General features: G+C 40.4%; 4 protein-coding genes across 12 annotated transcripts; 3 read left to right on the top strand and 1 right to left on the bottom strand.

Moving 5' to 3' along the window:
- Positions 1 to 6,136: 6,136 nt before the first annotated feature.
- On the bottom strand, positions 6,137 to 17,983 carry C4H12orf40 (chromosome 4 C12orf40 homolog). Its single transcript, XM_048301797.1, has 11 exons — positions 17,819 to 17,983; positions 16,345 to 16,477; positions 15,754 to 15,820; positions 15,232 to 15,429; positions 13,193 to 13,299; positions 10,490 to 11,022; positions 10,178 to 10,250; positions 9,451 to 9,511; positions 8,814 to 8,880; positions 8,022 to 8,098; positions 6,137 to 7,442 (listed from the first exon to the last, which is right to left on the bottom strand). The coding sequence occupies exons 1-11, from the start codon at positions 17,919 to 17,921 to the stop codon at positions 6,822 to 6,824; spliced, it is 2,040 nt and encodes a 679-aa protein (XP_048157754.1). The 5' UTR covers positions 17,922 to 17,983; the 3' UTR covers positions 6,137 to 6,821.
- Positions 17,984 to 31,461: 13,478 nt separating this feature from the next.
- Positions 31,462 to 75,722, top strand: ABCD2 (ATP binding cassette subfamily D member 2). The gene is made up of 10 exons (XM_048300966.1): positions 31,462 to 32,706; positions 34,059 to 34,239; positions 38,397 to 38,518; positions 41,337 to 41,505; positions 44,621 to 44,715; positions 46,141 to 46,286; positions 62,147 to 62,292; positions 68,916 to 69,000; positions 69,722 to 69,847; positions 71,459 to 75,722. The coding sequence occupies exons 1-10, from the start codon at positions 31,783 to 31,785 to the stop codon at positions 71,667 to 71,669; spliced, it is 2,205 nt and encodes a 734-aa protein (XP_048156923.1). The 5' UTR covers positions 31,462 to 31,782; the 3' UTR covers positions 71,670 to 75,722.
- A 24,790-nt stretch (positions 75,723 to 100,512) lies between these two features.
- KIF21A (kinesin family member 21A) lies at positions 100,513 to 188,932 on the top strand. 9 transcript variants are annotated; one of them, XM_048302591.1, is made up of 37 exons: positions 100,514 to 100,862; positions 129,374 to 129,596; positions 130,874 to 131,056; positions 133,959 to 134,108; positions 134,822 to 134,956; positions 138,001 to 138,168; positions 139,568 to 139,683; positions 143,689 to 143,884; positions 144,661 to 144,850; positions 145,476 to 145,539; positions 146,336 to 146,539; positions 149,879 to 149,917; positions 152,133 to 152,217; positions 152,392 to 152,509; positions 153,642 to 153,830; positions 154,725 to 154,924; positions 155,322 to 155,429; positions 155,932 to 156,000; positions 156,111 to 156,322; positions 156,988 to 157,141; positions 157,537 to 157,737; positions 158,067 to 158,168; positions 159,943 to 160,108; positions 160,615 to 160,635; positions 164,434 to 164,494; positions 164,701 to 164,755; positions 166,156 to 166,373; positions 170,583 to 170,693; positions 171,242 to 171,370; positions 172,907 to 172,945; positions 174,943 to 175,079; positions 177,491 to 177,671; positions 178,010 to 178,174; positions 178,864 to 178,981; positions 181,833 to 182,003; positions 184,863 to 185,062; positions 187,684 to 188,932. In XM_048302591.1, the coding sequence occupies exons 1-37, from the start codon at positions 100,819 to 100,821 to the stop codon at positions 187,775 to 187,777; spliced, it is 5,016 nt and encodes a 1,671-aa protein (XP_048158548.1). In that variant the 5' UTR covers positions 100,514 to 100,818; the 3' UTR covers positions 187,778 to 188,932. The 9 variants fall into 9 exon arrangements, with proteins under 9 accessions (XP_048158549.1, XP_048158548.1, XP_048158551.1 ...); XM_048302592.1 differs by lacking the exon at positions 160,615 to 160,635 and having other exon boundaries at positions 100,513 to 100,862; XM_048302594.1 differs by lacking the exon at positions 172,907 to 172,945.
- A 98-nt stretch (positions 188,933 to 189,030) lies between these two features.
- Positions 189,031 to 252,566, top strand: LOC125325496 (sucrase-isomaltase, intestinal-like). Its single transcript, XM_048302601.1, has 23 exons — positions 189,031 to 190,534; positions 193,282 to 193,516; positions 193,972 to 194,074; positions 194,162 to 194,307; positions 204,931 to 205,099; positions 205,713 to 205,809; positions 206,878 to 206,990; positions 216,999 to 217,124; positions 218,115 to 218,246; positions 223,813 to 223,926; positions 224,037 to 224,153; positions 224,235 to 224,319; positions 227,467 to 227,584; positions 230,814 to 230,982; positions 231,542 to 231,658; positions 234,219 to 234,367; positions 238,367 to 238,451; positions 240,983 to 241,039; positions 242,719 to 242,849; positions 243,658 to 243,746; positions 244,789 to 244,838; positions 249,197 to 249,355; positions 252,164 to 252,566. The coding sequence occupies exons 1-23, from the start codon at positions 190,393 to 190,395 to the stop codon at positions 252,221 to 252,223; spliced, it is 2,763 nt and encodes a 920-aa protein (XP_048158558.1). The 5' UTR covers positions 189,031 to 190,392; the 3' UTR covers positions 252,224 to 252,566.
- The last annotated feature ends 23,524 nt before the right edge of the window (positions 252,567 to 276,090 follow it).

Raw genomic sequence — 276,090 nt, 5'->3', positions numbered from 1 at the left:
TAGACCTGAAGTTTGGAAAGCTTTTGCCTTTTAAGAGTTAACCAGAGAACTACCAGGAATATTTTCTGCATCTTGATTTTGACAGAAAAATCTGGAGGGCTGTGTGAGGTTAATTTGTTTGGATACTTTTATAGGAGATTTTGGGGTCTGGGTTTCAGGAGGATACAAGGATCCATCTATTTTTCTGATGTGTGAAACCTTTGCCTTCGCTAGCACAGTCTGATTTTGGGTGCTGTGATATCCCATGAAAGCTCAGATAGAATCCTTAATGCCAAACAGAAAAGCAGGGGGTCATACATGGAGCAGTAAGATATATATTGTATGAAGGAAGAAAGAGGAGCACACATCCAAAATGACCTACCTACTGTCTTGTAACACATTAACACCAGCACCACATGTGGGGGGCTTAGGTGCCTTTTATTGCAGGTAGAAAAGGGGGCAGGGAAACGAAAGGCTTCCGAATGAGCCCTGTTGTGTGGATCATTCTTCAGAAGATCAGAATAAGCAGATCCTTACAAAGATGCACAGTGTAAGGAGTGCAGAAGCTGCAGCGCACTGGTGCCAAGGGAGCACATCCCTTGAGGGGACTCAGGTATGAGAAGGGAAACCAAAGGCCCCCCACTTTCACAAAAGCAGTGAATCACATGTCCATTCCCCTTGGAAAGAGCGTTACTTAAATATCATTAAAGGTGGAGAAAGGGGGCTGAAGAGGTGGGGAAGGCCCATGCCTGAAGGAACAGTGAGAGCTTGGGGGCCCATCAGGGAGGTGAGGTGGTTTGCAATACATGAGCAATTTGAGGGCAGAGGGGGCTGGATTAGCTAAATTTCATAATCAAGGTGCTATGTGGAACTGAGACTGGATCAGGTTGCCAAGGCAACATGAGCAGAAAGAACACAAAGCAAATCCTGAGCAGAGGCTGGAGGAAGGAAGTAGGGCATAAGGTATGGAGGTTGGTTAGTGAAGTGTGAGTGTGGGGATGTGGTGTCTTGGCCACACCAATGCGTGATGACAGGGGACAGTGTCAAGCTGTCCTGGGTAGAGGGAGGCAAAGTCAGAAGATGGCACTGGGTTGAGGCTGCAGCGACTGAAGGTCTAAATCTCTCTCTAAAAAATAGGGTTTTTTTTCCAGGACTCAGATTCATAGTCTTCAATTTTTAATTTTTTTTAAATTTTGCACATCTGTAAAAAAGGAACAGGGTGAGCCAAGCCCTGCTCTGTTGGCACTTCCTGCCCTTCTCCTTAACATGTGGCATTTTCAGCCTTCCCAGCCCCGCAGCTTTTCCTTCTTCTCAAAACCATTTCCACAGCTGAGGCTGCTGAGACCCCATGTCCCCATCCAGCTGTCACAAAATCCCATGTACAGATTTTCCGCCTGAAGCCTTCGCTCAGGGTCACTCAGCATAGCTGTAGTTTCAAAGGGGAGGCTGTTGGCAGTCACGTAAGGAGCTGTCCTGCAAGTGCCAGATGACTTCTCCATCCCTAAAGTGGCAGTTGTGGCCTGCAGCAGGTGGCCAGGTCCCCACTGAGAAGTGGTGCCTTGGAATAAGCATTGCCATGAAATTGGTAGTTGTTTTAATATATTCATGGTGAGATGGCATCAAAGCTGTCTGACTGCTCCCAATGAGCTCCTTCATTGTCCAGGATGTCTGACAGTGTGCCCTGTTACTGGATTGTCACAAGATGTGACTGCAGCCAGGATCAGATTGATGTGGCTTCTCCCATGCTCTCCCTGGTGTTTGAGGTACCCATAACCTGCAGGTTGGCTGAGGGGGCTCAGTGAGAGGCAGCTGCCCCATGCAGCTTTGGAACTAAGCTGGGGCTGGTGTGCCCACTGCTCTCCTCTCATGGGCAGCTAAAAATGATGGGAAAAAAGTCAAGAGCAAGGAAAGTTTTTGTAAACTGGGTGAAGGTTGACTGCCGCCCCCAGCCTGGTACCAGAGGAGACAGCTTTTGTATTCTCTCCATTTGTCAAGTTTCCTTGTGGTCGATGGGATTCATAGGGAGATGCTGAGGGCATTGGGACCCCCGCGGTCCCTGGTGGGAGAGTGATGAGTGCCCGTAGTTAGTGCAGCCTGAGGCTGCAGGGCTGCTGGAGGAGGCTCTGTGGCTGTGCACTCAGGGACGAGCTGCTGTTGGGGTGAAACGCTGCTGCTCTTCATTACTGCACAGAAATGTGTGTGAGGAGAGGCAAGAGAGGCAGGAGTTGTTCTCCAAGGAGGGGGAGCAGGGCAGGGCAGTAGCAGCCCCCAGCCTCCCTCCGCATACACCTACAGCTCCTCTTCCTCCAGCCCCAGGCTCCTGCCTTGCTCCCAGCACAGGGAGGAAATGGCTCAGGCAGTGGCTGCCTCCATCTGCAGCAGCTGCTGTGAGCAGGCACAGCTTCCCTGGAGTCCCCTACCTGGCAGGGCTTATTCCCTCAGCCCCAGTCCGGGTGTCTGGTGATAGCAGCTGGCCATGGCCCAAAGTACCCTGCTCCAGCTGGCCCTGCTATGAGTGGGTCTTGCACTGGGCAAGCTTGGGGATCCCTGCCAGCTTCAGCTGGTCTGGGGTTCTCAAAAAATTAATTTTTCTGCAGGGAGTGCAGCTTCTCTGGAGAGCAAAGCTCCTTACAGACCTCCTGTTTCCCAACAATGACTTCAGCCCAGGAAATGAAATAAATCTTCTGCAATAAGACATACTGGTTTGTCCTATGATCAACCACAGCTCTGGGTCCCTGAGCCAGGCCAGCACCCATGTGCTGAGTGTGACACACTGGCAGTAAATCACAGCCCTCTCTCTGCAAATGTGCACAAATGGTTGATTTGGACATGTTTTCTCTCAGCTCTATTAAATAGTTCAACAGGCCTCTTTCAGCCTCCTGCCTTATCTTGACTCACTCACTCTCCACCCCTCTGTCTTTGGGCCCAAGATTCCCCACACGTCACTAAAGAGCTGGTGTATCAGCACCCTCTGCAGCTGCGTGCTGTGTGAGAGCTCACCGCGAGCTGGTCCCATTGGCTTGCACATCCAGAGGGCCATGGCACCTGGAGCAAGCACAATCTGGGTGTGGAGTCACTGCAGTGGGGCTGGAGAGGGGGCAAATGTTCAGTGTTCAGCTCAGAGTCGGGAGACCTGGCTGGAGTTCCTCATCACCAGCCCTGGAGAAGCAAGCTCTGATTTGGGTGACTGGGATTGTCACCTCTAACCCGACAGAGGCTGTCAGGGAGAAGAGGCTGAAGAAGTATTGCAGAAAGGTCATTGACTTTCATGGGGACAGATTAGGCACTGAATGCAGAGAGTTAAATATTTTTTCCAGGAAAACTCATCCTTCCTCAATCTGCTATGTGCTAAAACCCTTAAAAAGCCAATTCACAGTTTCTAGCAGAGAAATAATTACTTGTATGAAGACTAAAGCCTCTCATTTCCTATAATGATAATCCTTCATGAAAATGAAATAAGAATTTCTACGAAGTTTGTGGAGACTCTTGGCGGAACATCCAGCAACAAACTGTCCATTAATGAACAAATTTCTTTGTTTGTGACATTCAGAAAACCTTACCTTGCAGGTTACTCTAATTAGAGCTGATTTTAGAGGGAAAAAAATTTACAAGCTGCATATTAAAACTGATTCTGACTGAAGCTTACAGTAGTATTTTCAGTGAGAGTCTTTCCATCTGTATTTAGAAGCATTTGACTGCCACCAATAAACAAATGCTCCTGTTTTTTGGTACCCTTCTGTCCTTTTCCCTTCTAAAACTCTACTTATAACTGATGCTTTCCAAACCCAGTCAAAAACAAGTATATTTCCATGGCCTCCCTGGAGGCTCAGCATGCTGCCAGGAAGAATGACATGGATGAAAAAGAAGTGCCTCTGCCTAAGCTGTTGCCTCAGAGAAAGCTGGTGGTGCCTGAATGCATATAGTGAGATGACAATCATAGCTGTAGGCTGCAAATATTGATGGATTAATAGCATCAGCTGCTGAATTATCAGCTGAAGAAAGCACAGTTTGAGTCTACTACTTCCTGTTAAATCAAACTCAGCTCTTCCCAGAAGTCACAAAAAAATCAGGGGAAAGAAAGCACCTCAGCAGAGGGGCAGACTGGTGCTGAGCTAAGGAGAAAGCATAAGTCTCTTTTAATGCAATAATAGTAATGTAAATACTTCAAATACTTCTTTAGTGGCTAAAAAGAGCACACTGCCTTATTTGTCATCATTGCCAGCACACAAACCACTACAAAGATAGTTTTCTTTCTTCTGATTGCTTTGCAATTACAGGTAAAAATGGGAAGGTAATTTGATTTTATATACTCTCATCCAAAGGCTTTGAAACATGATTATCTACGGTGATTGACATATCCCAAGTGGTGAATTATTGCATTAGAGACATGTATGCAGCTCTTACCTACAGCCAGTCAAAGGGTGAGTTTCTGGCACTGAGCAATGGAATTTCAGTCCTTACTGGGAAATGGTGCAATCCAGGTTGGAACCTGGCTGGAACTGGACAGATTGTGAGAGCTTCTATATCAGTGGCTGAAGTGAAAATAAGCAATACCCACTGAGAGGCTTTAAATGATGATAAATATGAGTGATAACTTAATAAAGAGCGTTTGAAACGCCACATACATCCATAGGCTGCAACTGTCTCTCTTTTCCCAGTTACAACCTGCATTCTTTGTCCCATAGGTTCATAGGCACAGACTGGGAATGTGTCTGCTCAGGGGCCAGCTCTGCAGATCTGGAGTATCTGCCTGAACTTGGGTAGCTCACTTCAGTGTAAAACTAACCACAGTTTCAAAGTCCCAGCAACAATGCCACCATCAGAGAAATCAGGAGCAGAACTTCCACTGCAAGTTAATGGCAGTTCATCTCTATTTGGGTCATCAGCACCTCTCTAACCCAGACACCGAAGAACTTTCTGGCCACAAGGCAGTTTTACATCTGCTGGGGTAATAAAACCCCTCCAAGTGTAAAGCATACAGTGCTGGAGCTTCTAGCCATGATGTGCCACTCTCTGGCCCCTGGCACAGTGTATTGCAGGAGGCTGGCAGGCCAAGGGCCTTGGAGACACCTCAGCCGTGAGGGAGGCTGGGAAGCTGGACACGCACCACTGGAAGGACTGGCAGGTAAGTACCAGGTGTGAGGGACTGTTGGGAAAGCAGAGGTGTCCTCATTGAAGCCAGCATGGGCCGCTGCTGGTGTGGCACAATCTGAACTGACTTCGTCACACTGAGTGAACAGCTGGGCTTTAGAAACCACTGGTAACAGCTGAGCTTTCAGAAAATCATAGCTGTTATTCAAATAAATTATATCTCCTGTGAAGAAGATGAATATTGCACTAAAAAAAATTACTAGGGAGTTTGCTTTGACAATAAATGGAGGCAACCTAAAAAAGAATATCTGCTTATGTCAAGCCTTAGGAAGTGGGCAGTGAATTGGCTAAGTGATAGTTATACAGTTCAGAAATCTGGCTGTGCAAACCACTTCCCATGTATGCAATTTATACATATAAAAGACAATGCTATTTTCTTCCAAGTACAGAAAAGTCCACTGAAATTTCTGAGGTGCTATTTTTAAAAATAGCACAGCCATAAACCTCCAAACTATTGAGCAATATAGACCTTCTTTTAAAAATGGCTCTTCACTTAAAAAATAAAACCCAGCAGCAAACACAGCCACTAGTTTGATGATGAGAACAGAGACAAAGAATGGTGACAAGTCTCATCCAGGCTGGGTCACCCACACCTTCTACAAAACATAGAAAAACCCCTGACCTGGTGGGAATAAGGCCAGTGAATCTTTTAACATCAGACTCCAAGGGGAAAGTACAACATACTAACCTTATAAAGGCAAATCTCCTGCTCTGTTAAAGGAAGTCTCCAGCAAAGCTTTTGCCCAGGCCGAGTTTGTGAAGAAGAGGAACCCATGCAGCCAGCTGGCTAATGCCAGCACAGACAGACACACAGGCTTTTATATGTATATATATACACACACACATAGTTAAAATAGAGAGATATCTATCTAGAAGTGAAGGTGTACAGATCTATAAGTAGATGTTAGAAACAGTGAATCTCCCTGCCACCTTTACCAGGAACTTTTTACAAGGCAAGAATATAACCTAGAAACAATATTATCAGAAACTTTTATTTGTTGTGATTTGTAGCTCCATACAAATACTGAAATGAAGAAGAAAGTAATTCAGATTTTCAATTTACAGACAGAATACAGAAACACATGAAAGATTTGTTAGTATTAACAGCCAGAAAATGAATGAATGGATCTGCTGTGGAAGGAAAAGAGAGCATTTAAAAAAATTAATAAATTAGTTCTTTTTAAATTACCTTCCATTCTATGTGTGCAGATGTACATTTCCTGTTGCTTCCTATTTTTGTGTTTAGTATGAACACATGGCAAAGGCAAGTTTGTCTGTTAAAATGGGTAAGAATCAGACAATGGCTCTAAACTCAGAGCTACACTAAATATGTTTTGAAGTAGAACAACATCTTTCCACTATCTTAAAAGAAACATAGTCAATCAATTCCAAACTACAGATATATGGATATATGGATATATGGATATATGGATATATGGTGAGGAAGCCAATCTAATTCCTAATGTTTGTATTTACTAGGCTATTGTAAAATCCTTTGTTAACAGTTGGATATCTATGGAAACCCATACTTTGAGACAGCAGTAGGCAGACAGAAATCCATAGTTAAAGCAAACAAACAGTAAAAATATCTTCTGTCTAACCAGGCTAGAAAAGTCAAAATATGCCAACTGAATGGAACACACTGAGAACAGGACAAAACTTTTGTGTTCGTTATATGCCATTATAGTTGATCACTGTTTATCTCTCCCCTTCATTTTATCAATGTAGTTCAGCACCTCTAGAGTCCTCCTGCCAGCCAAACTCAGGTACTCGACCTCAGAAGAGAAGGCGTCTGTCCCGGCCGCGCTGCCGGTGCCCGCGGGCTGCGGCACCTCCTGCACTGGCCGTGCGTGCTCTCCTGCGGTGCCGGCGGTGCTGGGAGGAGGGACCCCGCCTGGGCTGCGGGCAGCGGGGAGGGACCCTCCGCAGGTGCATACCCTCAAGGTGCTGCACTGCGTGGCCACATCCACCTTCTCTACTTCTGTCACAGAGCGCTCGGTCTGCGACCAAACATCGCACCTGGTGCTGCGAGTGACATGCTCCCTCTTAAGGGCGCGGTGTAACGAGCCCTGAGACAGGGCTGTGTCGGTTTTATTTTCCTCCTCTGTGGCACAAAAATTAGAGTCTTTCTCCTGACGATTGTTTGCTTCTTCTCTAGCCAAAGTACTGCTGGGCTGCATAGCCGCAGTTTGGGTGTGAGAGCTCTTGGGGGCCTCTCTGCGTGCTGAGGCTGAGAATAGGTTGGCATCGTGTGTCTTCAAGGACTGCTCATTCAGATATTCCTTCTTTTTGGCTGTGTCTTCTTCTTCAGACTGTTTGAACAGAATTTTGCTATTGTAACTGTTCAAATAGTTCAATAACTAAGGACTAAAGTAATGACTTACTACTAACTAAGTTAGTGAAATAAACAGAAAGGCCAGAGCTGTCTGCTTTTGGTTGGATGTGGTTTTTTTTTCATTCCTTCTCCAAGGATGTACTTCTGGCTTTTGGTGAAGAGAAGGTGGCTGAGGCAGACTTGCATTCTCACAAGCAATTTATACTCTTCCACCATGGTATTTTTGTGTTCGACAACGACTGAAAACACAGTGTGTCAAACCATACTGCTCTACAGGCATGTAATGTAAGGCAGCTATACATACAGGAAGAGCACAGAAGTTTGTTTAGCATCTTCCCACAGTCATGCTCCTGTAATTCCACAAGGCCAGGATCAAGAGAACATGTCTATCAAACTACTTAGGAAAATTCACAGCTAATAATTTCTTGTCCTCATCACACATGAATTTACATCATACAAAACGAAACAAGATTCCAGCTACATCCACCCTTAGGTGCACTCAGGCTTAGAGATATGATTCAAATCGAGCCCTGCCAACCCACGAGGGTTTACTCACTGTGTCAGGACTAGAGCTCAAATAGCTCTCAGTCTGCCTTGGAGAGTGAGATTGGCTGCTGAGTGGTGACTCCACATCTTGAAAAGTTAGATGAAAAAGAAAGAAAGGTTACTCACCAAAAACTCCCCAGAGATCCAACTCTCAAGTACAGCACGTAGAATTAAACATTACTGTTTCTGATGCAGTTTTAAGATACTGTTTAAAGAACAAAATGTTAGCAAGGTCAATCTAGTTCTTAGCCAGTTCTTCTCTTCTCAGATCAACACATCTTAACAGAGGTTGTGAGATGGGTCCTCCAAAGCCTCAGCTGTGCTGTTAATCAGCAGCAGAACTGTGCTACCCAAAAGGAAGAGGGACTCTGCAGAGCGCAGGCTGTGCGAGAACACAGCAGACTCCATGTGCACATTGGCTGCCATACAAGTTACGTGTTTTTCTCTTGGAGGCTCCTGAGAGATCTTCTGCTCTGAAATGCAGCCAGCACAGTTGACTCTACAGCTACTGAGGGAGCAGGAAGGGACTGCCTAGCTTACTGCCCTCCCTCTGCCCACATCTGGAGTGACAACATATAGTCTAGTGGAAGAGAATATCTCTTCAAGGAAAAGCAAACACAGGTAATTCCTAGTTACCTGGTAATACTAGTTGTCTTTTTACAGTGCTGTGTGAATGAGAAATACAAGCCCTCATCAAAGGTAATATCCTAAAAAGATCATTTCCCTGGCTTTAAAAGTAAATGTTTCAGCTTCACATGTAGAGAAAAAAAATTTTAAGTGATAATGTATAAATTGTACTAACCCATCTCCATCTCATGAAGATATGAACTCACTCCAAACTTACACCCTTCCTCTTGTGCTGTTGTGAACTGTTAAAAATAATAAGATATTCATAGTGAGGGTTCAGCTAGATCAGCATCTCAGGTTAAGAGAGGAACACTCAGTTTCTGTGTTACATAAAGGAGTCACTGCACTGTACCACAAATTATTTTAAGAGGTATTTTTACACCTGAGCAGTACCATATGTGGCTTCTACAGGCAAGGCATCTGAAACACTTTTTATATGTATACTGGCTCCCTTTTATATGTATATGAAGCTCCCTTATAATACTGAAGCATCCTGCGTACAATGTCTAGGCATTGCCTGCAGAACCCGATCCTAAGTGTTGATGGGTAACTTACACAATGTCTTTCAGGCATCAGCTAAGGTGAATCAAACCATGTGAACTGTGGACCTAAAAGGGCTGTCTATCTGAACCACGTCACTACAAGCAGTTCTGTCTGAATTCCTTATATAAACCATGATGGGAAAGAATCTTCTGTGGTAGTGAATTCAGTGAAGATATATTCAGTTTCTAACTGTGGACAATCCTTCTCCACCTCAAATGAATTGTGCAGAGAGTGGGTTTGACAAAAAATACATATTTTTAAAAAGTTACCTCTTCAAATACAAAGAAATGGTTCTCACTCCAGGCTGTTTCTTTCACAGACTTGTCATCACTGAGGAATGCAAACACAAAATCCTATGGTAAGTGATTTTCCCCCTGTATTTTTATTTTCTTTCTGAGTTAAAATCCTTACTGGTGACTTTTCAATTTTTATTTTGTCTTCAGTAACCATTAAATGCTTTCTACTACTGAGATCCTTGGACTTATCTCTGAACCTGAGATTTAACACCAAGAATATGTTTTTCATAAACTTCATTGCAGTTGAAATGCAAAATGGAATTGAAACAATGACAGAAAATAGTGCTGTTTTGTAAAATGGAAGGTGCTATGTATCAGTCCTTGAAAAACAAGTCTTTAGTAAAACATTGGGCACTCACATAGCCCAGGGAAGACACTTACTTGCTCTGTAGCTAGTGGAATGAGACAAAGTCTTTTAGAGGACAAGCCAGATCAACACCTTAACTTCAGGAACACCAAACTGTCCCATGAAGCAGTATTTCAATATGTACTTATTATGGGCAGACACAGAGGCATAATGGGCTTACATGTGCATAAGGTTATTCACATTACACACTACTGTTTTCACTGAGAAAACTAGAGTCCTCAGTAATACTGTTTAGAATTTTGCCTTCCTGTCTTCTTAGCAGGATTTCTCCAATTCAGCAAGGTCTCTGCAGTTATCACTGGTTAAGAGATTGGTAATTTCCATGACACTCACCTTTTTTTTCTTGAATAATTCTGCACATTCTCCTTTAAGCTATTGTGCTGATCATGGTGATAAGCAAATGTCTCTAAAATAAAAAAAGTAAATGTTGACTTTAAAATGCAATAGAATAAATGCAATTTGAATAGAAAGGTTTCTGTCAAATTTTTAAAATAATTTAAATAATTGGATTTAAAATTAAGTGACTGCATTTTGAAAAGTCGTGATGTTTTCAGTTGGGGCAGATACATCTCTGGTTCTAAGAATGTATGTGTTTAAAAGGAGAATAAAACCTAGAATATATGTCCTTAAAATATTAACACGCACCAATTTTTTCAAGGTTTGCTTTTTTTCCTTTCTTTTCACGGGGTATGAAGTAGCGCTGTCCCTCATGACAGTTCTGCAGGTGGGTTTTAGGAAGTCCACTGGTTTCCTTGTAGCTTGCACTTGAGGCATTGTTGCTTTTAAGGAAAACCTGTTCTGGAGCTGTGAAAATGCCTTCAAGGTGTCTGTCTACAGACTTTTCTTTTGCATTGATTGCAGGATAAACCTTTCTAGTGTCATGAGAATAATTTCTGTTGGTCATTTGATTTCTAACATCAGGAACAGTGAAAAAAATGTCAGTATTGCTTTGGTTAGAAAAAGGATTAAAATGCTTTGCGGACGGATTATTATGGATTGGTTGACTCTCATCTTCAAATAGTGCCAGAAAGGAACAACCACTTCCATCTTGGGGATCTTTCAGTTCTGCAGTTTCTTTCACAACATCAAATACTGGTTCTTTTATTCCTTCACAGTTTTCTGATTCATTACTGGCCATTATCACTGGATTTTTCCTGGCAGAATTCATATGGTCTAGCCTGGGGGTTGGCAGTGAGGTGTAACAGGGGTAGAAAAGAAAAAAGCATTTTGCTTAGTACACAAATACTGACTGTTAACACAACATTTTATGATAACTTGATGATAAAAATCTCAAAAACTTCACTGCTCATTACACTTGATTTTGTCCTAAATGTACAGTATTTCAACTGAAAAAGTGTGTATTTTATTATGTTTTATATCTACTATATAGTAAGATTGATTTAAAAGGAGTTCTGTTTCTTAATGTCTCCAAATATACAAAGCCATGGAGCATATCCTCCTGGATAGGAAACCGTGATTTATAAAATCAGCCACAGTATGTCACTGCTGCTCCACCAACTGACCAAAGGCAGCCACTTCGGGGAGAAAAAGAAAAGGGGGGGAAATAAGTAAAGAGGAAGACAGTTTGTTCCATTCATAAAAGTAGTTTGTTCAAGACTATATTTCTTTTCCATACTGAAAGCCCATAAAAAGTGACTTTCATTTGTACTCGAAATCAGTAACCCTGATTCAGCACAGAATTTTTCTGTTCCAGTGTCAGGAGGCCAGTCAGATATTTCATTATGCCCCTACTTCCCCACTTCTGAGAGTAGTAGGTTTGAAGATTTTATTGTCTGAGCATCATGGGTATGAAAGCTATCATGCTTTCACTTATTTGGCTCCTAATCTAACATTCTCACTGTTTTTTTTCTGGGCTAGATCTGCTGACTGACCTTTCAGAAACTGAGCAAAAAGTTGAGATTCTTCTGAAGAACAGAGATCGGGCAAAGAAGGCCATTCAAAAAAAGCCCTTTCTTTAAAACGCTCTGAGTAAGGCTATCAATAGAACTTGAAAACTGAAATGTAGTACAGAAAACTCTTACTGGAGAAAACATCTGTGGTGTTGTGATCAGGAAATACTTGGAACTGGATAAAGGTTCTATGGAACTTAAATGAGAAACTTGTTTTCTCTGCTTACAGAAACCTCTCCAGAACAGTTTTAGAAGGCTAAAAACACTAGAGTATGTTCCTAAAGATACTTGGATAGATCTACATGAGGAAGGTAAAACCATTTTGTGAAGCAATTCAGTCTCTCTCTCAACTCCAGCTGAATATTTTGTCATGAAAAGTAAAAGTTAAGAATAGATGAGGGAGAAATGAAAGGAGAGATGTAGGTGAGATAAGATTATGTAGGGCTTCAATGTAAAGATATTAATTGGGAATTCACACAGATATACAGCAAGGTGAATGCTATGCTTATTTTAGGTTTTGCTGGAGAAAGCCAGGAAAAGCTACAAGAAGAGTGGAAGTTAAGGTGGCTGATGTGTTTCAGTATTTGGTCAGTGAGTTTATCGGTCACTTGACTCCCCAAGTGAACAGGCTGTAGGCACTTCAGAAACAGCTAAATACTATGTGGCCTTTTTATATCTCTATCCAGCCTAAGCTAGAGATGGACAGGAACTTTAAACCAGATGGCAGGCTTATGGAATAGAAGGAGTAAAGTAAGATTAGCTATGAAAGACCTCTAGATTCAAGGGACACCCTTTGGAAAGAAAATGAAAATGTTTAGTACAGATGAGTCTGGCCCTAAACCATCTGTGATTTGAAATATTTTTAATCAGCACATACAAAAAGAAATGTATTCTTGATTTCTATCCATTCTTTTAAAAACGAAGTGTATATTCTCATAGATGTATTACTGAATCATTTATGGGGAATAAAGAAAGCTATAGTAGGATCACATATGAAAGAGAAGGAAAGAAAATGCTTTTTTCATGGAATCCCAAGTATAAATAATGTAGGTGCAGATTTGCTACTGCATCAAGATCATCAGAAAAGCACCTGCAACAGTGCCCAGAACTAATAACACCTGGGGCAGTTTCCCCTCCTCATAGCCTCTTAGTAAATCTGTGCTATCATTCAAGGTGAATTCAGAAACACTGTCATGTTTGTGACATTGCAAAAAATAGATCATTTTTCCAAGTGCCTACCCAAAATTCAGATTTTGCTGCCTTTCGGCAAATTTAAATAGCTTTGTATGTTTAGTATTTCCATTTGATTCCAATTTCTATTTGAAAAACACCAAAAGTCAGTGAAAAAAACAGTAGCAATAAGCTTTGGCTTATTTTAGTATTTTTCTTTATTAAACTTGACTGCTATTTCCCTCATTAATGTAAAATCAGTGCCTACCTATGAAATGGCTCAAACAGTTCCTGAGGCACTGTATCAGACTTCCTGTAAATACACTGGCTTGGAGGTTTTGTATTCCAAGGGTCTTGATCAAAGCTGTTTCCTGGCTGAGAAAACAGTAGAAGCTGTCAAACTGTGAATATACATAATTGTTATAGTCTTTAAAACTTTCAAGTTGGGCTTGCAAACAATATACATATTTTCCCACTATTTTTATTTCTCTTTATCTTTACAGTAGAAGACCAAACCTCCTTAAAGCCCAACTGTTGCCAAGTAAACTTTAGCCAACAGACAACTACTCTGAGCATGACAGTAACAGACACTTTTTTCTCATCCTATTGTCCATTCATCTGGATCACAGCTGCCCATTTTGGCTTCTAGGATCCCATGGGAAACCTTGTCAAAAGCCTTCCTAAAGTCAGGGTAAATAATGCCTGATCTTCTCTCTAATTCCCAGAGCTACTAATTTCATCACAGAAAGCAATTGGGTCCGCCAGGCAGAGTATGACACTGGAAAATCTGATGGCTGTTTGCAGACACCTTCTTATTCCTCCTGTACCTTGGAATTGCCTCTGGGAGCTTAGCTCCTTAATCCTTCCAGGGACAGAGGTAAGATGATGCTTCCCCAGATCATGCTCAAATTTTTGCAGATGGACATAACGTTTGCATATTTCTTCTCGCTGGGAAGCTTTTCTGATCACCACAGCCTTACAAAGATGATAAATATCTGCCTTGCAGTGACATCATCCAACAACCTGAATATACCTGGATGGACTCTGTCCAGTCTCATATATTTCTGTATGTCCAGGTTACAGTGGATTTTCTACCTTGTTCCTTCCCTACTGTTTTGTACAACTCTCCCCCAGCTCCTGACTGCATTTTAAGATGAGCCAGAGAGCAGAACTTGTCTGAAAAACTTGAAGAAAAGTAGTTTTTGAGTACCTTGGGCTTTTCCACGCCCTTTGTCACTAGGTCTCAACTCTTTTTAGTAGTGGACAGCATTTTCCTTGGTTTCCTTTCCTTGATGATGCACCTTTGATGACAAGAAGTCCTCCTTGCTGTTCTTCTCACCCATTGTGATTTTCAGCTCTGACCACCCAAATACCAGCCCTCCAAGCTAGGGGGATGCTCTGATCTTCTTCCTGGTTTGCCCATCCGTCCTTACACACTTCCTCTTTGCATTTGAAGTCAGTCAGGAGTTCCCTGATTCAGCCAAACTGGTCTCCAGAATCTAATAATTCTCTTGCACATAGAGGTGGACTGTCCTTGTGTTTAGAAAACATCATTCTTGGACTTCTTTGTTCTTCAGGTCAGCTTTCTGTGGGGTTCTGGCCTACTCATTCCCTGAACAACCCATCATCTCCCCTTCTGAAACTCCTGGAGCATTTATTGCTCACTTACCTCAAGTGAAACACATAGAATTTGTTTTATTACTTCCAATGAATAATATATTTGCTTAAAATGAAGCATATTATATTTGCTATCACTTTTCTAAGGATGGTTCTTTTAAGAGTCACAAAGTCAACAAAAAGAAAAAATAGTAACATGCATCAGAACAAATCACTTTCAGTTGTTTCTTAAATGTAAAGAGTTAAACAGAAGAGCGCTGAGAACACTGTAAGAACTGTGTTACTCACTGAGACATTAAAAGATAAAAAATTAGGTCATGGAATCACCTGGGATCATATAACACCCAGTTATTCTAACTGTGTGTTTAAGAAAGCTGTATTTATAACTAATATATTTCAGCTTTCTTTAACCAACTTTACAAGCCAGAAACAAAAGAAAGCCAGCAGTGTATGACTAATTCTCTTTCTGCAGATATCAGCAATACTGAGAGCTCAGTGAACAAACACTCAAGCTGAGCTTATTTCAGAACAATAAAAGAAATATATTTGTATATACAGAATATTCATTGCCAGCAGCCTACAAGAAATGTTGATCATTCATAATTGTCTTCACCATTACACTAATTTTACACACCAAATAAATGCAAGTTAGTTTAAAATAATTCTGTGGAAGTAAAATATTAACCAAACCTGGTTTTGCAGCTTCTTTTCATTGGTCTGTTCCCAAATGTTGCCCATTAGTTTTGTGTTGAAATTTTCTTCTGAAAGCTGTGTATGGTTAGAGAACTGAAAACCAGAGGACAACGGACAAGCACTAAAAACTCTTGCCATGTTGTCTTCATTTCCCATACTAGAATCAACATAGCCTAGTTCTGTTACTTGTGACAGCTAGACAAAACATAACAAAGAGACATTTTATTTATCTAAAACTGTTTTGGTTTAAGCATAAAGTTCAAAGTAATCAAGCCTTTCTATATCTTTTACATCTCTGCACATAAAACACAAAGAAGAGAAAATTTTCATATATTCTGATGTGACTTTTTCATGAAAAACTTAAGGCAATAAGGAAAATAATGTATTGATACAGTCTTAAAGAAGAAGACTTTATGTGTTTCAGTATCCATGAAATTTGGTCACTCTTCAAAAAATCACTTAAAAATACAGTAGTTACTGCACATTTTTAGTCTTATATCGTAAGAACAATAAACTTACATTATGCTGATATTTTACTTTTTCTGAGAGATGCTGTCTTCTGCTGGCCAATACTTGCTTTTGTAACCTTGTAAATGAATAAAATGAATTTTAAAAGCCTAAGAAATACAAGATACAAGATCCAAAAGATTAAAGTATTCTGAGTATTAATTTCAAAATAATTTAGGAATATTTTTCCACACATCTTAAAGCAGCCTGATTCTTAAGCAGTTTTGAGCAGCCTGTCTGTGAGCTGGTCACTTTAGGGTGTCTGAAGCTGAATGGAAAAACAGTATAACTGGGTAATGCTGTTTGAATAACTTGCTCCTTGAGATAAACTTAGTGCACGTACCTGACATGAGAACAGACACATTACCTTTAAAAATCTCTCAGCTTCATGTGCAGTTTTGTATTCAGAATTTATTAAGTACTCTCTCACAATAAAAGTATCACTGGAAGGATAGGAGTGGTTGTGAAACTTCCCTGTTTACACAATGTGTTTAAACAATGGTATGTTTAAGTTTTCTTAATACCCCAAACGTTATGACTATCGTGAAATGCCTCTTCCAGAACCTCACCATTGTGTAACTATTGCCTATTTTATACAAGTACCTGCTCTGGAGATCATCTAAGTTTGATTTATGTTGTGTACGTTGGGGTGACATGGGAAGCTCTAAGTTATGTCTCCTAATAGGTTTTTTTTCATCTTCAGTGATATCGATGTGGACTGGCTTCCTCATGTTCTCTGCAAAGAAAGTATTTGGTATGTCAGTGCTGGGCTTAGAGAAAGTTTTGAGGTTCCTGAACTTTCATTAGAGTACAAAAGCTGTTGTTCTAGATTTCTTAATCCATTTAAAGCTGTATTTATTGCTTTCTTTGCTACTAACAATACAAAAACTCTATTCTAAATGGCATGATAGTATAAAATTATTTAGTCAGCCACTGTGTGTGTACAGGCTCTGTTACGTTCCTCAGTCACCTTCTACTCTTCTGAGCATAGGACAAAAAATTTTCCATAATCTGGTTTATTAATACGTCACAGATGATAACAGTCATAGAATCATAGAATCATTTAGGTTGAAGAAGACTGTTTAGATCATTGAATCCAACCATTAACCCAGCACTGCCAAGTCTACCACTAAACCATATCCCTAAGCACCACATCTACATTTAAAGAGCTAGGACTCGAGTTTTAGTGATGTTTCTCAAGAAGTTTAATAATAGATTTTAAGAGAGATAATGAGTAGAACTGACAAGACTATTCCAAAAGCCCCCAAAGTTCTGAAAAAGTTAGTGGATGAGAAATAGACCGATTCTACAGCAAAGAGAAAAAGAAATGGATATAGGGTTAAAATAATGAATAGAATGAGGAAGGTAGTAAGTGTGTGTAGTGGTTTAGAAATGGTATTCTCCAGTTTAGTGTTCCCACTGAAACACTCCAAACCATGTCCCACTCACTCCCTCTCCCTCTTTTCCATCTCCCTCTCCCTCTTTTCCATCTCCCTCTCCCTCTTTTCCGTCTCCCTCTCCCTTTCCTTCTCTCTCTCCCCCTAACTCTGCAGCAGGATGGAGAGGAGAATTAGAGGCAAAAAAGGTAAAGATCGTGGGTCGAGATAAGCACAATTGACTGGAAACAGCAATGAAATAAGAAACGACATTAATAACAGAGTGATGATTCACAGGCAGGTGCTCACCACAGGGAGCACAGCCTTCCCCAGGCACCCTCTTCCCGCTACCCCACCGGATGGGACTCCTTCCCCTGTGCATGATGTGAGGAGGTGCAGAACAACCTCAGGGTCCTGGCCATGCCTCTCCTGGCTACTGCACACATTAATGTGGCCTGGCACCAGGACACTGCACAAGGCTTTAAAGGTGAAGTAGGCAGGAGCCAAGGTTATTTGATTCCTCTTACACCCTGACTTTTTATTCAGTCATAATTCTTGTATTTATGTACAATTTTTTTTATTTTAAAATAAAACAACACTTACTTGAGGGTTAAGTTGTAAATGGAAGAAAAAGAACTAAAATAACAGCAATAATAGTTAAGAATAACTAATTATGAGAAGTCAGAATACCCAAAACTCACCAGTGTTGTCTTTTTTGGTTGATATCTGATTAACCACATAAAGATTAAGAAGATCCAAACTGACTGCTGAACTTTTAGGAGATGATACTTCCAGAAGCTTCATCTTTGACTTAAGTTTCTTTCTTTCAAAGTATTCCTTAATTTTTTTAAAGGAGAGAATAAATTTTTGACAGAAGCTTCAACAACACATTACCAGTATAGCTAATCCTTTTGAAACTAGCAAGCAAGACTTAGTGAACTATTCCTAATAAAAGCACATGGTTAAGCATCTCTGAATTCTCACACCCTGTTTGCTGTTAATTTATTTTTATTACCTTGAAGAAGAAAGCAAGTATAATTTGGTCATATTCAAAATAAATCATTGTTATCTTGATGCCAAATATTTAGTCCTTAAATGCTAATTTCTCAAATTTTGTTTACAATCACTAAAAATGTTTCTTTAAAATAAAAGATACCAAATGTGGCAAGGATAAAGTCTTAAAAAAATTTAAACTTGGGCTTTTTATGGGGCATATAAAATAAGCAAATAAATCAGCAAGATTACATACACCAGATGTGTCATCTGTAATGACACCAAGGGTTTATTGTTCTCCAAATTTGTCTTTCTGGACAAAGAAAATAGTCTTCTGACCAAAAAAAAAAAAAAAAAAAAAGAGAGAAAAAAGTAAAAAAGAAAAGTCTCTAAGATTGGGAATTCAGAAAGAATTTTTGTTACAAGGAATAGAAAGACATATGACTGAAAGTTTGAATATATCAGGACAATATTATAGGAAACAAACTCCTCCATTTTGCAGACTATTAACAACCTAAAATCATCAACATTATCAATCATGAATCAATAAACCCATTAAGATTTATTTTTTTCTAACCAAAAGAAGGATATTGAAAACTAAAGGCTATGCCAAAGCAAAAAATTGCATTTCTTCTGAAATGTAATTCCTCTCATGATTTCAGGTTATATGTAACTAATATACCTAACACATTCATTGGTAACTAATTTTTAGTATAATTTATTATTTTCTTTAGCTTTCCAGAATGATATTAGTTATGGAAAATATCTGTTCTTCAGTTAAGGTGAGTATCTTCAGTCAGGTAAAATCAGCCTGTGTACAAATCAACACTTCAAAATTCATGTCACTTTGGGGTCCATACCCCCAAAATATACCCCACTCCCTTCAGTGTCCCAGATATTTTTTTTCCCATCACCTCTAAATTACTAATAATTGTATAGTGGCAATTAGAAAACTACCACAGTGTTTAGTAATTTAGTACTGCCTTACTAAAAACAATCCTGTCTTGGATCATCTCCTGTTTTCCCTCTCCACTGAAGAAAATTACATAGTTGTAATATAAATTATGTGGCTTAGACCAGTAATCCCTGAGAAAACAGACCTGTTGAGAACTCACAGGCCTCCAGGAAACTGGGAAAGAGATGAGGACAAGCTGCTGACTGGTCCCACATTCCCATAAGTAAATGTTTTAATTTGAGTAATTGTCTCTATACAGTCAGCCTGTTTTTCCTCTACCTCTATATGTCTGTGCACCTGCTCTGGGCATTGGGGGTATCAGCTTCAGTGGTGGAGCTTCCCTATACTGCCTCTTTCTTTCCTGCTGCTGAGGAGGAAACTGACTCTACTTATTATAGTTATAGCCATTTTCTCTTACTGTTTTCTTTCTCTTTCCTTTTTGAAATGTCTTCTGCTATGCCAGGGATAAGCTTGATTCTTTTATTTCACTTTCAGATTCAAAATACAAATAAGCCGTCCTCCTTTTGTTAATGCCAAATAAAGGACTTCAATGAGACTAACATCCTTTTACAGGGCCCAGAAAAGTGGCTGTGTATGTGTGTGTTAGGCCTGCTGACCACGGGGTTATCACTCTGAGGCAAGCAATCCCATGTGCCTGCACATACCAACACAATATGGTAACAGAAGTAATCCAGGAAAACCAAAACAGGGCACAGGCATTCATTCATTCATTCATTCATTCATTCAGTCAGTCAGTCAGTCAGTCAGTCACACCTTCTCTGGCTCCCTCCTCTTCCTGTTGGAATTCAGTGTAGTAAATCTAGAACAAGACTTTCGCCCTTAAAGTCAGGCAAACACATTGTAACTGTTAAGCTACTGTTTTGAATCTCACTCCAAATGCTTTGAAAGTTTTACCTAAGTGAACCCACTAAAGCTTTTATATAACAATATATAATCCAATATGGCTGAAACTGTTTACCTTTTGTTTTCTCCTTTCCTGCTTTAATATGATTCTGCTTCTGAAAAATGCAAATAATTATTATTTTAATTGCAGAAGTATAATCTTGAGTCATGGCTTGAATTTTTCATCGATGGTTCTGAGATTTTAGGACACAAATATGTTAATGTTATGTTATGTTATATGTTATGTTACAATGGATCAAACCTTCAGGTAGCAAAGTCAACATATCTCTGTTGAAGTAATTTTGACTGATCCTAGTTTACTCCAGTAAGGATAGGGCCATATTCTATATTAGGCTACCAAATGCATTTAACATGAAAAAAGAAAACAGAAAAAGCTTTTAGTCATTTGACTTGTAATGCAACATTTCATCAATTTATAATTTCTTTAACCTTTAGAAATCTTTGTCAATATATTATTTTCTCCTAATTTTCTTTGTCATGCTGCAACATAGCTACAAAACTATATTAGCAAACAAACCAAAGGAGCACTAAATGAGCTTTTACCTTTTGGGATTTTACAGAATACTAGGGTCCTTTTGTAAAACAGGAAAGAAAAACAGATTGACCCTACAAGTTCCTGTTTGTGCAATATAGGAGATAGTTATACCTCCAACTACTTTCTCACCTCTAAAACATAGTCTTAAGTGAAATGCCTACAGGACATGGTGCATAAAATTGGAACTCAGGGTCACTGTTACATGAGCAGAGTGAGTATGGCTGCAGTCCTTAGGTCAGTTAGATTAGGACTTTTTGTGAGGGTTAGGAATATGGAGTATTCCCTTGGAATTAACTTCAGCTAAAAGTTAGAGCAAACTTTCCAAACATATGCATATAACATTCACCTTTTCAGTGGGGAGAAACCCTAATGATGAGCAGTTTTTCTGACACCTAAAATGCAAATCCCAGATTCACCCAAGGAACCCTGACAGATACTACCAGCAGCAGCAAGCAGCAGGTTAATTTGTATTTGCTAAATGTGTTCAATACTCCTACACACTGTGTTTTCTTACAGAGAGTATGGCAGACAGGCATTTAGGACAAAGTTGGTGTTCGTGTTTTGGGGTTTTTTCCAACTAAAACTCTCCCTTCCTCTGGCTTCACAGAGGCAACATTCAGAAAACCCAGTTTGCTGGGAAGACTTCCAGATGGGTAGGGTGTTCTTTTAGTTTGATTCTGCATAGAGTCTGGATGATTACAAAGCTGTGTTCAGCAATGCTGCTTCCCAACGGCTGATAAAATCTGTGGGGTTTACATTTTTAGTAGATTGGCAGAGGGCACAGCACCTAAAGAAACTGAACATTATCCTTTTTTTTTTTTAATCATTACAACTCAGTTTGCTATGTTTTACTATTTCATTGAATCTCAATACCTATACCTTCTTTTCCCCAAATGGTAACCACTGCTGTTCACGAGGGTGTGAGGAAAAGCCTCATCCAGCCCCTGTCTGTGGAGAGACACTGAGCCCAAATGTGACCCCCTGCCTGGGGTGGGAGGGCACCTGCACCTCCTCAAAGTCTGGCTCAGGAGGGGCTGTCACACACCATGGCCTGCTGCTCTGTGAGGGGACACCAGGCCTGAAACACACACACTGTGGCACTACTGTTCTGTGGAGAGACACGAGTTCAGCCACAAACACCACGGCTATGCCCAATCTGTGAGGGGAAATGAGGCCTGAAACACACACCGTGGCTGTGCTGTTTGTGAGGTGACACCACGGCTGTCACACACAGCGCGGCAGTGCCTGGTTTATGAGAGGACATCAGGGTTGTTAAACCCACCATGGCGGTGCCCAGTCTGTGAGGGACACTGACACAGCATGGAGCTGTTTCTGCTGGCTTTGAAGAGTTTCACTCACCGACTGCCACCGACCCAGTTCATTTTCTGTTGCTGAGGAGGCAGGCAGGGAGGGCTGCCCTGTGCGCTGCTTGCAGTGTAGGTGGAGGCGATGGCTACCCCAGGGATGGTTTGCAGCCTCCCAGCAGGGCCACTGGGCCGGTCTGAGGGGCCTCCTCCTCCCTGGGAGCACCGGGGCAGCTGCTCTCCACGCCCCCAGGCTGGCTGAGAAGGAAAGGGTGGTAGAGGGACTGACAAAGGAGAAGGATGCAGAAAGCCAAGCGAGGCAGCTGATGGGGAAAAGGCGATGCTCTGCTTGCTGCCGCCCTTCCTCTACCCCGGTGTTTCCATACAGGCTGCTGCCAAAGCCATCGCCCTTTCCCAAGGGAGTCATGAGTGTCTTGTTGTCCCAAGTGAATCAATTTGTCTTTCAGGTGCAGCTTGTCTCTGCTACAACCACTGTAAGTTTGGGGCAAGAGAGCACTTTCCTCTCCATCCTGCTCTTTTTCAGGTATTTTAGAGGTAACAGAAGAACTGATAAGCATTTTCTACCAGTAGATGTTGTTGCCTTTGGTGCTGCATGAAGAGCTGTTGCGTGTAAATGTGACAAACCCTCGAGGAGGGATACAGAACCACCCAGGGAATCTTGGCAGCAACACAGCTCCACTCACTCCCTTCCCTGTAACTCACTGCCATCGTCTCAGCAAGTGAAGGCACCCATTTACAAAACAATCATCAAAATTCTGTATGAATCTTTTCCTGTGGTGTTTCTTTACTGAGTTATCTTTAGTCTAACATTTTTCAGGGTACTAAAGTTTGATCAGCTTTAGTGCAACAGTGTGAAGAGTGTTCAGAGCAGATATTAGGAGTCTAAAATTAAAAATCAGCCAAGATGTTTTTCTTTCTAATACTTCTAATTTGGCTAGGGCGTTTATAGTATCTGATAAGTATGCATAATTGTTTCTTGTAACAACACTAGATTAAAATCTTCATAATAAATTATATCTATATTTTAAGTCTATGTGTTTCTACAGTTAATATGACAGATGACAGACTGAAAATTTATTTAATTTCATCACTTCGACTATTAAGTTTTATTTTCAATTCCATCTAGTTTAAATGTTTAACTTGTTAATACTATGTCTAAGATGTAGTTTCTTGTATAACACAATCAAATCCCTTTTACTCTTGTTTTTCTAATATATGATATTTTCTGTATCACCCTTACTCTTCCTTTTTCACAGTATTGTCTAGATTTAAAGGAAAAGAGTGGACTTTTCTTTATGTTTGCCTTATTTTATCTGGTAGTTAGACGTTATTTGTAGAATCCAGGAAAAGTGACATAGCAGTTTCAATTAATTATTTTTCAACATAAGAAATCTTCTTCTCCTCGAATTACTTCTTGCAGAGAAAGCTAATGACTTTTCAAACAGTCATAAAATAAAAAATCAGTTATTTTTTGAGGAGGGCGAAGTAAAAAATGAAATAAGACCTGAGATGCATATGACTATATTTCCAGTGTTTGTATATTTTGCCTTGATTGTCAACATTTTAAAAATTTGAAATAATTGATCTGAATTTCTGAGTGATGCCAAAATTTCAAAGAGCTTCAGGACATTATTATTAATTTTTAAAAGGTCATGAAAGTGAGTTTCATGGAGGTTAGTTGATTCTCTGGGAAGTGAAGTAAGTACAGAACAAAGAGGCTTCCTCTATCTGTCAGAAACTGCAGTTTAAAGATTTCCCTTTTTTCTAACTTTTACAGCCACTCTTCAGAATAACTCTATCTCTTGTTCCTTTGTTAAGGAAGTATTATACAGGATCTTCTTCAGAACAGCTTTCCAACCTTCAGCACCTGAGTTTTCCTCTCTGACATGTTCCTTCATTATCAGATCAGCTCTAGATATGAGACATATTAAAGCAGCCCAAAGTAGCCTAAGAAAGCATTTCTCCAGGGACACTGGTGTTGAAATGTTCACTGTGCAACTTTTGGCACCCAGCTCTGAGTAGGTCCTTACAGAACTCCTGTATAATCAAACAAGAGAGAGGAGGTCTTCTGATGGGTGGCTCAAGCACTTTAAGTTAGGCCCCTACTCTATGTCCCGACACACCCAGATAGGAAGCAGCTAATTTGGACAATGAAACTGTGTGAATTCAAAGCGTGTGCCAACTCTGTCTGCAGCATTATTCTACCCTGAAGGTTTGCACGCTTCTTCCCCTAAGCACATTCCCTTGAGTGAACAGACACTGCTTATGTAAAATCTTATACTCACCAGAGATGGAGAGAGAGAAACAGAGAGACGAGTTTCCAAGCAATTTCTTAGAACTAACTGCAAATAGTTCTCATGTTTCTTAAATGAATCTTCCCCTTTCCAGCAAGTGTCCTACTCTAACACTCATTATAATAAAGGAAGGCATTACTAAAGAGATGAATGTGAAGTGAAAAACACAAACTCGTGAATCTCACAGTTGGGTTTAAATATTTTACAACATTACTGATTTTTTAAATGTCAATTTAACATATTTTAACTTTGGTTTTTTGTTTTATCTTGATACTTAGCATTAGGTAACTAAATCCATCTGTAGAAAACTGCATAAAAGATGCAGGGAAACTAAAGTGCTTTTCCATCTCTATCTAGGGTGAGAATTTCTGGCACTTTTAAATACCAGGATACACTTACTTAGATCCCTAAATATTGACCTAATTATCTAGTGCTAGGAATGCATGACTAAAAAATGCCTGACTCTGTTCCAATTGGAAGCTTTTCTTTGGCAAATGCAGTGCTTAAACTTTGTTAACAGAGTTGTATGGCCTTCTTCCAGTCAGTACTCTATGCCCATTCCCTTCCTTGAGAGGTCAGCTTATAGAGAAATAAAGCAACACTGTCCTTGTGGTGTTTTATACTAACCTGGTTGATGGTGTTGCCCTAAAAGAGTTCTTTTTGAAAGATGGCTGTGATATTGCAAAATCATGATAGAGTTTGAGGAAGTTTAAAACAGAAGACAAAGCTCTATTTAAAAACAAAGTTACCCCTTTTAAAAGTAGTTTCTCTTGAAAGACAGATCTCTCTTTCAATTAATTTGATGAAAAGTTCTTTCCCTATTGACCTTTAAAGAGTGGAGAGATGGTAGATAGTAGAGAGGCTAAATAGTTTCCAAACACAGCAAACTGGCCTGCTCAGAGAGAAGCACCTAATCTACCCAGGTCAAAATTCAATGCCCAGCTGGGAAGAACATGGGATTGGACCTATGTGGAAAACCACCAGCCAGGACAGTACCACTGACAACAGTAGGTTGACACATTGCTATATGAAGTAGATGCCATTCTTAGGTGGTATTATTTAGATGGAATAATTTTTTACAGAATGAACTCTCATGACAAAGTGCAGTCCTTGGCTTGATGGAGAACAATGCATGAGATCGGTTACAGAATCTCGTGCTGAAAACCCCACTTCGTAAAAACAGTATTTCTATAAAGATTAACAAAGACCAAGAATCCTCTATAGATGTGCCAAACTCCAGTTAGGGAACAACATCAAAATCAAATCAGGAGAGGGAGCTAAAAGAATTAAATTCTTACAAGGGGCTAGGAAAAAGCTGAAGGATACCAGACTTGAAGTAAAGAGACAGTCTGAACCATAGCAAAAAGAAGATAACAGCAGGGAACATGAACTCAGAAAAAAATACAAATACAATTACAATAGGCCAGAAAAAACTGGGAAACAACTAGCCAGAGTAACCAAACTAATAAATCATTCTTCTCCACATCAGCTAGGAGCAAAAGCTTGTATAAAGTCTAAAGGGACAATAGTTGGCCAAAGTACAACATGAAGAGGTACATCAGAAGAGACAAGATTGTGATGGAAAAGGTAAGTTAGGCTTTTTCCGTAAGTATTCATTGATGAGGAAACTGGGGAGAACCTTATGCAGGAATCCTTCCTGGGGAACTCAGTGAGGATCTGTGCAAAGTGAAAATAACAGCAGACAAGGTCAAAATGATCTTACCAAGACAGAATGAAGACTAGCAAAGCACTAGGACTAAATGGTATTTAATGAAGAGCTCTATAATGCAGCACTGTGGAAAGGACCACTTGAATTTGGAGTCATCTTGCTACAAGAGGGTAGCAAATGTGACAAAATTTTAAAAATAACAATTTTGTGGCAATCCAGAAAGCTTACTTCCACACAAAGAAATAGCAGGCATTATAATACAGGCCAGCATGTGAAAAGCCAGCATAGCTTCTATAGATGGAAGTTGCTGTAGAAAACATGTAGGAAACAGTAATTGCTGGAGTCTTGATGGATTTAATTCAGGCTGTTGACAACATCTGTTACTGAAGGTTTTAAGAAAATGAAGTTGCGAAATAAAAGGGAAGGCCCTGCCATGGACTAAAATGCAAAAGGGAGGGAAGAGATGATTTAGTTCTTGTATTTATGCACTCAAGAGCTGGGGGCTGATACAGAATAGAGGCTGACAAACTCCTGAGTGGTATGGGAAAGTTGCGGGGTTAGGGGAGGGAGAAGAGAGTGAGCAAGAGTGAGCTCTGTTGCTGAATGTCTCTTCCAGAACAGGTATAGATGGACATAAAGTGGAGCTTGTGGGAGCCAGGGTCAAATTAAGCAGAAAGGAGTGGTTCTTCACCTATGAGATGGTAAATCTGAGGAATTGTTTGTCAGAGATTTTTCTATTTATGTAAGCATTTACATGATTTCAAGAGAGACTGAACGAGTAATTTTAAGAGTGGAATACAGAAAAACCTCCCAGCCTCACAAAATTCTCACAGCTTAAAATGGCCAGAGATTGGGAGAGTATGAAGCTGCAGCAGGGGATGCACCATCACTTTAAATTGCCTTTTTTTTTTTCCCTTGGGTGTCTGCTTAGAGCTATTGTTAGAGACAGACTACTGTGCTTGGTGAAGCACTGGCCTGTTTGCTTATTTTTCATATTCAGAGCCTTCCCAAATAAGAGTTAATAAGTAAACTGCAGCAGATGATCGTTTTGTTGTCATACTCACCAGCTGCAAACCCTCAAACAAATTTTGAGGCATGACAAAAGGATGGCAGCAGATCCTGTACTTTGGGTGCAGGAGTAAAAGAAATGGTTTTTCTGGATTTATTCCTACCTTCACTTTTGCAGAGTAGAACACTGGCTCTGCTGTGGGCAGTGCCAGTATCACCACTGTTAACTGACACCAGCTACATGATTTTACCACTTATATCTGTACTATTGCACTTGGCATGTAGCTTGTTTAAAGGGTTTACGATGCACTTGAGAAAACGTTTAATAAGGTAGCATTAGAATTTTCTTCAGATGATCTGAGAAAGAAACATTTACAGATTTAAAGCAAAACCTGAAAAACATATATTGTGTATTTGAGACTTTTGAAGGCATAAAAGAGACATATCCTGGTTCAGCTGAATTATCTGTATGGATTAAGTTTAACAAGAAAGGGAAATCTAGATATTAAAGGTTTAAGGATTAAAGCCTAAATATTAAAAGTGAAATTCCTTGTCTGAGAACATAACTCGACAATTTACAGGGCTTGGAGCAGCTGACATTGGCCTCTACCCTTGCCTTTTTCCCTCTCCTCACTTTGTAAAGGGAAAACAACTTGTTTACATTTCTTTCTAGAGCTGTCTTCTCTCTAGAATACCACTGTTCTCAGAAGTCAGAACTGTTAGTGATTGGTCTGCCACTGACTGTCCTGTCAGACAGATTACTCAAATCCCTTATGGATAAATTATCAGAACCTACAAGTCATGGAAGCTTCAAATGTACAGCAGCAGGTGTATGTCCCTAAAGACAGAGTAAGGGAAAAAGGACTTCTGGTGCAGGAATGCACCCCATTTACACCATCTCTCTGATGCTTACACTCAGGAGCCAAGCAACAGAATAGGATCTTCCTGTTTCCCCTCTCTTCTCCTGTGATAGCATATCTCTTCCTAGTCTGGGTACCTCTACAGTCTCATTAGAACCAAAAGAGTTGGAATCAACTGCTTGGTAGGATCAGGCCAGTCTCACCACACTGACACTGCTTCAACAAGCTTCTACATCTGTGACATTAAAACTGAAGCTCCTGCTTGTCTTAGATCTCCAGATCCTAAAGGAATTACAGCATCTGAATATTCTACTGAGGTATATGAATATAGTCAACAGCTTCTCTAAACGAGACTAAATAAAGAGATAATTTCTGCTGATACAAATTTGAAATCAAAGGTCAGGGTATCTTATCACCCTTTTCTGATAAAAACATCAAATTTGCCATTGGCGTGCCTTAATGTTGCAAACTAATTCTGTTGGTGTATTTCTGTACTTATGTATGATGACATTAAAGTAAATAGTAAGTTTGGAAGTACTTCAGAGAAAAGTATTTACTTGAATAATGACTTCTATGTTCACACTCCATTGAATCTGACTAAAATGGAATCCTATTATTCCCACACTGCTATGTAAACATACAGCTCAAAATTAAAGAAAAAACCAGATGTTCCTAGCTCACCATATTACAGTACATCATATTTTGGACATTATTTACAGTTGAGTATCAGTAATTGAAAACAAACACTGTGTGGATTCATGTTATGCGTTTCACATACACTCATTCACATGGAAACCGCTATGTACTGTATGCATGACCTACACATATCTAAATCTTAAAGGTCCTAAATAGCAATGATTCAAAACATGGAACTTATATCTATTTTTCAGTACCTTTATGTTTTATTTTGTATGTCCTTATGGCACAGTGGATAACTCAATAAGCAGCAAGGAAATTTCAGTTTACTGCAGACTGATGTTACAGCTATTGAACCCTCTGTTAGGATCATATAAAACATCAGATTAATGGTATTTTGCTTAAAAAATTGCACATTATTTTTTCAAACACTAAATAAAATGATAGAAAAAATGGTCATTGAGTAAGGCTGATTGATATCTCTTGTGTAATAGCCTGCATGTTCCAATTCCACTACCTTCATCACAACCACAAAGTTGTGCAAGGATGAAGTGCTGGTGTGGGAGACCGTGGGCACAAGATAGAACGTAAAAAAGAAGCATCAGTTGTCATGATTACACTCTAGTTCCTACATATTCAAACATTCATGGACTTTAGTCACCCTGATACTCATTGCTGCCATTTATTCTTCCTCCTCAGTTATTGGTTCCTGTATTTTAAAAATGCCCACACATTATTTTAATGCATTTGATGAAAACTAACCATATGACTAAAAGCAATCACTTGGCACTAAAAAATTAGTTTCTCCATAAGAAAGGATAAACCCCCAAATAGTCTGGACCTAATATCAACATCCCTCCAATTCCACAGCTTCAGTTACTCAAACTTACTTGATTGCACTTATCTCCAGAAGTTTATTATAAAGTCAGTAGAAAATATGGAGACAACAGGGCACTGAACACTGCACCAATATTACTGCAGCTTTGGCAGTTATTTTTCCAGTAATACTGAGAAATTTTATTATGACTAAATGTAGTAAAATTGCTGCCTTCAGCAGTTAAAAAAAAAAAAAATCTAACACCTAAGGCCATGCTCCACAAAGAGAAGTTTGTGCATGGATTACTGAGCAGGACTGTGGCACAGCAAAACTTTTGAGACAGCAAGAACAGAAGAAAGGGAGTATTTAAAACAACAGTTCAGGCTTTTCTTCATCCTTTCAAAAGAAGGAAATACATTCTTTTTATTGACTGAAACACTGTATGGTTAGATTTGCTTCACTTAAATGTTCCCACAGATCTGACTGTGGGGTGTATGTCTGCACTAACCACCAAATCACCAGAAATTTCAGTCATCCAGGATCCTGTGAAGTGAAAGGTCAGCAAATACGCAGAACTGAAAGAGATGTGTGAACTTTCCCTTTGGTAAGAAAACGCTAGAGTAATGGAATATTGCAAATAGCTGTGGTTTGGCAAAATCTAAGAGTATGCTGCGCTACACACAAGCCAGTAAGGGAAGTACCCAATAGAGAGCATGATTAAAAAATAACAAGCCCTAAGCAAAGCAATTTCTCAGCCAGTGTATCTTGTATCTTTGTGCACTGAAAAACCTATTTTACTGACAAAATAATCTGCAGTGAAATCAGGCTTACCTACTAACTGAATGTCTTCTGCACTGCACTAGGTCAGATTTTGACGTTTTCCTAGCTTTATCTTGAGTTGTGCATTTCGGGAGAAAAAAAAAAAGCTAGAAGGACCTTCGTCCAGATCTCTGGCTTGTGGTCACTGGCAAAAATACAATACACTTAAAGACTACCCCATATCTTCTCTACCTAACTGTCCAGACCACTGTGGGCTGAATTTGTGCAACCTCCTAGGAAGAAATGAGAAATAGATCTTCCTTGCTTCCTTCTTGTCCTGCTGGTCTTGGCTTACCGGACTTTTTAGAAGGCACCTGGATGTTTTGATAAGTGGTGTCTGATTTTTGAAATCAAACCTCACTTGCTCTCAAATCAGTTATATCATTCCTTCATCCTGAAGCTTGTATTGCTATCTAAAGATGATCACTGCAGTCTGTTCAATGGGGGGTTGTTTTATAACAGTAATGTGACTTATTTAATGCAGTATTTGCTGAGTTACTGTGAGGCAGGTGGCCTCACTCTCCATTTCTAGGGAAAAGCCGGGCTCCTCACCACTGCCATAAACGCCTAGTACCACATTTTAAAAACATTATTTTATATACCCATCCTAAACTAATGCTTTATTATATACTATCTTACAGTTACCTTAGTACTACATTTTCAAAGTGTAAAAGGACCAGAGTATGTAAGTACTCTGATCCTCCCTCTGCAATTTCAAATACAGTACGTTTTCCAAATAACTGAAGCAGTAGAAATAAGTAATTAAGAAAAGAGAAAAATAAAGCAGCAAGACAACTGCCTTTACTGTTGCTTCCTTTGTGTGAAATGAGCCGGCTTTTACTGCAGGGGCCGTGCGCCTCGGTCGGGGTTATTTTGGGCTAATAACGCTGCCAGTGCACAATACCGGCTTCCTTTCGGCGAGAGGACAGGAAATAAATAACGCGCAGAGTGCAGGCGCTGCCCCGGAGACGCCGAGCTGCCCGGCTCTCTCCCGCGGCCGCCCGGCCGATTTCCGACGCGGGGCTGCCCGAGGCCACCGGCCGGGCTGCGCCGCCCTCTGCCCGCGTCGCTCCCGCACCGGGCTCCCCCCCCGCCGGCGTTACAGCCCCCCCGCCCCGGGGAGGCTCAGGGGACGCCGGGGGTGACGCGCTGCCCACCCCGCCGGGGCTGCCGCGGGACCCGAGCTCTCTCCGGTGCCGCCAGCCCCCGTCCCGCTCCCCCCGCGCCGCTGGCGAGGCCAGGGCCGGAGGCGGCGCCTGCTCCGCAGGGCAGGCGGAAGGAAAGGGCCGGCCGCAGCCTGGGGCGAGCCGGCGCTCTGCAGGGCCGAGCTCCGCGGACCCGCCGAGCGCCGGGGGATCAACGGTGCGGCCGGAGCCGAGCGCTGGGGGACCCGCCGTGAACCCGAGGCCGAGCGCCAGGGGACCCGCCGTGAACCCCGGCCGAACGGAGCGGAGCGCAGCGCAGGAGTGCTGCTGCTGATACTGCTGCTGCCGCTGCGGCCGCGCCCCGAGCTATAGCGGTTGCGGCCGGGGCGGCGGTGCTGAGCGGCCGGGCCGCTACCGGTGCCGGTGCCGGTGCCGCCCCACGCGGCACAGCCAATGGTGGTCGGCGGGGCGGGCTGCGCCGCGCCGGGCTGCGTTGTGCAACGCGCCGCGCTTTGAAGGCACCATCACCCCTGGGAGGCAGCGCTCACTCGGCATCTATCACGGCAGGGCGGCTGGCGGCAGACCGGGCCCAGCGCCCCGATGAAGACCCGGCGGGACCGGCCTTCCCAGCGGGCATGAGCCACCCGCGCTAGGAGCGGCGCGTAGCGGTGCCCCGGCGGGCAGGATGGCCCACATGCTGCATGCGGCGGCCCGGCGGGTGCAGTGGAGCAGGGCGGGCGCTGCGAAGAGGGCTGCGTGCTTGCTGGCCGCGGCATACGGGCTCAAAATCCTCTACCCCATCATCCGCGGGCGCGTGAAGCGGGCGAGTGGCAGAGGCGGTACGCAGGATGAAGGGGGCCAGGGGGCCCCGCACTGCACCGGCAGCCGGGGCAGAGCCTCCCCGGCCGTGGACGCGGAATTTTTCAAGCAGCTGCTTGAACTCCGCAAACTGTTCTTCCCGAAGCTGGTGAGTGCCGAGCTGGGCTTACTCTGCCTCCACTCGCTTGCTCTGGTGTCCAGGACTTTCCTCTCCATCTATGTGGCCGCCCTCGATGGAAAAATTGTGAAGAGCATTGTGGAGAAAAAGCCCAGGAGCTTTGTCTTCAAATTAATCAAGTGGCTGATGATCGCAATCCCAGCCACTTTCGTGAACAGCACCATACGGTACCTGGAATGCAAGCTGGCCCTCGCCTTCCGCACGCGCCTGGTGGATCACGCCTATGAGACCTACTTTGCCAACCAGACTTACTACAAAGTGATCAGCATGGACGGGCGGCTAGCCAACCCTGACCAGTCCCTCACCGAGGACATCATGATGTTCTCGCAGTCCGTGGCGCATCTCTACTCCAACCTCACCAAGCCCATCCTGGATGTTGTGCTCACTTCCTACACCCTCATCCGCACAGCGCGGTCCCGGGGAGCCAACCCCATCGGGCCCACAGTCCTGGCTGGTCTCGTCGTCTATGCCACGGCCCGCGTGCTCAAAGCCTGCTCGCCCAAGTTTGGCAAACTAGTGGCTGAGGAGGCTCACAAGAAGGGCTATCTGCGCTTCATACATTCACGCATCATTGCCAACGTGGAAGAGATTGCCTTTTACCGAGGGCACAAGGTAAGGAGGAGAGAAATTGGAAGCATTGGGGTCGCTCCTGCAGTGCCAGGGTGGATCCATGCCTCCCCTGATGCTCTTCTTGAGCACTTTGGGTACCTCGGACATTTAAACTTGTTTACAGCTTGGCACTTCCCATTTCTTAGGAAATGCTGTCTCACAAGCAGTGTCTGGGGGGAGCAGATCACAGTTCCCTTGAACTCTGGCAATGTTGTGGTTTTGCAGATGGATCTTATGCTTATCTAGAAAACTCATCTGCATTACTGTTTTTCCCCCACCCAGTCCATTCTGATTAACTTTTCCAGACTTCTTTTTTTCCAACCACGTGTATGAACTACTGTATTTAATTCAGCAGAAATAGCAACCATGGCACACCAGAAAGTCTAGGGGGAAACTCTGTGATAGCTCAGAGCACACTACAACCTTTGACACTCTTTCACATAGCTAAGCAAAGATGTAGTCATCAGTCTTAAAATAGCTTAAGTACAGTACTTCTGCAATCACAGTTACATAAACCAGTAGCTTGTTTTAAAGCCACCTTATTAAGGGACCTTTAATATTTTTATTAGAAGTGAATTTTGGCCATAATACCTTTCAAATACAATTGGGAGAAAGTTGTTTCATGCAAGGTGGAAATGAAAGCTGGAAACCAGCCTGAAGTATTACTCTTTCAGTTCAAGCAATGATTATATAACATTAATGGTTTATTTTTGTAGACACAAACGTTCTCAAAAGCTCTCTGTAATAATGTTTTAAGCGCAGCTAAATTAAACATTTTCTCGATTCCCACATATAGGGGCTTGAACTGAATATATATTATATTGACTTGCAACTGTCTTTGACTTGTTAAACCTCCTGGGATACTTCTCTCTTTCCCCAGACTGCTTGGCAAAACAAGCAGCATTGCATTTCAGGAATTAACTCTGCAACTTTAAGTCACTGGAGATAATTGATCCCCAAATGCTTTCCAATATAAGTTTCTGTTGCTGTGAAACTCTACAGCTGCAGCTTTATTAAAAGGATGTGAAATCAATCTTATTTTGATTGTTAGAATCAGCTGTTGTGACTACTATGTTGTTCTTGTATATATTAGAGATCTTAAAAGAGTTGAAAACCTGTCAATGTTCTGTCGAGGGACAATGGTGTAATAAGAACCAGGTCCACTGACTTCCATAAAGCTGTGCACTTTTGCTGTGAGACTGCAGCACATTGAGAATAAAGTACCACATGGCAGGTGTGACTCAGAAGTGACAGCTCTGGGTACCCGATTATTTTATGTACACATGTGAACATATCTTGTGCTACATGTGCTTCTTTGTTTCATTGTATAAATTACTTTATTCTGTTAACCATAGGTAGAATTGAAACAACTGCAAAAAAGCTACAAGGATTTGACAGATCAAATGAATCTCATTTTGTCCAAACGTTTATGGTATGTCATGATAGAGCAGTTCCTGATGAAGTATGTCTGGAGTAGCTGTGGTATGGTCATGGTCGCTGTGCCCATCATCACCGCAACGGGATTTGCAGATGGCGGTAATACCATCTTTTACCTAATTTCTAAACTTTTCCTTAAAGTTATGTCCTCAAAAGACTGTAGTTCCCTTGAGTGCCATTCACATTGATCTGTATTTCACAGACTTTCTTACAACATCTGTGTCTTACGTATAACTTGCAAGCATAGCAAGTCAGCTGAGCAGAGAGCAACACAAATGATCCAACTTGGAGTGTAAGCCTGATAAATAGTATGAAGTCAGGACTTAAAGGACCCTTGTATCACACGAGATTGTCATGATTATTGCAATCTCCTTTTTCACTAGTCACTGTTGGAATGGCAGGCTGATTTTTGCAGTATCTCCTTTTACCTAATGATACTACAAACTTTCCTAGAATGCTTATCTTCTTTTTCTTCCGTAAACCATATTGTAATTACAGGTAGTTATAGGTAATTTCTCTTATTGTTGACCTCTTGGAAACAGCAGATTCTCCCTGACTCCCTGGGAGAAGGTAAAATTCAGATTCCAGGCTAGGATGGTATCATTTTTGACATCCTATCACAAATTTCCTGGAAGTGAAATGAGACTCAAAGAATGTTGTTACTGCAGATGCTATTAAAAAAAAAGAAAAAAAAGAAAAAGAAGAAAAGAGCAGAAAGAAAGGTATTAAGGAAGATCCCTTAAACACAAATCCTACAAAGTTCTAATTTGTGTACTTGGAATTAGGAATGAGTGAATTCTTTTCTGTGCTGTAGTTCTGTTTCTTTCTTGGTAGTTATATTCCAGGTCAGGACTATCTAAGTGGACAAGCTTGGTAGACCTGGAGGATGGCTTTGTGCAGTGCCCATGTGGTTTAGCTGTCTCGCAGTTGTGCCAGTGCATGGCTGAGTGCTCAGCTCCCTGAGCTGCTGCCCATCAGGTGGCTCAGGAGGGCACTATATCAGCACCCTGGCTGGCATCCTGGGAACAGCTTCAAAAATATCAGGATGTCTTGTTCCAAACAGAAGAGGCTGTACAAAGGCATTTCACCTCACAGTGAAGGTTATTATCGCAACAGAAAAAGTGATAAGAGTCTTTCTGCTAAGATGGGAATGGGTACAGTCAAGAAAAGGAGCGTTTAACCACATGTTGTAAATGTCTCCTTGGTATTAGAGCATGAATAAAAAAGGACTTGTATTCATGCTAAACTAAATAACATTCCTGTTACTCATGTTTGTTCTTTTGTTAAATACATTTCAAATGTGGGAGAAAACAGAGATGCAGCAGTGGTTCACGTTGTAAAGCAGAATTATATTTGCTACCAGCAACCTAAACTATTAAAACATGGGGTTTATTATTGGGTCCTGGGGCTTACCATAGTGATGGTTCACAAACGTAATACTGGCAGCACTGTCAAGACCAGTTTGAGGTATTACAGGTATTCAAAGAATCAAGAACACCTGAAATTACCATTGACCTGCTTGGGAAAACAGTGCTTCATGCCTCAGCAGATCAGACACAAGTTTGTTCACATCTGAAGGAAGAGATGGTGGATTTATTTCTTTAGGATGAATCAAAATAATCAGGGGTATGTACAAAACTGGTACCATGGCCAGGCTTGAGACTACAGGTGTAAAGCCATAGGTTTTGTACACTTCTTCAAGGAGGAGAAGGAAAAAGTAAAAAAAAAAATTCTTCAATAATAAGAAAAAAGAACCTTCTTTGACAGTGATATTTCTGACTGAAATTCTAAAATTTTGTTGTATATTTCAAAGAAGAAATTAGCTGGCAAAGACAAGATTTCTGTTTGATAACATTTCTCATTCTTTTTGTATTAAACCATTCATGTTCCAAATGTGTCTCAGTTTATGGAGAGTAACTATTTTTCGAAGCAAGACTTTGATTTCTCTAGACACAGTGAACACTTATTTTTGTTTATAAAACAAGTATGACTATCAATTACATAAGTGAAGAGGAAAATGGAAATGTTAGTTTCTGTATGAAACAGTCTGTGTGTCTGTTAAAACGGGATGCTTTCAAACACAGGAGCCAGCCATATGAAAAATGATTTGGACAAAAAGTTCAAGAAAAGTATTATCAGTGAGTTATATAATGTAAGAGTTTGTCTTTTTGGACTGTGAAATGCTCATAAATTCTATATCATTTCAGTTTTTTAAATACCCCTAAACTGACTGATGCAGTGGCTTGTAGAGATCCTTAAACTCTTGCTAAATGAGCTGGCCTGGGTGCTGGAAGCAGCCATCAGTAAATTCTGCATTTACATTAAGGAGGAATGCTGCATTAACATAGTTAAACCATACCTGATTGCTAGATGATTTAATTGCGGTGGTTCTACATAGCAGGGGCTGCATGAGCTATAATCCCCACAAGATCAGCAAAAATCAGTTTTTTCAGAAGTAAACAGATTTCAAATCAGCTTTTACTAATGAATTAACTGAATTATCCCTATTCACTAAATTTATTCTTCTTGAAGTGGAAATAACTTTTTAAAATGAGAGCAACATGAGCAAGAATTTTTTAATCTTTCCTTTGTGAGAGCTTTTCTGTATTTTTTTTTTAGAGCATGTCTCTCATTGTGTCTCAGCAAGATTGCATACAGCTAGTTGACAGTGTGCTTATATAGAACTGAAATGAAAAAAAGTCATTATTAAAACCAGAAAAAATAACATAGATGTTGTATGTGTGTATACACACACACACGCATATATATATGAAAAGTTATGATGTAGTAATTTTTAAAAGTTTTTCATTAATTACCCAGTGTATTTCACTGTAATACAGTGTATTTCAGTGATCTAGTTATGTAGGAATACCTTTATGGATGTGTAAATGAAAACAAAATAGCATTTAGATTTACCTAATAAAGACAGAAAGACACATCTGGCTTTGGTGCTGCCTGTAGATTCTCACACACCACATTTCTAGAATCTGATCTTGTCAGGGAGGTGAGAGTAAAAAAATACTGTTTGCTCTACTCTTGCATTGCTTGACTTAGCCCATGAAATTTAGTGGCATTACACCTGCAGGGAATTCCTCCTGGATTTTCTTGATCATGAGTACTGTGGAAACATGGATGTTAGTAACAATTGCTAGTACGGGAGTTGACACAGTATCCACCTGTTACTCTGCCTAGCGTGATTCCTCGCATCAGCTTAGTTTTAAAAAGAAACTTTAAAAAAACTTCAGGAAAAAAATAATATCCAGATCCCATTCCGCAAAAGATTTAAGCAATATATAGAAATACATATAAAATTATGTGATGAAGAAAACCCTTGAGATCTTTCATTGTAAATCTTTTATGTGGAAAATCTTTAAGAGTGGTTTACTACACCAGTAGTTTGTAGTTGCAATTATTAACACTGAAACAACATTTAGCCTCAAAATAGTCAGCTGCTTCTTTTAAAATCTTGTTTCCTTCAAGAACCAAACCTTGCAAGTTGAATCTATAGGTCCCATGGTAGAAAGATGGTATATGTAGATATGTTAAATATACTTATATCTCACGTTATCTTCTATAATTTCTGCTGCTGTTTTCTCCTTGCCTTATGCTGCTGACATTCTTATGAGACAACTTCTTTCTTTGGAGCAGGAGTATTCTTGTTAACAGGGTGCAGTGTCATAAATAAAGCATCACAACTTTGTTTTGAGGTCAGATGAAGAGAGAAACTTCATTGTGAGGGAGAGGTATCCTACTGAAACCATGCCTTTGATACTTAAAAAGCTTACTGCTTTCTTATAGAAAAATAATTGTGTTGCCATATTTACACAAATGTGAATGGTTCCTTTTACATGAAGTCAGTAAATAAGTAAGGCTGAAAATTAATAGCTACAAAAATGTTTAAAATTATGCTAAAAATCTGTTTCAGATCATTGTTTAGGTTTCACTTCTTTCATGTTTTGAAAAATTTATGTTGTATGATGATATATTAAAAGGAAAAGTGATCCATGTAAAAATAGATAAAATAATAACATGTTTTGCCTAACAAAATGGATTCCGTATGCTCCCACTTATTCTTTTTTACCAAGCTATGGTAGTTACATTCACCTGTTCTTTTTGAAAAGTTGTCTTCATAGAGTTAACTTTTTCTTAAAAAAAGAACAAAGCTGCTCTGTAATAGCTCACATTCTAATAATAATTTAATTTGTAGAGATAATTTTCAGCAGAATATTTTAACAAAACTTTTTTTTTACTTTCAGAGTTGGAAGATGGCCAGAAACAGGCAATGGTTAGTGAAAGGACAGAAGCTTTTACTACATCACGAAACTTGCTGATCTCTGGAGCAGATGCTATTGAAAGGATTATGTCTTCATACAAAGAGGTACTGTACATTCTGCGTGCATGAAACAGAAGGACAAAAAAGAAAAACAACTTACATTTAATATAAAATACTTTAAAAAGTAGTGCAGTTTTTAAAGGCAAATTCTATTGCAACTAAATCCATGAAGATTTTTGAACTGGTAGTTTAATGTTTAGGGTTAAGTCGACAAAGAGTCTAAAGTGCATGGTTGCCTGTATGATGCAACATGCAGATGTCATTTTTAATACTTGTGTTCAGGTGTCATCAGAGAGTGATAGAAGTTCCTGGAATGTGAGTGATAAAAGTTCAAATTCCTCTTCTGTTTGGAGCACAGACCTGAATTCAGGCTGTCTGCCTTCAATGTACTGGGACTCTTCTGTTGTAAGTGCCATAAAATAATAGAATAGTTTAATTGTAAGGGTCTTTAAAGTTCTTCTAGTCTAACCCCCCCCGCCATAAGCAGGGACATCTTCAACTATGCTGGACTGCTCAGAGTCCCATCTAACCTGGCCTTGAATGTTTCCAGGGATGGGGTATCTCCACCTCTCTGGGCAACCTGTTCCCATATGAAAAACAAGGAGAGTTGAATACTTATTTCCAGGCCACTTAAATTATAAGGCTGTTTTCAGTATTTGTGAACCTGTTAAATTATAAGTAATTTTGCAAAATAGAGAATTTTTAGCAGGAGAAAGTTCACCTTGGACTACAAATAGTCTAGAAGTACAGAATGTTCATCTGGAAGATCAAGAGATGTTGTTTCAGGTTCTTACCCAAATTCCAGTAGAGTTGGGCTTTGATCTGTTTTCTCTCTTGTGGATTTCTTTAAATGCCAGCTGTTAAGCCAAAGAAAAGTGAGGCACTGCTGTTAATCTCCTCAACATTTCCTTCTGAATGTTTGTTCTTCATTTTTAAATTGGTGTTTGCTTGTCCCTTTGGTGGGAACCCCTTTTCCCAGTGCAGTGGGAGGAGGGACACATTAGCTAGGCAGCTAATCAAAGACTATGGATTCTGTTGTTTGGAATCCAGCCATAATAGCTACAGCTTGGTAAATTGGAAGAGGAGGGGTACTTTGTCGCCTTGAGATACAGACTTTGACAAAGCCAGAGTCAGCTGTTTTCAGAAGGAGTCCTTCTAATGGGCTGTGATTTTTGACCTGTGCTCCTTTAGCATTCCCCTGCTTGGTCTCTGCTCTCAAGATACTGCCAGATAACCTGTTATACACTGATGTAATTTCTATTTTGTTTTCAGCATTTAAGTAATTGATATAATGTACATGAGGACTTAGAAAAACCATGGGTTTATTTTTTGGCAAAAAAAGTACCCACAAAGCAGTAGAAGAGGAACTGAACAAACTCACTTTGTTTATAACATGGTAAGATACTAATCCAGACAGCATGAGACCAAGGACCAGTTCTATGAATTTCCATCTTAATTTTATATTTATGCTTCTCTTCAAGAGACACTACAGTACTCCAACCACATTGTCATTCTCATTTCATGATTCAGGCAGTTTCCAAAGGACAGTGTACTTCAACCCACGTCAAGTGGTGGTGCATTTCCAGTTCCTGCCCACCTCATCCACCAAGGCAGCCTCCTTCAAGTCAATGTAATTCACTGTGCAGATGAGGTGGGCTCAACTTTTCTTTGCAGTCAATAGTTTAGGTGGTAGTATTTAGTGTTCGAACAAAGGGAGTTTCTAGTGTCATGGTAGAGAAGCTTACTTCAAGTTATGGTTCTCCAGGGGCATAGTTGGTTCAAGTTTTCATTTATCACATGCTGGATTCTCTCCATCATCTTCCAGTGAAATGATGCCCATGTGGCCAGAACTGGCACTCACTTCTGAGTCTGGCACAAACAGTGAAACTTACAGAAGAATTGCAGAATTATTTCCAATTCTTTCCAATAATCTTGGAATTATGTACACCGTAGTGAGTGAACTCTGTCATGGGGTGTATGTATTTAACCACAGCAAGCCAAGGGTTTTATAATCTTGATCTAATTTTGTTGCTATTCTTGTCCTCTCTGCATTTTGTATAAAAAAATGTATCCTTTTAAAACCATCTAGTAACATATTTAAAATAAAAGGCCTTGGCTTAATTCTTTGCTACCAGCCGATGGAGGCGGTTCTTTGGGAGCTCTTGAATAGGAGCTCTTGAATAGCCCGTGAATTGGAAGTTACGAGGTCCAGAGATCTGTTGTTTCTGTATTCACCAGGTGAAAATTGTGACAAATGGACCAAAAAAAAAAATTGAGAAAGCCTTCCAAGAGCTCTCACTGTCTTAAAAATGCCCAGTTCTATTCTAAGGTGTCAGATTTAGCATGCAGTTGATAGAAGACTCATTTCTGGTTTGTACTGTATTTTAGATTAGGGTGGCCTGGTGCTGCCTCTTTTACACAGAAAAGCACACTTCTCCCACAGGAGGTTTCAGGAATACAAGCAAGTAAACATAAATAATTGTAGATGCCTTTTTTTTTCTCACTTCTCTGGACTTCTGTTTTTGCTGGAAAATGCAGAGATTTTGTTTCTTGTGTACCAGGCTTTTTGTTTTCAGATGTGTTAGTAGCTGTTCTCTGCTCATTGAAGACTTTACAGATATGAGCAGTCTCTACAGCCTCTTCATTTATTGGAGCTATCATAGCTTACATGGGCTTGATTCAAGCTGTCCTTCCTGCTGGTTGGTAGGAGCTACAGGTGGCATATGGGTTAGCACAGAATTTCGAGAAATGCAAATCGATAGGTGTTGAAGGATACATTGTTGCTCATGTTGATCTTTGGCCAGACATTTCATTTGTAGAATTTGTGAAGTATAACTGAAATGAGGCGCTTGTTGTTTCTCAGGTCACTGAGCTAGCAGGCTACACTGCCCGTGTCTACAACATGTTCTCAGTCTTTGAGGAGGTGAAAAGAGGTATCTACAAAAGAACTGCTGTTATTCAAGGGTCTGTAAACAACAGCAGGAGTGAAGATAAAGCAGAGTTGCACATTGATGGGCCCTTAGAAATCAAAGGTAATTAATTCATATTTGTATGAATTTCCCAGGGGTGGTGGGGGAGGCACGGTGCCGTGAGACGGGAGGTGAAAGAGGGTTTTTTCTTTAACTAATCATCCTCTCAGCCTTAATGCCCCAGAGGCCATGTTGCCTTCTATTTTAACCCCCTGCTGCCTTATGACTCTGCCCTTATGGTGTGCTTTTCCAATACACAAAATGGCTCAAATGTTTTCTGTAAAAACTTTCAATGAAAAGGCATTTCAACTAAACTATTATTTGTGATGGTGATCTTAGTATTTTTACACTGACAGTGCCTGTTTTCCTCAGATAGTTCATTTTTTTCAGAAAGCTGAGACTGTAGCATTTTCATCTTTAACCATCACATTATTTTGTTTGAGATAGGAGGAAAAAGACAGATTGGTTCAGTAGTTTGTCCCAAAAATACTGTGTTTTCCATTATTAAAGATCAGCTTGTGCATATTTTTTCATAATTTAGTGGGAATCTCAACTGAAAATGACAACTTTACCCTTCTCCTCACCTCCCAAATGATTTGATCAATATATACTTTTTCCCTCCTGACCCCACCCTGTGTCTTTCTGGTGCCACTGTCTTTCTGTCTCCACCCTCCCTGGAGCATTTTCTCTGTACATCTGTTTCTTATTTTGCTCCATTACGTGCCACCTCTCTGCCTCTCGCATCCATCTTCTCTCTGAGGTACTTAAAGGCAGCTTTTGCAATGGGTTTTTCTTCATTTTCCCAACATACCATTTCTGCTGCTGCCGTCTGTGGTGTTGAAAAGCCTCATTCTCTCCCTTTAGCTTTTGAAAAGTTAAGCGTCAGTAGAGTTACAGGCCCCAAAGGGCTCTTTGTGACATAACTTCTTGCAGTGATTTCAACAGTGCTGCCCTTCAGCTCATATTTCTCAAAGGTCTTCTGACAAGGTTCATCATAACAAAGTCTGATGCAGCATGGTGGATAGGTGTGGAAATAGCTGATGTCTTAATCTTGTAGATCTTGGTAATACTTGGGTGATGTTAAAAGAAATGGCATTTTATAACTGTTGCATTTTGTTATGTACATGAGAAAAGGTTTGTAGTTCCTGGAGCAACAAAGTATTTTGGGGGGTCTTTTTAGATAACTATGTTTAAAATCAAAACCAAATACAGTTCAGATATGCAAGTGTGCTCTTCATGTTCCCTTTAGGTCTACTATATCTAAACCCCACTCCTCTTTTCTCTGCAACCTTTTCCCAAGATTTCATTCTACTACAGTCACACTTTTCATCCAGTCTGAATTCCTCCTAAGCCATGGTGACTAGCATTTGCTCTTGAGTAGTTGTAGCTCTCAGAGGCAGCTAGCCAAGACCAAGCATTGAGCACAAGGATTTAAGAAGAATTTAGGCCAGATGAATCTAGGCCACAGGCTCCACATTATTTTATGACAAGTCCTATTGTAATACTGGTTTTCCTCCTTTCTTTGGGTCATGATACTTCAGTAATCCCTGAAGAGTGGATTGTGTGTGGATAAAAGTACACGTGCTCACATACGTGTATGTGTCTGTATTGTTAGAGAAGAAAAATCTTAATATTCAGCTTCCCCAATGGCTCTTTGAACACATAATAATAATTTCCTTTTGAATCATCCAGTATGTCTTTGTAACTAAGCAATGTCTGTTTTGTGCCTTGCATTTACTGTTGTCAGTAATAGTGTGAAAATATGAAAATGATAATAGTATTTTACAGATAATAATACTGCCTTATAGTGTATCTAATAATTCAGAATTCTAAAAATTAAATAGAATTTTGTACATCTTGTACAAATACTGTCCAATTGTGTTTGTGATTACACATAAATATACTTTAAAAGCATGCTAAAGTTGCAATCAAATGCTGTGAAGTTAGGATTAGGAAATGAGAATTAAGTTCACTTAATTCTTACTAGCTGAGTATATTTTATCGTAGATTTATTTTAACTACAACCTCTCCACTGTATCAAAGTAATTTGTTTTTAACAGAAAAACACTTTTTCCCCCATAATCTCATGCTGTACACCACAGAATTGTTTTAAGTAAAATTGCTTTTAGGATAAAAGAGTGCTTGGACTGATACTTGGCATAAAAATTTCTGCCCGGGTTGTTATAGTTTGGCAAAGTCGAAAGCAATTGAACAAAGTACCTCTAAATGAAAAATGTAAGACTAACCCTAACTTAAGGAAATGCAAGCCTTTTATAATTAACTAACTAACTTGGCCTTTGTTACATTTTTCTTTGTTCAGATTGGTTTAAATTATAAATAAACAGCTTTCTAATACAAAGAAAAATGTCTTTCCTTTGCATCTTGTCTATAAAGGTAATTTCTAATATTTTTCTAGGAATCCAGCTAGTCAGGTTCTGTTAGACAAGGCCATTAACAGGTGACTGAGAAGTTAGTTAGTTTTATTCTTTTACTGTTTCCAGGACAGTTAAATTCAAAGTCCTTGTGTTGCAGAGTACCCAAATGTCCAATAGAGATTGTATATTTAATTTTCCAGAAATCCAAATGCCAAGTGTACCTACCTGACTGAAATGTACATGAGTTTCTCCAAATACTTACAAGGCACGTTTACAGTGTCTGTGGCATTAAAAAGAGATGGAAGCAAGCCATTAAATGTTTGCTCCTTTGCTTTCGTTGCTGGAGGAGACTGAAAGGTACTCTGACTTTCAGAGCTGGTAGTGATTCCTAATTAAATCCTCAAAATAAGTTTAACTGGTCTGCCTGTGGCTAAGAGTGTCCTTGAACTTTTTTACTGCTTGGTATTAAACAGCTATTTAAAACAGAATACAGAAAATACAGGTAGAATTTGAATGAACACATCTTTATCGTGCATCACATATTTATGATGCATGCTGTGCATTGTGTTTAGGATCTAATTTAGGATTCATTGCACATTCTTGCCTACTGTTAACAGTGTCTTTTGGACTAGCTAAGATTTATTATACAGATTTTCCACTAGGGGAACCTGGAGCACATAAAAGAGTAGTTTCAAACACTAGTCCTTACTTGAAAATATACTCAGTTGTGCACAGAGGCTGTCACAAATGATTGGTTAATAAAAGGTTTCACAAACTCGAATTTTTATTTTTTTTCTTTCTAGGGAAAGTAATTGATGTTGATCAAGGAATTATTTGTGAAAATGTTCCTATAATTACTCCGAATGGCGATGTGGTGGTTTCCAGACTAAACTTCAAAGTAAGATGATATGCAAGAATCTTCTGATTGTTGCCATCACATTAACATAAACAGCACAGAATTCATATACCTTATGTTAAGTACTTGGAGGAGCATATGGATAAAAGGGGAAGTCCAGAAAGGTAGGCATAGTAGCTCAATAGAGGCAGACATACGTAGTTTGCTCAGAGAAAGAGAAGGGAGGATTTCTGTTGCTGTTGCCAGGTGAAAAGCCAACCTGAGATTTTTAAAGGTGTGTATGGGAGTATGCATCCATCTTTAGTTAATTTCAATCAAATTGGGGTGCTTTACTCACAAAGTCTTCTTTAAAAGTCTGAGGCACAGCAGCAGTGAAAAAATCAAATCCATAGTTTTGCTTGATCACCACAAAGAGCCGTGCTGACTAACAGCTTACAGCATAGTTCACAAGCCCAATAGGGGAGCGTTTACTCAGTAGAAACTTGTATTGTTTTTAAAAACCTGTTCCAGACACCTCTTGGTGCTTGTTCACAATTTTAATGACTGACCTTTACTGAATTACTCCCATATGTATCCTGATCTGATGTTCCAGTGCAGATGTCGTTCTTTTTAAAAAGAGTTGAAGTTATCAGAAATAAATTGAACAATTCCAGCAGATCTTTTAATTTAGCTAAAGCAAGGTGTTTCTTTTCCTCTGAATTAGGAACTAGGAGGAAAGGGTCCTAGCTATGGCAAACTTGCAACAACTTCAGTGTAGGAATTTCAGATTTGTAAAATTACAACTCTATGATCAAGCAGACGTTTATATTTATTCATTTGTCTTGAGAGACAGAAACAAAGAAAATATAGAAGTCAGTATATTTTTGTAAAACATAGATAATGACATTGTGATTATGCATAAATCTACGCTCATATATACACAGGGTAATGGTCAAATGAATAAAAAAAAATCACTTGGCATCACAGCCAAGTTAACATAGGTAATTAAGTGGGAAGGGGCAATGTGAAATAAATTTTCCAAATCACTTGATTGGCCTCCCATACCTGCAATTAATATCACAGATAGGCACAGTACTGCTTGATACACTGTTAGCACCTTTGGACCTAATCTGCATTAGAACAATTGATTCTGACTGTGATTTATTGATGCTGTAATATAATCATATTACATATTACATTACATGTATATAATAACATATTATTATAAGCATTACTATTATATATTAATGTAAGCATTAGTTTATAGAGATACTCAGACATAATAGAAATTATTTTCATTATCTCAGCCCACATATTTTATCTAATGCCGCTGTTTCCAGAATAGTTGCATGAATACATGTAGCTAATCAATGAAATTGGTAGATAATTTTATATAAATGCTTATGTAACTCCCTCTTAGGGGTCTTAGACTCTCTTGTGCCACATAGGCTGCATAGTAACATCATTGAATTTTCACCTCCTTTGCAGGTCGAGGAGGGGATGAATCTTTTAATCACTGGACCTAATGGCTGTGGAAAGAGTTCGCTCTTCAGAATTTTAAGTGGTTTGTGGCCTGTCTATGAAGGAGTTCTCTACAAGCCTCCTCCACAACACATGTTTTATATACCACAAAGGTATGTGTCTTGCTGAAGGTGATGCCTCCTACCTGGTTACATGAATTTTGACCCTTCTCACGTTTTTAATCTGTGATGTGTACACCCAAGTTAAAAGGTGGTAAGCACAACCTCAGCTGTGTGAAGTGTGTTAAAAAAAAGAGATCTTTTCTCATTGGTGATGCAACATCATTAGTCATTGGAAAGGGCTCACATGTGTGTGTTCCTCAGATGGCTAAAGACTTGAATAGTTGGGATCATGGGAACAGACTGGACTCTGAAAGAAATTTTAAATAGACCTAGTATATCTCAAATCTGATTTCCTTTAAAGCCAAGGGTCAAGACAAGTGAGAGTGGTTTGATTCTTAAGTGTTGAAGTAACCAAAACTTAACTTTCACACTGCAAGAGCACAATGCAATCCAACAGTAACTGCAGATTGCCTTTTTAGTCATATGTGCACGTTTCACTAATGGAAGCTTGGCTTTGTTGTGCTTTCTTTATACTCTGACATGCTGTTGGACTCTCAGTACATACTCTTGTGCAATTGGTTGTAGAATATTTCCTTAGAGACATTTAACTATGTTGTTTTGCAAAAGCAAAGTCAAACGCTGAATCTTTGCTTCCTGTAGTTCATTTCTTCCCATGTGCAAAAGAAGTATTCATGATAACAGTTTGTAGCCTTGTTTAAAAGGTACAAGCTATTAAGATGAATGGAAATGTAACTGATCAGTAGATTTTGCTTGCTGCAGGTGAAGGTAGCAAAGAATACTGCTCTATAATTTTTTCAAATATCTGTGTAATTTATTGCTAGCCATTGTCATTTTTCTGATTCACTCAAGAGTTTTATTCAGGAGTTTTGAGCAAAACACTTTATTAAATGTTTTTCAAAACATTATTTCAGAATACGCATTCTGTGGAACATCCTTAAAATGGGTTTACTCAGAACAAAAGCTAATCTGGATTTTTTTCTTGAAGAAAATCTTGAGTTTCAGCCTCGTCCTTCCTCTGTGTGATCCCAGCCCCCTCCTCAGATCAACATCTGTGGCTGGCTTGCTTACACCCCTTTCCCTTTACTTTTGTTCCCTTTATTCTGTGAAAGCATACAGACTCACCTTGCATTCACGTGTATTTGCCAAGGTGCTGGTGGAGGGGGTTGAATCACATCTGCTGAGTTTTCCTTTCCATAAACATGGTTCTTTGTTAGCTGCTTCCTCTAACTTTGCAGTGCTGGAAAAGTTTGTCCAGCAGACCTCTTCTTTGAAACATTTCAAAAAGTTTTGGTCAGACTTCACCTGACATCTTGCAGCCCTCTTGACCAAAGCCATGTAGGGTCTGGCACATGCAGTCCATCCTAGTAGAGTCCCCAAGAGGAAGGGTCCTGCTGCAATGTCCTTGCAGAATCCAAGGGACATTTTCTTAGCTCAGCTCTGTGGCTCTTCTTGAGCTCTGTGATTCCCTTCCCAAGGGACAGAGCTGTGTCTGGGTAAATGGGACAACAGTGAGTGACTAGTGACTGAGAGGACTCTTCTGCAAAAGTTTTAGGGCTTTTGTGTGGATTGTCTTATGTGGTCCAGGCTTCTTTTTTTTTAACCTGTAATCTACCTGTGAGTGTTTTAACAGTTCATTTATTTGTGGCCTAAATAAATCACACATTCACTTGGAGGTTTTTGTCTGTCCCTGGCTCTAGTATATATTTAGGATTTTTGTAGTGGTTTGTTAACTGTCCGGAAGTCCCCAAATTAAAGAGGTTTGTTTTGTAAGGTCCTGCTGGTGCTAATTTTGCTTATTAACCCTGTGAAAATTGCTGCTTTATCAGGATTACCTTCTGTTTGTTTATTTTTCTTAGATAAAATTCTGTGAATTCTAGACTGAAAAGTAGAGTGCCCTGCCTACATTTCATCATGTTTATATTTCATCATAACTTTAGTGAAAATTATTCCTGTCAATCTGGAAAATGTTCTGGAACATGTTCCATCTGACAGGGTCTGGGAGGTGGTGGGATGGGATCAACCTGGCATCAGCCTTCCTCACTCTTTTGTTTGGTGGATAGGTGAAAACTGTGGGACAGCAGAAGGCTCTTGAATTGGTGGATGTCTATCAGAGCAGCAAGTTAGGATGACATCCCTGTGTTTATGTGTATACATTACATCTCTGGTCTAAGACATAGAAGACAGCTTTCCATTAGTGGACACAGTTACCATTGAAGCATCTGCATTCCTGTGGCTGAATTTAATTCTGCATCAGCCCATTTTGAGTCAAACGTGGGAAGCCTCATCTGCACACATGAATGGTGGAGAATACAGTGACTACTGAGTAACAAAATACTCCACAGTAAATAGGAGCTCACTGAAAAGATTATTTTTTCATTTCTGTTTTTTAATGTTCCAGCATTGTATTCCAGAAATGTGTGGGAAATCATGTGTCTTTGTCGAGTTCAAAAGCTACACACATAACTGATTAATTAAAATGTGAATTAGCTCATTGTATACTCCAAATTTCATCCACACTGCAAGTGCTTGTAGTTAGCATTACTTAGTGGTTTGTAGGCTTTAAAACAGAGCCTTAAGAATCCCTGTCTTTTTGGGTTTCTAGATTACTTAGCATAATTATACTGCTTTTTTTATCTTTTGCTGTGAATCACTGTGAGGGCATTTTGTCTCCCCTTATATAGGGCTAGGCCTCGCAGAATTTGTCTGTAATCAGTCATAGTTCTGGTGGACGCTGATAGGACAAACTGTCCTTTTGGGGAGAAAAAAATGCCCTTTTGGAGAAAAGTTCAGGAATTTCAGGGGCTCTGCCACTGTCCCTGATAGGCCTGTCCAAGAGGAGAGTGGGCAGAAGAGAGGGCAGGCAGAAGAGAGGGAAGCTTTAAGAGCCTTTAAGCAATCCAGCATCATTTGGTGCCTGAAGCAGCTTGTTGTATCAGTGCTAGGAACTGGTCACACCTCAACAAATTGTCAGATCTCATTGGAGACTGAGTAACTGGCAGAGTATATGTTCTTACCCATTCTTCTACTTCTTTCTGTCCCTCTTTTGCAAAGTAAAATTCATTTGTGTTAACCACCTCTTTGCATTGCTCTTTTAATCAACTGGCCAAGAATGTAGCATGAATGAAAAAATAAATACTTGTGGCACTCTAGTTGGTAAGGAATCACGATTCCAATCAGAATCCAGAAACATCATTTTAAATAATAAATAATTAACAAAAGTATATAGTGGGTAACATGAGTAAAAATATGCTAACATGCTAAAGATATACCACGAGATTTATCTGAAGCACTTGGGAATTAGGCTCTCATAGCCTATCTGAAAGTAGCCTATTTCTCCAGACTGTGGCCTGTTTCTACTCTGTTGGTCTTAAACTTGGGAGGAGACTCCATCTCCATGGAACTAAAGAGCTCTAGCACACAATTCCTCCTAGCATTTACTCCAGCTTTTCTTGCTCTCCAATGAAAATTCTCAGCTTTTTCAGTTGTAAGGAAACCGATTCTGCACATGTTGGCGCTCATTTCCTTAGTTTGATATAAATGCCAGCAAAATTTCACACCTACATACTTGCAGGTTACCTTGACAACAGCACAGGAATATTCCTCAATATCTCTACACCATAAAGCTGCAGTAAAGCTCTAATTACCACTGGGTTATTGAGCTAAATTGTTAATAATTTTCTGCCTGCTGTGTCATATTGTCTTATTTGCATGGAGGCATGTCTCATGCAGTCTCTGTTGGTTCCATAACCTTTGATCATGAGTCTTCCTAGCACAGCACATATCTAAAACGTCCATCAGCATTTTCTCTGTCTTTCTTGAGGACTGATTCCTATAGAGCCTGGAGTAATACATTGTACTACTTTCTCCTCATCCATTGTCACTGGTTTTTCTCTCTAGATTGTTTTTATTGTATTTTTGGGAGAGGTGTGTTTCTCCAGTAGCATGCATAGTTTCTCTGTTACTGTGTGTGCCATTCTAGTAGAAGACCTAGCCAATTTCTCAGCAGTCACAGCAATGGTCCAGTTCTGTATTCTCTCTCTCTCCTGCTATTGCTCATTCAAGTAGATCTCTAACATTTCTTTCTTTCAACACCAGGGTTATCAAATGCTAAAAGGGAGGCAACCAAAGATAAACTGGTATTAAGTGTTGTTTGTTCTTTGTAATTTAAAATTTATATACCTATATCTCGCTGCCTTCTTGTTAATGCTAGGATAGTATGAAATGGAACAGTTTAAAGGTTTATCTGGCCCTCCTAGGCTTTTTGGTTTCACATACATCTGCTTTATTTCTGGTATTTTATCTGGAGTTCATTTACAAGTCTTTTCCTGTCTGGCATTTTTCCTTTTGTATTCTAAAAATATCCTTGGATACTAAAAAAAAATTGCATCAGCTACAGAGATATTTTTCTTCTCCTTAGATCTATCGAGTAATCCAAATGTCTGATGTGATTTGCCTCAGGTAGTCCAAGGATATTCATCATGTGGATGAAACCAAGCAAGAATGTTCCAGTTCTAAGTGATATAAATAATAAAGTGATGAAATAAAAGTAATTTTTACATTACAAGCACATGAAAATTTGAAGATTATAGTGCAACTCAAATGTTGTCTTAAGCATGGAGTAGTTAGTAGTGGCCACTCTCATCCTGAAACAGTTCTTGATTATGTAAACAATTTAATCTTGAAAATTGCTTTTTTCACTTTCAGATAACCTATATGACATATGGAAGTTTGTGCAAATGGAGTATGTGTCTAATGGTTCTTCTGTATCAGACTATTTTCTCATTAGTGTGTGGTTTGCTGCAGAAGTAGCCTGAATGAACTGCTGTGCAAATATGCCTATACGAGTTCTGTTGCCTCATCTCACTTAGATTGGCTCAGATGTCTCTGTCCTATGTTGTATTCTGCACATCCTAATTTGTTGTCAGCTAATACTGCTTTGTCTTTAACTATGATCCTTCTAGTTGAGTCAGCTGGAGTTAAGCTGGACTCTGATTGCACATGCCAACAGTGCACCAGCAATTGTCATTGCCCTTCAGCATTTTGCTCATAGTGCAGCACCACATGGACTTGTTCCTTCTATACTTTGCCATTGGTTCATATCATGCCCTACAGATACCTGCTCCCTGGCACACTGGATCTGTCTGTCAGACTTGCTGTTACCAAGTTCATGATGCTCCTTTTCAATGTGTTTATTTCCAAAGTTCACCGCTTATCTGACAGATGAGAAAAAGGTCTTTGGTAGATAAGCATTAACAAAAAACGTAACACAACGCACTTCATACTGTGTGCAATAGTTTGCATACTATTTTGATATAGTTATGCTTTAAAAATTGCCTGCTACTTTGTATCTTATTTTTCCTCTTTTGAGATTAATCTGTTCCAGACAGCTTACCTCAGTTCTGCTGTTTGTTAGAAACTGTGGCCTTGCATCTGATAGGGCTGTCAGGCTCTCCCCTTGGCCAGGGCACAGCTTCTTCCATTTCATCTTTTTGGCATTCCTATAGAAATGCTTGCACTTATCCTTCCTGATTGATGAAAGTTCCATCTTTCCTCAGCTAGAACAGAAAAGTTCTTGCCTTGCTGCCCTGTAGGTTGGCTGAAGCTTTGCCTGCCAGGATCTCTGTGAAACCTCTCCATTTCCTCTGAAGGCTCACTCACAGCTGTAAAGTTTGAATGTTTATTATTAGGTCTGTGTGCTGACTGCTCACAAGTAATGGCAGTACCTCTTGGTAGGACATCATGTACAAAATTGACCAATGCTGATAGTCAGAGGTGGGAAATGGTTTTGTGTGTTAGTTGCTTCTCCCCCCGAGCCATGCCAGGTGTCTTCTCTACTGCCCAGACACAAGAGTCAGCTGATTAAAGCATAGTTTACAGGTATTTTCTGTTATTAAGGAAAGTGTTGCATAAATTCCAGATTGAAGTATGTAGTCAACTTGCTGCATTGGGATTTAGTTTGGGTTTAAAACGTATTTACATAAATCCCACATTTAAGGGCTACTGCTAAACTGGTATTTGTGAAGGACTTCAGCATTCTTTGGGGTTTTGATCCCTCAGTGCCTTCAGACTGGGGCATGTCTGGAGCAAGCTGTGGCTATGGGAGATACCAAGAAGACTAAATGTGGGTGAGGAACTGAGATATGTTGATACATACTCAACTTTTCCTCCAGGCATCCATGTATGTGCCAAACTGTTTATGGAACTTCATTTAAAAACTAGGAAAAATAAGCTTTGAACTTTTTTAAAGTACATTGTCAGGCTTGACAAACATAATTACCAAGTCATTAATAGATTATAAGAACTGAATACATGGCTGGTACTTATAGGATCTATCCTGCAAAACAGTGACAATCTATTTGATCTGTGTCAGGTTCATTTTGCTGATACAAGCAGCTCATAGAATCATAGCATGCCTTGGGTTAAAAGGGACCTTTAAGACCATCTACTTCCAAACCCCTGCCATGGGCAGGGACACCTTCCACTAGACGAGGTTGCACAAAGGCCTGTCCAGCCTGGCCTTGAACATTTAGAGGGATGGGGTATCCACAACTTCTTTTGCCTTTAAAATTTAGTTTTAGTAGCAGTGCCAGGGGAACAAATTCACCCAGGGATTAACTGAGAACTCTGTGTAGCTTAGCAGTGGTACAGACAAAGTTGCATTTTAGGGAGTAATCTGGTGGTTGCATTTACATGACCTAGTTTCTTTGCTAAGCTCCCATTAGAACTCTGTTCAGCTTGAGCAGTTACCTCCAGCTTAATGCACCTGCCTTGCAACTGTGCAACAAAGGATCTTTCACAGATGAACAGAATGGCAGCTGTTTACTATTTCAATAATATTTTACCCAGGAGCATCATAAAGCACACTTTCAAATGCCTTATGCATATCAAGTAATGAGAAACGATTTGGTTACCTAACAGTGGGAAGCACTGGGAAGCATAAACTACAAAATCTCCCTGACATAAAAAGCTTAATATGAAAAGACTGAAAGGATGCTGGCTTTTGTAAGGCAAGGACAGCTGAAAGCTCTAATAACAACTGGTATCAACTTCCCTGGGAATAAGTCCTTTCTCCTTCCTACTATAGTTTTCAACCAGAAGCTCCATTACAGTGCTCTATGTTTTAAAAAATCCAGGTAGTAGACATAGCCAACACCTCCTCCTTCAGAAGAAGGTAGTAGTTCTTCCCATGCCCTTTAGGCTTTGCCATTTGCCTGCCCCTGTGTCCTGGGCTCCAGAACTTCAGAACTGTGTCCAGCTCCAAGGTCATTCATCCTTCTCCAAGCTTCTCCATGGTCTGCTCACTCTGACACATTTCTTAGTTTCTAGTTCTGTGTTTGACTGCCTGTAGGCTAAACCTGTTTGCCCAAGACCATGTCCAGATTTTGAATATGTCCAAGGATAGACTCTCCAGCCTCTCTATGGGAAACTTGTTTCAGTGCTTGATCACCGTAACAGTGAAAAATTGATTCCAGATGCTCATATGGCATCTCCTGTTTCAGTTTGTGCCCATTTGCTCTGATCCTGTCACTTGACACCAGTGAAAAGAGCCCAGCTCTGTCCGCTTTTCACCCTCCCTTCAGGTATTTATATAAGTTGATAAGATCCCCTTGAGCCTTCTCTTCTCCAGGCTGAACACCCTCAGGTCTCTTTCCTCATAGGAGAGATGATCCAGTCCCTTCATCAGTTCTGTGGTACTTGAATCCCATCAGATGCTAGGAGCCCAGCATTGTGCAGCATCAGACAGACCTAGTCAGTGCAGCATATGCTACACTTGGTCCCATCTGTGCTAAGGTTCCTTGGCACTGTAGTGTTGAGTGCTCTGGTAGGATTCTCTTAGAAGTAAACAATGCCATTTGTCACTTCTACTGTCAGACCAAAGGATGTTGCCATGAGAACATGCTGCTTCACTCCAAGATAAAGACAAGGACACGCTGGCAGTGTAATTGCTGGTGCCAGGTGGCAGCTGCTTGCAGGCTCCTCTATGAAGATTAGCTGACAAAGTTTATCCTGCACCCAGGAGATAAGTGCAGTGCAGCACAGGCCTGAAGGCCAAGCTCTGGGTGCAGCAGAACTTAACACAGTGCAGCAAAGTATAGCACAGGCCCACTCAAGGCAACTGTTCCACAGATCACCAACTCCATAATGCACAACAGTCTTCCAGCTGGAATCACTGCAGCTGCTTGTCCTGTGTACTAGGCCCAGTTCAGTAGAGGACACCATTGACTACAAAGACGGCCAGGGGTAACTAACTCAGACTTACAAAAGTAACTTCTAGGTGAGATGAATCTCTCCTGCTGACAATGCTGAGTAGTCCCCACAATACTGGATTTTTCACTTCATTGTTCTTATGCCAATAATTATGTCATGTCTTGTGGGAGAATGTAGCAGGTGGGATTTTTTGTTCAGTTCATCATGTGTGCACCTACCTAGCTTAGATGGGAATGTGGCCTCCCCAAGAGGGAAGACTTTCCCAGGCTTGGTTATTTGCCTAACATTTTGCATTAATTATTCCATATCAATCTTTGTTTCTGCTTATTACTACAGCTCCCTTGCAGAGTGGCGTCACATACCAATAATGCTTATAAAATGTCTGTAATAATGTTCCATGTATCCATATACATGGTGTGTCTCTATTCTGTCACGTTCTGTCCTGTGTAATGCAGTGTTTCACAGCAGATTAGAGAAGGAAGTCAGTGCAGTGTGTGGCTTCTCACTTGTTGGCAGGTGTTTCACTGCAGACACACTATTGCTCTATGAATACTTGTGTATGGAAAAAGTTAGGCCATGGACAACTAAGCACTGTAGAAACCCAAAGCAAAACCAGCCTTTGGTCTAGAGGCTTTGCTGTCTACACTTCCTCTTCTCTGTGAAATAAGTTGTCACTTCTCATCTACAAAACTATGAACAACTTGGGATCATTCTAAAAGGGGGAAACTTGCTCGTTGTGTTACATTGCTGTGGTAAAACTCAGAAACACCTCTTAGGCTAGAGTATGCCTGGTGGGACTGGCAGGCTAGAACCTTATCCAGAACAGCTCATTGTTCTTTCTTCAATTCATTGATCTTCATGATCATCCATCCAGATAATCCTTTTATCATCAGTACTGCCAGAGGTATGAAAAGACTGGGTGTGCAAACACTGGAAGTTTAAGAAAAGGAGAGTATTTTCCCTTCATTTGATTGATTCATTGCATGTGGTATAATTATTTCAGAATGCATTAGCTGCTAAAATTTTGTAGCAATCGTTTGGAATCTGATTTTAATTATACATGTGTTTTTGTGTTTTCTCTGCCAATCACAAGATTCAAACAGACTGAACTGAATAATTATGCGAATTGTTCACCTTGAACATTTTTTGCCATCTGGCCAGTTCCAGTAATATTCTGTCTACACATGATCTTGGTAATAGTGAAAAATCAAGAGATGAGATGATACCTGAGTATGAATAGCACTTTAATTTAAAGGCTTCTTTTACCTTTCTGGTTATTGTGTGCTCCCAGATTGTTTTCTTGCAGAAATGTGCACAGCTTTTTCACAAAAAAAAAAAAGCCACAGAGTGATTAATGTGATTTTTTTCAGCCTTTGATACCAGATTCTAATTATATGCATTGAGAATTCAGGCTTTCATACTGTGCATTTCATTTCCTGTTAACTATGTTCCTTGGCATTATGGTCTTTAGTGCTCTGGTAGGATTTTCCACTCAGGTAACTGATCTATCTGAAATATTTAGAGGATGTTTCTGGCTAGTTCTGTATGAGTGGAGAGCAAAGTTCAGTGTAGGGTAGTTTAAAGACAGAACAATTATTTATATATTTAGAAGGGTTACTGAAACTTTAGCTGGCCCTAAAATCCCTTGAACTAGACACAATGTAATAAACAGCCTGCTGTGTTTTTTAAAATTTTGATAGCTATTATTTATTATTTTTTAACTCTTTGATGATAGCACCTTCTGTGTGAGAGTAGTGGATACAACACTACTGAAAAAGAACTTAATTCACTTTCATTCAAGACATTTTATTTTCTCAAATTTGTAGTGGTGGTGCCATCTTTTTTTTTTCCGTTTATTTTATTAATGTCATCGAAGAATTACTAAGAATTCAGTTACTTTAATTGGTGGAAGCTGTTGTTTCTTGTTGATCTCCGTTGATCAAGCATTACTGTTGGTGAAAACTGGAGTTTTTACTATTAATCTAAATCAGGAGCATTGCAATAACTGGAGTTTTGCTGAGGTGATTCCAGACAAAGTAGAGCGCCTCCTAAAATTACAGTCTTGGCAAGCAAGGTGATGGAGAATTCAAATATGGGGGGATCCCCTAGATGGTCAGGCAGAGATGTCGAGCTTTTGAAAAATGATCCAAAATATTTATGTTGTAGGTAAAGGGAGCCACCTAGAGTTAACCTGTAGGAATCTCTAAGTATAAAAGTATGTCTGATCTTCTGCCACTTACTGCAGCTTAGGTGCCAAACTGAGAGCTAAATGTTAAACCCATTTGTCTCTCCTGAGAGCAGGCACCTAAATAAGATTGGAATCCCCTTTAAGTATTTTTACAGTGCTACTGAAGGATTAGGATAGTTACTGGATTTTACCTTAAAGAGCATTGGGGAAAAAAAGACTGGTACTAAAGTCTCCCTTCTTCCGGTTGAGGACGCTGACTAGTATAGTATATAATTAGGCTCTTTCCAATAACACTCTCTTTGAACATGTGGTTCTTGCCTCTTAACAGTAGTTTCCTTGCTTCAGTGGGAAGATTAGAAGGTGCCCTCTGTTTGACTCCTTTTTAGCCAGGACACTAGCCTAGAAAAATAGCAATCTGATGTGCTGCAAGCTGAGAAGAACTAAACCTGAACCCAGTTCTTGGAAGAGCTATGCTAACCATAAACTTGTCATACAGGTCCTCCTCTTGCATCTCTAGTAGCTGCAGGGTTTTGTGTTGGACTTAAAACTGTTGCTCTAATATTCCATGCTGTGCTGAACCTTCCAAGGAATTAGACAACATTTGACTTTCTGAACTGGAGATTCTTCAGCGCAAGCACTGACTTCTTAAGGTCTTTCAAGTTTCCTAGGAAGATATCCCCATGGCTGGGGCTTGGGCTCCAGTATCACCTTTTTAAATAGAGATGCCTAAATTTGAAATACATTTTATTTTAGTTGTCAAATAAAGCATGCTGAATTACATTCTGAAGCCATCCAATCTCCTTTGAAAATCCAAGCTGCAATTTATCTGAAAAGGAGAATCCCAGGTGTAGTGTTCCCCTTTTTCTCTCTCACTTGGATGTATTAGAGATGCATCTTGTCAGCCAGAGACAGATGCTTTTATGTGGGTCAGGCAAGTGTTTATAGTTGCTTGTACATAATTCCTCCACATAACTTTGCATATCTCTGAGAATAATATTGCAATAATAACTGCAAACACACTTGGATAGCAAATGGCAAATCAGGTATTAATCGCTCAGTCGGGGCCATGCAGATGGGTCTCAGAACCACAAGCCACACATTTTTAGACTTTACCTGCCATGGAGGAAATGTTAATTTAAATGTTAATAATAAACCTCTAAAGGTGAGCTTTAGACCGTACCTGAGGGCAGTTCCTTGGGTACTTACATTGAACTAACACCCTTTAACTTCTGATGCCAGACACCTAATTATGGTTTATTTTTGGTCACTTTGTTATTCCAGGGTGCTTGTAGTTAAGACTGTGACCATTCAGATTGCTTTACAGACTCTCAGATTCCACATTGATTGCTTGCTGTAATTCTTTAAAATAAAATTATGGATGTCAGGACAGAGTATCAGTTCTGTCAGCACAATTTATTTTGCACGGAAGATGAAAACACCTTTGAATGCATTCAGGAAGCACTGGAAATATTTCAAGTGGATATGGCTTGTTCTGGTTTTGGAACAGAAATTTCTTGACATCTGAGCAAGTTGTCTCACTTAACTTGCTACCCCAAAGTGTGAAGTCCTCTGCTCTTCAAGACATCAGAGAATTACTAGATGTCAGTACAGCCTGGCTACCATGTGCAGTGATCTACAGTCCCTTTGAATTGCATGATAGCCTTTTCTCCATGCAAACATCTCCAGCACATAAGTCCTCTGTTTGGAAACGCAAGGGCTGGTATGTCCTGCAGAATGTTCTGTAGCATCCGCCCCCTTTTCCCTTCCCAGAGCTGACTGCAGTGAAGAAACTGTAGCATCAGCAGCACTAGCTTGTCCTCCCCCTGTGTTTTCTCAATTATTATGCCAGGATTGTACACAATGTCATGTGTCACAAGGACCCTGGGGAATTGTCCATACCACAGGCTTCAGATGGCAGATTCTTGATACTATCTTTCTTTAAAGCCTGCACTGGAAGGAGGAAGCCATAAGCTTGTTTCTAGCAGAATGAAGTCACAATGCTGCAAGGTGAAGTGCTAAGTGCACCAAGCTAAAATTGGTCATGCGGTAAAGCTGTCAAACTGACTGCAAAACTATCAGTTTATGAGAACTGAAAGTATCTCATCCAATAAATGCCTTCATATCCCAGAAAAACAGGCAAGAATGAATAAGTTTTCTTAGCTTTTGGAGGCTTGACACCAAAGCTTTACAAAAGGATTAATGGTCTTAAATCCAGTAACTCAAAAATGGCATAGAAATCTTTTTTCAGAAAGCAGAGAAAGAAAGAAAACAATTGTAGAGCTATTACCACCAAAGACATTACCTCAGCATGGCAGAGGAGTTGCTTTCAGAGTCTATAAGAGTGCTTTCTTTGAGGCTGGAACCCAGACACTGTGGCTGAAAGGAAAAACTCCATCAGAAATCAATTAAGTCCAGTTAAACTCAAGTATTACTTTAGGACAAAAAGACTTTTTGTTGTTCAAACTGCTAAAAAATTAATGACAACAGTATTTTAACAAGGAGCTTACTGGCAAAGCCAAAATTTCAGTGTTGCTGTATCCAGTTACCCATACTGCTTATTGCTTAGTGACCTGCTAAGCCTATGTAACCCCAGTTACAAGAACACCTGAGGTTTTAATGTGTTTAACTTTGTGGCACCCATGATGCGTAAGGAGATTATTGTCTTCAAGGCATGACTAGAAAATTCTGGTTTAGTATAAGATTATGAGAGTATGAGTTAGATGAGATCTCATCTAACTTCAGCACTTTAGAAATTAATTATCTTAGTTAGTTGCCTGGGCTGTGCCCCCATCAAGGGAAAAGACACCCCCAGGTAGCAATCCATCCCCACCCTTAAATGAATGGAATAAATCAACCATAGAGGTGCCTCTCTTTGTTGTCAAGATTTGGAGCCCCAAGTGAGATATCCCATGCCAAGAAAGATGAAGTGTCCCCTCAGGGACATGAGTGACTTTTTATGAGATGAGGGGAGCAGAGCATGCTCGCTCACCTCCTGGAACAGACCTGTAACCAATAAGCTATTCTTTCTTTCTGCTAGTTAGGAATTGGTGGGGTTTGTTATTCCACTGCAGGCTGGGCTTTTCTGTAATTTTTACAAACTAGGTGGAGCAAGGCATGCTTGGTAGTACCGGTGTGTTTAGATGGGAGGCCACAAGGAAAATCCAGCTGTGCCAGGAAGCAGGGCTGGTGACTCAGTAAACAGCATGGCACCAAATGTCCTGGCACAGTGTGTTTGAGCATTGCTTTCCCTGTTTTGCCGTAGGTTAAATCTCAGAGCTGCTAGTCATCACAGGATCATACTTCACAAGAGTAAGGTATTAAACCCCAGACAAATTATATGATAAGTAACTCTGTCCTCCTTGCCCTTACCTGCAGCTTCACCTAAATTACACAGTCTCACCCACTGATTTTAAACTTTCTAAGCCCGGCTGAAGTTGCTCTTCTGTCCCAGAGGTGGCAGCAGTCTGGAGCAAGTGAAGTGATTCTACACATGCAAGAAGTCAAGCCCTTTGGGATTTAAGATGGAGAGCGTCGTGGATATGTAATATCTCATTACTTCATGAAGTTACTTAATGTTTAGAGTTAAGATTTTGCAATGCCCCAATTAATGTAAGTGGTTCACTGCACTTGGTGCAAGTGTTCATGCAGCAGCCCAGAGCAATACTATTGCCACAATAAGCAGACAGCAGAACAGTGAGCAAAGAGGAGCAAGCAGTGCTTGTATTTGACTTGTGGTTCTGGTTTTCCTCCATCCGGGTGCTCACCACAACACAGAGATGACCAAATATTTGCAAAGAGTTCAGATCCCCTGCCATTCCCATCCTCACCCAGCTGGTGGTAAAAGTAGTTTAACTATGGGCGGGTACAGACAGTTCACCATGGATGTTTGCAGCACTAAAACCAGTGCAGCTGATGCCAGCTTGCATATGAATTTTAGTTTATATGGCAGCTTTAGTTCTGTAATTCTTCATTTGTTTCTCTGTGAGTTCCTTCACATTATTCTGTGGTGTATTTTAGGGACTCTCAGAATAACAATGGATAGATCCACCCTTCTGCAGACACCTCCAAGAGAAGGGGAGAAATCTGAGGTATTACACTTCTCTGCCTGGCAAAGCCTCTGCATGGCTGAGACCTTCCCACCATGCATGCCCAGAGCTTTTTAGGGAAGAAAACTGACCGCTTTTTAATACAATGTGAAGTTGTTGGAAGCAGTTCCTAGTGGCAAGAGAAAGCTGCCTGGAAGCCTCCTCATTGCTGGCCCAGTTTTGACTGCTCCTCTCTATCATCATCCCCTGGCACTACAGCTTTAATAAGACTAGCATTGTTTTAGCAGATGAACCCAGAGGGACTTAGTGGAACTCCTGGCACAGAAAACAGAAAAAAGTCTGGAGCCTGACTGTTCTTTGGCTCTGGCTTTCCCTTCCAAGCTCAAAATCCCACAGACTATTCCTGTGGTGTTTCCAGTGTCCAAGAGCTATCAGCAGTGTCTGTGAGATAGGATGGATATTTGTTCTTCACAAGAAATCCTTAGACCAGCAAAATAAATGGTGAAATAGATGTGTCTTAGGTTGCCTTTGCTATCTTAACCTGAACGGCCTGATATCTGTTAGAGAGCTGTGAAACTGTTCTTTCAGTTTACTTTGTTTTGAGACTAGGAGGATTTTTGAGGCCTGGGCTGTACCAGAGGCTGGGCACAGCTCATGATATTGTGGCAATTGTCCATAGCCTTTCCAGGGACACAACCATGACTGGGGACTCTGGCTTCAAATTAGAGACAGCTTGTTTTAGTAAGACAGATGGTATTACCTGGTCTGGAAATATGGTGATCAAGAAGCTGCTTCACATACAGAGCAGCCTTGTACTTGGTAAAGGGATGCTGGTGCTGGGAGGTTTAAGGTGACCAGCCCCTTTAATGTGTGCTACTTTGCAATTCAGAAGTGGTACACTGGCTTCCAGAGCCACCTAAGTTATGCTCGGTCCCAATTCTGCACTCCAGAATAGTAGAGAAAGAAGGTTTTCAGTGCAAAGAGGGTTTTCAGTGCTCTCCTGTCTGACTTGTGTGTCTCCTGCTGCACCATGGAATTCTTTACCAGTTTGAGCTGCAATGTTTTTGTTACAACTTGATTTCAACATGTGAGTGTTTACATCAATTTTAAAATCTCTTAGAGTACCAAACCTTGAATACAGGATAGCTCTGCTAATTCCAAGTGAAAGCACTCCAAATGGGCTATGAAGTGGATATTTACTCTGCCTAATCTGTCGTTGTGTTTCCATGCTAAATCTACCCTTGTTGTTACCCTGTAATCAGCTGCTATGGAAACAATACATTGTCCTTAAGGTAAGTTTAGAAAAATGTTCACCACAATGCACCCACTGGATAAATCCAGTTTTAGCAACACAGTATAAAGCAGTATACTCTGTTCATAGAGCGTCAGCAAGATGTGCTCACTTGAAGCCAGCCTCAGATTACCAGTTTCTGTGTGTTGTTCCTCAGGCCCTACATGTCCATTGGAACACTACGAGATCAAGTCATCTATCCAGACTCAGTGGAAGACATGCATGAGAAAGGCTACCAGGATCAAGATCTGGAGTCTATTCTGCATATGGTTCATCTGTACCACATAGTTCAAAGAGAAGGAGGTAAATCGCATATTTTTGTAAAAAACATTTTGTAAAATCCATTCCTTGCATGTGTGTCTTAGTGTGACTGACCTTTACTAACTGAACTGACAAGACTGGATCCAGACCTTTGTGGCTGTGGGAGCTGCACAGCCACGATTTTTGCTTCTGATGTTAACAGAGGGAGAAGAGCTCAGTGCTCCTCTCTTCCCCAGTAAATCCATGCCCAAGCTGAACATCCTCATTATCTTGTGATGGCCAGTCTTTTCCTGGTATTGTGGGATCAGTGACCTTCCTTGATTTTCATAAGAACTGTAACCCATCTTAAAACATTGTAATGTCACTGACTACATCAACTTGAAAGCATGTGAATGAGGAGAGAGTCAGATCTGCTTTCACCTCCATAGTTTGTGGGATCAGCAGGAGTATGTGCCATGAGAAAGAGTGTCTGAGACCACCCTACCAGAGTGAGCAAGTTAAAAATAACCATGTGACACTGGCTGGCAGTAGAGTGTTGCCATCTACTTCTTGCTGTTTACGTTGCCGTGTGTTCTCAGCATTGTTTGTTCTCAGAGTAGGAGACTGTGTATATATATATATATATACTGGCACTATAAATGTCAAGATGCTAAAGGCTTCTTTTGTGTCTAAGGAACTGGAGCATTTCATGGCTTTTTTCCCTAAGCACTGCAATAATTTTTATCCTTTTGTTCCTATCAGACACTAATCTCTAGTTTCAATTTCCTCCCCATAATTATGCTTTTAAAACAGACATAGGACAAAGTTGGTAACATGTAGAGAGAAGAAAAAGGATCTTCAGACCCCATTACGGGGTGTGCTGAATATACCCTGCCTTTCTGTGCCAGCTGTAAGTGCTTCTTTTTGATCAGGTACTTTGGGTGCATTGCCTTGTAATGTGTGTGCTTGGTGACTCTCAGGATCATTCTGACAACAGAGAGTAGTGCTTCAGCCATTGGGAATCCCAGTACTATGTTTAAATTCCCATTCCTGGATGGCTGCTTGTTGTTCTGTTAGAGAGGCAGAAGGTGTCTTTTATTTTTAAAGTATGCATGGACACTCCTGAGTCTTTTCTACGCATTTTAGAGTGGGAAGTAGTAATCATTTACAAGGGCAATTGTATATCTAAAGATACTTCTCCACCATGGGTTAATGCTTCTTTGTTAAGAATGTAATAATTACTGTTGCAATAGAAAATAAGAATCTGCCATCATTCTGATTCATGTTATTATTCAGATCTGATCGTATAACAGAAGAAAAAGTGGGCAGAGCTAAACTCAGTGACCAGAAAAATTGCAGAGAAGGCCTCTCCTTCCTACACTGACACTACAACTATTCCTATTAGTATTCCTGAGTCACTTACTTCACTAAGTGAGGTGCCCAGATTGCAGAAGAACAAGCAGGAATGTTGGAATGGGCAGCTGGAAGAGGAGGAGCAGTTAAATTGTCAGTGGCAAGAAGTCACTGTGGAGTGTGTGCATTCATTGTGTGCTGGTACTTGTGGTTGGACTGCACAACACACGACCCTTGGCGGCCAAAGGCACCTCCCCAGCAGTCTCTGAGTGCTCACGGTTGTGGTTTCTGACCCTGCAGCTGGATCGTGTAACTGGTGATGGGGCAGTCCCTGTGCCCCATGTACGAGATGCCTTGGCTACAGTCACTGTTCTGTGTTGCCAAGCCGAAACCCCAGGTTTGGATCAGTCTTGTGCTGCTTTCCGTGCCAAAGAAAGTATTTATTGCTGACCCTGTTCTCGCTCTTCTGCCTGTCTGACTGTATGTGCACAACACACACAATCTATTACAAAGTCTAGAGGACACTGTTAATGTTCACTGGTGCTATATTGAAGCTCAGGATAAGGGCAGACTGTGCAAAAGTTTGCACAAACAAATGTTTGGGAAAAATGTGACTTATATGCTTTGTAATCTAAAGCGACAGAGCTGGGCAAAGCCGGAAAACAGGGAGAGAGATTAGCACATACCAGGAAGTTTTTAGGACCATAATATACTTACTTGTTCCCTGTTCTTCTTGGGCATTTGCGGAGACAAGTGCCAAGGCAGGAAATCTCTGACATATGATCTGACACGTTACATGGATTTCATATGCTTAGATATTTTTTAAAGCTGCCCCTGGTCTAGGACAAAAACTCATGCTCTGAGGTTTTTTTGAACCAGCAAGACAGAGAAATACTTGCTGAAAGTGAACTGTTGAATTTTTTTGTTTACACATAGACTAGTATTTTTTAATTCCAATTTTTATTTTATTCTTTTTCAAAATCTTAAAAATCATATTTTTAAACTAAAATTATTTTTATTAAAAATTGAACTTTTTTCTTTCTGAAATAATGAAAAATCCCATGTAAACCTCTTGTGCTTTAATTGATCACGAATGTAATGTGTGTATAATCTGATGCTTTGTAGTTTTGTGTTCTGCTCCTTGTGGGCAGTTATGAAAAAGCCAGATGAAGCCAGAAGTGCACAACTTTGACTCAAATTATTTGTTCCGGCATGATGTTATTGTTTTTGGCTGAGTTACTTCCACATTGCATCAGTACAAGGGTCACCACATTCCAAGTATTATGTCTGATGTTGTTTCTGTTGCTGCCAATGACAGAAATTCCTCTCTTTTTCTAGCATTAAGGTTTGACCCAGTTATAAGTAAATAAAATAAATAGCCCAGTTTGGCATTTAGCTTCCGTGTTACCCTCATGAAACATTTTTCAGTAGGTATCAACAGAATATATCAAATCCACCAAAACAACAATCCCCCTCCCAAGAACCACTGTTCTGGATGCTCCTTAGCCCAAACCCTCAAAGAACCCTGTGCCAGGGGCTGTTGGCATTAGCCCCCCTTGCTGCTGGAGGCAGAGCTCCCTTCCCACTGAGGCCCACACAAATGTTTTTCTCACCAGCTGGGCATTAGAGGAATGCTGTTTTGTTACTCACCTTTTTATTATCTGAAAGGTGCCCCCATCAGCATCTGCAAAGTTGTTAGCTCTACCAGAACCATAATTTCATACAAAATGAAGGTTGCATTCAACATGTGTGATGAAAAAGCATGTCCAGAAATGGGAGCTAAAAGCATGGAGATATGCAGTACATATACATAAAGTAGTTCCTTCTGACCTGCTTTGAAAATCTGTGTATATTTAGCAAGTGTCAGTCGAGGTGCAGCCCTGGGCTGCCGACAGCCTGTCACACGAGAGGAGCCACAAGGACGTGTAGCTGCGCAGTGCACGCGTGACCGGGCCTGTCTGGTTGGGGCTGATGACATTACTGAGCAAGTTCAACCTGTTTACGGTGTCTCAGCACCCCACATTGTAATTATTCCTCATTATTTTGTGCATTTGTCATATCTTTGGGTCTTGCTCTGTGAATCTGTGCTAGGCCACATATAAACAGATGGACAAACCCATTTCCTCTCTCTGAGATTTTCATCTGATCGCTTTAGCCCTGGATTTGCTTTTGTTACTGGTACCATCAGGAACTCTGGAGAGCTCTGCCAGCTTTTCCAGTGGCTCTGAAATCCAGAGACACAAATCCCTGCAGTGTCATGCTGAGCTGGGGCTCATGCAATTGATGGTCTCTTTGTTCCTTGCTCAGCTCCGGGTTGTCCTTGCATATTCATCCTGCAAAGCACCGGGCTCTCTTTGCATATGCTGTGAAAGAGGCTTCCATGCCTGAAAGCTTGGCAGGGGTGGACTCTCTGGCTGTGGTCTGCTGTGTTAGCCATTCTTCTGTCCTTCAGTCCATGTCTGATAAGGTGCATTGGAATGCAGATCTGAAAAAGGAACTTTTTAATCTTTTCATGGCAGCTGAATGCTCAGTCTTGCATGAAAATGCAACGATTCACAAGAATGAAGGATACGGAGGGCTACAGATCCCAGGAGTAACCCATTTTTTGTTGCCAAATACAGCTTGCATTTTCCTTCAGAAAACTGAGATTAAAGGAATTATGAAAGAAGCCAAGCAAGAAAATGCAATGCTGCTATCCTGAGGCCATCACTAGTTTTTGCCGGCAGCCGTATGTATTTCTGCTGCTGTTACTGTGCCCCAGCACATTAAACATGCTCTTTGTCTTACTGGCTGCAAAAGCCGTAACAAGAAGGTGGGCAAGGAATTTGGACTCTGAAAGCCAGGATTATGTTTGCACCTACTGAGAGATTTGTGCTGCATTCATGGGTGAGCCATTTCATTTCTTCATTTGTGAAGTGAATGTAGTTATGGGTGACCTAAGCCACTGACTTGGCTGATATTTCCAGAATACTAAGTACCTTCACTGACCTGTGCCATGTCAGCAGGAAGAAACAGGAGACAAGTAGGTGCACTATTGTTCACAGACAGGGGGAGTCAGTTTAGTGTGAGTTACAATGCCTAAGTGTTTGGACAAAATTATTTAGACATTAGAAAAGAATTTTTTAAAGGGGCAATATAAAATTGCATCCTTCCTTATCTGTTTTTTGAGGCATTCCAAGTAGAAAATAGGAGAGTTCAGGGAGAGTGCTAGGCAGGAAGAGACAAGATGCACATCATGTTCAGTTAGAATGTAAGTTGAAGCAACCACAGAGATGACCATTGTATCCTGGTAAACAGAGGTTAAATCTTAGCCCTTTAGAGAAAATAATAGAATTATTTTGCTGACAAGAGGATGCTTCTTCTTGAACTACATTCCCTTTTTGTCTTTTAATAAGCCTTTGTAAACCAGCTGATCAGGAAGAAACTGTATGAATGCAGGCACTGCTTCTCCGGGTACATGTGCACACATGCACACCCACCCACAGCCTAGCTCAGATCCAGGTCCTGGAGCTCATCTGTATTCTCAGCTTAAAAATAACAGAACATAAGCAGCAGCTTGTATGTTGTCTTCAGAAGCATAGTTGTTTCTATGCTTTTGTGAAGAGCTGTTCCCATCCCTTGCTAGAACCCTTTGCCAAAAGGGAGCGTTCCAGGTGTTTTGCAGTGCTTTTTAGAAGCTCAGGTTGTTGGTGGAACAGCATTCCAGCTCTCTGTGAGGTCCCAGCAGTGGGACTGCTCAGCAAAAGCAGCCTGTGTGTATCTCTGTGTGTATCTGTTCCCTTTACCAGAGTTTATCCAAATGGTGATTCAGTTAATCACTACACAGCTCCATCTTTGCTGAGAGCCTGCTGATAGAAAGCACTGTATGTGCTCCTGGGAGGGCACCCACTGGCATCCTGAAACAAGAATGGAAGGAAAATAGGGGAGAACTATCGGATCACTAAAAGTGATGTCTTTCTCGCATATGCCTGGTTTTTAAATCTAACTTTATTAATATTTATTTTTAAAAAATCATTAAATTGTATTTTCTAACTTTATGTAGAGCAAATTCTTGAAATTTAGTCTCTGTCATTATCAATTCCTGTTTTTGGTCACACAGCCCCTCATCAGATGTTTCACTGATGTTTTGTTCAGTCCTGCCAAGCCCTGGTATAGCACCAAGCACAGGTTAGAGCAGTACCCAGCCTCCTGCACCCCATTGTCTCACATTTGTGTAGGTATCAGAAATAACACAGCCCACCCTCCTTGCTTTATCTTATTTATGGTCTTTTCTGCCAAATATTTATTTTAATTTTGGCAGTGGCAGAAAAGGGGGTTTTGGTTGTGTTATTAACTTTTTAGAGTATTTCTGGGGCTGATCTGAAAAAATGTTCTCTTCCTCTGTCCTGCTTCAGCTGCTTGTCTCATGAATAGAAGATCTGTTGAGAAAAATGTCCTATCAGACATTTTGCTACTTCCACGCTCTTTTTTTTGAAAACTTGTCTATTTTGCTACTCTATCCATATGGGTTGTTTGACTGAAAACTTACTTTCGGTAAGGTAATTTGTTACTTTAAGTTTTTCAGTAGTAGGAATGAATCATGCCTGAGTACTCACAGAGCACCAGTCTGCTGTAAGCTCACAGATAAAAGGCCTCATGCTCCTGTTGCATGTACCTGAAAGTGATAAAGAAATAAATCAGTTTTCTGCCATGCAGAATATTAAATGAGGATACCCCATGTTATAACAGTTGTGGATTATTTTTAAATACAAGGTAGTAGGAAATTTTTAGAGAATATTCTTCTGTCTGATTTCAGTTTTGCTGCCTGTCTGTGCACACAGATACATCCCTGTGTCTGTAGTTGTGCTTCTGTTGGGTTTGATGACAGTTTTCTTTGCCTACAGTAGTGAGTGCAGTCTGACATGCTCTTTATTTTTTATACTTTATTTATTTTAATTTGCTTTTAAATTTCCACTCTTGCCTTTCAAGAAAAAATAGATAATTGTTCCATGAAGCAAATATGACAAAATAAAATTGCTTGTTATATACAGGTCAAAGAGGTTTTTTCAAAGAGATGGTAAGTCAATTTTTTTTACAATATCTATATGACCATGAAGTCTAAATTCCACTTTCAAAATTGTCATGATATAACGGACATTTTTCCAATTGATTGCCAGTGGATAAGTGTTGAGATATTTCAGAAGATGTAGTTCAGAAGCCTGAGCTGTCTCTTCTGCAGTGGAAATGATCTTTATGATTTTGGTTACAGATTGCAGAGATGTTGCAAGTGAAGCTGCATTTCCTTCATAAACTTATATTGTCCTGACTCATTTTGTTTGCATTTTTTTAAAAAGGCTGGGATGCCATCATGGATTGGAAAGATGTCTTATCGGGAGGAGAAAAACAAAGGATGGGCATGGCCCGGATGTTTTACCACAAGTAAGTGTGTTATGATTCGTTCCTTAAGTAGCATTTGAAAATGAGAAAGAATTTTGCAGGTTTTCTGATACAGTTTGAGCAGTAGTAGACTATAATCTGCATGCAATATGCAACACTGTCTAGCATAGGACCTGCATAAATCTTCTTTATTCACACAGGCTCGCTCCCTTTAGTTTGGGTAATGCTTCTTTGCTTTTGGCAACATAGCATTATCTTTTTTAGATATTTCTTTCTTTAACATCTCAGGCACAAACATCTTTCCTCCTACAAATGTTGCCAAAGTCTGATGGACTGTTGCAAGAAGCTCTTGGAGTTTGAAAGCCAAGCTCCTTAGCCTTTTCATTTTGGAGACTGCAAGCACACAAAGGCAGCCCGGTCCTTATATAGGAGTGGATAGGAAGCTTCAAGTCAGCTTTAGTGACTGCATAACTTGATGAGAGCACAAAATAATATTAGGTCAGGACATAGAAGGACATAGAAGTTAGATCACTGTGTACTCAAATGGGCCAGGAAATAAACCCCATGTTTCCTGGAAGTTGTCTTTGCACCTGAATAATGCATGGAAACTTTATGTTGTTGCTAGCCAGCTTCCAGCTGTAAATAAGAGACAGCTGTCTGGCAAAAATAGCTCTCTACTTCCTGTTGTTCTTTCAATTAAACCTTGTACATGGGAATAATGTCCAAAACCTTGACGAGTGATGTTTTTATCTGCTTTTGAAAGGCCAAAATATGCATTGCTGGATGAATGTACAAGTGCTGTAAGCATTGATGTCGAAGGAAAGATATTCCAAGCTGCAAAAGCTGCTGGGATATCCCTGCTTTCCATAACACACAGACCTTCTCTTTGGTAAGTATATTCAGGGCTTTATATAGTCCTTGCTTTTAGCTCTCTGAAAAGCAGTGGATTGGCCTTTATCCTTTGTACTGGGGCTGTTGCTTAGTCAGTATCTACTGCAGTTTCTAAGATAAATTGTCTACAACAATAGTGATGTAAATTAATTTAGCATGGATTTTTTTTGTTCTTTGAAAGGTATTTATTCATCCCTCTTATTTTTTTAACATGTTTCAGTTATTAATATGCAGATGTCTAAGAGGTAATTAATTATGCCACAGCCACAACAGGTATCACCAGGTTATTCTCTAAAGGTGACAAGATACGTGGTGTGTCTTGGGGAAGTTTACCAGTGCAGGCAGAAGATGGGAAACATGGCAAGTGGTTAAACTGTACTTTGTTCTTCCATGGGAATACTATGTATGTTTGTTTAACTTCAGTTGTGTCCTCTACCTGCAGCATTTAGCTTCTTGATATTTTGGGGGTGTGGTGGGCAAAAAACAGAAGGATGGGTTAAGCATTTGGTATCACAAAGGATAATATGCAAGAAGTGGTGAATATAAGTCTGGAGATGAGTCTCTTTCCAGTCCCATGTCATAAGTCATTAAGTTTATTAAAACTGCCACATTCCCTGGATGGGATTTATAATGAGTGTTTTATGATGCATTTTACCTTCTATAATTTATAGTGATAAATGACACAGTCATACCAGCAGCTCTGAGGGAACTCTCTGCTCTCCTCTGGCACCTCCTGAAAAATGTTCTGTCAGGTCTTGACAAACTCCACATGTACACCTTTGAATATTTTCAGTGCACACACCCTGATACTCACTGAAAGATCTGTGACTCCTACACAGACTTTTTTCTTTTGGCCCCTTGCAAACTGAACCATGTTTTAGGAATAAAGTTACCTTTAGTCAACCTTGTAAGATGCAGGGGAACAAACTGAGGTGTAATTTGAACAAACTTGAGTTTTATCAATAGAATCAGGTGCATCATGCCTGCCTCACTGTATTTGCTGTTAAGGAGGTAAAACATCTATCAGAAAGGGATGTAAATAAAATAAACTGGTACTAGAACTCCTGAGGGAGAAATTAACCTTGTCTGATGCTGCTGTTCTAGCTCCCCAGGGAAAAAGGCATCTGATGGAGTTGTAGAGAAGGCAACTGTAGCCACAATGTTTCTAAGAGGGAGGCAGTAAGAGGGAGGCCACCACCTTGGCCAGGGACAGCAGGTGATGAGTGGACTTTCCATGGCCCTGCTGTCCACTCCTGCCAGTATCCCTGCAGGTGAGGGGCTCTGAGCCCGGCCATGTGGGCTGCTGAGGCGATGACTGCCCGGCTGGGAGCCCACACCACTGCTGTTGCTTCCAGCTGGCACCTGCTGAATTTCACTACTGGCCTGGGGCAGTCCTGGTGACAGGCTTTGAAATACCCAAATCCCTTAGGAAAGAGTGTCCTGGGATGATGAGTCATTGAAAAAAAATTCTTACCCAGTGATCCAGAACTGGACAACTCTCAAATTCCTGAGAGGCACCTTTGAAAAGAGACACATCCATCCAAATTTGCATGCAAAAATGAACCATTTATCCCCTGAGCCATTACTAATGCTTTAATTTCTACTGCAGGAAGTACCACACTCACTTGCTGCAGTTTGATGGACAAGGCGGCTGGCGTTTTGAGCAGTTGGACACCGCTATCCGTTTATCACTGAGTGAGGAAAAACAGAGACTGGAATCCCAGCTTGCAGGAATTCCTAAAATGCAGCAGAGACTGAATGAACTGTGTAAAATCCTGGGAGAAGATTCAGTGCTTAAAACAATGGACAAAGAGGAATAAATAATTTATGGTTTATGTTTTTAAAAGTATTTTTTTAGTTAAAAGCATTACAAATTCAGCCATTATCCTTTGCATGCATTGTGACAGAGGCTTAGAGCATAGCAAAACACAGCCAGCAGAAAATAATGCTCTGAATGCTATGTAAGAGTTTAGTGTTTTAGTATTAAGGAGGAAGGTGGTTGAACTGTGAAAAGAAAATAAGCAAGTGCACAGAGTATAAGATTAGTCATTACATCTTATGTTAATTCCTAGTGAAAGCCCAATTCACTGCAAGAAATGACCAACACACTTAGGTTTTGTAGGTGAATTTTTGCCTGAGACTTGGCCTGCAGAATGTGCTCTTGTACCAGGTCACTGTGTGCGTATGACATGCCTGCTACGCAGAGCAACCGGGCATGACACTCAGGCATGGAGCACGGCAGGGACAGTATCTGGGTGAGTATGCAGATGTGTGCAAAAACCTCATTTGGGTATAAGAAACATTCTCTCAGCCCATGTAAAGCAAGACTTCTGTTCTACTACTGAACAGTATACACGCCTTTACCTGCATTTCCACAGGAAATAACGAAATAGGCTGACCACAAGACAACTGTCTGAGCAACCCACTGCCCTCATGACAGAGAAGCAGGAACAGAGCTAAACATGTAATACACTTGTGCTTTATGCCATTACATGTGGCTTCAGAGGCTCTTTGCCCTTCATGATACATCAGTTCCTTCGGGGGATTATTTATGTCCCTTATTCGGTAACCTCTGGTGGTGTGGATGGAGCACTGGGCCTGGCATCAAGTGACTTAGTTTTCACTTGACTAAATCATTCATCTGCTCTATGGGTCTGATCCAGCTGGCATCCATGTCTGACCCAGTTTCTCCATTGGCATAATCACAATATAGACATTTGTTTGTTCCATGAGACACTTTGTGATGGGAAGGACTGTAGGAGAAGGAAATGTCAGTTTCTAACAATACACTGAATACTCAGGCATGGCTGTCCTGCCAGTTGAAATGCTCAGCACTTACAAAAGTCTGTGAAAAGTTAGAGCATTTGGTAACCACTAATTAATATGCCTGCCATATTTTGGTGGAGTGGCTGAACACTGCCCTCCCCATGAGCAAATGCACTGGTTAACAGCCTTGCTTTCAGATGCACTCACTGATTGTCCCATCAGCTGTTCAGTTCAGTAGGAATGTGGTCCCCAATCAGTCAGAAGGTGCTTTAACAGAACTGCCTGAGACAGTGTTGGCCTGAGTGCTTTGCTGGATGAAAAAGCTGGAGAATTAGAAATAAAAATGTGAATGTATTTAAGACCTCCTGTTCTCTATGGCTGTAAGTGCACAGCAAATAAGCAGCTCAGGAGTGAAGATCAGGAGGGGTGAGAGGCTTTGCAGATGGGTAAATGAGCCTTAGCCTGGATGTAGCAATCCTGAAGTTTGTTGGATTTTTTTTTTCCCCAGAAGAGTGATTCCTTAGAAGATTTGTCTGTTCTTAGTCTGAGAGAGGTAGTGCATAAGCTACTAAGAGCTGTTTGGAGAGGAGAAATATTTTAGGGGTATTTGCTGAGCTGGAAATGTTTGAGCACCCTGAAGTTAATATAAACTCTTTCCTTTTTCTGATTACTTCAAGAACAAGAGGAAGGCGAATTAACTCTATCTGCCAAATCCCAGTCAAGTGCACTAACAATTAGCCCATATTCCTTCTCAGTGTGCCCAGCTTGCTGCTTGGTATGGCATTTGCACCAGTAAATGGAGTAAGTCTGCTCCCTCCACAGTCTGTGGCTTGAATGTAACCCTGTAACTTACCCTGGTGACAACAGTTTGTTCCTTTCATTAGTTTTGTCTGTAGAGCCCCCTGAGACATCTCACTGATATAGAAAGGAATGCTCCTAGGAACCTTTGAAAGGGCTGAAAACTGAAGGTTCGAGATAATAAGATGTTGTGTTGTAAAGCGCAGACTGGAGGCCACTGCTGGGGTGGCTGACATGTGCATGCATTTTAATTTGCAAATGTCTCTGCTCGTCCCTCTCCCTGAAGGCGAGCTTTCCCCCTTCTCATCTTCAAAGCACAATTCAGAACTGCTAAGGAAAAAAAGAAACCAGCCAAGAATCTGTTCTCAGTGAGCATAACCAAGATGACTGATGGGTGTAAAAGCTTGCAGGTTTCTGAGTGATGTTTCTCTAAGATGTGGTGAATCAAGGCACACCATGCACATGCCCTTGTCCCAGCTGCAGTGCATCCTGCTAGCGCAAGGCAGCCACAAAGCCACCTTCCCACAAGCCTTTCCCAAGCCAGGACCTGAGGTGGAGGAAGGGGCATTGCTGTTCCCCACCCCTCCATTAAGCACTTTAACATGTGGCTGGGAACTAAACCAGGTTGTCCACTCCCTGAATGAGTGGGATACTGAAAAGTTGTGAAGAATTGGCCCAGTTTGGCACAGCTCCAGATATCCCACCAAAGCTCTGCCCCTGTCCTTATCCCTCATGGCACAAAACAAATCTCTCCTGAATAAATCATGTTTAGTAGAAGAAAGTTTGTTCACTGTTTTTTTAAATGAAATTATGCATAAAACATACAAAAATATATGTTACTGATGAAATTTTGATGAAAACAGAAATCACATCAGGATCAATCTAATAGTATTTTCTTTGAAGTTTAACATACATTTCTTGGATCCAGTAATAGACAACCATTCCTATTCAGCTGTATACTGTAAAATACCCTAGCATCTCACTCAGCTATTCATGTTCCTGTAGGCATGGCAAGAACGTTAGAGGCTGCAATGAGAAGAAACACTTCTCAAAACAGGAACTTTCTGCATGATACTGAGCTGGTTTTAGAAGGAATTTCTGTACTAGTGGCTCATTATTTTTCAAGTTAGTTTTGTGGCAGGAAGAGAAACAGCCCTGGAGATATTTTCTGCAGATTTTCTCTGTTGTTCCAAGGGCTAATTGAACCTGCAGTCTCTGTTTCTGTTTCTGGAGAGTTTTACAGGGCATAGTCCAGCTCATTTTGTGCTGCTTTGGGCCCAGCCTAGCAGAGGTGTGTGCTGCCTGCTCAGGAATAGCTCAAGGAGACACTGTTCTGGAGCCAGGGCATGGGGAGCACATGGCCCTGGCAGTGCAAGAGGGTCAAAGTGGAACAGGATACCTTGGTGGAAGCTTTTTGTAGTGCAGTGAGAGCTGCTTATGAATATTCATTCCCTTTTTGGTGTTCAGGAGCTGTGCCTCCCCAGGAGGCTGAGGAAGTGACTTTTTGGCCTCCTTTCTGCCTGTCATACCTATCTGGACCTAACCAGACCCTGTCATGGTGTCTGTGCATTCAGGGCTGGGTACTGCCCTGTGCTGAGCACACCCAGCCCTGTGAGCACCCTGTCATCCCTCAGGGCTCAGGGCAGACTGGATTGCCTGGGTCTGTTTGCACCTAGAGGAGTACAGGTGATGAGCAAAATTCATACTTGCCTCAGGCAGGTAGTATCTGTATGACAAAAATATGAATTCTTCACATCAGTTTGTTCAGATAATGCAAAGAGTTTTTGCAAGAATCTTCAGAATGGAAGGACACATTTTTTGTGCATGGGATTTCAGTATTTTAATGTGGGAAGAGTTTGTTTTTCATTTAGTTCGGGGGGCCAGACTCATTCCTGGTTTGGACTTGGAAGTCCTCCTTCTGCTGGGACAGAAAGCCCCACATATTTTTAAGGAATTTTTCAAAAGCAGTGGGATTTGTATTTGAGTAGGGAATGAAGGACTGGGTATTAAATGGGATATTTCAGGGAAAATTATATCTTAAAGCAAATGAACACATCTGCAGTCCACTCAAACTTATGAATGGTGATAATGCATGTCAAAGTCAAATTTCTGAGCCAATCATAAAGAAATCCCCCTACTGAGCTGTTCATGAAGCTTAGGAGAACTGAACTGTTAATCAAATGTGTCTTTGTTTTGTTTATGTTTGACATTAATGCCTTTTAAGAGCAGACAATTTATAAAGCAATAAAATATGCTTTACAGTTGTAATTTATTCCAACCTCAAATAAAACATGTTGCATTTACTTTCAGTTTACAGTGTTCCTTATGAGTCATTCACAAAGCAGTCAGGACCTGCCTGCATGTGCTCTGAGAGTCCTTTCCCAACCTTCATTTTTGTGATGGAGCAGGAAAGCTTGGGGTGGATGCTGTGTGTTTTCAAGTTAAAACAAGTATTTCATTCCTAGATCAGGCTGGCATCAAAGGCTGCTGTGAGGTTTCTCGTCTCTCGTGCCACCCACTTGGTGTGTACCTGATTGACAACACAAAGGTGACAAGAGCTGCCACCCCTTGCTGGGGCTGTCTGCGAGGGAACTACACCAAGCAGTGAGCCAGAGGACTGTGCCAGCAGTGAGCTAGAGGACTGTGTCAGCAGTGCAACATCAGGTGCCTCAGCAGCATCACTCCCAAAGGTTGTTGTTAGGGTTTTTGTAAGATACAGTTGTGCATAGAGCATCAATGTCACACAAGCGAGTGCTCACGATGGCCTAGCAGAGGAGTGAGTTTTTTCTTAGGGAGTATGAGGGCAATAGTTGGCTCCTTAGCTGCCTTGACACAGAGCTGGCTTGTGTCCAGCCCCTTTCCAGCTGTGTGGCAGGGGATGGTGAGGTACTGTGTGGCACAGGACTTGGATTATGCAGTTGGGGAGCCAGTGGAGATGGTGGTCACTTGAGAACTAGATTCTTATGGATGACTGCAGCCCGGTCCCCTGTGCCTCCCTTCCAGTCATTGCACCCACTCAGAGGGAGAGCACTGGCAGAGCGTGAAGTCTGGGACATGAGCAATGAGAAATTAATTTTTGGGGGTCTCTGGGCGGGCTGTAGGACCAGGCTGGGGTTCATGCATCAGACCAGGCTTTATGGTACTGGGGAAGGTGAGCTGAAAGCTGAGGTTGCACTTCAGTTTCACCTTTTTTGACAAGAAATGCTTTGGTGTCCACTCCTTGTAGAGCATTCCTGCTTTCTGATGAGGAGGATTGGTGCCGTGTGTTTGATGTGAAGTGCCATAGCCCTCTGCCCAAGGGTGTGGTATTCCCAGAAGAGAGGGAACAGCAAGACTTGCATCATAGGAGCTAAAAGGACTCAGGAAGTATTCTGAGCAAAGGTGTTCAAGGACTTCCCATGGGTGAAATTTTCTATTAGATGGGGAATAACTGGAAGAACATGTTACTGTTGTCTCTGTATGGCTTATTTCTGATTATAGTTCGTTCTGTTGCACCTGCTTTGTATTTTTTAAATTAGTGTCTTTAACCTAATGTAAGTGATACCATCTCTGAGAGGGTAACATTGACTTTTCAAAAATACTGCACTGACTCAATGCAAGTCTGATGTGTCTGAACAATTTGGTTTTAAACAGGTAATTAAAAAAGGGAGAAAGAGATTGTGATGACGGCTGATGCAGGAGTAAGGAGCCAGCTGGGTCCTGGGACTGGGCTCCCAGTGAGACACCAGGCTGGGATGAGGTCTGGAAAAAAACAGCACAGGAGAGCCCATGGGAGGAGCCAGATGTCGGAAAAAGACAATAATGAAACCAATCTTGGAAATAAAGTAACTGTGCAATAGTAATTAGTTTTCTTCTCTTGTCATCAGACGTACAAAGACACAGCATTTCTAGGATAACACAAACAAAAACCTAAAACCACTTATTTATTTATCAACTCTAGCATGAAAAAAATTTGAAAATTAAAGTTATTTAGATTGAAATGCCTTTGAAAGAGAGTTTATATTTGTTGGGTTTTAGAGTTTCATTTCAAAGAGATCAAATTCATAATACTTTTCATAAAGACTTGGGTCTTTGGGAATTAGAAATGATTGTTACCTTAAATGATGCGATACTGAAGCAAACCAAATTTATTTAATATTTAAAGCAACCAAAAATATTGCATTCAGTAATTCCAATATTCTTGTTCTCAGGTAAAATGTTCTTCTCCTCAATCATAGCCACAGTGTGCTAAAAATACATCAGGTTTATGAGATACTTCTCTGTCAGTGGGTGTTTGCTGTGCTGGTGTGTTCGGAGATCTCTATCTTTATTGTATGGGTTGCACTAAGTCTTCCTTCCCACCCTTTTGTCTCACTTTCTGTCCCCACTGGGATGGGTGCAGCACTGAGACATCTGGGGTGGTGCCTTTGATAGCAAGTGCTGGAAAAGAGGGAATGGGGTGGTGGGTGCTGTCTAATACATTTGCTTTTTTTATAGATACAAACACTTTGAGGAAAAGTCTTAAGGAGTAATGTCTGCACGACTAAAATGCAGCGGCTGGCAAGGTACTAATGCAAGGTACTAAGGTGCAACAACTGGTGTTGGTAAAGCTGGGGTCTGTTGGATGTACGCTCACAGGAACAGGACATTCCTGCACTGAGCAAACACTTCCCAGCATCACTTTAAACCTGCAAAACCAGGTTGATTTGAAACTTAGACAGCTCATACTTGTGAAAAACAAATAATACTCTTTTAATCCTAGCCCACAATTTTCATCAGAAGCACACAATTGCATTTTATAGTGTCCTTTGGAGTGTTTCTAGGTGACCCATACATATAATCTGTTCTTAAATAACAACATGCCTTGTCTGAGCTCTGCTATTCAACCAAAATCCCTTTATAAGCAGTATGAAATGGCAGCCACAGAAGCAAAACTCTGAAAATCCCCATATCCTTGCTAGTGCAAAATGAGCATACAATGAGGTGCTGTTGCAGTCTCTTGCTGGCCTATTTTTATACAGTAATCATGTTACAGAGAATTCAACTCCTGTCTAATCGCTGATGTTCCCTTATGTATGTGCCATGTGGCTCATTGCTGAGCATCAGAGGATGAGAACTCTGTTTATTAGACTCCTGCTTAAATTATTATGGGTGAAAAAAAGAGTGATTAATGTATTTCATGCCAAGATGAAAGTGGAGGCAAGGTAATCCGGCCTGGGAGAATGAATGCACTTCCTTTGCAAGGACTTCTTTCCAGGGACTTCTGAAGGGAGGTTCCATTTCTCTTTCAAGTCATGGTCTGAAAACTGCTTCTGTCTGGCAGAGGATTTAATTAACAACCAGGAAAAAAACCCCAGTGACAACATCAGTTTTAAAGGTATTAAAAAATGTCTGTTTCTAAAGAATGACCCCGATAGACGTTCCCTTAATCGGTCTGATCTTGTGAGGGCTGGGCCACCATCAAGGTGCTCCTCTGCCCCTCTGAGCCCCTGTGGGAAACCAGAGCTTATTGCACCAGCATGAACCCCAACCTTCCCAATCCCTTCCCCTCCAAAAAAGGATTATTTCCTAAAAAAATGTTCTCACTCTCTTGACTTTCACTCCTATTTTTCCTGTCCAAATTTCCAGGGGAGTCCGGAGTTCTCAGGGGCACCTTAAAGACAAACCAGGTGGGCCCAAACATGTTCTTACCTAGGACATAGTTTAGGGCTGTATCACCAAATACCTGCCTAGCCTGCTGTGAGTGTAGGGCCATGTTCAAAGCGGTTTGGTTCAGTTTGTTTAAAGCTGTGCTTGGAGATGTGTGTTTACTTTGCTAATTCAGAGCTCTATGCTGCTGTAAGAGACATAAATGGGATGCAGAAGCTGGAAGTAGACAAATTCAGACTCTGATGAAGCCAGGACAGGTTTTACTTCCAATGGGTGCTGGGATACTCCAGCAGAAAATGCTGCTTGGCACAGGGTGTTGTTTGATGGCATCTATGGCTTGGGTTAAGTGGTGCCAAACCAGTCTCTCCTGGCCAGCAGGAAAGTGGGAACTCCCATTCTGCTGGAGTCAACAGGACTGCAGCACCCTGTGCTTTCATGGACAGCACAGCCACCCTGCTGAACTCTGCTGCACAGAAGAGCTACTGTGAGCTACTGTGAGCTTGGAGGACTGAAAACCTGGAGCCATGAAGGACGAGTCTCTCCAGTTCTTTTCCTGAGTTTGTTGGGAGCAAGTACAGACAGACCTGAGCTGCCCTGCCCCAGCACCCATGAAAGCACTTTTAGTCAGCGTTGCCCACCCTGAAAGGCACTCACTTCTTCCCTCAGGAGCTGCCCTGCAGTGCCACAGGCAGAACACAATGCTGGGCTGCAAGAAATGCAGCGCTGGGCTGCCTCCAGACCAGAGCAGGCTCCTGCCATGCCAGCCCAGAGCATGGCCAGAAGACCTCTTCTGTCTGCACCCACCTGCCCAAACAGGTCTTAGACTGGCTATAATCTATCTGGGTTTGTGCTTTAATCCTATCTGACTGCCACAGTCTTTTCAATGGTTTTTTTGATTTCTTGTGGGTAGAGGCAGAAGAGGCATGGCTACACGCTCTCTTGAAGAATGAGGCATGTATGAGCAGAAACCATTCACTTTGTTGCCCTTGAAGATGAGTCCTCACCCACAGTGGCTCAGGTAAGAGCTCTGCTGCGTGCCATGGACAGCTTACAGGCTGAGAGTTTCACCAGAAATGATCATTCAGGAATACTCCAGACATGGGAGGGCTCTTCATCTTCTATGTCTTGCTTCTTTTAACTCAATCAAATGGTCCTGCAGCTGGCTGAGCACCAGATTCAGGCACAAATACACAAGCTTTTGTGCAGTCTTAGAGGCTCGGGTTTCCTGTTCCATGTGTAATGCTAAGCCTCAGGAATGCTGTTTGGAAAGTGCTGCTAGAACTCCAGTCTAGTGGACTTCTGGCAGGAAAGAAAAGTGGTCCTGAGTTGAGCACCCTGTTGAGCATTGGAGCCAAAACAAAGCAAATGTTTGAACCATAAAGCTTAGAGTCACCAGTCAGCAGTCACTCAGCTGTTCTGAAAAGGTTTCCTTAATGACACTGATTAGATTATTAGAGAGGAACTTGAAAGAACCCACGTTACTGCTGAGTTTGCAGACTCCTATCAGCATAGCATTGCCAAGGTTTGCTCCCAATCCAGGCTTGCTTCCTTCACAGTAATTTAGTGTAAGATTATTGATAGTGAGTTCCAATGATGACATGTGCAAATACTTTTGCCATTAGTGGGCTAAGAAATTGCCATTACTTTCAGGCACAACACATAAAATAGTGACTGTATTCATGGCCCCTAACATTGTGAAGGCGCTTAAGAGTTCTGTTTTATATGAATATAATTTTAAGGTGCTTAGTTGCTCTTGGGAGTACTGACTATGCAATACACTGTGTCATATTTAATTGGCTGAGATTTGAAGTCAAAATTATTCACAAACGCTAAATTCCTTCCCAAATTCTTTTCCCCACTGTTTGCACCCTGAGTTACTTAAGTGGAGCACCACTGCTGTGGGCAGGGCTCCGTAACCATGGCATTTCCCAAGAGTTTCATGACTTTATCTCTTCCAGGCTGACATTTCCCTAGCTGAATACGCATCTGCCAGGCTTAGGAAGCCTGAAGTGAGGATGATGTAAGCTTTGCAGGTGCAAATCAAAGATTAATTGAATTTGGCCTTTAGTTATTCCTTTTTGAGTAGGACTGACATGACTGATAAGCTGAGGGGAAAAAAAATTATTGGGAAAAAAAATTAAACACATCTAACTTTCCTTCCAGTCAATTCCAGCACTCAAACCGGTGCTGTCTGCCTTTACAGAAACCAGCTGTAGTAGGCTGGGAAGAACTCTCATGTTGCCTAGGGCATGGCTTTGATCAAAAAACCTCAGCTTGCCTCTCACAAAGCTTTCCTAATGCACCTGATATGGGATCCTGCCTGAGATAATGAATCATGGTGCATTTGAAAGAAATTAAAGGATTAATGTCAAACACTGCCTCTAATCCAAACCAGCACCTTGATGATTCCTCCAGTCTCCGGAGTGGTGGGACAGCAGCAGTCCTGGGCATCAGCTCATGGGCTAAGCACACATGGATGTAGGTCACTGCCATCTGAGAGGCAGAATCAATATTTCAGGGTGCGTTGCTCCCTCTAGCTTACGAGTTGAAGAGAAGGGGTAGGAGAACTAAAATTAATTTTTAAACAGCCTGTCTGGAGGGCAAAATCATCTTAATTAAATCTCATACACTCTTCCTCTGATCCAGCAGGCAGATGGTGTGTTCCTCCTGCACTTTGAAGAGGTGAGCCCAGAAGAGCTTCCAGGGAGAGCAGATCTGAGACTGTCAGAGCTCCCTTTCAGATAGGTTTCCACTGCAGGGATCACTGACGCTGTCTGTCTGTTGACAGACCCAGAGTTTAAAGATAAGAGACAGAGGGACATGCTCCCAACACTGTGTTTCATAGGTGAAATAAGGGGAGGTCATATATTGCGGAAATTGGAAATTTTGGAATTTTGTGTTTCTTCCTCTTGTGCTTCTGTTTATTCACTGAGTTTGGAGCACAACTGTTTACACCCTGGTATGTCTTTCTCAAGAGGAGGTGCTAGTGAAGGTCCCAGAACAGGGAGCTGCCACACAGCACAGGCAGTACCTACCCAGTACACACACCCATGGCACTGCTTTGCATTTGGCCTTGCCTGTGGTTCATATTTTCAGGCTTTATTCTCTGGCTGTGAAACTAGAAATAGGTTCCTTTTCATTTATTTTATTTTAAAAAATCTGTGTATATTTCTCCTTTACTTACTCCCACAGAACTGGAATTCCCAGGGCAGGGTGAAACCCAGCTCTCAGGAGATTTGTGATAAAAAGGGTAAGAATTGGCTTTGTTGAGAAAACAGGTTAGTTCCTCTGATCTATTCCAGCTTAAGCATTTGTTCTGTATTGCAAGCAGAGCTGCCAGCCTGGCTTCCCCAAACACCACGTCCTTCTGGCCCCAGTAAAGGAGCGGAGCCGAGGCCAGCAGCAATCTCAGGGTGTCCTTCTGCAGGGCTCCTGAGCAAAGACACCTTCCAATGCACCCTGCTGCTCTGCCTAAGGCCCTGCCCTGGGAGAAGTGAGAGGGGAAGGAGGAAACATTACTCCTATCTCATGCCGATTGGGTGAGGTTAAAGGCTCGAAGGCTGCAAGGGCAGCTGCACTTCAGTGGAGCAAAAAGCCAGCAGTGCGGTGGAGGAAAGGGAAAGCTGGGCAAGAGGGAAGCCAGGGAATGCTTCCCCTCTGGGGGCAGTAGAACTTTCTTTTGAAGACTAGAAACAGCGGATCTTTGAAGTCTGTTTCAAACTGAGAACATGAGAGCTGAGGGTGTTCACATAACAGAGATGCCTGGCAGTAGTTCCAGGGATTGTGCAAGGGCTGCCATGAAGTCAATCAAGAATGAGATGAAGGAGCCACTCCCCAGCCAGAGCAGGGAGGTGGGACTGCCAGCCAGGGACCCATCCCTCACCATCTGACAGGGTTAGGTGGAGCAGCTGGAAAACCACTCTTTCCACTGCAGAGGGCCCTCATTCCCACTCCAGAAGAGCCTGCCCACAGCAAATCATTAGAGCCAGGCTCCCTTCAACCCCTTCAACCAGTATTGTATGGGCCAAAGAAAATTTTAATGCTTCTTTTTTAACCCATTTGTAGAACTTCTTTGAACCCCTGGTCCTTATGGGACACTGGATGCCTTTGGGAATGTCTGGTCACATCCAGCCATGACCATGGCCTTTCTGCCATGCTATGGTTTCTCTGTCTGAACAGCAGCACTTCCAGCATCCTCCTGTCATGCTGGAAGATACTCATCCCAGGCCACCCGCTGGGTCCAGTGATAAACATGAAGAGCATGTGGGGCACAGGGACAGACTGCAAGGTCCACCTAGTGCTTTGTGTGTGGCATATGCTGACACGAGTACCCACAGCAGCCAGCTCCTCATCGCCCAGAGGAGGGGTCTCTGTCCCCAGAGTAGGAGAACAGCTGAACTGGTGACTGTTGTGTGGGTGGGACACAAAGCAGTGCATGAAAGCTGTTGGTGGCTTGCCAACCAGCCCACGTGGATGTGAAGTTACTCTTTGTTTCCACTGTAATCAAGATTTATGAGAGCTATTGATGTGCTTCGTGCAGATGCAGCACCGCTCAATGTTGCCAGGACAGACCTACACCCATGCATATCTTTAGGTGTGTTTCCTGGTGATTATCAATTGTGTCCTGAACATGATGACAAGATTGGAATGTTTCTAACCTGCTGCTTGCTGCAGCCTGGGAAATATGTGGGCAAAATTTTATGGTGCTTGTGCCTTTTCTGCATAGTTTTTCCTCTGCATCCAGTAGATGCTGCCTTGATATGACTGTCATGGCAGGCCACATGCATTGTGTAAATAAACGTGGAAAATAGGTTTCCATATGAGTGCTGCTGCACGTGCCACAAACAGCTGGACCTGTGAGTTATGGAACGTGATGAAATGTTTCCCCATCTGTACTTAGCTAGAGATATTTCAGTACCGTTTCCCTGGTGATTCAAAACCTGTTTCTTCATGCTTCAAAACTAGGTTCTACATGCTGGGGATGGCTTGCACAATCTGTTTCCAATGCAGAGTTCAAACACTTCTGATACCATGAAGAAAAATGGAGCAAGGTTTCATGTTTGTTAATGCCACACCTTGAGCAGTTTTTCTTAAAAATAGGGATATTTTTAGAAAACAACAAATACTGGATTGTTGTTATCTTAACATTTCTAACTTTTGAGCCTTCAGTATATGGCTAATCTGAATTTTTGTATTTTCTTTCTGAATATGAGTGCTGGATACTTTCCTATTAATCTGGAAATATTTTATTCTTGCATAACTATAAGTGTGCAGGAGTTTGGCCTTTACGGAAAACATCACATCTTTGAAACACTTAACAACGAGATAACGTGACAAGATATAGCCCAACTACAACGTTTTTAAAAAACCTTTGTCTTTATGCCATATAACAAAACAAGCCAAGATTATTTTATTTTTATTTTATGTGTATACTTTTAAACTGGGTCAAGCCAGGAAAATTTCAGTCTTCCCAGAAAAGATTTCACAAGATTTTATGTGTAACTAAAAAGGGGGTTGTATTATAGTACATAAATCAGAGTGTTTTCAACATAAAAACTTGTTGGGTAATAGAAGATAGCTCAGCAGGTGGCTGATGACAGTAACAGGTTGAAGTTCAGATTCATTTCAAAGAACACGACCCACAGGTTAAAAAGAAATACTGTAAGTAGTAGTTCAGTTAGAAAATATACAGGAAAGCCTGTATAATTAAGAATGCTTTATTGAGCATTCTGGAGAAATACATGCAGTTATGCTAAAGACTGAATGGCAATATAGATAGTGATGAATACTGAGTTGTATTACTATGTAGAAGGATTCTGGGCTTACTGGCCTTAAGCACAGCTTGTTGATTATTCTTTCTGCCTCCTAACTTACGGCTTAGAGAAAAAGGGAGCATGAAGTCTTTAATGACAAGTCCTGTCTTTCTAATGACGTGGCTGCACACATCGCTGCCTAGCCAAAGGGAGGCAGGAATTGCCTCTTAAAAGTAGCATTGCATCAGTTCCTTTGGTTGTAACTGAAATTCAGACCAAACTTTCTGTGGGTCTCGAGAGAGTTTGCAGGTGAATGTGCTGCCACATGTCTGAGTGGCTTAGCTTAATTTGAAAGACAGTTTGGAAGCTGTATGAACATGTACCCATAGTGGACAATTAGATAAAAATTTGCCCATAGTGGTAGTTTGCTGTAACCCCAGTTATTCACAGTGTGGCTTGGACTTTGGTATGTGAAGGTTTTATTTATTGGTAATTATCATTGGTAATTAACATGGCAAAGTACAGGCCACCAGCACCACTCATCAGCTGTACATCCAAGGAGCACCTCACCAAGGACACAGGAAAACTTTGGTCTCTTCTGAGTATCACTGGGCATTTTGGTCTGAATGTATCTTGTGACAGGGATGTCAGAGATCAGTGGAACACTCTTCTAGGCCTGCATGTACACCATGCACTTCATGCTTGAGCAAAAAGAGAAATGAGCTGGAATTTTGTCCCACAGTTTGTCAAGCAGCAAAATGTGGTCACTGTTTTACCAGCTAAATAGAGTAATTCAGAGCACAAAGACTGGTTTTGGGTCTTCAGTCTAAAAACCTTAACCCTGTGAAAGGGACTAGTGTTGAAATACTCTGTAATACTCTGGGGGCTTCTTTGTATCCTGCCCCATGTAGCACCAGAGCTAACCACCACTTAGGCAGCAGGCTGGGTTTATTGCACTTTGCTTTGTCAGCGAGGAGCACCAACAGTACCTGTAACAAGTTCCCAGAAAAAAAATCTGAATTACTGCTGTATCAACCTAACTGAGGAATTTGACTGAGCAGATCTAAGCTGAAAAAAGTAAATAGGAAGAACAAATATCAACAAATATTCCCTGTGTATTTGTTCTGTGCCTATAATGATAATCAGTTACCTCTTCTTCTGACTGGAGCAGCACTGATTTTCAGGCAGGTGATCTCCATCTATTCATGTGCTTGTCTGACAATTATTTGCTCTTCACTTTAGTTTTTGATAGTTTTTAGAATCACCTTGCATGTTGAAGCCTTCAGGATGACTTCATGAAAGGCTTCTGTAACAGAACGAGTAACAGGGGTATCAAGTTAATGCTGTAACAAGAGTATCAAGAAGGACTACAGAGCAGTGGGAGAGTGAGGGACTCTGGGGAGGAGTTATTTTTTCATCGGTTCTCCTGGTCAAAGAGAAGGGGTTTGAAAGGGCCATTCGAACCTGGTGACACAACAAATGGTTGCAGGACTGGGGCCACAGCCAGGGGTCGGCTGCTTGGACCATGGGTCCCACTTTGAGAAACCTGGACTACTGATGGGGTCCATCTGTCAGAGAAAGGGAAGAGTATCTTTGGTCAAGGGCTTGTCCAGCTGGTGAAGAGAGCTTTAAAGTAAAGGTGCTGGGGGAAGGAAACCTCAATCCTTTCCAGTCCTACCAGTTTGATGCTAGGGACAGCAAGAGATGCCCAGACACTAGAGTGAAATCACAGGTCAGCAGGAGAGGACCTGAAGGGCAGCACAAAGGAATCCCAGACACTCCAGCCAGTGAGTTGCATTGGGGACCTGATTTCACTGCCCCTGTGCAAGCACACACGGCACACGGGGGGTAAACAAGAGGAATCAGGGACGTGTGCACGCCTGCAGGGCTGTGATTTATGTCCTGGGATGGCTCCTGTGACTGGAGTGTTGGAATGGAAGGACGCAGCTCTTTAGGAAGGACAGGCAGGAGAGATGAGGGGAGGGTGTTACCCTCTATGTCAGTGACCAGCTGGAGTGCATGGAGCAAAGTCTGGAGGGAAAGAGGAGCCAACCGAGAGCCTGTGGGTCAGGATTAAAGGGAGGACAGGGAGAGGTGACATTGTAGTGGGGTCTGCTACAGCCACCAGGCCAGGAAGCACATGAGCTCCTCTAGGGGCATTCTCACATTCAGAAGTGCTGGTGTTCATGGGGGACTTCATCCCCCCCGATATCTGTTGGAAGGACAGCAGAAGAGAGCATAAGCAATCCAGGAGATTCCTGGAATGCATTGATGGTAACTCCTCCAAGTCATAGAGGAGCCAACAAGGAGAGGTTCTCTGCTGGACCTTATTCTCACCAACAAGTAGGATCTGGTGGGGAATGTTAAGCTCCACGGCAGCCTGGGCTGCAGTAACCATGAAGTGGTGGAATTTGATAACCTCAGAGTGGTGATTAGGGTGCACAGCAAGCTCAGTACCCTGGGCATCAGCAGAGCAGATTTTGGCCTGTTCAGGGATCTGCTTGATAGAGGGCCATGGGATGTAGCCCTGGAGGGAAGAGGGGTCCAGGAAAGGTGGTTAATATTCAAGGATCACTTCCTCCAAGCTGAGGAGTGATGCATCCTAACAAAGAGGAAGTCAGCAGGACTAGGAGAATGAAGAACTGCCCACTGTAGAAGATCAGGCTTCAGACCCTCTAAGGACCCTGAAGGTGCCCAAGTCCCTGGGACCTGATGAGATCCATCTGTTTGTCCTGAGGTGGAAGAAGTGGGTAAGCCATTTGAGAAGTTTTGGCAGTCCAGTGAAGTTACCAGTGACTAAAATAGGGGAAACAAACCCCTCCTTTTTAAAAACGGGAAAAAGGAAGACCTCAGGAACTATAGATCTGTCAGTCCCATCTTGGTGTCCTGGGAGTGTTCAAGGCCAGGTTGGATGGGGCCCTGAGAAACCTAATCTAGTGGAAGGTGTCCCTGTCCATGGCAGGAGGGTTGGAACTAGATGATCTATAACGTCCCCTCAAAACCAAATGATTCTATGATTCTATAAATAATCTTAGGACTAAACTGAAATATGGGGATGGCTCAAACTCTGCAAGATGGTTGGTTACTTTACCCTGCCCAAACATGAAAAGAAGGATTCATCAGACATCTGCTAAAAATGATTGACAGTAAGTATCTGTATCTGCATTAATATAATTTTAGTATGTGATCTTTAATGTTTCCATGTTTGCTATAAGGAGTGGCTATGGTTAGATAATCCAGGAGCTACAGAGAGCCCTGTCATTGCAGGAGGTATGATATGTCACTTTTTAAAGTGTGAAAACAAAACAGTTTTTCGGCAGAGGCCTCCCAGACCGCGGGTTTGGAAGCTGTGCTTGGGAAACAGCACCTCTCAAGCCATTGCTCAAGCCAATGAGAACCTGCTTGTTCAAGGTGTGCCTTATACACACCCTGTTCTGCTATATAATTCATGGTAATTACATGCTTGCTGAAAACACAGAACAAAACCAGAACTAGGAACAAATAGGCAGTCTGAGAAAAAAAAATCTTTGGTCTGTAACAATTTTTAAATAGATGCCATTTGTTTGCTCCTGAAAAAGCTATCATCACAGCACAGCTGGACTCCGGCTTCTTGCTTGCCACTAGCCTCATCCTTGCCAAACTTTCCTGACAGTGGGCATGCTGTGTGGGAAAAGGAAGAGGTCCCTAGGGAATAAATAAGTCTCCCAAGCTGGCATTAACACAGGTATATCTTTTTTTGCCTTCCCTAGAACCTGTGGAGCAAACAAGGGAAAGAGGCTTGAACAGCTGCCAGGCACAGTGGAGCAGGGCTTGCCCTGTCCTTGCACTGGTGTAAAGGGAGTCCAGCACCACCCAGTTTGAAGGGTAGGATTTCTGACCTCTGTTCCCTGCTAAAACAAAAAGCCAAGGTGCCAGACTAGGGAGGGCAGAGCAGCAGGCTCTTGGTGACAGCAGGGATCTTACCTGCTACTGGGCATCACTAATGTATGGCTGCATACTCTCCTTGCATGGGGCCATAAACCTGAATTTTATGCAGTTGCCAGAGTCTCTTATTGCTCCTGGTTTACTCATAGCAAAGTATAATTTTGCTTTGAATTGCTGAGTTTTGCTCTCATTTCTCAGGAGTTTGTTTGCTTCCTGAGGAAGAAAAGTGTGAACTCATAATTCTCCCAGTTAGAAGTACACAGGCTATTTAATTCACTGTAGTTGCAATACCATATTTTTAACAATTAATCTCTGCTAATTAGTTAATTACTGTGCCAGTAGTGCAGCTATGAATAAATGTTAAGTTCTATTGCTGAGTGTGGTGACAGAACTAAACCCACGTGCAATGAGATAACACTCCCCACAGACTCTCCCATGCTCCCCACAGTTGTTACTACAGAAAAGATGCAAAATACTAGCCCTTTCCAAAGTATTATTTATATATATATATATATATATATGCACATATATGTACACAGACACATACAGACAAATTCTGCTGTCTTCTCTTGGTAAAGGACACGTATATGTAAGAATAAATCAAGATCCTATACCTAAAAAAACCCACAAACAACAAAACATTCCCATAAAGAAAAACATCCAAACCAATCACCCGATATTTTAGAAATTAAAATAAGAAATGGTCATTAGTGGGTGGCAGTATTTGCAACAGTGAAGCATAGATACAATATGGCAGAAGGAGCTGCAGGTAACCCAGAGCATTTCTTTTCAGGTGAAGACTACACTTGGTACACTTGCCTGATAGGGTAGAAATGTAGAACTATAAAGGACAGAAATAAAAAGCTCTATGGGCTAAACTATGTTTTGCAAATCAGAGGATGCAGAAAGAATTTGAATAGCTGAGTTTCATCATCTTCCTGTTAAAATGGTAATGAATGATGAATAACTTAAAGGAAAGAAGAAATAATTCCATTATAAGAGAAATTTAATCTGGCCATGGTAGCATGGTGTCACTGAAGATCACAAAATTTAATGGAGTAAGACATTTTAAATGGTATTTTACTATAGACACCTATATGTAAACTAACCCACATAACCAATGCTACATGTATCTTAAATAATATATAACAACAGCTGATGCAGAATCATTCGAAGCTGATTTTCCTGCTTCTTGTCTTCTTTTGAAATTTTAATTGTATTATGACAGAAAACTCAGTGTTGTGATACGAAGTGGAAGACTTTGAAGAACAAAAATAAGAACACTAACATAATGGGGATTGATAATCAGAAGAAAACAAAGCCAACAGTAACAGATTTTAACTATAAATGGTGAAAAAATAATTAAGTTTATGTATGATCTATCATGATAATGAAGGCAACTCTCATGTAAAGAAATGGTTTTTCTGAAGATCTCCTGGTTATTTTAAATAAAAACAATCAAACCAACAGACCCCAATCAAACAGGAAAAAACCACAACAGGAAAACAACAACAAAAAATGTACAGCTTTCACATTTCCAAGAAAAGCCTGAAAATCTGATGCGAGTGTAGGATCAGACTATAAATGCAATGAATCCTTGTCTTTATAAGTGCAAGCATTAAAAGACTGGTCTTCTGGTATCTTAAGCTTTTCCCATAAGTGTTGATTAATTTTCACTCGAGTGAAAGCAGAGAGACTTATCTGTGGAGCTCACAACTCCACTGGGCGAGTAAGGGTAGTAGAATCCAGCCTGAATGAATTAGACAAATAACCACAATTATGTTAACTGAGTGCCTAGGGCATTACCTTAGTGTGCACAAAACTCTGAGAGATGTTGAGCTCTTGATGAACCAGCTACTCTTATCAGGAGCCGGGATACACCTTGGTGCTAAGGCTTAAATCCACTCCAGACGGGCAAACTGTGGGAAAGCACTAAAATCAAAACATCAGAAGATAAGAGTATATGGAGACACCTCAGCATCAGCAAATAGCACTTAGCACTAGGTGGTGCTCTTTTCTCTACTAGATTACTATTCAATGGTTGTGAGGGAAATTTTTTTCATTACACTGACATTACACTAACATTTGTTACAGTAGGACTTCACTCAAAAAAAACAGAAAATGCAGAAGAAAAAGTGTAAAGCAAACCAGAATTCTTTCTTGTGTTGATTAGTCATTGTCCATGGGCCCAGAGATACAAATAAGGTGTACATTTCTGAGTGGACACTGCTGTTGCTCCTGGTCCTTTATTGCCAATGGTATTCACAGTGTCCTAGCAGTGAGGAATTTCTTACTTTCTGAAAGAGATTTTCTTGGATATGTACATAGATCACGGTAATGAACTTTATTCCTGAGGTCCTCTACGTTCCCTTTACTTCTTTATTCTCAATCACAGTCTGTGTTCCTCTGTAAGTCATTCTTTGTTCATTCCCTCCAGGTATTTCTGTTCTTTAGGTATGTGCTCTGTGGCTACTATGTAACCAGGGATACACACACACACACACACACACACACACACAGAGCTAATTGAAGTCTTTTCCCTTGTACCAGTCTATCACATACCACAGGTCTTCCTCATTCCTCTTATTTTTCTATAAACAGACTTAATTTCATCAATGCTCTGATTAGCTGAGCCTCAGAAGAATATTTGCTAAAATCTACACTTTACATGAAAAGCCAGAAATGAGAAAATAACTTTAATAGTTATGAAAATATCTAGAAGAATCTCAATACAGAATGACTCAGTGATAATAAGTGGTTAATGAAATTCAAAACACAAAGACAGAGGAGAGAAAGGTCTTCCATTTTACAGGGAAAACAAAATACAAAAAGATTTCACCATTACCATACAGGAAAAAGATATTACATGGTGGATAAGACAAACAGACAAACACAGCCTCAGGACGACTTGCAAAAGAAATGGGAAAAACAGAGAACATCCTCATGCTAGCCTAACATGCCATCATGGTGCAGCCTAACACTAAGCATAGTTCCAGTCCAGTCTCCTGATTTCAGGCAGGAGGTAACAGAGTTGGAAGAATCCAGAAAAGGGCAGTAGAAGTACTCAGAAATGGTGTGAGCAGAATCAAATGGATTTAGAGACTTCAGCTGGAAAAAGAGACAGCTGAAAAGTCATATCTAGTTTGACATTCACTCTTCCTTTTAGTGGCACTCCTGAAATAAAGGAATATCTGGTTTTATTCACTTTTTAGGGAATGAGCCCCTTTGGTGTCATCCCAAACAATTATCAAACTCATACTGTGTCAACAGAATTTTTTGTCTTCCTCCATCAATATTTTCCTGATCCTCAGTGAATGGTTTGTTAAAGCCAGTTCTTTTTTGTCCTTTAGAACTCCTTTTCAACTTCCCCATGCTGGTTTCTGGCCCTCTTTGAGAGCAGCACCACTTAGGGCTTAGCCCATCAGAGAATTAAGAAATGTTCTGCAGGTGCTATTGCTGCCCAATGCCTGTGATGGCACCGGGGTAGCTGCATGGGTGCTGGCCATCTGCCTTGGCTGAGCCACAGGTTTTGAAGGCCGCAGTAGAGCCTGGAAAGTGCCCCACAACTTTAACAGTGATGGGGCAGGCAGATCCAGAGAGCAAAGTGACTAGGGACAATAGGAGATGCTCTTCAGGGAGAGCATGTGTACCTGGCCTCTTCCTCTGGTCCAGTCTCCTAAACTCACAGACATTGGAACTGCCTGTTCCTTTTATTATCTGTTAATAGAGGCATTGTTCACAAATCTTGTCTAATCCCTTTTTATGCCTGCTAATAGCCTGCTTTCCCAACCTCCTGTGGCAATGAATTCCGGAAGTTCATTACCTGCTGTGCAAAGAAGTGCTCTTTCATTTCAGGAGCAACTGTATCTGTGCTCCCAGTCCACAAATATAAACTGAAATAAAATTCAGTCTGTCACTGTTGTATCATCTTTTGGCCTAAGTGTTTCCAAGTTGTATACACACCATGAGTGGTATGAAAATGAATTAAAATAAATATTAAGGCAAACAAGGCTCAGTTTCTTGCATTTTTCCAGGGGAAGGTGAGGAGTTGTTTAACCATTGCTGCTACCTGGATAAGTGAATGCCTCTTCTCCACCTAAGTGTAAGCCCAGCCCAGAGATGGAAGCATGTGCTTACTCAGGGGAAGGGAAGGCGAGGCTTGGGGCTGTAGCTGCCATGGTACAGCACATGGTCCTTCTGCAAACCTTGTTTGGGAACTTCTGCTTCTGACATCTCCCAGCCTGTTATATCACCATTTCAACTAACCTTTTTTCTCATGAGTCTGTGTGACAGTGCCAAGCCAGGCTGCACACACATAGAGAGTAAAGCAACCTGTGCCATGCCTAATCTACAGCTGTCATCCCTTAATTTATAAATTCCATGATGCTATCAAAATAAAGACTCTCAGTTTTGTCTTGCAAGATCTATTCTTTACCTGCCCAACCCTCTGTTGTTCAGGTAACTCTACACCCACTTGCTCTTCCCCAAGCTTCCATGTTGCCTATGGCTTGTGGTCCAAGTAATGTTTAGGTAATTAGTCATGTCTTCACCCACCTTCCATCCTTCTTTTTTTGTTATTACTATTTATTTGTTTTATTGTGGTAATGCCTAAGGATGCCAATTAGGAAACAGGACTTCACCGTAAAAAAATTGTACAACAAGCTCTAAGCCAAAGAACTCACCATTTGAGTCTTAGGCACTCCATGGCTAGTGAATATGTAGAGAAGTGAGAGGGACTCTGGGAGAACAGCACAGCAGGATAAGATGTTTACACAGTGTAATAATAGAACTGGCCAGCAACTAACCTCTGCTAGTTGTCACTAGCAGGTTCTGTAGGGAAACAGAAAATTTTCCGGCCTGATTGGAACTACTTTAATCTGGGTATTTTACCAGAGATGGGGAACTTAACATTGATTTCATCTGGAATATGCTAGGGTTTGATGCTTGTCATTTAAATATGTAATTTTTTTCTATCTTATCCAGGGCAGATTGGCAAGGCTGCCCAGAGGATGCTGCCCAGAGGAGACTGCCCTGCGACTACTAATGCTGTGCTCACCATACACATGCAGGACTTCCATCATTCAGTACCTTCCAGAAGGCTGAACCAAAAATTGAAATCATGGTGGTGAAGGGAGAAGTGGGAAGGGCAGAGGAAGGATGCGGATACTATTAGGAAGGACATCATGAAAAATCCATAATGTTGGGTAACTGTATCCTTAAGGCAATATTTACATTGTGCAACTGTGACACATTCAAGTCTGAACAGCTGGTTTTGGTGAGAGGCAGCAGAAGTTAACTTCCCGTGCAGCTTTTGTATTAATAATTCATCTCATTAAGGTGTGGTCTAATAGTGTTTGCACAGGCATAGGAGTCAGCCCTAATACTGTTTTTGACAACTACAAAGCATCTCTTCTACAGGCATCTGCAATTCACATGTCCTCCTTGCCTCAATTTCTCCGTACAAGAAAGGGAAAGAGCTGTACAAGCTTTGCTTATGATCTGTAAAATAGCTGGCTACTACTCTGTTACTACTTTGTAGTCTTTTGCAATAACATGAAGACACCATAACATTCAGCCATCCTGATCGCAATGGGTTTGTTTCAAGGCGTTAGCAAATCAGGCCCAAGGACCAGGTACAGAAGCACAAGATTCTGACCCACAGGATTAAGTCCCTTGCAAAATCTACAGGACCTGGCTAATCTCAGGAGATATTTAACAACCCAAAGACCGAGTAAGGTCTTGTCCTGCTAAGATTTATTTTATTCTTCATACTGTGCTAGATTTTAATAGTATTATCATAAATGATTAAACTAAACTACATTACTGTAAAGACTACTTTTTGGTCTTTCCCCCCCTCATCTCAATTATTTAGATTTTTCCTTTAATACCTGATAGGACTTCCAGTTGCCAGGGTGAACTTGCAAGATTTTACTGCAAAACAGGTGATCTCAACTTTCAGTTAACCAACAAATCTTCAAAACACACTGACATAAAAGGCATATTCATTGTTAGTGATATCCACTGATTTGAGTCATGAGTCTGTTTAAGATCACATAGCAGAGGCTTTTCCCAGAGATGTGCTTTAGCCCTGTTCTTTCTCCTGTATTTTCTCCTAGTCTAGCAATGCTAGTTCAGTGGGGATCTAATGTGTATTTGTGCTACATGGGATACAATACAATGTGTATGTTTATATCAAAATAGGTATCCTGATATGACCATCTTAGTATAGACAGCAATTATAATAGTACAAGCTACAGCATTCCTTAGGCCCAGAGGAAAGATAAATAAGTGTATGGGTAAAAGCACATTTTTGTCATATAACACAATTACTCTGGGCTGCCAGGAGCAAAGGAAATTATACTGCTTTGTTAACAACAATATAGTTAACACAGTAGAATTTTTGTGAGTAAAAAGCATTAGTGCATAATGAAATTCTTTCTTTCTTCATCAACTGTAGCACTGAATCCTCTGCTCAGCTCCAGATATGATCCCTATAGCATATGTTTCTTTTCATTGTATTTTCTCCTGTACAGTTCATTCATCTTCTGGAAGATAGATGGAAAACACCCACCTCCTTTCTTCTCACTTCAGAGGTACCTGGTGCTGCTTTTCCTCTTATGCTGATCAACTCCAGAAATAACCCTGAAGAGCCATTGCTTGGCTTTGATTCCAGAAATCCCACTTCCTTCTCCACCCTGTCCTTTCTGGTTTCTCTAACTTCTTCTCCCCACAGACATCTGTACTAAACCAGTCTGTTTCCTTTCCTTATCTGGTGTTATTCTGATTACATAAACATCATCTTGCACTCCTTTTTTCCTTCTCAACTTTGAGATTACTTCCCCCCCATACTGTCATGAGCCAAGTGATAATTTCCTTCAGCAGCTTGCTTTCTTCTCCACAGTTATTGGAAGCAAAGTCTCCCGCGTTGCATATTTTAGCCTACCAGTTAAGAGTGGCTTAACACTTTTCTTTACTCATTGTTATTTAACCAAAAGTCTTTTGTGAGAGATGGGAAGAAAATGGAAGGTATTTTAAATGTCTTTTATAGGCTTGACTGCTTTCCAAGACCTGCAGTTTAAAATGAGAAGCCAATCAGAGAAGAAAAAACTAATTTCAGAATGTTCTTAAAAATCAAGATGTAACAGTTCTTAGAAGTCTAGTTTTGTTTGTAGTGAAGATCTTACAACAGATGACTGTGGAAAAGCCTAAGGTTCATGTCAGCCAAAGGCATCAAGCAGAAAATGCAAGCAGAAGTTTCACTTTGCCAACTAGAAAGCTGGAAGCCCTGTATATATTAATGTTGAAGAGTTCAGTGTTTATGAGATAAAACGGAGTGATTATTGCTGATGTGTGAATGTTGCTGACATAATTTCCATCAGCAACAGCTCATGAAACCCAGTTGCATAGGAGTCCAGTTACCTTTCCTGTACCAGAAGATACTGGAATACAAGGAGCTATCGGGTCACGCAGTTCATAGGCAGATGTGGACAAGCAAAAAGCTATAGAGAAAATCTGTGGACACCTATATGAGCCAAAATATCCCCATTTTTCAAACTATTGCATGAATGAATATTATATAAATTTTGCTCATTGTAATGTATACAATATCTTCTATTTGCATATATAGGCTTCATGGTGTGTCAAAAATCACTGAATAAATTGTGGCTTGTTTGTGGCAAAACAGAGTTTATTTAGTATATACATTCAAGAAAACAATAGTCACTAATGAGATGACACACTAGCTGATTATTTTGTGTGTGTGGATTTAATAAAACAGCATGAACTATGCAGACGATGAGATGTAAATGTCCTTCAGAACATCAGTGTTGTTCTTTTATAGCACTCGAATATTTCATGTTCCACTGTCTGTACGTGAAAGAATATCTGTCTTCCATAAAGATGGGCAGATGCCCAGGTCAGGTGCTTAACTTGACAAAACCTAATGATTTTTCTTGAAGCTAGCTACCAGTCACGGTGCAATTAGTCTATTCGACACAGATTAATCAGAAATTAGTGATTTACATATTCTTGCCTGTCTTAATGAAACCGAGTCACCTCCATTACCCAACAGAATCTCTTCTTCAAATTAAATGATATGTTCAATAGGTCAAAGAAATAAGACATTAACAAGACAATTTTTTTATTAAATTGGCTTATTTAGCACTGGTAAATTATCATAGTTAAAAAATTTGAAGTGATGTCTCTTCCATTTTAAGTGATCTATTTTAATTAGTTCACTTCAAAACCAGCTGGTACAGCAGAGGCACAGCTGATACGACTTGTCTGCAAACATACATAGGTCAAAGCACAGGGCTCTGACTCCTAAGTGGAGTCTGCTTGGCTCATTCAGGTTGTGCGCAGCTCAGTGATTTTAGGCAGCTTCTGAGGCTTACAGGAACTCTATGGGCAACTTGACCATCTGTGCAGGGTGTGCTGCGTGTGTGTCAGGCAGAGCACTCACCCTTCCAAACACAGGTTTTTGTTTGGTTGCCCAGTGAATGGAGCTCATGGTGCTGAGTCATATGGCAGGAGAATGGAGGCGGTGAAAGTGTGACAGCCGTCACCCGGGACGGCTGCCAGGGAGGGATGAGGGGTGTTCCCAGCAGTCCTCCTCTGAGCTCCCAGCAGGGACCAGAGCTGTAAACTTCCTCCCTGCTCCCCAGCCTTGCAGCTTTCTCCTTTCTGGGAATGTCTGCAGCTGATCAGGGGGTGACCAGGGGTGGTACCTGTGGTGTTGTAGCCATGAGGAGAGGTGACCTTCAGGAAAACCTCATTCAATAGCTGTGAGATTGGACAAATCTGTAAATGTTACCATCTAGCTTATACAGCTTTAAATAAAGATAAGCAAGACATTGGCAGTTTAGCTACTCATTTAGACAACTGAAAGAAGGGAGATATTGTGCCCTTATTTATTCAAGTTAATCCTTCAAGGAGATGAATAGGATGCTGCAGGGCAGAGGTCATTCACATTATAAGAAATGGAAAGCAGATTTGATTTAAGTTTCCTAGTGCAGCCAAGTTAACAGTATAGCACTCTGCCTGTTTACATTGGAGAAGTTGAGAAAAAACAAAATAAAAGCTCATTTTGACAGAAGAGTTGTATGTTTTCTGGAAACGGGGTACACAGAAAAATGTGCTGTTACAGAAAAAAGGACCTATGTCTTTTTCCTGCTTTGCATCTGAATGGACAAATCAGGCAATTTGCACGAAACATGGCAAGAAGCTAAATGTCACTTGCTATATCAATTTCCGGAGATAAACTGAGTGTGAAATATGGAACTGGAGTGAAATATGCAAGATAGAAAATATGGGAGTAATACTGTAGGACTGAAATAACCATAACTTTGAATAGAGTAGTTTTACTATAGCACCAAAATTGTTTAATACCGATAACAAATATGTGGATAACAAATCTTTGTCATTTACATCTGAAATCTGTGGACACCAACCCATTTATATACATGACATTAAGCTTAGGAGGACTTCTGCCAGATATTTTAATCTGCTAATTTCTTTTTCAATATGGAAGAGAGACGGCTGGATGAAGTCAAGCTGAAGCAAATGTCTAAGGGCACACAATAGCCAGAAAAGAAATGGCCCTGGAAAGACCTAGAGTATGATTCTGAGTCTGAGCATCCTGCAGCTGCTACTCCCTGCTGGGTTTTCAGCACAGCTCACATGGCAAATCAGAGACACTGACTTAGCAGGATTTTATGGGCATGGGCAGTGTGATGTGGATGAGATTTGCTGGACTGGGGCCCATCCAGCAAAAGATGCTGTGTGAAACAAACGCAGGAAGATACTGCCAAGGTACAAATTTGGCTCGAGTATGCTTATTACATTAACCTTGTAACTGTGCCAGCTGAAAAAATGCATTAGATACTTTTGGATAAGAAATAGTGACCTTTTCCATATTTGTTTAAGTTTTATTGTTAGTTTGATTTGTAAATCTCATGTACATAAATTGTCAGAACCTAATTACGCCATAGGATTCCACTCACTGTGGGTGGGCTGCAGGTATTTTTAAAGAGCTCAGTACAATACCCAAAGATGCATGACACAGTCACAAGTGTGCAGTCCCCTCCAGCTGGAAATGCTCGTAACTATGAAACTCCTACCACTTTCATTCTGAGGCTGTTTGGTATGAATGCCAACCCAATTCACCTGCAGGAGCTTTTTCATTATCTGTTATCTTGCTCATTCCATAATATATTGTGGCAAAAGGACAAACAAAGCATCTGGCTTATGGCATCAAATACCGAATAATGAGCTGAGAAGCCCAGGGAAATGAAGTCTTTGTTCTGTCTGTACCAGATTCCCTCAGTGATTTCATACTGAACTATCTGATCTCCATTTCTCTGCCTTTTGGATAAATATTATCTCAGTTTACCTCAGCAATGTGGTATGTAGCTTAAGTTCCCCATATTTTCAAATGCTTTTGGGGATTTGTATGCCGATGCTGTGTAAGTCAGAAGAAGGACACCATCATTTTGTATACCAGCTTCCAGGTGAGCCATTTTCTAGAATCAATCCAATTCCTATGTAAGTAGAGAAAAACAGAAAGATAAACAACTATGAGAAACATGCAGAGTAACAATAATGCAGTGGATTCCTGCTGAGGAGGACGGACTTTTGAAAGATCCAGGAGTATGGCTAGAGGCCCCATCTGGCTGGGAGACCTCACCTGCCCATCTTTGACAGAGGCTGGGGCCTGGGTGTGATCAACCTTCACTATTAGAAGCAAAACAACTTGAACTGCAAGGTTTTTAGCATATCATTACAAATTCAAAACCGGGCCTATTCTGATGGAAAATCTTCCTTAGGAATGTGAATTGTTTTGGGCAAAATAATCAGGCTTCTTTCCTGGCAGGGATACTATTTGCATCAAAAATTAGTGTCATCCACCCACTCAGTTTCCAACTAAAAGCTAGGCATTTCATTAGTGAAGTGAGAACAGAGATGCCTGGCTTGAGCAGCTTCTGCAAACAAACCTGCCAGTACAGCCAGAAAGGTGGGAGAGCTGCGTGCTCCCACGGGCATGAGGGTCGCAAGGACCACACAGGGCCGGAAGAGGAATGAGGATATCTCATTCCTGCCTGGGAAAGGGAAATAAGTGCAAGGACAAACGACCCAGCCGTGACAGCGGGATAAGCCTCTCTTTCCCAGGAAGGAGGCCTTGGAAGCTGCGTGCAGAGCCCTCGTGCGTTGTGTGTGCAGGAGCTGTGCGTGTTGACAGCGCGAGTGGAGAGTTGTGTGGGGACGAGCTGCGCATGTGGAGCCCTGCGTGCAGGTGTGTCAGTGCCACACGTGTCCGTGTGAGCCAGGCACCTGGAAGGCGTCGTGTGCGCCCACAGCTGCCGGCGCACGGGCAAGGCGTGCGTGAGAGCCTTCATGTGAGAGCAGGCATGAGAAGAGCTGTGTGTGCATGAGGGCAAGCACTGAGTGTGTGCGTGTGTGTGTGTGTGGAAAGGCAAATGCGAGGAGCGTGTGTCCACAGTACTTATAGGTATGCGTGGAGAGACAGGCGCATTAGGGCGTGTGTGTGTGTGCGTGTGAAGGGGGTATGTGGAGAGCCGGGGGCGGGTGCGTGGGTGTGAAGGGGGTATGTGGAAAGACAGGGCTGAGTATGTGTTTGTGACGGGAGTCTGTAGCGAAGGGAGCTATATCCAAAGGAGGCGGTGTCTCTGTGTGCGGGTACCGAGAGCCGAGTGCCCGCACACCCGCCGTCTCCCCGTGCTGGCGGCTGCCCGGGGCGGGGCCGCTGACGCACTGCGGCTGCAGCAGGACTCGGCAGGGCGGGTCCCGGTGACCAGGGCCGTGGCTCGGCCCGCCGGTGGCTGACTGACAGCGCTCCCCGCCCAGGCGTTGGAAGGGCCGGGCCGGAGCGGGGCGGGCAGGAGGAGGAGAAGGAGGAGCGGTGCGAGCCGCCCTGCACTGCCGCGGCTTCTACCTATTCATTCAGTCACCTAAAATGGCTGGAGAGAGGAGGTGGCGGGGCAGGAGGAGGAGGTGAGGGGGGAGCTTCAGCAGTGCCCCCACCTCCTCCGCGGCCCGGCGGAGCTCCCGGCGAGGCTCGCGGCCGCCCCTCGCCCGCGGCACCATGTCGGCCGGCGCGGACGAGAGCTCGGTGCGGGTGGCGGTCAGGTAAGCGGCGGCTCCTGCGGGCCGGGTGCGGCGGCGGGGCCGCGGCGTGTTCCCAGCGTGTTCCCAGCGTGTTCCCAGCGCCCACCCGCGCAGGGACAGCAGCCGGGCGCATCTTCGCTGCAGGGGGGGGGGGGGTCGCCTCGCCTTGGCTCTTGCGGAGCCTCTTTTTCCTCACAGCAGTAGGAGATAGCCAAAGGAGAGGGGGAAGCCCCCACCATTCTGAGGTCTTTCTCAGTCATTTCTCTCTAATTTTGAGCAGTGACCCTAAAAATACTCCAACTAATTATAGCCCGGTGCTGCTTGTGCTTACTCATGGAAGCAGAGCAGCCCCTGGACTCTGGCGATGCCGTTTACATCACGGAGCTTTGCGAGAGTGGATCCTGGCACACTGATATTTTTAGAAGGATAAAGGCTTTTATCCCGCGGAGGCTGTGTCTAACCTCACATACCAGAGGGATGGACTTCCATAAGGCTGCTCACAGTACATAGGAATTAGGTGTATGTAGAAGTCATAATGGGAGGGGAGCTTAAATAATTTTAAAACATCAGTTAATTCAAATTGCTCTTTAATCAGAGATAAAAATCTGCTGTTCATCAGTGAGCTCTTGGCTCTTCTCGGTTTTCTCTGTGAATATACTATTTTATTGTTTGAAGAACTTCCAGTTTAGCCCATGGATGTTTAAATTTCCAAGATGTCTTTACACGATTGAAGCATGAGGAGAAATACATGTATGTGTGTGTATATCTATGTCTGTTTATGTATACCTATGTCAATATTTGGGGTTTAATTGTGATACTGTCTGTTGATTTATTTCTTTACTTAAAGAAGTTTCTCTATGCTGGCACACTTGGAGTATTACACCACAAGAAATCAGACTTTAGGGGAAAGTCTGTTTGTCTCAGTGGATCCTTGGACAATCTTACATTAGAGAATTCAAGGGTTGTTCAGGAAGACGAAGAGGGTGATTTCTTGGGTTTGTTTTGTTTTCTCTGAAGGATGTAGAAATAAGCGATGTTACTGGGTGCTATTGTTGGTGCATGGTGTAGGGGGAACGGTGCAATAACATTTTCAGTAAACAGAGAAGCACCACCCTTGCGTGGATAACATGGGGTGTATGCTGCAGTTGTTCATTAAAGTCTGGTTGCAGTAGCATTTTCTATGGGGAGAGATGGTTTTTTGAATGCTATCTGTTGAAGCATTTTTCACATAATGTACAGGGACGTGTTATTCCAAACCATAATTAGGCTGTATTTTTAAAAAGGAAAATATGAGATAGGTGTGATCCTAAAAATAGGGCGTGTTACAGGTTTACAGACTGCTCTCTCATTTGAAGAAAATATTAAATATGTTCTGAGCCAAAAGAAATAGTGATGTAGAAGTTCATTTACAAATACACAGGTTTGTTGCAGCTTGGAATTAAATAAAAAAAACCTACTGGTAGAAATACATTTATAATTGTGGGTGTGTGATGAATAGATTAGGAGTAACATGGTAAAGAATTTGTAGAAGTAAATTAAAGTCACCCAGCTGTAGTTCTTGGCAACAAATCCCTAATGTTGTAGGGTGCATTTTTGCAGTATAATTGTCTAATTCACTAATAGTTCACTAATAATGAAGGATTGCATTTTTCCTCCTGTCAGCTTTCTTCCCTTTGACAAATTAACTATTCATGTACAAGATTTCCCCCTCTCTGTTCAGCAGTCATGACCAAAAGCATGCACCAGCAGAAAACCAGTAGATGGTTTTCTTTTATTTCTGATTGTGTGTTTTGTGCAGTCCTGTAATGCAACTGATTTTGCAACTCACTGTGTATTGGTGCCATGCTGTACCGTGCATTATGAGTTTTACGTTCTGTTTCTTGTTGGTTTTGTTCTTCAGCTCTTTTTGGCAACTTGAGCTTAGTTCAGTGATGATCTTTCCAGTTGAGATGAATCAGTCGTTGTGTTTTGTATGTATGTTTCTGAACAAGGCTCGCTGTACAGCTGGACCAGCTTTTAGTTTGCAACCCCTGTGGTTGCAAGATACTGCAAAGGCATGAATTCGCTTAGACTTTAAACACAGGTTATAGAATAGACATCACTGAAATTGTTCAGCAAATTGTTTTTCCAGGACCTGGTTGTCTCACCTAATTGTATCCAACAGGAATGAAAAATACTTCATTCTTTCCAATTAGCACCAGCTTTAAGCTATCATCTTGTATGCTAATTGCTCCCCATTTTCTTCAGTGTAATAATGGGTTTGTGACTGATTAGCTAAATACTCTGGTTTAGTGAAGCATGAAAGCTGAAAATAGTTCGGCAGATAATCCAGTAACTAATGTTAAATTCCCCAATTAAGAAAACATTTTTGTCTTGTCACCCACCACTGAAAGACTTGTGAACTTTGTGGATGATGGTGTGCAACTTCAGCAAAGAGCTTTGCTTGCTGTGTGACTGTGTGTAGTGTCTGTTTTCAGATAAAGTCAGAGAGCCCCCATGATAGAAAATAGTAATCTGATTAGAGAACTTTCTTTTAAGTGTGAAAAGCTATCCTTTTTGTAAATCTAAAATTTCTGTCTTGGTTTTGTAAGTGTTTTTTCAGCATATGGAAACTAACTTTTGACAAGAAGGCTATGAAATGTTATCAACATCGTAGGCAACTGTTTCAAGTTCACAAGAAGATGTAGACTATAATTTCTAATTCTTCTGTCTCGTGCCACTTTAGTAGTGTCCACAGGTAAAATACAATCTGTAGACTTCAGGCATGTTGGGTAGATGAAGTTCCCACCTAAGATTTTAGTTCCTCAACAGCCAGTGGTGTAGGTCTGCTAGTGCACTTTAGAGTTGTTGTATGACCTGTGGAAGGGGCTGGGTGGGGTCAATGCACACAGAAGTGCACTGACTTTTACCCCTTTACCAACCAGACCTGAGCTGGGTCACAGGAATTGAAGTGGCTCCAACAGTTAGAGCCTGTCCTTGCTCCATGGCTTGGAGCCACGCTGTTAGGATGTTCTAGCAGTGGTGATATAAGAAGACAAAGTTGGATTTCAGTCCTTTGCATTTTTGGATACATGTTAAACAAAAGAACTTTTGGAGAACAGTAATGTTTGGATAGATCTAATCAGAAGTTTTGCATGGAGGACTGTATCTGATAAAGCATGGAAGGGTGTCTGTTATGTCTTCTCCATAACAGAATCCAAATAACAAGGTAGAACATTGAGGAAAATGTCTGTCTTCTAGCCCTCCAAAGGTGAAAGATGTCCTTGATCCACTCTGAGTCAGTGGAGGCCCTAGATGTATAGATGATAAGCTTCAGTATTGATTTGTTAGAGATGCTGTATTAAAACAGAAGAAATAAGTACAATGTGAAAAGATGAATAGCTGTACAAGCTGACCAGTAGTCAAGAGGAGATGGTCACTCTGATATGTGTGGGTGACACCTCAGGTGGAGTGGACAGTAAAAGAGCGTGAAGTACTAGTTGGTGAAGCCAAAGAGCATTGGCATTGGGCATGTTCTCTTGAAGGATGGAGCCCAGTTGAAACTGTGTTAATGGGCAGAACACAAAGAAGCTTCAGAGGATGGTGTTTTATAATCAGGCATGTTTAATATCCATAAAGAATAGAGTAGTGAAAGTTTCCACTTTTCATCATCCTAGGTATGTCTGTGTCTATCTGCCTTCTTCCCTATTTTGGCAAGAGCACTTCACTGGTACTGCTGCATCTGCTGTGATTGACATCTGCTTTGTTTCATTCTTCAAGTGAAGAATGGGAGGGTTGCTGCTCTCCTCCTCACATGTGTAGAGAGGCTCTGGGATCTGGGTGCCCAATTCTGCATCGAGATGTCTAAAAAATTTCCTTTTCATACCCACCCTGCGTGTCTGCAGTATGTTGTGACACTGCTTCACAAAAGTGAAATGTTGATGTTTGCTGAGTATGGAAACTGTGTGCAAAACATAATGAATCTACTGGTAAACATTTTTAGTAACAGTAGAAGTAATAAGTGCAGCAGATGAATTAAAACCACACAGCTTCTGTTTGTGGTTTTCTGAAAGGGAGATAAAGAATGTTGGAAAAACACATTAATTACTACTTTAGTGGAGACTGGAGATTTTTGCAACTAAAGCTTGGTGTGGCATGGCGTTAGGATACAGTGTTGACTGTTGTTTAGGTAGGTGGGATGTGTTCATCCATTGCAACTTTAGCTTCCCACTGCAAAGCTTTGTTATGGAATGCTGCATTTCTTTTCATACCTCCAGTTCTTGAACTGTGTGATCAGTTGGATGTCTTATGTAGGAGGTTTTTTTCTACTTTGCTAGTTCCTGTGTGGGGTTTTTTCTCCCCATATGGAATCTGCTCTCTGTTGTTGTCATGCCTCCCTCTACCTTTTCACCTTTTTGCATTCTTTTTAAGCATTTTCTTAGGCTTTTATAATGAAGTTGTTTTCCTCTGTGCTAGATCCAGCTACTGTTAGATACACTAGGAAAGAAGGAGCTGAGTGGAAGGAACCTTTTTTGCACAGGTGTGTTTTGAAGCACTTTGGTGGCAGCTGAGGTTGATTTTCTTTCTTGGGCTCCTGTTCTGTAGTTACAGCTGTGTTTAAGCTTCCCACCATGAATAGATCCTCAGATGCCAGATGAATGGACATCTATGCTGTGGTATATATTATAAGCTCTGGAGATGCTAATTTCATGCTTCCCATACAGTGCTAAGCATTGTCATAAATCATTCTGTAACTAGATCAACAACAGCAATAGACTACAGTACTATCCATTGGTTCCTTAAAATGATCCAAACTTTTTGTTTCAATAGACAGTAATTACTGCCCATCTGTAATCAGCTGTAAAAGCTTTTTCAGGAAAATATCTAAGTAACTGTTAATGAAGTTCAGCCATTTATAAATACACAAGAATGCCCCACCTAATAAGAGAGAAATTATCAACAGCATTAAATAGCAAGGTGCTGGGAAGTAACTCTTCTGCATGGAGTCTGTTAATGGAAAGCTACAAGAGAGATCTTGTTTTGGAAAACTCCTATTACATATCTTTTTGTTGGTTTTGATGTTTTTCTTTGCTCTCTGACTTAAACAAACATCCCCTTGTCCTTCTCTGAAACTTTACCCCGTTGGTATGTTTTGCATTTTAGCTGAAGAAATGACATGGCACCATCTGCTGCTGAATTAATTCTGGTTTCATAATATCCGACTTGATCATCCGTTACTGATATTGCTTGGGGCAGGCTGAAATCTGTGATCTCGCTTTCTAGGAAATAAACTTCCCTTTTCACCACTCGTGTTGTAAACACAAACTCCTTCTTGGATGGAGGGGAAAGAAGTCCTACTTGGACCTTTCCCCTAATGCCATGTATTCCTTGCCAAAAGATGGGTATCTTGACTTTAGGAAGAAGAAAAAGCAATGAGTGGTGTACCTAGGCAGTCTGTTCATGCTTTTGGATGAATTATATTTTTAACTTGTCATTTCCCGAAGTTTGTAAAGACTTGGGAGTTTGCTTTGAAAAACCATTGAGATAGTCACTAATTTCCATTTAATGGTTGTGATCTGTGAAAAGTTAGGATTTGTATTGTTGGCCTAGACATTCCCTTATTACTGAACTCAGGGCTTCACATTTTCAGGTTTCCTGTGTGACTTCTGTAAATTCTTCTATAGTAGCTGAATGACCCTTGTGCTTGGGATCAAGAGAGCTCTGCTCCCTCCCTCTACTTTCCCTTGATTTGCTTGAAGTGTTTTATAGATTGCCCTTGCTGCCCACTCAGAGATGGCTGTTGGAATTCTTGCTTTTATGTTCTGTTGCCTGACTACTGCTGGTGAAATAAAGCCACTTTAGGTGCTTTTTTTGTTTTAAGGAAAATACAGCAGAATACTAATTATCTGTGGTGGCCAGAGCAGAGAATTTTTTGTTATGCTAATATTATTTCAATGTAAAGTACTTTCAAGAAGTGTCATTTTAACTGGTGAACAAGAAAGTTTAATTAGAAATCAAACCATATCTGAACAAGTCTAGCAAGAGTTAATACATGAGCTGTGCCTTTTTCTCGTGCTTTCTATTCACTTAAATAGTTTTAGATCTTCAGTTTCTTCTTATCCTTCCTTGGGTTTTTTTTTCTTTTTTTTTTTTTTTTTTTGTAGTTCTCAGTGGTAATTTCCACTTTTCCCTAGTGAGATACACTGGAGCAGATCTAAGGGGAGAAGTGCTGCCTTATTGTTCAAAAATGGTCTTGTTTGATGTGTTTATTATAGCAACAAGATACAAATGGAGAATAGTGAAAAGATAAGGTTAGTGTCACAGTGAGTTTGATGCATAAAAAACCAGAACATTCAAAATGTATTTTAGAATGTAAAAACCTGCTGATTCAGAGCTTATGATTGATTAGCATAAAATACTTTCTGAATAGACTCTGAATGGAAATAAGAGTGGGGAGCAAGTACCATCTGGTCCTTTATTCTAGTAGTATCCTCAGCAGATTTGGTCGAGTTGGCCACTGCTGGAATAATTATTTTTCTGTGTAAGAAACTTTATTTTTTTTTTTAAAATCAGCTGACAAATGCCGATTGGGACAATGCACCTTCAAGCATCTTTATATCTTTAGGTCTGCCTAACAAAAATGAATGACTTATCCCTTGAACCTGTTTACTCTGGAGCTTCAACACAGAAAACTGAGAGGAACAAGACCTTAGTAAAAGATTGTGATTGTTCTACTATACACAGCAATTTATATGCATTGAAGTTGAATAGTGCACTTCCACTGTTGAATTTAAAAATGGACTAAAGGATTTGTTGTCTAGGTAATTTAGTGTCTCACTGTTGGCTCTTGCATTCATGCTGCTATAGGAACTCTGTATAGTTCAGTTGGTTAACGAATAACTATCTCTTTGCAGGACATTTTAGGTTTAATGTAATCTTTCCATAATAGCTCTCAAATACTCCAGGTTTCTTGAAGTGTTTCCTCTTGAATATTGTAGCTTTGAAGGATACTTACTTTCCTTTTCCTTTATGTTCAGCATAACTGGTCTTTTAAAAGTCTGAGAAAAGCTGTGTTTTCAAGGTGAATAAGAGTTAAAGGACTGTAGTATGCTACAGCATTACAGTTCAACTACCAGAGCTGAACACATGGAATGTTATGGATAATAGGACTAGACAGAAAATATTTCCCTTTTGTGAAACATCTCAAAGTCTGACACTTTATCTTTTCCACTGTGTTCTCTTTTGATAATGGAAGAGTTTGATCAAACAGGCTTCTTTGTTTACTGGGTCTAATCTCATCTGGGGCCTTGAAAAGAGGTATTCCACATCTTTAGTCAATTCTCCAACCTCTTAATTATTGTCTTTAAGCTTTGTATTTTTTCAATGAGCTGTTTTTTCCTTACATTTCTAATTATGTTAGTTGTCCTTTGCTTAATACTGCTAAAACAAATTTAAGGTGACACATTAGGCTGGAAAGCTACATAGCTGTGAAGTACTAATGTCAGTCAAGAAACTATATTAAATATGAGACTCGTTGGCAATGTTGTTTAAGAAGTTATGCAAATCATCAATAATAGGCTAAACCACAAAATAATAGTGTATCTAGAAATATATTGCAAATGATGAAATATAGTCTTGTATAATTTTGGGATCGCTAGCAGGTTTGCTAAGAAATTTCTCATGTATAGTAAAACCTCTGGTATTGCACAAAATATAGAAAGTGGCTTATCTGGGTTCCTTTAAGTATTTGTTACCACGTTGTATGTGAGGCTTCTTGGAATAAAGTGATAGAAAAGTAGACTGACTTAGGAGGGGTGTATATATTTTATTCAAAATACTTACCTAATAAACTTGTTTTTTCAAAGTCAGTAATCCTTAGCATTCATTTTTTTGAATTTTTCTTCGCTTAAGCATGGGACTAATTGGGAGATGAGTCCAGAGACCTTTTGTCATTCTGAGTAGCTCATAATCCCAAGGTCTTAGAGTTGTTAATCTGTCTCTCAGTAGTATTGATTTACCAACTGCAGCAGTGCCTCTGTCTTAGTTTGTGCTTGATTCTGTCATAGGATACTATCCCTATGTACCCATCTCCACCTGTATGAGAATATGAGAGGGGTATGAATGTAGGTAGGAAGCTTTTATCTTTTTTTAATACTCTTTTCCTGCTTTTCGTTCCCCATGCTCCACTGGCACTTTGTTTATTGTCATCTGAGAATTATGTCATAAGATCCTCAGGCCAAAGATGTAGCTTCAAAGTAAACACTTACGATATAAATAATACATGATGTAATATCATGAGAAAAGCAACTCTACTAAAACACCTGAGTTAGTCATTATCTTCTATGAAAAGTCTTACAATTAAAAATTCTATATATGGCTTTGTTTTTCCCTCTCCTCTTTCCTTATTTCTGTGAAGAGTAAAAAAAATTATGCCTGTACCAGACACTTTGATCTGTAGGAAGTAGCTGACTGCTCATTTTTTTTACCTGCTAAGCAAACCATGCATTGCTTTAGTTGTCACTCTGCATAAGTTGTCCAGGTAAGGTTTATTTCACTCCCTAGTCTCAAATGCATTCTTTTTGAAGTCTAATCCTTAATTTTAAGTACATGTGAAATCATTATTTTTAGACTCTGTCTCGGTAATGTGAAGCCTTTGAATTTTTCATTAAGAATTATTATCTACACATATTACTTTGCAGACTATAGAGGTTGATACCATCTAAACATCTGTATTTTATTTTTTTAGTTAAAATTATATAATGCATGTGAGTTACTGGTATATTTGGGAAAGGCTGGTGTGCTTATTAGCAAGCTGTTTGAAATGCATTAAAGGCCAGAAAAATATTTTCATGTTGGGTTAAGGATGACTAAGTGTCTGAATGCATATTTTCTAGACGTGATCGAAAAGACAAGGATTCTACTTGTAAGTGTTCGAAGAGGCCGTAGATCCGAGGGAAGGCCACCTGTTCAATCTATATCACTTAGGGTGCATCTTATGCTTCTGTCTAATCTGATCAGTCAGCCCATCACTCAGTAAAATTGCCATTCTGAACTTTATGAGCAGAACTCTGAGTTCAGCAAAAGTGGATTGGTGTTCAGTAAGCTCTGAAAATGAGATGAGAGATAGCTCTGAATTGGTATTTGGAAGTAAACTATTTGACAGTTAAACATTAGTGTAATTAAATACTCTTTTTTTCTCTTTTGTACTCCCAAAAGGGTTTTGTTTGAATTAGGGTTGAATTGAATTTGTTGTTGGGGGGTGTGTCTGTGGTTTTTTTTAAACTTTGTTTATTTGGTTCATTGTTCCAGTTTTTTGTTTTGTGCATGTCTTTTTTTGGTTTGCTTTCTTTCTTTCTTTGTCTTCCTCACACAGTTTTCAAAGTGATCTGCATTGGCTGGTCAACCCACTGTCTTGGCTCTGCATTTGAAATGTAGCTGTAGATCTATTTCATTATTGTCGTTAGCAAAGCTTGTAGGAACAGATGGACTTTTCATTGTTCTCTAAATGTCAACAAGTAAAGCCCTGGTAGGCCCTGAAGAGGAATCATAGGCTTGTCAATGTTGGAAAGGACCTCCAAGAAACACTGTACAGCTGAGAGCTTCAAATTAAAGTGCTTTGTTCTGTGCTTGCAGCCCCAAGAACAGGTCTGGCCCATGCCAGCTGGCCCATGCTTCTGTTAATTTCAATCTCTCATGACTGCTCAGTGTGGAGATGCCCCATTGGGAAAAGGGAACATGCATAAAATGTTGTTGACCTACATCTTGGAAGATACTTGACTAAAGACAAAGGGCTGATGCACTCTCTGCTGCTGCTGTAGGCAAATGTTCAAGTAATGTATTTATTACATTATTCATAAGCATGGAACAGCAGTGTTGTATTGTAGCAAAAGAAGAAACTCAGTGTATATAGAAACTGGAGCCTTTACTCCAGTAGGCTCTGAGAAATCAGTTTTTTATTCAGTACTGCTGATGTCTAGTGGTAGGTTTTGGGTCCTGCTGCTCAGGAAAAGTGTGGACCAACAGAGAGGAATTAAAAAGAGGAGGGAAATGGCTCTTTGTCTAGAAAACATGACCAGTTCCACAGTGAGGAGTGAAGATTTGTAAGAGACACATCCTAAAATACCAAGAATCAAGTACAGAGTGGAAGGGAATAAAATGTTCTTCATGCTCAAGATGAAGTTAATAAAAGGTAGTAGATTTAAATTTTAGTAAGAATAGTAAAAGGAGAAAATATTTTTCCATTGTAAGGATGGATGTTGTGGAATGAAGAGACTAAGGAGTGAAATAAACCTGTGCTTTGTCTGTGGGGATGTGAAATTATCCATACAGGAGACTTTTCAAAACAGTTCAGACTGGTAACTGCCAGGAAGATTTTGGATTAATTGACAGTACTTTGGTCCAGAAAGGTAGAGCGGATGAATAAACTGTGACATTCCCAGGTTTTTTTTTCCACCCCAATTGTCTGTAATTCTGTGAAGCTGCATGTAGGGTGGCCAGGACCTGAATTCAGCACAACTGAATGATCCCATTCAAATGTCAGAATGTGTTCACAGAGGTGTGACAATGTCCACATGAATGATAAAGCTTTACTGATTTGGAAGGGTGAGCTTAGGTTAATCCAAGTTTGAGGGGACCTCAGGAGGTCATCTGATCCAACCTTCCCCTCAAAGCAGTGTCAAAACTAAATTCAGGTGAGGTTTCGCAAGGCTCTGTCTAAAGTTAGGTCTAGGAAAAACCTCTGACATAGAGATTCCTCAGTGTCTCTGGGCAACCAGTACTTGACTGGTCTAATTTTTGATGGTCAGATTTCTTCCTTATGCCAATTTGAGAAATCTCTTGCTTTGTTTTATGATCAGTGCCTCTTGTGTCCCCAATGTGAACCTCAGAAAGGAGCTTGGGCCTTTTGTCTTTGTAATCTTCTCTTCTGCATTGAAAGACAGCAGACAAGGCCTGGCAGCCAAGAAGATGCTGAAGAGCTCTGTGCCTATGATCTGTTGGAAAGGTGAGATTTGGGGGACACCTTCAGCAAAGGGGGTGCAGCCTCTTATCCAGTTGAATTCTGAATATGATAGAGCAGATTCTTGGGGGACTGACAGCCATCCAATGGTGCTGGTGATAGGGCTGCTATTAGGAGATAATGTGTTGTAAGCATACACAGGGAAAAGTACTAGAGGCTTTTGTTTGTTTGCATGGTTTCTATACTCTTTCTGTGTAAAGTCTATATGTTCTCCTCATATGACCCTCCCCTACCTCTTTTGAAGACTGTTTCATGGTAAATGTGATACTGCTGCTGTGAAAGTATTTGGAGTGTGATTCAGTTTGGAATAACAGTCTATCTTTTTTTCCCAGCAGGAATATATGTTTCTGCCGCAGTTTAAGCTTACTTATTATTTTGACTGAGCTGACTAATAAGAATAATTAACCTCCATCATTGTTTAATGTTTCTTTGCTTTTCAGATGTGCTGTCCTCAGCCATCTCATAGAATAATCTTTTTCCCTGTCCCCTGCTGTGACAGTTCATGTTTCATTCTTTCAGTTCTTCTTGCTTGTTCAGACAATATCTTCTGTATGGCAGAAGGAAAGGTGTACAATAGTCAGTGGTTTATCGCATGAAGCGTGTGATATTCTTGTGAATACAACCCAAAGCATTGGTTACCTTGGAATGGTTTCTTATGGCTATTTGGAAATTAATTATAATTTGTCCATTATCAGTTTTTGTCTTGTGTATCAAAAATGGTTTTTTTTAACTTGATTTGTTTCTTTAGATTTGTGTATTCATAAAATGTATGTGGAGCACTGGGTAAAGTTCACATTCAGTTTGGTTTGTATTGCTGGATATCTGCCTAGTATGCGTAAGAGTTGTCTGGTTGAAGTTCAATCTGTTTAAAACAGAGGAATGTATTGGTAGACTGAATAAAAGGCTTCAAAGCTCATATCTGCATCTCTTGAATTTATATGCTTTTGATTTCTCAGAGTGTAGCTAGAAAATGCTACTGACTTCCAAATTTTATCACATATGTCAAGGAAATATGGCTAATTGTAGTCTAGCAGGGCAACTAACTGCTCCTTTTATAGGCATATTCTATAATTTATAGATGCAGTTTTCACCTTAAGAAAATTTCTTTTGTTCAAGGCTATATGTCTGTCAGGGAATATCCAGTGGGGCAGAATGCTTGTTGTGTACTGCACTGCTGTAATGATAATTGCTATCCTGTTTTGCCCCCTCTTTGGTGTGGAGGGGGATGGTCACTCCAGCACAGCAGATGTGTGTGAGAGGTCCTCTCCTTTGCTCACAAGTAACTTGAATTGGCATCATGTTATTTTTCCATTCTGATAATAAAAGATAAAATGTAGGAGATACTTTTGTGTTCCAGAGGTCTCTCTCTGCTGCAGCTGTGACCAGTACTGGGAATCCTCTGGATATACTACCACTTGTCAGGGTGGGTGATGCCATAGACGTTACATGGGTCCTTGCTCCTGTGTGCCAGGGTGAGCTAATGCCTGGTTAGGGGACACTGGGCACTTCACTTCCAAGATTGGAAATAATTAAATAATCTATGTGACTTGTTTTAGGTATTTTTCTTCAGTACAGGGTTGATACACAAAGAGTTGGATGTCCACTGCTGTTTATAGGGTCAGCTCTGGTGTTGGACTAACAATGACCCCATCTTCTGAGTATTCATTCAGTGCTGGGGAGATTGCTTATTGATCTAGGTACAATGGGAGCACAATGGTATGGTATATATTCAGTTACTTTGGAATAGCTGAAGAGTTTAGTTTTCAAAAGAAATGGACATTCCAAGCTCTCCCTTTAGTTCTCCACAGCTAGGTGGGGATGCCAAGAGGGTGTAGAGCCATGGACTTTCCAGTTACATTGTGAAGTCTGAAAGGTTCAAGGACAGGCAGAAATTTTTTTCTTCTAGTGCGTGAGTCTTTCTGGATGTCTTTACTGTGTACCATTGCGTACTTGACTTGCTCAGCTCAGTGTGCTTGTGACTGATGCAAAAATTAGAGGAGAACTACAGATTACACAAGGACCTCTCTTGTGGGGTATAGGGCTTTTTCTTTTAAAAAGGAAAAGCTATTTTTTGGTCCTATTTTTTTGCAGTTGAGTCTTGGTCTGGTTTGTTTAAATTGTTAGCTAAGGTAGGTAACAGAGGACTACACATATCAGATTTCATTGTGGTGTGGGTTTTTTTTGTTTGCTTGTTTTTTGTTTTATTTTAAAGTCCCAGCAAGAATTGGTAGAGGTACTGAAGCAGTTTCTACTCTGTCAGCAAGTTTTAGGTGGAGTGTCACTGCTGGACTATTTTTCAGCTGCTGAGTCTTTGTGTTGCTCCATTTTTGCTGCTGTTGCAAGACCCCTCTGCCAACACCGCTACTGCAGATTGGAGATAAACAACTTAATGGCTGCCAGGGAACAGAGGGCTGAAATCTTGTTTTTCTGAACTGAAAACTCTGTGATACCTCTAGATTAGGATGGTGATGGGTAGTATCGGAAAGACACAAGAGATTAAGTATCAGAATGGATAAAAAATTTACACACCGACATACTGGATAACACTGGTCAACTGGATTTGACTGAGAATCTAATTCTGTGCTCAGTTAAAAACATGATTGTATTTGAAGTGAAACCAGTCCTGGCCTCAAATGTCAAGTCAAAGAAATCCTCTCCTTTTGTGTGTGCTAGGTAATCCTGCTCCCTGTCCTGAATGTTGCTCACTTGGAGTTTCAATTCATCTTGTTCCCATTCTTCAGCCACTGATTATTAGTTCAGTGGTCTAGAAACGGTTAACTGTAATGGTAAGTAGAGTTGGGAAATAAGCTATTTGTAGTTTTCTATGCCTTGCTAATTATTCATGTGATGGGGCTTACGTAAGGGCTGCATTACAGTTGCACTTCATTTGATGACAGAGTTCTGTATTTCTGTGTAAACAAAAGTCAAGTGATAAGGCATGGACAGTCAAAGTCTATAGTTGAAACCAGGGAGGAAACAAACCTTCCTTGGGAGGATCTTAAGGTCATACTATATGCCTAGCTGTCATGTTTCTTTAAAAAAAGAAAACCTCTAAACAAACAATAACAAAAAAACCCAACCCTGAGAGTATTTTATTTTACAATATTTTTAAAAATCTGAAAGAGCCTTCTTTGCTATCTTTCTTGCCTTAGCCTTTCTTCAGATTCAGTGGTGAAATCACTTAAAACATGCAATTAACAGTTTGGATAGCATGATGTAGCAAAATATTAAAATTTTAAACAGCACAGAGTTTTTTCTCTTTGACACAGAAATTGTAAAAGCAGACTGTCTTAAAAAAAATTTTAAGTACCTGTTCTGGAGAAATCTGGAAATTCCAGGGGAAAAAAATATTGGTCTACTGACACCCTTTAAAGATTTTTTTAATACTTGCTGACAATTTCTGTAGAACACCAGTTGGTTAACAAGTTTTATCTAAATATCCCATTTTTCTCTCTAAATATCTGGTACCTTAGCATATGCTGGAGGAAACAGCCTTGTACCTCTTTTCCCCATCCCTCTAATGTCTGTAGTGCTAAGAAAAATTCTTTTAAGTGGAAACAAGATTGGCCAAAATACTAGAGCTTTGTACTGTGGAATGATGTTTTTTCTTTTTTCTTTTTTTTTATTTTTGAGTTTGCTGTAAGAGCAGGGGTAGTTAAGTGGTTGAAGCTGAGTGCAGCCATGGAGTGGAAGTCAGAGATGTGGGAGGCAGCTGCCTGGTTCATAGCAATTGGGAATGCAGAGTTTGTAGCTTGTGCTAATACCCAGTCTTCTGGATTCATGGTGCTGGTGAGGAAAACTGTCTGAAACAGCTGTGAAGTTGTGGATTATTATAGAGATATATCTGTCTGTAGCTTTTAATAAATGTGTGACCCATTATGAAACCTTTATGTAAGCCTTAGTGTAATACTCTCCCTGGCCTTGAGGCACTACCAGTGTGCCATTAACACATTATTTTGTGTGAACTCATGGTTTTCCATTTCCTGGTCAAGTTCCTTCTTAGCTCTTGGAAAACCTTGTGTGTACTCCCTCCATGCGCTGTCCTCTTAGGTCTCGTTTAAGCCAAAGGAGCTCTTCTCTTGTCTGATGTTAAGTGCTTGGAGGAATGAGATGCTTGGTCACAAATTTTGTGGCAGGGTCTGTAACCGTCTCAGTTGGTTTACAGATCAGGACTACAGCAAAACAGTTACAATAAGCTTAAATTTTTAAGGCAATTTGAAACAGGTAATATTTGAATATTTAATGTGAAAGCACCTGTGCTCCCTCCAGTGTATGAGGGACTAGGATCTCTGATGCAGACAAACCACAAGTGATTTGCATTGATGATTTCTGAGAGCAGCTGGGAAATGCCTGATTTAGAAGTATTAGTTGCCAAGAAGAGCTGATTTAATTGAGTCAAGGCAAAAAAAAAAAGATTTTGACCTTGAAGAAGCTTGTCAGGACAAACTTTACCTTATGTCCCCAAGGAGCTGTGGCCAAGCATTCAGCAGACAGAAATGATCCAGGATCAGGTGTTGCTGCTTTGTGTGCACTGGAGCTGAGGGAGACTGGCAGGGCAGTGCCCAGGCCAGCAGCTGCACACGGCAGAGAACTGTTCCAGAAATGGAGTCAGAGCCTCCCAGGCCTGTGATGTAAAATGGAGATAGTTGCTTTCAATTTGTGTGAGCTACCCTGCTGTATGATTTTTTTTTTGTGGTTGTTTGTTTTTGTGAAGTGACTTTGCATTAATAGTTTTGGATTTCTGGTTGGATTTGTAATCTTATCAGGGAACCTGAGCCCTAATGAAAAATTAAGCCTACAGCTAGGACATGAAGCAGAAAGTGCTTAGCCTTGCTGTTAGGCCAGCATAGATAATGGTTGTTTAAAGTAGCTAGGAAGTAGTTAGTAGTTTATAGACTTTTTTCAGAGTGTGTGCCATGAGTCCTGTGCAGCTGTCAGTTTACATTGTGGTGTGTGACCAGATTGCACTTGTTTTATGGATGTGCTCTGTCCTGGAGCTAAAATTTTGGTGAAATGTACCAGTATTAATACTAGTGGTAATTCCAAACTGTAAGCTTGCTAATGCAGCAAGGTCATGCCAGTAGCAATTAAACCAGGAGAATGACTGTATTTCCACAATGATTTCCACATTGAATTTGTTTAGCCTAGCCAACAAGAAGCTCCTACGTGCCTTGGAGTGGAAGCTAAACTGTTACAAAATCATTCAGCCTTTTCTATTTTATATATTATCAAAAGTGAAAAATATGAAATCAGCCCATGCTTTCCTGATGAGGTAGTAAAGTATTCTCTTCCTGTTAGGTTAAAATCTCCAGTGACATATTGGATATTGTAGTCAGTGTTTGTGTAGTGTCATACAAGCCCTTCTGGACTCAACGAAAGTCTGAGCATGTGAAAGGGCAGCAGCTCAACCCTTCGTGCAAGTGTTGCTGCAGTGGAGAGCTCTCTTTCTTCTAGCTTTGGGATGTGAATTTTTGTGTGGGAACTGGCTTTCCTGTGAGGTTCCAGATTCCAGTGGATTTCTTGCACAGATGATGTTGAATGAGGCCCTGATATAGCAGTACCAACTCCAAACTTACTTTGCCAGTCAACTGTGATAAATCCAATTTTTTTTCCTTCTTGTGTTACTTAAGCTCCAGTTATTTCAGGTTTCCACTGGTATTCCACAGAAATGCTAAATACTCTCTTGCTAACAATTTCTTTTCCTGTCCCCTCTCTACCACATCTGAAAGTCAGCCTGCATTTAGCCAAGCAAAAGATCATGGCCTGTAGATAACCCAAGTTTTGCACCTGGTTGAAACTCCATGGAGAGTGTTGTTTAGAATCAGTACCAAGAGACTTGCAAACTTCTCGGCTTAAGTGGGGACTGAAAAATGGAGGAAAGGTGGGGGAGGGCTTGGGGACTGTCAATTTATATTTGCCTGACACGCTTTCAGAGAAAGAGCATCCAGCACTGTACTGAGCAATCCATTTGGAGCATGGCTCAGTGTGGGGAAAATGCTACCTAATAAATTTTTTAGCATAGTTTCCTGAACTGTCCTGATTTTAAATAAAATTTTAAAGCTTTCTTTTTAAGCCAAGAAAGAGCAGCAAGGTGGTCACATTTAGAATGCAGCTGAATACGGTGTTGGCACATAGGAATGGAAGGATGGAAGAATTCTCTCTGATGTTGTTGCTGCTGATGTGGATGATTTTGCAGCCTTGCAAATAGAATGAATAGACATGAAGGAAAGAATTAAATTTGTGGATTGACGTTCAGACATGAAACAACGTGTAGTCCCAGAGGGACTGAAGAAGTTGGATAACACTGTTCCTCTCTGCTTTGCAAGTTTGAAAACAAACAGTAGTAAATAAAGTAAGTGGGTTATTTTTCCTTACTCCAGAGTTAGGATTTACCAGCTCAGAGCTTTCAGTTGCTGCTTGAACAGTCTACCTTCTGTTTTGAAACAGAGCAACTTCTGTTCATTAGAAACAGTCAACAATAAATATGAAGAAATTTTTTGCAGTTTGCTTTGGAACTTGGTGTATCGGGTGTTATGGATACAACGTGGTTTTTTGTGTAGACTTTTTTTTTTTTTTAAGGCGTGGCAGAAAAGTCATACAGTGGTTTTTGTTCCAGGAATATTGATTTGAAAATTAACAGGGTGAAGGCACTATTCAGAGCAAATTATTGAAACACTGTTTTTAGCTGTCTTGTCCCATGGTGAAGTCTATGGTTATTTTAGTAGTGTTAGCTAAGCAGTCATTTCAGTAATGATTTATGACAACTTGTGATTTTTTTAAACTGACCTGACCCTCCTGTTCTTTTTATTATTTAACTGTAATTACTTATGAAGTGGCTTGTAGCTTTACCTGTAGGTATGTTGGTAAGTTTGTTTTGAGTTAGTGAAATGTAATTGTTGGACTTGCGGCTCAGAGACGTAAAGCAACCAGCTGCCCTAAACTTGAGAATATACAACTGGGAAGATAAGGTTTCTGTATTGAGGGGAAAGAAATTAAAACAATTTTCAGAACTACAGTAATCTTGGCATGAACATGTAGTGATTTCTGTATTGTAAGCTGGGAGCATAAGTGAATATGTGTGGGTGTTTAAAAAGGAAAGGGAAATCTGGGTAAGAGAGGCAATAATTAAGAGTTCTTTGCTGCAGATATAGCAAAGCCTTTAAACTTTATTTAAAAATATCAGAGTACCTATTTTTAAAAACTAGGCTGTTTGAAAGAAGTAGTGAACTTCTAGAACAGACATATAACTGAAGAGGAAGAAATTGAATGAAGCATAGTGTTGGCATGACTGACAGTTTTTTGGTCATCTGGATAATCTTGCATTACATCAGTTTTTTTGCGCTATTCAAGAAATCATTTTTCTGTAGTGAAGAAACATTGTTTTGTTTGCTTATTTCTGAATATATTTGTGGTACTTACCATCGCCTTTAAGAAATCCAGGATAAGTTGTAATGTGAGGAAGTTCCCGAATGCATGTACTTATTCTTAAAATATTTCACTTAATTGCATTAAATAATTGTGTTTTAAAGTTATTCATTTGACTTTGCAGATAAATCTTTTTGCGAGTGTGTGAAAAAATAATGTTATTGCTCTGCAAGAAGGAGTTTTTAACTTTTGAACCAGAAATCCCCTGTCATTTCTGCGCCTTTATGTGGGCATTATTGGGTCATTTGTTGATACAATGATGCTGCTGGGCAAATGTTTTTGAAACCAGCTGTCTCACAAAATGGTGCTTTTAGTGAAGATTGACTCTGGTAGTTAAACATTAGTTACGAGTGTGCTTTCTAAAAAGGGTTGACACCAACCACATTTTTGTTGACTGATGTGCTTTTTGCAGGCTTAGTGTATTTGGGTGTGTTGGGCTGATTGGTCACTGGCATATGAGAGGTACTGGAATTATCTCAAAATCCCTGAACTCTAAATGTGACTGAATTTAAGTTTGGAGGTACTCTGGTTTGGTGTTGTTTGGTGGTGTTGTGGATGTTTGTTGTTGGATTTTTTGGCTTTGTTCAGGTTTTTGTTTGTTTTGTTTTTAGTTCTTTCACCTTTTCCCCGTTGGACCTAAATAAATGTTATTCTGTAGCTTGGTAAAGCAGCAGTGACTACGGTGGTTTGGGTAGTTGGATAGCCTATATTCACCATATTACTTTTCACAGTACATTACTTTGTGAGCTGAATTCTGACACTAAAATTTCTGGCAACAGTGTCTCTAAGATACTGGCAGCCCTTGTTATCCTGGCTCAGGGATACTAGGCTGCTGGGCTGCGCACTTCAAAAAGGCTTCCTTAAATTTTTTTTTTTTCTCATCTGAAGTTACTTATAATGGTATTTGTTTTGCACATGTAAGCTATGTTAAGCATTCAGTCATACAGCAGAAAGTTGCTACAGGAAGTGTATTCCTTTTCCTGACGCTGCCCTTGTTACATAATTAGTACCGGGCTCTGGTAAGCTTTACCAGCAGTGTGACTCAGCCACTCCTTACAGCTGTGTGCCCCAGAGCAGGAATGATGAAGGCTGCTGAGTTTCATGCTAAAGCTGTATTTTGGAGGAAAAAAAACCTCCATAATTTGCAAAAGAAATATAGGTTGTCATTCTCTTTCTTTTGTATGTAGAGTTGCTTTCTTCATGAATCCTTATGCTCAGAAGGATATACTTGCTGCCTTCATTGGCCTCTTTGTATCCATGAGAACCTTAGTTGTAGACACTGATCTGGGGGCACACCAAAAGACCTTTCTTTTCCCTTTTCTCTTGAATTGACCTCTATGTTCTATAAATGTTGTAATAATGGGGTACTATTGCCATAAATTTTTCATAATAGTAATCTATACTGGTCTTCATTATTGTTAGTACTAGTGATCGATGTGAAACACCACCAGTGAAACGAAGATGGTGTTTCATACTTCTGTGCACGAGCTTGAGTCATAAAAGCTAAAACATAGTTTTCAATAGAAACCTTTAACTTACAATAATCAAGTACAGTCATTGTAAGAGGGACAGATTTAATAGGCAGTTTAAGGCAGTCCTGTCCTTAATTTGCTTTGTGGATATTGGAGTTGGTATATATGTGGAGCACAGCCATCAGATTGCAGACTGGTTGAACCCTCTGGTAAACTACAATTTTAGTGACATGGAGCAGCTATCCAAACCCATAGCCACAGTGGTTCTGCTTCCTTGTGGTAAATTGGTTACAGTTTGCCTTGGTTGTGCATTTCTTGTGTTGGTTCAGAAGACATTTCTTTGATTTCTGACCAGCCTTTTGGAAATGTTAGGTTCCCAGACCACCTGGGGAAGAAACCTGTTGTTCATGTCTGAACCAAGTATTTGGGATGTCTCTGCTGTTCTGCCAACTGTGAGGTGGTGTCCACAACTGCAGTATAAGCAGATGAAAAGCTGAAAGTGTGCATAGAGCTTTCTAAGACTGGAAGCTACCTCTCAAATAAAAACTGAAATGAATTAGCACCTTCTGAAGTTGCTTTTTTTTTTTATTTTAAAGGTGATACAGATTCTCAGGGATTGTATTTTCAGAGTTAATCCTTAAAGGAGAGGTAGCTAATGAGTGACCTGATTATTTCAGTGTATGTCCACATGTTCCATACAGTGTGGTGTAAAGACCTTGAGCTAATGCTGATCACACTAATAGTACAGCTGAGCACTGTGTTTCACTGTGCAGCAGAAATACCTATTTTTGCTTCTTACTCAAAAACGACTTGTTCATGCTCCCTGATGGGGAGAGGCAGTTGCTTCAGGCTGATCAGCTACATGGAGATCTGGTGACTGTAGTCCCTTTCATCGCCAGAGTGCATTTGACCCTTTCAGCACCAAAGCATGTTTGACCTGTGATTGCTGTAACTGAGGTCTCTATTCTGCCACTTCATTGGATGACACAGGTGTGCCTGCATTCCTATATGGTATGAAATTAATTTGGAGTTTTACCTTTAGGAAGGTCTAACTCCTTGTTTCATTTCTTACTCATAAACCATAAATACTTCATGTCTTAGTTCATAAGTTACACTTTGCTGCATTTGCTTACATCTCATTTTATCTAAGATACTGTGTTATTATCTCTTCTCTACCTTTCTGAGAGGGGTGATACATATAACGATAGATGTTAAGAAAACCAAGGCAAGTATCACAGTAGGACAATTAAAAAAAATATGTTTGCCTTTGGAAAAGGCACTTCTGTTTAGTTCTCCTCAAACTGCACTTGGATTTGGAGATGTGCCAGTCCTGTGCTTGGCAGGCATGTGGAAGCTTATGGTAGTGCTGCTTTTCCATCAGAGATGACCTTGTCTTGAACTAGAAATAATCAAGGCCAGTACAAATCCTGCAATACAGTTCTCTCTTTTTCGAAAGTCGTATTTTTCTCAAAAGTTGTGGGTTTTTTTGCTCACTAGAGAGTAAATTAGTCCACAAGAAACCACACGAAGGTTTGTGTGAATGCATTCATTCGTGTTATCAGGAAAGATGTTGGAGGTCTTCTAGATCTGCTGGAGGATCTGCTAGCCCTCCTGTGGGGGTGGTGTGATGAAGGAAGCATGTGGAGCAGTAGGAATTACGTGAGAGTAGGCCCGGGTGTTTCCCCTCTGTGTTTTCTTTTCTTAGCAAAAGCGCGGGGCTGTGCCTGCCAGTGTGAGGATGCCGTCTGTGTTGCACAGCCTGCTAGGCTGTTACAGAATTGCACAAGAATTAATCTGAAATCACACTGCTAAACTATGTCCTGGCCGTGGTGGCTGCCTGGAGATACAGCTATTGTACAGTTCTTCAGGCAGCAAGGGAGAGCAGCAGCCTGTGGAACTGCCTCAGCCTGGTACTGCCAATGTCATCTCCAGCATGAACAACTAATGGGTATGTGAGCTGACCAGACCCAAGCTACTGAAAAGGGTAATTGTTTCATGAAATTAAATTTGTATGTAAAAATAAAAAAAATTGATGGAGAGGTAGAGTTTGAGCATATGGGAGAACTGGACAAATCGAATTATGGCATTGGAATATTTCCTCAATTTAATTTTATTCCAGTTTTCCGTTTGTTGCTTTCTCATTAAATGCAAACTGGAAGTGACAGTCTGCAGCACTGGAACAAAATATTCTCTGCATATATTTTTGAATAGAATGCCCATTTTGTAAGTTAATGGCTGATTTTGCTGGGTGGTTTAAGGCTTAATGGTCGTATTTAATGGCTACACGTGGTTTGAAGGGATGCTGATACCTTTTTATCAGTATCTTAATAGGGCTTTGGAGTAAAATCTGGACCATGTAGATCCTGCTTAAGCTTTTGCTACAGTCCTTACTGAGTAACACCTGTACTCTGCCTATCTTCTGTGGTTTCTGGGTGCACACACACCTGCTGGCAGCACTGGGTTCAGTCTAGACCGTGGCAGCTTTAGAGAAACACTGGTGGGAGCGGTGCCCAAATCTTACGTAAGAGCGATTGAGTTCCAGTTGCAGCAAGTAGTGCTCCTTGCCCCGGCTGGTGTGTGCCTGGGCCCCTGGCAGGGCAAGCAGGTTCCCAGGGTGGGAGCTGACCCATGGTGGGGGAAAGACTTGGAGATGTGCTGGGTGGCCAATTGCCACAGCTCAGCTGCTGAGCTGTGTCTCGTGTGGTGACTGTAATTTCTGTGTCTGTAATTGCATGTCAGTTTTTCCATCTTGATACCATACATGCAATGCCAGTGATTGGTACCAGTAATACAGAGCTATACCATTAGTGGTGCTACTACTGTGCAGAAACTGTCTATAGGTGATGGTTGCTAGTGCGAGCCCAAAGATTTGTTCCTGCACCCTTTTTGCTGTGTTAACAGGAGATAAATCTGGAATTTGTCATATGCCAGATCTTTTTCTATCCTTAAAGCTCATTGAGAGGTGAAGTTCAGATAAATGCATTCAGACATTATACTTGCAGTCTCATTTGAAAGTGTTGCTAATCACAGAGCAAGATTTCAATGTGTGCAAGCAAAAATACTGAAAAGTTTATGCAAGCCTAGGTATCGGGTGTCTTTGAGATGAAACCTGCTTAGCTTTCTTTGCTCCCTGCCTGCTCTGAAGGGAGTTTAATGGGAGTGGTTTGATGAGTGTAAATTTAATGGAATAGTAAGGTGAGGGAATTCTGATGCTGAAGTAAGATTAGGAAGCTGTTTTCTTTTCTTCTAGTTTTGGGCAGTTTTTATCTGTTTCCCAGTTCATATTGCCTGTTATGCTTCACTAAGTACTTTATTAGGTGCTGCTGGATTTAATATTTCATATACTCACATGTGAAACTTAATTGTGTGAAATTTAATAGGCTTAGTGTAGTAAGAGAAGTATTGGAGAGCCTCGAATTTACAGGTTAACTTGTTTCCTGCTCAGTGCAGCACGTGGTTTGAATTTACGCTTTTCTGAGCAAGGTGAAAACAACTCTTTTTTTCATGGAGCTTTTTTAATGAAAAATAAACTTACATAGGACTTCAGAGTAATCTTTTCTTTCCAACACAGAGCTTCTGGATAGTCATTGCAGTCTGAAAGATTAACCTTTGGTTAGTTTTTTCTGCTTTTCTTTCTGTAAAACATGAATAATTTGATTCTTTGCCCTTTTTAGATCACTCTTAGAAGTTCTTGTGTGCTTATTGATATTCTGTAGAGGTGCTGAGAAGGCATATGGTAAACACTTTGATTATTGCCCTTTGTTAAGAGTTTATAGTTCTTCTCATAGAGATGCAAATTTAAAAAATCATTGGTCTTGTTTAGTATATAAAATGAGATTAAGGGGTAGCGTGATCATAGATGGTTGGAGATTGCTGGGGTAAAATTAAATAATGGAGAGGTTCTTGAATAAACAGGCACAGAGGTAAAACTGTTCAGTAGCTGAAAAGGGATGTGTGTGTGTATATATATCCTTATACATCCATGTGGTTATTTATATAAATAATATATATTTAGATCAGTGGACAATTTTTCATCCCTAGAAGTAAACTCAGGGTGCTTTTCAAAGAGATATTATGATATTATCTAGTTTAAACAGGAATCAATTCTGTAATGTCTGATGTCTTGCATAACCCAAAGTATTGACCTGATGATGACTGTACTCCTTGAACTGTATTATCTGAGCCTGTTCTAGCTGACAGTACTTTTAGTAGACACATTGTGTCCCTGTTCTACTGAGGGATTAGTTCTAATACAATACAGTGCATTACTGTGCAACCGCTGGCTGGTTTAGCACTCCCTAATTTGACAATTTGTCCCAGTGTGCTGAGGCACGAGAGATTTGGGGGATTAAGTTTCATGTGTGTGGCCTGGAGGTGCTGTAAACAACAATCAGATGTGTTAATGCTTTGGAGAGGAGGAGAGAGAAGGATGTAAAGCAAAATGCTTTTTGGGAAGTTGCCACATCTGAGGAGATGTGATTGGAAATAGGTAGAAAACACCTGATTGTCTGCAATTAAGACAGTAGCCTGAAAAACAGGTGAGGTGGGGCCATGGAGAAGACAAAATGGGTGAAGTCAAATAGGTCCTGCAGAAAAATCTCAATGGCAGACTGCCAGACTGCAGGCTGGGCAAGGAGAGATGACCAGAATGAACTCTTTGACATTTCTAAAGTGTGGGCGCTGCCTGCTTTGCTGACAGAAGTGACCACATTAAGATGTGAGAGTGGAAAATGTTTGGCTGTAAGCAGAAAGGAAAAAATCACTTTTCCAATTCATGTGTGGGATGGAGGAGGATGAAATGTTCCTAGAGGCAGTGCTGGAGCAGAATCTGGCTTGCACGAGAACTTTTATTCGCCAAATCACACAGTGTAAATAATAAGACTGAGAATTTTGAGGTTCTGGTAATCCTCTCACACAGTTTAAGTGGCCAGAAATCAGGTTGAAGGGGAGGCATCTCTTGCTTACTCATTGAGGACATCACATTAGCTTTGTGATAAACTTAGCAAGAAAGCTGTATAGAGTTCAGAGCATGAAGTATCCCTTGAGGAGACTTTGGGTTGGGTGATGAATGTTTCTTGTCTGCACATCTCTTTTGGGGGAAGATGTCATTCAAACCTGATGCAGTCATGATCTGTCTCTGTAACATCTCAACTCCATAGCAGAGTGGGACATTGTGTGAGACCAATGACAGAATGAGAAGGGAGTCTGTCTTTGGCGTGAAGCGTCCATGTTGTGATGAGCCTTGTTTTGTTTTTCCTTTGTGCTGCGTAAGTGCTGGTGAAATGCTGCTTTTTCTCCTAGCACTGCCTTCAGATTTAGTGGTAGGTTAGGGAGGAAGGACGCCACTACTGGATCTCTGAACGTTGTGTTACAACCCAGGGGAAGTGACTGAGCTGGTAACAAGCTGCTAGCAGTGACACAGATACCCTTCAGCTCAGCTGGTCTCTGGCATGGTGTCTTGCTGTGGGCTGGGTATGCTGGGCTGATCTGTACGGGCTTGCTGTTGTGCAGCACAGCTCTGGGAGGTGCTGCCTGGCTGCAAGGCAGGACCTGGCTGGGCGGATTCTCATGGGAAGTCTCTGCTGGGCGACATCGAAACTACTCACTTTACAATCCTGTCATCACTGTAATAATTATCATGCAAATCATTCATAGTTTATGCATACTGTTCCTTCTCATGGTCACTCAACCTTTACTTAGTAGTAGAAAGGAGAAATTTATTTGGCACCTGTCATAATTGCATCAGTTCATCAGTGTAGAAAATTGATTTTTTTTTTTTTTAAGCATAGAATGAAAACATATGAGGAAAAACTTTTTAAAGTTGTCAACTTCATCCTGCAGGTTGATGCTAAAATCCTTTCAGAACTGGGGGGAAGTTGGGTTTTTGGGATGCACAAAAGCTTACTTGATGTCAAAAATGGGTTTTCCATCTAGATTTCTAGAAAAGATCTTTCCTAGGCTTTTTTGTGCTGGAAGACAATGAGACATACCTCTGGAGCTTTACTAGCCCTTAGAGTTCATTCTTGTAAGGACAATTGATGGCCTTTGTAATGTGTGCACTGGATTACTGAAAGAGTGCTTAGTCTGAAAAAGAAGCTTGCCCTCTGACTGACTTCACAGCAGTAAAAGAAGGCAGGAGAATAACCTACTGAGTAGGCATTTTCTAAATATTGTTTTAGACAGCATGCTACAGTGTTTTATTTGCTCAACTTTCCTGTTGTGTAGAATGCTTTTAGAAAAGGCATGTGATTGGTTTTTCTTTGAAGACTTTCTCTACCTAGAAATAAAAGCCATTTTATTACCAAAATTTCCTTAATTTAGAAGGAAATAAATGTATTACAAGCTTCTGTACATATTTATCAGATTCTGTGTTTAGTCAACACAGGTACAAGTGGATCAAGTCTCTTGTTATTGAAGGAGTTGTGTAAATCCTGTATTACTTTTAGCATTCTTATTTCATTTAAAGAAAAAACACCCCTTATGATGTTATTAGAGAGTAAATGTGACCTATATTACAGACTTTGTGTCCTTAAATGCAAATACTAGTTGTAGAATATTTATGTTGCCTGTTTTGTATATCATATAATCTTTAATGATATTTTTCAAACGTTTACTTAATTGTCACTTTACACTAGAGGGAACACTGACAAGGGTGGTACCTCCTGATCGTTAATGAATTTTCCATACTGGAATTAATGTGCAGAAAACCTTACAGATAAATTAAGGTTAATCTCTAGTGTCATACAGTGGGATATAATGAAACCCTCAGACTGAAAAATCTGAAAAATACTCCTGACAACAGTGCACATCCCTGGATGAAAAATTGAGAATCTGCAATGAGATGTAAATACATCATGCTCTGTGAGATTTTTTTTTTTTGTATTTTTTTTAAGCAGGATATTTCTAACTTCATCTGAAGTGTACATAATTAGTCTGCAGCAGTCCCCTCAGTTGTTGGAGACAAGCTCTCTCTCTATCAGCAGGTGTTGGCACAGTCACAGTAGATCAGCAGGTAGCTTTGGGCCCTTATGTTCCCATTAGATTTTGGAACAAGTTTTGGGTGTTTGGAGTTGAGCATTTTGGCTTTGTTTCCTCTGAAGGGGGTGTAAATTGTGCACACTGAAACTGCTCTGTGATCCAAACCAACATGTGATAAGTGAAGATGTTGGGGAATTTGCTTCAAGGCATCACAGCTGCTCTGAATAGAGCCCTAGTATACATGTAGCCCTTAAAGCATGGAATATGAGATGAATATGTGCCTTTAAGTATACTCTGCATACAGATCTTTGACACCGTGTAACTGAAAGTAGCCGTACTGAACTTTAATATAAATGGAGAATCTAGATAAAATATTCCATGATTTTGTTTGTATGTAGCTGTACGGCTGCTGTTTTATCACTTATTAGCCTTCTTTGTCATGTCTTTTAAGCTGCACACTGCACATGTTTTGGTGTGGGTTTTGTTTGCTTGGGTTTGTTTTGGGATTTTGGTTTGGGGTTTTTTTGGTGCTGCTTAGTGAACTTGGAAATATATATTTTTTAAAGGTAGCTTTGTAAACGAATTATTAGTTAGTTACAGCTGGAACAATGTGTTAAGTGGGCCAGAGCTTTTCTTCTTGATAGTTATCATTAAACCAGTTGAATCACAAACTTCCGTAGTCATTATTAGTTGTGAAGCCAGTACATGAATTCAATTTTGATGAGGCTGCAAGAGTGTTAAGAATGCAGAGGAATTAATAAAATGATAGAATATAAGAAGTCCAAGCTATATTCTACAAAGTATTTTGTAAGAAACAACAAACTGAAATGAAAGCTGAAATTTGTCTTAGAGGAGAAATAATGAGGAATGAGACACTCTTACTTTTAGAACTTGTTAAATATTGTTCTTTTCCTGTTGTCTGAATGTATACTTCTTCACTGAAAACAAACATTTCACAGAAGTGTTCTGGCTATGCAGAGTTGGTTTTCTGACAAAAGGAAAGAAGAAATGTGAGCTTTTTCCTTGCTGTCATTGCTGTCACAGCAAGGAGGCTTTCATTTAAGATGATATCACAGAATATTCTGAGTTAGTAGGGAACCATAAGGATCTTCAAGTCCAACTCTTGAGTGAATGGCCCATACAAGAACTGAACCCACAATCTTGGCATCATTAGCACCAGGCTCTAACCAACTGGCTTTGGTGGGTCCTTGCTCCCAAATTGCTATTTAAACTATCCTGTATTTTTTTTCACACTTAACCTGCTTGTAAAAAAATGTAAAATGACTGTTTTTACAATGAAACATGCAGAAGTTTGATAAGACTAGAACGCTTGATTGGCAAATCTGAAACAATGTATAAAAGTGACTCTTTAGTGATCCATAATATATATACAGAAACATTCAGAGTTCTAGGCAGGTCATCAGCTTGAAGTCGGTGAACCTTCAGAAAAGATAATGTCATTTGCATGAGCAGTTTTATGGCTGGGGTTCTGATACAGTCAGTACTGTGGCTCAAACAACCAAAAACCTTCTGGCTTGGTGAAAAATCCTGACTTTTCAGTCACTGAGGAATTCTCACATCCCTTATTCGTATTGTTCGCGTGCTCCTCCTCTTTTGATGATGAGAATTTCTAATAGCTATTTTTATCTCTTCCAAAACAGAATTAGACCACAGTTAGCCAAAGAGAAGATTGAAGGATGCCATATTTGTACATCTGTCACACCTGGTGAACCTCAAGTGTTCTTGGGAAAAGATAAGGCCTTCACTTTCGATTATGTCTTTAACATTGACTCGCAGCAAGAAGAGATCTATATACAGTGTATAGAAAAGCTGATTGAAGGTTGCTTTGAAGGCTATAATGCCACTGTCTTTGCTTATGGCCAGGTAAGCCTTACAATTTTATTTTAAAGTATTTATTTTGGAATAAACAGTTTTTTGCAACTGATTTTTCTCTTTAATTTCTGAATGCATGAATCTGGTTTTTAGCATCTTGGGTTTATTTTCAGTGAGTTACCTGTAGGACGGTGTTGAGTTTGTGTAGATTCTGTGTAGACTGGCAGTTGAAATACAGAATATATATAGGTAGTAGATCTGAATTTAATAGTAATGCTGAAAATAGCATCAGTCTGTAATTCCTGAATTCACCTCAAAGCAGCAAAACAAATTACTGACTTAATCACTTGAAATATAGAGATGGGTTGTACTGAGATTCTTGTCTGAGCAACTTTTCAACCCACTGCATTTTTAGACGCTTTTGGGACTACGAGGTTTTTAAAAATAGATCCTGAGGAACTTCAGGCCACATTGTTTGCTTGTGGGCAAAATGTAGACATCAGATTCCAAAGTCAGAACTTTTCATAGACAGCACACCCTCTTGGTACACTGGGCACACTCGAAGCTGAGCACAGTGTAGAGTAGGTGTTACTGTCTTCTGAATATTCCTCTAGGAGTTGATTGCATCAAATTTGGCCTAGGATGCTGAATTTCACCACTGTTAAGTGTTGCATCTCAAATTAGCCAGGTGAAGTCTATTCCCAGTGAAACAAAGCAGTTTGCAGATCCAGTTTAGCAGATTATGTTCAGCTTTGTGATCCTATCTTTGTCTTAGACTTGACCCATTAATTAAGTGAAAACACTACACTACCTTGTCTTCTATAGGACTTCACATTTAATTAAATTATCTTCCTAGTGAAGATACAGCTTGTATTCTTCAGTATAAAGTGAGAACAATGGGAATATAATACCTGAGATATTCAGACATCTTAATTAGGGGAGTCATTTGATCTACTTCAGTAAAGAATTGCAAATGATGCTTTTACCTCCAAAATATATGCTTTAATTAACAGCCTTGGTTGGAAACATTAACTCATCTTTTGACCTAGAGGTGATAGCTCAAGGTTGATGTAAGCTGGTTAGGGAAAGTTTCTAGAGAAATGGTTATGAAAGATTGAACTGGTCTCTGCCTTCTGGTATGGGATCCCTGGATAAACAGTAGTTTGTCCGAATTCTGCTGTTTATCCATTTTCAAAGTGACCTGTTGTTGTGTGTGTTAATATTGTAAAGATGGCAGATTGATGTGAACAGTAGTGTTCACAAACTGTATTTCTATGATGATTTGGTACTATTAACATGTTCTAGTGACTACTCCTTTTTCAAATTAGACAGGTGCTGGCAAAACATACACCATGGGCACTGGATTTGATGTCAACATAACAGAAGAGGAACAAGGCATTATATCACGGGCTGTTAAGCACCTTTTCAGATGTATTGAAGAAAAAAAACAAGGTGCTATTAAACAAGGACTTCCACCTCCAGATTTTAAAGTGAATGCACAGTTCTTAGAGGTAAATATGATCCACATTTGTGGCTGTAACTTTATGTGGTTTTTTTAGTTGTGATTTTTTTGGTTTTTTTTTTTTTTTTTTAGAAAACCAATTAAATATTTTTTCTGGTTGCTTCTTTTAAATTTATTTTCCTCATAAGATGTTTTGAATTAATCTTCAAGTTTTTGAAAGGAAAATTTATGGAGTTTGCTTCAGCTGTTCAATTTATGAAAAAGTCTTTTTATCTTACTCCAATTATTTTAGTACTTCCCTTCATAGTGCTATTTTGAAGTACAGAAGTAGTTACGTACATAATTTATCCCTTTCTGCAGCATGCATTGTCTGTAGGGCCTGTTTCTCTTGCCTGTTTGCAATTCTTGACAAAACCTTAAAAGAAGAAACTGTAAAAAAAAAAAGTGACTGTACTTTGTGGTTTTGAATAGTGACCATGCTTTGCCTGCTTTTGTGACTTTGCCGTAGTCTTTAGCTTTCAAAATCTGTTCAGGAGGCTTTCTTTCACCAAGGAAGAAACGTAGCATGAAAATACTTCTTTCTGCAATCCCCACTGGTTTATGATTGGTCTTCAGTGTCACCGTTCCCTTCTTTCTTAGACCCAGAGGAAAAAACCCTGGTCAATACTGTGGCAAAACTGCTTCCCTTGTGTTTTCTTGTAGACGCAGTTACTGGTAAAGGGGCCATAATATCTGTGATCTTCCCGACCTGCAGCAGCTGTTGCTTTAAGCCTTGCAGGTTTTATACTGTCTCCTGACTGTGGAACTGCTTTTTAAATTGATTGATTTGGCAGTAACATATTTACATTTACTACCAACCTGCAAAATCTGATACTTTAGGCACACGGAGACGAAGAATCAATTTTAGGAAAGCAGGTGTAAATTTGTTTTGCTTACTTCAGTATGTACAATCTTATCTACTTTGGGGGTGGAAACCCCCCACTCTTATATTACCCATGAGAAGAGCTGTTGGTTTTATTACTGCTGAAGTCATCGGTTCCTATAACTGTTTTAAAGATTAACAAGCTCGCATTAGTTTTGTATTGGTCTAGGTTTGTCACTGTTAACCTTATGCAGAACTTTTTGTTGCTCTGGCTAATATTTGCCTAGAGAGAGTTGGCTTGAGCACGTGCTGTGGGAATGCTCTGCTCCTGTTTGTACACCAGGGAGCTGCAGCTTTGCTTAGGCAGCTGCAACATGAGTAGCATAAGGAGCAGTAACCAGTGTGGTTTTTCAATTTATTGTGGTTTTTGACATAACATTACAAATGTGACTGAGTCCCAACATATGGGGCAGTGATTAAATGTTACAGTGAGAATGGTATGAGGAATTGCAGCCATTACGGTGTATTTCAGCTGAACTATACATACTGAAACCTGTCGTGTTTATCTAATTTAAAGAAAGGTTAAATGATGTATATAATAATTACTCCCTTAAGAAAATGTCATTTTAGTTGGTAGATTTTTTTTTTCTTTTACTGAGCCTTTCCCAGAAGGAGCTTTTTCTGATTAGTTATATATTACACACTATTCTTGTATCAAAAAGTATCCTCATCCTCCCATCCTATCTACCATTAGAGCTGGATTGCATAGCAATAATTTAGTCATTGGACAGGTTGAAGCAAGATTGTGTTTTTGGAGTAACTTTGGAGTCTTACAGCCGGATAACCGTTGGGAACAGTGACTTCTGTTTGCTACTTTCTTGCCTTTCTTTAGTTTGCTGCAGTCTGCCTCCCTTAACTGCTGGCTTTCCTGCTTTTTCAAAAGATAGGCATACGCAGTCCCATCCAATTGCAGGTGCTTTATCAGGATCTGCTCTAAATTGTGGCATCAGTTGTTTGACCTTATCAAGGTAAAACATTAGTAAGAAGATTCCTACTTAGAATATTTATGCCTAATCATTAAATATAACTCCTTTTTAATATGTAAAGGATTAAAAGCATCACATTCACAAATGCTGAGTTTTTTGTTCTCAGGGATGATTTTTTGCTTTTGAGAGGAGAAAGTCACTTACTTTCAGTGTTTTGAGAAAGTACCTTGTGTGAATACAGATCTGTTGTGGTGGTTCATTGACTGTTACCTAGGGATTTTGATCAGGAATTGAATTAGTCTGGACTGAGCTTTACTAAATTAAAGACACTTGACATGTTCCAATGTACACAGGCAGAGACTAGAGCCATGAGATTTCCAGTGGGATAGTGTTTTTTCTGGGTGGGTTGCCTGGTTTTTTTTCCCCCTGGTTTCTTCAGTTGGATCTAAACACTTTTCATAAAACTCAGAACATTCTTATGGAATACAAAAGCCCTGCTCAAGAAGTCATGCCATAGTATTTTTGGACTGCTGCTTGGTATCTTTAAGAGGCAGCTTGCACAAAAGCTATTATTATATGTCAAATTCCTTCCAGGACAGGAAGAGTTTATCTAAATGAGAGACATAGAATTATGAAGGTGTGACAGAGGAGATGAGGAAAGGTGTAGTGGCAGGGAGAGCAAGTGGAGTGAGTTGGAAGTGTTTGGAGAAGGGTGCAGCCAACTAAATCCACAGAAGAAAAGCCCAAGGTCAAATCTGAAGACAGCAGGTGCCTGCCACAGAAACCACTGCTGCTCTTGTTCTGCTGGCACCAAATTCCTCCTCTTCCCTGGTCCCACCAAAGAATTTTCTCTCAGATCTGGAGATGTGGAGGAAGTTACCGCATCTTTGGGTGGCATAATAGGAAGTTGTGCAGGTCCCTTGATTTGCAGCTGCTCTGTCATCTATTGTCCTTGGAAGTCTGCATGTTTCACACCATCCTTTTTTGGGATCTGAGACATATGGATTTTTACAACTTTTGGTATGTGCCATGCAGAGATTTGTTAGTCATGGGAGGAATTCCTTCTGAAAGTGATAGGTATTTTGTCTTTTTCTTCTCCTCAGCTTTACAATGAAGAAATTCTTGATCTGTTTGATACCACACGTGATATTGATGCAAAGAATAAAAAATCAAATATTAAAATACATGAAGATTCAGCAGGAGGAATTTATACAGTGGGCGTTACAACCCGAACTGTGAATGGAGAATCTGAGGTGATAATTAAAAATAAATTACTCTGTAACATGCCAAGTACATTCTAAAAATGTCTGTATGCTTTGATGAGCAGTTAAAAATAGAGGTCATGCTTGCTAGTATCTGTCTCCTGGGCAATTTAAGTGTAAAACCTAGCTAAAATTTTATTTTCTCAATTTCTGTAGCCTTAAATCTGATAAATATTTGATACTAAGTGCATGCTGCTTTCATTTAAAGCTAGGAGCAGGCTTTTGTTCATAATGTAGTTCTGCTGGGAGAGAGAATTTTGGCATGTATGTAAATCTGATCTCCCAGCTATTATATATATTATTTTCCTTTGAGAAAAAAGCTTGGCATTATGGCTGATGTGGAATAAATTGCTGTTCATGTGTGTTGCAAATCTGAATACGAATGTTACTGTACTGGTTTTTTTTTTTGTACAAAAAGTACAAAATCATACATTTTTTTGCCACAGGTGAGTGAAGATAGCTATGTTACTACTAGAGTAAGTAAAGAGAGGCGTACAAAGATTTAAGATTTTTCTTGCAGAAATCACAAAAAATACCTTTAGTTTGCTTATTTAAAAATCTTTGTGCTTTTTTTTTGGCATGTAGGAACTGAATTCATAACAAAGAGAGAAATTTTAGTCATAAATCCAAAACAGTTGAGTGTCACAGGAACATTTTTGCTTTAACCAGCAAGCGATGCAATGTGCTTCTTGTCTCTTTTCTAGATGATGCAGTGCTTGAAGCTGGGAGCTTTGTCTCGAACCACTGCCAGCACGCAGATGAACGTTCAGAGCTCACGGTCACACGCGATCTTCACTATACACCTGTGTCAAACCAGAGTCTGTCCCGCATTTAATGCTGTATGTACTTTTCTTCAGTAGCCATTTTTCAAAATGGGCATAGTTTTGGCAGCCACTGCTATTTGAACTACACTTAGTAAGGATGCTGTAGTCATCATAATGCTTGGTGAATTTGCTAAGCATTATAATAATTTGATCTAATCTGTGCATACGTAACCATCCTCTAGCCAGAGGCAACCATAAACTGCAGACTCTTACAGGAACCTGCCTATTCTCCTCTAGTGTCTTCTTCAGTATTTTGTTGCGACATACACAAGTGAGAAAGTTAAAATATAATTTGTCTTTAATTGGGAAAGCACATTTAAGTGTCTTAGTAGTTAGTGGGTTTAAACTTGCAGTCAGCTTGGATATTTCAGATTAATTGTTGATATCCAGTAAGGTGCAAGTAGAAAAGCATTAAATTCTGAAGCTTCATGTGTTTATTTTAAATAGCTATATATTCAGTGTGCAGATATTTTAAGTCTATACACTTAACCTGAAATTCAAACTATGAATGAACATAGAACTGTTAGGTAGAATATTTTGCATGTGACTGTTCATTTGTTAGTTGCTGTTGGTGTATCTTGTACCAGGGAGAGTTCTGAATAAATCCGCATTACTGAAAACTACAGTACCTTCCAAGGGAACTTGAATATTCTAAAGGTCTTTTGCATATAATTTTTAAATATTAAATAGTATCTGGCTAGCATTCTACCTACAGATACCACATTTTTAAGTATGTGGAACAGTGAATTGGATTTGCAGTGCTTTTTGGGAGTTGCTTTTTTTTTAAAATACTGCAGACAATCATTTGCAGGCAGAATGAGTGTTCTTTCCTGGTCCCTTGTGATATGTAGACCTGCTTTATACACCTGCTAAAAACACTTCTTCCTGCTTTCCATGCTGAAACTGTGGATTTGGTGGTGTGGTCAGCTGTCTTTGCTTGGGAGGGACTGGCATCACACTCCAAGCCCATGGAGGGTACCTGGGTCACTGCGTGGTGACACTGCTGGGAGGTTTTTGTTGAAAACTATCTACTGGAGAGTGAGAAGTCATCTGGGAGCCTGTTTCCCGCAGGCTGCTGGCACAGCAGTCCCCCTGTGCTGGTGCACTTGCAGCTTTCCCCACCGGTTCAGCTGCCTGGAGGACTGTTGCCTGGCTTGTGTTAAAGGAAGAGATGGCCATCTTCTGCTTTATGTCAAACTTTTGTTTCTGCTTTTCTTGGGATATATGCACAAGACAGTTTGACTGGAGCTAGGCATTTCTAAATCCTTAATTTGTAAAGACAGCACCCTCTTCTTTCCCTGTGGTGTTTAGGAGAGTAAAGGGATAGACCTGACGTTGTCCTCTGAACGCTCCTGGAATCTAAATTAATACAGGCTATTATTGGTTGGCCAGGGGAGATGTAGCTCGAGTTTCTGTAGACAACAGTTTTGGGAGACCTTTGTTACTAGGGCAACGCAGTTTCTCCTCCTCGGATGACAGCCTTGGCCGTGTCCCCTCTGTGCGCGGTCGCCCGTGCCCAGGGCTGGCAGGCAGCCAGGGCTGCAGTGCACAGACATGCTCCTCAGGCTCTGTTCGCACCATCCATGCTTCTCGGGAGTTTCTGGATGTACATTTCACTTCGTAAATGAAGGAGAGTGAAAGGATGCATTAATCATGACTTTGAGGGACAGAATGAGAGTGTGGTCCCTAGAGTGTGAACATCAAAATAACAGAAATAATGATTCCTGTGGAAGTGGCACAGTTCCCGTTCTCTTCTGTTACTGCTACAAAAGGATGTCACTTCAGAAGCATGAAGTATTTAACTACCATGAGAATGGTTTGGTCTTCTGAGACCTGCACTACGCCTTGCAGTAGTGAAGGGAGCTGTAGGTTAGCTGGCCAAGGGCATAAAGGTCACCACAGAATACCTGAGGGTCTGTGTTTGGCTTTTTGATTAGTTTTAGGGTTTTTTTTTAAAAAGGTTTTTCTGGGTTTTCTGTGCTTAATGTGATAGAAATTCCTAATAAAGCTTGTAGTTTGAGTGGTGAAAATCTGTTACAAATACAGTATACACTTGATATATGCTTATTGTATGACACCATGCCAATTTAGTAGAAATTGCCCTGCAATGGGTATCTTACCAGTAAGGTCAAGAAGTGAGTGTTTTAAAGATTTTTCTCATTGCATTGCTTTGCTGAAAATAAATCTAACTACACTCAGAGTAAAATAAAACTCTACAGTAAATGGTAGAACTAAATTAATCAGCAGAAAAAAGTTTGGGATTGTCTAATGAAAAAGGATAATTTTGCTGCTGTGCTTTGGGATGTGAAGTGGAAAGAGGCTGAGGCTGTGGTACCTCCCCCAGGGCAGTGTGTTCCTGGGCAGACTCTCCATACTGATGGAGGCTTGCATGGAGTGCCAGTCATTACCTGGGGGAGGAAGGTGGAAGGGAGAAAGGAACCTCTTCTTTTTACCATGTTCCCTCTGCTGCCCTTATTTTCTGGTTAAGTCAGAAGTGCTAGCGGAATACTGACTGCTAGGAGAAATGGCTTCCAACAATAATTCCTACAGTAAGTTGAATCATCCCAGAGGGAGGCTGGTAATGGGGTTTAGAGAGGTATAAAATCAAAATATCTTTCAGTTATTTGGCAGGCTTATGAACTAAGTGGTTCTGGTAATTTTGTGGTGTAATTATGTAATTAAGGTTTTATTTTTTTAAATCAGTTTTCTTTGACAATTGGCTTGCATTCTAGGAGAGATACAAATTTGTTGCTTGCCTTGCTGGTGACTTGTATGTTTTATATATGTATCCCCCCATTTCTTCATCAAGAAGCAATGGTAGCTTGTACTTAAAGTAATTTGTACGCACATGCATCTAGAGCTGCGTCTTCAAGAATGATATGTTGGTACATATGATTAAAATGGAGGTGGTATGTTTCAAAATACTGTTGTTGTTAAAAAGGAATGAATAAGGAGATGGTCATGGCAAAGGGGTAGTCTTGTAAATAATTGTTGATTGAACTTTACAGATGTAAATGTGAAAGATCTCACCAAGCCTTGTGGGTTCTTCTTTGCTTCAGGATAATGCCACTGATAACAGGATAATATCTGAATCTTCTGAGATGAATGAATATGAAACTCTTACTGCCAAGTTTCATTTTGTTGATCTGGCGGGATCTGAAAGGTTAAAGCGAACAGGAGCTACAGGAGAAAGGGCAAAAGAAGGCATTTCCATCAACTGTGGACTAGTAAGACTATACAACTATACAATATAGTGTAAAACAACCCCAGGCAAAACACTTAAAAATAAAATTTATAGCTTCAATGGGGTTTTTTTTTTGTCTGTATACTGGTTTGCCATATAGTTTTTTAATTAACTGTATTAAGTGTTTTACTTAACACTAAACTGCACTGAAAAGTAGAGCTGGTGATTACCAGTGGAGATTGTAGTTTCATGTTTTTGTTTTGTGCTACATGGCTATGTCAAGGCTCTGTGCAATTCTTTTGAAGACACAAAAATACACGTTCTATCTGTGAAAACACATCTCTTTTTTTCTGGGCTATTGTGCAGTACCAATGAGGTATTCTGCAATTAGAATTTTCTTGCCATCATGACATTGGTTATTTTCTGTAGTTCTTCTGTTTATATTATATGGAAGAGAAAGAGTATTCAATTCAATTTCATCATTGACATAAGCACAAAGCCAGCAGGATTTGTGGGGGTCTAGATGACACAGCTGTGTCCTTAACAAAGAGCATATAAAGTGCATGAAGGTGAGAATCAGTGTGATATAACTAATACAAGATCACAAAACTTTCATTTATAGTGAAGCCCAGCCCTTAGTTTTGTGAAACAGACTGAAATTGTTTAAATCCTTCAAAGCAAGCAGGCACAGCATGGGGTGTGTGCCGTTCTCCATCTGCTGGTGGCAGCTGCACCATTTCCAGAGCGAGAACTTGCAGTACAGGGCGCCACTTAAAGCAAAATCTTCTATTTGATTGAAGTGCATGCAGTTCCACATTAAAAATAATTTCACAGCCACATGTTAGATTGTTTATAAACATGAATTAGACCCTTTAAGCAATGAAACAGGATATCCATTGACTACAAGACTTTAATTTCAAGTGTTAAGTGCTCAAATCATAATCAGACATTTTTTACTTATCTTTACTTATCTTTTACATATCTCTAGAGGCAGCAAATTCTAAGGTTTTTTTCTTTATATAAATGCCCCATATTTTATTCTAAATGCAGCATAAAGCAGATTGATAAAATTAATTTAAAATAATTTATAGCTACTGCTAGAAGTAGAGATCAACTTTAATAATCATCGAAAGCAAACGTTTGTTAGATGAAGTAGTACCAGCTTTAGTTTGTGACTGAGATACTAAGAGCCAGTGCATATGAATTGTGCTAAGCACTTTAGCACTTGCAGGTACCAGACTGTAAGTCATCTGATGCACTGTTGATAACACAAAAGTTTCTAAATGTAAAATGCAAAAATCTTCAGAAATATGTTTACGCTAACTTTCTTGAGTATATTAATTTTCTTACAATATGCTGACTCCAGTTTATAGCTGTTTTTAAAATAAAACTATACAGGAACTGATTCTGACTTGTGTGTTACGTGACTTGGTGTTTTATAGCTGGCACTTGGCAATGTAATAAGTGCATTGGGAGATAAAAGTAAGAAGGCAACTCATGTACCATACAGAGATTCAAAGCTTACAAGGCTACTTCAAGACTCTCTTGGGGGAAACAGGTATGAAAATTGGAACATTTTATGTATTTCATTGTGAATGGGCATGAATGAGAACATAATCTTCAGAAAGTGAAATGAACATTAAATGACAATAAAAATAGCCACTCTTTTTGCTGGAGGAAGGTTCTGAAGATAAATTGTCATAACAAAAATGCTGTCAATGGAGGGAAAAGATTTTAGAGAGGATTTTTGCTTTGTTCTTTTCCATTGTTATTTTAGTAGACATGAAGCTTGAAGTTCTTCCCATGAAAATATCTGGAGACAGAAAATATCTGTATAGGTAATATAAATGTTAAGTTTTGTTTTGTATTTGAAAGCTGTGATGGGTTTTGCCTTAAGAGGTTTTTTTTTTTTTTTTTGTTACCCTGTTTTTTAAATGCACAGGAGCTTGGAGTCATCTTACCACAGGCCGTTCGATCTTTTTAGAGATTATATATCTCAGCCTCTGATGCATTTTTTTCAGTTAGCTGATGTTGGATTGCAGCCTAATAAAAACAAAGTAGTCTATCACCAGGGTTGTTTGTATGAATCCATTTGTATACATTCTGCACATTCGATGAAGGAAAGCTTTGACCTCTGGAGGCTTTATGTAAGAAAACATTAGCAAATTTATTAAAATAATACAAATTTTGCATTTGGAATGTTAACATACAAATATGAGGGACCACAGCTGAGTACATTTTAGTAAGGTAGTATTGTTCTTTTATGTGATCCAATATGCCTGGCTCCTATGTTTAGTAGAGTAGGAAGTTTTTTCACAAAGGAAAAGGAAGAAGTGGAAGAAAATTCTCCACTGAGAAAAATAATCTTAAATTGTTGCTCTGCTCTTCAGAGAGTTAATGTTAGTAACAACTTGAAGCACTGCAGTGTGAGGAAAAGCAGAGCCAGAAAAAAAAAGTAAGGACTAGAAACTTTCAAAAGTGCATAAGGGAGGAAGAAACTCCAGAATTATGAAAAAATCAGCAGAAATCAACAGCATCGCTCTTTTAAGCTCTTTCTGTAAATAAATGCTGAAAGCACTTCACTAATTTTTTAATCAAATACACCAGCTAGTGAGCATTTTTTTCAAACCACTTCTAAAGTCGCCCTGTTGTAGAAATACTATTTTGACTTTAAAATATTTTCGCGTCTCACAGCTCCACGGCTCCCCCTCGTGTTCTTCGGGAGCAATCACAGAGTTCGGTGGGGTCGGGGTTGCCCCGGCCGGCAGCCGAGCCCCGGGCAGCCACTCACTCCCTGCCCCCGGCGGCACCGCGGGGAGAATCACAAGGGTCGAAGGGAGAGAACTCTGGGCTTGACATAAGGACACTTTAAAAAAGTGATAAAGCAAAAGTCGCATATGCAAGCAAACCAAAGGAAGTCATTCATTTCCCGTGGGCAGGCAGGTGTTCAGCCATTCCCAGGAAAGCAGGGCTCCATCATGCGTTATGGGGACTTGGGAAGACAAACGCTGTCACTCTGAATATCCCCCCTCTTCCTTCTCATTCCCCCAGCTTTATATGGGATAGAATGTCCCTTGTGCCTGATGGGCTCAGCTGTCCCGGCTGTGTCCCCTCCCAACTCCTCGTGCACTCCCAGCCCCCCCACTGGTGGGGCAGCCTGAGGAGCAGAAAAGGTCCTGACTCTGTGTGGGCCCTGCTCAGCAGCAACTCAAACATATCTGCATTATGGACACACAGTAGGTGTTTGCAGCACAAACCCAAAACATAGCCCATACTAGCTGCTGTGAAGAAACGTAACTCTATCCCAGCCAAAACCAGCACAAATGTACAGATAGCAAATGCTGCCCCGGAGTGTTTTTAATGGTATTTGTACATATTCTGTCTTTTTCTGACTGATGATAATTGTGTGGATGCCTTTCTTCCCACTCCCTCCCCCCCCCCTTTTTTTTTGTTTTGTATGTGACATCTCAAATAAGCACTTTGCTGTTAAGGAAGATTTTTTTCATATATATATATATATATATATATATATATATATATATATATATATGAAATCCTCCCATTTTGAATGGTTTCTTATCTGGGCTTTGGCAATCAAAATGCATGGAAAAGCTAAATTTTAACAAATATGCAATCTTTCTTCTGGAGAATCAGATTTAGATTTCTTTTAAGCCTCTTCTGTAGCCTTCTAACCTCCACCCTAGGTATTGAAGTCCACATTATTGTTTCTCTCTTAACAAATACAAAAATCTACTAGTAATGATTTGGGTTTGGTTGTAGTTAGTCCTGAGTTAACAGTGATGAAAGCATCATATCACTGTACTATTCTCACAATAATCCTTACTTTAAATACAATGCTGTAACAGTTCTGAAGCAACACTTCAATGTTTCTTGAATTATTCAAAGAAATATGGAGCATTGGTGTTTTAAAAGGAATTTTATAATGTATAATATGAAAAATGAAAACCTTCATAACTTCTGGAGCAGGAGGAGCAGTTTAAAGAAATGAAAACAGTGAAGTAGAACAGTTTTAAAAAACCCTAGTCCATTTTACAATTCAGATAGGAAACCGGAGTTCAAGTGGTTCAGTTTTCAAGATGGACACATAGCAGAATCAGTCCTATAAGATTTAGAAAAGTAAGCACATTCTCAATGTCAGAATTAACAATTTGTTCTTAATCTTGCATACCCATATCTTGAGGACTAAAAGAGTTTGAAGAACTGGCACAAAGGTAGGGGTGAGGGCTGAGGAAGAGTTGCTGAAACTAAATGTTCTTTGTAGCCCCAGGCTACTTCCTCTTTCTAGCTTAGTTTCCCAGTGTGTATGGTGAATATAATTGCTTGCCTCACAGAGCATTGCATGTGTTTGTTTCAGTCTGAAATTACAGAAAGTGAAGATCATAATCTAGCTTGCCTGATGCAGATATTGCTCCTTTGCCTCAAAGACAGTTTGTTTTTCCTAATGTATAGAGAGAAGCAAATTCCTTTAAAACTTGGAGGAGTGTTCTCAGTCCATCAAATGCAGATGTTTTGCCCTATCTATTGAGAATTTAGGCAATGTATGCACCTTCAGCATGATCTGCAGCTGGAATGCTGGTTCTGACCCTCTAAACTGTTCTTATCTGATGTGAAATAAGTATGCTCCAGGGAGTGAGGGAAGGAACCTGTTGAATGATGAAAGCACTTGGTTGGAGTGAAAATTGGGGTGTTGTTTTTTGTTTTTTGTTTTTTTTTTTTTTTTTTTTTTTTTTCTTTTGTCCTGCTGGTTCCTACTGGTCTATCTGCTTGATCTTTTATTTGGAGCAAGGAGTATGTTCTCATCCTGCAATAATATCCCATGATGGGATGGCTAGGGGGTGTTGTAGGAAACTGAAAGGAGGATGGCTGTTCATAGCCCTCTTGGGCCAAAAGCTCAGATCCTGCTGCTCTTTTTGTTGCAGAAAGTTGCTCTAAGCAGTGGTGTTATGAAATGTGGTACAAATACAGTTATAGACAGATGTGCGAAGGGTAAGGACTAATTTTGGACTTCTGTTGGGAGAGCAGGAGATAACTTGCAGTGGAGGATTCAGTCAGTTTGGAGCCTCACGTAGAGAATAGGCACATTAATCATGTTTGGACAGGTCAGATGAGCATTTGAGCACCTTTCAGATGAAGTAGGTAGGCACCTCAGGAATTACAGTAGGCAGTCCTGATGGCTGCATGATCCAAATCACTGTCTAGGAATTTAGGTTGATCATCAATTCTTTAATCTCAGTTTATATATGATTAGGCAAACTGAATGTAATTTGAATAACATTTCTGGAAACACCAATTAACTGCTTTTGTAATTTCATGTGTAGAACAAGATCTAATCTAGTGTCTCCTATGCTATACTAAGATGATGCAAGATGTAACACTGCTGATCTTTTTGGTTCACAGTTTGCTGAGAGCTAGATGGAGAAATATTTTCACTAATGCTACGAAGTTGCTATTCTTGTTTCACCTTCTGCCTGAGGACCTGTTAGATTTTCTCTGCTCTTTTTGTTCTTGATGTGTAATGTTGACCTGTGTTTCTGACTTGCAGTCAAACGCTCATGATAGCGTGCGTGAGCCCTTCAGATCGAGACTTCATGGAAACTTTGAACACATTAAAGTACGCCAATCGGGCACGGAACATCAAGAACAAGGTGATGGTTAATCAGGATAGGGCCAGTCAACAAATAAATGCTTTGCGCAGTGAGATTGCACGGCTACAGATGGAGCTCATGGAATACAAAACAGTGAGTTTATCCTCTTAGGATTTCTTCTGCTTTCAAAGGCTTGTAATTCCACAGCTTTTTTTTTTTCTGTTGGCTATTTTCACTTCATACACTAAAAACATTGTAATAGCAACCCTGATGTAAACAACACTTCTAATTCCAGTGATGACCAGATATTTTTATAAAAAGTAGATTGTATCCGCAAAAAAAAGAGAAGTCAGCAAATGTCAGTGATATTTACTGACGCTGCATGCTATTTGCTTTTTGAAAGGCAGTGAGAAGGTCACTTCCAAAGCAAAAATGACCAAACCACAACTTAGATTTATGCGTAAGTGAATGTGTATTGCTTTTGAAAACTTACTAGACAGCTAAAACTATTTGTGTTTTAAAAATACAATTTCAGTTATATAAGGCAAATAGTCATGCCCGTTTCTTCCTGAAGTTTATACAGGGTTTTTGGCAATAATTGTCGTTACTAGACAGCGTCACCTTTTGTTCTTCTTGAGATAGTATTCTGATTTAATAGTTATCTTCTTATTTCTTAACCTCTTCAAGAACTTGTATTTTAGACTAAAGTGGAATTACACAAAACCCAGATGCTAAGGTGTTGGCCAGACATCAATCTTTTGAAAACTATCCATTTATCATTGTTTTAAACTTCTTGAGAGAAGATTATCTTTTGCTAAGAATATCTGCTTGGAACTTTAAGTAATCTGTGGATTGCATTTACTAAGTTCAGTTTTTTGCATGTGTCGGTCAGCCTTTACTACTAATAAAATATTTTTACTTTCTTAAAGGGTAAAAGGATTATAGATGAAGAAGGCGTTGAAAGCATCAATGACATGTTCCATGAAAATGCCATGCTGCAAACAGAAAACAACAACCTGCGTGTTAGAATTAAAGCAATGCAAGAGACTATTGATGCTCTGAGAGCCAGAATAACGCAGCTTATGAGTGATCAGGCCAACCAAGTGCTGGCCAGGACAGGTATGCTGTGAATGTGATGTGCATGAACTGCTTCATAAATTCATGAACTTAAATTAATTTTATGTTCTTGCTTCACCGATCCCTTGGAATGAAGTGATGCCTTTTTATTAGCAATGTAGGACCTTCTTTGGTAGAGATAGGCCCCCATATGATTATTTCTTCTGTTTCTGCAGTCTTTTTTTAATAATAGAAATATTTTTGTACCCTAATTTGATCATCCATTTAGGAATGTCAACAACAGGAAATATGAAATAATATCTTTGTATAGGAATTATCTGTATGCTTAGCCCTTGTGGTGGTTTAACAACCAGACCAAATAAATTTGACTCTAAATTAAAATGCAAATAAGTGATTTTGATTTAAGCATTGTTAAAATGTGCTAATATGGAAAACAAGTTACTGATAGTCATATGGTGATCATATGACAGAGGAACCAAAAATGTAATTCAGTTTAAGAAGGAAAGATATTTTACAAATAAGTTAAGATTTAAATGTGTAGCCCATGTGACTGTTTCCCTTTGCTGGTACCTTGTGCCTAGTAGCTATATTCAGATAATTATACTGTTACCATCCTTCCTTAATCTTTCTCTTTCCCTCATGCCCCTTTTCTCTCTGTCCTTCAAAGGGGAAGGAAATGAAGAAATTAGCAACATGATTCATAATTATATCAAGGAAATTGAAGATCTCAGGTATTTGCATAATACGTATTTAGACAATTTTTAGTAAAAAAAAAATAATAGAAGTGTTAGCAAGTAAGTACTTCAGCTGTTTTCCTGTGGGGGGATTACTTTAAGAGAGTAGTCCTTCAGCTTCTAAGACCATCTGGTATTGCTCTTGGCCACAAAAATATGAAATGTTAGAGATCAAACTGACAATAGAAATGAGAGTAAGATGTTTCCTAAATAATGGTGATAATTTGATATTGTTGCATAAAGGACAGCAAAACTTTGAACGATTATCTTACAACTTTATAACCCCATATATAAATGATAGTACTTATAAATTACTTGTTTAAAAAAAAGTTTTAAAAAACCCTTTCTTTTCAAATTCAAAAAGTCTTAAATATTTTAGATATTTTTATTTATCTATTTCTTGGACATATACCATGCAAAAAATTATCTGGCCTATCTTCAGTTAATGTTAGAGCTTTTGTGTAACTTTAATATACCATGTATACGCATAGAGCATATTCAGGTATGCATCTGTGTGTGCATATATATCTGTGTGTATGTTCATACAGACATATTTTCACGTATTCTGTCTAGGTTATATGATATATATACAATATACGTAACCATTGTGTAAAATGGTATCATCAAGGAATTTACTACTTTGTATTTTTTCAGACTTCACCTTGGTTTGTAGTTTCTTTTTAAACTGAAGGTAACGCATTGAAGTTGCAGAGGCAATAGAGCGTACATCTCATGTATTGGCAATACTTGTAATTCATGGTCTACAACTCTTCCTTTTTTTTTTTTTATTAAGAGCAAAGTTATTAGAAAGTGAAGCAGTGAATGAAAATCTTCGACGCAACTTGTCAAGAGCATCATCGAGAGCCACATACTTTGGTGGACCGTCAGCATTTTCTGCTTCTATGCTTTCTTCTGAGAAAGAGACAATGGAAATTCTAGATATAGCCAAGAAAGATCTAGAAAAGCTGAAAAAAAAAGAAAGGAAGAAGAAAAAGAGGTGGTGTATGAATTATAATGCTATTTGTTTTCTCTTTCTTAGTAGAGGTGTACTTTTTTAACCACTGAGACTTAAAAAGTCTTGTTGTTGTGTGGGTTTGGACCCTAAACTGCTGTTCCTTCAAACCTTTTTACATGTTGAAGTTACAGTTTTTCTATTGCATCTTTTCTTCCAGTGAAGTGTGCAGTATTTGTAGAATGAATGTCTCCTTTGTAATGAACTTTTCTATGTAATTATGCACCATGATAAAAACACAGGTGCTCTCAAATTTTGATATTTAAAAAAATTTCTTCTAAGATGCATCTGAAATTTAACAGAAGTTTGAAAACATTATTAACTTTTTTCAACTCTATGTCAACACTGAAACAGCTTTCTGAAGAAAAGATATTCTGAATAGTTGGGGATTCTTTGGTAGCTCTTGGAACGGCTTCTTTTGCTTTATCTTTTGCTTCTATGAATGTTTTTTAATTTGAGGTTTCCTAATTCTCTGCAACATCATGCTTTGCTGGTTTTTTTGCTGTCCAACTTCTCATCTACTAAAATCCTCATAGACATTGACATAAATGCCTGTTTAGACAGCAGTTAGTGCAGCAAGGCTTTGTTTGTGTACTCAGAGACTTTGCCTCCATTAGAAATCTCTCCGTTTTAGTTGAAATTTTCCATGCTTGTAATCTGTTACTCTTTTTAATAATGGTCCTTCAGACTTCTACAAGTTCAGACTAAAGCTTAAATAGTTTAAGCTTGAAATAGTCGAAGTAGAAAGTAGATGAGGGTCACTGATATCTGCAATTTGTCCTTTATCTATAAATCTGTTTACCACACAAATGTCTCATACTTGTAGAGAACACTCATTTTAATAACAACTAGATTCTTCCTTTGTGTATCATTTTTCAGGAAGCTCTTAGACTTCTATGGGGATTTTGATAGATTTTGTCTCATTTTTGTAGGAACTTGAGGGCAAGATGAAAGTATTAAATGAAATCAGCAGAATGTTCTGTCCTCTCTTCAGCCAAGCACTTCAGTATGTCCTTTAACTGTAGATGCAGGAACAAAGAGATTTGATTCTGTATTTTTAACACATTTTACAATCAAGCATGCATTTGACTACATGCTTGGATAGAGCCTCAGTTGTTAGGTCATGTTTTGGGGGGTTTTTAATTTTGGGGGTTGGTGTTTTTTCGGTTGTTGGTTTGATTTTTTTGTTTGGGTTTTTTTTTGTGTGTGTGTTGTTGTTTTTTGGTTTGGTTTTGGGGTTTTTTGGGGGGTTGGTTGGTTGGGCGGGAGGGGCTGTTTTTTTAATTTGAAAGCCAGTCATGCTTTCTCACACCAGGAAAATAATCTTTTGATGGGATAGCCAAGTAGTCTGATCCAAAAATAGGGACTACTTACCATAAATTATTTTTGAGATCAGTTTTGAATCCTAGCATTATAGAATTAGAGGGCTATAGAAAAATTAAAGTTGGAAGAGACCTCTTGGTGGTTCTATCTTAAAGTGGGTCTTGTGTTCTATAAAATGGGGTCATACTCTTCTAAAGTGCTGCTAAGGTTTGAATCTATCTACTGGCCAGTCTGCAGACTGTTTTGTAATAAATATTTAGAAATTTCTGAGGTGCATATGCTAAGAAATGTTAGAATTTGAGGGATTATACGTTGTCATGCTTGTTACCTGCAGCGTGCTTCTATCTAATTCATGAAAAGATTACGTTAAGGTTATGCCACTGTGAATTTTTATTCTATTAAAATTTCAGGAATTGGCAGTATGTACATTCATGTATTGCACAGAAACTTTGCCATGCAGTTTGATAGGGATTCTTTGTTTTAATTCTGTCTTCTGCAGGCATTTAGTTAAATTTAATCTACTATTTCTTTTTAGTGTTGCCATTCTTTTAAAGTCGTCTAACTAGCATTTTTCTATTGAAATGGGATTGGTAAGCCTAGCTACTAGTTCTGCCCCATCTGTTGCCTTTTTTGGTCTTTTGTTTCCTGGTTATGGGTCAGTATGACAAAAGGTGCATAATGTTAAATACATGCAATCTACTTAAATTGTTGTGAGGTAGCCTGAAGGCCTAGGAGCAAGGTACTGAATGAGCAGCAGGTATGTACTGCTATGTATCTGTAGCCTTTAACAACCATCTGCCATGAAGTTTATTGGAAACAGGGCAGTAATGTTTTGGCTACTGAAAAATTTACCTGATTGGAGTGTCCCACAGTGTGACTTAGTGTGACTTACCCACTAGAAGACCCAGAGCAAATCTTCCACATTCCTTTCAGTTTTAAGTCAGCCTTATATGTCAGGTAACCATTTTTGACTGTTTTCTTTTGACTTCCCTAAACTTAATTAAACTAAATTAGTGATGAAAGTTACATGGAGTTCAGAGTGCTAGCTTCTAGCTGATACTGAAGGAGAATGGTAGGCAGTATAAGGTGAAAAGGCAGAAAAAGCTCTTGCTCAAAACTTTGTCTTAACGGGAAATGAGGAATTTCAGTAGTTGATGAATTTTAAGCCATCTCTATGCTTACATATGTTGTGCAGACTTTTTTTACCGATAAATCCACATTTATTCAAGAGGAAAATGTACAGGTAGAAATACTAACATTTTGTCCATCTCATTGCTTCTGGTGCATGCTTTTTGTTAATTTATTAAAAAATAACAAGCAATGATTGGCATGTACTTTCCGAATCCCAGAAAAATAAGCTGCAGTTTTCTACTTTTTATTTAAAAACAAACAAACAACAAAACCCGAAACAAAAAAATGAATGCAGTTTGAAGATTTTTGTATGAATTATATTCAGAATATATTAGAGTATTAATACTAAAATTTCCTTATTCCTACTTTATATTACGATATGTTATCAGCATATATAAAACTAGTGCATTGGCTTTTTTCCTGATATGTTCCTGAGAATATATAAGTTTGAGTCAGTGGCAGTATTTGCAATTTTCAGTATTTTATTTGCCAGTTCTAAGTGGAGAAAGAGGAGAAAGCTTTTTCTAGAATTGAGATACTTTCTTAATCCATAATTAGAAATAATTTGCAAAGTTAAATATGTTGTCTAAAATTTCTTCCTTAGTGTAACTTGAATTTGCACTTGTTGTCAGTGGCAGATTAGTTAACCTACATATGCTGCTCTTTGTTTTCTATTTACTTTCCAACTGTCCAGGATGTATTGCCTTTTTACTACTTGTTGTCTCTTGATGGTATCTTTTAAAATTTCATTTTAAACTCTGCAAGCTCATATATATCATTTTTTTACCTTCTTATCACTTTTTGCTTTTCACTGTCTGGTTTGTCCTTCATTGGCTTGGCCTTCCAATACTGTACCTCGTGCTTTTGAAGGCTACAGAAACTTGAGGAAAGCAGTCAAGAAGAAAGAAGGTTGGAATATTTCCCAGGTTTTTAATTACCTGTCATTTCAATTAACTGGTTGTCATACATGAAAAGAAGTTGGGCAGATTCATAGGTACTTCAGGAGTAGTTCATTTTCAAAATTCTTTCCTGTGTTTCCACTTTCAACCAGTGCTTTAACTGGAAGAAACCTCTGTTGTGGAATTGAGGTTGACTGGAGTTACACAGTGTGGAGGAAGCTTTTGTGGGGAGGTGGCACCTTTGGGAATTCCTGTTGAATTAATTGTTTTCTTTCTTGCATGGCCTAGGTGGAATGAAAGGCAGGAGGAAGGTGCAGTAGCACAGATAGTATGAAGTGTCTAGCAGGCACTATATGACAATAACAATTTTGGCATGTGAGATCAAGAGTGTCTTGGACCGCCACACCTCAGTCAAGTTCGCTGCTTTGGTTTCTGAAAGCGTGTGACTGGAGCATTGGCCATTCTTCCCATTCCATTTCAGCCAAACCAGGAGATGAATAGTCATTCATAGAGTGCAGTTAAGTCGAGGGCTCTAGAAAGAGAACTGTACTATGATTAAAAGTGAAACTAAAGGAGTTTTTGTTTTCCTGCTGTCTGCTTTGATCCAAAGAACCCACCCAGTGCATTGATGCAGACGATGTGAATCCACAGAGCAGTAGCACACAAGTTCAGCAATACGGTTCTGCCTGGGAGAGCTGCTGGCTCTCCTTCCTGCTGTCTCTCCCCTTTCTTAGGCAGAACACAAATTCTCTCTAGTGCTTAGTTCTGTGCTGACTGGAGTGGGAAGGGAAACTGTGGGTTTGCCTCAATCTGCATGAGGATTGCAGCTAAGATCCATTATCTTTTAGGCTTAATAACCAACATAGAACATGTTCTGGGTTGAGGGAGATGAGAATCTGTGGAAATGAGATTGTATGGCTCAGTGTTCCCTGTTTGGCACTTTTTTTGTGTACAAATGTGATTAGACTTTTTAATTCCAGCATCCCCAGCTGCTGCATGGATTAGTTGGTCCAAGCTAAAGCTTTCTGCCTTGTGCATGGTCAGCTTATAACTGGTAATGAGTGGGGCAGAAGGGAATCAGTTAGTACTGAACAGGTTAAAAAGAAATAAAACGAAAAATCATGTGTACACAGAAGCACTGTGTTACTCAACAGGCACTTTTAAGATTCGAGCTCTGTTTTAAAGTCGTTTTAAAGGTGTCACTTGCCAAATTGTAGTGTGTCGAATCTACTGTATATTTCTTGTCACTGCACTAAGTATTGGTATTGTCCAAGAGTTTGATCTTGAATCTGAGCTCCTTTTGGCATCAGTGGAGGAAGATGTGCATTTTTAGGTACTGTGCCTGATCAGTGACAGCACAGTTTGCCAAACTTTTACCCAGAGGAAGTTAGTTGAGGTGGATTCCACATTATGCAATCCTAACCACATTTTTTCATTATTACCCCCTATGGTGTCTAGTTCTATTCTGTCACAATTTCCCATCCATTGGAGCTTTGGGTTTTGTACATGTAACACTAGAGGGACTGATACCTGGTCTGTGACAGTTTGCAGAGTGCCATTGATTTTTTGTTTTATATTTGCAATTGATGTCTTAAATGTGCACTTTAAAATGTTAAAACTTGCCCTAATGGGTAATACACCAAATTTTCAGGACAAAACCAAAAAGCCCTTTTTATTGTTGTATCAGTGCCTATTCTGAGCATTCTCTTGATGTCAAAGTAGATAACTGATCAAAATAGTGGTTATAGTGTGATAAATTAGGATATTGTTTAAGGTTTATACATAAATTTTCAGACTACTCTTAAGTGTAGTAGGCTCCATTGTAGCTCGAAAGTGTAGGAATACCTCTAATTTATGTTGTACTTGCACACAATGTTGTTTATTGTTTCGTAAAAGCTACTCTGGGTACACTGCAACTTCCATGCAAAACGAGTACTGCTGTAGTATATGGAGATGTGTATTCTGATTGTCCCAGTTGTGCAGCATGCTGGAACAATGTGCTAATCGTTACTGTTACTTTGCAAGCCAAGATTAAGAGTAATTAGGCATTATTTTATTATCTGTGGAAGTTTGGAAGTTGTGTTTTACCCATGCCCAACACCTGTACCTTTTTCTAACTACATTTGTTTTTCATCTTTATTTGAAATTACAACTTAATGGTTTGGGGGATGGAAAACACCTGCCATTTCAGTTCATGAATAATTCATGTCTGCCTCTTCTACTAGTGTTAAAGAGGATAACACAGACAATGAGCAGGAGAAGAGAGATGAAAAAGGCACTTCGGAGAGAGAGAATAACGAATTAGAGGGAGTAAGTATTTAGAAGTGTTTGGTTTATTTGTTCATTGTTTGTTTAAAGATTTACAAGGTTATAGAAAGGAAATTAGGAATGGATCGGGTGAATACTGCAGCTTCACAGTGATAGTCACAAATAATTGATGCATGGAAAAGTGTGGGGATGCTTTAACCTCTGGACATTTTGTAGGAGGAGATTCAGGAAGTCAGTGATCATGATGATGAAGAAGAGGATGATGATGAAGATGAAGATGATATGGAAGTTGTTGAAAGCTCAGATGAATCAGACTCTGACTCTGATGAAAAAGGTGATGTTAGTGCAATATTCTGTAGAGTTTCACAAATAGTATCTGTCAAACCTCAGGTCCTGGTAGGCAAGAAAGTGTGCTGTCAACCAACTGTCTAATTCTCTGTGAAGTGTATATCCAGTGAATTATTTTTTTGGTTATGGTGCAAAAACATGTAATAGACAGCTGATCAAGTGTCCCTCTATTGGTTTTGAAATTGACCAGAGGCCATCTGGTGTTTGATAACATGTTTCTTCCTTGATTAAGACATCCAAAGTGTAAGGTTTAAGTACTGGTTTCTTTTTATTTCTTTGGGACTGATCACCATGGTGACAGCTCCTATCAGCTAATTTGGAAATGGTAGAATTTAATTTTGAAAAGGCTGGGAGTGTATCAGCCTTCCTCATTTTTATATGGCGTGAGTCACAAACAGCAATTCTCTCATGTGAGTTGGTCCAAATGGGCAAACCAAGTCTCTTGGTTTCTTCTTGTTTAGGAGTCGCACAAACCATTAGCAGGAACCTGAAAAAAAATAATCCTCAACTGATATCCTTATTCTGAAGCACAAATTCCTAAGACAAAAAAGGACCTAATTGGCTAAAGAAGTTAATTAAACTTTTATGAATTTATCATGTGGGTTAGTCCTTTTCCCTCCTACTTTTTCCCTTCACCATTTCACTTCCATAACTGTGATGGGTCCTCTCTTCTGAGAATTCTGTGTCTTTCTAAGAGCTAGAGAAGGGAAAGGCTCCATTTGGAGTCTGCCAGCAGTCAGTTTTTCCTATTATAACTTGCTGGGTTTATGAATGACAATTATTCTTCAGCCTGAAGAGGTGTGGCTGAAATCTTGAAGCCTTTTTAATGGGGAAGGACAGATTGCTGATACTGCAATTTAAATGTGTGTAATTACAACATAGGGGCAACTTTGATCCAATGTGAGATCTTTCCCTACCTCTTTCCCGGTTCTAGGATTTAGACTGTTGAAGAAGGAGACTTTAACATGAATTGCAGATAAGAGGGTTGTGTGGTGCAATGTGATTTGTGTGGAATTCTCCTGTGCACAATTTACATTTCCAGTGACCCTAAGATTGTAAGGAGTATCTGTATTCATGTGATCCTTGCTGTTACTTTAACAGAAATCTTTCTGTTTTAGAAAATTATCAAGCTGACTTGGCAAACATCACCTGTGAAATAGCCATTAAGCAGAAACTGATAGATGAGCTAGAAAACAGCCAGCGAAGGTTACAAACACTGAAAAAACAGTATGAAGAGAAACTAATGATGCTACAACATAAAATTCGAGACACTCAGCTTGAAAGAGATCAGGTTCTTCAAAACTTGGGTAAGAAGTACAGAATCATTGATCTTGTATAAGCTCTTCAAGTTGAACTGTTTTCTACTTCTCTTGTTTTCTTTTTCAAATTTGATGAAAAATTACAGAGAACAGAAATAGGTTTGCACCCATAATGCCAGTGAATCATTCTTTACTCACTCTAGTTTCTACCAGAACTGAGAGTAAAATTTTTTGGAAATATATTGCTACTAACAGGTATTTGATTTGGGTGAATAAACGTTTTCAGTTCTTTAAGAGCTTTCATAATCCTGGAGATAGTTCCTGAATTAAAAGTTATTTTTGTGTTCTTCCCTCCCCACTTTCTTTTTATTTGCATAAAAATAAGAACAAGGATCAGTGATCTTTCAGAGATGTTTTATTGACCAAACCTTTTTGAATATGTGATAGTAGTGAGATGACAAACCACCTATGACTCAGGAGTCCCAAGCCATAAATAACTTGGGAGAGTGCTTTGAAAAGTATTTTGTTTGTTTTTATTTTTTAAACATATACTATATATGCTTTATAGTTACACACTTTCTAAGCTTTTGCTGTTCCCCTATTATTCCTTAAACCTTCCTCATTGATCAGTGTCAGAAAAGAAATTGATGGCTTTTAGGAGTGTTGTTATACTCCTGTATACAAATGTGTGTATTTGTGCTTTCAGGTGCTCAGATCTGTTGCAAAGAAGTCAGAGGAAAATGTTAGTACTTGATCTCTTACCCCAGAATGCATACGAGGTGGAAAGTTCAAAGCAGTGCAGGTGGCAGGAACTAGAGACAAATTAGGTTGTTTTAAAGGTATTGCAGATAATGCTAAAGCAGAGGAAGTAGTTATCTGCTGTGGCTGGCAAAGTACAAATATCCTGAACAAAAGCAGATTAAGAACTCCGTTTTGCTCTAGGTTCTGTGGAGACCTATTCAGAAGAAAAGGCAAAAAAAATCAAATTAGAATATGAAAAGAAACTCCAAGCCATGAATAAAGAACTGCAGAGGCTTCAAACAGCGCAAAAGGAACATGCACGATTGCTTAAAAATCAGTCTCAGTATGAAAAGCAGCTGAAGAAACTGCAGCAGGAGGTGACAGAGATGAAGAAAACCAAGGTATATTTCAGTAAATTGAAGTGTTGCACAATGAGTGCTTACTGAAATTTGGGTTGAAATCTCCTGTGCATCCATCTACCTGATAACTCTGATCTTGCTATTAGCTGCTTGAAAGTCTGAAAATAGAAGAGATGCAAGCACTAGGCTGTTCCTGGGGGAGAGGGGTAGCTTTTAGGTTTAATGAACAGAAATTAAGGTATCAAACATGCATAAGCTTGCACAGCTTATTAGCTGTTATTCAGCACTGAGTGAAGAAGACATTAGATGGAAGAGGTAAGTGGCTAAATGCATTTAATATATTGGAAAATGGCAACTTGAAGAAAAAACTCTGTATGAGTGGGGGCAGGGAGCAGCACTTCACTGTGAACAGCTTTTCTAAGTGATGACCTCTCTACAGGTTCGCTTGATGAAACAAATGAAAGAAGAGCAAGAGAAAGCCAGAATGACTGAATCTAGAAGAAATAGAGAGATTGCACAGCTTAAAAAGGAGCAGCGCAAACGGGAGGTGATTTGACAGATAAAGAACTTTCATTTGGAATAAGCACCTGTCATTATGATGTGCATCTGCTTGCAGGCACACGCTGTGTATATGTAGTGTATATGCATTCACTTAGGCAGGCATGTACCTGTGTATTTTCACCGGTGAAAATGCACAAAATTTGGTTTGACTTCCATGAAAACACAGTTCCTGGCTTCAGGTGATAAGTCTTCTAATTTCTGTTGTGCTTGAGTATGTGTATCAGTGAATTAGTGATTAGTGAATCTTCACAAAGTTTTTGCTACCACCTTGCTTGCATGGACTTACTCTTTTTGATAGAATTGATAGAGTGAAACACTTATTTTTGTTCTGCACTAGGAAAAGCAAGAAACAATCATAACTGGACCACTTCATGTCACAGCAATTTTGCAGATTTGCATTAGTGTGTAGAGGTCTTTTTTTTTATGCAATACAGTCCTCGCAACAGATAATGGAAAAAATATCATGTGCTGCTTCTGTTTTTTCACAGCATCAGCTCAAGCTTCTGGAAGCTCAGAAAAGAAACCAAGAAGTTATCTTACGTCGCAAAACTGAAGAGGTACTGTGGTAAAACAGCAATGCATCTTTGAAAACAGAATGATGATGTATTGGTGTAATGTAGAACTCAGTTTTGGGGAGAGTTAATCATGTCTTTGCTCTGTGTTTCAGGTCACAGCCCTTCGTCGGCAAGTAAGGCCTCTGTCTGATAAAGTGGCAGGAAAAGTAAGTCGAAAGCTGAGTCTGCCTGAGCATTCCATGCAGGAAGCAAGTTCTAGTTTGTCAGGTGAGCACGACGGCTCCAGAACAGCAGCACAGCAGAAGATGAGAATTCCTGTTGCAAGGGTTCAAGCATTATCTGTAACTGCAACAAATGGAACAGGGTAAGGATTAAAACTTTTAAGGACACTAATGAGAACTGAAGTTTGTGTGCACTTTCTTGCAGACAATGTTGTGATGATACATGTTGCAGGAGCTGTTATTTGTCAAACCGTTGTCATGTAATGCTCATAAAATGGGCATTTTACCATTATCAAATGCAATTTCACTTTTCTAGGTTTAAGACAACAATATAATAATATAAAATGGCATTAAAGGGCAAGTCACATAAACTGGATTTTGAAATTTTGAGGGTTTTTAAATCTGCTCTTCAAGTGAAATGGCCTTGGTGGTCCAATGCCAGCAGTGTTAAGTTCACAGTAAAACTTGTTGGAAAATGCAGTTCAATGTATTGGGTTTATTTGTGCTCTTTGACTGTGGTTTGAAGCAGATCTCCTGTTAAATAGGGAACAAGTCCTAGGTGGCGTTTGAACTCAATAGTGCGTCATGAAAGATGCCAGTGTTTGATACCTATTTTTCAAGTGCAAGAGTGCAGCGGAGCTTGGGGCTGGGTGCAGGTAGCTGTCTGGTGCAAGAGAAACTGCAAGAACTTCTGCATGAAATTTTTAAGTTGTTTGTGAAAAATATTCCGGCCTGATCATTTCCACATTCAAATTTGTAACTGGACTACTTTAGACTTAGCTGTGTGTTTCTCTTGAATTTATCACAGAAAGAAGTACCAGCGGAAAGCAGTGACAAGCAGAGTTTACTCCTCAAAGGCAGCCAGGATGAAGTGGCAGTTACTTGAACGCAGAGTGACTGATATTATTATGCAGAGGATGACTATTTCCAATATGGAGGCAGATATGAACAGGTTACTTACGGTGGGTGATCTGCTGTACACTGTTGGCTGTATCGTCATGTTAAATAGGGAGCACTGCAAGTGTGTTTGCTGTAAACATCAAATAATTGATGTTATGGCAGCATTGGCAAAGTGGGTGGAATCTATTGCAGTCAGTGAATACACTCTTGACTCCAGTAAGCATTTGGACCGTGGGATTGCTGTGCTTAGTAAGAAATGAAAATGGCATTTTGACATTAATGGCATCATGTGAAAATACGTTACTGTATTCACCTGTGTAACTTCTTCCCATGGAAGTCATGGTATGTTAGTTAAAGTGTAACAAACAAAGGAAAACAAAAAGGCACTTGAATGTTTTAAGGGCTTACTAATTACTTAATTCTTTTTTATGTAATATTATGTCTTTGTGGAAAATAGCAACGTGAAGAACTCACAAAAAGAAGAGATAAGCTTTCAAAGAAAAGGGAGAAGCTCATCAAGGATGGGGGCGGCAGTGAAGCAGATAGAAATGTCCAAAACATAAATGAGGAGATGGAATCAGTAACTGCGAATATAGACTACATTAACGACAGCATTTCTGACTGCCAAGCAAATATTATGCAAATGGAAGAAGCAAAGGTAGGTCAAATATTAACACAAAAATGGTAAAATAGGGACAAGAAAACACAACTGTCTTAGCCTTAAAAATGTTCTCATTTAGAAATTAGTTTTTGACTGTATAATTATTGAGCCAGGAAGTGAAAATTGGTGAAAACTTTTATGTGAAGTTTGAAATGAAGACTGTTATACAATTGATACCTGAGTTTTAGTGTCAATAGTGTAATGCAAGTTAAGATTGCAAAGCATCTAAATGTCAAAGCTGATGCTTTCTAGGATGCTGGCATTAAATTAATATTAATTCTTGGGATGTTTTCACAATCCGACTGTTTTTATTCTTGCACACATAGGAAGAAGGAGAGACCTTGGATGTAACAGCAGTGATTAATGCTTGCACCTTGACAGAAGCTCGATATTTGCTTGATCACTTCCTTATGATGGGTATCAATAAGGTAATGTGTTAAGTGAAGGATGTCTGTGCCAGGACTGTGGCATGTGCCAGGAGCAGAGTTGGGCTGACATAAAGACATGACTAATGTGCATTAAACAAAGCAAAGCTGGTCAACACTACTGGGTCATGCTGATTCTCAGTGTGAAGGCCCTTGAGATCTATTGTCCTCTTCAACATACTGCCTGTTTTTCAACCCCCAGTAGAGCCTACTTCACTGTGTAAATTAGCTCATGTTGTTCCTATAAGAGCACTAGCTTTTTGTAATCAAATAATTCTCTGTTTTTCAACAAACTCTTAAAGAGAGCTCAAGATGTTTTTTTTTTTAAAGACTGGCTCAGCCACTTTTGTACAAATATGAACCTCAAAAAAAATTTTAAATTATGTGTTGATGCACGACATACTTGACTCTGAGTTCTAGTTTTGAGTAGAGCCACAGGGATTTTTCTGAAAGTCTTGATGATATATTTTTTCTTTCATATTTTCAAAATAAGTATTTGGCAGCTCATAACCCTGTGCACACGTATCATGTGCTCTTGCTGCTACATTTCTTTCTGTCTGGGGGATGGTACTCAAATCTCATTGAGTCAAATGAAAGATTTCAATGATACTGAAACTGTCTTTGGGTCAGCCCCCCTGACCAGTTCTCTGGGGTTTCTTTTGCATTCTTGATTCGTCACTATGCAGGTAATCCAAAAGGCTTGTGGAGAAGAAAAAAAAGGGTAAAGAAAATTCCCACAATCACATTGGCTTCTGCAAATTTCAGTCTTTAATATTTTTTCAGCCCTTGGATGTGTTTGAATGGATCTTAAAACAGAGTTAATATGAGAAAAGTGCCTCTGACTTAACTCTGTTAATGATTTCTCTTTATGATGATAAAAAGCTCCATTATGTGAAGGATTCTATCATCTTTTTGATGAGAAATTATCACATAGAAAAGCTGAAGGTTTATTTTTTTGCAAAATTGGTCATGCTTGCTGTCTATTCTTTTGTTTGTTTTCACCTGTAAAATGTGTCTATTGCTATGTAGCTTTAGTTCAATCAGAATGTAGTGTGTAAATTTGTAGGGCAACACTTTTTACTCAAGCACCAACACTCAGAGTCTGGTGTTGCCCTGTAAGTCTTTGAGAAGATGTCTTGTACCTTCATTTTTTCATACCGTCTCTTTTGGAATTTGGAAATCTACTTGGAATACGTTCCCTGTAAATTTCTTTGGCTGTATTTTCTCCAACTAAAGAATTCCCACCAATCCACGGATCTAGGGAAGTTCCCTCAGAATGAATTCTGTCATAAGCTAGGCCATGAGATCTTTCATTAGAAGCTGAAGTTCACTGAGTGATTGTGTAGGAAAGATTACAGTTCTGGGTCCCACCCTGTCCCACTTCCACCTGCCCCCTGTTCTTTGTCATAGGGTATCATAGGTAATAATTTTCTAAAAAGTAGTTACCTGTGAAAAGTGGAGGTGTTGATCTTTCAGATGCTTGCTACTTGTAAAAAATGTGAAGACTCTGAAATGCACTTGGGAGTCATGTCCAAATTAGCCACTAGATGCATATTTGCAAGGCAGTCTGAGGAATACAAGTTAAATGAATGCCTAATGAGTCTCTTTAAAAGATGAAGTAAAGAAAAAGGCCCTTAGTTGACCTGATCTTTAGGATGTGAGAAGGTGGCTGCAATGTGCACATTGTTTGTGTTTGTAGTTTTTTAAAAATTTTGACAGTTTTCAGTTCGTAAAACAAGGGTTGTGATAAAACATTTGTCATCTTTCCCTCTCCTAGGGTCTCCAAGCAGCTCAGAAAGAAGCTCAGATCAAAGTTCTTGAGGGACGCCTTAAGCAGACAGAAATCACTAGTGCTACTCAAAACCAACTGCTGTTTCATATGCTAAAAGAAAAAGCTGAGTTAAATCCTGAACTCGATGCTTTTCTGGGTCATGCTTTGCAAGGTAGTTTTTTCATCTTGTTTTCTGAATAGTCAGCTGCATGTCATGTTTGCCTTCTGTGCATGCTGTACTGGGCATTCTAGACTATTTCTTTTCTGAATAGATGCTGTATTTAACATCTTATACTTGACAATTGAAATGCATGTATGACATTTTTAAGTATAGCCTCTCAGCAGTGAAATGTAGGAAACAGAGTTTTTTTTATTACTGAGATTTTTTAAAATTCAAATAATCTGCTTGTTATTTTTACAAAAGACAATGGATTTACAATTTGGAATTGTTTTAACTTCTGAATGTGAAATTCTAAAATTCAATCCTGTTCAGTCATCATATGCTAGTGATTTTGGATTGGCATTTTATGTCTGTTACGGCATCTATTCTACTTCTCATGAGATGATACTAAGAAAAATTTAGAATACATTTGGGTATTTTTGTTTTATTTCTTTTTATAAATGGATATGTTTTGATTGGAATGTTGCTTTTTTTTCCTTGTTGCTGTATTTACACAGACCTAGATAGCATACCGCTGGGTAAGTATGTTTAGCTTTCTGTGTACTGTACAGCTGCATGAGTTACTAATTCATTCATGTTCACTAACTGGTGCATCTTAGAATTTGTGAGTGTGAAGTTTGCATGAACTATTGTGTAAATGTGCTCATTATCATGAGCTTAAAGAGCATTTCTTCCTTTCTGAAACCACCCCTAGCTCTCGTGGTAGTAAACCTTGTGGTAGTTATATTTGTCACATAAGAAGTGAAGACAGTAAGCAGAGCTGGATTTCAAATTTTTAACTTGGTGCTTGCGAACCCAAAGTATGTTCAGACTGCATAAAACTATTTTGTGATATACTACTGTTGTGACAAATTCTGCTAATCTTTTTAGGTCTGAAACAAAGGCAATTTTTAACTTGCAGGTTATTTTTTACCTTTTGCAAATAGTTCCTTTTGTAATGTAAACATTGTACAGAATGCAGGATTACATCTCACGTTTTCAATTGGGTTTAAGTTACTGACTTCACTGATTTTGAGATAAGTCTCTCGTTGCTGTTGCTTTAAAGTTATTTCCAAATCAATTACGCTTATTTTCTCCCTCCAAAAAGTTGGCTATATTTGGAACTTGAGAAAAATATTCCTGTTTTGTGTTGTGCTATTTTTAATCACATTATGCTGTCCTGTGCTAGTTTGCATAGGCATGTGAAACATTTAAAAAGCACAAAACTACATGGAAGTGTATAGCTCATAATCTAGGGATGGCCAGCTTCCTGTCAGGGGATCTTGCTGCATGCAGCCAGTTACTTATTCAGGAACCTCGGTGGTTTGTAATACCATAGAATACCAATGTGTGTGCATGTTCACCCATGTTGGAGCAATGTTTCTCCCGACAGCATTGCATTTTCTTTAGCTCCGGATGGGCTTTTGCTCATTAACAACATTTGAAGCAGTGAAAAGCCACTTGCTAAATGTATTGAAAGAGTAGCTGTTGTCATAAAATTTTTCATAGAGTGTTATCTCATTAAAGAAGCTTTTTAACACTTTGTAAGCATGACCTGAGGCTTTTAAAGTATCTAAGCCACTCAGGACTCTGCTAACACTTTATAGGAAGGAAATGCAGCTGAATATGCTGTACTAACCTAGGTCCAAGTTGAAATCCCAACTGTTGGTAGTCTGTGTTTTGTGGATCACTAGTGACCAAACCTTTTTAACTGCAGGGAGTTGAGGCACTGCTGTAGTGAGGCTTTGATGCTGGGATTGCCAGCTGGTTCACAGGGACTCTGTTGGTGCAGGGCCTCCTTGGTAACCTGACACAGTTCCCATAGGTAGAGGTATGGGTGGCAGCAGATCCTGAGACCAGTTTCACCAGGATGCCTGACATCGCAGTGGTAGAGCACAGACAGCCCTATCCCAAGCAAAGGAATTACACTTCCAGGGTGTTTGTGATTTGCTCTGTTGATGCCTGCTTTCAGATCCAGTATCTTCAAAAGTTCTTAGCCATTTCAATACACTTGGCTCAGAAAAGCTTCAACATTCCCCAGTGTAGTTGTGCACTTGCATTCAAGTGTAGACTTAAGGAGTTTCAGTCTGCAGAAAAGTACATCATAGGCTCAGGTTTTGACTTGAATGGGTTTTGAATGCACATCCACCTTGGTGGATGAACTAGCTGCCATTCATTATCTCACCTCCTCTTGTGAAGAGTTAAAATGACCATGAAACTGAGTTTTGAGTGTTGCTGAAGTGATTTCTTTATGAAGAGTTGTGGGAGCTGCTTTTCCTTCCCACCTATAGACATTCATGGATGTGACTCACAACCATCTATGTGCAGATTTTGAGAGGGCTGGTCAAATGTCATTTCCTCTGGGTGAGCTGTGCTGCTGTACAGCGTTGTCCTGCTACCATCCAGTTGCCACTGCATGAGAAGGAAGACAATCAGAAAATTCTCCACTGTTGTGCAATTACTGGTTTACTAGCAGCTATCCCTGCAAACAGCATTGTCTTTACTAACTTTATTTCTCCTTTCATCTCTTCTCACTCAGGACTTCTTGCAGAATCTTGCTCTTTCTACCTTTTTGTTGAATCTGTGCAGTGGTTTCTATCTCGGGGCTTTGGGCAGTCTTCCTGTGTTAAATTGCAGACAAACTGAAGAAACTTGTCAGGTCACATGAGTGTGAGCCTACAAATAAAATCCCATCTTTTGCGGTCATTCCACACTTTCTATTTGGTTACCTGTAAAAAGAGATCACAAGTTCTTTATGAGAAGGAGATGAAGTAACATAATTCTAATAGGAATCCTATATTTTCTGAAAATGCATTTATTTTAGGGATTCTGCTCTTGTCTTGCTAAAAGGAGCAGTACTCTAGATCCCCTCTTCTGCAGAAAGCATATAATAACAATAATAATAAGTATTGAAAAGTTTTAATCTGGCCTCAAATCCATGATGGAACAAAAAAAGAAAATTCAGAGTGCTATTTCTGTGACCCTGCTTTCTTTATAGTATTGTTGTATTTCTGATAATTAAGATTACATTGTAAAGATTAATACAACAGTTGAGTAACTCTGAAATGCATTGTTGGTGTTGGTTCTAGGTTGACAGTTTTAACATTTTCAGGAAACGTGTTTAGATGCAGCATATGCAAAAGGCAGTATTTTCCTTCTCTTTTTTCAACTGAAAACTGCATATTTTTCCTCCCTTTCTTCAAAGCATGAACTTGCACTTAAAACATATACAGGGACAAACCTGTTTTAATATGGGTTACAAATAAATTGGTTCTATGCATTGCAAATGGTATCTGCTTTTTGACACAAATTAAATAAAGAAACTCAGTGTCTCTGCTAGTAAAAAGGAGATGTAATGGAATGTCATTAGAAGGTTATTTAATCCTTAATATTTCATGAGTATGATCAAAAATAAGGGACTTTGCTTGCAAAAATGTGTTACCTATGTCCTTACATTAAGCCTAAAATGTGTTATTAGAACAATATGGAAGTTAGGGGATTTGTTTTCCCAGCAATTTGGAACTGATTGTACGTGTGCCCTTGGCTCATTGTCTCAGCTTAATGTTTTGCACTGTTTGCATGCAGACATGTTAATTGGATGTTTGACAGTGTTAGTGTGTGGCCTGCATGCTCGTTTTGTCTTCTGTGGACAGGTTTGTGTACCCATTTTTGCTTCAGGAACATTTCTACTGAACAGCTTCCTTTTAAAATTAATCTCTATTTAGGAAGCTGTTCTATAGTATTAAGTGATAGCATCATCCTCTTTTGAAACAAATCCTTATATACTAATAAAGTGCTTGCTTCTTGTCAGCTCAAATGGTGGCATTCTGTATAAGAGGAGGCTGAGCCTCAGCTCACTAGCTAGTTAAAAATAAAATTTTCTTTTTCATTGTAGACAGGCTGATTCTGTCTTGGAGCAAGAAGATGAAAAAAAAGGAGGAGAAAGATACATTCTTACTGTCCACTGATTTACATCCTATCTCTTCTGTGTCTTGCAGTTAATTTTCTTTGCTTTATCTGCTTTGTTACAGATTTCCTTCTAGAATTTCTGTTTTTCTTTCATCTCTGTTGCTCTGCTACAGTAGATAGAGGACCACATTTGGCACAGTATGCCTAGTGTATGATTTATTTAGATTGTATGAAAAAAATTAGTTTAGGTGCTGGGAAAATTCAGCGGGGGCTGGATAGAAAATAGTCAAGATATTCTGAAAATCCCTGTCTTTTGTACTCTGTTCATCTACATTCAACATTGCCTGAGCTGTTTTGTATAGCATTTAAAGCCTTCACATCCTGTTGTAGAGGGACAGACTAATGTTATTCTTTTGGAAATTTTCTAGAAAATTTGGAAGATAGTACTGATGAGGATGCGCCTTTGCATAGTCCTGGGACAGAAGGAAGGTAAGCAAATCTTTGGTACTACTGATTCTAGAAAAATTACTGTCATTTCCTCCTTTTGTAATGAATCATGTATCCTTTAGAAAATACCTCTAACATTGTTTCATTATACTTTGCTCACGATTTCAGTAGAAAGAAGAATAAAATAAAAATACACATCTGGAAAAAATATGACTTTCTTTCTAACTGTGATGCAATTTTTCTTTTAGTTCATTATCTTCAGATCTTTTGAAGCTTTGTGGTGAAGTCAAACCCAAAAGCAAGGTAGGGCATACAATGATGATGATAATTCTTCTACATGTCTTTTAAGTGATTCTATGATTCTGTAATAATTCATAATTTAATGATACCTTCTGGAGAATGCTCTTGCTTTGCCCAAGAGACATAAATGAATGAATACATGCAGAAGGTGCACTGATGTACCCTTCATGTGATTTTGGTACGATATGATTTTGTGTGACACTCCTCTCTAAGAAGCAATGATAAAAATAACTTTTTCAATATTTTGTGGTTATTAGATTTTCAGAGAGAGATGTGTTCTTCCAGTTACTTGCACTCCAAACTGGTGTAGTTTCACAGATTAATATTAATTAGGCTGCAGTTCAATGTTATTGCCAGTGGGAACTGTGAATATGCTTATTGTTTGCAATTTGATTCTGTGGTCACAGAAATTTGAGGAAGTTTATGAAACAAATAAAAGTTTGACCTCCAGGCTCTTAATTACAGTTGACGTTGGAGGAATATATCTAGGCAGACTGTAGTTTAATATTAATGGCAGTGGGAACTGGAAATGTGCACTGATTGCAATTTTACTTCTGTGCTCACAGGAGCATAAGCCAAGTTTGCAAAGTACTTAGAAGCTTGGCCTCCAGTTTTCTAACTGCAGTTGGCTTTGGACAAAAATATCTATGTTGGCTGTTACATTATTTGGTAACATTCCTTGGTGTGCAGCTATTTGGGCTGTTTAACTAAGTGAGTTTGGTCTGAAAATGCCATAAAATAAACATGTCATTTTTGTAATGACTCCTTTCAGACTGGATCTTTGTCTTCCCCATTGGTCTTTCTTTCCCCAAGGAACAGATCTTAATTTCACAGTATAATCCCACCTAACATATATGATCAATTTTTTACAAATTACTGTTTTGCACAAAGCTTATCTCCTTTGTGAGTTTTTCTGTTGTTTTCAAATTGTTGAAATGCTAAATGAATCTTAATTCATGTGGACTTAGACTGCTTTTGAAGTGACTTTAAGTAAGAAGCAGAGTTTGTACATGAGAAGAAGCATTGATGGTAGAAGTCACACCAGTATAATTGTAGCTATTTAAATTTACACTTTGCTTTATTCCTCTCTGCTTTATAATATTTCATTTGGTTAAACCATAGGTGAGTAATATTGTACTCCTGTAGCATTGACAGGCATCTGGTTGAAAGGATATCCTTGGAAACCAGTTGTCAAATCAGTGTTTCATGCCATTGAATTTGACTTGCCTCCTCCAAAATCGTTGCCCAAAAGCAGAGGTGAGCTTTTTGATTTAGTTTCCAGAGGCAGTTGCCAAGTGATTGAGGGGGATGCTAATTGCCAGCTAACGATAATCTTGAGTGTAGGACTCTTGACACGTACCATTGCATGTTTAAGTGGCAGTTTGGTTTCTGTCTGTCTCCAGGCCCGCCGGAGGACCACCACCCAGATGGAATTGCTGTATGCAGCCAACAGTGACCTAGTCTCTGACAGTAGTGCTGCAGGCTCTGCCTTGGCTGGCTCTATCGCATCACTTGCAGAAACCCAAGAAAGTGGGGTAGCTGCTGACACACATGATACTTCTGCTAGGGACAGAGAGTTTATACCCCCACCATCTGGCTTACCTTCTAAGATAGGCAGCATGTAAGTTTGGCCATGCTGTACTAATTATCCTTTGCTTTTAAAATATGCATGTTGCCAGTTTCTTGTAATCTATTATTTTAACTTTACAAACAAGGTTGATATACTTGAAGCTTACTAAATAATACTGACAAAGCCCCTTCCTTTCTACCATCATCATTCTAGAAAGCATAAATGCAGAGTTGTAAGTACTGTGGTTCTTACTGAAGATGTAAGTTCTGTTAAGTTGCTTTGTTAAAGTTATTGTAGCCATGTTCTATGTAGAGGGAAAAACCCTTCTAATACCTTGAATAGTTTGCTGTATTAGTGCTATGGGAAATGCACATTCTAGGGAGGTAGTGAGAATCTGCTTAGAACAGCAGAGAGATTAAAAAAAACCCCAGCAAAACACAACCAAAAAACTTTATATAACATGGTATTTGTATATGGTCCTAATTATTAGGAAAAATCTTTCTGTGAGTTGTCTTGTATGGACCATGCTTAAAATGAAGGAGTCTCTGCAGCAACAGAGTATGCAAACGAAAAGTTGAAAGGAAAATGTTGGATATTATGAATCCTCAAAAATCCTTTCTGTTTGCAGGTTACACTTACCTGCAGAACGGTTTTACTAATTGAAAGTATCTCTTGATTCTAAGCAGAACTAAAAATATTTTTGTGGTTTTACTTTGAGACCAGCAGATGTCTCTCACATGCACCCTTTTTTTCTTTTCACTTGCTCTTGCTGTTCTTTTTATATCTACCAGTACCACTACTGGTTGTTAGCCATTCACTGGTAGAGACCATTTTCTTGGCTTTTTAGGTACTAGCTGCTATGTTGCACAAGCTCATGTGTAAATTGAATGCACTTCCCACATTCAGTGATGTGGAAATCGGTGTCCCACAGCTATCTTCACATTACAGGTTCTGGAGTTAAGCATCTTTTAATATTCATCTGTCCTATTTACATAATATTTTTACAGCAGTCTCTACCTAATGTGCATTTGCGATTCGTATTTTTTACTGTGTATTTCTGGCATGTGCTTGAGGTGGCAATCTTGAACAGTAAAACACTGCTGATAGCAATTATTAACCCATGCTGATGGCTTCAGTGCAAATACAATCTGCTTGGAAAGAATGGTCTTGAGGGTGAGCATAGGTGGAGAAAATGCACTTGTTTCAGCAGTTAGCGTGAGATGAATAGAGACTTTTGAAGCTTCAAGATCTAAAACATCAAGTGTTATGACCTGACATCCAATACTCAGGTAATACCAACTTTTGCCTCACTCCATCTTCTAGAATGTATCAATTTATGAAAGTGAGTCAGCAACAAGGCAAAACAGGATTTTCCCAAAACTGTGTTCTGCAAGCATTTGAGAGTTACACACTGTCAATAAATCAATTCAGTCAGCAGTAGGCCTCACATATTGAATTGTTATTGACCATGTTTTAATAGATAAGTGATCAAAAATTCCCACAATCAATCTGCAGTGTAGTTGTTTTTCCAAAACTTGCTGGTTTATCAGGTCATAATTGAAGAAAGCTTGTCTTTATGAGCCATCTGGCCTTCCCTTATGGACCTGTGGTGCCAGCATCTCTCTTGTAATAAAATACATTATTCAGGAGCAGATTGTGATCTTACCTGCCATAAATGTTTTCTCCTTGTGCCGCTTAAGTGACATTTGGGGATATAGAAGCTGTAACAGTGATCCAAAATACAGATTCTTGAAGTGACAGAAATTAATTATATGTTTAGGTGTCTGCATATGCACAAACTGCTCCACTCTGGAACCCCCTCAGGTCTGTGGTGATTCCGTGGTCCTTGGAGAGGGACTTTTTACAAGGGTGTATGTTGATAGGATTAGAGGTAATGGCTTCAAACTGAAACACTGTAGGTGTACATTAGATATTGGGAAGAAATTCTTCACTGAGAGAGTGAAACACTGGAACAGGTTACCCAGAGGAGCTGTGGATGTTCCATTCCTGGAAGTGTTCAAGGCCAGGTTGGATGGGGCTTAGAGCAACCTGGTGTAGTGGAATGTGTTCCTGCCCAAGGGATGGGGGTTGGAACTAGATGGTCTTTAAGGTCTCTTCCAATCCCGACCATTGTGTGATTCTGCTACTTAGGGAGGTACCTAAATGCATGTGGCCAACAGTTAATTTGATTGGAATTCTGTTTACAAAGATGGTTAGTGCTGTTGTCCTTTGATATGCTCAACTCATCTACAGCAGCTTTTGCAGAGTATAGTTGTCTTCTGTAGGACTTGTGTCAGCTCTGTTCAGATATCTGATGTCCTGGCAAATGTAAAAGGGCTCTGGAAACCTGGAAGTAGGTATGTGTCCTGCTCCTTTTCTGTCAGGTCATTGACATCATGCACCTGGTTTTTACACCTGTGCTTAGGAAGTTCATTCCAGCAAGACAACTGCATTTTTATAATACCAGCATTCCCAGGCTTTCAAAAAGAATTCAGAAAATGATGATGCTCTTTACACCCTCTTCTGAGGATGTTCCACTGTGGAGTCAAAGATAGAGGACTCAAGGGGCAGATAGAGAGTGAACAAGCGAAAGTTGGCTCTTTGTCTGAGTATGCAGGATGCCAGTGTGAGGCAGAGGAGCTTGGGTTCTAGTTTCTGGTTTGGTTTATTTAATTGAGTAGCTGCTCAGTAGACACATAAGCAACCCTGGCAGTAGACACTGTAAACTGTTCGTCATCTTGCTGGAAGAGCTGTCAGCCTGATTCATAGAACTTGCCTTGTGACCTCAGGATTTTTGCATTCCTAAATGCATACTGGTCCAGCATAAAGAGAGGGAAGGGAGTGTGTCCTGTTCCACCTTTTCTGTGTCCTATGCACAGTATGCTTAGAGGTAAAGCAGCCCTATGTAGAAATGTGTGCTCTGGCCTTGAGGAGGGAATTGGACCCACTTTCTCCCCCTTTTTTTATAACTTAACTGCTAGGCTTCTGTGCAAAACCAGGCAGGTTGTCCTCCTTTTCCTGTGTCTTGAAGACCCCTGGGGAGCTCTAGGGCTGACAGGCAGTTCTTGGCACTAGGTCCTACAGGGTCCCACACATTCCAGTTAGGGTTTGTGATCACTTGAGACAGTCTCATGTACTTGAGTCAAGTAGCTGTTCTTGGTTGTGCTGTCCATGTTAAATAATGCTATTCTGCATTCCAGTCTCGAGGTGGATTTTGTATAACACAGACTTCCTCTCAAGGGAAACATGTAGAGAAGTTGGAGCTATGCACATTCAGAACCTGTAGAGCTCTGAGACTGATGCTAGTAACCATGTCAGGCAGGTGGCCTGCCAGCTGAACTTAATCTGCTTAATGGAGTTGTGTGGAGCAACTGCACTTTCAGATTCTGCTTTCTTGCTTTTAGTGAGTATTTCATATTCATAGGAAAAAGAAAACCCTTCTAAATACACAGAAATAGGAAAAAACAAAGCAAATATTGCTATTGTGATTGCTCAACTAGTGAGAAATGAGAGTTCAAAAGCATGGAGACCATTCAGATTCTTTTCTTTTTTTCTTTTGTCTGACTGGTGAAATGGTAATATTTGGGTATCAGCTTTAATATTGTCCTCTTGATAGTTTTGCTGATTTTAGTGGGGAGTTAAAGGTTGGGAGAAAGACCACAGTGACTGTGAATTGGAATTATTTCAGAGCAAGAACAGGAGAGACAAATGAGGGATGGAAAGCAAGGGAGAAGGGAAGTGGGGGTAAAGAGAAGCCATGTTATAATAGTCAGGTTGTCAATGGGAAGTACTTTTTCTCACTTCCTTATTTTGAATTTTATATTGTAACATGAATATGTTACTGCAAAGTTTCATTCGTGTATAAGAATCATTGTGATTTCTCTGTTCTTCTTGTCTGTAAATGGTATATTGTAGATGCAGATGTGGAATCTGAAATTTCAGAATTTCCATGATCTTAATTTGGGATGCATACTCCACTCTATTTCTTTTAGTGAGTCTCTTTTATTATTGAATTAGTAAATCTCCTTTACATATTGAGTATCTGACTCTATATGTTGATGAACTGTGAATGTTAATAACTTGGTATATTTTTATATTCAAGTGTGAGAACAAGTTTATAATCCTTACATTCAAGAGACACAATAACGTATTAAAGTACATTCTAAAATTGGAAATCATACTGGGAGAATGGCAGGTAATGTAAGAAAAGCAAGTTCTGTGAAGGGCCTTAGAGTGAGATAACGATTGCTCTTGTTTTAGTTCGAGACAACCATCTCTTCCAGAGAAGAAGATACCTGAGCCTTCACCTTTAGCAAAGAGAAAAGCCTATGAGAAAACAATGGAAAAGACAAAGACAAAAGAACAAAAACTGTAAGATTCTTTTAAATTTATTTCCTCTGACATAACTTAAACTTTGAATTTTCTTGAAAAATAAATCTGTATTTTTTTCTATTTCTTTTCTTCCAGGACAGTTTTTATTGTTGTCAGTGCTGAAATTCATTGCTCATCTTATGTGTGGTTGTTTGGGTTTTTTTTCCAGATTGTTTTTCTGTACAAACTAACTCAGGAGCAGAGCCCTGAGAAAATGTCCTTTGGAGCATTTGGAAATTTTTTTTTTTTTTTTTTTAATTGAAGTCATCAATATATCTAAGAGCCTTCAATTTTATAAGAATTTCTTTGTTTTACATGTGTGTGTTTTCTGCCTGGAGCTTTCACTTTTAGCACTTAAACTTTGAACATCGTGCCACCTTGCGCTCTGCAGCCTTGAGCTTTTTGCCTTCTCTGGGAGATATCTGTAGCTAGTATGACAATCTTAATTATTGGCTTAAGAAAAGAGCATCTAACATTTGAGACATGTTGCATTTAACTTTTCTAACCATTTGTAACCCGTTAAAGAAGATGTTCTTTTTTTTTTGTAGCTCAGATTCTGGAGCCCCAGAGGCTAGTCTGTCACCTCCTACTTCCCCACCAAGCCGGCCCCGTAATGAAATGAATGTTTTTAGTCGTCTTACTGTTTCTCAGGGAAACACATCAGTTCAGCAGGATAAGTAAGTCACAAAGGGAAGCCTCAGCCCCCAACCAGGGAAATGCAAAGTGTGCTCAAGAATTCAGTGTAGTATCTGGTAGAAATTTGGCCTTCTGCAAGACAGGAGGAGATATTTCTCATGTTTTTGTGTAGTTTTCAAAGGAAATATTTTAAACTACCATGGAACCACTGTAAAAATTCAAGAAAAGAAATTTCCTGCTGAACCTTGTTTCCTGTTTTCTAGGCTATGTCTGGTATTTGTAGTTTTAAACCCAAAATAGAAAAGAATGGTAGAATTCTTAGATGTTTGTGTATTTGTGTATGTGTTTACACTCAAAAATAGATTTTAGGTGATAATTTAGGAAATAGTGCTTTTGACAGTTACTCAGTTGCTCCAGCATTGTTTGGAGAGCTCTCACAACAGCACCTCAGAGGATGGGGACATTGAAATGGCTAGAACACAGTTGTTTAGAGATTATCCAAATTACTGAACAGACTGATCTTAGGAGGTGATCTGTAGGAGTAGATGATACTCATATCTTGTTTAGAAGAAGTAGAACTGATTTTCCTCACACTAGGCATCTGTTTAGGAGCCTTACTCCAAATAGCAGTGGACTTCACTTGACTGGAACCTCTGTTGCAGGTTTCAGCATTGATACAAATGCAGTGCTTATGAACTGCAACTCAGATTTAAAATAAACCTTTATTTCTAACTCTAGCAAGATAAGAATTTGCTGTTGTCTGTTTACACTATTTTTTGGAATAAAATGTTTTTTTTCAGAGGTCTACAGAGGTCTACACATACCAAGCAGTGGCTTGCAAGGCTTTCAGTAACTGTGCTTGTGACTTCTTTATCTTAGCTTACCTTCCTTATTTCTAACTCCCACCTAACCCTTTTCATTTTCTGACCTGACTTTGAAATAAAATAAAAACTGCTGAATCTGTTTGAGTTGAAAATGAAGGACATCTTAAGATGTACTGCAAATCATCATGTCTTGGGGAAATGCTGTCTTGTATGTTTTCTTGATTTTTAATTTTAAACATTTTTCGGAATGAGAGGTGAAAGATTTTGAACTTAGGATGGCTTGCAAATTGCTGGTTTTATTTGAGTGGGCTATCATATTTAACATTTATATCTCTGACTAACATTTTGCATGTCTCTTCTACACTTAGCAGGCACTGATATTCAGACTGCTCTTTTTCTTTTGATATTCTCAACAAGCACTATCTTATGGAGGTTTACTTATGCATCCATCTTCCCCTTTTAATTTTTTGCCTTTACTTCTCTAAGAAAATGTTGGGGAAATAAGAAAGGGCTCAGCTGCTGTTACTCATCTTCTGGACCTGAAAGAGTCTACTGTAACTTACTGCCGAGATAATTATTCTTTGCCCCTACCCCCCCATGTCATCATGGGTTTAAGCAATGCTGCATACTGTATGTGGATTTGCATTGCTTTTCTGAGTTGGCCGTGCTGTTGTTTGTTCTTCTCATATGGAGGCGTTCCTTTGCTGATACCTATATTCTTTCTCCTCACAATTCCACCACTGTTGATTGTAGGTCTGATGAAAGTGATTCCTCTCTGTCGGAGGTACAAAGGTACTCTCTCTTTCTCTTTTCTGTTTTCTTGGCATCTCTCACCAAAGTTATTCCAGTTCTTAAGAAATTTCATTTTGCTGCATGATTTTTCTTGATACCTGTGCATTGTTTCTCTTGCTTTTGCCAGAACATTAAATATCTGAGATGTTGGTCAAGCATGTCACCCCCTCTCCTTTTTTAGGGTGGTTTTTTATCATTGTTGAGCATGTCAGGTGTTTTGATTATAGCTGAAGTATGGTGTAAACATTTTCTTAGACACATTGTTTCTCTCTTTGTTTTCTTCAAAAAAAAGAAGAGCAGACATTTTCTTATGTTTTATCTGCTTCTCTCCTTATTTTTATTTTTCTTTTTCCATTACGTGCTTCGATCACTAAAAATGAAATCCTAGTGTAAATAAAAATGAGTGGTTTTTTATTATGTCCTTCTGACAGAATGCACAGTGGCTTAAGAGATGAAAGAAATGCCCCCACTCGTGTCCCAGTGGATTAGGACTTTAGTACTCAGTGAAAAATTAGTTTATCAAGAGAAGGGCAGTCAAAGAACTGCTAATAATGTGATGGTGGCTTTGTCTGGTCACTGTAGCAGTTGTAGCATTCTTTGTCTGTAGACTTTAGAACACTGTACCTAGGTAGATAAATAGCTCCAGGACATGTATTTTATGTGGCTTGTCATGGAAGTGAGTGGATGAGAACAGCACGAGGAATAACTCAGTTCACAGGCAGCATGATCCACTAGGGAATACTACAGAGAAAACAGTGTTAGTTTAGTGTGATACTAGAAAACAAAAGCAGAGAGATCTAAATTAATTAAAAAGCAAATTGTTCTGTTTTCTTGAAAATATAAAATGGTGCAGATGAAATGTGAATGCCTTTCCAAAATGAGGAAGATAACGTTGCACAATTTAGGGCACTATTAATACTAGTAAAATCTGTAGAAGGATTGCTGAGGAGTAATGAATTATATGAGTGAAGATGTCCTGAGCTGTAAAAATGTTTAAAATCATAATTTTAATCTACTAGATAAACCAACCAGTTATCACAAAGTTAGCTTGTATCATGAAGGACATTTTTCTTTACATAGCAAATTTCTGGACAATATTACAAAATCTTTACATTTTCCTAAGGTGTCTGACACTTTGTTTTGTTTTGTTGTGTTGTTTTCGTGAGATAGGGCTATGGTTTAGTTCCTTTTCCTCACAGTTATGTGTGTGATCCCCAAGAGAGCATGACAGTGAGTCTTAACTGCAAGCTGGCTGGGTCACAGCAGTGTTGCATAGTTTGGGCATTACCTTGAGGCTTTTCTACACTTCCCAGAAATTAAAGGGGTCCGTGTGTGTGCGGTTGTATGCGTGGGATTTTAGACTGCTAGTAATTTTTTGGTTGGTAATGAATTGTGAAGGGTTTTTTTCAGGCTGAGTTAAGTCTTTTGGCATCACCACAGAACTAGCTGAAAGTGCCCAGGAAGGTTCCTCTGGAGTGTCAGCATTCCAGTCATCCTCCCTTTTGGCTATTTGTACATGAATGTGTTGTTGGGTACAGGGTGCAGTGGGAACCTTCTTCAGGCACAGATGTTAACAGCAGTTCTCTGTGTCTTCCCATGGAATGCAAATGATGTGAAATGCATGCTGAGTTTGGAATTGGCAGTGTACATTACATTTGCTCCATTTTTCAGATTGTGCTGTTTAGATCTTGGGCATCCAGAAGCTTTAAGTGTCCTGTTTTTTCAGCATTATGCAGACTTTGCCATGTACCCAGCATTTAGCATCTTGTTGTCTTTTCATTTATTTGTTTTTGTATGTGATTTCCTTTAACTGATAGTCCAGAGTTGACAGGTGTTGAGGCTAAATAGAAATTCTGGCATAGTTTATGAAAGGCATTCAGCTATTCTGCCCTCACATGTAAGAACACTAGGTTAATTTTTTTTTCCCTGTGTTGAAGTAAGTTAATTTTATCCGTGTCTATTACTATGCCCAACTCACATTCTTTTTTTTTCTTTAGGGGGATAATTAACCCATTTCCTGCATCAAAATGCATCCGATCGTCCTCCCTTCAGTGTATCTATACAGCTGAGGGACATACTAAGGCTGTGCTTTGTGTTGATGCAACTGATGATCTTCTCTTCACTGGATCTAAAGGTTGGGCAAGCTCTGTGCACCTCTGCTGCCTACAGAGGCTGCTTTGACAACTCAGGGTGTTGTGAAATTCTCAATTTGTGCTTAGTGCTGTAAATACAGAGGAAAATTGTAAGGGTCCATTTCTCAACATAAGCTGAAGAAGGATTTACAGTAATTATCTACAAGTTTCTAACTCCAATGTGTCGTATTTGTAGTATTTATATAGGCTGTTTATTTGTAGTGGAAAACCACAAAAAGCAGTAACATTAACATTTGTTGAGTGATATTCAGTCGTGGTAGCATGTACGTACATGATATGCAATGTATAGTAATAGTTTCAGTCTGAGGATGGAGGGGGGAATTGGCACATTTCTGGCTCTACTGCACAGTTTGAATGCCCTTCATGCCATAGTTGGTTCTTTGAGCTATCTTCTTCACCTAAGGGTGTCCTCTACATCCTCTATGCATCTTGCTGCCTATCCTTTGTTGTTATAAGAACTGTATGGCTGTTGTGGGAGGGCCTGGAATTTTAGTAGTCACTAAATTCCTTACTGGGTGGTGCGGTCACTCTATGAACTTTTCAAAGTGGTAGAAGCAGTGTTTTGAAGAAAACATTTTCCTCCTGTCTGTAGGGAATTTCCATTGTAATTGCTCAGTTTGGCTTGAAGATAACACCACCAGACCTCAATGGTTACTTTTCACAAACACCCATTTTAATATTCCTCAAAAAGTGAATTTTGTATGTTGTGCTTTTTCTCTGGGCCGTTTCACATAAAGCACTTATGGTAAAGGGCTTGTTACGTTCTTAGTTATGCAGCTGAAACTATGGCAGACTCTTTTTTTTTTTCTATAAAGTATCAAAGCTAAAATGAACTAGTGTGGCTGGGAAGAAGTTAACACCTGGTGACAGGGAGATTCTCCTTTTCACTAATTCACATAATGAATAAACCTTGAAATTTCAGGACATCCCTTTTATCCCTGTATTAGCAGAGTAGATAACCCCATTAGATGGCAGTCTTGCACTGCTAGTATTCAGGTGTGGTTTCTGTGGCTATTCTACTACCTGGCTGTTAAAAATACCAAAGCACACACTTTGAGCGAGTTGGCAAACTTTTTATCTTGCAAGTTTTAAGCCAACATTTCAACATTTGTGCAAGTGTATACAATGGCAAAAAAGGACATTGAATTAGATTTTGTAAATGTTACTTAGTTGATTTGTATTGAAATTTTGAATTTAGTGGCTATGTGAGGGAAAAAAGGAGACTTAAAAATTTTATTTTACATCTAGATTTGTATTCTAAAGTTTTGCTTTGGTAATTTTTAATTTTTTTTAACAGATGAATGTTTGCAGATTCTCCAAATATTTACTTTTTTCAAGTCATATCCTAGCTTCTCAAACTTATGGGAGAATCTTTCTTGTATATATTTTTGGAGGGGAGTTTACCGAGTACAGTTCTACTCAAGAAAAGTTGTTTAATTAAATAAGGTTAAATCTTTTGGAAATGGTTGCTGAAGCAGAAAGTCTCAGCTCGCTGACATCAGATAATACTTGCAGCTAAATTCAAAAACGTCAATAAGTTCTCATGTTTATTGCAGATCTTTTACCTTGGTAGTTGGTATTTTAAAGTGGCAGACAGGTCTTGGTATACTTACCTTTATGCTATCATAACTAGGGTCTATACATGAAGCTTTCTCTTCATCCTTCCAGTACTTATTTCAGTATAAATATATGTCTAAAATATATGGAGTGATACAGACATGGTGCAGCAAGGAGAGTTTCCTGTTCTTGCCAGTAGTGTTGCAGATTTCTTGAAAACTTCTATGCATTTGGGGTTTTAACACATAAAAGGTTGCAGTATTTAAATTCCTTTGCTACAGAATCAAAACAGTGACTAAAGCATGCTATGCTGGGGTTTTCAGAGGCCCCCAATACACTGAAGAGTTTGGATCACTTCTCACCTTTGTAGTTTTGTTGTGGTAGTCGGAACTTGGCCATACTAAGCCTCAAAACTCATTCTGAACTATGTTTTTGATAATGAAGTTTTGAATTAAAAATTGGATTCTTCTCATCATCTATCATCATCCACACTTTACAGCCTCTAAATTGTCTGTATTTTCACTTCCCTTGAGATTTTTATCCTTTTAAAATACTTCGGGAGCTAGTATGCAGATCTCGAATGCACATTTAATGATAACTCTTGCTTAGTTTTGATGATGATAGATGGATGCCTGTGTGTATTTTTTAAGACCTACTTAATTTAGCTGTTTTTCTGTGGTGTCTACAGAAATGGAGGAAAATGTATGAGTGCAATTGAATGCATGTACTTTTTTTTTTTAAATAACTGAGTTTAGGAAAAACATTAGAAATTTTTCTGGGATTTTTTTTATTGTTATTGTTAATATTTTTCCCCTTTTTGTTTGTCTTTATTTAGATCGTACCTGTAAAGTCTGGAATCTGGTAACTGGACAAGAGATTATGTCTTTAGGGGGTCATCCAAATAATGTTGTTTCTATTAAATACTGCAACTACACTAGCCTGGTCTTCACAGTCTCAACATCCTATATCAAAGTGTGGGACATCAGAGATTCTGCAAAGTGCATTCGAACACTGACGTGAGTATGCTGAACCTCAGATGCCAAGAGTTCAAATGAGTCTTAGTTTCAGATATATTTTATTATATTTAATTTAATACTGCAGTGTAATATAAGTACACTGTTGGGAATGGAAGCTTTCTTTGCATGTTCAGGCTAAGTCAGTATGGGGCACCAGTAATATATGGGAGCACAAAACAATTTGCATATAGAGTTTTATCAGATGTTCAGTATTTGTAATTGGCTTATAGCCTTTTTTGCTCAGTGAAATAGGTTTGTTTTTAGACAGTATACAGAGTATGGCAAACTGTAGAATTTGGATCTTTTCCTTTTTTTTCTTTCTTCTTCTCTGTACTCAGGTCTTCAGGCCAGGCTATGCCTGCTGATGCCTGTTCAGGAAGTACTAACAGAACAGTTGCTATCCCAGCTGGAGAGAACCAGATCAATCAAATTGCACTAAATCCAACTGGCACATTCCTCTATGCAGCTGCTGGAAACTCAGTGAGGATGTGGGACCTGAAAAGGTACTGAACACCAGCAGAAGAGAATGTTCTTTAGGTGGTTACATGTGCATAGGCAGCAAAGTTGTGCATATGAAACGGTCAGTGAAGTGTTTCTTCTTTATGGTAGTGTCTATAACCTGGGCAAAATATCGTCAAGTTACGGATCAGCTAATCCATCTGTGGTGGTTACTGACATAATGATTTTCTCATGTGTTAAGGTTGTGGTGAATCATTTCAGTAAAAATGACTGGAAAAACACAAGGTTTTGTTTGACAGGCACTACAAAACACACTCTTGTAAGGTGAGTATGGGAATCCTGACTAGTAATTGTTGATGAGATGATGGAAGCCAATGGAAGTAATGTAATATAATATGGGATTATGATAGCTGCACTATAATTACACTTTTCCAAATAGAACCTGCTCCCAAAGAGTGCATTCAAAATACAGAAAATACTTATAAGGGGACTGATTCATCTTTACTTTTAAATGTTTTAATTCTTATTTTGCATAAATATCAGGGTTTTGTTGTATTTAACATAGATTTAATATTTATCCATGGATATGAACAATAGAGTATAGGTAAACCAGAGGATGAGTACTGAAGACATAGGGAAAATAAAAACATCCATTCTGTCAGAAACTGTGCTATGGACTGTACTGGATATATGAAAAATTAACAAATCCTCATTTCTTCTCATATCCTTGAAGATTTCAGTCTACAGGAAAGCTAACTGGTCACCAGGGTCCTGTTATGTGCCTTACTGTTGATCAAATTTCTAATGGACAAGATCTTATTGTCACTGGTTCAAAGGATCATTATATAAAGGTAAACCACTAGTATTTGCTTATTTTAACTTGGCACATCAGCATGGGATGCAGGCTTCAGCAGAAGTGACTTATATCTCCACATGCAAAATGTGATAGCCAAGATGGAAATTATCTCACCAGTCATGGATCATGAATAGTGTTCAGTCATAATAAACACCACTAGAGTGCTTTTTTTGTTTCATGAAGGAAGATGGATGTATGGTTGTCTCTAGCTAAGCTTTTTCTTAATCCCCATTAAATTGGATGTCAGGTGTACGAAGTCTTGGAGAAATCTACTTTTAAGTAACATTTAGCTCCTTAAACTATCTTAAGTCAGGGCCTCTGTTTTGGAGTGCAGACCTAATTGTTTCAGCAGAGACACACTGTGTGGTCCTCACATAAGGGAGTCTAGGGTTTAGCCCAGGCTCTTCTTGAAGTGTTATCCAAGTTCTGAAGTGGGAAAGGGGAGAGCGAGGTCAGCACTTCTCAGCCAAGGTGTCTAGTACACTTTTCTGCTTCTTGGCACTCAAGGATATGGAATCTGTTTTTTGGGAGGAGGGCGTTATTTGGTTTTCTCTTTTTCTTTTGTTTTGGCTCACCTCAGCCAGTGGCTATTTGAACCCACAAGCTCCTGTTTCTCAGGGCTGCACCCAAATCACTAGACTCTGGGAATTGTAGATCATCCATAAAGCTGGCCCTCACACTGCAAAGAATGTGTGATACATGAGGCCAAAGAGACAATGAGCAAGAAACCCCTTGTTATGAGTACCCTTTGGGTACTCATAGGTACCCTTTGTTCTGTTTTTATACTTCTCACACACTGGAAAAAGTGTATGAACACAGTTGGGGGTGGAGCAGGAGCTTTCTCACTGAGCTGGGCTTTCTTTTTTTTCATATTATTCTGCAATTCTTGGATGCTTGGTTGTGCACTGTGCCAGATGCAAAAAACTGCCTGAGAGGTTGGTGCACAGTTTGACAGTTTGGGCTGTGGATTTGAATCCCATCACCAGTGTCCCTATGGTTAGAGGCCAGGGGATTCTTAGGCAATGGGGAGACAAAAGGAAGACACTTTGAGAATTACTTTTCTGCACAGTTCAGAATATTGGGTTAGTTGTGAGCTGCCATCCTGGCATGGTAATGAGTGAAGGACCTCAATGGGAACAACAGGATGTCATCATAATAATGCAAGTTTGTCATGTGACAAGCAAGGAGGTGGGAGGGCTTTTGGAAAACAAAGCTGTCAACAGTCATAGAAGTTTATCTGTCGTTCTTGTGTGTTCCTTTTCTGTGGCCAGGCTGCATAAATCCTCCTAAGTCTGCCCGCCTCTTGACTTACACCACTAGAATGTCCAGGGATATTTCAGCCATGTCTGTGTGCTGCAGAGTAGTGTGTGTTCTGCAAAGTGAATGCCTCCAGAATTGTCAAGCCACTTTGGACAGTATAAATGATCTGTATGTGCATAGTCAGCGCAGCTGTCTATGAATTCTTGATGCTTCTGTTCAGCCTGGAGAGGAGAAGGTTGTGTGGAGACCTCATAACCTTCCACGATCAGAATGGGGCTTACAGGGAAGGCGGAGAGGGACACGTTATCAGGAACTGTAGTGATAGAGCAAGGTGTAATGAGTACAGATTGAAAAAGGGGAAATTTAGGTTATATTAGGATGAAATTTTTCACTGTGAAGGTGATGAGACACTGAAACAGGTTGCCCAATGAGGTTGTGGATGCCCCAATGCTGGCAGTGTTCAAAGCCAGGCTGAATGAGGCCTTGAGCAGTCTGGTATAGTGGGAGATGTCCCTACTACCAAAGAGGGGTTGGGACTAGATGATCTTTAAGGTCCATTTTAGCCCCTTAACAATCTCTGGTTCTCTGCATGGGTAGGTCTGCTGGACTACTAGGTCTGGTGACAGATACTGTCACAGGAAGCTATTGTCTTGTCTACTGAGTCAGTAATGTTAGGCATCTCTAGGTACCTGATTTTTCTGGTTTATCATTGAAATTCTTTTGGTTACAATTGGAACTGATACATGTAATTGAATGCGGTAACTTTTAAAATACCTTTAGCTCACAAGGTATTATTTTACACTCTCAAGCTCTCCCTTTTCTACTGTCATTCTTACTCATTCTAAAAGGCCAATAAAGAGCAAATAATAGAGGATGAAGTTTGACATTTGCTTGTGACACAGAGCTGGTGGTTTAAAAAGTTACGGCTCATCTGTTCCTTTTCATCTCAGTCTCACTGGTTGAGTTCTGGCTCCCTACAATGTGAAATGAAACAGGATTGCTTACACTGCAGCTCTGGGAACAAAGACCTGATGGGATTGATTATGCCTTAAATTGTTAAAACAACCTCACTTAAAGAGTCTGTTTTAACACCCCATTCTTGGAGCACAGGCAAGGAGAGAGGTGTGTCTATGAAAAGCATCGGTGTGTAATAGTATGTAACCCTTACCAAAACAACTTGTTCAGAAAAATATATTAATGCCTCTTTCTGAAGCTACTTACCTGTGCAATTCTCCCACTGTGAGTTATGTTTCCCAAACTCACTCATGAGCTTCGTTTTTCTAGTCCACCACACAGGGTACATATGGGCCCTTCCTCTGAAGCTACTGTATATGATATTCAAGTAGTAGTAGTACTTCTTCCCAGAGCAGTCTTCTCTGAAGTCAGTGGAGTATTCGCATTTCAGGCAAGAGGTAGAAGACGAGAAAGGTGTGGTTCTGGTAGATAAATTCTGTCAGATATACATCATGATACAGTGGCCTGTAATAAGACTTCCCAAGTTTTTTCCCTAAGTTATTTGCTGCATGACTTTCAAGCAGGTTAGATGACAGAAAATTTCACATAACATATTTTATTATTTATTTTAGATGTTTGATGTGACTGAAGGGGCTCTTGGAAGTGTAAGTCCTACACACAATTTTGAACCTCCTCATTATGATGGCATTGAAGCACTTGCTATTATGGGCGATAACCTTTTTAGTGGATCCAGAGATAATGGAATTAAGAAATGGGATTTGTCTCAAAAAGACCTTCTTCAGGTAATGAAAAAAATCATGCAGCTGCTGTGACAGGCATGCTGTAGAACTGTTTTCAGGCTGTGTAAATGCTCAGGCTCATACAGTGACTATTCACATAGACACTGGTGCTTTTAATAGGGAAGGCATAGAGCACTGACTAAGAAAGAAATCAATAATGCACTTGATCTTTACATGCAGTTGCTTTTCTCTTCTGTGCGTGTAGCATCAGGAAATTCTGATGAAGTAGTTATCCTATTTTAGCTCTGAGTACGTGGGGTTTGTTTTTCTGCTTCAGAACAAAAGCAGCACTTGCCTCATCTGTGACTGGAGTCATTGGATACCTGTCTTTGACAAGTTAGTAAATTTTGGATTGGGAACTCGTTAGTGAGAAACAATACTTTAGATCGGGCTACAGAATATTTTCTTGTGAAGAGCTTTTACAGCCTGTGGCACCCCACCTAGTCTTAGTCCTTAGATTCATCTCCTTATACAATGCATGTGTTACATAATGCATACAACACACTCATAATAATGCTTGCTGTCAGAACACATTTGCTGTATGTTTTTCTTATGTAAAAAGGAAAAAAAGGGAGCAGGTATAAAAGGACTTAGAATCCAGGGAATTTGCAATTTGTTTGGCATGAAGAACTTTGATTTTTGTCTACCTGCAATAAGGTGATCTGTTCTTTTAAGTCTTATGAGAGATTCTTGAGGTATAGGTGTGATTAATTAACTTGAGACTGAGCGAGAACTGGAAAGCAGAAAAACAAATACTAGAAGAGAGTGCTGTTTTTGCAATAATTTTGGGGGAAAGGAGGACCATGCATTTAATATGCAGACTGATAGCAAGGAAACAAACAGAATTTAAAAGTATTGGAACATGAGAAAATAATGGACTGGCTACTTTAAAAAGAAAATTTCTATATGGGCATACTTAGTATTCCATAAATATATAAACTTGCTTGACCTTCATTCAAAATCATTCAGCTTGACCTTCATTCAAAATCAATCATTCAGGGTGCCAGTTCCTTTTCAGAATACTATGAAGACTTGACAGTTAAAATAAGGATTCATGAATTTAGCTTCTTACAGAAAATCTTCACTTGGCCATATTGGGACATCTGCCCTCACATCTGTCTGCTCAGAAAAATGTACTAAGCAGCTTGTACCGAAACCACAGGAACTGGAAAGATTTTGTATTCTCAGAATGACTTCATGAAAGTTGCAAGAAGTGTCTCCACTCTTATATTTTAGGCTCATTAAAATATTATGCAATATGCATTTTTGCTATTGCAATTAATTTAACATCAGAAAGAATACAGGACCAGGGTGAAGAAGTATGTAAATTGGACTAGTTATATCACTTTTCTTGTTTTCCTTTTGGTATATGTGCATTTCATAATTTCTCTAGTTTGCATTCCCCTGTTTGTTTCTTGGTTTTAAAAGTAGAAATTGATAAAAATAATCTCACACTTTCTTCTTTGTTTTTATTTCTACTTCTGTAAAATGCTGTATGTTTTTCAAGGAGGTGAGACTGAAGCGTTTGACAGAATATAAATTATTTTTTATTCATTGTCTTTTTTAGGGAATGAGAAGTGCTGTTACTTTGCTAATCATGTGATAATCATGTGTGGAGGGGCCTACTGGAGGTCACACCATGTGAAGTTGACCTGCTGGTCCAAGCAAGGCCAGATTTGTAGTTAGGTCTGGTTTCTCAAGGCCTTGCCGAGCTGAGTTTTCAAAATCTCCAAGGTCGCAGATTGAATAGCTGCTCTTCTTAGTCTACCCAGCAGCCAAAACCTGAAACACAGCTGAGTTGCTTTACTGTATAAATGCTAATGTTGCATCAGTGGTCCTGGTTTGGCATACTCATATTGAACAGGTCTGATCCTCTATAATTGATGAAAATCACTTAACAAGCATGGTATTCAGAGGATTTGGAGATCATTTGCTTTACTTGGTGCAAGTCACAAAACCCTGCTGTGACAAAATTGGGATTTATAAGAACCACAACCACCCCCGCCCCAGTTTCATGAAGTGCGGCAAAACCAGACTGCCAGTGCTGTGGTAGCTGTGTATACTATAGATGAAACACCAGGATGATCCTAGAAAGCTGAATATGCTCCATTATGAGCAATGCAGCAAAGCAAAGCAGTTCCTACCAAACCAAACTGGAGAAAAGCCACTTTTGGTCCCCCCAAAAGACAGCAAACTTGGGCTATTATTTCCCCATATTTTTATTTTCCCCATATATTTATTTGTTGCTACCAAAAGGATGTTGTTCGCAGCTGGTCTGTGCAGCATTTTTCTTTCTGAATTAGAAGTAAAATGCTATTGCCTTTCCTCAATAAAGAATTAATGTATTTTTGTGAAGTGCAAATCACAAAATCAATTTATAATGTGTAGTGGGAAAAGAAGAAAGAAAGGCAAATATAGAAACAGTTTCTGTCTTCCTGGTGTATTTTTGAACAGTATTTTAGGTTTTCTTTTTATGTGTTTTATAGCAATTTTAAAGACAGACTTGAAACATATACAGAGACCATATGTTCAAAAATGCATTTAAATATGCATTTGAAAACATGCAGACTTAGCATTATCCTGAACTGATTTCTGTTCCACATTAGGTCAGTTGTGCATATTAGATTTCCTTCTTGTTTTGCAGTACTATTTCACAAAAAGAAACAACCTCATGGTATAGAAAAAGCCTCTTGGAAGTTAGCACTCTCCTTGCTCTAAAGGTGGAGAAGCCACCCGGAGCCATGTAGCAAAACTGGGGCAGGACAGGAACCAGGCTTACAACTTGGGATTTTTCCCCTTTTGTGCTTGTTCTTCTGGAATTTTTTGCAGCCCTGTGAGACTTGCCTGCCTTCTCTCTTTCAGCAAGTTCCTAATGCTCATAAGGACTGGGTTTGTGCTCTTGGCCTAGTGCCCAGTGCGCCGGTTCTGCTCAGCGGCTGCAGGGGAGGCACCCTCAAGCTCTGGAATGTGGATACCTTCGCACCCATTGGGGAGATGAAGGGACATGACAGCCCTATAAATGCCATCTGCACCAACTCCAGCCAGATTTTCACAGCAGCAGAGTGAGTTCTTCTCTATGAATCTTTCTTTTTTGTGTCCTCTGCTAGAATTCTGTCCGTGCACATGCATTTAGGACATGTGTAAGTCACTTCATAGAAAGGATCCAGAGACTTGGTCCAATCCGTACTCCTCAGTGCTAATGATCTATCACAGCTATGTCCAAAGTGGGCTGCTTGCACCCCAGGGGATGCACAACATTACCCAGTGGTGTGCTGGAATAAATTATTAGAATTCAGTGCTATGTGTATATAATTAATAAATATACATAGCAGTGTGGGCTTAAAATAATTTTATTAGTAGGGGTGCACGATTAAAAAAAGTTTGGAGACCACTGATCTACAGGATGGCAGGGAGATTTTGGCAATACTTGAGAACTTTATAAGGTTGTTTCTACAGTTGGACTATTTCCTGGTAGGACTCATTCCTGACCTGTGGAAATTCTCCTAAAAGCCATGGCATGTGGCTGTTGGTTGGTTTGTTTTTAAGTGCTGGCATACAGTAGAAGCTTTGCAAGCTATCCTACTGTCCTGTAAACACCTTGATTTGAATATTTGTTTCCTCAGTAAAAGTGAGCAAATTGAGGACCTAAAACCTCAGGGGAATTGACCAGGAAAAATACCTTGTTACAGAGAACATGCAGGAGATGGCAACAGAGCCTCTTTGTGGTGTAGTCTGAGCACAGAAGCTGTGAAAGCTGATGTGTTGCATTCCAGTGCCAATTGTGGAAGCTTCTGGCCTTCTGAATTAAAAGCAGGTCTTTCTGAATCATAGCAGGATTTCAAAGTTGCCAAGTTTTCATATTTGGTGGTCAGGTTTTATGTTTAAGCAGAAATAGATAGGGGTAGACATGTCAAAGCTTATGTCTCTGTTTGCCTAAAGATTATTAATCCATTTAGAACATACATGTGTCTGAAATTCATTCCTTTCTTTGTCATTAAAAAAAAATTACAGCCTTTTGGCATTTCTAGCAGTGGGGTTAAGATCTAAAAAATTTAGAGTGTTCCTAACAATTTACAGTGAAATGAAGGCACAAGTCACAAAACACTTTTAACTGTCACAAAGTCTGCTCTGCCTGCTGGTTTCTTTTCAGGGGGTTGTGAGAAATATATGAATCAATGTAGCTTATCACTCAAGTTAATGTTTATGAGAAATTCATAACTTCCCTTCCATGGAATAAATTACTATTTAACAAGACTAACTCTTTATTTTACTTCTAAATTATAATAGAGTTTTGTAACACATTCTATGTGATATTTTATTTACACATACTTTAAAACAGTGTAAACAGTGATTTTTTTTTGAAAGTACCGAATTACAGTCTGGGCTTCTAAGCACCAGCACACTGGTATATGCTGTCTAGCACCTTGCGAAGGGGTTTGGGTTTGTTGGGTATTTTTTTTGGAGAGTTAGGTCTTCATATTGTCCTGTGGTTCTGTGCTTTTTTTACTTATAATAGACTGACACCTCTTGTGCAAACTGACCGTGTTTGGGGTTTGATTTAAGCTGTTATAATATTTCACACTTTTCAAATGACAGGAAGTAGTCCTGTCCTATTGAGTCTGTCCCTAATTCTGCCCATGGTCTGCTCGGTTGCAAATAGTTACATGGTGGAAGCTCTCCTCTGATGTCAATCTACTTAAACCTATTACCATTTTAGAAAATTAGGTAATAGGGGAGTAGGATGACACTGAACTGTGCCGTAAATCAAATCTCTCCTGATGGGAGAGGGAGTTTTAAAAGTCCTTGCAAGGAGTTCGAGGAAACAGAGACTTTCCTGGAGTTTCACTGCTGCTAGATAGTTGTTTATTAAGTCTTAGCAGAGAAACAGAGTCACTAGCATGACCCAGACATAACACAGAGCAGAGAATGAAGGAGAAAAGTGTCCAATTATCAAGATTTACACGGCCTTTTAAAGATAATTTAACCAATGGTTACTAAAAATGTATATTATTTTCACTTTCCTACCAATTATCCAGTAACACGGCCAGGAACTGCGGAACTTTTTGTCCAATCATCCCAAATTACTTTTACTGCAGAATATGGAGTAGAAGAAGAAGAAGGAGGTTTGGAGAACAACAACAATCCTCCATTTTGATGTTTTTTGCTCTTACCTATTTACTACAAAGAGAAGCCTAAAACCTCTAAATTTTTCACCCTGTGACAATCTTACATAGTAGTCTATCACCTAATTCACACCACTGTATTTTCTAGTTCTTGTCTGATGATAGGCAGTTTTTTCCAAGGTTGGAGGTTAAAACAGTGTTGTTCAGGGGGGTAAAAGCCCTTCAAAACAGGCAGAGAAATATTCTCGGCACTCTGGGTTCCTACAGTAGGATTTTACTTTCCTTAGGCATAAAGTCTTTATACATTCTTAGATGGTTAAAGGCTATAGCCAGTGCTCTGATAAGGTTAGGGATCTTCAATGTTGTACACGTTAGATTGCAAAATCTCCTGGAGGTGGAATAACCCTTGTATGTCCATTAAAGAATTGTTATTTTGCCAACAATACCTTTCTGAATAAGACACTCAAGCTTTTAAGGAAGCTTCCGCTGCCCCCCCTTTGCCCTCTCTCCTTCCCCAGTGTAATTACAGCGCTCTAATACTGCTTTGTTTTGGTTTTCAGTGATCGCACTGTGAGGATCTGGAAAGCTCGAAATATAATAGATGGACAGATCTCAGATCCAGGAGATGCAAGTGAAGATCTTGCCAGTAACTGAAATTACGGGGGATAAAGGAACATATTGATCAATTTGAGGTGCACTCTAGGCAGTTTGCTGCATGTTTATTAGGTAAACACTGATGACTGGAATGGACTGACAATGTGTGAACTCTTCCACTAGACCTGCTGTCCTTAAAATATGTACTGTATTTAATAACCTCTTGGTAACATGCTTATGTCTCAACAGTCACATGTGTATCTATATATTATGGCTGAATTTGTGTGCATATGTAATACTTGCAGTTTAAATTAACTGGAATTCAGTCTTCTCTAATATCCATCTCAAAATTATAACCTGAAATATATAACAAAAGTGCTCTGCTGTATTTCACTCACAAGTATGATCAGCTGTTTTGCATTTTAGGGTAGCAGGGAAGGAATGTGTCCCAAGAATAAGCCTTTAATTATGAGAGGCATTTTGAAGATTTTAAAGGTCAGTTACACTGTTATTGGGAAAGTGGAGTGAATAATAGGTGGGAAGAAGCTGTTAACGATACATCTACCTGACGTGGCTGTATCCTGATAACAGCAAATGCCATATGATTTGTGTGGTGATAGCATATAATCTGTGTTGACCAAAGTTGTGCAGCTGTGTATACTCTGTGCTCAGGACTAGAACTCAAATGCCCACAAATGGCTATGTTTTATTTGTGTTTTGCCTATGTTCTGCAATGACTAGGTGTTCTTAATGTCATGATAAATATATCTTAATCTATTTTTCTTATGGATTTGTTTTTATCATCTCACATTTTCTTTTTTTAAAGCAAATTGTCTTTCCTTCTTATCTAATTTTATATGCTGCTAAATGTATTTTAAATACACTGTTTTGAAAACCTTGGCAGTTACTTTGAGAACTGAACCACATACATTGGGAAAAGCTATGTAAATAGATGGTTGTACAAAGGAAATATCTTATCTTGTGCCTGTATGACTTTTAAAGCTCTTGGAACCTGGATATGGAGGGAGGATGTATAATTTACCCAGCTGCTCTGAATATTAATTTGTAAATTCTGCAAATTTTAAAGTTTTATGTAGATTCAGATACAGTGTTTGGATATTGAGGTTTTTTTGGTTGTTTTGTTTTTATTTTTCAGAAAATATCAGTCTGTAAATTATAGCTCGTGTAGGTAACAAATAAAGATGTGAATGTGAACTGCTTTTTTGCCTTGTTCATCATACTTCCTAATAAAAAAATTCACTTCCCTTACAAATGTCTTGAATATAAACCCCACCTACACAGTGCAGTAGAGTAGCTTGCTGAGTACTGTAGCCCGTATGTTGTTCTGGTATCCCATGTCTGTGTTCTCCTTGGCCATTATTTGTGTTTTTGTAGTACTTAGGAACCCTAGGGAGATTCCTTCACACTAAGTACAGTAGAGACATAAAATGAAGCAGGTGGCTCCTGTTCCTATGAGATGACACTTCTTACCTTATTACAAGTGGGCTGTCAAAGAAAAGTTCTGATGCCTCTTACTGATCTTGGAGGAAATACTTCCTTCTCTGCTCAGCTTGAAAGGAGATGAAAATACTGCTTGCAATTTGAGGCTACCCCTATATTCTGAGTTTTTTTAGAAATGGGTGATGAATGATATATATTGTTAAGAAACAATGTATAAATTAGTTAAAATAAGCAGCAGCACTACCACTTGGTGTTTGTCTGTCATACTTTTTGGCTATTCAAAGGCTGTACACACAAAGTAATTTGGGTCTATATCAACTTTGAGCAAATTCCCAGCGGAGAGTGGATTTACATGCAAGACTCATGAGAGGCTTTTTGTGCCTGGTGGAGGGTCCCTGTTCCCCTTGGCCCAGTAGGCACCCATTGTGCCAAGCTACACAAATGATGCCAAGAGCTTGGTGACCCCTGGTTTTGGGGCTGAACACTCATGGCTGTGTGTGTAAGATTCATATGAACACTAATTGTTCTGCAACTGCAGGACAAAAGTCCTTGCAGAGCTGGGAAAAGCCTCCCTCTGGTCCAGCTGCTCGGCTCTGACAGACCCCATGGTAGGGGCTGTGTGGCCATGGTCTGAGCCGCAGATATTCCTCTCCAGTGATGCTTGGCAGTGCAGATATTTTGTTTGGCATAACTATCTCCTGATAGGCACCAGTATAACTTCATGTATTCATTAAAAGATGTATTTTTAAATTTTATTTTCTTCCAGAAAGATATTCCACCTAAACCAGGCCTTACCACAGAACAGAGCTTTCACAGCTTTGCTCTGAAAGTTCTTGCCATCAAGTAATTGGATGAAAAATGTCATTTTGTAAAGGTCATGGTATCAGTGTCTTGTTTTAATGGAGAATTCTTTGACTGTTTGATTTTCTCCAAACTTTGTCTGTGCTGTAAACTCACATGTGTGACAAAAGATAACATGAAATCAGAAAAAGGGTAAGCAGTGAAATCCCATTGTCTGAACATGTTTGTGTAAAAAAAAAAAAAGGTGGTCTCTGAAAAATTAATTTTCTAAGAAGTCATGGGAAAATCATGTTTTCCTCTTACAGTTGAAATTCAGAAGTTGAACCCAGTGTGTGGAAAAATAAATAACTGTATCTCATCTGCTTAGACACAGGCAAGGTCATGTGTTACAATTAATCTCATCAAAGATACGAATGCTGAGAAAATATTTGCAATGCTTAACAAGTGCTTATTGTGCCCCTGCCTTGTATAAAAGGCTTCAGGGTGACTGTAGAAGTCCTCCTTCAACCGTGGCAAAGATGAGGAGCCTGTGGTTCTTGGCTGTTGTGCTTGCAGGTAAATGCGCCACATTCGTATTTTGTCTTAGGCTTCAAAAGCAAAATATAAATGTGATAACGATAGAAGAGCTGTTAGAAGAGGTGATAGATGGTTTTCCATGAAAAAGGAGAGAACAGGCATGGTACTGACTCCACCCTGAGGTGACTGTGGGAGGACAGCTGACCTGGCTTGTTTAGAAATATGCCCCAGTTCTACAATGTATTCAGCACTTGGGCACCAGCACGGGCAAAAGGGAATCAGTGGGATCATTCAGCTCCTGAGAGTTACCTATTGCTTTGTTAGTTTCTTTTTCTGTGATTTTTACCCCAGCATACCAGAGGTTAATTTGGTCTAGAGCATAATAAAGGGAGAATACATATTACTGTGTTGCTGGAGGAGGGAACCTCTGCAGCAAATGCTTTTGAAATGTATGGATGAACCCAAAATGTAAAGACTAATACTATTAAATTAAAAACTGTGTGGTATTACTTTAATTCCTTCCTTATGCCTTAATTTTAATCTAATTTTTCAAAATTAAAGTCAAGGTTTTTAAAAATCAATGAGGATTATTTTTCACGTGTATTTTTCCAACCACCCTGTTTTAGCTTCTGTTCCCATGGAAATTATCGTGGAAAAGCAGCAAGTAGCCATAGATGTTGCTATATATTCAACTGCTTGTTTGGATTGCATCTTCTTTGTATGTTTACAGACATGGGCCATAAATACAGTGGAAATGATGATTTTAAAATTATTTTTTAAAGTAGGGAAGGAAAATTATATCTTCCCGCTTGCTGCTATTATGTTTGTACTACAATAGAAGTAAATCCAGGAAGAAGGGATGAGGAAGGTTCCAGCCTTATTCAGCTGCTCACACCTGCAAGTCTTTGTTTTTAAAATTTTCTGGGAAATGCAAGCTTTGCATTAATGAGAGAAAACTTTAAAGAAATTTCTTGGCTCCTGCTGGGGCAATGTTTTTTCCTTTGAACTAGCTTTTTCATTCACAATATCATTCATAAGAAGTATTTTGAAAGTATTTTACAATGCCAATTAGTTCATAAAAGTCTCCCACAAACCTATACTGTGTAAAATGACACCACATTAATAATCTGCTGTAGTATGTTCAGTCATACTCTGATTTCAGCAATGAAAAAGCTTATGCTGCATTTGACTTCCATTAGAAAACACACCCTAAACCAAAATGAAATGTGATGGATTTAGTTTATTTTGTCCTCCAAGAAGAAATAATTGAGGGCTTGCAGAATTATGCTTTAGATGAAAAAGAGGGTAAGAATTTAGAGCTTTTCTATGTGACATCATGAGGAGTGAATGCTGGACAGAGAGCATGAAGCCTGTGGGACATGACTCTGGCCCAGAAAAGAGGTGAAAGCGAATCCTGCCTGCCCAGCAGCTGGCAAAGGTTTAACAGCCAGATAATTCCTGTTAATTCCAGCCTCTAGAAGATGATAATGAGGCACTGTGGCAGCGAGCAGTGAGCTCTGCTGAGCAGCCTGGGAGCATCAGACCTGAGTGTCAGATGGTCCCGTATAAAAGGGGGATGAGAGTTTTCTCAAAAAAGATGTAGATGGCACTCCTGCTTTTCTGTGTTCCTATCTGCTACTTGAAAATCAGCTCTGGCATTGCAGCATGATGGCATTCTCTAGTGAATCTACTGTTTTGTTCTGTACATTTCTCCAGTATATATAATTACTGCTTGTGCACATCTGCTTGTAAAATTCTTTCTGTGAAGAAGCCCAGACTGCATCAACACTCATGTTTTAGGCTTTCAAGCACACAACAGTCCACCTGAAAAAAAAAAAATAAACCAGAGGTATTAGTCATTTTATAGAAAAGGGCAATTACTGTTCAAGTAGATTTAATCTTTGAATATTGCTGAAATGACTAAAATGACATAAATTAACTTCAAAATAAGTATGCTGCTTTTGATATGTCTGCTCTCTCTGAGAATATTTGCTAACAGCAGTTTGTCAGCACAGTAGGGAGCAGGTCTTGTGGTCTTCCTGCTCTTGGGAGGCTCTCAACACGGAGGGGAACCACAGGGCTTGATCTGCAGCTGGAAAAGGGGATAATTTAGCACCTTACTAACAGGTTTTTTCATGATGATTCTGTGAGTGACTAATATATGGTTTTTCTTTTACCTCTGGCATCTTCCCTTTGCTCATAACCGTATCTGTATTAACACAAACTACGTAGATACAGTAGTCATACAATACAGAAAAGAAACCCAATATGAACATATACATATAATCAGTATTTTTCTATTTATATCATACAAGTGCAAGCTGCTTATCACATATTTGTATCTCTATAGATAGGAAACATCTGTGTATAACGTAAGTATACAGAAAATGTAACATTTTAATATCTATAGCAGTCCTTGTTGAAGCATCCCTCCTGTTCGCCAGCCTGTAGTGTTGCTCTCACTCCTCACCAGCAGCTTCATTACCCAGCTATTTAACTTTCTATGAGTATTTCAAGCAAGTCATGCTTCAGCTGAGCACAAGCAACTCTGAGTGCTGAATAATACAGACCCACTGCCTCGGCTTGTAAAAGAAAGTGGTTGCTGCTCTTGCTCGGTTACGAGCAAACAGCTGCTCTGCCGTCATCTTAGTCCAAGGGATCATAGGTACTAGCCCTAAGATGGGGAAAAAGCACATCCCAAAACAAAGGAACGACTAAAGTTTGCAGTGCTGTGGGGTGTTTTTAACGCGGTTCTCGGCTGCTCTGACCGCTTTTCCCGTGCGCAGCCCTAGGCGGGTGCCTCGGCTCGGAGCAGGATGCGCAGTGTCCCGGAGCCGTGGCGGTGCAGAAGCGCATTGACTGCCACCCGCAGCCGGGGGCTTCCCAGGAGGCCTGCGAGGCGCGGGGCTGCACCTGGTGCTCCACCGATGTGCCCAACGCTCCCTGGTGCTTCTTCCCTGAGGACAGCCCCTACGGCTACGCCCGGAGCGGGAGCACCGAGCAGACGGACAAAGGCTGGAGGTGAGTGCGGGTGGCTCCCCTTGGGTGCTGCAGGCTGGCGCTGCCCCACGACCCCCGCCGGGCGCTCTCGCCGAAGACTCTCCCCAGGCTGCTCCGATGCACATGCGACAAGGAGGGTAATGGACACCTTTCCCTGTGCATATGCCGCAGAATTGGGGCTTGTGCTCTCACCACACCGCTGGTGAGGAAACCACGTGCAGGCACAGAGTGGTACCTCGCACCCTGGGAGCTGTGTCCCAGGAGACTATGAGGCCTCCTCTCTTTGGTGGCCCCTGTTTCATCCATTAACAGCAAGGAGGGCCTAAACTGACCTCGGAGATTATTTCTCTCAGTAAGTCAATGACTTATTTTTAAAGAGCTGACACAGAGTAGCTGGGTGGTTCCCCCGGCCTGCCCCAGGGTGGTCTCAGCCCATGATGGGTTGTGGTGGGCACCAGCACCTGTCTCCACTGCAGGGTCACACTGAACAAGCGCCAGTCCTTGACCCTCTTCGGAAATGACATTTCCCCCATTGTATTGGAAGTGGAGTTCCAGACAAAGGACAGACTCCGGTTCAGGGTGAGTACTTGGGGGGTTGGAATGATTTAATCAAAGCAGCACATGCTAAGGAGTGAGCTAACCTGCCCCCTGCTCGCCTTGCTTTAGCTCTACGACCCCAACAAGCAGCGGTTTGAAGTCCCACTCAAGATCAATGGCCCCGGGGTTACCGCTGAAGAAGCCAACTATGAGGTGGAGTTCTCAGAGGATTCCACACACTTCACAATCAAGAGGAAGAGCACTGGCACCGTGCTGTGAGTACTACATGTGATTCATGTTGCTTTTTGTAGAAATTAGGTGTGATAGGTGTGTGTTTCCTCACACCCTGTTGCTTGGGTCTGTGTGACAAGGGGTCAAAAGCAAACTGGATGTGGTGTAAATGCAGATTTATGCCTTGTCCCTGAAGGCCATTCATTATTAATAGGAGTATGTGCCTATATAACAGGCAATTATCTATGTGCATGTATAAAGATTTATTCAGTAAGTCAAATAACTTTTGAGGCTACAACTTGATGGCTTGGGACACTGGTGAACTCAACTCATCAAAGCACTGAGCTAAGATTTCTGAAATTTGAGGTGTCAGGAATTGAGCACCAAATCTCCCAATACTCTCCAGCAGGCAGGTCTAGGAAGCTCAAAGCCATGGAGGCCATAAGCCTCTAACTTCCACTGATGTCAGTGAGTGGCATTGGCTCTAGTTTGTCCCTCTGCAAAAATACCATTTGTTTTCTCGAGCTAGTACTGTAAGTTTAACTTCAGCAAAAGCTCCCCTCACTAACAAAAGTCACCAGGTGTCATAGTTTCCCCTTTCCTTGGCTTCCATCTACACATCTCTAGTGCATAATGCTACTTAGAAAGAGAGTCCCAATCAAGGTGCATTCCTGCTAGCTGCTTTTGGGAATGCAGCAGTGAGCAATGGAAGGATTGCTTAACATGAGTGGTGCAAATAAGACAATACAGCCTCTAGAATTGTCTGCAGATGGAACCATCATGCTGGGTTTTTAATGAGCTGACCATCCTTTTGAATTACAGTCTCATGGCATCTCTTTATATGTGTCACAGTCAATTCTGTAAAGTTTTATTTATGCAAGCTATTTTAAATTAATGTATTATGCATTACTCTGATAACAAAAATAATTTAATTTTTCATTAGACTTAACAGCTCCATGTAAACAGCTGGCTTTTGTTAAAGGCCCAGTTTTCTTCTCCTTCTTTCTGTAAAGGCTTATTAATTGGAATGCTGATGTAAGGGGTGAATGCATAACAAGTGTCTAGCTCATGACCCATTCCCATTCAGCCCTCCTCACCTTCACCCAGACCCCAAGGGTTTAGCCCAGGTTGATCAAACTTGAGATGTCCCAGCTAAGGGAAGGGGCCTGCCGTGGAGCAGATGGCAGGGCCTGCCAAAGGTGCAAGTCCAGTGACAGGCAGAGGAGCACAAGTTGGTCCCCACTGAGCAGGTTTCCAGGAGGGCACATTCACTGCCCTGCCATGGCCTGGGAAAGTCTCCTCCATTCCCCTCCATCTCCTTGTCCCCCAAGGCCCGTGCCCAGCAGAGGTGTGGGGTGCAGCAGAGCTGTGCTGCAGAGCCCAGGGAGGCAGAGGGCAGCCTTGGTTTGCAGCACCAGCACAGCATCAGCAGTGATGCTCTGCTCTCCAGCATCCCCATGGGAAATCGTACACTTGCCTCCAGGCAGGTAAAGGAGTGCTCCTGAAACCCAGCCAACCCCAAAAAGAGGAAATTGTGGGTGAATATAATGCACAGATAATGGACTTTTATCCTGCAAGCAATGGCAAGGCTGCTTCCAAAATACTCTCACCAGCAGGGACAGAGGATTTTGTGTATAGAAAGGGAAATTGTTCCTGGGAATTCTGGTTTCATGTGAAATGGCACAGCCAGTACTACAGTCTGAAGGATCCTGTCAGGGAGCCAGTCCTCTCACAGCTGAATCATATTTAGTTTAGTTATATTCCCTGTGTGAGGAGCAAAAATGCTTCCCCTTCATTTGTTTGCCTGTCCATCCTGTCAGAGTGAGGAAATGCAGGTGCTCAGAGATAGCTCCACAGCCATAGAGGGATTTGCAATCTCCTGAGCCACCAAAAGAGCTGTGCAGATGGAATCTTTCAAAATAGGAAAGCAGGTTATCTATCCTGGCCTAAAAGCTATGGGTGGCTGCATTTACTTTACTGGGGAGGATGAACCCTCAGCAATCAGCATTATAGGAGCACTCTCATCAGTGGCTGCACTTGACTGGCTGGGTCCAGGGGTGCATTGGTGGCATCTGGCATGTTAAAGTAGATTTTCATGTTAGTTCAACCTGCCCAAAGGCAGATTTGAATGCTAAAACCCGAATCTTTTCCTTTGGGCTCCCTCCAGAAGTGGGAGCAGCTGCTCCAGGGCATCCAGGCCCCAAGCTGCACAGTTGGTGGCCTCTGTGCTCCAGACAGGTTAGGGCAGGCTGTGTGGGAGAGTGTCCCTGAGAAACAGGCAAGTGTCTGACACCTGGAGGGACTTCAGCCTCCTGTTTTAAGATGTGAATGGCCATTGCCTTACTGTCTCAATAAACAGCTGAATCAGTCACTAATTTCCATATGCACACAAACACTGCTCAGACCAGTCGATGTGGGCAAATAAAGCCTCTTCAACAGGTTGCTGCAGTTGCACTCCCCAGGTATGGGTGGATAATAACTTGTGTCTGCACCAAACCAGGTCAGGGTTCTCTGATGGACCTTTTAAATATCTCTGAGGAAAGCTTTCCCATAGTAAAGCAATCCCAGGTCCTCAGAAATCTGCTTTGCATTATGCTTCTTATCCCTTGCTGGCAGAGCCATGCTGCTGGATGACCCACCCTCCAAAAAAGCCTAAATTCCTTCATGATCCCCAGCATGCTCTGGCACAGCTGACAGTCCACCTGGGGAGAGAGCAGCCTGTCTGAAACAGAAACACGGTGTAAGTTGGGATTGCTCTTTCAAAGCCCACACCTGTATTTCCCTGCCCTCCTTCCCGAGGTGCGGTCTGTCCTGCCATCCGTGTCTGTGCTGTAGGCTGTGAAGCAGTGGGGTAGCTGGTGTCAGGCTCCTGTCTGTCTGCTTGATAGAAAACCCCATCTCTGCTCTGCCACTCGTGTGTGCAGTGCCTCCTCCTTGTGAGGAATGATTTAATTCCACATTGGAAACGCTGCAGGGGACAGGCAGGGGAGGCTTTGAGGTATCCCTGAGTGTGCTTTACAGGCGTTTCTCATGCTTGCTGCATGCAGGGAGACTTTGCCATTGCTGAGCTACCCAAGGAGGGCAGGACAAACTCAGGGCTCCATAGTAACAGGGGAGAGGAATAAACTATATGAGGGGAGAGACATTAACAGCTGATTGCAAACCTCATGCAGAGCCAGGAGCAAGAATAAAAGGCCTAGTCCTGCTACATTTTCAGCTTGCTCCAAGGTAATCAGTTGACAGCTGCTGCTTTGCCTGCATGGGGAGAAAATTAGACAGTCATGTAGGGAGATGATCCAGGCACTGCTGGGGGCTACTGGGACCAGAAGCTCTTGGGCTGCCTCCCTTTCTCCTCCCAGTAATGCCTCTTGGCTTACTCCCTCTTCCCTTTCTCCTTCTCATCCGCTGCTGTCCTGTTCTCTGTCCCATCCCATCCTGCCTCCTTCTGCTCCTCTTATTCACCCTCTCCAAAGCTCCTGCTGTTTTCCCACTAGCCAGGGAAGGTCCTTTTCTGTGTCAGTAGCTATCCAAAGCCATGGGGGTAAAGAGGGGCCATGTCCACACATTCACTGGTGGGGTGCCAAGGGGATCAGATGAGACACAGCAAAGCTTCTGCTCCCATCCAGATGTCAGATGTTTTCTGTTTTCCACGAGAAAATAGAAACCTGCTTCTGATTTAAGGCTGCAAGTCACAGATCTGAACCATGAGGGACAGGGACTGGGGCCTGGATCTGCTTGCTGCCCCAGAGGTGAAGCTCCATCTTTGTCGGGCAGCAGAGACTGCAGGGAGCCTCTTTCCACTCCCATCATACTTAGAAAATAACTGTTTTGGCAAAATTGGTGTGGTCAGTAGAAAAATGTTTTGTCAAGAGATTGGCTTTAGTTTAGTAAATCCTTGCTCAGGATACCCTGGTTGATCTTGCAGCTCTAATGGGAAACTGTCCCACTGTTGGCCAGCGCCCTATGTTAGTAAAAACAGCAGATAAAATACTGTGTTGTAATTAGGCAGGTGAGGGAGCTAAACAGCCTGTGAGTTGTTTTGTGGCACATACACTCAGATTCAGTGCTATTCTCCTTCTTGCTCTTGCCACACTAACAACAGCAACCACTGGCAGAGGCAGTATCAACTGAGAGCATGAAGGCTCCAAGAAAGCATAGATTTTCTCAAGAACAGAGAGTAAAAGGCTGGGAACTATTTGCTTTAAGACAGTGATAAATAGCAAACACATGCTCATTTTGCAGTGTGTGATTACCCTGTGGGACTTATTGCCCCAGGGCAGCACTAGCACAGGAGGCCTGGCAGGATACACATTCAGGCATAATAAAAAAATGATCTGTAGGAAAATAAAACCCCCAAATACTTTTGTCTCTATACTTCACAACATCAGTTAATTCTATGAAAACAGCCAGAAACTTCCTCCATAAGCAGATTATTGCAAGACTGACTCTGAGTGACATCTTATGCATTCCTTTGTGATATCTGGCCTGGGCCGTTGCTGGAGACAGGCTGCAGAGGGATGGACTACTGATTTGATTCTCCACTTTAATATCCTGACTTTTCCTTCATGATGTCACATAAATAATGGAAGGCAGAACATTTTTTTTCCAAGCCAGATAGGGGCTACTTTCTATTAAGAGTTTAGAATACCTTGTTTGTTCTTGCACTTGGGAATATACTGCACAAATAACCAAAATCTAATCAAGACTTTCCCTAATTTCCAAGAAGGCTGCTGCAGGGTTCAGGTGCCTTTTTTATTGTTTGTGGTAGTTAGTACAGACACCACTTACCATGAAGACGTTTTTACATAGGCAAGGCTATTGTCTTAACTGCAGTTTTGCTGAAAGCAAGGGGAGTAAATTGTATGCATTATGGATAGATTGGGTTTGTTGCTAGTTTGTAAGAGCCATTGTTTTAGTCTTCTAATCATTAAGATTTATGTTATGTAGACAAGAAGTATTGTAGGTGTATCACTTATCCAGGTGTTTTTCAAAGCAAAAATAAAGCATAACTCCAGCAAGTTATAGGACATTTCCTGATATCACAATGATGAATACAGTAGAAGTAGAGCAGAACTGTGTCAATAACTGTAAATATACTCTGCAGTTCTTTTTTTTATAAATGTCATGTTTGTGCAAAATCTGTTGATTACTCCTGCTGATTTCCACGGAATCACAGAATAACAAGGTTGGAAGAGACCTCCAAGATCATTGAGTCCAACCCATGCCCTAACACCTCAACTAGACTATGGCACCAAGTGCCATGTCCAGTCTTTTTTTAAACACATCCAGACATGGTGACTCTTCCACCTCCCTGGGTAGGCCATTCCAGTACTTTATTATTCTTTCCGTGAAAAACTTTTTCCTAATATCCAACCTATACCTTCCTTGACGTAGCTTGAGACAGTGTCCTCTTGTTCTGTCAGTTGCTGCCTGGTGGAAGAGACCAACCCCCTCCTGTATATGACTTCCTTTCAGGAAGTTGTAGAGAGGGATAAGGTCACCTCTGTGTCTCCTTTTCTCCAGGCTCAACAATCCCAGCTCCCTCAATTGTTCCTCCACCTACTTGACAAATCACCTTTAAAGGAAGGTAAACGTATAAAAATTCAGTCTTGGGGGGCCTTCTGCAGTCCAGTGGTGTCCCAAGACTTACAGCTAATAAGGAATACAGCTGTTGTGAAACAGTGTGTTGTGGTTTAACCCCAGCTGCTTGCTCACTCCTGCCTGAAAGATGGAGAGAATTGGAAGGGTAAAAGTGAGAAAACTCATGGGTTGAGACAAGAACAGTTTAATAACAGAAAAAAAGTAGTAGTAGTAATAATAATAATAATAATAATAATACTGTAATTAAAAGGAAAATAACAGAGAGAAAAATAAAACTCAAGAAAGAAAAGTGATGTAAATGAAAACAATTACTCACCACCATCTGACTGATGCCTACCAGTCCCTGAGCAGCAGTCTTGCAGCCAACCTTCCTGCTAGTTTTAATGCTCAGCATGAAGCCATATGGTATGGAATACCCCTTGGGTCAGTTGAGGCCGGCTATCCCAGCTGCATCCCCTCCCTGCTGCTTGTGCACTCCCAGCCTCCTTGCTGGTGGGGCAGTGTAAGGGGCAGCAAAGCCCTGTTGTGCTCTGTTAAGAACTGCTCAGCAATAACTAAAACATCCCTGAATTAGCAACAGCTTCCAGCACAAATCCAAAACATCACTGCATACCAGCTACTATGAGGGTTAACTCCAGCCAAAACCAGTAGTCAGTGGAAATATTTTTAGCAATCTGAGATCAGTGGAAAACCATAGAGAGCTGGGCTCCTAAGGTGATGCTCTTCAGCATCTCAAGTGTGTTGAGTCAGTATATTTGAGGTTCATTTGAAAATAGAGTGTGTACTCCTCACTCCGTAAGGTGCTTTAGCGCTTTATGGGCAGCCTGGGCATACTGTAATAGCCCAGGCCCTCTGGAAAGGTGTGCCCAACCTTTGCCAGGGGGCTTAGACTCCCTTTTTGGATAGCTGGGTAAAGTTACAACTGAATTTGCACACAGATAATATACAGGGTGGTCTGGAGGCCAAGGAAAGCAGATGTTACAGGGGACATTTTCTCCAAGTGACTGAGTGGACTAATTGTTTACAGCTTAAAATAACGATCTCAGTTCTCCAGGATTCATTGTAATAATAAGAAGAAAAAGACCAAGCCTCTCCCAACTTAAAATTATTTTCAAATGTTCAGATCATTCATGATGCATGTCCTAATGATGTATCATATATGTGTCCCAAGTCTTGTAATTCTGGAGGTTTTGTAAGAACACCTTTAGAAGTGCCAGCAGCTGGTTGCTCACAGCAGGCGAGTCAGTGCTTCGAGCCATTGCAGTCATCGGTCTCCGGTAAACCTCGACAGAGCAAAGTTGTTCAGACAGGTCATGTCCAGTTCATGTTACAAAGGACTGATGATTGCACTCCTGAAAACCATCTTGTACTGCCTTTAGTCATCCCCCTCGAATGTTGTGACAATATTAGTCATGATCTACACCTTCAAGATGAACAGGATGTTTTATCTATCTGCCTACTCACCTTCCTTTAATACTACTTCCTTGGTCTACTCCAGTTGTGTTTCATCCTGATGGCCAGTGGCTTGACTGCTGGGTGTGAGACTAGTTCCCTTTCTGGCCAAAAATGTTAATTTTTACAGAAACCTTTTCAATCTGAGTCATTCTTTTTTTTCCTGATAAGAGGCTAAAAATTAGAGAGCTTTACTCTTTAGTGTAGTGCACGGTGTTTGGAAGAAAAGAGTAGCTTTCAACAATCAGACTCCTTGGACAGGCAACAGCTGACTCTTCACAGGCAATGGGCCAGGCAGATATGAGGGGAGGCTGGTTTTTATTTCCACAGACACACTAATGGGTTAAGACTTTCAGCAGTGAATGTGACTGCAGCTATTACCTCTTGTGCAAAGAGAAGGGTTCTTGTCCTCACAGACTTTGCCTTATCTAACTGCTAGTAGGGGTTGAATTTTTGACAGTGAGCAACTGTTCAGCTGTGCTTTTATGGTTCATAGGACTCTTGGAGGAAAACCATGCAAATTCCTGCAGACATTATGTCATTTTATGCTCCCTCCCGTTTTGTTCCTTCTATCTGCTTTAAACCAGCAGGGGGGGAGGTGGAAGAAATATGACATTTTCTTTTTTTGTATCCAAGGGTTTAAGGAATGACAGACGTAATTTTTTTCATTTAAGTGATTGCTCTTTGCCAATGCTACACGAGCAAACACATAAAGTAACACAACAGCTTGCCACAGTGTGCTGGAGAGCACAAGGACTCTGGAAGCTGCTTGGGAGTGGAGGCAGAGAGTAGTGCTGGGGGAAAACCTGTCCATGCTTTCCTTCAGATGGAGATGACGCAATGATGCCCAGAAAAAAAGAGAGAGTCATCACCAGCCTTTTTATGTCATGGTTAATGCTATATTTAGTGTGTAGCTGTGCTGGCGTGTGGAGGTCTAGGGAAAGACAAGGCTGATGGGGTGCAGTGGTGGTGGCACAGCATGGGAGCTGTGCTGGTGGGGTGGCAGCCCCCAGGGAGCTGAGCCATGGAGGGGTGCAGAGCAGGGCACTGTTACGGCAATGTCATGCAGAAGTAGAGTGCATGAAGGAATGCCTGAAGGAATGCGTGAGTCATAAACCAGTTTCTCCACAACATGTAAAGTTATGGTGGGGCAGAGGGCTTGTTCCTAGGGCTGTTGTTTGCACCACCCCAGTGACCCTCCTGGTCAGGGAGGGGACTTGCTGAGCTGAAGGAATACTTTAATGCCATGGTAACACAAAGTGTTCTCATGATAGGAACTGTCAGTGCTGTAATGTGGGTACCACAAATGTACAAAGCCTCATGTCCTCTGAACAGACATCGTGGGGAGAGCTCAATGAGTTAGGACAGATATTTAAGCTCTTTCCAAAGCATTTTCCCTCTGGCATAGTGTGCCAGTTTGGACAAATTTGGAAATATATCCTCTGAGAGAAGGCAGGTTACAACCATCCCTCCCCCACCACGTTCAGGAAAAAATAAATTTTCCTCGAAGGAAAGTGAAAGAGATAAAAACTATTTATTTAACAAACACACAGGAAAAGGATAATAATGCTAAATAATAAAACCTCTCCCTCTGCTGAGAGAAACCTGGGAAAATGTCAGCGTCCTTCTGTAGATCTCTCTCTCCCCCTCCTTGGAGCTGGGATGGGGTGGTGGGCCCACCTCCAGGACCAAGGCCTTGGTGGAAAGTCCTCCCAGTGTATTCTGATGTTGAAACCATCCAGCAGAGAAAAAGGGAAAAAAACGAAGTCCCAGGAAAACAAAAGCTCAGCTCTCCAGAGGAAAAGGAGCTGAAAAACTGGCCGAAAGCTGGCTGGAAAGGAAGCAAGCCGGGTGCTTCCTCCTGCTCCCGCCGCTGCTGTTAGCAGCAAGAGAGGTTTATCTGTGTCTTGAAAACATGAAAACAAACTGCAAACTGCTTTGAAAAAGTGCACTTTTCTCTCCCCCCACCTGAGGCTCAGTTTAAAGGCATAGAAAGGCACAGAATTAATTTCTGGGCCTAGAACAGCGATTTGGGATACAACATCATAAAGTCACCCCAAGACACATAGTTTGAGTTTTTCATAACCCTGTGGTCTGCTCAGAGCAGGGACCCTTCCTGTCTTGGCACAGAGCAGAGCCATGTGACAGTCTCCTTTGGACAGGAATATAGCTCCAGAGCCCATCCCTATTCCTACACAGCAACCACTTCCTGCAGAAAGGCCTCTATTTGTCAAGGGCTGGATCTGATTCTCAGGGATGTTTTGCATGCATAACCCTCCTAAAAGAAAATAATCTTATTCAGTACTGCATGTAGGTGGAGATGATGGAAAGGAGGGAGGGAGGGGTTCCTGCTGGCAAAAAAAAAACCAAATCAAGAATTATATACAAATTCTTCCATTTCCTGCTTGTAAGAAAGGACAAAGATACTTTTAAAAAAAATACACAGACCTTTTAGTACCTGTGCTTGACTTTGGATTTGTCTAGGACAATTTAGGGATAGTTTGTGCCTGCTTTTTGCACAGAGAGGCAAGGGGGTGCCTTAGGCATCCCTGTGAGTGGCTGTCCCTGCATCCTCGGGGGGAGAGCAGGCCAGCGTTGTGGGAGCAGTGGTGCCCTCCCAGTCCTCCCAGCAGCAGGGACTTGTCCCCAGGCAGGGGTGCTGATGGCGCAAGTGGCAAGCCACTCACCAGAGCACTCCACTCATGGGGGTAGAGCTGCTCCCCACTGACACAGCTTATCTTCCGTTTCTCTGATTTACCGGTCAGTTTGATCAACCATTTAATTTTGCCAAAATCATTGACAGAAGAACATTAAAAGAATGGTGCTGTGCTCTATGGCTTGGGCTCGTTTATTTTAATTAGCTGTAACAAGTTTGTGGTTAAACAAGGCTCGAGAGGGTGCTATCTAAATGAGCTACTCATGGCATACACGGGACCATTAACAAAACACTTCTCCACAGCTTGACCATGTTCTCCCCATCTAACTTGCAGCTCATTATAGCTCTAGAGATAGGAAACAAAATGTAGCACCTAATTAAAATGTGAGCCTGTGTTCACAGATGATTCAATAGAAATAAATGCATTAAGCTGGTGAGAGAAGTAGGAGAGAGTCATCACAATAAAAACATATTGTTCAAGAAGAGTCTGGAGAAAACTATACCCCTATTTTAGGCACCTGCATGAAGTTCGGGGTATTCAGGTTCTGATACACCAAAACATTAAAAAAAAGGCTGATAAAATGTCTGTTGTTCTCATTAAGGATTCTGAACTCCACTGTGTAATAACAATTTTTAGCCTTTCATGTTGGTTGTCATAGAAATAGCATAAGCAACCACTTATTTTGATAACAGATTTATAGTCTGTCTTCCGTTATTTTAATTGTTCTTTTCAAAAATTATATTGATGCGTTTTTTTTGCATAAGTAGATGCGATATCTTCAACCATTGCAAGATAAATTTAATGTGTTAGGTTCATCACATTAGAAGCATGTATAGAATTTAATGGATTTTTGATATTCTCCAAAACACATAAAAAGTGTAAATAGCCAGACATGAACTTAAAATGATACCTTCCAAGGACAAGCAAACTAATCCTGTCTCCCTCTGTTTGTCACAGGTGGGACAGTCCCCTGGTTGATCTGTTTTTCTCCAACCAGTTCCTTCAGATCACCACCACTGTTCCATCCACTTCTGTGTATGGGTTTGGTGAACATGAGCACCCGACCTTCAAGCACAACATGGACTTCGTTACCTATGGCATGTTCGCCAGGGATCAGGCACCAACGGTAATTCACTCTGTGCAACACTTTGTCCCAGCTTGTGTCACCAAAAGCAGGTGGCAAACATGGAATGTCACAGGCTTTGCAGGTATCATCAGTTTTAATTAAAGGACAAAGCCATGAATTGCTTTGAGGGAACTTTGAAACCTTTTATCAGAAGCTGTCTCACAGTGCAGTTTTCAGAAAAAAAGTATATTGTGTGCCAAGATCCTGGTTCAGGAAAGCTTTGCATTTCATGCTCAGATCAATCCCTGCTCATCCAAACAAGCTGGACTTCAGCAGGACTCATTAGATCTTTGGCTGAACTGGAGTCAGTGGTTAGTGAGTCTGTTTTAACTAGAAAAGTTATTCTTACTCATGCCATTTTGAAGGGTTTGGCGGAATATCAAAGGTTTAACTGGGAAAGCCTAAAAAATCCCATTTTGATAAGGCAGAAAAAAGCCCTCTTTTCTATCAATTTGACTTCACAACAATTTAGATGAAAAAATCCCCAGCCTGTCAAAATAAGTCTCTAACTATGACTGAATTTATTTCCTTGTCTGTGCATATGTATCTACCTGACAAAAACTATGAAAAATAGCAGTCAAGTCATACCTCATGTGTTGTTTCTATGTTTCAGTCATTTGCCAACCTCTATGGAGTTCACCCTTTCTATATGTGCGTGGAACCTGACTCCAATGGCCACGGTGTTCTCCTTCTGAACTCCAATGCACAAGGTAAAAAGATATATGGATTCCCTGTATAGACTGCATATAGAAATATTATAAATTAATAAGTATAAAAAGCTGTTTTACTGATTGCTTTTTCAATGTGATACAAATATTAGTGACTGCTCCCTGACTAAGCTTCCAGGAGTAACTATAGAGTTTTCAAAGGGATTTCAGCAGAATGACTTTTTAGGCATTTTTAGGCATTTTCAGGGAAAATACATTCTTAAATTTTTAATGAAAATAGATGGAAATAGAGGGAAAGAAGAAGGTGGAAGAAATTTCCTCTGAGATTGGCATAATGAAATAAAATCAATTTAGGTTAGTCCTATATTCTGTCTTTGGAGAATAGTTTTGTATGTTGTCATGGTCACCTTACTGCATTAATCTAGTGGTATAATTTCAGAAAAGGGGAACCTTCACGCAGTCTATAAAATCAGTTTCCCCTGGCAGACAATGGCTTTCAATAAGATTAAAATAGCATAGGGGAACCCTAAACACAAGCTTGTTGATTCTTCTTACATATATGAAACTGAGACAAATGGATGTATGCAATCCACTCTGGGTGGGTTTCTGTGATTTATTGCTGCACCATGCCAATCTGAAAGCAGAGATTACAGAAACACTGAGCAATAGCCTGCCTGCCTTCAGGCCCTGTTTTCTCATCCAGTTGTACCCACAAGGTGCACAGAAGAGCCCAGTGTGGGGAGACATAGGATAGGATAGGATAGGATAGGATAGGATAGGATAGGATAGGATAGGATAGGATAGGATAGGATAGGATAGGATATTTCAGTTGGAAGGGACATAAAACGTACTTATAGTACAACTGCCTGAACACTTCAAGGCTGACCCAAAGCTAAACATGTTGTTAAGGCATTGTACAAATGCCTCTTAAACACTGACACATGCAGGGCATCGACAACATCTCTAGGAAGCCTGTTCCAGCATTTGGCCCCCCTCAGTAAAGAAATGCCTCCTAATGTTGAGTCTCATCCTCCCTTGATGCATTCTTGACCCATTCCCATGTACAGTGCAGAGCTGGTTTGTACTGAGAACCCTTTTTTTCCCTTTTAGATGTTACTCTGTCTCCAAACCCAGCTTTAACTTTCCGCACTATTGGAGGGATCCTCGACTTCTATCTCTTCATGGGACCAACTCCTGAAAACGTAGTTCAGCAATACACTGAGGTCAGTAGAAAAGTGCACATGGCACATGGAGCAGTGCCTTGTAACACAGTCCTGTCAGTATCTGGTAGTATCAACAGGTAGCGCAGCCAGAGCTTTGTCCTGATCCATTCGTGCAAAGCTGCAGCTTCAGATCCATGGGACAACTGGCGTATGCTCGAGCATCTGTGAACAGTCTGTCACAGGCTGGCTGGGTGTTCAGTGCACATCTCCAGCCTTTCCTGCAGTATGCCAGGATGGGATGCAGGAGTGCACTAAAGGGATGGAATGATTAGAAAGAAATCTGTCTGAGCTTACTCCTCTCTGGGCCGTCACAGCTTTACAGTCTTTGCTGTGTGACATGACTGCATTTTGACACTGTGGGCCAAGTAAACAAACTAGGCAGAGCACAGATGGAATGTTTGGGAACTTTACATATGCTGGATTTCAGAGACGTTGAATGGACTTTAAAGTCTTCAAGCCTTTATTTGCCAATTGAATTGCTTGCTGATTTTGGAGCCAAATTAGTTGTTTACTAATGAAAACCCATATAATTGCATTGGAGAGCATAGATGTATAACAATGCATTTACTGCTGTCTCAGAGAGTATAAATACTTGCTATGAATTGCCCAATGTTTTCCAGAGAGCTGAGAGTACACATGCAAATGGCTGTTTTGGAAGTGTACATGCAATTCTTATCTAGTGAGGTCTGCGCAGAAAAAAGTAGCAGATAACATGTTTTTCCTGGTCACCAAATGATGCTTCAACTGTGCCTTTCCACAGAAAATTGCTACCTCAGACCCAAGCTGTGTAGATAAAGAAATCAGTGTCAAACCTAAAGGGTATGGAGCAAAGCTGAGAAGGGGCATGTTACTGTGAGAAGGGGGTCACTGTGCAGACCCTGAGGATCAGGCTGCAACTGGAAGGCTGGGCAGGGTAGGGCATTTCAGAGCCAGGCACTCAGAGCTCACAGTGAGATGTGCGTGTGCTCTGCCTTCCCATGTGCCACCTATCAAAGGGGCCTGAGCTCTGATCTGCAGCAAACATTTTGTCTTTCTTGGCTTTCTAAAGCCTCCATATCCTATGCTTGCCTTCTTTTAAAGTGCCTGTATGGGAACAGAAATATTGTGGTTTAGAGTGAGGGAAAAAGAGGATTTAGCCCAGAAGGAAGGTATTGCTGGGTTCTGGTTTGGTGAAGGAAAGGGTAAGACTTGCTCATGCTGCTCTTTTGGGAAGGCTGGAGCTTCTGCAGGGTGGTGGGCTCTGCTAGACCTTCCTTTTCCAAGGAGAGGTTCAGGTGCTACCCCCCAGAGAGGTGGGAGGCTGATGGTGCCCCTCCATGTCCTGGAGCAGGAGCGACTGCTCTGTTGCTTGGAGGTTTCCAGCTCTCTCTGCGCATTGTCGCCACCAGTTGCCTGTCATGGTTTAACCCCAGCTGGCAACTCAGCCTCACACAGCCACTCGCTCACACCCCCTCAGTAGGGTGGGGGAGAGAATCCAAAGGGTAAAAGTGAGAAAATTCGTGGGTTGAGATAAGACAGTTTATTGGGTGAAGCAAAACTGTGCACGCAAGCAAGGCAAAACAAGGAATTCATTCACCACTTCCCAGGGGCAGGAGGGTGTTTAGCCACCTCCAGGAATCTGGGGAATGGTGGGACATGTGACAGTTACTGGGGAAGACAAATGCCATCACTCCAAATGTTCCTGCTCTCCCTTCCCCCAGATTTATATGCCGAGTATGAAGCCATATGATGTGGAATATCCCTTGGGTCAGTTGGGCTCAGCTGTCCTGGCTGTGTCCCCTCCCAGCTCCTTATGTATCCCTAGCCGCCTCACTGGTGGTGTGGAGTAAGGGGTAAAGAAGGCCTTGAGTCTGTGTAAGCACTGCTCAGCAAAATCAAAAATATCCCAGAATTATCATCACTATTTTCAGCACAAATCCAAAATACAGCCCCATACCAGGTACTATGAAGAAAATTAACTCTCTCCCAGCTCAAACTATCTCTGGTCCCAGTGCCACAGACCAGCAAGCAGGCTGGGGTTTTAACTTACACATGGGTAATAAAATAAGGGGGGAAAAAAAGGGGGGAGAGGGGAGGGAGAAGTAAAGCAACTCTCCCCCAGGCTGGAGCTTTGATCCCCCTTTCAAGGGAGTTAGTGCAGCAGTACGATGGAAATTAGAGCCACCCCTGTTTCTTTTCAAAGTCTTTCACTGGTGTTTGAAGGCAGCATTTCTGTAGCTTAGCAGGTGGTCAGCATCTGAAAATAAAATGAGAGAGTTCTCACTCCCCAGCTGATGGGTAGCAGCAGTTCACTTTCCACCCGTCTCTGGAAATGGAGCTGGAGCAAAGAAAACAAGGTAAAGGAGAGCAGTGGGCGTCTCCTAATGAGACATGTCGCATGCCAGGACAAAAAAAATCCTGTTCTGTATTCTTTGAGCTTGTGCTCAGCTCTCTAGGGAATCTTAAAGAATGCATGTTAGTAATTTCAGTGTGAAATAATAACTTCTTCAGTAAACATCCTGAAATTCCAAGGTCAGAAGTGTTACAATTACCATATTATTAGTCTCTAGGGTAATAATTTGGCTTTTATGTACAAGATATGTGGGAAGGTGGTGAAGGAGACAGAAAAGACTTTCTTTTTCAATTGTATTTTCTGTCACACTGAGAGGACTTTCCCCGTGCAGTCATTGTCATGCTGTAGGGAAGGAGAAGGGGTAGAAAGGAGAAGTGTGACTGATGTCTGCAAGGCACTGCTCAGCAGCATAGCTTGGCTCTCTCAGCTGTTTGCATGGGTCTCCTCCAGGAATTGGTGTTTTGGGAGCTCCTGGCTGCAGGGGCCCCTGGTGGGACCAGGCTGCACTGCTGCAGAGCTTAGCGAGGCACCTCCCTCCTGTGCAAGCATCTGCCACAATCACTGCTTTTTGCAGGGACCATGCATTGTATCTCTCCAGGATGGCCCCACTGGTGTGGCAGGGTGGCCAGGTGCTAGCTGGAGCACAGCTGGTGAGAACAAGGGATCTGTTTCCAGAGCGAAGTGCTTTATACCTTTCTCAAATGTTTTATGCTGTGGCTTTCAGTGCCACGTCAATATCTGAGCCACCTCTCTGCCCCTGCTACACTTGTTTCTGTGGGAGGTTTAGGAACCTAGCTCTGCTCTGTGCTTTCATGTCGCTCCCTCCAAACCAGTGAGTTAGGACAGCTTTGTAACAAAGCTCTTTATTTGGTCTCTGGAGTATGCAAGATTTCCCCACACACCTCTCCAGGTTGCCACCAGCACCCAGGGTGGACCATGGACTCTTGGCCAGAGCTGCTGGGTCCAGGCTATGCCAGGAACAGGGCTCCCTGTGTGGTGATCACATGATTATTGCAGCTGCCCGGCCAGAGCCACCAGGCTCTCTGCATCCATGGAGTGAGGACAGCAACAGCAAAAGCTGTGGTGGCCCTGGATGCCAGCCTGGCCCAGGATAATCTGCTCCAAGAGTGAGGCAGGGTGTAACTGTGGGGATTCTGTAACACAATGTATCAAATCAGGAGTCCCGTGGGAAAGAAACATATATGGACAGATTCTTGCTAGCTGTTTCAGAGAGATGTTCATTTCTCCAGCCGCATGGCCGGAGCTCTGCTGAGGAACTTCTACAATCACTGGACCGAGGGTCCTTTGCCCACACAGGGGAACACAAACCAACCAATGGGGAACGAGGCTGAGCAGGGGCAGGGAGACCCCCTGTCTGTCCCCCCAGGGCCCCTCTCCCAGGGGTACATGGCAGGGGGAAGGGACCCCGACAGCAGGGTGTGAGAAGGGAGCAGAGGGCTAAATGCTCATACCACTGTCTCTCTGCTGTGCATGGAGCAGAGGTGAGCTAAAGGTGATGCATCCTGCCAGTGGCACCAGAGTTCTACAGCAGTGACAGCAGGTAGAGGGTATGTGCTGGGCATAGTCCCATGGGAAGGAGAAGCCTCCAGCCCGATTCTTCTGCTCCCTCCTGTCCCTGAGCCCAGCTGTGTGGGGCATTGCTCCTGCCCCATCTGAGATTGTCCTGTACAGCTCTCCATATATGACAGTGATCACATTTTTCTCCTACTGCAGAAGAGGTCTGGTGTGCAGAACAATTACGTAACACAAATCTCACTTCTAATGGCAAACACCTCAGTTTGCAGGAGGGTGAGAAAAAGCAGTAACAAGCTAAAGAGTTCAGGCACTGAGCTGAGCCTGGTATTCCAGGCCAACATTGCCAAGACCACTGGTGGCCTTTCAGAACAGAACCAACAGTGCATAGCAGTGGTGTATGAGCTCCATAACAACACACTCAGGAATGTTAGAATGCTCCATAACAACACACTCAACAAATAGATATTTAATAGCTCTTGGGTAGAGAGGAAGCCATTAATTTGTTATTTTATCACAAATTATCCAATAATAAGCTGTAAGTGAGCACACTGCTGTTAAAATTCGGTTTAGACCTAGGAAAGCAAAGCAAGCTAAGTCTCTGAGCATAAACCAGAAAGAACTTAGAAGGTTCAAAATATCCCCAGAAATGAGATTAAAACCAAACTAGGTTAGATGTTGCCAAAAAATGGATGTATTTTATTTAATAGTATAAGAGGCAAAGAGAAGGGAAGAAAAAGAAGTATGCATGGGGGGTGGGGGAACAGGGAGAGGTGACAGGGGTTAGATGGAAGCAGATCACCCATCCGAGGGTCCCAATGATGTCTCATTGCTCCCCTCCATCTGGTCTGCTGGTGGTGAGGGTCCCCCGTCGCCACCGTGGCCACGCCGCTACACGCTGCCACATGCCACGCTGCCACACGCCACCACACGCCACCACACGCCACCACACGCCACCACACGCCGAAGAGTACAGAATCCCATGGATTAATATACACTTTGGGTCAGGTGGGAATGCCCACGTGTCTCCCCTTGCAGGGCCTGGCTTGACACACTGTCCCTTGCAACACTGAGGGTCTGTTGCATCATCTCTGGTGCTCTGGTGCAGGGTCTGGGGACCCCTTGCGGGGGGGCCCCTGTGATGGGCCATGTCACCCCCTTCTGCTGTGGATAAGCTTCCCCCACCCCAGTGAGGACCCCTCAGCTGGGTTCTGCACAGTGGAGGATGGGCAGTCACTACACCTCTGATCACAGGCTTTTCCAAGATACCCAAAGCCTCTCCTCCCTCCACCCCTTGGTTCAAGGGTCTGTTCGAGCCTGGCAGTTGATAGCCCTGGGGCTGTGGTCCTCATCTTGGAGGTGTTAAGCCTGTGCTCAGTGAATGTCCCCAGCCCTGAGTTGTTACTTTATCTTATCTTCATCAGCGAGCAGTGTCAGGCCTCAGGGCCCCATTCAGGGTGTGGTAGTCTTCTCTTCAGCTTTTGTAATACAGTTTTAAAAGTCCTTAAAGAAAATGTTTAAGTCATAAAATATAATATTTCAGTCTCTGACAACTGCAAGTCTCCTAATTCTGTTTGGAGAGAAAATTGCTGGTTTGCTTCCTCCTTACAGAAGTGTGGGCTAGTTACAGGTGTAACGGACCTCAGGAGGTCTCTAGTCCATTCTCCTGTTGGAGAGGTAACATGGGGAACCTGCTTGTACCTCAATTTTATCACAGATGATTCAGTGAGAGTCTCGCAGCTGAATTCCCCAAGAAGAAATAAACAGCTGATAATTATTTTGTGCAGCAAAGAACAAGGTTTGAAGACCTTGGCATTGAAAATCCTCACATTTTTTATATTCTTGAGGTTGTGAGCATCTTCTTTATGGTTTAGCAGCTGCAGGGCCTTTCTTCTTGCTCTCCTAAATCAAAGCTCAGCTTCTGTTAGTTTGAGTGAAAGTTACCCTTCTAAATGACTAGGTGACCATGTCACTCACCTGCCTGCCTTAAGTCATAGGGGATGAGCTGGATACAGATACCTGGGCCATAGGAGCACCTGCGGAATTTAGCCATTGTGTGACTATACAGAAACACTATTTCTGTGTCTAAATCCAGAGCATTAACCCACTTGGGTTTTTGTGGTTTCCTCCTGTAACTCCTCTTTGAAGAAAGGGAGTTGAAGCAAATATCAAGCTTCAGAAATCATTTTGTGTGGCTAATTAGGGTGCAAGATTAGCAATCTGCATTGCTGGAGATCTCAGCTCCTTTTTGAGCAAAGGAAAGAGTATCTCTCTCCAGCCTCTGTGATATATAGGCACAACTCTGCAGCTGTCTCTCTCTCATCAAAGTCTTTGGTCATAGTGTTAACAGAATAGGATCCCGATTTACTCTATAGAATTTATAACCTAGTTCATAGCATTGATGCTCATATTAGTGTTATTTGTCCAATAATCCAACACAGGGAAAATGAATACAGATCACCTGCTCCCTAGACACAGATTTTATCTGTTAGATATACTTGTTTCCACTGCACTTTGTTCTTACCACAAAATGCTTCCAGGGTACCCCCTGGATACATCAGCTCTCAAGTGCCTCCAAAGAAAGTGAAAAAAAAATACACATAATGCCAAGTTATGTAAGCATGGAAAAACTAACAGTGAATTTATTAAACAACAGGAGTTATTTAAGAAGCAAGTGCAGGAAGAGAAAATAGGATCTTTTTTTTTTTTTTTTACTGGTTCTGTACTACCATATCTTTGGGGGGTTTTCTTGTTTGTTTGTTTGTTTTTTCTCATTTTGGATACCCCATATGTTTGCTGTTTCTGCATTTTCCTCCCTCAGTTCCCCTGCCGTACCCCATCTACCTTTTCTGATTCTATGGGAGTCAATTTTGCCAAGCAGGCTTTCTCTCGCTGCTGTACTTTGTGATCATTTGTATGCAGAATACAATCTATATGAATTAACTAGATCCTAAATATATATCAAATCCAGCTTGAGTTTTCAGGTTTGCAAAATTACATTCCTGCCTCTGCTGATCCATCTGTGAGTGAGTACCATATGTCAGTTACTTTATCAGGAAGCTTCGGGGGATCCATTAGAGAGAGTCCGCAGCATAATTAGAAAAAAGAACATTTGTTTTCCCAGCTGCCCTGTTTTCATCCTTCCTCTTCAAATGTTCTGCTGGTTTCAATTAAGCTCACCATAGATGCACCAGTCTGGTGAACCTTTTTAATTGCTTTAAAAACTTAATATCTTCCTTGCAAGGTGGTTATTTTTCTGTTGGTTCAGCTGTAATCCCAAACTCCTCAAGGGATGCTGTCATAAAATACCATCTTGTTCTGTGGTCCACAGTGACACAGCACCATCCCGTAAGAGTGGGCAGCTGAACCTCAGCAAACCCCAGCACTGGGGATGTGCCCTTTTGGAAGGGCTCTGACTGACCCACCAGTGGCCACAGCTCCACCTCCAGCCCCACTGCTGTCCACTTGGATGCTTGATAGGACATTGGGGAAGAAGCAAACCCCCATCCAGCTCTTGAAATGCACTGTATTGGTGCTGTCCTGCACTGACTGTCCTCCCCAGCCAGGAGTGACCCAGGGTATCACAGAACCTGGAGCACAGCTGCTCAGCAGCTCCCACTGCCTCTGCCCAGGCTGGTCACCCCTTTCCCATTTCCCAGCCTGCTTGGGAAGAGGCAGCAGATGCCATGCAGACATCCTGCCAGGGCACAAGGCTCTGCATTTATCTGCAAGATTGATATTTATCAGGCGGTTTTCCCTATTTCTCTTGTCCAAGATAAGAAGCCTGTGCATTTTATTTCATTAGGGACTTCTTTTGTTTTGGTCTGGTTTTTTAACCTTGTTTGTAGAGGTCATTCTCTGTTTACGGTAGAGAAAGCAAGGGCAAAATATGCATCTGCTTTAGGAGCACAAAATGGGGGGTCACAAAGCTCATCTTGCAGCCTTTGCTGGTCTAAAACAAGCTCTGCTGCCTCCTCAGATGAATTTATCCTTAACATGGTGGGTGTGGATGTGACAGAGAAGAAGACTTCTTGCCCTGAGGCTTGCCATGCTGTGCTGGACACCTTGGTGCTGGCTCACAGGGTGTCTGGGAGATTGTCCTGCGCCATGACGCCCCATGCTCTCCACGGAAAACCCCGACAGAGCTTGAAAGATAGTCTGGATGATCAGGCGTGTCCACACACGCTGGAAAAAAATTAATGACATATGCAAGGAGATGGAATAGCACCAGGGTAGTTATGACATGTGTCTGTCCATTGACCTCCTCCTACGTGGTAGGGACCACCTTGTCTGTTCAGGGCCTGTCCTGGCGAGGGCACAGCAGCGTGCAGTGGAAGCTGAGTGCTTCTGTGGCAGGAACATGCTGCTGAGAGCTGCTCCCACTTCTTCTGAAGACCCCTCCAGCTGAATTGGAGGAGAAGGTGGTGTTGAGGAGGATCAGGAAAGTTAAGTCTGGTGGGATGGGACAAGTAGCAGGTGTACGGGGCAGCTGTGCTGATCAGCCAGAGCGTCCCTCCTGGAGAGACCCAAAGCATTAACCTCACCAGTTGTTCTGGCCTCCTCATGTTTTCACTTAGGTGAAACAGCAGCATCCCAATATGCAAAAGCACACTGTAGCCAAATTTGTAATTCTTAGGGCTTAGGTTTGACTGTGTATTCCCAAGCCTTTCTTCTTTGGAAGCAATTTACCCTGTGTGTTCCCCAGATCAGGGGCATTAAAACATCCTCGGCTTTTTTCTGCCTCTCTCCCACATGTGGTTTTCTGTCTGATGCGCTTTGTACATCCGTGTACTGATGCTCTAGCAAATGTGACGTATTTTAGAGCAATTTCAAGTTCAGCATTGCTTTCCCAGGTCAGACTCTTCCTGGAGAAAATCCCATAGGAGGGTGTGCCTTCATGCAATGCATCTCCGGAAAGCTTAGCAATGCAATAAGTACAGACTGCCAGAAATGCCTTGATTTATTTATTTAAAGTAGATGGGGTTTAGCTGCCAATATGCAAGTTTTGTTATTTTTCACTTCTAAGCATAATTACCTAAATATGGAGATCCACAAGGAAATAAGGGAGGAGCCATTTTTTAGCCAAAGGGGGACAGTAGCTGCAGCTGATTAATAAGTCATGGTGCTTACTAGCTACTAGATTTTCATGTATTGCCTGCAAAGGTGTTAAAAATACAAATCAAAGGTTAGTTTCGTTGGATGTAACTGAAGTAAGGATTTTGAGAGATGTCCCCCAGAAAACACTAGTGTGTACTAATGAGGCAAAGCCAGATTTCAGCTTACTTGCAGAACAGACACATCGTGATTGCCCACTGCTCATCCCAGGTTACCACAGCAGCTCTCACCAGGGGAAGCAGAGCAGGATGCCTTGCTTCCCTGTGCACTCAATTGAGTTTCCCCATGCCATTTACAGATGGATTATGTTCAGACAGTGGAAATCAAATATTTATAAAATCATATTTAACTCATTACCTTGTGTTTCAGTTGAGAATTTTGGGACCAAACAGTAACTGGCATTTAAGAGGGTTGTCAGTGCCTGGCAACACAAGGCTGTGGGCCAGCAATAACAGTAGTCAGCCATAAATAGCTGAATTTCATCAAGTTGGTGTGTAAATATGATTAAAACTTCAGAGAGCTCAAATAAACATCAGATGCTTGATGAGTTAGTCCAGCTGGACATGGCAAGAGAAGTTTGCAAAGCTTATGTTGCTGTGTGTCGTTGGAGACTTGCCCTCTCTTGTCCAAGGGGTTTGTGGGGTTGTTGTGGATCAGGTGGCATGAGGATCCATGCTGGATTTCTGATGGCATGCACCCTGTAAGTGAGGGCCCATGCTGCTGCAGAGGCTGAGACTGCATTTAACATCAGCCTGGCTTTTATGCACTGTGCCTTCTACTGGGGTGTTCTTAGAAGTGATGCTCAGTGTGGGTGTTGTTGGAGCCTCTCTGAAGAGCAAGGATCCACTAGGAGAAGTGCCAAGCATGTGCTGAGAACCACTTGGAGAGAGAAATGGGTATTTAGCAGGGGTGTGATGCCTGTGCCCTGGTCTTTGTGCCTTAAATGATCTGGAAGCCTCTCCTGGTGTTCAGAATAACTTCTTTTCATCTCACCTCATGTGTTTCTGTATTCCTCATTCCGGCTGCAGGCCATTGGACGCCCACACATGCCAGCCTACTGGTCTCTGGGATTTCAGCTCTCCCGCTGGGGCTATGGCAGCCTTGATGTTCTGAAGGAAACTGTCAATCGCATGGAGCACCATGACATCCCATATGTAAGTATGGATTTTTCACTGTATATGCTAATCTTACACTCTGAAGTGAGGTGATTAAAATTATAATAGAGGAAAAATAATTATCTTACAAAGAGAATTGTAGAATAAAAGGACATCCATAATCTTATGTAGTGGGTTTGCATGTAATATCTTCATAATGCTTAAAAGAACATTGAAAGTGGGCTTTGAATGTGAAGTTTAAGAGCTGCTCTTGGCTGCATAGCAGCCAATTCTGGTGTGGATTTGCTGTTATGCAGTATGAGGTGCTAGCATTTTAAAAATAAATAATGGTACTACTGATGCAGATCACTGCAAAATAGTTGCTAAACTAGGATTTCTACATTTCCATGTAGTCCACTGCTAGGATTACAATTACAATCTCTTAGATTTCATTACATACATTAGTGACTTTTTAGAAACACAGTTGCATACATTCTGATTTCTGTATCAAATACTTCAGTCATAGAATCATAGAATAGTTGGAGTTGGAAGAGACCTTTGAAGACCATCTAGTCCAACCCCCCTGCAATGAGCAGGAACATCTTCAACTAAATCAGGTTGCTCAGAGTCCCATCCAGCTTAATCTCAAATGTTTCTAGGGATAGGGCATTCACCACCTCTCTGGGCAACCACCTCACGGTAAAAAATTCCTTCCTTATATCTAGCCTGAATCTACCCTCCTTTAGTTTAAAACCATCACTCCTTGTCCTATTGCTACAGACCCTACATAAAAAGTCTGACACCAACTTTCTTATAAGCCCCCTTTAGGTATTTAAAGGCTTCAGTAAGTTCTCCCTGGAGCCTTCTCTTCTCCAGGTGGAACAGCCCCATCTGTCTCAGCCTGTTCTCATAGTAGAGGTGCTCCAGTCCTCTGATCACTTTTTGTGGCCCTCCTCTAGAGTTCCTCCAACAGATCCATGTCCTCTCTGTGATGACAACTCCAGAGCTAGATGAAGTATTAATGTAATCTTTTACTTTAAAAATGTTTAGGATGTCCAGCATTTTGACATTGACTACATGGAACGTCGCCTGGACTTCACCTATGATAAAGTGAATTTTGCTGGTCTGCCAGAGTTCATGAAAGATCTGAAGAAGAAAGGAAAGCACAATGTTGTGATTCTGGTAAATTAATGATGTTGCTAATTATTTCTCCATTTATAAGAACTATTCTTCATAGCAGTACCTAGTTGCTAACAGATGTATACTATTGTAGCAGATTTTCCATTTTCTCATTTGTTGAAAAGAGCTGAAGAACAATTTCTCACAGATTTAGTTTTTAAAAGTGTTGCCTTTATTTGATTTCTGTGTACCAGTACCATCTCTATACCAAAACATTCTCTGTCACTTTTCCCCCACTCAGTTATGAGAAATTTTGCCTCTGAACTGACATAGGATTGCTTTCACGCAATTCTTTCCCTGAAAATAAACAAATTAGTTTAATACACATACAAAAACAGCTGAATAGTGGAAAAAATCTATTCCTAATCACTCTGGAAACTACTAACTACAATTCATGTTGCCTTGTACTTACTTTTAATATAAATTAATATAAGAGATGATTACTTGCGTGCAAATTTGTGGAAAATGTATGTTGAACCTCTAAGTAAAATTTACGTATGGGCAAATGAATCAATTTGGATAGAAGTGAAAATTGGAATTTTCCATCTTCCCCAGTAAATTTTTCCAACAAAATTTGCTGTTTCTCTCCAGCACTTCTCCATACATGTCCTTGTGCCAAAATGACTCCATCACAATAGCTAAGTGAGCGCCAGCAGTGGCAAGGAAACTGGAGACCAATTTAAGTGAAATTTAAATAAAGATATAAATAAATTAAGACATTAAATAAAACACATTGATAAATTCACAAGATCTTGCCCTCCAGGGTCCCCCGGCAGCTTAGAACTAGGAGGGCTGAACTCCCCAGAGCAGGCTGCAATTTGTTCTCCATAACCACTGGGGACAGGATAAGAAGAAAAGCATTTTAAATTGCAGCAGGACAGATTTAAGGCAAACATTAGGGTAAAGCTGCCCGTCTGCAAGGTGAGCTGAGCAACAGGCAGCTGCTGGGGCCAGGGTCCTTCCCCAGGTGGGTGCTGTGGACAGGCCCAACAGATGCATCAGGGATGGCTCAGGCTGAGCTGATCTGCAGCCTCAGGGTAAGGAGAAGGAGACAATCCCACAGAGTTCCTATCAGGACTTTTTGCTATAACTAGTTTTGTAATCTGTTTTCTACCTAAATGGTCAGTTTGTATCTTTCATTTGGGCACTACTGTTCTTACCTCCAACTGCCAATCTCTCACCCTTCTATTTTTTTTCTTGATACACTGATTCAAAGAAGTGTATTCTCCCTCAGCCTTTTTTGCTAGGCTAAGACAAACACATTTACCTACATTGTATTGATGGCTCATGCTTCTAAGGAGACCAGGATTCAGTTAATCCAACTGAATCATGATGGATGGGTCACTAATGTTGGGACCCTTAGTCAATCCAGTCCTTTTAAAATAAGGGCCACGTTCCTCTTCTTGTCCTGGGGGTCCTGTCAAGGGCTTGTGGAGAGAGAGATTGAACAGCAGAGTCCTGAATTGTGCTCTTTCACTTGTGCTGGTGTATCTGGAGTCAAGATAAGCAAGAGCTACGGCAGCTTTCTCATCCAAAAATCACATTATCTTGTTAGGCAGAAGTGCCTCCCTGTCCTTATTTTTTCCTCACAGTTTGTTGTGAAGTTTAGAATATGACTGAGGATGATGGCCTAGTCAACACCACTGATAGCTATATCAGTGTTTTCTTTTTAATTGGGAGCTTTCTGATAGTTTCTTTAAAAGTACCTTTTATTATTTGCCTAATCTTTGCTTTGGTGTACTATAATTCCATTTACTACTAGGAATCTCAAACAAAACCACGCAGCCCAAGTGATCAATTTTATATTGATAATGGAAATAGCGGTCTATATAGTGACCACTGCTTGCTAGCAGTTTGCCCCTAAGATACCTTCCCCTGAAGGTTCCATTTCTTCTGCAGCTGAGAGGCTCTGGGGTGCAGCAGTGAAATCAGTTTCCATAAGTAAAGGTTCAAGGCACAGAGTTTAAATAGTAACAAATTACTAAGTCACTTTGATGGAGATAAACTTTAAAACAAAAATAGACCCAAATTTACTGGATACATCATTGTAAATAACTAAGCAGTAGTGAGCACATGTGCTGTCAGGACTGATTGCTCTTTCTAACTGTTAGGCAGTTTAGAGCCTCTGTATCCTCAATACTACTCTAAAATTTATCTAATCTCTGAGAGCTGTAACATTAAATACCACATGCCTATTTATTGGTTTATCTCAAAGATAAAATACCAGGAGTTTGGGGTAGCTCTTCCTATGCACTCTTGCCTTTCATTAAATACATGGTAGTTGTCTCTTTTTCATCAATGTTGGGATGTCTCCAGTTATTTTGCACTTGCTACTGGGTATGAAGCTACAGGCAAGCAGTCGTGGTTTAGTGGGTGAGCAACATTATCTTCTTACTTATGAGTTTAACTTCAACAGCTTTTTTAAAGCCCTTTCATTTTCTCAGATGGCACATTCTGCAGCAGTGCAGGGAGGTGTTGCTGCATAAATTCCGCTGTTAGACAGATGCAAGGAACATAGCAACTCTTAATTCGTATAATGAGCTAATGGGAATCCAGATAGGAAGCCTTTCTTTCAGCCTTCCCCTAACCTGTATCTAAGGACTGTCTTCTGCTCTAGTTATTTAGCCAACCTTGTGAAAAAAGAACAAAAGCTGAGCCAGTCTGTCCTTCATTATTTAAAAGTTAATGCGAAGTATAGGTTGCACCAGTACCAAAGTTTTCTATTTTCACTTTATTACAATTGCTGACATCTCTGTCAAAATCTGTCTGTTAGCATTCCTTAGTGATGTAAAGCATTCTCCTAAGTTGAGTTGGGAGCTGGAGCAGTGTGAAGGGTTTTATTCCCAAGTGATAGCAAAGCCAAACTAGCTGCAATCAAGGCAAGTGTGATCCAGTTGGATACTGAAAGAACAATTTTCTGTTTAGATTCCCTTTGGGTAGTGACAGTAATGGGTGAGTTCCCCAAATACAGCACATTGTTGCCTCCCTCATGATGATTTCAGGAAATGGGCTCTGACTGCAGCCACTTATTGTCATGGAAAACCTCTAGTAAATGGATTTGGGGAATGGGTTCTGTCTACCTCATCTCAGACCACTTTGGTCACAAGTGAAGTGCAGATCCTGACAGCTATCAGTATTAACACTGGTAACCTGCCTGAGGATGGGACTCTGAACTCAGCTGAGCCACCATCACTGGGGTGGCTGGTGCCACACCAGCAGGAAGTCTGCTCCCTATGCTTACATCCAATGCTGAGAGCCCTCCGTGACTATGGTCACCTTGAGAGTAGCATGGCTCCAGTAAGGGAGTGAAGTGCAGCCCTTTAGCACTTCTCTCTCCTGATCTCTTTCAGAGGCCACCTCTATTTGTGGGAAATTGTGACTTTGCCATCATTATTGCACTAAATAATGTGCATGTTTCAGCTGTGTCAGAACAAATATATTCTTTAGAAACAAAGAAGTTCTAAAGTAACAATGACTACACTGAAAAATTATAAGCACCTTTACTAAAGAGGATCTTTAATGAAAGACCTTGTATACCATCTATTAAATCATACTAAAAATAGAAACAGCTAGGAATGACATGAGTGGCAGAATACTTAGAAGTCAAGAGCAACATGCTCATGATTCAAAATAATGCTTGATATCTTTAATATTTTTAAAGTCCAGTTCTGTGAGCTGTAGAGGCTGAAATTTCCGGAGATAAGTTTTTATGGATGTGCATCAAAATCTATGTTTGGGGCCACAGGTGGAAGTGCATCTGTCTGGGTATGTGCTGGGTGCTCCCCAGTCTTTAGGCAGTCAGTTGGAGTTCAGGATGCTCAGCACCTCCTCCCCAAGATGCTAAAAAGATGAGTTAGGCACAATTTAACAGGCTTGAAACTCCTTCCCCAAAAACAACCCTTGCATACATGGAGAGGTTTTGTTCTCTTTAGGGCCATACTAAACCTGCATAATGTATTAGATTTATGCACTGGAATAACCTTTCAGCTGAAGGAAGCTGTACGTTTGGATTAGGAGTAGCTAATTAAGATGACTCTTTCTAGCCTTCAAGTCCCTTGAGAGACATCTTTACCTCAATTATAGGATAATTATTGCAGATGGACAGTTTTGTCTTTTTGCAAAGTTGGACTGTTGAACAAGCTAAAAAATGTAATGGACACTTACAGTCCTTATGGAGGTGACACTAGAGCTGGATAGTTAAAGTTAAACGGAATTTCGCACTTAAAGTAGGGATTTAGCTGTAGCTTTTGTTGTTGAGGCGTGGAAGAACATACTTCCCTCACCAGAGCTATAGTTATCAGAGGGCTTACAAGTAAATCAAGCAATTAATTCAGGCATTTAAATGAGCTTTGAAACAAGCCTTTAAAGCAACTTACCATTTGGGATCTGATATTTTTTTCTTCCTAAGATATTTATTAGTTAGACTTCTATCACATTTTGATTAAAGCTCACTTAAATTATTACACAAGCTATAACTGAAGGGAAGAATTGTTTCAATAGTGTTTTTCTCTATTTTGTTTCATAACTGAAAGGTATTGTCTAAAGCAGAACGCGAGGAAGTAAGGTTTTCTAAGGAAAAAGTAGAGTTCCCTTCTAAAATGGCTGCAATCTTTATCTGTTCTAAAAGCCACAAAGCAGGTAACTGCTTCCAGTTAGGGTTGTATTGCGAAGTGCACTTATCTCCTTTAGGTTGCAGCTGACTGCTGAGCAGAGTTGCAGAGTATCTCTTCATTCACTGGCATCTCAAAGTATTCCTAACTTTATTAACTTTCCAGCATGCTGGGTGGGCCTCTATCATCCCCAGGAGCTGATCAGGCTCACTTTGGATGAGCTTGATGGCTACTGATGGCCATCCTGAGGCACACAAGTTGTTGGTGTCATTATCACTGGCAGCAGTGGGAGGTGGTGACCACCCCAAGAAGTGAAATGGGGCAGGAAGGACAAGTTGTGGGGTGTAAAATTCTGTGGTCTTGGTACCTGCGGAGAACGGAGGTGTAAGGCCCCACAGGCAGGTGTGAATTGGGTTACTCTGCATCTGACTGGCATAAAATACCCTTGTCCACCTTGATTTGGAATGGGGGACTAACAGGGCCCTTTGGAGGTTGGATGTGCCCAACTTCAAGCCCCTTGAAAATTTTAGTTATTCCAGCATTGAGCTGTTGATACTGAGGCAGCTGGAATAACGATTGTCTTGGAGGAAACCCAGAGGGGCTCAAGTGTGGGAATGCATGGCACTGAGCTGCAGTGGAGACCTTGGTGGGGGGAGAGTAAAATCTAGTGCCTCTCTAAAATAATTTGAACATAGAAAGTCTCATAAAAAATAAACAAGAGGGTATTTAATAATTTCACATTGCTCTTGCCTTACACAAGAAATACTCATGACATATCCTTAATGACTTTTTCTAAATTATATGTGCTCTCAACTCTTATTAAATTTTAATGCTGTTTTCTTCCAATATTTTTGCAATCGGCATTAAGAACATAATCCAAATTTTTCTAAAATATACAAATAGAAGAGTATTTGTCACCTCTGGGATTTCAATAAAGGAAATATGATTGCTGTTTTCAGGACCCTTTCATAACCAAGGATGAGGAGCCAGGCACTTACAGACCTTACGAACTCGGCCAGGAAATGGGAGTGTGGGTGAACAACTCTGATGGTGTAACTCCTGCTGTCGGGCAGGTGGGTTTTTTAATTTTGCAATGCATTTGGTCTAGTGCTGCTTCAAAACAATAAAGCAGCAGTGTAACAGAAATGAGACAATAACCAGGATTTACATATGTAACCCCTAGGCCTGGCCTCCTGGAGATTCTGTGTTTCCTGACTACACCAATCCTAGGACTGTGGAGTGGTGGACCCAGTTGTGTCTGGAGTTTAAGGATGTCCTTGACTACGATGGGATCTGGATTGTATGTCTCATTATATCTGCCCTCCCTTCTTTAAAAAAAAGAAAATGAAGATTTCCACATGTCTTACTCTCTTTATTAAAGGATATGAATGAACCATCCAATTTCATGAGAGGCCAGTATCCTGGATGTGCTGATAATGAAATCAATAATCCTCCTTACACTCCTAGTAAGTATAATAATATAATTTCATTGTCAATTTTTTGTTTGTTTGTTTCTTTGGTTTTCTTGTTTGTTTTGCTTTAAACCTTGATAGGCTATATTTTAGGGGGGGGAAAATCCATTCTGTCATTTTCCATCTTTCCCTGCCTGTTCTGTATGTTCAGTTCAGTTACATATTTGTTCAAGACTCCAGTGGCTCAGCTTTGACGATTGGATCAAAAATAATCACTTTCCTCTGTCCAAGGGTCTGCCTCGTAACAGGACTAGAAAAATGAGCTTTCCTGCCATTCACTGAGCAACTGGTCCACATCAAAAAAAGGGCAAGATACCTACACTGTAACTCAGCTACAGACTTATGGAGGGAGTAACCCTTCTGCCTTTCCACTGTTAGTCTCAGAGATGGGCAGTCTCGGCTTCTCACAAACTATGACAAGGGAGATGGTATCTCCCTGGTGCCTTAGTTCAGTATATTTCCTTTTTCTTAGGAAAAAATTTTCACTGTGTTACTAGAAATGCGCTGAAAATAAATTTTAAAATGTCTAAGCCTATGGGAGACTTACAGGAATGGGAAAACCTTTTCCAGTAGCTGAGTTAATGATATGTTCATTCTTCCCCAGGAAGCCATGAATACCTATGATTATTGCCAGTGGTCCTGGCAGTTAATCCAGCCAACATTTCCCCAGGAAAGCCCAGCTGCCTGAGCAGTGTTAATATGCAGCAGAAAGCTGACAGTGGAGTATTGGAAATGTCCCCTTTTTGCCTTCAGGCTTTCGTACTGTCATGAGAATTCAAAGTGTTCTTTATTAAATTGCAATTTGGTTTTTTTTTTACTTTGAATGTAAGAGAAACATAAACATAACAAAAGCATGACAAAATATTATAAAGGGATTGTAAATTTTTGAAAGCAGAAGCAGAGCTTTTAATGATGATTTTGGTGTTTGCTCTCTTTGTAAGGTAACCACTGCATACTGGCCCTGTGGGTCTTGACCAAAGCCCAGGAAATGATGAGAATTTCCACCTTTGCCTTAAATTACCTTCATTTTTTGTCAGTCTTCAAAAAAAAAAAAAAAAAAAAAAGTGAGACACTGGGTAAAATGGCCAAAATGGCAGAGGTCCCTTTACATCACAAAGGACTAAGAGTGAACCCATGCAGTGGCTTCTGAGCCATGCAGCTGAGCTTTGTGAAGATTAGCATTGAAGTCTGAGGCACTAGAAAGGACTCAGACCTAGAGGCCTACATGACATGTAAGGACACTGAGAGATACTGAAGACAGGTGTGTTTTGAGCCCAGTTTCTCTGACTTGACTTAGGCACGTATGCCCCTATTTCTGCTTGTGACTCACAGTATTAGAATGATACCATGAAATCATAGAATGGTTTGTGTTGGAAGGGACCTTTGAGACCATGTTGTTCCAGCCCCCCTACCATGGGAAGGGACACCAGGTTTCTTGAAACCCTATCCATCCTGGCCTTGAACACTTTCTGGGGATGGGCATCTACAACTTCTCTGGGCAGCCCGTTTCAGTGTTTCACCACCCTCACAGTAAAGAATTTCTTCCTTATGTCTAATATAAGCCAACTCTCTTGAAACAATTAACTCCCTGTCCTATCACTCCATGCCCTTTTAAAAAGTCCCTCTTCAGGTTTATTGTAGGTCCCCTTTAGGTACCAGAAGGCTGCTCTAAGGTCTTCCCAGAGACCTCCCTGGTACTGGTCTCCCTTCTGCAGCCAGGAGTCCTAGGCATTACATTCCAAGTTGCAGGGAATCTGTTTTGAACCGGTGTTTAAGGGCTTTCTTTTCTATTTCACTTTATAGAATAGATGCATGTTCTTAGCTGTCCAAGCCCTTGACTGGTGTAGGCATGAGATGTGACCTAAGCTGTTGAGTCCAACAAGGCATTAGGACTTTCCTGGGGTTAGCAGAGTTTTGGGAGCTCACTGTTGTCTGAGGTGATTTCATCTGTGCAAGTCCCAGTCTTAGAGCCTCAGGCATTTTGTCAATGTAGCCTTCAACCTCCTTATCTAAATTTTATAACCACATATAACCATGGCTTGAACTTCTAAAACCAGATGTCCTTCAAATCAATTTTCTATAAAACACTTTATACTGAAGATTAATACGCAGTTGTAAAATAATCAGTATTGCTGAGGCAGAATACAAAATACTCAGAAAAAGAAGGAAGCATGAAACTATGATTCATGTGGTAGCATTTTCTCTCCTATCCCACCTTAAATTTATGGGGCTAATAATCAAGAGCCACTGGGACATTAAGTATGACTTTCCTCAGAAGCTTAGTGTCTTCTTCAAAGACATAGCAGTCAAAGTTACTTGGAAATTGCGTATAAATTAAGTTATTTCTGATGTAGAGCACCCACACTTTGTGTCTAGAGATCCAAACACAAGGATTGTAGCTGTAGTGGCACAGCAGAGCAGAGAGGCTAATGGGGTTTCAGGTACAGAGAAATTTTGATAATGAACTGCAACCATACAGGAAGTGCAATTAGGCAGGGAGATTGCTTGTTCATGGAGAAAAAGTTGCAATGGTGAATGCACCTAATTAAGCATGAAAAAAAAGAATTTTTGAGAATTTACTTTCTTTTTATATTTTAAGAGAATTTTATAAGATGTATAAACATCTGACCTGTCCAATTCCTGCTGAATTTCGTGTGGCCTTTTCATGGTGGTTACCTGAAGAGGATAGAAATTTTTTTGCACCAAATGGGCTTTGCCAGCATCCCTTTGATATGGGATCAAAGACCAGGTAGCATCTGTGCAAAATTTTTGCTTTTAACTAAGATTTGTCATTGTGTGACATAATATGTAGGTGCATTCTTAATTCAGCAAAGCAGAAATTTTCTTTCTGACTATTACTTACTGAATACATGACATCTGTACAGATGTTTTGAATTATTGGACATAGAACTTGAAATTAATTATCATTGTTTACTCAGTCCTCTCCCCCTCTCCAAGGACAGGTGCCTGTCTGCAAGCATGTATTCGTGGCTATTTGCTAACCTTAAATCATTGCAGGTCCAGCGCTCCAGCTTTTCCTCTTCCCAAATCTTTTGGTGTTTTCACCCCTAAATGTGTAGAAATGTGAAGACATTTGAATTGTGATGTATATGATTTTGCAGTGTTTTGTGTCATTCTCAGGCATCTCTGATCGTTCCCTGGCAGAAAAGACACTGTGTCCTGACTCCAAGACTTACCTTGGAGACCATTACAACACACACTCTCTTTTTGGCTGGTCACAGACAGAACCAACTTTCAAGTAAGTTTTTAAAATATTTCTAATCAGATTTCAGGTGATTAAAATGCATTTTAAAAGCCACTGATGTTACCTGGGAAATCTGTAATAGTATTTAATAAGAAACAGACCCATGTTTCATTTTACTGTTTGCCATTTAGTAAGAAGTTTCAAGAAAAGAGAACCTTGGAACTAAGAACAGAATCCTTTCTAATTTTACTTTTCTCAGCTAAATCAGGATGTGTGTTTAGGGCCTAACTTTTCACCTCCTGCTTTTGTATATCTAGAGCAAGATGCTCGTGTGCTTGGTTAGACCTTCTCATGAGCAGCTGCAGCAGAAGCAGCCTTGTGTAGTGTCAGGGAAATTTGTCTGTCCCTTTGCTGTTGTGGCAGAGGAGTTTCTGTCACTGTCAGTGGAGAATCCAAACTGTACAGGTCTGCCAGCTGCTTCTGGAGTTGCCTCTGGTTCCTGGCAGGCAGTGTTTTGCAGATTGGCTTGGGGCTCAGTTGGTTCAGGAGGGCAGAGCTGCATTGCAGCACAGTTGCTGTCAGCTACTGTAAAACTCATTTTGCAGCTGGGAAGCACTCAAGACCAGCTTACGCAGGCAGACTGTTGCTGTGCAAAGCTAGCTGTTGGATTAAATGAAATGGACAAATCATGCCTTTTCCAGCAGGGCTTGAGTTAAAATGCAGGGAAATTTAATACCACAATGGAAGAGCCAAAGCAGGGGTTGACGTGTGGTCTGTTTCAGCACTTAGCACTCATTTTCAGAAGCTGGATTGTGATAGCATCCGGAGGACATGGTTAAGTGAGCCTAATTCTGGTGTTGATGTGTTCGTATTTTATTGCCAAATCCGGGGCAAGGGAAGCACTGAGAAAGAGCAGAAGTAGTTTGTCAGCTCTTATGGGCCTGGCTGAAGCACAGTTCTACTTTTGACAGAAAGAGCAGAAAGCCTCTGAACTCTGGACTTCTTACCATGGTTTTTGGGCCCCTATTCCCCAGCCTCTGAAGAAATCCTACCAGCACTGCTCTCGCATTGTTCTCTGCACACTGGAGTCCACATAACCGTGTACTGTCTTGGTAGCACTGTGAATAGAGCCTTCAGATTTCCTGTCTTCTTGAGCTGTTTTTTTTAGCTTTACTCAAGCTTTGTGCCAGCAAAGCCAATTGCCTGAGACAAACCCTGTGAATTCAGGAGGAAAAGCTTTGTTTGCAGGCACACCTGCCCCAGCCCCTTCAGTGCCCACATTGTCCTGGCTGTGCTGCTCCAGACTAATGCCACTGAATCAGTTACTGCTGCACAGCTCCTCACAGCCTTCCCCAAGGCTGGGAACCTTCCCCCTTCCTGAACCACTTGCTTCCAGGGCTCCTTACAAAACAAACTTACTTTGCTCGGCCAAATGTGGAGCAGACCACCAAAAGTGTATGCAGAGGTTGATTTTGCTGCAAAGCTGGGAAACTTCAGTGTAGTATTTTTCCTACATACTCATTTGGGTTTCTCAAATACATTTCTTTTCAAGGCTGGTTGCATATCCTTTTTGCATTCACTCTTCACAAAGAATATATTAAATTAAATTACTGACAGGAATATTTAGCACCCAGCATCAAGTGCAGAATATTGGATGAAAATACATGACAACTTCATAATCATATAAAAAATCAATTCTAAGAATTATTCTGAGGCAGACAGAGAACAGGAAATGTGTCATCTGGCCTATGTCAAATGGTTTGATTTTGAATACATAAACTAGCAGCAATCAGTCTGTGCATAGCTTAATGCCAAGAGTTATTTGCACATGATATTCTGTAAATAATTTAAATCAACAAATACATTTGACAACATTAGGACCTGTTCTGAAATGGTTCGCAAAAAACTGAACTTATGCAATAAATTACTTGTTGCAAATTGTTTATGCAGCTCTGGATCATAGCTGAGTTGATCTGATATTGCCTTCATTAACACCTGTGTTTGCAAATAGAGCCAAAGAGAGCCAGAGGAGAGCACTCCTGCTACAGACATCCATGAAAGGCTCCAAAATAACTTTTATACAAAGCACACGGAGTCTTGTTCAGTTGTTGGCCCTACAGTGCACCTGCAAACCAGAACCAGCAGGTCCCTCACAGTTCAAGAATTGCACCTCTTACTGCATATGGCCCCTAAGATTAATACATTCAGTCTTCCATGAAAGCTGTTGGGTTGGGTTTTTTTTTGCTTCAGAAGCAAGTGTTGAAGCACTTTAAAGTCTGTGTGCCATTACAGACCCAAGAGCAAACACTGGGCCATTATGAGTACAGGTGAAAGAACTCTTGATGAAATCTCATTAAGAAAAGGGAGAAGGAAGTAGATGGTGAACAACATGATTAATATTTCATGCTAGAATTTCCCAGAGAATCTAAATTGTGTTGCCCAAATCATATTAAAGCAGAGTTGAATTTGAGTTCCTGCAGTATAAAATAATGGAATTTATAATTATGTACAGAGAGGAGTCTATGCTGAGGAATTTTGTAATAGATTTGTTAGTAAGGTATATTCCTTGATTTTCTGGTGATGCAGCAAAATGATTTTCAAAAAGCAAAGATAAATTCATTGTACTACTAATTCTTGAATGAAACCTCATATATTAAAAAAGACAGGAAACCAGAGAAAATACTACAAGGATGGGGTGGCATTTTGAATGATTACACATTTGTTTTCTAAATTGATTATTTATTTTTTTATAAGATGTTTAGATATAATTTTGATATTTTTGTGTGGTTTTGGTTTTTTGGTTTTTGTGTTTTGTTGGGCTTTTTTTGCTTTTAGTTCCAGGATGTTAGAACTTTATTTACCAATACAAATGTCTAACTAAATCCTGTGTTGAAAAAAATACCTGTTATATTGTTTTTTAGGAACTCACTGGAGACTTAATTTAATGTACTAATATACAAAGGAAATTATGATTCAATTTTTCATTTTGAGACACTGCTGAGAATAAATTAAATGCAAATTATTATTTAGCAAGACGAAAAATACCTGAGACAAATTGTTTTGCGAATCGGATAGATTTTATTTTTTTTATTTTGGTCACTGTGTGAAACTTTCTTTTATTTGCAGTTCTGCAGCCACATTTTCATGTGAGTGGGGATTGCAATAATAATTGTTTCATGAATAATACCCTTTCAGATAAAATTGTGCCTGGACGCTGAGGCTGATGATAAGAGCTCTTGGTTACCATTGTTGTTTTTAATGATCTTGTTGCATTTCTTTGCAGTGTTGTCCAGCAGGCAACTGGAAAGCGGGCATTTGTCTTGAGTCGGTCCACATTCGTTGGCAGTGGGAAGCACAGTGGACACTGGCTGGGTGACAACTTCTCTCAGTGGAAGGACCTGCGCCGGTCAGTCGTTGGAATCCTGGAATTCAACCTCTTTGGCATTCCCTATGTAAGTCTGGTGTCCTCTAGGCAGGTGCTGGCTCATACACAATATCACTTCAAATTAACTCAAATGTTTTCTGGAACAAGCCACTTGAGATGGCCAGCAGTAACAGCCTCCACAGCGTAAGGAACTGCAGATTAAAAGGCTTAATGTCAGTCTTGGCTGCTGAAGGGAAACAAAAATAGCACTGCAAGCTTCAGGCTGACTTAATGCGTGCCATCCTAAACTGATCTCTTTGTATTATGTATTCTGTGATTAAGGCCCCTTGCAAAACCCCTAGGTCTGCAAGTTGGGAGGGAGAATTTGTAGAGATATTTGGAAATACAGTCAGAAGAATTTGGAAATACAGTCAGGTCTTCCACACTGAACTTAGTGCTCTAGGAGACAACACAACCTCAGTTGCAGAAAAATTTGTATCATTATGGAGCATTCTTATAAAGTAATTAAAACCACTTATTTCTTTACAAAAATTATTTTTGTTAGCAAATTTCTGTAGCCTCTCATTTTTGGGCCTCAGTCACAATCACAAACACTTACAAAACCCCAAAATTTTATTTTTCCTTAGATTGGTGCTGATATCTGTGGGTTTAACTACAACACTACCTACGAACTCTGCCTGCGCTGGATGCAGCTTGGCTCTTTCTATCCATTTTCCAGAAATCACAATGCAGAGGGAAACAGCGTAAGTAAACAAAATTACATAAAGCTGTAGCCTGTGATTACAGTTATGTGGACAGTGATTTGTATTACTTTCTCAGAAATTAACCTGCCATTCTTGCGTAAACTGGAGCAGTGGGCGAAAAGGAGTGCTGCACCGAGAGCAGGAATTACACAGTGAAATGTAAAATTTTCCCATCCATAATGTAAAGATAACATAGAAACACTGGTCTTCTCACTTTGTTGGTAAAATTCATCTGTTTCATCTTTTACCTACTGAAGGCCATGTTTTATTTAAGAGCAGTGAGTGTCAGTGTATCTTCCTACTCCCTTGATTGTTACAGTTTTTGTTTCAGTACATCTCTAATTATAATAAGTATTGCAGGGAGGGGAGAGAAATCATTAAACACCATCCTTGCTGTTTATAAGCAAGTTACAAACACGTGAGAATTCCAAGGAGAGGCACCAATAGCGACAGCATTATCAGCCAAGAGGCAACCAAGGCCAGAAGAGGCTAAAGAGCCCATGAGATGCATGAAAAAGTGCAGCCTTAGTCCAGATCCATGCCCTGGTTTCGACACCATAAAAGTCCTTTAAAAACTTGTTGCAAACAGAAAGAAGTATCAGGACGTTTCTAGCTATGAAGTTTGAAGGTCTTGCAGCCTTTGTATTTATTCTGTGTTTATCTGCAACCGTGATGAATGGTTCTGCTGGTTCAGTAAATGTTTGGGTTTTTTTCTTTCCGCACACTGATCTGTGCAATGCTGGAGCTCAGGTTATTTGCTAACCTTCAGTGATTTGAAGTTGCATCATCAAAATGCTGCAACATTTACACTCCCAGAAAGACCTTTGTCTCCGCATGAGAGTATGATGGATGTTCAGCAATTGGGCAAATGCAGGAATAATAAACTGTAGTAGTATCATTAAGAGGGTCAACAATTAGCCTGTAGATCCCTGAGGTATTTCTTTGTGGGAGAACAAATGTCTGTGAGGTGTTAGCTGTTGCTAAATATTTTCAATTTGCCTCTCCACTAAAGTTAGAGGTCCATATATATATATATAGATATAAATAAATATATATTAAAAAAATAGATATATATAAATATATAAAAATAAACAAGAAGAGATCAATGGGTCTATGTGATGGGTCCTGCAACTCAGAGATATATTTGGTTTTAGTGGATTACTTATATCCATTTAAAACATTGTCTTCACAGAAAGAAATGAACAGGCATTTTGGATGACTCAGCATAATCTAAGAAGTATGACTGTTTTTTTGTGAAATTAGGCAGTGTTTTTACAGTGTCAGAACACTGGTAAAAAATATAGTGCAATTTTTGAAATAATAGATGGATGCTCTGGAGCTCAGAGCCAGCAGGGAGTATTCTTAGTGACTGATTCTGACGTAAACAAAATAATGGTGAAATTTTACTTAAATATTGAATTTAGTTAGCATTAGGTTAGTGTTAAAATAAAATATTAAATATTCACTTTGCTTAATTCATTTGGTATTTCAAACAGTTTAATTAATATTTTTCTTGTCTGAAAAGCACTAGATAATATAAAAGGCTTTGTTACTTCTATTCCTTTTACGTTTCATTATCCTTGGAATTCGTCATATAGTCTTCAGTTTTAATGAGAAAATTGAGTACTCTGGAAAGATTTCATGAAGGAGAAAGAGAGCCATGTGATTTTTAAGCTGGCTGGTTAGCACTAGAGAGGTTGGACAGGAGGAATTAAAGCAGATGTAACACTTTCCCATATCAGCACTGCCCTTGGCTGCGTGCTCTGCATCTCATCCCATGGCAGAGTCAAGGTTGCCTTGGAGTAAGATCAAAACCAACCAATGAAGACAGACAGACTGCTCCAACGTGTCCTCTTGATGGTGGGACCCAGTGTGTGTCCTGTCTCGCAGGAGAGCATCGCTGGCAGCAAGGAACTGAGGGGCACTGCTGGTGTGTGGGTGCACTGTTAGTCAGGACATTCTGAAATAGGGCACACAGGAGGAGAAATCCAGTTTCTTTGAATGGATGGAATGTTTTCTGTACCACACACAGTGACTTTGGTCACACATGTTGGCTTCAGAGAGGCTGTGAGTTTACTGTTTTAAGTAGACTTGCCTTTATGTTTGCGGCCAACGTAATTATGCTTTTGACTTTGATCTTCAGATTATCAGTCTTCCCTTTTTCCTGTGTTTTATCTCCTTTGTCTGAGAGGGCTTGCATCTCGAGGATAAATTAATTTCTAGAGGCAGGGTTTCTGTTCCTGAGCACAGACATGGAGCCCCAGCTTCCTTCTCCTCACAAGGTTAGGGGTGGTTGCAGAGGGCTCACATACGTTGTGGTGGGGCCTGATCTTTTTGAACTCACTGGAATTTTTCAAGTTAAGAATTTTATACAAATGTTAGTTTGGGAATAATGGATGTTGTTCTTAATATATCTTGCAGTTTGCAAATGAGTGCTTTTTCTTATTTAAACACTCATTTCTGTAGCATCATGCCAGCCACAGCTCTCCTTACATTGCACTCAGCTTCTCTGCTGAGTTTGTTTCAATGCTCAGTACAAATCTAAGCTTTTTCTGAACAGGAACAAGACCCAGCAGTGTTTGGAGATGCATTTGCCAAGATATCTCGTGCTACTCTTCGGATTAGATACTCACTCCTGCCATACTTGTACACCCTGTTCTACGAGTCTCACATTCACGGAGGCACGGTGGTGCGGTCGCTGATGCATGAGTGAGTTTGGAGTCTCTTTCTTATCGTAATTTGCTCACAAAAGTAGTTGAGCTCTTGTGTATATACTAGTTGATATTCTTAGGAGAATAGTCACAGTACTATTATTGCATGCTCTCTCTTAAAAGAACAGGTGAACAATTAAATCAGTCAAGTTATATGCACAAAGATAACTCTCAATATATGTGCAAAGTATTTCCATTAATATATAACCTGTATTTGTTTCCAGTGGGGGAAAAAGGCAAACTTAAGAAAGAAGAATTCCGAAAATTTCTAGTCTTAGGCAAATACGTAGTTCTTCTTTATTTCAAAAATGGGAGTCACATAGCTGTATTTTCTATATTTGAATGAAATCAATGAAATCTGTATTCTGATCCAGAATGCTAAAAGGCCTCATACAGAGAGTCCAATGATACATAGCATTTGTTTTTTTTCCAATTTAGCACTTGCATCTGCATGCTGTCTATGAAACACGCATCTGTGTCCACAAATTGCACAGAGAAAACAGAGCTAGAGATGTTTGATTGTAGAAGCAGGTGCAAAACTGAGATTAATAAATGCAGACTGAAAAGCCCCTCTGAAAATTAAACTCAGATTTTTGGAAGAACTCATTTTTTCTTTTTGGAAGAAACAGGAATCCAACTGAGGTCTAATTTCCCTGTCCTCATCTTTTAATTAGTTTTTTACCTGCTTTTGGTAAATTTTCTACTTCAGAATGCTTTATGCGAAGGTTGAGCAAAAGGAGTGCAAATAATACTTAGGAAAGCCTAAAGCTCTGCCACAACTTCATTTCATTGGGGCAGGCTATGTCATGGCCTGTTTAATGTTCTTTTTGTTCCGTTTAGATTAAAAACATTTTGATTAAAGGGTAAGGCATTTCTTGCAAATTAAACTGAGGTTAGTCTAAAGTGCGGACAATTCATGTATGGAAACGATATGCACAAAATCTGTTCTGCTTACTCAGCATACTGGTTAACTGGTAAATTTTAAAGCAGTATCCTTCCTCTTTCTACTCTGTAATGTTATTTTACTAGATAAAGTTAAGGAGAATTTTGTAGATACTCATAACTTACAATTGGCTATATGCTATTTCAAGTATTTCTTTTAGGTCTATTTTTGCTTAGTGTGATTTGTGTTAATATTGTAAATGCCCAAGTTAATTTTGGCATTAATATTAGCTAATCTCTGCTAATACAGAATTACTTTAGTGTCATTAAAGCTGCCTTTCTGACCATTACCAGCATACCTGTACTCTATGTGGGCCGCATCCACATTAGCAAATTTCCAAATTTGCTTTGATTTGAGTCATAGAGCAGTCTCAGGTGTGCCAGCAGAGGCTTCTGTTGGATGAAACCGAGCTGAGAGGTTCACTACAGACACTGATGGGAGCTTAGTCAGCAGGACCAGAATGGGATAACTAGGAAATAAAACCCCTAAAATGCATGTAAGTAGGGTAGGCTTCAGGAGATCAACACAAACTGTTTCCCTCCCCAGTGCCCCTACTGGCATCCTAGTCCCATCATTTGCTAATGTTGCCATAGCTAGATCCTAAAATAGCTTTAAAGTGTTTTTTACTACTATTAGTTAATTCTGGTTACTATTATTCACTGTTATTACTTAATGAGTATTTCTTGTTATTTTTAATTAATATTAAGCAGTTTAGTAGTGGGTCTACCCAAGTAGAGAAAGTGACCCAGATGCTAACAGGAGAAATGTGGGTTTTTGAGAAAGAGAGCTGAAACAGAATTTTCAGTGTATGGATGATGGAACTTTACATCAACCTTGCCTCTTACTTGTAAAAAATACAAAGGAAAACTACAAACTCCTGCATTCGTTTTTCAGGTGAAGCTCTTAAGAGTTCACAGTCCTCACCATGAAAACAGCTGTACCCAGGCAAGGAGTCTCCAATCAATAGCCATTTCGTGTGGACATTTCATTCCATTTTGAACATTTAGAGGCTCATTTCAAGTAACAAACAAGAACAACATCCCTGTAGATTCATATAAGCATATTTGGTGCCTCTGAGGCTTTCACTCCATGAAGCAGAGGCGTCAATATCTCAGCTGTCTAAAAAGACCGTGAGGTGGTAATCCATTAGTGGAAGGGAAAGTTGTGTTTAAAGGCTAAACAGGGGGAAAATATGACAGAAAAGAGGCCAGCATCTAACCAGACAAAGTAGTAGATAGAATTAAAGACCTTTCATAGATCACAGCTTAATGGTTTAATGGCTTATATTTTCAAAATAGGGAAGTTCATTTGTTTACTGAATTTGTGCTAGTGGTTGCTATAATTGCAAGAGAAAATTAGGCTGAGTTAGAGGGTGAGATGCTTGTTTCCATGTACAAATATGATTGATTCTTCTTTTTTCATAATTTCTTGATCAGCTTTTTGTCCTGAAATCTCCCACAACAAAATATATTGTATTAATATTACAATTTTATTACAGTGAAATTGAAAATACAGAGCACCTATTGAGATGACAGAAAAACTCATGTTTTGTATTTCAAAACTTTAGGACAAGGTAATTAATCAAAAACGGTAATCTGCTTTAAATATTTACAAAACATTATGTCAAAATGCAATAATGACCAAGATTAATGTGTCCAAAAGAGCTACTGTTGTGGACAGAAAAAGAAACTCTGAATAAATTGAGGTTTCTTTTAAGTAGAGCCCAAGGCATGCCTTCAAGAACATTTTTTCCTAAGTTCCGTGTATTCCTGTACTCCTCTAAGTTTGCAATATTTTAGAAATCTGAGCACTCAATAGGTGTCTTTTTATTGCCAAGTTATCTTTACTTGTTTGGGGAAATTTCTGTAAGCCTGGGCAGGGTGCAGTGTGGGCTTTTGCCCCAAGCAGGCGGGGTGTCAGAGCAGGGCACTGACACGGGGCCACTCTGCTCCAGCCAGTGTTCAACAGAGACCTGGCTTTAGACAGAGACAGCTGCAAAGTCCGTGAAACAGACACAGTAAATGAATTTTTAAACAAGGAGTTGATATGTCCTTAGAGAATAATATGTAAATATGCAATAGCCAGTGTGAATTTGTCAAAAATGCGTGAAAACCAGACCAGTTGCCATTTCTGACAAGGCAGCAGTGTTGTTGGAGTGGCAGGGGGGCAGGGGAGCAGCAGAAGTCAGGAGGTACAAGGTACCTTGATTTTAGGACTTGAGACACACTGCGTGTGACATTCTTATAAGAACTAGGATCCATTAATTATTTCCTCGGGAATAGACTTACAAATGATTGAAAACCTATTTAAATTCTCAAGGATTTTATGCTGGATGAGTGGAGGTTCCTAAGTTGGGAAGGATGTCTCTACTTTGCCAGGTGCTGTTCGATATTTTCATTAGATGAAGCACGGTGGAGTAGAGATCTCTTCCCAAGAGAAGGCAGGTGATGCCAGGCAAATGGGACTGTGAGCATTCTGGAGAACATGATCAGAATCCAAATCAATTTTAGCGCATCGAGTAAAATGGATTGAATTCCGTAGGTTTTTCATCCATTCAGGAGAGGCAGCTAAAAAGCACAATATGTATGAATGTTGCTTTGTGTTTGTCTTGCAAACAATTTCAAATGTAAATCTGTGAAAGGTGTGGAAAGCCAAATCCAAGGATTTTCACAAATGCTTTTGATCTTAGAGCACAGTGTTTTTATTCTGTGTTCCCTCTCCTGGGCCTGGCCCCTCTCCTGCTCATTGGTTCCCACAATGAACTCTCAGCCCAATGAACAGAAATTAAGTGAATTGTTTTCCCACTGTTGCTGTTCTGAAAAGATATCAGCTTCATCATTTTGTGAGAGTTCTGGTCTGCTCTGGGATGGTAGGTATTACTGAAATATCTGAATCTCTGTCCAGCTTTTGGCATTCCCTCAATCAGGAAAAATATTTGACTGTGTTGAAGGATACTTTCAGGAAGCAAATTACTTGTCACAGTGAGTAATATCAAAATATTTGGCAAATTCTAATGACTGTGAATTAACATTGTGTATTTCACTTTCAAAATAGATTTACCTCTGATCAGGAGACTCATGGAATAGATACTGCCTTCCTTTGGGGACCTGCCTTTATGATTGCTCCTGTTCTTGAAGAGGCAAGTACTGTAATTAAAAATGCCATCATACTGGAATAAAAGAAACGAATGATGCTTAGGGCATTGGATGACATTCAGAGCATGTTTGCTCATATCCATCCCCTTCTACTCTCCACTGTCAAAGCTTGCAGAATACATTCCTGAGCAGCACAGACAGTACAGAGCTTTTCAGTACTTGAAGTGGGAGGATGAAAGTGGGGGCACAGCCTTTCCCTTCTACTCCAAGTGAGGAATGGATGTAAAGAGGCTGGATGCTGCCCCTGACGTGCTCCTGTTACTGTGCTGGCAGCAGTTTCCAAGGACACACACAGAGCAGTAATTGTCAAGCTAGGAAGAAACACACAGATATGAAAGCAAACTGGTTTCCATATTACCGCTCACCCACAGTGTTTTGGAACTGCGGCATCTCAAGGGCTATGGGAGGAGTTTCCCAGCATCACAGGCAAAGGCAGTCATTATGGAAACGATAATGATAATGTTAGCTGCTAACAGGACAGGTTTTAAAAAGCAGCATTTTCATCTGCTGTGCTGGGCACAGTACTGGGGTCATGGCTCTCGCTGCTTGGCTGGAGCAAGGGTGTGTTTCTCTCCTTGCCCACCACTGACTGCTGGCAGCACAGGAAAGATACATCTGAGCAGATCTAAGTATTTTCATGTGATGTATCCTAGTGCAGTTTGCAATCAGCATGCTGCCAGAATATCTGATATAGTTCTAGATGTTGCTGATGATCAAACATATCAACAGGCCACTGTTAGTCACGTTTTTTTTAACTAACCCTTTTGTCTCTGTGAATTTAATATAAAAATCTTATTCCTGCATCTAAAACTATTCTGACCCCACTGAGGCATTTCTTTCATCAGTCCTTTATCTTCAGACTCACACAGGTTTCTAATAGCTGATGAGTAACAAGGAGATTTCACAGGGTCTCAGACCAGCAAGATGAGGAAGGATGTGAAAAAACCCTTCCCATGAAGAGGGAGTGACAAGCCAGGGGAGGCTTCCTGCAAAGAATTGAATAAAAGGGAACATTACAAAGATATATAAAATGATAGGGGGTCTAGATAAGGAGTTCTTTATGGTTTTTTGAAGAACTGCAGCACAAAAGGAGGGCTGCATGCCTGTGGCCTGATGAGGGAAGCAGAACTTTGAAGGCAGCACATTGCTGGGTCTTGCAGTGTGATAGCTGGCAGCCAGGGCTGCGCCAGCTGGCAGGGCAGGGGCAGAGGTGAGCTGTAAGCCCCACACTCTGGCAGTGCAGGCCAGCAGTGACTGTGTCAAACTGCAGCATGGCATCTGCTTGTGTAGAGAAGATGGGTCAGGGGTGACTTGCCCTTCACTCCTTGGGTCCTAGGATGAGAGCAAGTGAGACATCCAAAAAGAATAGAATGGGGAACTGCTTTACACACTGGTTTGTTATTTAGGGAGTCATAAAGGTGAAGCTCATGGAATCATAAAGACATAGAATAGTTTGCGTTGGAAGGGACCTTAAAGATCATCTTGTTCCAACCCCCCTGCCATGGGCAGGCCACCTCCCACTGGGCCAAGTTGCTCAAAGCCCCATCCAACCTGGCCCTAAAATCATCATGACTCAGATGATGGTTACACACTTTTCTGTAGACCAGAGTATCCAGGGTTGTCATAATACTGCAGAGAAAAGATGGAGAGGGGAGCATCTTGACTTTATAAGGTTTTTCGTATATCTAAAACCCCTAAAATGTCAAATGGTAACTTTGTCTTAACTCTTCCACCTTTAGTTGCTCCACAAGATTCCTAGGGTAGTCCTTGGGGCTAAACCATAATTCTGCAAAGGGGCAGACATCTACACTGAGAGTAAAAATTAATCTGTTTGTGAGATTAAGCAACTTGTGACAAAAATGGAAGTATGTTTTGATTCCAGCTGTTCCTGGAGTTATTAATACAAAGTGCCTTTAGCATGATTCCGTCCCTGCAGCGATATGACACAACACATGCTGCAAAACAAAGTACAGTAATTGTGCAATTAGCAAAACATTTATTATTTATTATTACTTATCTGCAACTTTAAATTTTTTACAAGGAGAGAAGGATCTGTGTATCCTCTGTGTGCTAGAGCTTATTCTCTGCCTATTTCTGCGACTGGAACAGTGCAAGACGCACTGAACAGTGGTGTCCTTCCGCTTCAGATGTGAAGCCCTGTCTTGCAAAGGCTGCCATAGCCCTCACTGGGGCTGCTCGGATGTTGGAGGAGTGCACCTAGGCCAGTTACATTTGCAAGACATAGAGTTATGTACTAGAATGAAATAATCATGTAACATTGACTCATCCCGGGATGTGGCAGTAAAACCCCCAAATAGGATAGGCTTGTCTGTTTAGTATTATAGATTAGCCAGCACTAGTTCACTGCTAGGACAGTAACCCAGCCATAATATCCAAAATTTGATATTATTAGAATATTCAGCATACGTCTCTCCATGCACAAATATAATAAAGCTAATGTAATATCAGAAATGCAAAAAGAAAAAAGACTTTAATCTCTTTATAACAATTACAGGGAGCAAGATCTGTGACTGTATACTTCCCTGAAGCACAATGGTTCGACTACTATACCGTATGTATTTTTAAGATTCATTTTCTTACTTTTTTTTTTACATAATTTAAAATGGTACAATTCCAGCAAAATAACTTTCAGCAATGTTCAGCAGTATTTTTGCCACAGCATCTGTATTTAACTAGAAACTAGAAGAACAAAAAGTTTACATCAGGCTAGCTGGGAGAGTAAATTACACATCTTTCAGTAACATTTTATTTTCTGTTTTTGCTATGTAAAGCTCTAAGTCACAGTGAACAGAATTTTCAAGAGCAGCCTAGACATGCATGAAAGTGCCAGGATTTCTTTCTTTGTCCCTCACTTTTAATTCTTGTTCTGATACACTTCCCTGCACAGAGACAGAGGCAGAAACCTAAGCCACACTCCTGAGAACATGCCACAAGCCCTCCTGTGCATGTACTTTTGCACATGCATCACTTTTGACAGAAGGCATATTGTGAGAGCAGGGTGAGGCCCCGCTCTGGAAGATGCTTCCAAGAGATGCAGAACAATCTGCTCTGTGGGACATGCCAGTACCTTCTCTTTTCAGGGACTGTGAGTCTTGACCTTCCCAACACCGTCACCAGGACCGCATTTCCAAAAGTGCTCTGCTGCAATCTGCAGCCTAAGCCCAGTGTTGGCTTCAACAGAAGCAGTTAAGCTGATGCTAAGAGCTTTCAGAAATGTGAGCCCAGGATCATCAGGCTGTTTGCTGTTAACTCTCCTGAGCGCCCCTGGCAGAGGAGCAGGCAGAACAGAAATGTTCTCAGAGGAAATTCAGGCTTATTCTTAAATAAGTTTGATCATTTTCAGCATTTGGCTGGTGTCCTCAGATGGATGTTCATCCAACCCTTTTTCTCTTTTCATAAAACTGTGATGCTGCAAAGTTGAACATTCAGTTCAACTCTCCTTGTGGTTCCCCCTGAGCCTCCTTGCTGCACTGGGCACAGGGACAGTGGCCTGTGTCCCTTGCCTTGCCTATGTGCCTGCCCCTGGCATTGCTCAACTCCCAGTATTTGGCACGTACTTGTCATGCACGTGGTGCTTATCCAAACCAAGGTTGGGTGCTTGCCATAAATCATTATTACCATTTACAGAGGGCAAGAGCAAAGCCTTCCTGTTATTTACTCTGTACATAAGTCTTGCCTACAGCTGGTTTTGAGGCATTAAACCAGAAAAGGATGATGCAGAGAACTTAATGCTGGTTGTCTACACACACACAAATTTCACTCACTGAATGCTGTAATTACTTTTTGAAAGGGGAAGAATTGTTCTTAGAAGAGAAGAAAATCTACAGTTTACATTCCCAAATGACTATGAATCACTTACCTTAAACTGAATTGTGACAGGCTCCATATGTATAAAAAGAGGAAGCAAAAGTTTCTTTTTATTTTTGCTCAGTCTCTTGATGAGTGGCTTTTTTTTCACAGCATATGAAATAATGATACCATTTTTAAAGACCATTTGCTGTTTTTCAGTCATGATGCTTCTGTCTCATGCATATGCATAACTGCAGGGGCTAGATCCTCTTTCATGTTAAAAAAGAAACTACAGGAATACTCCTGAAGTCCATGTTTTAGTTTGTTTTTTTCCACTGATGTAACTGAAATGAAAATGTACCCCTTGCTCTCTTTTTCAGTGGTGTATATGTATAGTGCCTGGATTGGCATTTTTTTTAACTGCATTAATTTTTGCGGTAGGGTCTTAGAGTGCCAAATGCCTGGAAGAAGAACTATGCTACTGTGTCTGCCCCACTGAGCAAGATCCCTCTGTACATCCGTGGAGGGTACATTCTGCCACAACAGGCACCAGCCACAACCACTACTGAGAGGTAACGTCACCTGTGTTTGTCACCAAGCAGCCGCGATGTGGGTCAGACTCGCAGTCAGTCAAAAAAGCAATCAAAAGAAAGTACAGAAGAGAGACTATCTGCAGCTCCCAGCTGCCATCCCAAGTGATAAGTACAGTATTTTTATACCACTATTTGCTCCCTTTCATTAGGAGAAATCACCTCAAAGATGACCCATGTCACTGTTAGCACAGTTGACGCCTACTCCTGGCTCTGTGGTTATGCTCAGAAAAGCTTTTGCACCTCTTACTGCCACACTGACCTGCTGTCAGTCATTCAGATGAAATGTATGCAAGGGGAAATGCAAAACTCTTCTTGGGCAAATTTATCAAATGCCATAAACAAGGTGGAAAAGCTCAAATCTCTCTTCAGGAAAATTATTTCCCCATGCCAATGGATGTGCTGGTCTCAAGTCTGACCTATGCTCAGAAGCTAATCTGAGTAGGAAAGAGAGGGGACAGCGCTGTGCAGCAACCGTACTATGGTAGTACTGGGGACCAGTTAACTCCCAGACTGTCCAGTTATCATACATTAAGGCCACAAAAGAAGGGGGAACTTGTCCACATGAGCACTCAAAAGGTGGGAATTTTACACTTCAGTGGGACAAAGCAAGGCAAAGATTTTGTCATCACTTAGGGAGTCCTTTTGGTAAACACTGTTGTCATTCTTCTGTCATGACCTTTTTAGTAATGTTAAAATGGGAGTTGTGCTCAGAAGTTTTTGTTAAGTTACTTGGAAGGGACAGTGCACACAGGTTTGTACTGACACTTCTCAATGTGTTTGTCAACAGCCGCCTGAACCCATTTGGACTGATTATTGCCCTGGATGAACAAGGACAAGCTTCTGGATCTCTCTTCTGGGATGATGGTGATTCCATTGGTAAGCCTGGTCCCCTGCTGTGAAGCAGGGTCTGCATAGAGGGCTCTCCTCAGGCCCCCTTTTCAGCAGCATAATGGCACTGGCTCCTGCTAGAAATAACTGGAGAACTGACCCCAGGTTGAACAGTAAAAAGGTAAATGGAAAGTTGAATATGAGTCAGCAGTGCCCTGGCAGCCAGGAGGGCCACCTGTGTCCTGGGGCCATCAGGCACAGCATCTGAACCCAGGCAAGGGAGGGGCTTGTCCGGCTCTGCTCTGCTCTGGGGCAGCCTCACCTTGAGGTTGCTGGGAGCAGTTCTGGGCACCACAATATAAAAAGACATTAAACTGTTAGAGAGTGTCCAAAGGAGGGCAACAAAGACAGTGAAGGGCCTTGAGGAGAAGCCATATGAGGAACGACTGAGGTCACTTGGTCTGTTCAGCTTGGAGGAGACTGAGGGGAGACCTCATTGCAGTTACAACTTCCTTGTGAGGGAAGAGGAGGGGCAGGAACCAATCTCTTCTCTGTGGTGACCACTGACAGGACCCAAGGGAATGGCCTGAAGCTGTGTCAGGGGAGGTTTAGGTTGGATATTAGAAAAAGGTTCTTCCCCCAGAGGATGGTTGGGCACTGGAACAGCTCCCCAGGGCAGCGGTCACAGCACCAGCCTGACAGAGTTCAAGAAGCGTTTGGACAATGCCCTTGGGCACATGGGGTGATGCTTGGGAATGATGCTGTGCAGGGCTGGGAGTTGGACTTGATTATCCTTGAGGGTCCCTTCTAAGTCATCTTATTCTGTGATTCTGTGAAGGCAAAAAGCAGATTGCTCTTGAAGTTAGCCTTTTGATATGAGAAATGTGTGACACTGGGAGCAGCTGGTCTGCTAGGGAGGGCAATCTCTCACCTTGTGTTCTCCTGAGATCAACCTAAGACTAGAGGAAGAGATTAAATAGCCCACAAATCATCTTAGTCTGACCTTAGCCACTTGCTACAATAATGTGAACTGCTTATGGATTTTGCTGCCTGTTTTGATATCAATTGTCCTTGCTTTGTGTTTTGACAGATACTATTGAAAAAGAGAACTACTTCTTGGCTAAATATACATTCAGCAAAGTAAGTGGCAACATACAAGGTACCTACTTACATAGAGGTAGCTGTATTTTAGTGTAGCCATTTTAAGGTGCTGATGTCTAACTTTTCTCTGGAAAGCTTTTTATCTTCTAGCTCAGTCTGTAAACCGGGTAAGCTACCTAATGCTTTCATTTACAGCTAGCTACAAAATCGTCCAGCTATGATCCTGCAGTTTTGTGTTTGCTTCATTGAGTATCATAATGACACATGTCATTAATGTCCCTGCTGTGATACGAATCTGAAAAAACCCACTTTTTCAACTTTTTTTTTTTCCTTAGCTGCAGCTCCTGGGGACAAGGGACCTTTTTCTTGTCTTCTTCCTAGCAAACACTTTTAGTCTGACGGGTGGGAGAAGGCTAGATTCCTCTCTTCAGGATATCCCAGCAACCTTTTAACTTTGATCACTTGATGTTTTTGTTTTGTGGTGTAGAGAATTACGTAGTCTCAATTCTTTAGCTTGCGTTTCCTTGTCTGACAGCACAGACACTGCTCCCATGGTGGGCATCCTGTGGAGAGATCCAGCACGCTACTGGCAACCCGCGGTGCTGATCAGATGCTCTGTGCAGCACAGGAGCAGATTAGCTCAGGGTCAGTGCTCTGATGCCTTTCACACAGTGCTCAGTTCTGCACAGACATGTCCTGGGAAAGACCTATAGAAAAGCCCAACAGTCAAGGCTTCAGTCCAGTAAAATACTATAAAATATATCTGCCATAAGCTCATTAAGTATATGATAGTAAGTTGTGGGAGTTATTGTAGAAAAACCTTAACCTACTTCAATAACCCATCTATACAGATCATATTTCATCAGCAACTCTAGCATTTGGTAAGAAATAGGATATTGTATGTAGACTATGGCATGGTTTGGTCCCCAGCCTTCTGAACATGAGCCAGCATGTGCCCAAGTGGCCAAGAAGGCCAAGGGCATCCTGGCTTGTATCAGAAATATACAGGACCAGGGCAATGACTGTACCTCTGTACTTGTCGCTGGTGAAGCCAGACCTCAGATCCTGTGTTCAGAGAAGGGCAGAGGAGCTGGTGAAGGGTCTGGAGCACAAGTCTGATGAGGAGCAGCTGAGGGAGCTGGGGTTGTTTGACCTGGAGAAAAGGAGGCTCAGGGGAGACCTTATGGCTCTCTACAACTTCCTGAAAGGAGGCTGTAGCCAGGTGGGGGTCAGTCTCTTCTTCCAATTAGCAAGTGATAGGACCAGAGGCCTCAGGTTATACCAGGGAGGATTAGATTAGGTATTAGGAAAAATTTCTTGACTGAAAGGGCTGTCGAGCTCTGGAATAAACTACTTAGAGTAGTTAGGAAGTGGTGGAGTCACCATCCCTGGAGGTATTTAAAAGATGTGTAGATGTGGCCCTCAGGGACATGGTTTAGTGGTGGACTTGGCAGTGCTGGGTTAATGGTTGAACTTGATAACCCTAAAGGTATTTTCCAACCTAAATGATACATGATTTTCATGCCATGTATTCCTAAAAGCCCCAAAGTAATCTACAGAAAATATTCAAAACAATAAAATCGTGTTAACCTCTATTGTGATATTGCTCGTAGAAGGTCTGTCTTCCAGGAGAAAGAGCAACAGCAGTCCAGGATAAGCCAATGGGCTTATTATGTAGCCTGGTATATTCGTGAAATATTTTCCTGGAACTAATACCACATGGGTAGACTTTAAATTTAATTTTAACTTACTTTGTTCTTGATTTACCAAGAAAAAAAGTTCATTCTTCTTCAGAAAAAAGGATGTTGCAACAGCAAAAAGGAAGACAAATCACTTTGGTTTTCTGTAGTCTGTGTATAGTAATTTATTGCAGGAAGGCTACAGAAAAACAATATCCAGTTTTATATTAAATTCTAAACTGTGCAAATTAGATTGTTGATTCTCTGGCACTTCCATTTCTCATTGCTCATATTTGACTTCTGCCTGTACATCCATGACTGAATTCCCTATCTGCATTCCAGTAATCTTTAATGTTGAGGTTTGTATTCTGTGTTTGTAAAGAAAATGGTCCATCTCAAATAGCAAATTGTAGAGGTATGAGAAATCTATGAAGGCCTTAGTATTTGTTGCACATTTCTATATTCTTAAAAAAATGTGGATGAATAATTTAATCACACCTAGTTTTAGGAGAACACACAAGTTTTTTTTCCCTGAGAGATTTTCTGGTAAGGTCTGACATCACTGCATTTACTCTGAACCCAGCATGGGGTGTTGCAAAAGTAACAGCCACAGGATTAGACCTTTTAATTTTATATTTTCATTTAAAAAACTCAGAAGTATAAAGAAGAATTCAAGACAAGGGCAGGCACCTAAGTCTCAGAGAATGATTCAAGCTCCTGCTCTGTGCTGCTGTCTCACTGCAGTTGGCATTTTAATTCCCTTGACATGCCCCTTTTGACACTCACAGTGACTACGTGACCTAAGTCAAAGTGCCCCCTTATATGAAGCCCACCAGGCTAGGAAAATACTTGATCCAGATGTATAAGATTGCTGTGCTTCAGGGATGAGCAGGGAGGTCCTCATCCCCAGGGGTGGCAGACAAGGCAGGTGTGCTCTGCCCTGTACCAAGCGGGTCCAGACTGTACTAAAAGAATGGTGATGGAAGGGTTGTCCAATGAAATGGGATCTTCTGAAAGGATGCATTAGGCACTAAGTGACTGAATAGCCTGAAAGCAAGTTTCTCCTAAAACTGGTCCAGTTTTCAGGGTGAAAATGTAGGGGGCAAAAGAGGTGAAGTTGATAGGATCAGAGCTAGATGATAAGAAGGAAAACTCATGACCTTTCTGCTCAGAGTACAGAAATCCTGGCTCCTGGCATCAGATCAAGGGCTTCATGTCACTTTGCATTTATGGGGTTTTGAGTGACATCCATAACTCCCTCAAACAAGAAGTCAGGACCTTCCTGGGCAATTGCTTTCACCGCTAGATGCCTGGGGAGGGGAGGGTCACATCCACCCAGACCATCCTGTTGTCCTGTGCAGGGCAGGGAGTTGGACTCCATGATCCTTATGAGTCCCTTCCAACTCAGCATATTCTGTGATTCTGTTTCCCCAAGACCTCCAGTTCTAGACCTTGGTCAGGGAAAATGGTGCCTACTGAAGAATCCTGTCTTGGGTCTCTGAGCTTGAGAGCCAAGTTCAACATCACACTGTGCTTCCTGGGTCTGTGTGGCCACCTGAGCTGGCTCTCCTGCTTAGCCACACCTGAGACAGCAATAAACCACCATAAGGAGATGCTCTCTCTAAACTGAGCCTCCCTCTATGCTGGAGCTCTGCCAGGGGGGATAAGACACCACATATAGGTACCCTACAACATTTGCTGGAGGCTTTTGGAGGCCTCTCCCTGTTTGCTGAATAATAGCCAACATTCCTTATTTAGGCAGTTTAAATCAGTGTGCTGGGGCTTTGCACTTATTTTTAGTGCGGATGCCTGAAATAAGCAGTCTAAGCACAGCCCTAAGTTACAAATACTGTGATCTAGCTCCTGCTCCCCTCCTACAATGCACCACTGAAATACCATAAGCTAATTTATGCAAAAGGTTCCATCATGGGTTTCTCCTTGGCATATTTTTAAAAAGTCATGATTGTATAGCAATCCATCATTTCCTGAGCAGTGTAATTCACCTTTATTTCCTTAACAACTTTGATCACGTAAGAGATATGATGATTCCTCTTCATTGCATGTATGGGAAATTACTGTCACTGGTGTTCAAAATGAATTAGTTTAATGACTTTGTATGTCCTCTTGGTACTCCCCTAAATATAGGATATATAGTAAATAAAAAGTACAACAAACACAGCTCTGTGGACATACAATGTTCCTTTAGTCTCCTTAAAGCTGGAACATATATAACTGAGGTTTCTAGCAGGAGATGTGGTATATAAAATAGGAGCAAAATATCTAGCAGCTGGTGTTTTTGGAAGATGCTAGTGTTTTAAAGCAGTTAGTTTTGGATGTTAATTAAATCTGTTTTAAGGTCACTAATTGAATCTCTGTATCTGGATTTTGGCTTTGCATATGCCACTGTACTCTGTAACGGGTACAAGAACAAAATTTACATTGATTAAAAATAGAAAAACATGTCTTCTTGGACATGTTTTTTCTATTCGTAATCCAATGAATGTTGTAAATGTTATTTACTTTCTTAGTTTATAATCATACATGAAACCTTTCTTATGTGCAAATTAATGTGACTGTTGTTTTTTCCTTTATGACGTCAGTGTCTACATTGGGCATTCTGTATGTTCACTGACAAGGATGAAACCTTGTAACAGTGTGCAGCAAGTCACCTCTAAAGAGCTGTCGTGGTCCTAAAGTTTTCTCTGTGGCTTTTTCCAGGGAAGCCTGAAGACAGAAATAATTAAAAATGGCTACCGTGGAGCTGACACTCTGAAGTACAACAAAATTACCATTCTTGGCCTGAAACTGAGACCTCAAGCTGTGTCTCTGAATGGAAGATCCATCCGTGGAGATGCTTTGTCTTACGAGATGAGTGGGGTAAGAGCTGAACTGAGTGGTTAAGAAAAAACTTAGGGAATGGAAGGTGAAGAACAGTGAAGAGAGATGAAGTCAGTGAAGGACAGGAACTGTTTCTCATCCACACCCCTTTACATTTCCAAGTATAACCAGACACCAGTTCTTGATACAACTAGTCTGACATTTAGGAGAGGAAAAAAAAGCAAAAGAAAAAGCACGAGATCTTTTAGAAAACTTTAATCTTTGCTATTGCATATGCACTCTCTGTTACTTAATGTCTGCCACTTTTACAAATTTTTGAACTAATGAAATACTGGAAAGAAGATACAGGTCCACGAGCTGAGAGCACTGTTAGCAGTTTTATGGGCATTCTTATCATTCTGATAAAATGAGAAAACGTGTCAAAGTTTTTTATCTGCTGCTGAAAAGAAGTGTTGTGGATTTTTTCTTGCAATTACTTGGTGTTCAAAAATTGTTCCAGTGTAATTGGCTCTAAGAAGCATCTTCCTGTCTTCCAAGAGGTATAGTTTCAGCATCTTAAAGTGCCAAGCCTCAGTGTTCCAGACAAGATGCATGACTTGCTTGTGCAGTGCTCCTCTGGCACCAACATGGAGGTATTCCAGAGGGGATAGACTGCACACCCCTAATACACCCTAAGCTGCAACAGCCTCTGCAGTCCCAATTTTCTTTTGCACAGGAGTATAGACAAAAGGAGCAAAACCTTTTGCTTCCTTTCCTCAGGCCAGTTGTCCTGTATCTGTGACCAGCCACCAAGCTGAAGTGCACACTTTGTATGAGATGTGTACTCACATTTCAGCACTGGTCTGCATCTAGGGAACTCCTGGTGTTAACACTGCAAAATGCCACTAAATCATCCTGCAGTGGAAGATAACTGAGGCAACAAGTAGTGGATGTCACATCTTATGTTACCTTACACACGTGGCTTAGTGGTTTTAAGTTTCATTTGTAACCAGAGAGCGATCCCCATTATACATACCTGGTACTACCATTTGTTTTATTGAAGGAATCTGTAAAGGAAGAAAATTGCTGAGAATAAATTTCTGCCTTGGAGAATTGTAAAAATCTCACTTTCAGAGACAATGTCATAAATAAATGTAATCAGTATTGCCTCAAGAGAAGAAATTGTTTAACAGCCTCTAAGCAAGCTGAAAGCAACATAAATGTGGGAGGGTAAAGAAAACATCCCATTGAGATGTGTTTGAAGGTACCAATCACAGAAATCCAGAAGATAACTGCAGACTAACAGCCTCACATACAAAGATGATTTAAAAAGACTAATAAGCTTGTCACAAAAGTATAATTTAAAATTTGATTTAAGAGCAAAAGATTATCTTTGTGACTTTAGATCTATTTCAAATGCTGGAGGAAAAAACCCACCAAGCTGATGTTGTAGGGATCCAAAACTGCACAAAAGTTTTTTTATACCAAGTAAATATATTCTTCTCCCAATTCTAAAAGATTCAGTCAAACCTCTCCCACCATCCCTGTACAGATGTTACAATGTTGCTACCTATAATTATCTCAGGTTTGACCCTCTAAAAAAAAAAAAAAATTAAAAAAGAGCACTAGCAGCAGCTTGGGTTTAGATCTTGAAAACTTATGCATGTAATTAAAAAAATAAAACACAAAGGGAAAATTTGCCACTTTCTTACAGGCTTAGTGAGATGACATTTTGTGTAATAGTTTATCAAGCAGAGACCCCACTGTTTGAAGGGCTACAGTAGAAACCAACTTCTACCACATTGGTTTTGCTTTACAGAAAGCATATTTACCTAATAGGGTGCTAAAGTGCTTATTGAGCCATATTTATTTGTATATAAATAGAAACAGGTTGCTTAGTAATAAGCCACTTCTTTCTCTCTGATTCATGCAGCACTACCCTGATCTGACATTTTCAATATCACAGAATCTTCCTATTATTAGGAGTCTGTTATCTTTTTTTTTTCCTCTGGAGTCTCATGCCTTAAGGAACTGCACAGTGACTGCAGCAGGGATATTGGAAGGGTACATCTGTTGGCCAGGATTGTGCTGACAACAAAATGACCTGGGCATAGGGAAGGTTCTTTTTATCACACTTGCATCCTCTGCTGGGAAGTGCAGAGGTTCCCAGCATCCATAGCTCCCAATGTCCATGCAGTATTGCAGTCTGGAGTAGCCGTTCTGGCTGTCTGGCAATTTTCAGGTTAATGTTTGAGTGGGTTTGCAGGACTTATGTCTGGATTTTTCCCTGTATTTGAGGAAAAGGCTAATTATTCAATAAGTGGAATTCCAACTCACTAAGCAGTGGTGGAGAACTGTTTCTGATGAAAGATGAAAATATTAGATAATTTGAAGAAGTGATTTAAGTAAACACAGACTGTTAGAGTAATGTTAACATGAATTTTTGGGCTGGCAAAGAAATAGCTAAGAGGTGTGAATGGATATCATGCATTTTAAGAGATTATTAGTTCTGAAACCTAAAGATAAAACCGGTGAAGTACTGAAAATGGAAATTATGTGAGTAGCACAAAATACATTAAATTTAACATTGAACAAAGAGAGAGCATGACAGATATTGTATTTATAATTTAATATTTCATTCATGTTATTAATTAGTTTTAAACCATTCCTGAATTTCTAAAAGGGGTATTGAATTGAATACAGCAGTAGGAACATGCATGCTGCCATCAAGTCAGCCTCACCTACCAGATATGTTAAACAAAACATGAAGGTGTAAACGCAAGTTTCACTTCCTAATCTCTGTTTTGAACCGTTTTGTTTTTTTTACCTTAACATAACTCATTATTTTGTGTCTCTTTTCTTCCACAGAAACTGATTTTGCGGATTTCTGCTCCGCTTACTGAGGAACTCAACATTAAGTTTTACTAGAATGGTCAGAACACACTGGCTTAATTTACCATTCTTGACCCTCAAGATATTGATCTCAATATGATTTTAATGAAAAAAAAAATTAATCATTACAACATTGCTTATGAACCACATGGCTGATGACTGATCTTTTCTTATGTAGTATTTGTAACTCAGTATTCCTCAAATAAAAGTTTCAACAGTAGTTAATGAGTATTAACATAAACTGATGTGTGTTTAAAATAGCATAGAAGAAATCATTCTGACAATTCTGTCTCACCACAGATGGAGATAATATTTGGAAATGTTCTCAGTGGGACCATATTCTGCACAGCATACACTGCTTCGGGTTTTTTTCAAAGCTGTGGTAGGAAAAAAAAAGAGTAACAATCAAGTAGTCAGCTTAATTCCCATAGCCCAATACATAACCTGCCATTAATATAATATGCAATACATATATAATCTAATAAATATTAATATCATATTATATTAAATATTATGTAATCATATCTAACAAATCAGCCAATTGTCCCAGACCACAAGATCTACAGCTGTAGTGATCACTCACTTTTGTCTCCATCCTGAACTGTGGCTGCAGCCTGGGCATGTCTTGGGATGCAGGAACCATAGAGAAAATTTATTGAAACTGGGGGATTTTTTTCAAGAATCTGATTCCCTGTGGAGACTGTCCCCAGTGTTAAGATCAGCTGTTACCACAGCACATAATTTGTGCCCTCAAATTTACACCATGACTTCTGATAGGAGGGATCCACACCATGGTGGGGCAGAGCTTCACAAACTCAGCTGTTCCCATGCTTTCAACTCTGTGTGAAAAACCTCTTTTCACCTTTGTTGATATTTCAGGGAAATCTGAATTGCAATTTGCAACTACAAGAGCTTCAGTAGTAAACAGATAGTCCAGTAAGGCAATTAGGAAGGGACTGTTCCAGTTTGGGTTGCCAGCACCAGCTAGTGAAGTTCCTCCCAGGGCATTGCAGGCAGTCTTAAGCTTGATCTCGAGCTCCTTAAGGTGCTTGTGACTCTTCCTGCTCCTGTCTTCCACCATAACTAAAATGTACAAAAGACACTTATTGTGACAGAAATGCCATGCCAGTTCCTAGCAGATTAATTCTGCTTCCAAAACTCCGCAGGAAAAGGCCTCAGCCACAGGCTACTTTTGCAAAAAGATCCCCAACACTAGTTCTCCACAGGAAACTGCTCCTGACAAACTGTTGCATGTGCAAATCCAGCATGCTTTAACAAGAATGTCCAATTTTCACAAGAATCAGTTTGAGACCTCAATAAGGATTTCATCCAGGCGGTTTTACATGGTCACAGTTCTTCTGAATTAGACATGATGCCAAACAGAGCAGTATAAAGTTCTCCAGTTTATGTCAGCTGCAGGAAGACAAATGCAGTTCTGGCTGGCTGCTAAGGGCTGCTTTCTCAAAGTGAGCCGGGTCTTGTGGAGGAACCTTAAGACTTGGGACTCTCCAGAGTCTACTGGTTGCAGTAAGGTCTGATGTGAAATATGTTTGCTCTGCACCGTGCAGAGAAAGCAGCTTGCTCATCAGCTCCTTTGTGGGAAGAAGCTGGAGAAGATACTACAAAAAGGTGTAGCTGAAGATGGTGAGAAAGGACTGAGGAAGAGCAGAATATGGGCAGTGGGGTGAAAGATGGTTGGAGGTGATAGATAAACTAACCACCTTCATTGCTGTAGAATACAGCACATAACTACAGTCCTTGATGAAATAAACACTTGAAAAGTGCACCCCTCTGAGTCTATGGACTGTGCAAATGAAGGGCCTTGTGCAGAGGAATGATGTCAGCAGGGTTTGTGAGAGCTGCGTATTTGGGATAGAGGAAAGCAGGAGAACCTCTGTTGGAGCAGACACCAGCAGCAGGCAGCCATACAGAGCAGTGCTTGCTGCACAGACCTGAGGAACAGCAGAGACCCAGAGGATGTGTCTGCACTGTGTGTCATGGTTCTTTCTGCACTAGAGATCCCAGAGCAGGGCCAACCAGCAGGGGCTGCACAGGAGGTGGTGGTCCAGAGGCTGCTGGCTACAGATGTTGTCTTGGGCTTGGCCACACTGCAGCATCCCCTCATGCTGCCTGTGAAAGCCCTGTGCCTGCTCACCCCGTTGCAGACATAAAGAGAAAAAGCTGCTGCATGGTTTGACAATGTGGGATGGATGGGGACCCCTAAAGCAGACCAGTTCTGTGCAGAATCCAATCTCTTCCATGTGCCTTTCCAGCAATGGCATCAAAGAGGTACCTGCTCTCAGTTTTCGTCCAAATATGAGGATGTTAGTTCCTCACCATGGCAAAGAGCAAAGAGAGAGAGCAAGAGACCAGTGTATTAGAGAACACAAATTTGTGGTTTGTGAGCACCCTGGCCTGGACTGGGGAACAGAATTTGGTTGTTTTGTGAGTGGGGCTTTTTTTGGTACAGTGGGTTTCTCTCTAATCTGCCTTACAGTGTGGGTAAAAGCAGGACTGGGAGAAGGGAGGTGGTGAATTTGCTGACAAATGGTGTAAAAGGAGACTGGTGTGGAAACTGGAGCACAGATGTGGCTGGAGAGCAATGGAGATGTTGGAGATGTCACCTCTGTAAAGAGCTCTTTGCAGGATAAACATGGAGAGTCAGCCAGTGCTCACAGGTTTTCCCTGAAATCAGTGACTAAGCTGGCACTTGCACATATATATTAAAAAAATAAGTGCAGAAAAAGACACTCCTACCAGCATCAATATGCTGTTCAATCTTGTATTACAACCTGGATTTTATTCCTTTCTTGTTATTTTTTTGTGCCTTGTAGCTTCAGTGAACACAACAGGAAATCACCAGTCAGTAGTACATCTGCCTTGGACTCTGATTTCATGTATTTATTCCATAAAAGTAAACAAGACAGTCCTTGGTCAGCATTTGTATTAGGGACATCAAAGAAAAAAGGAGTTTATGTGGATGTGTGTGTATCTGGCTATTTATCCTCTCTGAGCATTGAGGTACAGGTGTAATTTTGGATCATTTACACTTTTTTGAAGTTCTGGTTACACTGTTTGTTCCTTCCCATTCCGACAATTTCTTTTTTCTTCTTGTGAGAAGGATAACAACTTCAACAAAAAATAATGATCACATGTTAAAAGTGATATGAGGTGAACCCAAGAATCTACAGACAAATATTTTACTGTCTTCTAAGATTAGATTGGATTAAAGAATTAACTTCCTCAAGTGTTGGTGTGGATTATATTTATTACAGATAGAGATTTTCAGTGGAGTGAGTACTTCTCAGGCTGGGATTTAAAAGCATTGGTAGTCAGCTGCTTTCTCCATCCTGCCTTTGTTGGCCATAAAACCCACCAGCTGAGCCCCTCAGAATCTGAAGGAGTTGAAATGTAAAGGAAAAAATCTTACTTTGCATTTCAAAACCCTGCTGATTCTAGGCTTCTGCCTTACAAAGCCATAAAGAGAACACAGAAATTCACCAGCCAAGGTACAGTGACCCCTAAGAATATGCCATTAGGCTTCACTTCTGCAGAGAAGGGAAAAATAAACATTCTCCATGCTACTCAGTGTACACTTCAATTTTTTTTATATAAAATGGATGATTTTAGGTTTAATCTCAAAGGATCCCCACTGTCCATTTTTGTAAAAGCTTTATGTTGATTTTTTATGAAAAGATGCTGGTAGCCTGAGTCGGCTACACTGACTGAAGAAGAACAAATTAAATGAAGGGGACATGCACAAAAGGGCTCTGCTGTGCTCAGTAAGCTGGATGCCAAAAATCTATTCTGATATGGCCTGATGAAGTATTGCATGTCCTCGAATAAAGAAGAGACAAAGGAAGATGTGACTCTGCTAGAGGAAAGGAGACACTGGAGGAGATGTGGGAGCTTGTTGGATCTGAGCATGAGTTCCCAATGAATCAAAAAGGAGGTAGAGCAACCTCAGATATACAGACAAGTAAAGGCAGACATGCCTCATAACTCATCTGTTTGTCATACTGGTACCATCTTGTTGGAACACTCTGTCCCATTCTGGTGTCAGAGATATGTGGAATATACTGAAATAAATAAGCTTGCCACAAAGTAAAGCCACAACAATGTCTGAAAGGCTACAAATAAAAAGCATTTTCTTGTGAATGCACTGTGGAGCTCAACCTGTCTCTAATGGCCAGGAGAAGGCTCAGTGCCATGAGAGTCTCAGTGTACCTACGGGGGCAGAAATGCAGTGGCAGAAGCTCTTTAAATTAGCAAAGGTAAGATTTGGTGTCTGTTAAAGAAATTAGACTAATTCAAACACTGCTATTTTAATTGTTGGAACAGCTTTTCAAGAACTGTGGTGAATTCTGCTGCAGTAGAAATTTTTAAAAGAGAAGTGGATGCTTTTCTAAAATAAATGCTCTTGCTCAGTAATTCAGGAGTATTTTGGAACTGTATCCCTAGCCTGTGTCATGCCAACTGATCACAGCAGTCTCTCTTGGGTTTGCGATTATGAATAATGAAAGGACATTTTGTAGGTTTTTTGCAAAACATATGGAGATTTCTGTGACAAGTCAGTGCTTTTGGAGGTCTCCACATAGTTACAATGATTATAAAATACCATTGATATGATCAGATTTTTGGTAAATATTACTATGTAATATATTGGAATAACTTCTTGTGAAGGTTTTGGTAATTACTTTTTCCTGTCACCAGGTGGTACCTGAATCGACTTGAAAATCAAAGCAATTCATTGCCATTCTCATGCAGGGACTATCTGCCACTCATGTTGCCAACAGGTCTGCAGCAAAGATGAAAAATATCACTGGGTCTACAATGAGCATGAGGTAGACAACAAGTCTCCTACAGCAGAGCTGGTGCCTGGCTCAGGGGAGCAGTGACCCTGTTCCTGGCCCTCACCCCTTGCCCAGGGGCAAAGACCAGCAGCTGTTGGTGTGACATGGCAAGGTGAGTCAGACATCCATGAATGCCAGTTTTCCCTGCGGTCTGGGGTAATGTGACTGGGGTGGATACAGGAGCAGTCAGACTTCAGGGCTCAGCACCATGATGCAAGCCAGAATGCAACCTCTCCTGGGATGCCTCCCAGTGCAGGCACCCCCCAAGATCCATGACCTGGGCTGGGAAGTGGCACCTTGGCTTCCCTGCTCCTGGATCCATGGGGCAGGTGCCTGGAGCCTCAGCAGTGACCCATAGAGACCTTGGCTAGAGATTTGTCACTGTGCTCACTGCAAATGCATAAAATGCAAATACTGCTGCAGAGGATTATGAAATGTAGGTGAAATGAACCTACCGGGCTCAGAGGGAAGGAGACTGCCAGGGCTTTCTCTTGTGAGGCACATTTCCATCCCAAGACAGAAGTAGAGCTGCCAGAGGATGTGCTGACAAAGGTGGGATCTCTCTCTAGGGACTAACAAACTATAGGGATTAAAACTGGCCCAGACGCAGAGCGCTGCTGATATAAGCTCCAGCAATGCTCCCAGGTCATGCCCCAGATTTGGCAGCCACCGCCCCATGGCTACCAAGAAGTCATCTTACAAGTATCTCAAAGAAAAAAACGTGCAGTAGAGCATTCTGGTGTCCTCTCCTGTTGGTCACTCAATGAAATGAGCAAGCCCTGTGAATTTTAGGGAGACAGCACAGATCCAAATAGCAAGGGCGGAGGTCCCCAAACACTCCTGTGCACTGTCCTGACTGCTACACTCGGGGCACAGTGAAAGCAATGAAGGAAGGAGGGCAGGAAAGTGCCCTTTCTTGGAAGCAGTGCAGTCAGCTGGAGAAGCCCTGAGAGTGCAGAGGCAGTGAGAGATGCATGGATAGCAGGGACAGAGCCTTGGAGCTATTCTGAGCAGTTCCAGGCCTGAGACAGATGGTGAGGCTTTTCCTAGTGACCCAGAAGGGACTGCATAGACCTTGTAGCAACCAGACACTCTCTAAAGGTTGTTGCAGAATTTCATCACAGAGAAAGACCCAAATGGAAAAAAAATCCTAAATTAATGAGAGTTCCGTGTCCTTTCTGTTCACTGAACTTTGCTCAGGAGGTTGTTGCAGTTGTAGATTGTGCTCAAATATAATGGAGCTTCAGGGATGTACCAAAAACGTTTTGGGGTGCTATTTTTAAAGCAAAGTTTCCTGCTAAGTTTTCTGCTCTATCTGCTCCTTCTTGGTTCATGCAATTTCACAAGCACTTGACACCAGCCCCAACTCCTGTTTTGGTGAGACCAAAGTCCAGCACTTGTGGGATACAATAAAATCTTTCCATTCTCTTGCTGATAGCTCAGGACTACACTGCTTCCTCCCACCTTTTCCCTCCCTCTCCCCCACATAAACACACGTATGGAGGGGAGATAATGGGAGTGTGCAGAAATTAAATGTGCGGCTGATCTCAAACTCCTGCAGACACAGGGATTATTTGAGGAACAGAGGACTGCCCTCTTAGCTGGGAAAGTGCTGTGAAATACAATCTATTTCTCACTTATCAAACAAGATTGCAAAGCAATGCAGAGCTCGATGTTTTGGGATACTGCTGAAACTCACACCTGAAAGGTTGCTCACACCAGGGAAGCTGCTCAAGATTTTACCCTTTCTGTTCTTTGGCCCTGTTTTTACTTCATGCTGTCCCCACAGATATCACTCCTAGTTGATCTTTCATGGTCAGGTGTGATTAGACTACATTGTGTCTGCCAAGTGAGGTGTTTACTTAATAGGACATCCATGGTCTTTGAATAACCATTACTAAAACTGTTGTGAGAAATAACTGTCTCTGTTGCTAGTTATCTTCTCCAGATCCTCTCTTTATCAATAGATGTGGGTGGATGATGAAGTCCTTCTCAGTTCTGCCATGGTTTCCCATTTTAGGTCTGTCTGAACCTTTTCCTTTTAATGTTTGTCCCAGTGTTTTCTCCAAGCAGTAATAATGCCATTTTTGGGGCATTTTCCCTCTGTATCAGGAGTCCAGATCATGGATTTGTAATACTTCTTTTGTAGACCATGATGCCATGATTGCTTTTCAGTCATCCATAAAAGGTTTCCAAACTCCTAGTATTTAAAAAAAAAAAAAAAAATTAACGCCAGATACAATATAGAAATTTCAATATGAATTCAGAGGAAGCAAAAAGGAAAGCAACACTTTTCTCTGCTTTTTGAAAGGGAGTTGATCAGTTTTTTTCACCACCTGATTATGCTTTCTGGAGAATAAATCTGAGAAAGTTGAGATAAAAAGCATGGCAATTTTGGAATGTATATATATGCATATGTACATATACATGTATAAAACTTCACACAATAATTTTGAAGATACAAGCAATGTTCCTCTCTTTTTCCTTCCATGGGCAAAGTCTGATGGGAAAGCTGTTCTGAGCCATTGCCAAGTTGGTAATGACAAAAGAACAGTTCCATAATACTGATGTGTTTTTAGATCACACAGCTGGAAGTACTGTACTTTATGGCAGAAAAAAACCAATTCTTTTAGTAACACACAAAAGAAAATAATATAGTGCACAAACTATGCAGCATTTAATTATTTCTTAATTTGTTTCATGTGATCATAGAGGTTTGGAGGCTAGAAAAGGAGAGGGAATTTGAGAAACTCTAACTTAAAATGTCTGGAATTTATAGGCAGCTGGAAAGCAATGGAAGTTAAAACAGTATTTCCAGTGAGATGCAAAGAGTCTGTTTGCCTATCTGAAACAGACACTTCCTGACTTTCAGAATCTAAGGGGAGTTTCAAACCATGAAGCAACAATTTAAAGATGACTGTTATGTCTTCAAGAGTTCTTTTGTATGTGGATGAACCTTCTTCTGTATACATTTATCAGACAACAGTATTTTTGTGTGTGTTTTAAGTATTTCTTTCTTCCTTTCTTAGTGGATCACTTGGAGCTACCCATTTTAATTCTGTTTTGAAAAAGTAACTATTTCTATATTAATAAAATATACTTACACATTAAATGTTCATGTCAACCTGCCAATAAATACAGAATAACAGGATGTTTAATTAAAGATTTTATAGGAGATTATTAAACCAGTGTTATATAAAATATGTTCATGCATTCTTAACTTGTCTGAGGACTCAGCTTCATATTTTGGGTGATGCATAGAATTCCTACTGACTTTTCTGCAAGTAGTGTATATGACAAAGGTGCTCCTGTGATAGCACTTTAGTTCAGACAAAGAACAAGCTTTTGGAGTGAATCTCCTGACTGTCTCCACTTACTGCACTTGAGTCTAGGGGCACGTGAAGTGCATTTTTTTCACATGAGCTAAACTAGAGCAGGTTCTCTAAGACAGCATGGAATGCACCCCAGCCATCAAGGAGCATTCATGCTGTATGGAAGTAAATCACCCATAAAGGGCATGGGGTTGCTGCTGGTGCTTCAGCACCTGGCCTTTCCCAGTAGTTTGGTCCTATTGCACTGTATTACTTTCTAAGTTACAGGTCAAATTTAGCCCAGCAGTGGGGCTAAATAGCCTGAAAATTGTTTGAAACATCCCCTAAAGATTAATAGAACTTGTGAAAGGACAGAAAGAAAACAGAAAAAAATATTAGAGAAGTTTGAGGTTTTTACTTTTTGTTCAAGCTAATCCTTACACATCAGGGAGGATAGGTGCTGTATCTTTTTCCCCTAAAAACCTCATTCCTGACAGAAATCTGAAAAACTTTCAGTCTAACATCTGGAGAGACAATGTGAATCCAGAACTCCCAGCAGAATGTTAAAATATTCCTGGTGCTCTTCATTTTATTGCAATAAAATACTCTTTCTGCATTATCAGTTTAGCCTGTTACTGCTGATTTTTATGGGACAATGAATCAACTCTCAAATTCCTAATGTTATATCTATAATACTGTTGTATTTGTTTTGCATTTTGTTTTGAGGTGTAGAGGTCAGATCAGCAATTACTGAAAAGTTGCTTTATGAAAAAAAGCAGTATGCTTTTAAATGTGACTTCAGTTTTTGTTTAATGATACTGGCTTGGCAAATATTCTCTACTGTAGGCATTATGGTTACTTCAGATAAGCTTTAATAGCCTTTTGTTCTGCAATGCTCAGTTTCCAAGCACAGCGGTTTCTCTCTCACTTCTGTCTACTTGCTGTTATTCCTTTTACTGCTCCAGATCACACCCTTTAATTGTTACTCTTGTGAGGCAGGACAACTGTTGGTTATTTGGCTTTGTGTTTCTAATAGAGCCATTATTAAGCTTAATAAGCATATCTTCTGCTGAACCTTAAAAAGCAATAATTATCCTATTATAAATAGATCTCAAAATCCATCCCTAAACAGCAAATGTTTTCTCTGTGGTTTCTTCTTTTTCCCCTCTAGAAAACAGGAGGCTAATTTAGAGAGAGTATGAAATTTATATTCCCTGTAGTTGCTATTATAACTGACACAATTACAATGAGTTTCATGTGTTAGTTCCTATGCAACCAATGCTTGCATACATTTAACAAATCAAACCTATTACAGCTCCTTTTCTTAATGTTATTTGTTTTATACCATTTATGACTATAAATTGCTATGGGATTGTTGCTATGTGCTCTGCTTTCTTTGGTCTTACTGAACACAGGAAATACAAGAGATGGAGTGAGATTCTTCCTGTTTAAACGTGGTGTCTGCAGCCCAGACTTGGACATGAGCAGGGGTGCCCCTTTCCACCAGTGCAGACAACGGCACCTCCAGAGTGTGTCACCCACATGGAAGCAGGCTCCTACTTCTGGCTGGGTCTATCCCAGCCTGGATTCCACTGCTAGCATTTGCTAGGTCTCCCTGATCACAGCAGGAGCCTACACGCCTTTCCCCACATGCACACCTACTCTGTAGACTTTAATATCAGATGAGATTATTTCCATCCAAGGAGTTTCAACTGATTCTAAATTGCAGCTATTTAGGTCATCAGGCAGCAGATTGGAACTGGATAGAAAATCTCACTGCGAAATTTTTTCCCCTAGATGAATTGCCAAGAAAGTATATGAGGGAGGGCTCCTTCTTGAGATGATCCTTTGGTTCCCAGGAACTGACACCCAGAAGTCCCCAGGCAAGCCAGTTAGTACAGCAGGTGGGAGGCCCACATTTTCCATATATTGTCCTTTATCATGAAAACCATCGTGCTGCAGTAAAATAAGGTTAGCTAAAACACTGCAAAATGAATCACAAGGATGAAGTAGTTTATGCTACTCACACTATAACCTATAAAGGTTTTGTCAACAGATAGGAAGGGACACAATAATTGTGCATGAGGATGGACTTACAAGACATGAAAATGGGCTATGGTTTTCCTATTAGCACTGTTCAAAATAGCACAGCTGGTCACAAAGCAGTAGTTTTAGAGTTTTTCCCCTTCCCCATTCTAACTGGTTCTTTCAGCCTTGACTGGTTTGGGGAACTTGCCACATAATCCCTTAGACTAGTTTTAGAGCCATCTCTGGTTTTTCAAATCCCTTTGAAATGGAGTTTTTTTAAATAAAATTGATCTGAAGAAGAAGTGAAGAACAAGGCTAATAGTTTAAGCATTAAATTTGGGAAATATCTGCATCCTGTATGTATGACAGCAATGACCATCTAACTGGTTTGGCTCAGCTAAGTGATCTATAGTAGCACTGCAGGGTACCATTAAATGTTAGCAAGTGGGATAACTGGTTCCTTAATCTTGCTCTGACAACCAGCCAGAAATAGACAAGTGATCAGTCTTACTGATGTTGCCTAACAAGTTTGCTCTTTTCCTGATGCTTCAGTACTGCAGCAAATGCTGCAGACAGAAAAAGTTGGATGTTCGAACTGTGTAGCTGAAGCTGTAGGAAAACCAAGGAAAGAAAACATTTTCTTGAAGAGAGAGAGTCCACCAAAAAAAAAACCTCAAAACCCCACCACAATCCGAAGCATTACTTTACAAGGATGTTTTTGCTGTTTGTTCTGTTACATACAAGTACAGGGACACATTCTAGGCTTTACTTTTGCTCAGGTAAGCTGCTCAGGGACCAGGAGGCCTTCCTTGCAAGTAGCAGGCTGTGGTGTGGGGTGCACCCACTCTGGGCACCTGTGGAACAGTGGGAACTACTGACTTCAACAGACAACATGTCAGGCTTTAACATATTTACATTTCATAGGTATTTTGTAATATTGACAGCATTTCTGTTAAAATCAGCTAAGGTATAGGGATGGGGAAAGCCTGGAGAATCCGACAAATCTACAGTAAATTGCTGGAGTAGGAAGAGTTTACGAAAAAAAATCCCGAGGAGTGACTGAATTTATCTTTAAGTGATAGTATTTGGGGACTCTTCTAGCTGTGGCAATGACTTTACCACATTCCTGCACATCACTGAACCTGCCTTAAGAGCTGAAACACTGCTACGTGAAATAATCCGGCAAAACATGGGAGCAGCCTGCAGCTGAGAGTGCCGAGCAGCCGCTCTGCCTGTGGAGGCACGGCGGAGCATCCTGCCGGCAGCAAACACAGCTGGCGGGGACAAGTGGCAGAGAGCACAGCTGGCAGGAGCAGCCCCGCGGCCAGGGGGTGCTGAGCAGCCGAGTGCAGTAGCGAACTCCAGCTTAGAGCGCAGGGGCCTCTCTGGCTTCTCCGTACCAGCACAGAGCGGTGACACGGTAAAGCGATGCAGCACCAGCCAAGCTCTGTCTTTTGGGACGGCAACTCGATTCCTGGCTAGGTGGGTTATATGATGAAAAGGAGGATGATTAAAGGAGGAGCGGACTGCTGCCAGTGTATTCCGAGGCAGGGTAGTCTTCCTTGCTGTAAATTGTCTTGCAGCCAATCCCTTAAAGTTTTTATTATTTAAACTCGTGTGTACAAAATATTGTTTGTCAATGGGAAAAAATTTTCCTGGCTTACATGCATTGATTTAATTCTCCTGAGACATTCAGACTCCTGTTCTGTATTTCCTAAGGCCCCTTGAAAACAGTATCTGCTGCTTGTGGCCAGTCTGTGCTTGGGGACAGGGCTACAACTCATCTCCTATTCTACAGCACTATGAACTGTTTAAAGCTGCTATCCATCTTGTCTTCAATTCTGTGTTGAATTGAAACATGCTGCTCTCTAAAACAGGGCTTTTTATATTAAGTGAATGATCCATATCTTTGCATTTTATAGGCATGTGTTTGCATTGAACTACACTGAACCATTATTCCAGGGAACTCGGTTTACCATGAAATTCCAATCACTTGATCGACCTACTTCTTTTCCTTATAATGGTCTCCATTATGTTTTATCTGTGAAGTTTCCCAGTAAAGGATAAATACATTGAATAGAACTGATACTGCAACACACCATTATAGATGCTCTCTAGAATTACTTTCTGAGTCACATTCTTTTTAGCATGTGCTGCATTCATTTTGTATAGTGCTAATTTTTAATCAACACATCATTTGGTGAGAAATTATATCAAATCCTTTAGTAAAATCTGGATGTATTACATTGCATTGTCTCCATTCACAGATTTTATCAATAGAAGTAATTATCCGGCATTATTTGTTTTCTGTGTGCTCTCTGTTACCCATCCTCTGCTGTTATCTTTAAAATCCACATGTTGAACCTTAGCCTAATTTAATCTCTTTGAGGCATGAACAATTCCAGTGTTAAGACAGTGCAGAGCACAAAGGGAATTCAGAGAACTATTAATAATAACTGTATGCCAACTATTCTTCAGCTCTCTGCTGTGATCTAGTTGCTTCACATTTATCGCATTACTTTAGTCAGAACAGAATTTGAAGTACCGAGTCCAGAAATACCAAAGTCCCTACAAGTTACATCTTGAAGTGTCCAAGTTATCAGATTTTCCCTTTAAGCAGAATTTTAAAGCCTGTGTTAGAAGTTCACACTTCTTAAATAGAACATATATACTCACAGACACCTGGAAAAGAGAGATAATTAGAATTCTTCTACAGATAGTAGTAGCCAGTAGTTATTCTGTGTATAATGATGTATTTGTAACCTTCACAGAATGGTGTAGTGCAGAGGAGCACTGTCATGGTGTAATAGCAGAGACCTTCAAATGGGAGCACAGGGTGCCAAGTGTGAGAGCAGAGGGTGAAAAGAGGGTGCTCAGGATGTCCTCCTACTGGGGAACCCAGTGCTTTAAAGAGGTCATCCGTGGTTGGTAAGGAAGTGGAGTTTGGGAGCTGGGCAAAACCAAAAGGGATGAAGGAGCAACGCAATGAGGCAGGAGCTCGCAGGACCAGGCTTGAAAGGCTGCCCCAGGTGAGGGTTCTCATGGTAGGGAGGAAAACCATCAACATCATACACCTCCTTCCAGAAAAGAAGGAACTCCATCATGAACACCACACTTGTCCTGGCAAAGGGCATGAGGAGCTGATGGCTTGCTGCAGCCTTCTTCTTCTCAAGCAGTACTGATGCCATCAAACACAGGACCAAACACAAAAGCCCACAGGACCAAACAGCAGAGGCCAAGAGCAGAGCTAGATACTTGGAGGGTTTTGTACAACAGTTTTGACTCCATTATTAATGTCATTCTGCATTGATCAGATAATTTGTACTATGGCAGGAAGTATTATTGTGACTAGACTAATCTTAATAACTGTCTGTTGTATTGTAATTAGTATTGAGATTTTCATTAGACTAACAATAAATTCTTGGCTTCCATATAGGGTGTTTTCCTTCCTGCCCATAACATGATTTTGAATGCAACACTGGTCTCAGAATTCACTTTTATGTAATAACTGTGGTATGGAGCAGTGGCAACATAAACAATCATTACATCATCATCTAAACCTATTAATATGTAACTTTATTTTATTCCAAGCAAATTGTTTTTAAAAGATAGAATTTTTTTCTGTAGTTGTAGTCCCATATGTTTAGATAAATAACTTTTGCAATTCTAAAGTATGCAGTAATAATGTTGCTTACACAATTGAAGCTGTCCCTTTTCATTTTAAGACCTTTTTTACATATCTGGTCTATTCCTCAATATGACAAACAGATTATGAAAGTATTTCTTTCTCTGTAACTGTAAATAAAGTATATGCATTCCACTGACATCAAAAATGAAAGAGGACATGAGTAGTTAAAATCTGAACAATTCTGCAGCTCTCACATGAGATATTTATGTTTCAAAAGCCTTTCTCTGCAAAGAGGAAGGGGCATTTAGAAATGTTTTAAACATCAAAAAATGAGAGTTAAATAAAGCTGTATATCATCTATTTGTTTGTATATCAACTATTTTTCATTTGCATTGCAGATGCAATTTCTCAGAAAGCATACTGGGAAAAAAGCCTTTGATGAAGAAGCGATATGTGTTAGTATTTGCATTTCTCACCCTATTTGTCTCCCTTTACTACAAAAGAAGATTCAATTTCATTAATTAGATTTAGCTAGCAAATGTCTGTAAGAAGCTTATTTTGAAAAGCAACTATAAAAGGAACAGCATATTTTAAGAGAGCTTTACAAAGATAAACTGAAAGGGTAATATTAGAAATTCAGTTTCAGACAATATAATAAATGAGGTAAATGTAAAGTGCAAAGATTCACTGTGTAGTGAAATATATATCTAAGTTTTGGAGAGTAATGCAAAACAGACTCTTGTGCTGTATTTGCTTTTTATGAAAACCAAGGGCTGTGGGGAGGACATAAGTTGATGGTGCAGAAGGTGGTTAGGGTTTGGCTTCTGCAACCTGAGAGACTCTTGGTATGTCAAGTTCACAGACCGTTTGAGAAGTTGTGCCAAGGCTGATATTAAGACCAACACTACATTCTACCTATGATTTGTACTTCTGAAAGAAACAAAAATTAATTGTTAATTAAAAAAACCCAAATAGAGCTATTTTTTTGTAAACTGATGTTTATTGTTTTACCACACTTCATTGTGCTGTGAAAAGCTATCATCAGACACAAAAAAACCCTGATCAAGTTTGAGAGAATAAGCAATAAAGACTGTTATCACCTTGATTTGCTGTGTTGAGAGAGGCCCCTGTGTCAGGCCAACAGGAGCCTCGTGGGTTTCAACGCAGACCAACGCACAGCCCTGCATGTGGGGTGGGTGTGCCCAGACATGGGTAAAAGAGGGGCTCTGAGGGGCTGGACAGCAGCTCTGCAGCAAAGCCCTTGGCAGACAACAAACTGAACATGAACGAGCAGAGAGATCACCCCGGGCACCGTGAAGGTTAACAACACCTGGGGTTGTGGTAGCAGAGCCAGCAGGGATCTGTTCCCCCAGGTCACATCTTTGAACTGCATTGGGACCCCTGCTAGTAAGACATTCAACTGCAGAGACCTGTCAGTGCAAGATCATTAGGATGATTAGGGAGCTGATGATTAGATCATAATGAGCAAGAAGAGCAGAGGGAACTCTCCTTGTGTAGCCTGGAGATGAGAAGGACGAAGAGTGTAACTGCTGCTACCTATTACCCAAGTGGAGCTCTCTGATGATACCTGTGAGTGTTGCCTCGAAGGTGCACAAAAAAGAAAGAACAAAAGAAAGAAAAAAGGGCAACAGTCACAAGCTGCAGCAAAGGAAAGCTCAACTGGATATAGGGCAAATTTTTATAAGTGTTTAGATGTTGGAAAGGGCCACCTGGCAAAGCTGCAAAATCCCAGCCTTAAGGAGTTTTAAGCCTCAACTGAACAAAAGCCCTAGCAACTTGTCCTAGCTTTGACAATGGCCATGCTCAGAGCAGGAGGACTAGGTGAAACATGGGGATCACTTTCAGCTTCAATTATCCCACCATTCTTTGATAAAAACCAGCAGGTTTCCATGCTTTGGATAATGTGAAATGGTGCTTTCCCTACTAAGTTAGCTGCCATGCTGAGATGGCCTCATGATGTATTAAGGTTCATGTTAGATTCATAGTTTGACAAACATCTACAGCAATAAGTAAAATTAAAGCTAGTGAGTTTAAAAAGCTGGATAAAAACTATTCTTTAGATAACTAGTTTTAATCATTAAGATTTTCTACCTGGAAGGACTGTTAAGTCTAAATAGAGATGTTAGAATCACAGAATACTAAGTAAAACATGTTTTTAATTTGAAAAGGGATGATAAAGTAGGTTTTGAAGCATAACTCCTAAACTTTCCTTGCCATACCGAGCTTCTGTGGTCTTAGTGGCTTCTAAGCCAAGGCAAAGGTTAGTCTTGCAGAAGGTAAACTCAGGATTACTGATGAAGCTGCAAAAAGAAAGCTGGGTTCTCGCTATAGCTGAGAGCAGCCCTTTCGGACATACAGTGCATGATACAGTTCTTGGGATCTAAGCGGGACTGAGGAGAATGCTCGTGTTGGGAGGCTACTTCTACCAGGTGCCAGGTAGCAGAGGATTTTATTGTGTATTGAATTAGGGCTGGTTCTTGGATTTAGGTATGCTGCAAGACTAAAACTGGACTGAGTGTTATGATTGGTATTATGTGTAGCAATAATATAGTATAGTATTATGTAGAATCAGCAATTATCTACAGGGAATTTATCCTTGTGTTAGGAGCCCAAGTTTGTTCTTTATATAGATTAATACTGAAACATACATAATATTTTCCCAAAAGGCTTTTAAGAAGTAGAAACTTTTAAAAGTACAAGATTTTTTAGTGCCTTTCCCTTTCAAAAGTTTGTTTATGCTTCTTGGGAAACACAAAAGCTGGACTAAAAATATATCTTGCAATCAAACTTCTTCTAAAATTACTACATATCCCCACATAGCTATGCTAATTATATCACTATGAAAAGATACACCAAAACTGTAAATAATTAAGGACCTGAAGTTAATATTTAAAGTGTAATATTAATTTGTACTGAATTATCTGTTAAATTCAAGAGGGTTAATTAGTTCATTGATCATTTCAGTTCTGTTGAGTTCCTATAAGGATGAATTTGGCATAGGTTGTTTAAAATCCAATATGTTTAAGAATCATTCTAATCTTTCTTGTAGTCATGCAAAGCAAGATTAATTTACCATTTTAAAAGCTACTGAAAAGCTACTGAATTTTTTTTTGTGTGTTTATAGTTAAATGTTAAATCAAATATATAAATATGAAATGGGGAATCACTATTCAAATAAAATATATTTTTCTTATTTAATGGAGTTTTGTGTTTATCTCTGAAGCACATTCAGAATTGCAGTCCATGTGACAGTTTTAAAATCTGCTCTTTACTTTTTCTTTAAATTTGTTTTAGAATTCTTTTCTTTTTTACTTTTTTTTTCCCACCAGAAAAAAAAAAAATGAAGTGTTTATGAAGCTACTTTCTCAGCTGGGACAAATTCTGGTTGCGCAGGCAGCAAGCCAGCATCTTTTTTGCAGAATAACTTGAAGACAACTGTGCTATGGTTACCTAAATAGTAGAAAAATTTTCACAGAGTTCTTGCACTGTGGCTCTGGAAAGTATGCTGCTGGTATCTGGCAATTGCTCCAAGCTAATTAGGTCTTTATTTTTGAAGATTAATGTTTATTTCACAGTTGGATAAATAATGTGTATGAAGTCATTTTAGGAAACCAAGTACTGTTTTTATCAGGATGCAAAACCTTTCTGAAAAGAAGAGGAAATGAAAAGTTCTCACTTAGCACAGATACAGAATGAGAAAGTCCTGGAAGCCATCAGCACAGCTCAGTCCATGGTGCTGATACAGTTTAATTTTTCATATTCTGTTAAGTAACAGAATCTAATTTACCTCCCATTTGAGAAATATTGTGCAATCCTTAGAGGTATTTAAAAACTGAAGTAATGGATCAGGTCTCATTTGAATAATTTGTGGATATGAGTAAGTACATTGAGAGAGCAGAATGTGACAGGTGAGAAAATGGCAATATTGTACTTGTACTTCACACACAGGCAAAGCAATGGTTCAATAAAGCCTCCAAAATCAGCAAATGTTAAGTATGAGCTTTACACCTCACTTAAGAGGCAGACAGCTGCTGCCCAACAACAGAGTTATGAATTCAAGCATATGGTTAAACTCATTCCTGCATTAGTGCCACAGTTGTTCTGGAAGATAGTCAAACTCATTACATTATTTGGGCTGGAAATTTTCAGCCTCATTAAAGTCTTAATTGCTTGAATGTTGCCATGAAATGAGAAAAATCTGATGGACAGTGTTCCCAAAAGACAATCCACATGCTGTTAACTGTTTGTTTAAGGTATTTTAATGGAATGGAAAATGATATAAAATTAAAATTCATGAACGAGGGAATACATGAGTATGAAAAAAGAAGAAATATTCTTACAAAATTCACTTTTCTATCTGCGGTTCTTTTCTGTTTTCATGAAAGGAAAAGAAGCAACTCTCTGAAGTTCTTATTTTTTCTCTAGATATTTTAGTGACTTGCTAAATGTCATTACTATAAGTCACACTGCCTTTTTGATAGTTCATTAATAACGCAAAATTAACCTATATCATAAATTACTGTTTGGTAACTAGGATGGAAACTGTCATTATAAAATGCAATCAAAATAAATGCTGTAAAGTTGGAAAATTCAATTCATAGTTATAAGTGAGTCATGCGTGATTAAAATCAGCTTCTCTGAGAGTTTGTGTAGTCACTTTGGAGCTTGGTAAATGGGAAGAAAAAGACATTAATGTCCTGCAGTAACTGTATTTCTTCAAAATATGTTGTGCACAAGGACCTCCCTTTTGCTGCAGAGATATCCCAGCTGTGTAGGCAGTAGCCAGGCCCACTGAGGGGCAGAGCAACCCAGGCCACTGCACAGTTCCTTCCCTGAGACAAACCTCGTGTCTGCACACTGGGAGAAAACTATGGGCTCTGCAGAACCCAACCATACTGAGGAGCTCAAAAAATTGCATTTTATCTAAAATGATAAACTCTGCGTATCTGAACAAAAAGCCCCTACTGCTAGAGGCTTACCCTGGAGGTGAAAGCTAAAGTGATTTAATAGATTAATGTCTGCTTTGTCTTGACCTTGAAGCTCCTATCAAGGACTAATTATTGATAATTACGGGAGTAGAGGTGTTTAATGATATTCCTATTATTTCAGTTATTGCTGCTCGAGTCCTTGTAGGTGGAGGCATAAAATCAATTGTGGAAGCCAAATCAACATCACAGGTAGTACTGGTTACCCACTCAGAAAGTCTTTCAGCTGGGAAACAGAACGTTTATATCCTCGCACAATTTCACAAATATTCCCAGACACAATTCCTCCTCTTTCCAGAACCCAGACCATAAGAACCTATTGTGTGGGAGAGGCTTGTGTTTTCTGGTTCTGTGTCTAAGAGTGAGTTATCAAATATGACAGAGAGTCCTAAGGAGACATGAAGATTTTCATCTCTGAAAATAGAACCGTGCTCTCTTTTTGCCCAAAGGGCATTTGTTGATTTCTTCCACAAAACAAGTATAATCTTGGGGAAAAAAAAAAATCAAGAAGTGAATAAAGTAAATCACATGCAGCCTTCAAAATTAATTTGGGACAGAGTTTCACTGTAATCCTGACTGCATGAAAAATAGTACATGGAGGGACCTGGCAACATGCTGGGATTTCACTGATCTTTGAAGGAATACAGAAACACCCACCACTTTTTTTCAAAATGAGGAAGCCATAGAAATGGTATGGGCACATATGGTGACAAGTTTTTTGAAATTCCACTATCTTGGCTTACACTGAGAAATTTGTGAAAGAAACTGTTAAAAAGCAATTGACAGAATAAGTTTGGGTTTGCTTCTTGCTGGCTAATTAGAATATAAAGTGTTACCCTGACTCCACAGGGATCCTTCTGGGAAGATGAAATGCTAAGTGAACCTGATATATCATCCAGACTATTTATTTATATGAGTTCAAGTGTGTGACTATTGGCAACCAGTGGATCCAATACTTACCCAGATTAGTCCAGGTCATCACCCTCACCATTTACACATTTGTCTGAATATTTACAGGTAGGTAATAGATCAGCAATTGGTGCTCCCTCATGAAATCTGTGATGGAGTCTACTCTCAAAGATTAAATCTGTCTCTATTCTGGCAGAGTTACTGATTTCTTTCATGCCTGAAGCAGTGTGACCCAATGCCTCCTTGACGTTAGCAGGAAATACATGAAGTCATGTGCATGAGTACCAAAGCCACAACCCGGGTGATGGAGGAGGATGTAGCAGTTTGGGTGTTGCTCCTGTGGATTCAGAATAGCTGTAATGATTTTTTTCCTAAAAGAACTGAGTTTGACTTCAGTTGCCATGAAGAAAATAACTGGATAACATACCTTCAAATTGTAGAAGCTGTGTGCTAATTTCTTCCGCATTAGCCAAATTCACAAAGCAACTTTTACATATGAAGACTTGGCCTCCCAAGATGTACTGCTGATGGTGGCATTGATTTTATGAATATTCTGGAAGCACATGGAGGGAAAAGATACGCGTCGTGATTAGGCAGAGAAAGAAACTGTGAAATGTATTATTCCTGAAAAATTGGTAACAGACAAATATTTTCCACGAATCAGCTGATATTTCTTAGAAATATGGAAGGCCTAGAAGTGAGTGGGCATGGAAGGGAAGAAAAAAAATAATTCAAATCATCAGGAGTAATCCAAGAACATGGGAAGTAACTGAAGAGCAAGAAGTAGATTCTCCTCTCCCTCTTCTGAGACTAAAATACTTTCCTGAAGTGTTCAGCTGATCTTGTGACAAACATGTCGAGGCTTCATTTTGGGGCTGCCTAATCTTATGTTCACTGAACATTGTTATTTAGAATTTTTGAGATAAACTGTATGCAGACAATCGTCTTGTTACCATCCTTTCTGCCATACTAAACACTTAGTTCAGCAGAACCTGGAATTATCTGCTGCCATGAGCCACTCATGAATGGTCTTTCTAGAAAAATTACCTTAAATGCATCCTCACATTTTTCTGGCAGCCTGTCCAGAAATGCAAGCTGGATGGCCAATGCTCAGTTTAAGGCGCATGGATAAAACTTTTTCACCCAAAAAGATCTAATCAGTTTGTTTCCTTGTCCTTTAAAATAAAACCTGAACTTTAATTTGACTTTGTTGTTAAAAACCTGTACTAAAAATACTCCCAAGTCACATTTTTAGAATTTGAATTCCACACTACTTGCTTCACTCTGAGAGCCAGAAAAAGTGCTCAGTAGATCGAAAGTTCCTCTGTTCATAGATGTAGAGACCTTACTATGCAGTACTAGGTGTAAGATGTGAAATGGATCCCATGACACCTCCTGGATGACTCGAGAATGTTTCAGAGGTCTTTGACAGTTTGAAGAGCTCTTGAACTAACTGAAAACTGTCTCAGGAACTGATACTACTTAACCTGATTCCATGGAAGAATGTTTGCCTTAGGATGTGGAAGGAAGGAACCTTATGGTTGTGCTGCTGATCTCTTTCTTCTGGCCTGGATCAAACTGGAAGAAAATTTGAAACAATACAGGAAACCTATCTAGTGCTAAAGGTACTTTGATAAATAAGAGTTCTAGTGTAGATAAATATAGAGAGAGTATTTGTTGGATAGCTGTCCTTTGTGTGTTTGAAGAGGGGAAGTCATTTTTACACTTTGTGATTTTATTCTGCATGGAAACAGTAGAGAGGTATACAAACAAATGCATTACTAATTTTGTCATGGTACAGAAAGGGTGAAATTTTATCTGTCTGTGCACTGACAACTCACTAACCTTCCCCATGCTTATGCCATGGTGACAAGGAGCGAGGATAGGTTTCAAAGGCTTTTAAACCCAGAAGGCCTAGACACTTTTTACTGAAGAATGTATTCTTCTTGACACCTGTGTGACTGTAGACATTAGCCCTTGAAAAACTAGTGTTTAAAGTGAAAACCTTGAAGGAGTGGAGACTTTCTCTTTACATCTAACCTCTGTGTCTGACACCTCCTTTAGACTTCACTTTCACAAAACCAGAACTTCATCAGTATTTGTGTGTTTTGAAAGCAGATTGCAAAATCATGGAGTTATAGGAGATAATTAATCCTAGAAGAATAAAGGGACTAAATGTATCCATCAGCATGTTCTATTACAGATAGTTTTCAAAGCCTGTGGTCAGTATTCAGCCACAGTTCTTGCTGATGGTTCCAGTAATGATGGTGGCACTGATGGTTTATCAGGAATTATGGTTTATTTATCAGGAATTTATGCTAAATTCCTTGTCTTTGTTCAATGGGTTGAAACAATCAGCACTAGCAAAGAAGGAGGAAATTAAGTATATTAATCAAAGGCAGGAAATAAAGATATAACAATTCTCAAACAAAGTAGTGTGCATTAGGATACTGGAATTGTTTCAGTGCTATGTTCAGCTATCAGAAAGGACCAAGTTATGGCTAAGTTCACTCCATTCTTCAGGTTCTTGAAAGAAACAGTTTGGTGGCCTCCAGGATAAAAATATGACGTTTGATGGATGTTACTCAAAGGAACTATTGAACGGATACTTGAAGAAGAACAAGGGAATCTGGTATGTTCATCACAAATTCAGACTGAGTAGGAACGTCATTGTCATGAAAATGCTATTGTACTGTAGTCACATTGTTTTGTTCCAATAACGCTGAAGTTCACTTCTATAATCATTCACATAATCTATCACATCTACAGTAGAATAGATCCCTTAAGTTCCTTAACTTCCTACAGATTAGTCTGTGTTGGTTCTGTGTGTGTTTTATTCTTTTTAGGAGTGCAAAGATTTAATCCTAAAACTTCTTTTCTTGAGATGTCTAATAATGAACTACAAGGCAGAAAGCTGAGGGGGTGGAGGGGAGTAATCAATGTTTGCATCCTGTGGCATTCGGCTTCAATTATACTGCTGGAAGCTGTGATGTTTTAAAGCAATCATCCAGTGTTACGCATTACAGCTATTCTGGAATCTCTAGTTTGTTCATAGTTTATGCTATAATTACTGCAACTATATCCCTCATTCCTTAAATTAGATTGCAGATATTGAAACAAGTGATGTAGGTATCTGATAATTAGCAACAGCTAATAATAATAAAGTAATAATCACAAAAGAAAGCACAGAAAATATGTCCTGCTTTTCATTGCAAAATTTTCAGAGAGTCACTGATGTCATTCAAATGTCAGCTTACCATATACCACACACAGCTCTTATGTTTCTTTTTGCAGTATAATCTGATAGGTATTTTGTACATAAATTTCAGATACTAAAACCGCCTCTGTCCTAATACTTGGGCATTGTTCCAGTTCCCACACCTCAGTGCCATTTAAGAATGAGAAAATACAAGGTGCCTCTCTGGAATGATAATAATGTATATTTAACCCCATTGGTGCACATCTTTCAACTACTCCTTGGTTTCATTTTTAGTTTCTTTTTCCCATACAAATCACTCTCAGTGCATCAGAACTATGTATTTACTCTAAGCTGAAACATTAAAAGACAAAATATCTGTGCCTTTATAAATGTGATGAGGGAAGATGGATATCTCCCCAGCAACACTGAAGACTTGAATTTCCTTAACTCCTCCATTATTTTCATAGGATGCTCTATTTCTGGAATCAGCAATTGCTAACTATTCCCATTTTTCTAAGTAGAATAAAATATTAAGATCAGGTAATATAAAAAAGGATCAAAACAAACCCCCACGTAACCAAAAGTAAACGGGATTAGTAGGGAATAATATAAGATCATATCACACCTACATGATATACTTCTAAGTTACACCTATAGCATTGTAACAATTATATCGTTTATAGTGATGTACTATCCTTACTATAATAACTCTTCATACATTTCAGGTTATTCATGCCATGCCCTGTGGGATACACTGATCATGTTTAGATCCCTATAGCGGATTATACAAGACGGAGGAAATGTATTATAAAGCTGGAAAACTGTTTTTTTCTTAAAAACTGTTCTTTAGCTTTTAGTTATCTAGCAGCTTATTAGTACTCGGCATTAGCCTCTCAAGACACCAGTGGTCCTTCACCCATCCCTTCACACTACAGTATGGACAAAAATAGTAGTGAAGGAAATTTCTTT

This window comes from Corvus hawaiiensis, chromosome 4, assembly GCF_020740725.1.
Source record: "Corvus hawaiiensis isolate bCorHaw1 chromosome 4, bCorHaw1.pri.cur, whole genome shotgun sequence".
Taxonomy (NCBI): Eukaryota; Metazoa; Chordata; class Aves; order Passeriformes; family Corvidae; genus Corvus; species Corvus hawaiiensis.
This window is presented reverse-complemented; position numbering and strand designations above follow the sequence as displayed.

Bases quoted from the DNA above. Each gene is read 5' to 3' on its own strand.
- ABCD2 (XM_048300966.1), top strand. From the start codon at position 31,783: ATGGCCCACATGCTGCATGCGGCGGCCCGGCGGGTGCAGTGGAGCAGG. The intron at 32,707-34,058 runs GTAAGGAGGAGA...TGTTAACCATAG, and splicing joins CCTTTTACCGAGGGCACAAG to GTAGAATTGAAACAACTGCA. The intron at 38,519-41,336 runs GTACTGTACATT...GTTGTTTCTCAG, and splicing joins TTATGTCTTCATACAAAGAG to GTCACTGAGCTAGCAGGCTA.
- C4H12orf40 (XM_048301797.1), bottom strand. From the start codon at position 17,921: ATGAAGCTTCTGGAAGTATCATCTCCTAAAAGTTCAGCAGTCAGTTTG. The intron at 15,821-16,344 runs GTACTTGTATAA...TTCATTTACAAG, and splicing joins TTAGATGATCTCCAGAGCAG to GTTACAAAAGCAAGTATTGG. The intron at 10,251-10,489 runs GTGCGTGTTAAT...TTTTTATTTTAG, and splicing joins AGCAAACCTTGAAAAAATTG to AGACATTTGCTTATCACCAT.
- LOC125325496 (XM_048302601.1), top strand. From the start codon at position 190,393: ATGCTGAGAAAATATTTGCAATGCTTAACAAGTGCTTATTGTGCCCCT. The intron at 206,991-216,998 runs GTCAGTAGAAAA...TTCCGGCTGCAG, and splicing joins TAGTTCAGCAATACACTGAG to GCCATTGGACGCCCACACAT. The intron at 223,927-224,036 runs GTGGGTTTTTTA...TGTAACCCCTAG, and splicing joins TAACTCCTGCTGTCGGGCAG to GCCTGGCCTCCTGGAGATTC.
- KIF21A (XM_048302591.1), top strand. From the start codon at position 100,819: ATGTCGGCCGGCGCGGACGAGAGCTCGGTGCGGGTGGCGGTCAG. The intron at 144,851-145,475 runs GTATGCTGTGAA...TGTCCTTCAAAG, and splicing joins CCAAGTGCTGGCCAGGACAG to GGGAAGGAAATGAAGAAATT. The intron at 185,063-187,683 runs GTGAGTTCTTCT...TTTGGTTTTCAG, and splicing joins CAGATTTTCACAGCAGCAGA to TGATCGCACTGTGAGGATCT.